Source organism: Motacilla alba, chromosome 2, assembly GCF_015832195.1.
Source record: "Motacilla alba alba isolate MOTALB_02 chromosome 2, Motacilla_alba_V1.0_pri, whole genome shotgun sequence".
Taxonomy (NCBI): domain Eukaryota; kingdom Metazoa; phylum Chordata; class Aves; order Passeriformes; family Motacillidae; genus Motacilla; species Motacilla alba.
This window is the reverse complement of record NC_052017.1, coordinates 115,377,219-115,636,021: the sequence shown is the minus strand read 5'-3', so window position 1 is coordinate 115,636,021 and position 258,803 is coordinate 115,377,219. Positions and strand designations below refer to the sequence as shown.

Genomic DNA, 258,803 nt, shown 5'->3' with positions numbered 1-258,803 from the left:
CTAACACAAGTGTTCAGTATGTGATAATTTATTCATCTCATAATTTTATTTTGTCTCTCTTAATGCTATAGCATAAGGGTAATTTATTGACAGACGAATTACATAAACATTGATAAAAAAATTTCATTTCTTTCATTAAATTGCATTTATCCACTTACCCATTACAGTGACTTGTAATGCGAATGCACATTTCTCACATGACATTCCAAAGCAATGAACTGGAAAATGACACCTTGCCAAAATGGCACATTCATACATTTGATAATAGAATTGAAAGACAAAAGAAAAAAAATAAAACGACCCCAAGAAACCCCCCCACACAAACAAACAAAAAACCACAAAAAAGCCACAGGAAAAAACCACACCCAAAACCTAAACCCAAACAAATTCCCAAACTACTGCCAGCTGTTTATAGCAGTTTTTTCACTGTCTGAGAATCCATTATGGTGTTTTGAACTCACATTTATCTAGAATAAAGTAATTTTATTTTTCAGCAAATGGTGGTAAATCAGAAGCCTAAAAAACACTCTATTTAGTGCCCAAACAGTAGTTTGGAACTAGAGGACTTCTAAAGAGCAGAAAAATAAGACTCATCTAAGACTCATTAAAAGGACGCTGGAAACAACCTCCCAAATCACTCTGCACTGGTGTGTGCAGACAGACCTCAACGGGCTCTGACTGTGCTGAGCATGGTGTGGGCCCAGCTTTCTCACAGGAATCTAAAAACAATGAGCCAGCTCCAGGCCACAGAGCAACAAATCTGCATTAGTGCAGCTCTGTGCCCCAGTTATCGTGTAGCAGCAAGAGTCAGAGCTCATTAGCTCAGGAACTGTGCTAAGCTCATTTATACGCACAGTGTCTTCAAAACCGAGCTGCTAAGTCTGTGAAATGCTGAACTGTATTTGTAAACCGACGAGGTCAGACTGTATCTCTGCACTTTGTGCCACTTCTCAGCAAGAAGATTCTCCTCTGCCTCAGTCTGAGGCAGTGCAAATTGACTCTAGAATCTAAGACACAGCTATACCTCAGGAAAAAACCTGACCTTTCATCCCTATGCATACAACAGGCCCACTTAAAACCTTTCTACTAATACAAAACATGTGACTACAATTAGTCTTTTTTTTTTTCCTTGGGTCAGTATGGGTACTGAAAATAATCTCTCAAAAAAGACACAGACTAAAGTGTAGTGTCTCACAAGAGATGAGACATTTTAAATACAAAGACTGAGTCAGCAGAAATATGTGCAGGTATTATTGTACAGATCTTATATGTGGTCCTTTAAAGATCTTTTCACATTTCTTTGAGTGACCTGGCTGTATCTGCTTTATTTTGGCACAAAGCAGAAATCACTCTTTGGTGCTCAGCTGTACCAACAGTGAGCTAGAGATTGTTCTCACTTGTGACAACCTTCTGAGTATTGCTTATAGAGTTCTGAGCAGCCCCAAATCTTCATGCTACTGCAACTGTCTTCCTGGAGCTACTCTTTGTTAATACAGGTGCTATGGTTAAATAACACTTAAGAAGGTCTATACTGCTCCAATCCTATTGGGATTGAATCTTCTCTGTAACACTACTGTGTCAAATCTGCTTTGTACCTCTAGGCACATACAAGCCAGCCAGGTGATCAGGCCTATGCCTCTGGATTTGAGAAGATAAACCATGTTCCTGTTCACCTTCTCTTTATTCTCAAACCTGGAGAGGCTTTGTGAACAGGGAGCCACATATTTGGTTGAAAGCCAACTGTTCAGAACACCTCTGGTAACTTTATCTGTGTTATCTAGGAGGTGGCTCAACCACATTATTGGAGGCAGAGTCATCTGAACTGGCCTCATGCAGGCCAGCCATGTTCTGAAAGCCATAGAGCCACATCTTCACTATCCACACCTCCCAGTTTGGCTCAGCTAGAGATTCTCTGATTTCCATGGCCAATGAAGCTTTCTCCTTCTTCCAGTCATATCTTGCATTACAGATTGCTGGATTTGCTTGCTCATTAATTACATTTACTATGTTTCTGCCTATCCAACCCCTGAAAAACTGAGATCTGATAGTACGTATGAAAAAGAGGAGTGGGGAAAGAAGACACATAATTGTATTTCTATTAAATGTGCACATTAATGAGCAATACACTCAATGAAAGGAGTTAAATCTACCATGTGACAGAAGTATGTTCATACCATTATTCCTAACTCTATCAGGTTTACTGGGATACAGTTTAGCCACAAAAGAATTGTTCCCATGGGTTCACTGAGTCATTATCTCAAATTGGCTCTTTTTTCACATCTGTTTCAGTCAAGCAATACATGTATCACACAGTTCTGCTTCAGAGGTCTTTGGCATGATTAATTTCTGTGACATGAATTCTGCTGTCGTGGTGTTCATGTTTGGGCTTCCTGTTTGGGTCAGAGAAAGCATGAACTCTCTGAACTGCAGCACAGCTACAACTGAGAGAACTCTTCCTGCAAATCAGCTCAGCATTACCATCAGGCAACTACAACTCTTCTTCCTGAGCCAGCCAAGGAAACTCCCTCCTCTGCTGCAGTAACTGCCACTGTTTCAGCCTGGCCCCATGCCACTCCAAGCCTATAGGATCTCACAAACCGCATCTTTTCCCATGTCCTCAAAATGAAGGATTTGGAACAAGAATGCTAGACTTGCTCTTGTTTATTCAGAGAGCCTTTTCTGGTTTCTTGGACAGAACTACCAATGCTTCCCTCAAAATAACAGAAAAACTTTGGCTGGAAGGAAACTTTGGAGGTTATAGTGCCAAACTTAAACACCATTCTCAATTCACAATTCCCTGCCTATTATGTCAGGATGGCTCTTAACACTGAAACAGATCACAAAATCTGTATTTGTACTATCATTATTATGAAATATCAACTCAGCAAGAAGATCTAAAGCAGGAAGAGAACAGTATTGTGTGGAACTAGGATAAATAACAGAATGATTTATGTAAATTATATTAGACACGGTAGCTTGTTCCCCTTTGCCTATGGTGCCAAACAGTTAATCTTCCCTCCCAGCTCTGATGCTTCTTATGCCCAGAAGAATTGAACATATTGATTTAAAAACCTCTTGAAAACACTTAGTGTTCTTTTGGTTATGTTAGTTTAAAATAAGTAAATGCTTGGCAGAAGTAAAGACCAAAAATAAAGACAGTGAATAACAAGATTGTCCTAGAATAAAAAAGTAATGAATTGAAGAATATCTCTCTCTAGGGATAGAGAAGTTGTATTTCCAGAGAATTGTGAAGTTCTTAATAAAAACAGACTTCTGTTTTATGAGATTAGAAGTAATTAATCACCTTTCTAAATAAAGGACATGCCATTTAACATAAAATGGATTTATATTAGTACCATTACATTCCCTATGACATGAATACAGCACATACAGATTGAAAGATTTTTTAAGAGGCTGGATGATTTGTCAGCAACTCAAAAATAGTCACTTGCTGAGCCAGCTGAAGGTTATGTGAGCACTCCAGGGTCCCATGCCAAGGTATAACCCGATCACCTACAAAGATTAGAAAGGAATGTTCCTCACATGTGCAGTCCTGAGTAGCTGGCTCTGTGTAGCATAGATCTTGATACTTGTTTTTTAACCTTTTCCTTGAGCAGAAGCTTAATACTGTTTCTAGACTAGGTGCACAACAGAACTGATTCTGTATACTAAATCTTGTTCTCTTATCTTTTTACGTGTTATAGGATTATTTGGTGAAAAAGAACAAAGTACTATCATATATTATATTTCAATATGCAGATTATTTCCAAGGTTATTTCATTTACATTAAATATTTTACTTCCAATTTATTTTCATGGTCCACCAGGCGCTGCAGATGAGAATGTTATACAAAATAAAAATGCATAGCTTTACATTCAAGCAAATAAGCTCAGCATAATAAAATTATTCAAACTTATAAAAATATGGAAGACTTCCTTGATGATAACTTGCAAGTATGTATCTTTACATTATTTAATTGATTATACTTACTAGACAACATGATTTAAAAGCCACCCTTCAATGCTGTACGCATCACTGATAATATTTTAAAGGTTTCAGTAGTACATAAACAAGATGATAAACACTCCTTCATCCAAATCACATAATTCAGCAACCATGTAAAGTAAACAGATCTTCCTTCTCCCCAGAGCCTCCATATTGCCACTGGCAACCCCCAGTGAAAATCCAGCTACTCACAGTCACAGGGGTGAGCAGAAGGGCCAGCTTTGCAATCAGTCCAGGAAGCTCAGGTATTTTATAGATATTAGAAAAGAAAGGGGGAAGGAAATGAATACTTCACCTGCCACTTTCTCTTCTTATTCTAATTATGACTTAAGACAAGTTCCTCCTTTGGCAGTATAGGCTAGCATGGGATGAAAAACATTCCAAGACACACCTTGGCATATGTAGGTCAAAGTAAACTCTTTAGCATTATTTTTAAGACTTGTGAAGCTCTATGAGAAAATTTTTACCAATAGCCTATTTATAGTAAGGCTTTACTTAACAGATATGTATACACATACTTAAGCTCACTCAAAAAAAGCCTCATACAAACTCATACATTAGGACTGCATACAAACTGTTTGAACCTGAGCTATTATATACTGTACAAACAAAAAGGTGGTATTTATATCCTGCCTTTGGAATGATGTGAACATAAGAGAGAGCGCCTAGAGTGGGCCACATTGAAAGAAGATGTGAAGGTGACAGCAAAGACATTTGCTTTGCTCATTATATCTTGAAGTACACCTCTTTCACTTCAGGACCCTGGGATAAAGCAAAGATAAAAGTGGGCAGAACCACCTTAAGAATGACACTCCAAGTATGCAAAGGAGTTTTTTATTTGACTTGATCTCTGTGCAAGTTTTCCCCATGTGGCAAAAACGGTCTTCCAGTAGAGATGCATTTGGTTTCCTGCATTACAGTAGGGCGGCTCTATTCTCTTCTTTTTCATTAATGCAAATGGAAGTGGCAGCCCACTATGAAGAAGAGAAACAGACTTAGCTGGTCTATATTTGGATACTACAAGTGGAGGAGCTACACAATTAGGGATTCAATATATGCACTCAGCTCTGTTGTGAGGATAACCAACTCTGTTGTGGGGATAACCTGTTCTCATTTGTGATATGAAATTATGCTGAGAAATACCATGGACTTCTGGACTAGGCCTTTTTGTTATAGCAAAAAGATCTATATGATAGAATATCTACAGAAGATCTATAGAAGATCTATATCATAGAATATCCTGAGTCAGGAGGGACCCACAAGGATCATCAAAGTCCAAATCCTTAGAGTAATTAGCTGCTTATTAATACGTTTGATTGGACTAACTAAGCACAGTGCCATCAATCTACCTTTCTTCTCAGCTCCACTGCATATGAACTTCTCAGATGCCATTTCTTTGGCTTCCACACTCCCCTCCCTTAACGTCTCAGTATTTTCTCCTTTCAAACAACAACCATCTCTTCCCCAAAATCATGTTGGACACACCATGTTTGCCAGGAAAATGTCAGGTGTGGGTATGTTCTACTCCTTTTTTTAGTTCTTAGGACATGTCCTCCCCATGTAGAGCAAGCTCTCAGTGTTAGAAACTCTCTGCTACCTTGTGTTTTTCTGGTAATGTCCACTTGATGCCTACATTATGGCTTAAAGTTATATTTTTTAAAAAATGTAATTAGAGATAGTTGAATCAATTTAATAAAGTACATTTGGGTCTAAGCAATTACAATTTTGTTTGGGTCATGGTTACCCACCTGAGCACATAAAATTCCCTAACTGTACTTGCCATTTCTTGTCACTTGTCCCTTTTCTGCATCCCCACCCTTCTCAGCTCCACCCCAAAGTCCAAATACCTTTTCAATACTAAAACAATTTGTTCCAAATGTACCAGCATGCAAAAGGTTCACAGGCTGTTTTTCTAAATTAACATTAATGCCATTTTAGTAGCCAGTCATGAGTAAAGCAAACAGAAATAAGATATCTTCTTTACAACATTAGGCTCAACACTTCATTACTTCAGTTAATGTGTTGTGATAGGTGTTGTAGGTTCATATTACTATCTTCCTGTACATCTGCAGTGAAGTCTCACAGCGCAGTGTAATTGGACCTTCACAACATCACCTTCCACCTACTGGCAATGGATGATGGCACACTTTGTAAAACACCTTACTACAAAGAATATAGTAGCCTGATAAATTCAGAAAGATAAAGAATGACTTTGTAAATGGAAAGTGAGTGGAAATTTTACAACTAAAAAATGAATTTGAATTTGCATTAGAAAAATACATAGCAAGAAGTTTGAGAAGAAAGCATCAGAATTTTAAGTCTTTAACCAAGATGAAGATTTAATGGTCTTAATTAGCTTAAATTTCAAGTTTGATCTTAGACTCCACAGGCAAGTATGTTCCAACCAGATAACATAATCTGAGGGCTACAAACCTATGGCCAGAGAGTTTACAGCACTAAATCAGTAATGTTTACTGAAATCAAGAGAATTACAGTTGGTATGGTCCAGCTCTATGTGCTATGCAACACTTTCTTGGAGACGGTATAGGAGCTGTGCTTATGAATTGCACACAGGACACAAAAAAGCAACAAAGGGCAGATTCTGTTGCTGGCATTGTTCCATTCAGCTGTTTCTCACTCACTGCTGTAGCAGCTAAGATCAGAACTCTACCATCATAATAAAAGACAGGCTCCCCCTTCCAGCAAAGGAACACATCCCGTAAGTCAACATAGAGGAACACAAATGGACGGCCAAGAAGTGCTAGGAAATGGTATCACCCCATTGATTACAGTGCACCAGCCCTTGCCGTGGTATAATTTTTTTTGTAGCCAAGAGTTTTAATGTGGTGTGTGAAGAAGAAAGAAGAATATAGAAGGAACTATACCAGGGCTTATTATAAAATGCAACATATGGGCAAATGAAGCCAACATCTTAACTGATGAGAAACAATAACTTTAATCCTGATATGGAAAGTCAGATGTCAGACAAATGACAGGCATCTGTCAGCTTGTGGAGCTGGGACCCACTCATGCTCTGAATGCCAGTCTGCTATTTGTGACTCTATAATACACAGAACTTGGCACCCTGTCTCCATTCCACATAAAGCAAGGGAATGAAAGCTGAAGGCCCTCAAAAATGCAGGAACTTTTGCATGTGTAATGTTAAAAGATTCTGCCTGAAGATCTTTTTAGCTTTTTATAAACTTGCTATTTTGAATGTTAGTTTTCCTGGACTTAGCCTTAACTTCGAGTAGCTTGACTAATCAGATAAAAATAGGAGCAGTTTTGAAGTTCAGAGTCATCAGAATTATTAAGAATGAACAATAATCCTTCACTGTAACTGATATTCTATAACCAGAAAGCTTTCCATTGGAATGATAGTGCACTTCCATGGCAAAGTAGTCCCTCCCCATAATGTACAGGATACGCTATCATGACCACCGCACCTACAAGATACCCAAATTGTAAGGTGAATTACTACTACCCACTCCCCAAAGGAAAACACTAGCTTATACCTGACAGGTGGAACTGGCAGCTGGCAACTCAATGCACCACAGAGACTTTATGTAAATAGGCTCTTAACACATGGGTATTCCAGCTTCCTGTTCCCACTCCATTTGAATCTAACACCACTGCCTCCCACTCTCCACCTTGGTTGGCTCTTGGACTTAGCCTTTGTTCCTGCCTAGTTCAGACTGCTTCATACACACACACATACACACACACTTTTTATTATTTACATATTTTATCACAGAAAATATTAATTACATGTATTTAATCAAAGACATTTCTTCCAGTTTGCCTGCAAACAGACTTGCATTGGCTGCATCATGTCAAACAAAAGAAGTCACACATTTCTGTGTCACAGACTTTAATCTTTTGATTACCAAATACATATCCCCATCCTCTCACTGAGGGAGGACAAGATTAATAGCACAGCAAGTACATATACTGCTGCCCTGAATGTTCAGTGCTGCCAAGTGTTTTCTTAAGTTAGGCTGCACCTAAACAAGAGTTAGCATGCCTAACTACTTCAAATAAATGAAGTAATTGCTCTTTCAGTTTGAAAAGTTTAGCAAAAAATTGGCTTTTACTTGTCATTAAGTGCAACCATGAATAGACCTTACTAGTCCAGTAAATTTTTAAAGAAATTTCTGAAACTATTATAGTGAAATACACAGGGAAAGAATAATAAAAACAACCACCAACAACAAAAAACCAAACCAAAACAAACAAAAAAACAAACAAAAAACCCCAAAACAAAACAAAACAAAAACCAACAAAGAAAACCCCTATGGGGCTATGTAAACAAATAGCAAAATGAACCCCTCTTGAAAGTGATCTGCCCCAGTAGGACAGTAGGAGGGAAAACCCATGGAAAACTGAAGCAGATCTAGTGGAGGCATTACATTTGGTAGAAAATGCTCATTGCAGAATGCTTTAAAAATACACAATTTTAAAAAGAGAAGTGCTCAAATACATTATTTACAGTATGCAGTAATAGCTAACCAGACAGAAAATGTGAAGAAAATTCATTATCTATCTCAAGAGGGACAAGAAATACAGTGAACTTTAGACCAACTCCTCTCAGATCTGTCCACATCCTATTCACATCATCAAGCTCCAAAGATTAATGAATAAAACACAAAACATTTTATTACTAAAAGTCACTTGCCTAATTAACGTAGGATACTGAGCATGCCAAGATTCTATGATTAAATTACATTTCTTCACTGAAGAGTGAAATAGGCTTAGAGAGAAATAGAAATAGTTTGCTTCATGAAAACAGCAACTTTAAGCTGTATTCTTTCACCTTGTAAAATGAAGGACCAGGTGAGGGTTTAGAAATAACTGGTAACTAAGACTTTGTCTCTATATTGAGAAGTCCCATTTCTTGTGGGTTTTGGGGCATGTGGGTGCGCTTACCCTAGGCAGAAGTAGTTTCCAGAGGCTGGTGTGAGATCTCATGCTACAGGTCACTCCTCCCAGAATTACTTACAAAGAAAGAACATGACAGAGTTCTAGCATTTGATCAGTTCTAGTTTACTAAAATGTGTAACTTTGAAGTGAATACTATCATCTCATTTGCTGTCTTGTCCCTTTACTACAGCCAGACTGACACTAGCTGGTGTCAGTCAATTACAGCTCTTTTTAAAAACAATACTAGCTATTGTTTACCTATTTTTTGCAGGTGATTTCAGTTTTTAAATTCTTCTAAATACGGCTAAGTGAAATATTTCCTTTTTTTTTTTCTGGAATGACGGAGTATGTAAAAGCCTCTCAAGGCCACAGAATCTTTCATACGTTGAGCGTTATTTATTTATAACTGAAGATACAAAGTTCACTAGAGAGAACTCAGTTCTTTAATTTGCCAACAGGATGACTAATCAGCAAGTATGTGCTGGCCAGAGCATGGCAGCCATTCAGCTATGGACTAACCAGACAGTACACACAATCTGAATCCACAGGGATGATCACGATTGTCAGTGGAAGATGAAAGGCTACTGAAGCAGAGGTGGGAGAGAGTTTAGGGAGACAAAGGAAACAAATCTCCAGGAATTTAGGCACAGCATATCTTGCTGCTCCTTGGACAATGTGTTTTCTTTCCTAATGTGAAAAATTCACAAAATTATTTTATTAGATAGTGTGAACTAACAAGACTAGTTCAGTCATGGGATCTAGGGTAAGCAGCTATTGGTGATGGCTGATTTCATAATATTCCAGGTTGATTTTGGAAAGCTGCCAAGTCACTCACAGACATGTACCATCCATCAGGACAATTTATTAAATCCATTGCTATTTATGTTCATCTATTCTTCAAGATTAAGAATCCTAATTTATGGTCAATAGAGATTTTTGCTTTTAAAGTAAACAGAACTCCAGAACTTCTGACTAGACATTTCTGCTATTCAGATAGCTCTTTAAATATCACTACTTTAGCTCCAGCAGTTTTACCAAATGCAATTGTAGGCTACAGACCTTTTTTATTCTTTCCTGCTTTTGCTAAACAATTCAAATATCTTGACAAGAGCAGATAGTACATTGGCAGGAAAGTAACTTCTCCTTCTTATTTTTCCTGCTAATTTCAGTGGCATGCATGATGGCTGGAAATGGCTGACTAAGCCTCATTCTCTTATTGCCATTTTTGGAGGACTGTTTTTGTGTCTAAGATAATTGAAATAATATTGATCCTGGTTTGTTGTAGTCTTTATCTGTAGTGTAGTACTATTTGAGCTCTCCTTCTGGAAGGCATGACTTCCAGTTTAAATACCTTTCAAGGCTTATTTCTCATGGTCTTCCAAGAATACACATTATAACTGTTACATGTGCACAAATAAATGTTTATTCTATTCTTCTGGGCATCTCATGCCATAGGAAACAAATCCACACTTTACTGTGTTGGTACACAGGGACATGACAAAAAGCATCACTTAAATTCTAAATATCTTCACAGTTTATGCAAAACCTAATCACCAGATAAAAAATCTTGCTCTGAGAAGTTTGTTTCATTCTCAGCTTTGATTACATTCACAGGGATCAATTTACCTGAATCAGACCTGGCAAAATCTGCACTAAGACCTCCAGAATCCAAGCAATGCTGTAACAAATCCCAGACTACTAGGCCACACCAAAGGCCAAATGCTATTTGAGTTACTCCTCAGTGAGATTGATCAAATCAGCTAAGAGAAATGAGAACAAGCTTTTGACCTACATTTTACCTTTGCAATTTAAAACCACACTTCAAATTTAGCTATGTCTGAACCAGCTTCGCCTAGCTCAAGTTCTTTGTGTCTTATAATCTGGATATTCTGGATAATTACATCCTTCTGAATGCCTCTCAGACAAATGGCTGCCTCCTATTTGTCAGTAACACCAACTATTTAGAAATTGTTCTGAGATTATATAAGAATACCCAATCCTAATAACAGGTGTCTACCGCCATAGATACACTGTTAAAATAAATAAATTTAAAAATAAATAAAAGAGACATTTCCTCATTAAGAATAAACAACTCAACTACACCTTACTTTACTGCAAATTCAACTAGTTATAAGTGGAACACCAACACAGACAATGCAGTTATGTTTGGATAACTGAGACACTCTTCACTCCTCTTCTCTCCTCCTCTTCCCAAAACATCTGATCTGTTTCTCCACAAGGGATTAATGAAATTTGGCTGATAAATGCAATTGTCTGGAGGCTGATTCTTTAAACTGTCTGTAACCAGAAAAATGATCAGCAGTTCAAGTGTCAACTTGATAATCCAGAAAACAAACAGTAAAACCTGTTTATCACCCTCTTTGCCCTATATTTACCCAAGGCACATTTTTAAACACAGCTTTCTTGTGGGAACACCTTTTCAAACTGGCTAGCAAGGTGCATAGCTCACTCCCCATGTACAAAAAAAATGTTATCTAAGCAATAAAACCTTTAAAATTCTAAATGCCTAAGTTTTCAATCAAGAATCTTGCACTTTCTTGGAGTTTTGACATGGTATTTTTAATGCCATCCTGAGAATTCTCTACCTCTTTTCAATGAAGTGTATTAAGACAGAAAATAATTTTTCCTCTCTTGTTGGAGAATGGGCTTAATAATCAATTGAAACTCATTTATTAACGAGAAATATATAATTGAATATAAATCTGTATGTCACAATGATTAACATGAGTAACAGGGACACCAACAGAATGAGGATAAACCCTTTAGGCCTTCAATTATTATAATTTTTCATAAAAGAAATGTCACAGCCTACTAGCAGTATAACAGATGCCTTCATGACAAATCCAGAGAAAAACTGTGAATGGAAATAAACTCAGAAAACTATAGCTCTGATTTTGGTGCAGGTGAAGGGGAATTTAAAATGTCTTATTCAGCTATGATACAGGAAGTGAAAAATCTAGGCCTAATTTAATAGTTCCTTTAAGGAGATGTCACTCATTCTTTTATGTTAATACTTTTCACTCAGCATCCCACTTAACTGCTATAGGTAGGTCATATATTCGCAGTTCTTTTAGAAATTAGGAGATTAGACACTGAATTCTCTTCTGTAATTGTTTCATTGCTGCTTCTGCTTATCACCTCGGAAGTGTTTCTTTCTGTCAAACAGCAGAGTCACTGTGCTTGAATGAATCAGGACAGCAAAACAGCTGTGACTGCACTAATGCAAAGGTATTTATGGAAACAAAATGCACAGTTAAAAACATGCATTTGTTTTCCAAACAGGGCTTATTAATTGGTGGCATTCTTTTAATGCAATGATTTATGATATGTAGTACAATTTAAATTTACTTTAGCTGTAGTCTCAACAAGGAGTCAATTAGGACAGTTTGGAGTGAGGGTAAATGGGATTCTTGCCAAGAGAAAGGATTTTTTATTTTCTTTTTTTTAAAGCCTGATACAAGCAGAAAGGCTCCAACTGACCGCTGTGTGGTCTGTCTCATAGCCTTTGCCTTTATTTAGAACTCCTGTTTTTATGGCTTTAATTTATTTTGCCTTTGCCATGCCAACTTGCCTTACTAACCAGCTTTTACATTCTTTTTCGGCCCTGTTTCTTTTCCCCCACCAACAAAGCTGATATTTATCTTTTTGTGGTTTCCTGCACACCCTTACAATGTACCAAACGTGTAGCTCTAAAACAACTAGTCAACTAATTATGGTTAAAAAGTGAGCCACTCACATGCACTTACACCTAACCACACTGTCAGCTTTTCTCTTTGTCATCTTTCCCAGAAATGACATTTAAATATTCACTTCAATTTGCATTACACTTCAGATCAGAAGGCACTGTCATACCATTTGTAGCAACAGTCTCCCTGGCAAATTTAAATCAAATGAGGTGTTCCTTTCTCTGAAAGAACTGATATCAAGCTGTCCTAAGCCTCTTCAATGGCACAACATGGATCCCACAGCCTGTACATGATTTGTGCTCAGGTGATCTCAGTAGGAAAATCAGGCCCGCTGCATTCTGCAAATTAAGCTGAATGTCTGCTTCATCTAAAACCAGGTATCATGATCAGATTTAAATGTATGATCAGAGCTATGAGGCAGAAATATAAGAAAAACGTTCTCTGATCAGTATCTAACATTCCTCTTCAGTTTACAGTTGCCTGTGGACTGGAAGAAAAACGTCCTGATGCTATAAGAGATCAACAGAAACCTCCAAATGACAAGATCGCCATGAAGAAGGATGGTGAAAAGCATAAACATACAATACTGTATGAGCATTTGTACCTCTGGGAGTATATTTTAATCTTGCAAAGGAGACTTCTTGGACAGAAGAGTGTACAAGCAGGTACTGAATACACCAGTTACAAAGTGCTGGCTGCTGTGTGCCAAAGTAAACGCAAGTAAGGAATTTGACAGTCCATTTAAAGCCAAAAAGCTCATTCACAGTAGAACAATTGCAATATCCTTCTAAGTGTCCTGCCTGTCCAGTGGCTTGAACGTTCTCGGTATCTCTTTTCTTAACAAAGTGCCATTTCCAGTAGCGTATCTTCAGGAAACTGTGTCCCACATTAACCACAAACAGCTTCTGTTTCAATCAACAGTAATTGCTACTTGCAAGAATATAGTCACACATCCATTTTTTTTTTACTAATTACTTTATTTAAATAATCCCAGTTCCAGATTACAATTTTTTTTGGTGCTTTTCTTAGGACAATTTACTCCTTGCATTGTACTTTCCAATTTGGTGAAATGTTAATAATTCATCCTGTTAGCTTTTCTGTGATAAATTCTATATAGACATGCAGCTTTTGAACTTGTCCAGCAGCTTTAGTCTCACCAAACAAAAGGGAAGCATCTCAAAAAATATTAAGTACTAACACATAATGTGAAAATAAGACTCTGGTAGAGTGCCATAACTAAGTGAAAAGTTCAGATACTCAGCTGCACTAGATACAAATTAACTCACTTGAGAGTAGGCTTCACTATTTTTGCTGTTCCTAAAACTAGTTGCTTTTACTTCTACTGTCTGAAGTGATGCCCACAGTGATACCCTGTTACTTGACTCAGCATTTAAGCACAAATCCCATTTAAAAATACTGATTAATGCTTTCCAGTAAATTACTGTTTCTAGTTAGCTTCATGGCATTACTACCCAAAACACAGTGCTAACCTTTGATTTGAGAAAAGGCTTCCTTCTCCACACACCCACTTGCAAAGCTCTCAAATTTGCAAAATTGTTTGTTTTGACTCAAAACACTGTATTTATGGTCAGGACTCAAAGTTGGTTTTTGCTTTTTTTTTTTTCCAGACTTTTAGTGAGATGCCAAACTGCTATTTAACACAGTCTCAAACTGAATATCGGTACCAAGAGGCATCCAGGACTCCTGCAACACTCCAGGTTTATTTTATCAGAGTCAATTAAAAGTATTTTTAAAGCCTCAAAAAGCCTTGATGGTGAACTCATCGTCTGATGCGACGAACTTCAAACCCTTTCACTCTGTTGGTTGCAAAGGTGCTCTCTGGAAGGTTTGCCACACTGTTCTGTAGAATCTGTCACAGAATGGGTCAGGTTGGAAGAGTCCAGAGCAGAATCTGTCACAGAATGGGTCAGGTTGGAAGGGTCCAGAGCAGAATCTGTCACAGAATGGGTCAGGTTGGAAGGGTCCAGAGCAGAATCTGTCACAGAATGGGTCAGGTTGGAAGGGTCCAGAGCAGAATCTGTCACAGAATGGGTCAGGTTGGAAGGGTCCAGAGCAGAATCTGTCACAGAATGGGTCAGGTTGGAAGAGTCCAGAGCAGAATCTGTCACAGAATGGGTCAGGTTGGAAGGGTCCAGAGCAGAATCTGTCACAGAATGGGTCAGGTTGGAAGGGTCCAGAGCAGAATCTGTCACAGAATGGGTCAGGTTGGAAGGGACCAGAGCGGGGCAGCTGTTCCGGCCTCCTGCTCAAGAAGGGTCAGCTCAGAGAACACGGCACAGGATTGTGTCCCGATGGTTCTGGAATATCTCCAGTGAGGGACACTCCGCAGCCTCTCTGGGCAATCTGTTCCAGCGCTTGGTCACCCACACAATAAAGAAATTCTTCCTCATTTTCAGGTGGAGCTTCCTGTGAATCTGTTTCTGCCTATTGCCTGTTGTCCTATTATATGGCACCGTCGAAAAGAGCCTGGCTCCGTCCTCTTGGACCGTTAGACATTTGTACACACCAACGATGTGTTCCCACAACCTGGGCGTTTATCTGGACGCGGAGCGCGGTTTAGGGCACAGGGCGGGATGCTTTAGGCGGAGTCGCCATGGAAATGCCGCCCTCTCGCTTCTCCCCGCCCGACGTCCCCAGCCCGTCTCCCTCCTCTGCCTCTCTCCCTCAGCGCCGGGGGCGCCCCGACTCCCTGGCGGCGCGCGCGCGCCCCAACCCTCGCGAGAAGCCGCCGCTCGCGCCCGCCTGTGCCACGTTCAAATGGGCCGGCGGCGGCGGGAGAGCGCGGCGGGCGCGCGCAACCGGCGGGCCGCCGCCCCGCCCCCTCGCGGCGCCGCCGCCAATCGGAGGCGAGCGGCGCCACGCCTCGCCGACGCGATTGGCTAGCGGCGGGCGCGGGGGCGGGGCCGCGGAGCGCTCGGGGTCGCGCTGCCGGGGCCTAAGCGCGCTCCCGCCGCACGCAGGGCTCGGGTGGCGGCGGCGGCTCCCGACGCGCTCCCGCTCCGCCCCCCTGCGCTGCCCGACGGGAGGTGCGATGGCTTCCCGCAAGAGCTCCAGAGCCACCGGCGGCAGCCCCAGCCCCGGCTCCAAGAGAGGTGAGCAGTGCTGCTGCGAGAGCTCTGCGGGGAAGGGGCGGGGGCTTCAGCGGCGGCCGGAGGGAAGGAAGGGCCCTCCTCACGATGCGGGGCAGCCGCCAGGCAAAGCGCTGGGATGCTGCGCCTTCTCCCTGCCTCTGCTGCCCTTCCCTTCCCTTCCCTCCTGCCGGCCCCTCTGGTTCCTCCCGCGCTGTGGGAGCTGGGGAGGGGGACGCAGGGCTAGGTGGCCGTGATGTGTCCCTCGCGTTCCCGCCGTTCCCTATGCAGGGAGTTCACGTGGAGGAGAAAGTTGTCGGGCCTGGGCGGCGGGGACTCCCCTCGAAATCTCCCTGGCAGGGATGAGATGAGCGCCGGGCAGGCCTCAGCATCTGTGGGTACCCCCGAGACCTCTTCCTCCTGGAGATGAGGTGGAACCGGGATGCCCTACTCTCAAGGCTTTCATATTCTCGTATCCAAACGTGGATGTGGAATATCTCCTCAGACTGATCTGGTTAGGTCAAAATTATTAGATCTGTTGTAGGTGGAGCACCTAAGCTGATGGTTTCTCTAACTACCGAGGCAAGGAGGAAGAGTCTCAGAAAAATGCAAGCAGGAGGTTTTTTTGCGGCAGTGATCCCCCACCCCACCAAATGAAGAGCCCCTTGACAAATCTGACTGCTCACAGACGGCTGTGTGCGGACAGTTTATGCAGGGAAAGTTTTATGTTCATTGGCATTTCTCAGCATAGCAGTACGCGCTTGAAAGGGGAGAAAAGTGTCTGTACTTCTGCAGTCGCTACGCAGCCATGCGCACTGTACTGGACAGAGGAGGTTTTTTACCACACACTGAGTGTTTACGTGTCATAGCTTCTTTGGATTTGAGGTTAGCGTGCACAGAGCTCCAGTGATAAAATGTGGTATTGACACAGAAATAATATCTGTTGTCCATCTTTGAATGTAGCAATAATAGTGAGAACAATGCCCTTTAAAGTCTGAGCCATATAGGATTAGTTTATCAATCACATGATGAATTAAGAGGGAAAGATTTCAAATGTACTTAAGCTTAAAAGAGTTTTGAGATAATATTGCAATGTTTGTAGAAGTGTTTTTTTATTTTATTTTAAAATCCTTTTTTCACTTGCTGACCTATGCTGTGTAGTCTATGTTAATTACAGTTTTTGCTTGGACTGGACATGCTATGATGATCAGCCAGTATTAAGCATGCTAAATGCAGATTTTCAATTTTAATGCCTTAAAAACCTGCATCTCTGTTGTAATTTTGAATACTGAATAAGGTCAATATTTTAAATATCACTTTACATGTTTGTCAATATCTGAAAAATAAATTTATTGGTAAACTGCATCTCTGACTGAATAAAGAAAGCATTCCATGGGTTTTTATTTGTAGTCTGAGTAAGATTTTCTCTCTTTATATTAAAAGTTATCTTTGAGGGAATGAAGCAGTATGGGTAATGTGTTAGGCACTCTACTGACATGTAACCTCTTTAATTTGTTCGTATACAACACTCCTAGTTAGAATCCCTGAGACAGCCCTAGCAATTTCAGCATGAAGCTGATGCTGTTTTCATAGTTGCAGCTGCAGAGAGAGGTGAGGGGTGGTAAGTCCTGTGGGAATAAAGGAACAGCTGGAGGAGCAGAGTGCTCACAGCAGCCAGTAAGTTTTCCACAGTCAAGAGAAGCGAAAGTGAGATGAGGAAATGATTTTGAGACGGCAAGTAATTGAGACTGAGAAGTATGAAAACCTCAAATCTGAGGCACTTTTTGCTTGACAGAAGTATTCACTTTCACAGCAGTTCTTGAGAGAGGATGTGGCTTCTTGCCAAGGCCCTGCTCACAGCTCAAGCCACTGAGGCTAACAGATTATTTCAGAATCTGTGCACTCAAGACAATGCCAGCATCAGTAATCTGCTTTTAGGTTTCTCTATCAGAAAATATTTACAGTAAACTACAAATAGATTAAGTTCTAACTGTAGTTGTTATAGAAGTTTTCAGGTACACTGTCTTGTCAGAAGTGGAAATGAACATCTTTTAGAAATAGAGCCCTCGCTTTTACTTTCAGAAGTCATGCACCAGAAGCTGTCAAATCAGTCCTAATTAGAAAAAAACACCCACTTTATTTTAGCTTTGTAATGCTACTTATTCTTTGAAAATTACATTTACAGAACATAAATGTCATTTACATTACTGTCATTGTGTGACTACAGCAATGATTTTATTTAGAGTACAAAAGTGAAAACCAGGGAAAAATTTGACAGTTTGGGGATACTTAAAGAGGGAAACATGTGTTTGTTATTATCTTTACTGGGAAGTGTGGCTGTTTGTTACTAGCCTGCAGAATCCATAGTAAAGACGCGGCCTCTCAAAAGGAAGAGTATCAGTTTTAAAGACTAGACAAAGTAATAGATACTTGCTGCATTGTTACTTGAAGCATCAGTAGATGAAGGAGAGTTTTGTTACAGAAACAAATGTGTAACACCTGCTCATGAATCAAATCCCTCAAATTTCATGAGACGTGAAATGTGGAAATGTCTCGGGCATTGGCAGGTGCTTGTGGAGAAGCCTTCCAGCAAGACTGAGGATCAGCAGCCCAGCTAACTTTTGAAATATGGATGGCTGAAAAATTATGGATTACTTGGTAACCTATGCTTACCTAGTCCAGATCATAAGACAGCAATCATTATGCTGCTGTGTGGGTATATGGTGTCTTACAGTATGTGAGGACTTACTTAAACATAATTTTTATTGAAGATAAGTTGTGCAATTATTGTTTTCTTTGCACCTATGATGTTAAGTGGGAGAGTTCTCCATTAGGCTAGGCACCATACAAACCACACATTTCCAACGTAAAGCATTGTCTGTATGTACAGAGAGCTGTATTTTATATTAAAAACCCCATAGTCCTATCTCAGTTCTGAGGCTGTGTTGCATTCAGTCTCTCTATGATGACAAAGAACTCTTAACATAGCTTTGGTAAATTTTCTTTAATCTCTACAATAATGACTGAGAATCTTTTGACATCCTCTACTTTTCTCTGCAAGATCCCAGGAGACATTTTTTTTCTCATTTTGCTGTTTTAACCATGTGGTTTCCTTACATGTGAGAATGTATTGCCATGTTTTTTAACTCCTTTCCCTCATCCTTTGGACCCTCTAGTGCCCCTTGCTGTAATTCTTTGATTAATTTTAGGTGTTTCAACTACTTTCTTCAGATTTGTTTGAGGCTTTTTTTGGTATGCATTCAAGGTGATCCAGTGTACTTATCCATATATAATTTTGTGTTACCATTACAACTTTTTTTAGTTCACTGTATCACTACTAGAACGTTGTGACTGTTCATTTGCAAGAATTTCCACTTTCTATTTCATCTCTGTTGTGAAGATTACCTTAGAATGTGCTTTTATCTGGGTGAGTGTGGGGTTTCATGCCCCGGATTGGGGTGACCCCGAAAGATGGAAAAGTCTCTCCTCCAACCCGTGCTTTCAAAGAAAGACTCAGACTCAGTAGTCCTCTGTTGTCCGTCTCAAGGTTGTTTATTGTTGGTTATCTAAAAGATTCTTCTGAACTGCTGTGGCCCATTCAGCAGCTCAGACAAAGGCACTCTGCCCTCCCAGGGGGCTGGTGCCATCTTTTATATCATATATTACGTACTACATGTTTATACTTTTTCCCCAATGCCTACTATCTATATTGAATGGTGACTTTCTACTCTAAACCAATCTGTGAGTGCCAACATCACCAAAGACATGGAGGCTAGGAAGGAGAAAGAAAGAGGACAGGGCACACCCAAATCCCTCCATCTTAGAACCCCTGGCCTCCATGTACAAAACTTGGACCCCTGCGTACAAGGCTTAAAACCCCCCTGTACAGCACTCAAAAATCCTTCCTTTCCCTTCGTGACTGCTTCTACTACAATACCTAAACTTTTGTGTGTGCGTGGCTTGTAATTCTTCATACAGAGTTAGTAATTTGCTCCACAGACTAATATCAAAGCCCCACGTGTCTTTGGCTGCATGCCAGGGTCTCAGAGCCCCCTGCCAGCGGCTCTGGCCATCCAGGGCACCCAGAGGGATGTCCTGGGTTCCCACAGGTGAGGATCTCCATGAGCTTTCTAGCTAACCCAAAGAGCAGAGAAAATTCATCAACTAAACAGGTCACGTTTTGCTACTGGAGTTCTTTTGTTTGGAACACTGAACTTCATGTCAGTGCTTCCAGTGGGATTGCCCATCCATTCTCTGGTGTCTCTCAGATACCCAGCTGTGCTATGGTATAACATCTCATTTTCTTACACTTTGGATTCTGTTTAAATATGATGCTTTTATCTGTATAAAATTTTGGTCTCTCTAATTTCTAATCTCAATTGCTGTCAGTGTGCTTGTTTATTATGCTCTTTACAGTTGTGTAGTGTGTCATCTGATTTCTTGTATTACAATCTATCCATTATTTGCTTTTTTTTAAATTGAAACCCTTAGGAAGAAGAGTGTTAAGGTGTTGGAGGTCCTAAGTGAAATGTAAATTTGGGATGCTCTGTAGAACTTAACAAATGTTTTGGCTTGTCAAACTGTTTGCTGACCAAAAGTGACTAAAGTCCAAGAGTTTGCTGAACCAAAAAGAATTCTCATGATTCAGTTAGTGTGCTGCTCTGTGCTTTGATTTGGCTTTTTAAATTCAATGTCAAAGTGTTTTCTTGTTACATTTTTGGTCTTCAGAAATATGCAGCAGATTGTTATTACTATGTTAGAGTTTCTGTAGGTCTGTTGTGGGCAAATGAGAAATACTTTGTGTCTCACTGGTGGAAACTTTGTATACTGTTTGAGAAATTCTGCAGTGATTTCTTTTGGAAGTTTATACTATTGCCTAGTTTAGTTGCTTACAAATATTTGAGGAGCTTGTATTTTTACCATTAATGCTAGATTCTAATACAAATAGCAAAGCCATGGAAATGTAGTCAGCTCTTTATAATTCATCTGTCTGCCTTGGGCCTTATTCAGGGTGGCCTTTCTGGAAGACATTTTAAAATATTGTAAATTGGTCTGCCAAATTAAAAAAATTGTAGCAACAGTAATGGTCCAGACATCATTAATTTGCATGGTACATTGCAGCAGTTCCACTGGTGAAATTACTACATTTGCTGATTCTCCTCAATTCTTTTTTTTCCCCTTTTATTTTTTTAAATGTCCTGTACAAAACTGGAGGAAGTGACTCTTCAAACAAGTCAGTATTCTAGCTCTGATTCAATGAAAGTGATATAAAAAAATCCTAAATGGTTAATGTAGGTATTTCTCAGCTCATTTGAGCAGATTTTCATTGAAATAGTGAATCCTCAATAGACTCTTGATTCATCTGTCTAATACTAGAGCCAAGTGAGCTCTAGAAAGGCAACCCTTAAGGTTTATCTGAATGAAACTTACTCTACACCATTAACTGTTGACAGGTGCAGTAGCTGATTGCCAAAGTTACTCTGCAAGTAGAAACAGTCCGTTTGAGCGCAGTATATGCTTTTATGCTTTCCTGGCTTTCTCATGTTGCCAGGTATTTGTATTTACTTCCTTTACTTTTTCACAAGAATGTACTATTTTGGGTTTTAAGATTGATACTTGAGTGTAGCAGGATGGGCATAAATACAAAGAGCCTGATACATTCCTCTCAGTTCTTTTTCTCCTGAGGAATTCTGACGCACTGGGAGAGTCCTTTCCAAACTTCCAGAGATGCTACCACTTGATGAAAACACCTAAGTTCTCGTGCCCCTTTTGATTCAGTGTGGGCTGAAATCTTGGGCCTGCTCTGTGTTTTCTAATGGATCTTACCTGTATGCAGGAAGTCCCTGTGGACTAAAAGAAATTATTCACAGTGCTTCAAATATGGAGGAAGGCTGCGCTTCACATCTGCAAGGATGTTTGCTTCAATGTACTTTTTGAGCATTTTGTTAAGTGTTTAAATGATAACATTTTCAATAGCTTTCTGAGGATAGGGCTTGTTTAAAATGCTAGGTGGAAAACCTAAAGTATCTCTGGTATCAGGGAGACAGGAAGCTGGAGTATGTTTTTTCACATTTTGGCAATTAGTCGGAGAATGTACATGAGGATTCCCTATCAGGTCATAGCTACTCAGTGTTCAGTCACCAAGGATATGTATCTTATTGGGGGATGAAGAAGTTAATTTTTTTTTAACAGTTTAGGCTGCAGGTCTGCAGTCAGCTTAATCTAGTTTGAGGTTGCTCTGCAGTCTTCCTCTTTTCAATGCCCCTTCCGGGTACCTGAATTATTGGCTGTGCAGGTGCGAGGTGAAGTACACAGGGAACTGATAAGCAGAAAGCTGATTTTTTATTTCCCTCCCTAGACTGGCTCAATGTATTGCTTTATGGAAGGTCATCTGGGGAGGAGGTAAGAGATGACAATGAGTGGGTGGGCATTAGGGGAGGATGAGGTTAAATCCAGAGTTTTATGTTCAATCATGTAATCATGGAGCCATGGTGTGAACACCAAAAGGTGACTGGTTTGATTGGCTATGCTGATGTAATAGCTGGATATATAATGGCTTCAGTAAAGATAACAAAATTTATTAGCGGTAGAAGGCCTATGTGTCAAGATTATTTCTAATTACAGAGTGCATAAAGTGGTGACATTTGAATAATGCTGTCTTTTTAAACTGAAAACTGTTTGGCCGATCACCTGTATGACAAGAAAGGGTTCATTTTCAGCTGGAATCACTTTGAAACATATAATAAGAATCCCTGTGCTAATTTGTATGTTGAATTCTTCATTGTAGAGAACTTGAGCAATGAAGTTCTGATTTGCCCCAAGCGGTTATTTCCTGATGAAGATCACAATCTGGTAATCTGTGTGATAGCCTGCAGCAATCTTTTCCCTAACTGCATTTGTGGGATAGCTCTTTGCATGGAAAAGTTTTCAGCTGTGCTTTGAAGTGGAACTCGTAATATTATATGTCTTGAAACATGTTAGAAATTAAGTATGCAGATAACTATGTATTGAGTTTTAACATACTGCGGTATGCGTGGTTCAACTTTGTTAGAACTTCAAAGATTAAACCAATTGCAATTTTCTTCATGTGGAGTTGCACTCTTACTATGCATGTACTTAACCTGATGTAACAAATGTGACCAAGTTGTTTGCTTGAAGACTTCGTTTACAAAACATCTAATAGCTAGAGGGAGTTGTAACTACTCAGTAGTGGTTTTCTGGTTTTGCAGTTTTGTTTCCTGAGGTTCTGTTTGTTAACTGACAATTAATTACTAATGCAACATATCTCACTTTCTCATTCCTCACTCTGGTGTTTTTTAAATTTAAAAATTCTTAAAGAAAGTTCACATAGCAGTTTGTCACTGTAGTCCTGTTTCTTTCTATAGTAGCTAGAGGACACATAGTGACTAGAAAACACAGACATATCTCTTAAAGCCAGAAGGTTCTATAAACAGCAATTTCTCTGCAACTGAGATCTCCTAAAAATATATTTTAGTAACATATGAGATATCTGAAACCTGTTTTGTAGTCCAAAGAGTTGCAGGTGCATAGCACCCCGTCGACAAATACCTAATTAAATTGGCTTAGTATCAGACTTGAAAACTCTGATAAATTTTTGGCATTTTAAGCATTTTGAAATGTTCTTTCTTACCATGAGCAGAAACCTGTGAAAAGCAGAGTTGTAGGTGCTTGTGTGACAGCTGGAATTTTTCTATTTGAACTCCCTCAAAGCATGAGAAAAATTTAAAGAACTAAACCAACATAGTCTGTTTTCTTTATTTTGTGGCTTAATTAGGACTTGTTGCTAAAACAAATTGGTGTGACCCACATTACAGGATAGGAAAATGGAACAAGGAAAAAATACCCTTAAATTAGTGCCAGAATGTTATGTACGGCAATGAGGATTTTCAACCTTATGTAATAGAATCTTTTTTAAAGGTCACCACCAGCAAAATTTGCATGTTCTAGGCCCAAGTATTTCTTGTATTTCCTCTCCACGTTTACCTTCCCTGAACTCTGCTCCGTCCTAAATACTACCATCTATTTAATTAACCTAGTAATTATGTAGGACTGTTGGCTACATTGAGTCATTCAAATGCAAGATAGGTAGATTGTATAATTTTAGATCTTATTTCCAAATGTTCTGTGGGAGAGAGCTGGTTAATCAAAGTAGCAGCTACTAAAAATCTTTAAGTAATTTGTACAATTAAAATCAGTATTTTGTCTACTCATTGGTGTTACAGAGATATTGTTCCTACAGCTGGAGGCAAACTAAAATTTCTTTTTAAGCATGTGAGCTTAACCTTGAACCTCCTGACTTGATGTTTGAGTCAAGTAAGTTTACAAGAGGCACGTTCTACATAGTTTTGACTTTAATTCTGTGCTATGTTTGTATACACATGAAAACAGAACTAGAGAAAATTGACAGAAGTGTTTGGGAAAAGTATGGACTTTTCTGTACAAAGCTGTTTAGATTAGATACATGTATAACAGAATATTTTTATTCTGTCTTTACACGACTCCTGTATTTTTTGGATTTTTTTCTTCCAGTGCTAATTGTCTCAGCTTGTTATTGTACTATCTTTAAGTTTGTGGAGAAAAGGTTTAAAAGAAAAAGTAATCCAAAGTATTCAGATAGTGAGAGATGCAATAAACATTGATTTAAATATATTGCTGTTGATAGTATTCATTAACAAAGTCAAGTTGTAAGCAATGTTGTTTTTAGTCATTTAAGCTGTGTGCACATCTGTGTGTATTTCTTCCTTGTAATAAATCCTTCTTGAGGAACTACCCAAAAAACAGTCATCCAAATAATCAAAAACTAAAATAAAAAGCCAAAACATGGCTTGGACAAAATTTGACTAGGTTTTGGAAGTGATCATCTTTCTATGACATTTAGAAAAGAAGCAAGTGCAGATTCAGGATTTTGTCTTATGAATATACATCTCTGTCTTCTTTTCTCCTTCTCTGACTTGATTAGTTATGCTTAGATAAACAAGACTTGAGAAGAAAGTTGTTAACAGCAGCAGCTCTTATGGGCAAACAGCTGGTCTCCAAATCTCACTGAGAAGTGTGGAGCCAGCACTGCAAGTAGAGCCCACTGCTCTGCTGTATTTAATCAAGTGCTTTTGACAAGCCTCTTGAAACTGTGCAACCTCCTAGGACAGAATTTCTCACTAAATTTCTCCTTTTCTTTTGTTTTTGACTGTTTTTCTCATAGAGACAAATCCTTAGGGTTTAAAAAAAATCCCAAACAACCAACAACCCTGAAGCTAGTTATTATTATGATGGGTTTTCAGAGCAGATTTCCTGGGAATAAATTTAATTTTTTTTTGTTGTGTATGTCTTTGAAGAATCATGTAAATGGAAAGCAATAGGATTTGTTTATAGTCAGAAAAAATATAACTACTGAAGAATAATTATTTAATAAATTTAAAAAAAACCCACCCTGAAGATGATGCATAACTTCAGTCAGCCAGATGATAATCTTATTCTTGTTTTGGTTTTTTTTTGATTTCTGAAGAATAAATAATTCTGACTTAGTAACACATCACCTCAGCTTGCAACTAAAAAACTCTTCTAAATACTGTGATGTTCCCTGTGAGTCAGAAAGCTATCTCTAAGCTTAAAGGTACTTTGAAATATAGCAGCTTGTATTCAGAAATGGACTTATTGACCATCTCTTTATAAACTGAATATAAAACAACTAAAAACCTATATGTCTCTTGTGCTTGAAGTATATTTTCAGATAACAGGATCTCAGATCCGATTCTTGAGGAACTAAAATGGCTTTGATCTTATATGTTTGGGTATACTTAAAAACGTCTTTTAGACCTACAAAGAAGTTCAGACAGTGTTCCCTAGAGGAGAGAACTAAGTCTGATCTTTCACATCCTGACTAAATGAGGAATTCAAGGAGATGTTTCAGTGCAATCACTTCATCTCTTGAAGGGAGGAGCTTCCTTTCACTAGGGAGTTCAGCTGGATGCTTATGATCCTAGAGTTATTTAACATATTTTGTGATGCATCCCTTTTTTTTGCGAACTATTTTTTTTCCCCTTCAGTTGATCATTCCCAGCATCTCCACAGTCAGCCTGCTTTGTTGTCTAATCCTGAATTTATGACTTTTCTCTTGCTTTCAGTATTTATGTTTTTAGATTGTTTGCATGGTGGGTTATTTTACTGTGAGAAATCTTGTAGGGATTGAAAATTAAAGACATAAATGTTTATGTTTGGATTGATTATATGTGAAATAAGGATTAATTCCTCAAATACTAAGATAAAAATCTGTTACATGTCAGCAGGAGAGCCAAAATTGAATTTCAGTTAGTGACTTTTATTTCAAATTTATGTTCTTGTCTTTGTAGTTCCTTTGAAGTTAGTGCTTTTTCTGTTCCTTCAGTTTCCCCATTCCTAATCAGTAAATTTGATATAGATTTTTAAAGTCTTTTGGGAGCCTGCTGAGGTATCTTTATAACCGTATAGTCTAGATTATACAAAGTTCAGATCAGCGATCTAGTTTTTAATGAGAAAATAGTAATTAAAAAAGCTATTTCCCCTCCTCCTCATTTCCCTTAAGGTTGTAGTGCTGAAGAAAATTTCTTAGAAACAAAAAGGAAGAATCAATGTTGTATTGCAAAGATTTTTTATTGAATTTATTGAAAGTGAACCTTTACCTAAAACTTTAGATCTTACCTCTAAAGACCCTGCTGCCATAAAACAAACAAAAATTTCTGAGTATGGATGTTAGTGACAATTTAAGGTTGGAATATTTCATAAACAATATCATAAGTATTTTATTAAAAATCTCTATTCCATCTGTAAAGTAAACAGAAAATAGTAACCCCGTCTCCCTTTAAAAAATAAAATGGAGTTCATAAAAGCACAGATTTGTCCATTGAAAGTGTATTATTCTATCTGTGATATAGAATAACAATGAGTAAAAATGAAAGATGAAAATAATTTTGATTTTGGATTAGCACTTGGAATCATTATGGTGTAGGGACTTCTTGGAATGCAACAGTTCAATATGTGCTTATTGTGTCAATTACAAAAATACATATTACAAAAAGGCTGTGTGTGTGTATACACTCACATGACCTGTCTCTCCGTAGTGAGAGAGTGAAAAAAACCCTTGTATTTTAATGAAAAGGAGAAAATAGGTAGGGGAATATCAACAGAGAAGGCTCTGAATTTCCTGAGACACTTCAGTGAAAATACTTATTACAGACCCAATCTAATAAATCCCTCTGTGTACAATCAGTTTGAAATCTGCAGATCTGCAGTTTAGACCTGCAGATCTATTAGTGGAAGGGGCTTGCAGCAGTTGCTTTATCATTAATCATATTGGACAAGATAATTTGCCAAAAATTTCAAGCAGTAGTAGGCTGTGCTTATAAAATAGAGGTTGTTTTCGGTCTTTGCACTGCTACTAGTTCTGCTCTGTTGGTGATAAGACAGTTCTTTTGTACCTTATTTTAGCTTTATAATTCTCTGTTGTATCTGCTTTTTATCACACTGCGTTTTCTTCTTAAAAGCACGTGTTCTAAAATCTCCCTTTAATCTAGCTGATTGATAGTTTTTACTTCTGAAATGTGATTTTTAGTTGTTTCTTTGAGGGTCATGTTTTATTGCTTTTTCTTTTAGTGTATATTTCTAGTTTGTAGTGACTGCTTGTTTTTGTGCACCCTTATCTTCAAGTGATAAATTGTAATTTCTTCGATATAACTTCCTAATCACCTTTCTGGAAAAGCTTAGCTTGATAATTTGAAGCCTGACATTTTATGTTCATAATTGACTATTTTTCCTCTCTAAGTTTCTTTGCTTGCACTTTGGTAGTGATGTAGAGGTATAACTAATGCTGCTAGTCTGAATTGTCAGTTATACTTCTGTAAAATAATTAAAATACAGGGGCTGCATAGTTGTAGCACAACTAACTTGAAGATAGTTTTTAGATTTTGGAATGGTTATATAATTCAGGTGAAGAATAATAACTTTGAGTGGTAGGGAAGCAATTGGAATTACTTCAAAAAGAAGCAGCAGTCACAGCATCTGAACACAGTAGAGATGAGACATTGTAAGAAGTCAACACTGTTGACTTTGCTGTCCCAATGTCACATTTCATTTTAAGTAGATACATATTCAGCTTAACATTTGTCTTTCATAAAACTAACAAAAATGATATTGTGTGGTACTTTGAGCTAACCTTGATCCATCTTTCTCTTGGTCCTTTTTCCTTTTGATGAGTTTGAAGAGTTTGCCCATTTTAGCTGCAGCCTCCCCTTTCAGGAAGGAAGATGTTTGTCTTTCTTGCAATGAATTAATTTTTAAAGGGCACAAGATTGAAACTCTGGGTACTTGGCTAGAGGTCGACATATGTGTATTAGTTCAGATTTGGACTGTACGTTTGAAATTATTTTCTGGATTCTCTCAACTCACTTTCCTTGTAAGCCTTGTGCTTGTTGTCCCTGAATGGAATTGGCTCACTTAGGTCTGAGTGAAAGGTGCTAAAAGATGTGCTGAAATCATTATGGGCATTCAGCCAGGTAAGGTCTGGTTCAGACCAATCCCCCCATAATATATATTAGTGGATGGGGAGGTTCCCAGCATCAGTTAAATGCTTTATGAGTGCACTTGTGGTAAGATCTGGTGTCTGCAAATGCAGGCGCAGCTGAAGTGAATTTGTTGTGAATTGCCTATTCTGATGCCTGTCAAAACACTGTGTTGTTTATATATAATAGATATTATAATAAATGTCATTGCATGTAAAATAGTTTTGAATTTTTTTTTTTATTTCTCCATGTTTGGTTACTTTCACTCTGTGTAAATTTCTCCCTGTTTTGCACTTAATTGCTTGTGCATCAGTTACGTTACTGAAATGTATTAGTCAGGAGGTCTTTCTTAAAGCATCTGATCAATTTAATGTATTTAAATGGCTTTAAAGATAGTTAAAAGACACACTAGTTACAGAATCAACTGCCTGTAGTTCCTTTTCATCTATATGAAAAGTCTTAAGCTCTAGTGTTTCTCAATTTTTCTCCCTTGAACTCTTGGGAATTGCATTTGCTGGATGTTAAAACCAGAGGAGATACGTGTTGTTTTTCAAAGTAGCTGTAACAGTCTTCTGTTCACTCCATCTACCAGGTAGCTGTGTTATTTAAAGAAGCATGGGGATAGGAGGGCAGAGTGGTAGATCTTAAAGCTTTTTTTATGGTTGTAGAGAGTGAGAAATTAGTTTGTTTCTGGCTTCCACCTAAAAGCAGCTGGCTTTTGTTTGATAAGCTATGGGAAAATAATAGTTTGCTAAAATTGAAGATGGGGAAAAAAGTTGAAAATTGTAATTACGGGTTTTTGCTCTTTTTCTGGTCCTTAAGAAGAGGGTGTATTGGTGATTTAATTTATATTAGCTTTAAATTGTACAGGCAGTATGCATTTTGTCAGAATTTAAGGGAGGGATGAGTGAGATAATTTTGTGTTAACCCTTTCTGGAAAGGGTCTGCCTGCCAGAAGTAAATACAATGTGTTACACTTCTGATATGAAAAGTGCTTGGCAAGAATGCATGAGGTTGGTTTCAAGTAATTATTTTAGAAGACTCAGAACTACATTATAGAAAGTAGTTGTCTCTTTTTTCTTCAAGTAGTTAGCAAGTTTCAAATGAGCAGTCTCTGCAGGGATACTCAGAGCCTGGTAGGGGAGTGCCAACATGGAGAAAGTTTCTTGGATGAGAGCCAATGTAACAAATGCAAGCAGGCAAGCTTTGTGTCCAGACTTGTGTTTCAGCTGATGCGAATGGATTTAATGTCCTTAGAAGCACTGTGGCATAAATTGCAGCAGAAGTACTATAGTACAATGTGCTTGGTTTCATTCGCTGTTGTTTTTGATGTTGGAGGATTAAGGGGAGGGGAAAGGATCAACTACCCAGGATGCTCTGTTAGGAGGAGTAAGTGAATTTCATTGTCGTCAGAACTAGATTGCCATATGAGTTCTGAAAAGCGTTTGGCTCCTGAGGATAACTGCTCTAAAAATAGATTTGGAGGAGAGGTTTCTCTTGGGTCCAGTTTCAGGTTCCAGCTGAGCTGGCTTTAGGAAACCTGTTTGCTCCTGTTGCGAACAGGAGGATAACAGTGAGGATATTTCTTATTCTGCCTTCAGCATTAATTTTTGGATATACTGACACACTCGCTTTGTTGGTGGAAATCGGGCACTAATGTTATGGCTGACGATACAGGTATAATCCTAACCTTTTTTTTTTTGAGCAAATGGAAAATGTGTACTTGCAAATACCGATTATGTCTGATTTTGTAATGAGCAAAATAACTGGCTTAGTGTTGTATGTTTTCCTGCCAGTTTGCTGTCTAGTCCGAGTTGCAGGCTGCCTCTGTTCTCTTTGATTACATGTTCTCTGGACTAGAGGTATTCCATGAATTTATGGCCAGTGTTTAATTGTAAATAATATTTTGCCTAATAGAGCATAAATTAACATAAGACATACTGTTTTGTCTTCAAATATTTGACTTCAAAGTAATTTTTAGAGAACGTAAAATTGTAAGGTGTCTTGAAGGTAAGCTAAAGTAAAAAAGGTTTTCATACATTTTTAGCTAGATGTGACTCACTGGGGGGGTCGGTGAGGTACAGGATTTTATAGATTTGCTGTTGAGTGGTAGACCGTGCTTTAAGACTTTCTGATGTCTGCATAAAGACATCTGGTGGTGTAAGCACAGGCTTACCAGATATGGCAAGTGACCTACTTCTGGCACGGCTGGCAGCATGTGCAGGGAAAGGGCTTGAGTTGAGAATTAACTGTTTGGAATGAGCTGTGAGCCCGCTTCAGTTCTTGCAGTGTTTTGTTCTGACCCTGCGTGTAGCATTATTTGTGCAGATCATAGGTAAATTTTTTTGTTACATAACCTCCATTTATATAAAAGTGTCGCGTGATCAAGCTGCTGTGCTTGAGTTGTTATTCAAGAGTTTTGTAAATAATTTTGCTATAAGGTAGAAAGCCCCAGCATAAAAATATGCCTTTGGGACTATTGTGAACTACATTCTTATAGCAGAATCTATTTTTGAGGAATTTGCATGGAACAATCTCTTATACTGGAAAAAATCTGAATAGTTCTGCTTGATTACTTAAATAAGTTGTATTTTCTTTCATTTCCTTGTTCTTCTGATAAGTAAAGCTTCTGTCTTGGAAGGCAAATAGCAGTAAATGGTAGAAAACAGTAAGGCAAATAAGTGAAATGCAGTAAGATCCTCTTTCCTGTTTGCTCTAGAACCAAGTTGCAATCTGGAATCATTTAAACTATTTTTAACCTAGGAACTTCATTTTAAATATATGTAAAGCTTTCATTGACTGCCCTGCTACACAGGTGTAGTGAAGCCCTGCTGTTACATACTGTAATTGTTTATTTCTCAGTATTAACATTACCAGTTCAAGAGTACTGTAAGTAATTTTCATACTATTGAACATATTTCTGAATGCAGACGCTGCTTGTCTGTCCCTCAATTTTCAGGCTACCCCTACATTTCCCACAAGAGAGATGTTACAATGAGCTGTGTATGTGGACCCTGCATATATGTAATTAGAGGACTGTGCAGTAGCAAATGATTCATGCTTGATGTGAGGCTAAGTTACCTCAGTTTCTCTCTGAATATTATTGGGCATTTGTGTTTAATGTAGAAAAGAAACTAAATAGTTGGTGTTTGATCTTTCAAGGGAGTAGTGTTAATAAAAGAATTCTTTTTTTCAGTAAAATGCTGAGCTGAATAAGAGTTGGCATGGGTTAGTGGTTTTTATATTGGTCTGAACTTTGTATAAAGCACAATGAATGTAATAAAAGAGTATTTTATTACAGCTGTAAACCTGCTGGCAAGCAGGGTCAGAGAATACTTATATATAGTTCCTGTTACAAAAACAAGTCAGTCACCCATCTCATTACTTATCTTTCAGATACACCAATTTATTTAAAAAAAAACCAATTGTGTTGGTATTTACCTTCTAAGAGTATTTTTTGACTTTTTCTATGATCAGTGTTGATAAATACATCTAACATTACTTTCAATTAGTATAAAGATAACTCCTTAGCTTATCACAATATTCATGACAAAGCTTCTTGCAGTGTTCTTTACATCATGTAAGAAATAGTTTTGCTTGAATGAATAACTGGGTCTGCATGTGGCTGAGCAGGCAAAACTTGGTTTTTGGAATGGAATGAAGTGGAATAGACTAATGGACTTGAAACTGCAGCCAAGTGCCACCCTTGTAGCAGTAATGTCAGGGGGCAGAAGAGCAGACCTTGAACTTTGAGGAAGGCCACAGGCAGGCATCTTTTTGGGTACATATTTATTTACTTTTATATATATATATGCATATCCCTTTTTCACTAAAACAATCCTAAAACAACAGACTAAGCAATTTATGTCTTCTCTAGTGATGATGCCCATTTGAAAGTTGCTACACATATGCTGGGTCAAGGTCTTTTGCAGTCTTGTGTTTACAATTATGTGTAATTTTTTATATATATTTACTTTCCATATGTGCAGTTATAAGGGAAACCATGATTTGTGTTATGTCTCTGTGTCATGCTTTTACTTGTATGTTCCATAGGACTGACATTCTAAAATTGTTTAGCATGGAGTGAATCTCTGTTTAATTCTAAGCATAAGGGAAGATGGTTTTAGTTGGCAAAATGTTCTGAATTTGAAGTCTTACCCTTAACATAGTTCAGATTTTAGAGTTTTCTTAGGCTATTTGAATTGTCACGTTGGTTCTGTGAGCTATTTTGACTACTTTTGAAGCTCAGTTTAGGAGAAATGCTTCTCTTGCAAAGCTTTTCTGCTGGTCATACTGGCCTCTGGTGGCAGTCTGGGAACTGCGGAGAACAAATGCAAAGCATCTCAAAAATGTGAAGCTCTGTGTAAATAGACATCAGAGGGGAACAAGGCAGAATTTTCAGCTAACTTGCAAGACAGATGGGGGCTTTGGTGTTTGGTTGGCTGTGAGGCTTTTGCTTAGACTATCATCAAGCATCTCACAGTAATTCATAATGAAATGGAGAGCAAGTAAAGGTGGTAAAGTTTAAAAAACCCAACCAACCAAAAAACTTCACCACAACAACAAACTCCACCGTTGTTGCTGAAATGTCTTGTATTCTGTGTAATCATAAGCACCAAGTTTTATAATTGTATCCTCAATAATAATTTTCTAACTCTTACATCTGTTTTTTCTTCTTGTTTTATTTTAACAGAGACTAAGCATGGAGGAAGCAAAAATGGAAAGAAAGAAGGCCTCTCTGGAAGCTCATTTTTCACCTGGTTTATGGTAATTGCTTTGCTGGGAGTTTGGACATCAGTAGCAGTTGTCTGGTTTGAACTTGTAGATTATGAAGAAGTTCTAGGTAAGAATTCTAAATCTTAAGATTTTTCTAATAATGTTATGATGTGCATTAAATGAATGCCATTTTATGTTTTTAGATAGATTATATGTCTGCTATAGTGTTTGCAAATTATCTACATGATAAGAATAGGCAGTGTGGTTCAAAATGTGTTTTAATGCTGAGCACTATTATGATGTTAAAGTGGGGTTCTCATAAAAGGGTATTACCCTCCTGTAGGATGTCTTTGTAACATGTATACTGTAGTTAATTTGAGAGGTCAGCTAAATATGCAGTTTGAATTTAAGCTCTCAGAAACTCGCAGCAGTGGTTGAAAGTAGGCAGCTAATGTTAGCTCTGCTCTGATGGACTGTGATGCCTGTAGGGTCAGGACTACTGATCAGTCATCCTCTCACAAGTGAGATGTTTAATGACCTCAGTTTTAAGTTTATAGTGGTGATGATTCTATCTCAATTTGACAATTTTAAGACAGTACTGTTAATAAAATATTTAAGGTTACGACACACTATCTCAAATTTCAAGATGTATGTCCATAGGTACAGCTGTTTTCCCTGATGTTGTAGGATTCAACATGTACTTTTGCACCTGGTGGCTTTACAAAATTTACAAATCTGTTGGTACATGCTTTTTTTTTTGATCCGGACTGATTTTTTTCAGAAAAAAAAATTTCTGGTTTGAAACTTAAGTGGGTCTAGTGATGCAAATAATGTTTTTTGTATTTTTACCATGCATGCAGCCAAAGCAAAGGATTTCCGTTATAACTTGTCAGAGGTCCTACAAGGTAGGATATTAGAGAAATAAGCTTGTTTTACAGTGCCTTGGCTGAAAGTTTTGGTTTACTTTACTATGGTTTTAATTTTTTTTTAAGAATTACTCTTCTTCTTCAATGACATGAAGCTCAGCCATTTCTCATCTGTCTCATTCTTCATGGTTTTGAAGATGATATCATTCTTATTTCTAGAGGGTTGTATTTTTGCACCAGTCTGCTGTATTTATCCATAAACAGATACGGCTCCTTCCTAATGGGTTGCTTCCATACAATGGTGATGAACATATTTTTCTATTCTAGACCCAAGTCTGAATTTTTTCTTCCACAAAACTGTTTTGTAATTTTCTAAGTACCATATTAAGAACTATGTTTCATTAATTTTGATAGCAGGAAAGTTCTGTCTTCATTTAGAGAATGACAAGTGTAGTAAACTGTCAGACTATAAGGACACAAAGTTCTGCAAGCTCTGCAGAGTTCGGTCTTGTTAAAAGTCGTGTCTGAATTTTATCAAGCCTATAATTCGATAACTTTCTACTAGTGTGGTGGTCCCAGGACACTTCAAATCCTGGATACCATGCTTCTGTGCTGAAAATTCTCTTTTAATCAAAACTGAGTTCTCCTTTTGCATATTCTTAGGGCTGATAGAGCTGCAGTTTCAAAAACAAAAAGTGAGAAAACTGCTTTGTTAGTCTTACATGAAAGGACGGACAACTTTTTTTTTTGTCTGCATGGAAGGTTATATACAATTGTTGGCAGAATTTTTGAATGGTTTTCCTTGGTTTGGGAAGTAGGCTGCTTCTATTCTATTAACTTGGCACTAAAAACTGTATACCTAAATAGCTATCTCTTTTCTGAGAGTTTAGAATTGCAGGAAGCATGTAATCAGAAAACAAATGGCCATTATTTTATGAATTTTTGTTTTATTATTTTCCCTCAAACATGTTGAATGTTTCTTGTGAACTTAAATTTTATTCTGTGCAAAGCATGTCCATGTCAGGTACATATTACAGACTTGCTTTAAATCTATTGGCTGCAAAATCAACGCAGGAAAAAGACAAACTTGTGTTTGGTCTCAAGGGCAGAAAATACAGAAAGAAACTTGAAATATTTGTAGTACTTCCCAGAAAATTTAAAATGTGGTTAAGAATATTACAGCTAGATTGTTAAAAAACATATGGTAACAGCCTAGCATTGACAGTCAACCATCACACATTGAAAATTTTGCTGGACATAAATGGCCAAATCCCTAATTGTCTTTTCTTCCTCTCTTTGCACTTCTAGGCAAGCTTGGAATATATGATGCTGATGGAGATGGGGATTTTGATGTGGAAGATGCTAAAGTATTGCTAGGCAAGTACAAATACAGGTGGAACAATCTATATAATTTAGTTGGCATGTTCATGTTTTGCTTTTTTATTTTTAAGTCAAAACAATATTTCTGGTTTGTTTCTTTGTTTTTTTCCTAGTTCAAAATCTTAAGTTGATTTTATTGTGATGGGTTTGTTCCTTAATGCAAGTTGTAGGATTGGGTGTGTACCTGACAGCAATTTTTGTTATTTTTCTTCTAATGTAGCAATGCTAGTGGAAAGCATTTACTCTTACAGGATGATTTTGAAATTTAGGTGGTTGATGCTACTGTATTGAATACTATTGCTACTGTTGAAAGATGGTTGTGATAATCAATAAATTTATCAGATGCAGGACCTAAGATGTTGCTAGAGTGAAAACATTGTTTATGTTAACATGTTAAGCCAGGTCCATTTTAAAATTACTTTAGGCATGCCTTTGTACTTCTTAGATGACTATTTGTGTAGTGTATTTTTTGTATTGTCTTTCTTCTATTCTGAATTCTCCACAAGTCTGTTCATTTTTTTTGCCCTTCAGAAACAGTACATGACATGAATTTTTCTTCTCTGGCATTGAAACACTGGGTTTAGGCTTCTGTTCCTTGTAACTTGTGAGATGTCTTTCTGCTCACTGTGTATCTTCAAAGGGAAATTTCAATATTTCAATCTCTAGACATGCTTTATTTTATTGTTGTTTACTTACATCTTTTAAAGCACTGCCTTCTTCAGCTTCAGTCAAGCCTTGGATAGATAATTCTTGCATACCTGATGGTAGAAATTTTAGTTAAGTTTACTTTTCTTTACATTTTCTTTAGTTGGTTTGTTCAAATTTAAACCTCTGCTGAGCACACAAACCTGTAAAATTAAACAAATGAACAAAGCAGTGAACCCCCCAGCATAGTAACTAACAGCTTGCGCAGAGGACAAAATGGAATGTATCAAGCTAGTCAAAGTTGTCAGTAGTACATTAGGATGTTACGGTTTGCCAGTTCAAATTCATACTCCATAAAAATCAGCTTGTCATAATTTTATGTTTCCTACTTTTATCTGGAGAAATAAGCAAGTCTTTGGGAGGATGTGTGTTCATTTGTTTAATCCCTTCATGGTTTATAGAAAACCCATGTCATAACTGAATCAGTTTGCAGTGGTGTGAATGTGAGAGTCACTCCAAAGGATCTCCAGCACTCTGAATGGCTACAGATTGGGTGTTAATTATAATTGGTGACTAAGATAATACTTGGTATATTTATAATCCTAATCTTGCTCTGTCTATTATGTAGTGTATAGAAGCTGGGTATCCTTTTCTTGACAGTCGCATACAGGCAGAAACATTCTGCTGCTTTGTTCCATCTCTGTTTTATGCAGCCTGATATAGCTGGGAGTTCTGCCAGTACATGAAAGTGTTTCTATTCTAAGCTTGTCTTATCATGCATTCAAAACTTGTACTTCAAATGTGACCTTAAAAGGTCACAAATCAAAATTTATTTTTATTATTTTTGAAAAATTGCTTAGAAATAGGATTTATTCTCATTTAAATTTGAGAATAATTTTTGCAGTATGAAAGAAATGATAAATTGTTAAGTTTTGTGATGCTGAAAAAATTATGAATATAAAAAGATTTTTTTTTCCAATAACAAGCATGTTATATTATCAACTGAACTTCCCTGTAAGTTACTATGCTTGTTTACATTTAAAATTTAATATGAAATTAAAAAATGAGCACCACAATGCAGACTGAAATTATTTCATTGGTGCAGAAGCTGGAAGACTGGATTCCCTCTTGAGGAATTTGTCTTCCAGAATTAAGTCATTGTAGTAAAGGAAACTGAATAGTAAGCCTACTTTCTGAATATTGAGTGCAAAGCTCCTTTTATTTGTGAGGATTTTGTTAGGAAGGCTTATTACTTTCTGTTTTTTTTTTTCTGGGTCAGTCTGCCATAACAGCAAGTGGTTTCTCTGGTACAAAAGGAGTTACTGCAGTTTGGTATTTAATGATAGGAATTCATATGTTTTTCTCTCCTCAATTCTTTAGCTATTACAGCACTAGTATTGTGTATTGAAGTTGTGATATGTACAGTGGTTTAATGTTGTCCACTTCCATCACCTTTACTTTTCCCTACAAATTTCAAGATGGAATTTCATATTAATGGTAAATAAATTTTACGTTTAAATTAATTTAATTAACATTTTGAGAAATGCTTCTACCAGCATGAGTTTATTTTGAATTTCAAATAATGGTTTTAATAATTTTCTGTACTACTTGGCCATACCTAAATAGTTAATTAAAATTTATTATTTTATTTCTTGTTTGTATAATACATGATGGGATCTGTTCTTTTTTATTTGTTGGAATTAGCATGGGTTATATGATTAGGTTCTCTTGAAAGATTTGTCTAATTTTCAAAAGGATGTGCGAGAAGTTTGTTCTTCCCCTCTTCCCCTACTCCCTGCGTAAGAGAAGTAAAAAAAACCAAAAAAACCCAAACCACCTACACCCCCTCCATTCAACCAACCCCAAGTAATTATGTAGTATTGTAGCATTTATTTAAAAAATTTCTGTGGTGGAAATGTGAACTTGTTGAAGCTAATCTGCCATTATCTTGCAGATTTTGTCTTTTTCATAGATATTTCTGAGGTGCTGTTTACAGAATTCCTTCTGGTAGCGGGAAGCGAGGATTTGTACTCTGCTCCTTTGGGGGCTGCTGTTTGCAGTACTTTGCTTCCCAGTTTTTGTCCACTTGACTCTGTTCTCGGAAGGGTGTTATTCTTAGGGAGAGTGCTACACATCTGACCTTGATTTAAATCAGTACAGTGAAGCAGTAGCTTTAGTGGTATTACCAAAAAAGTGTCATGTACCAATGTCTTTTGTAATAGTCACTTTGGAGCCAAGCTATTTCTTGTACTTTTGTCCCTTTTAACAAGCAACAATATCCTGATAAATTCTTCTTAAATGGTTGCAGTAGTTAGTACAGTTTTGGAACTGCAGCTACAGAAAACAGTCCCTTTACTGTTCTTGTGCATTTAGTTCAGAGTAGTCCAGCTATGCAGAAAATGGCAAAACCCCATCCTTGTGTGTCAGCAGTCAAATGGTAATAAGCCGTAAAATCCAAGTAAGAAATCTTCTTTTCCTCTGGTTCACCTACAGTAGAAAAATACTTTTGCAGGCAGTCACTCTGATTGCACGTTCAAAAAATCTGTAGTGAGATAATAGGTGTTAAAAGAATGCTTTTTGCATGGTTCAGCTGTTTAGGATAAGTTTTATGCTCTTTCTTATTTTTCTTGTGTTCTACTGTAGCACTTTCAAATGTTAAAGGTTGGCTTGTGCTCATTTTCATAGGAGGTGTTTACAGCAGAAGAAGGGCTTTGTCTTGTTAAATGCATGTAGGGAAGTCTTGTGCCCTACTGCTTGTGGTAACTGTTGAACGGACAAATATTTTGACTCCTTGGTTCTCTTGGATTTCAACTGTCGTTAAGACTTCTCTTGAAATAAAGTAGATAGACCTTTTGAGTCCCTGCTTTAGTAGGGTAAGGCTGCTCTGCTTTGGTCACAATTTTCACATACTTTTTACAATACTTTTGTGAGCTTATCAGTCATTACTTTGAAAAGCAGTTCTTCTTGATTATGGAGGTGAATGAAAATGAAAAACAGAGTATTAAGGAGTTGGTGGTTTTTCTGTACTCTTTGTTAGAAAGCAAGATAAACATACGAAATCCTGTGGTTTTTTTCTTAAACTTAGGCTGAAATGTTGCCTGAGGGTTTCTTTTGTTTTGTTCTTGGGTTTATTTTGTTAAATTCAAAGGCCATTATCTTTATCTTGGATAATTTTTGCAAAGAATTGTAAAGAAAAGGTTTAGGTTTTTTTGTTTGGTTTTCTTTTGACAAAGACTGTAAGACATATTCTTCCAATTTCTGTGGTTCCCTTTGGAGTCCTAGTATTTTCAAAGAAAATATGCTGCTGTACTCCATTTTATAAATGTAGTTGCCCAAAAGTCTTATTCTTGACTTTGAGCAATAACAGGGGCATCTGTATGTTTCTGTACGTGTGTACAAAAATGACTTCCTGAGGTCTTTTGGGAGTAGTGTGTTGGATTTTTCTTTTGTTGGATTTTTTTTTTTTTGGTTTTCCCCCCATTTTGTTTTTATATGAAATTCTGACAGACTAGAATGACACAAGTATTAATTGTGTATTTATAACATAGATTGTACTTTTAAGATTTTTAGATTCAAGTTTCCATTCCTATATTGAGATTTTGTACTTCAATAAATATCCTTACTTCAGTTTGTATCTTTATATCTTGTATTATCCAAATTTTGAAAACAAATTAGAGTAAGTGAGTACTGTGCATAAAGTTGTTTATAAAATTTAATTTTTATAGAACTAAGCCATGGAAGAAGTTGGAGAGGGATATTTATAATACCTTGATTGCCTCCCGGATTCAGTCTGTCATTTTTAAACCTTTGGGCTATCCAGTGAAAAGTTAAAGAGAATGGCTGGTCACTCAAATAGAGGTTCTGGACATCCACGTACAAGGATGTGGAATATCATGGACTTGGAGGTTTCTTCAGAATTATCATTGATAATTTCACTATGTGCTGTAAGAAAAATGTGTTGAAATGTGTTAAATGTCTCTGCCATGAACTTCTCTATCTTGAATGTTTCATTAACCTCCATCTAATATTGCTTTGTAATCTGCATGTGCAACATGTTCACTTAATTTTACGTTTCAACAATCTGTCTTCACCTTTAGCTCACTTTTCTGCTTGTCTTTGCAAAACAAATGAAGGTTTGTTCTGTTTAGAAGTGGGGGAAATTCCTCCCTCTGCAGCTTTAAAGCGTACCAGTAATTGTTTGTTGTTGCCTGGTCATTCTGTTGTGCATTACCTAGAATTGAAAATTTGAAATGTTATTTAGTAACAACTATAAAACAATGATTTTAATTTGAAAAACACAAACAAAGTAGGCAAGAGCTCCCCCAAAGCAGGAGGGGGAAAAGGCATTACCTATGGCTTATTTGCTCTTTACGAATGCTATTTAGATCAGTGGGTCTTGTAACATAAAATAGTAACTTCTAATATTAGGGTCTTTAGCAGTGATGAGCTCATTCTTTGGTGTTCTGGCCTTCTCTACTTTAGCTCTTTATCTTGCTTTAGATTTTCTATATAACAAAACTTATACTCTATGTTGACTACCTATTCATTTTCATCTGGTGTTCTGTATATCCTCAGGTGTGGAAATAATTCCCAAGGATCAAGTGCATCCTATAGAAATCTGTCATAGAAAAAAATGGTTGAGAACATGTTAAAAAAATGCAAAGCAAACAAACTGCAAACTCAGCAATTAGAATCCTCACTTCTAAGCAAAATCAAAATTCTGCATGGATAAGAATGTTATTCTTAACAGTGTGTCTCTGTGATGAGTTTGTTTATATACTCTTTACTTTTAAATGTTATTCTCGGCCATCAGTTGCAAGCTCTCAAAATTGAACATAATGGTTTAAAAATAAGAAAACAAACTAAGTGATTTTAAAGTAGTAAAAGATTACTGATAAAAAATTATCTAAAGATGAATGCTGTGGCAGAAAACTTGAGTATAAATGGGTTTAGTTTTAGGACTAGGAAGAAAGGAAAGCAAAGCTACTGCCCTTTTTTCTCTTTTTTTTTGTTTTTTTAGTAAGATTCTGGCATAATATTTTGCATGTTTATTGCCCAAATTATAGTCTGTACTGGAAAGATTCAGCTTTCTTAACATCTTTCTATTTCCTAGTTAGCATTCCTGTAAAGACTTCTGTCTATGACAAGAGATGTCTTTCACAGATCCTCCTTTTACAGTTTCCTCTTTCCACCTAACTGCTGTCTCTTTTTTCCCCTTCCCTCTCTCTCTCTTTCCTCTATTCTTGTATAGGCCTGACCAAAGATGGCAGTAATGAAAATATTGATTCCCTTGAGGAAGTCCTTAATATTTTAGCAGAGGAAAGCTCTGATTGGTTTTATGGCTTTCTCTCATTTCTCTATGATGTATTGACTCCTTTTGAAATACTAGAAGAAGAAGAGAGCGAAGCTGCAGATGATGTTGATGGTACGTCACAGAATGAAGGGGTTCAGGGAAAAAAGACTTGTGTTATTTTGGATTTACAGAACCAGTGACTGAAAGACTGATTTGATTGGCTTTCGAAAATGTCCATGAAATCATCAACCTTAATATAGCAAGAATTTATGGCATTGAGGGGAACCTCCCAAACGGACACTCTAAAGATTGAACTAAAGTTAGCCATGCAATGCTGTTTCAGTAATTGAAAGCCTTTCAATAATTTTTCCATTTTTGTGACAGGATGGCAAGTGTTACACAGGTGTGTAAATATGTAGAATAAAATGTGTATCTCTGGTTGTGTAGTTGGTTTCTGTATGTGCTTCAATTTGTGCATTTTGTGCACAAAACTTACAAAGCTTACGTGTAATAATCTCTGCTGTTAACGCTATAACATTTGTCTTTCTAGCAAACATTAACTGAAGCGTTTTGTAACAGCCTTGATTATAAAGTATTCTAGCATGACTGCATTTTGCAAATACATATTTTTATGTTAATCCTTAATATAGTCATGACAATGATAATTCTCTTGTGAAATATAATTTTAATAAATAACTTATTTTATGATTCACTGATTTCTCAGATAGGTTCTTTTTACTCGTACAAAGAAAAGCACTAATTTATAAGTGCTTGAAAATTCTACAGAAACATTTATTTCTAAGTTAGCTAACATCATGTATTCAGAAGCTACACTGTCAAATGGTTTATTCCCACTGATTTGTCTGTTTTCAAGCTAAATCTTCAGTCATTTCTTTAATATGACAATCACATCACAAGGGCTGTTCCAAATTTCTTTTAGTTTTTAAGGTGGGCCTTCTGTGGAAGTGGGAAACTATAATTATGTATTTCTACTGTAATACTGAATATATTAAAGAGTAATTGAAAATTAGAATTTAATGTCTTCTATTCCTTGAGAAATTGAAGTATTTAATGTAGTTTTGCAAATTTGAGTATTTTTCTTGTGAAACTGTTTCATGACAGTTGTTCCAAAAATACTTTCCATGTATGTGAATTCTGTCTGCTATCATGAAGTTACTGGTATAGAAAGGGCAGTTTATAATTGTGTCCTGCAGTTTGTATCAGGTGTCAAAAGCTGAAACTGAGCTGCCCTTTTAAAACATGAATAATGTACTCAAACAAATTGCTATTAAAATTGTATCAAATTGGTTTTTGTAATGCCTGCTTTGCTGAAGTTTGTATTGGTTTCTTACATGAAGTTGATACCCCAAGTTTAAACACTAGTAGTTGCAGGCTGAAATTTTAACTTCTTTTTAAAATAAATAAAATTTCACTGACTTTGGCATGCCATTTTAAAGCAATTTAACATGCCTGTTTGAAAAAACTTCCTCTGGATCATCCAATTCAGGGTACTATATAATCTTTTAAAAGTAATAAAAATGTGCTAGTGTTAAGCAAGTGAAATGTTGTGATGGGCTAATACTGCTACTCAAGGTTTATGAATTAAATAGAGCCATGAGAGTATTGGTCACATTTTCTTCCAAATATTTGGGATTAGGATATAAGAAAGCTAACAACATATAAATTTAATGGTTTTTAAAACAAGATAAATGAAGTGTAAGGCAAAGAAAAGAAATAAACAAACCCCTAAACATTATAAAAATAAATGCTAGTGTATCTGGAATATTACTCAGCAATTGTTAGCAAGTGCAAGAAACTTGCAGTGTCTGAGATGTAGGAAATAAATAAGCTTGGGTTGTTTTGTTAAAGAATTTTCTTTATCTTAATTTAGAAGACGTTTTCTTCTTAATTAGAAGAAGATTTGAATTAGAAATAAGAGTTTCATCACTGTTTTGGGATAATAATACCTCTCAATGTGAATTTAAAAATTGTCATGGAACATTGAATTCTATTGTAGATGCTTCTAGTAATGGACCTAGATTGCCAAAAAGAGAAGGGAAACATCTGCTATAAGAATTCTGTATAATGGAGTTTATGCAATTTTTTTTAAAAAATGAATTGATAAACTGGAAATTTTTCAGGTGAAATTGAGGTGGATTGCTTGAACCACAAGAAAGCTACAGGCACTGAGATAGGTGGTCAGTAAACAGTGAATTAGTTTAGTGTGGGCTGCAGATATGAAAGGTGGGCCAACAGTTCTGATTTAATATCATGCAACTTCCTTGTTGGTTTTATTAAGTGTGCAGGCATCTGCTCAAAAACAATTATAGTGGGAATGAAGAATTTGTCAGGGGAGAAGGGGTGAGGGGTGGGTGCAAAGAGCTAGTGTAAGTAAATATCTTTGTAGAGTACTTCTTTTCTGGAAAATAGTCTTCTCAGAAGTGTTCAGTCATGCCTGGGGTTGTTCCTGTTGAGTTGACAATTGAACCCTCACCTGTGGTTCTCTCTGGAAGTTTGGGATAGAGGAGTTTGGTTTTCATGTATTCTCTTAATAGTTGTGATTACAAGCAGAACTTGGCTAGTAAGGACAGTAATAAGATTTAGATGAATATTCAGTTATATCAGCATGGCAGGCTTTTTTTTTTTGTTCATTTGTCTTTAAAAAGGCATTTAAAAGCAAAAAACATTAAGCTGAGTATGATGTGCAAAGAAGCAAAGAAAATGGAACAGTATCCCAATTTTCTTGTGAGTCTGCCCAAATAGTTTGAAATTAGTTGAGGAACTTGAAAACTAGATTTTTAGTTTGATTGTTCGTGACTATAAGAATACAGTCATTAAATTGTTTTAAAGTATTTTTAAAGTGTGGGTTGAAAGCTGTGGCGTTTTGCCTTCTATTAAGTTAGAATAATTATTTTAGAGAGCAAGGCTGCTGCTTTCTCCTGCAGTTTCTGGTTTGAGAATTTAAAACAGGAGAAAATTAGTAGCAAATAATGTTTTTTTTGGAATGTGTGTTTTTTCCAATGTGTGGAAAATATATTGTTTAAGTGATCAGAACTTCCTGGGTTTTATACCTTGCAAGGAATGAAACTTTACTGATTTTATATTTAATTGGACATGCAGGTTTCATTAGATACCCTCATAATCCTTACAGTTAATTTATATTTAGTTTTTGGAATGCCAGAAATAAATATCTGTGACTAAAATTGTAATCTTTCAGTTTGTCCAGTGTTTTTAGAAATCTGTGGGCTGTTTTACTTTGTCACCTGTTGGTAAATGTTTGATATTTTAATTGCCAGTCTTCAAACAAAATACTGCCTTAATCTTCATAGCAAAGCTTTTGCTTGCTTTCTTGTGATACTAATCAAAATAAATGTATAGGGGTAAAAACCCTTAATACTTATACATCTGAAATGGCTGAAAACTTTTGGAAGCTTTGAACCCCAGATTTCTGTGACCACCTTCAGCAGTATTTAATTTGAAGGTAAAAGAGTGTTATATGGCAGAGAGAAATCACAATGCTCATAATGTGTAGAATAACTTTGAATTGAAGAGAATAAAGAGTACAGAGATTGTTTGCATATCTGTTAAAATTTTTATTGCAGAATTTTTTGCCAGTATTCCCCCCCCCCCCGCCCCCTTAAAAAAATTTCATTATTAGTTAGCCTCAATTGACTGGCTATAGAAGAAATCAAATTTTCATAACTGTTATTGATATTGGTTGCATTTAGATGGCAGCATAGAAGAAGAATATATTGCAGCATGAAAAAGATTTCAAATTCATTTCATGGTCAGATGGGAGAGGTAAAACCCACCTGTATTGTAAATGTAATTTGGGAGCTGGGGAAAGCTGCTGTGTACAGATCAGTCATTTTGGAGAGATACATTGCTGTATTCCCTGTTTGGTTTCCATCAGATAAGCAGCTATCTTAATGATGTCACGGTAGCATAAAATACATTAAGTATTGTCTTTCTTGTGGTCAGTTAGGATGTATGTCTCAAGATGAGGCTAATAAAGGCAAGATTTGCTTGTTGGTTTCTTATATCTGCTCATACAGGATGCAGCATAAACATCTGTGACTTCAGGGAACAAAAATGCTTTCTGCCACGTGTATCTGATCTGGATTTTTCTTCTGACATTAGGCAGTTAAATAAGCAAGAGATATTAAAGCAACGTGTGGAGAATATACTGAAGTTTGGTGTCTTTTTGTTTGAGGGGTTTTTGTGCTAGTATGAATGAAAACTCTTGCACTTGGAGAGTTACAGGCTTTGGTAAGACAAGCACTCTGAGCTCAGTTAAAGGTAAGTGAGTGTTAGCTTTCTGTCAGTAAACTAATTTTGTTTAGCAGATGACCTTGTATATCTTATATAGCATATTATAAATGCACAATCAAAGTAATAATTATGTGCAGGGGATATACAAACAATCATAATTTTTTTCTGACTTGCAGTTCTTCTGGAAAAGGAAAATAAAAAGGAGAGAAAAAAATGTTAATAATGATTTTGGCTTACAGATTTGTATTTCCTCTTTTGGTACTGCAATTTTGACATCTTTCGCTAATTTTTTTTTGTGGCTAAGGAGGTTCTTGATGGAATATCATAAATTAAGGCAAGAGTCTGAACACCAGCCCTAGTGTTTTAAAACTTGACACTTTATATTCTGTTATCCACGCTTTGCATAAGTTACAGAAGGGTAGAAAGTGCTGTCTGTCAGCTGCTTAGTGCTAACCTGGCCCGTGTGCTTTCTGCAGTAGATGCAAAGTAGCCTCTCCCTTTTTCATATCTAAGTGGATAAACCACCTTAATTAGCTTACATTTGTTTCCTGGTGCTGCAGGTTAAAAGTGTTTATGCAGGTAGAGGTTGTGGAGAAATTGACTTAGAGGAAATTTTTCATATGGCAAAGCATTTTGTCTAGCAAGGCTGTTAAAGTTTTCAGGATTATTATATGAATAAAATAGTATTTAAACATGCCAGGTTTCTCAGTGTACTGTTAAATATGAGAATGTTATTTGTCAACATCTGGGAAACTGCTCAAAAATTGAGAGCTTTTTGTCTGTTTTTTCTGTTTTGCTTTTTGCCTATTTTTTTTTCTAAATAAAAATTTTATTTATATTTTTTTCTTCTGATGCTCAAGTTCAAAATCTCTGGTCTGACTTGGGGGTTGTTTGTGGATAATGTTCTTGAAGATTTTTATGGGGAAAAATAGAGGAAATGACTGGACTTTGTTGCAGAATAGAAATGCTTTGTGATATTCCTAAGCTTCAAAAGGTTAGTTAAGATAGCAAGCAGACCATCTTTAAGCACTGTATGAAAATGACCACTTTGAGAGGAGTATGTAATTTATAGAATGACTATTTGAAGGAGTTATTTAAAAATATTTTAAACTTATCCACCTATGTTAATTTTGAACTCAACTTTTTAATTAACTAACTCAAATAGTAGCCATTTCTGACCTTCCATTATACCCACATTTGATGTTATAAATTGTATATTTTCTTCTTGCATTGCCAGCATTGGACATTTATAATGTGGGATTGAATGGAAAAAAAGGAACTTTAAAACTAGCTCAAAACAAGTATGAAGCCACTCGAATTGGACTTTAGGATAAGAGTCCACAAGTTCAACTACATGATTTATAGAATTCTGGACATTTGTTATGTGCCTCCGTGCTGTAAGAGCCTAAGTCTTGGGTGAATTCCCTTAGGTGCCAGATTTTGTCCCATGCCCTGGACATTGCTATCTTGGAAAACCAGATGGTTTGCACCCATTTTGCTTCAGCATAATTTGGGCTGACAAGTAAGACTTCCCTGTGCTATAGGGATTTCCCCTTGTAGGGATCATGTCCAGGTGGGAATCAAGATGCAGCAGGATTTTGATCTTGTGATTATTGCATAATACAAATGTTTTAAAATATATTATTTTACATTCTTCTCTTGTGAGCAGGTCTAGTAATATGTTAAAGTTTACATGATTTATATAGTTATGTCATGAATTGATAATTTGCTGAGAACTTTAGTGCTATTCATTGCATAAAAGCAGATTGAAACAAAATTACTACTTGTGTGAATATTTAGCAAGTGAAATAACAGTAATCAGTAACAAGCTCTTTTGTAATATTTCAACATAGTGAATATATGTTTATTTTAAAATAATTTGAAATATCTGTACGATAATTTTTGTGTATACTGATACTTGTAAAATTTTACAGTTTTCTTTGTCAACACATGCTTTTAAGAGTATCTTAAAATATCCACTAGTGTTTAATTTTAATATGAAAAGTGGGGAGGAGCTGTAAATTTACATATGGCTTTGTGCAACTTTTCTGAGTATCTTTTATTGTTTATATTTTCATTGATAATGTAAATGAAAGTTGGAGTCTATGTTTCCTTTTATATGAAAAAAAAAAGTTAAGTTATTCTTCCATACACTGCTTAGAAATAGTAAGACCGAATAATGATTTTAGTCAAGTTAGAGCTCTGGACTTCTGTAGTGGTGGCCATCTGTGAGGGAAGAACTTGAAAAGACTCATATTCCAGGTATGAATTTGTAAGGAAATTAATCTGAAGCCTGAATTTACACTTGACTAACTCTTTTAAAAACAATTTTGTCCATAATGTCAATGCTTGATATTTTGAAAACTATAGTATAGAAGTTAGATGCAAGGTGACTACAATGATTTTACATTTAAATTCTTGAAATTTATGATTTCATTTTTTTAGTATAGGCTATCAGAGTATTGTTTGTTTTTTCTGATTAAGTGTGGATATATGACACAGTTTAGGTAGATACTGTTTTCTGGAAACCTAAGTTCATGGTGCAGATGTTCAGTGTAGGTGTTTTGTATGTCTGAATGAGAAGCCTAGTGTTGAGACGTGGGAATATCTCTTCTCATTTAATAAGATTATGTATGAGTTTAAAAATACATATTACTGTATCTTTTCAATTTTTCTTTGCTTTCTAGTTGGCTTTTAGGTAGCAACTTACATGATTTTTGTGGTTAAAATTGCTGTGTTTGTGGGATTTAAGTCTTAATCCACAGCATCATGATAGTGATAATCCAGTCTCTTTCAATGGCATTAAAAAGATGAAGCTAAATATTATTTGTATTTTTGGAAAGGCTTTTGCCTTTATGTCTCTTTATGTACTCTCTCAAGTACAATCAAGAGGCTGACTGCTCTCAGTTTCTTAGCTACAATGGTAAAAGAAGACTAACAGTCTTAAAGAGTCTGAAGTAATGCAGTTAAGTATTTTAACTCTAATGAACTGGTAACTGCTTTTTACACCTGAGCAATACCTTTGCCAAAACATTTCTTTTCCTTTGGATGAAGAAACATATGTTGTAATTTGTTGTAAGAAAACAGTCAGTTTATATACTCTGCAATACCTGTGTACTTGAAGGCTTTTTGAGTTAACATGTTGATAAAATATTGATAAAATTTTATAGAAATATAAATTAGTGCATTTGAGAGAGAACTGACAAATACTTTGCAGAGAAATCTGAGGGGGTGTTGGTTGTAATTTTGTGGCAGCACCTGTCTGGAGAGAACTGAGCAGTCTCCCAAGTTCAGACGCTTCACAAGTAGCATCTGGTAGTGTGGTACTTTTCTTTGATTAGTTAGTCTTTCACATCAGTACTTGTGATGGTCCTGCAACTGAAGTTGCTTTATTTTTAATGAGTTAATATTTTCTAATCATTCCATAGCATTATAGTGTGCTATGTAAAGTGAACTTTCTACATAACGTGGCAGGTTGGAAAATTTAATGTCAAGTTTATTAAACATCACAAATATGCTCATAACCTATTTCCATTTTGCAACTAATTAGGTGAGGAGCCAGGAGGGGTAGCCAAGAAAAAAACTAAACTCAAAGGTATTTTTAATGTTCTTTTTCATGCAGAACTTTATGCAGATAATGATGGATGAAATGCATGTGCATTACAAATACCAACTGTGGGTTATAATGTTTACTAATACTAGCTATGTTGGCTGAATATTTTCTAATGGTGCAGCAAACTATTGTTCTTGCAATTTTTCAGTATTTTCTTTTACTGCTGATTGAAATTCAGTGGCAATGTGAGCGCTTTCCTAACTAGAGATTATATTTAGTTTGTGTGGATTTTTTTTACAACAAATGTCTTGTTTGGATTGTAAGTAGTTTATGATAACTTGATATTCTGCATGTTTCTAAGTAAGATTTTGCTCCATATGAAATCCTCTTTGTTATCTTCCATGAATTCATTATACCATTACTATATTGTAATTGGACTCGAGTGCTTTAATTCTTCTAAGACTGTACTTTAATAGTTTCATCTATTTTTTTTTCCTGTGGGAATTGAAATTTAGGCAAAGTTCAATAACTTCCCCTTTAATATTATTTGCAGGATTGATTGCAACATTTTCTGAGAGCTTAGCATGGGATAGCTTGCAACCAATTTATGCCGTATATTTATTTACAATTACATTGCTGTATGAACAGGTCATAGTGTTGAAGGCAAAAAAAGCTAATTAGCCTCAGTAAACACCAAGGTACCAAGTGTACTTCAGGTGTGTAGCTTTTTATATCTGCTCAGTTATCACTGGACAGCATGAGAATATGAAAACAGTCTCTATGTAACATGAACCACATATAGACTGCAATGTGTTTTTTCCTAGCAGAATATGAGAAATGCATGCTATTCACCATACAAACCTTCATGAGGAAAAAAGTGTACTTGCTAAGGAAAGTTTGCTGCTCATTTCAGTGTGGCTTTTCTCAGCATCTTGCATCAAGTTGAAATGTTTAGCATTTGTTCCACATTGTGCTTGGTATAACTTGGTTGCAAGCTGCATGTTTCAAAGAATGTACTAAACGTCACTTAGCAATTCTTTCCTGAATTTTGGATTATTTTTCAGTGTGTGGTATAAGAATAAATGAAGAAATGGCATTTTTCAAATGTTTTATGTCAAAAACCATTTCAAAGGAAATATGATGTCATTCCTTTTAGACTGAGCTGTGTAATTGAGTTGTTCACTCCACAGAAACATTACACAGCAGCTAGAGTCAGACCTGCTCTTTTGCCTCAAAAGACTGCAGTTTCTCTCAAAAGTCTGAATAAAAATAGAGCCGTTTATATGTAAAAGTCATTATCACTTTCTTAATAATGTGGGAGTGTTAATTTCAAAACTAAATGCAAATATTGTGTACAGATTTAATGAAAAAAATCTCTTAATTTTGTTTACTTAAAAATTCCTTATTCTGGAGAATTCTTCTGATACTGACAAATATTTTCAAGACTGTGGCAAAATGGAAGTAAATATTGAACATTAAGCATATTGAACATAAATTTCAAGGCTTCTGTTCTATTATCTGTATACCTTGTGGCAAATGTGAATTGAAGTAGAGAAGCACAAGTGACACAACTCCAAAAGTAAAACAAAGAAAAAAAATGTTACTGATAACTGAAAAGCAAAGTTGTAAGAACCAATTTACAATTATTGCTTTGATTTCACTGAGTTTAGTATAACCCAGCTAACTTTTTTGGACTTGATTTAATTAATCAGGACTTTGCTCTTTCTTATTATTTGTACTTCCCAATACAACTTCAGTTACCTTTTTTAAGTCTTTGCTTATTATGAGGTAGCAATATCAGTAAAACATTGTATTATAAATATATAATATTTATAATGTAATAATGTGTAATAATGTTTATAACTGTTACTCTGTTGTCAAAGGTCCAAAATTTATTGTGATTTTCACACTCAGAGGCAAAACTGGTTTTAGCATTCTGCAGAAGTTAGCAGTAAGATAAGAGAGGCATGGTTTTCTCTAGATTAACACTTCATTTGGATGCAGCTGCAGTGTAAGCCAAGGTTATTTGCTGGCTGCATGGTGTGAGATGCTCCTAAAAGTCAAAACTAATTTGTTTAAATTGCTTAAAGCTTAGGAGTTAACTACAGAAGTTTAAATCTAACAAACATTAAATAATAATGTGATCAAAGCTTTTACATGGTTGTTCATAAGATGTTTTTTGGCCTAAGAATGGTTCTCTTATTGAACATTTCCTCTTTTTTAAATGAAAAACTAAAAAGTTAAAGAAGCTATTAAAGAATCACTCAAGAAATTAAGGGAGAAGCAGGAATCCAAGAAGGAGGAAAATGAAGAAGAAAAAAAGAAAACCAGGAAAGGAAAAGATGCAACTGATCGAAAGGACAAGAAAGCTGTTGATATGAATAAATTAAAGAAAGATTCTGACAAGGCTAAAAGAGACAGAGGAAAGGAAAAAGGCCTAGACAAAAGTATGAAATCCAAGGAGACTACGAAAAGGTCAGCCAGTGAAAAGGATGGCACTGTTCAGGTGGGAAAAGACAAAGAAACAAAAAAGATAGCTAAAAGCCAATCCAAGGAAGACAAGAAAGAAAAGAAATAAACAAGAGTTCCTGTTCTGCTAATGAGGAACAGACCTCAAGAATGTAAAATTCAGCGTATTTATATGAATGTGGTAAATATGGCAATAAGAAAATAATGTTTTCTGGAAATAAGTGTGCACAAAGGCTATATATACTATTTTTTTAAAAACTGTTCAGTGTGTACTGGTATTATAAACACAAAGCAGAAACATCTGCTGTGAAACTCAAGTATGTACATATGTTAATGTGCCTGGCTACCAATGTGTATTGAAAACATTCAAATATCAAATTGATGCCAGTTACTTTAAGTCTACTCTAAATATGGGTTTGGGATTTTGTGATTTTTTTTTCTTTCCTTGTTTACTTGTATTTGCTTGATGTGGAGATGAAAGTCTAATGCTCTATATGAAATGCAAGTTTAAAAGCAATATTAACAGCAATATTAAAGCAATATTATCTGGACACATGTAGTGGAAACTCATAAAATATTTCTATTTCACAGAAACAACCAAGAGGAGCATTAATGGACTGTAGTGTCCATTATTAAACCAAGAAATGTAACTTATTCCCTGCAAAATTCTTTCCCTAAGGAAACTGTTTTTTTTCCTGAGAAAACTATTTTGTACACAAATAGTCAAACCAACTCGAGAGTTGCACTTTATCACAAGACCTCAGGGTATAGTCAGTCAAAATGTTCCTACATTTTTGTCTTTTGATCCCATGACAATATGTTTCTGCTTTTCTTCCATTCCCTATTTACTTAATTATTTTATTTCTCTGTATTTGTGTTGGAAATGTTGATTCATTATCACTTTTTATTTAACTGTGTCCTGATTTTTTTCCAAGTTTGCCAACCTTTTGGTAATGAATACTGATGAAAATTAGGCCATCTATTTCATCATTGATAAGTATTGTTGTATTCCAATTACATTTAAGATATGATATGCTAGTACTAGTCTATTCTGGTTGAACTTGTTTAGAGAATAACTTAGATATTTTGTAGCTATTATCTTCTTCAATACTTTCAAGTGCATGATGCTTCTATAAGTAAAATCTTGTGTTAGTTTGTTGTTACAGCTTCTGTATTTTCAGCATCAAGGAAGGATTTATTCAGCAGTCTCATTAGAATAAATAAAGTTACAAAAACATTTCTGCAGAGATAATAGAGAGATTTCAGAATGTTATTGAATCTATGGTTGCTGTCAAGTTTATCTAGAAATGAATATTTTCCAAATAAATTTGAAAGCAAGTATATTTTATGGAACTGCACGATATAATTACACAGGATTCAGAGCAAAATTTGTAATGGAAGTTTAAGATTGATTATTGATATACTGCAGCATTAGTTTCAAGAAAACAAAACTAAGGAGTGAAATTGAGAATGAGTGTATATATGCATGTGGATGGTAATTTAAGATTTAAGTCCTGAAGGTTAATTCTATTTGGAGTTTTGCTAAAATTTTGTGTATAACAGTTGGCAATACACTTAGCTCAGCCGTTCCATACATATGTCTGCATCATGCTTTGATCCCTACAGTTATAAGATGTGGTAATAAGGTTAAAGATGATTTGATTTTTTTTTTTTTTACAGTTGTGAAAAATAGTTCAAATTAAAGCTGTAGAAAACTGTACAGTATCTTAAGATTCTGGCTGTGATAATTAACATAGATGATCTACTCTGAGGTATATTGTAAATATTTATAAATTCATGAAGAAGAAGGGAAGAGATGCGCATTGTGAACATTACAGTGCCTAGCAAAAATATGAGAGAATGAAGATCTAATAAATGCACTTCCATAATGAACATTCTCTGTTAGGTTTTGGTGATGATAGATATACTTTTCCAGCATTGCTCTGGTAAGTGTTAAAATGCATGTTTGACCAGAGGAGCATTCAAATCACACTTCCCAGGGATGGTGGCACAATGGTATGGTACACGTCACTTTTTATTTTCTCCTGTAATGTGCCAGAACTTTTAACTGTGTGGGAGTGAAATTTCAAATGAATTGCTGTTCTGATTAACATATCGTATCTATGACCCAAAGTTTATGGGGTTCTGGAAAGGTTGGGTTGTTTTATTTTTTTCCTTTTCAAAGAAAATTTTATTTGAGCAGCACTCCAGGCTATACAGACAGCCACAAAATAAAAATAAAGTATTTTTGCTCCAGAGATCTGTTGTCTTGTTGTATTATCTCTATGAAGTATTGTCATTAAACTTAATGCAACAAGTCATCACATAAGCTCAAAAAATGCATCTCACAAGTAAAAGCTAAATGCAATTTTAATAAACAGAAGAGAGAAAACAGTATCTTACAAAAAGTAAATTATTTAGTATATTACATACTTGACAAGATTGAATAGAAATCAGTGTTAAGCACAATAGACATGGATAAAAATCTTGAAGGTTAAGTTGAGAAATGTGCAAGTGAAACAAAGACACTCTTGCTGGTTCCTTCTTTCCTGTTAAGTACCCATAGTGCTTGTTTGGTGTGGAGTATTGACTGTCTTTTGAAATGCTTTGAATTCATTTATTGTTCATGAAGCAGAGTATGTGGTTGTCTGGCTCTGAACATGGGGGTGGGTTACTGAGGATACGAAAACTTATTTGAAGCAGTGTATGTGTAAAGTAACTGAACTGTGTTTGGGAAAGCAAGGTGGCTGTTTCCATGCTTATGGATTCTGAAGTGTGAGAGTGGTTAATGTGACTTACTGATTTTGTCTCCATCCTAAGATGATTGTAGAAGTAACTTCTTACTCTTGTAGCCATTAATAGTCCTTCAGGAAAAGATGAGTGTCTTAATAATATTTTTTAATATTCTAAGTGGGTGTTTTCCTAATGACAGAAGAAAATTGGCCAAAAACTGAGTGTAAATTTGGCGTTTTTCTTTAGCTTCTTATTTTGACTCCGAAGTGGTGGACTCTTAGTTACACTACTTTTAGATACAGCCTAATTACCCATCTTAAAAGAATTGACATTTAAATAATAATATAAATATAACATAAAATAATATATTTAAATAATATTAAATAATATGATAAGATAGACTTAATTCTGTTATCCTGTAACCATAACTTGAAATAAATACATGTTTTTCTCACAATGCAAAAGATATCTCTCTACACAAATTTGGTTTGAGACATACTAGTCCAATTTGCATTGTGATATGTTTGACTCCAATAGAAATGTAGTAATTACTAGTTTTTTAAATGTACTTACTTGAAATATAATATTTATCCACTTAAGAGTTGCTTTTACAAGATTGCTAGTACTACAGGAGTGTTCATTAAAGTTTAGCCTCTGCTTTCTTGCATTCTATCTTTTGTATTGTTTTCTTGTATACAGCTGTTGAAAAACTAGTTTGCTTTGGGCAGTGGTGTTTGTTGAGAAGGGAATCTTACCTTAATTGACCTTGAATGTAGGATTATCAGCAAATGCCATTTAGAAGGGACTTTGGGAGATCCTTATTCCAACATCCTGCTGAAAAGAGAGTCATTTTAGAGGAACGACCAGGTTACTCTGGCCATTTCCCAGTGTGGTCTTTCAAACTTCCAAGGATGGGAATGCACAGTCTCTCTGTGCAGTCTTTTCCACTGATTTCACTGCCCTCTTAGAGGTGGGTGGGGGGTTGTGCGTGTGTGTTTTTTCTTATGCCTAGTCTGAACCTCTTGTATAAGTTTTGCTTGAACCCTCCTAAAGGAGAGTTGAGAGGAGAATTAGTCTAATACCAACACTTTCTTGACCATATGGTTTCTTAAGATGTGACATGCTCTATCACAGCTGTATCTTTATCTCCTGCCATGATGATGCGGTTGATCATTACATTTATTGATTGCTTTCTTTTTCACTGTGTTTTGATCTAGAAAGAGACTGTGGTATAAGATAGTCATGATCTTAGTGGTAAAATTCCATCAGTCATACTGTTTTGATAGTCATGTAGTTGCCTAAACAAACTAATCTTAATCAAGTCTTCTAAGATGTATCACATGAATTTAAAGTAATTCTTATTCTGTGCAGCTTTTTGTAAAGTTCAAATTAGTTCTTCATAGAACCTATAAAATTGATTATATGAAGCATTTTTTGCCCTAATTGAAAACAGAGAAAAAAAATTGCTGTCTATATTTTTACTGGATACTGAATAGATGTTGAGAATAGCATAGTCCTTTGTTCAGTAACTTTGAAATAAAAGCAAGTGCTTAAATTTCTGTCCCTTCTTACCTCCTCATTGTATGTTTGTCTTCTAAATATCTTTGTTTACTATCTAAATATGCTTTAGTATTTTTGTATATCACTGTATATTTTGACAGCCCTTAATTGAGATTGTTTGAATGCATTTTTGGAGAGTGTAACATCAGTTAATTTAATTGAAAAGAACTTTATTATTTTATAACTGAATCAGTTCAAAAAGGGCATAAAGTTAACTTTATAACTGAAAAATGCAGGCCTTAAAGAAAGATCTGTCCCAGCACAGCCAACATCATCAGAATCTGAGGAGACTGTCCAGCCTGCTGAAAAGTCATATGTCGAATCAGGTAAGACCTTTTGTGAATCGTAGGCGAAACAAAAGACATGATTTGAACTATAATTCTGGGTCATTAACATGCCAACTCTTTTATAGATTTTGTATTGCTTATCTACTGAAGTTTATTTAACTGGAATCATTGTTTATAACTTCGTATACATCACTGACCGTGAAAATGGTAAAATTTCATGGTTACCATTGTAGGCATATCACATCATAATAACTTTCTGATGATGTATAGTTGTGGTTTAGATTGATTTCCAGCTGTATATCCAGCCAGAATAACAGCAAATTCTTCACCTCAAAAAGAAACAAAACCCTCTTAACAACCAACTTAGTAAGATGATAAAGCATTCCCTTTTCTGCTAGAACTACTAATATATAATGAATACAATAAATGGAACTCCTACTGTTAAAAAAATAATCTAAACATTTTTAAAGCCTTATACTATTAGTGGAATGTATTAGAATTAAGAGAGAGTCAAGAAGAAGTATTTTACATGTCACACATAAATATTTCACGTGTGATTTGCATTAGTGTTGTTCAGAGAGTACTTTTTTTTTCTGGGTTATTGAAGAGGCTTACCTATGTGATGTTTATGTGAACCTGATACATAAACGTACAAATCCAGAGCATATGGCCAGTGGAATCTATGGAATATTGATTTTGTTTCAAAAGACTTGCATTACTTTTCTTAGGATATAAATCATAAAATATATCAAGATATGGTTTCCTGGTTGGGTGGGGATTTTTTTGTGTGTGTGGTTTTTGTTTTTGTGGGACCGTTTTTCGTAACTAGTGCCATTTTGGATACTTATTTGAAAATGCAGCTGTTACCTGGTTTAGAGCTTTTTTATCAGATGTGTCATTGTAGGGTTTCTCAATGTTAATTTCAGGACATTTATATGAAGACAACACTTCATACAAATTCCTATTATGTCCTGGGCTGGTGTGTTGGATGGCAATCACTTGTCCATGAAACCAGTTTGTGATTCCTCCTGGCAATTTGTAGCAGAACAAGACTTTGATATTGTAATGTATCTATTTTCCCTGTTTATGAAGTTGACAAGACCCAACTTCTGCAACTCACATTTTGTTGTCACATGTGACTTGCCAGTGCTGCTGCCTAAATTGTAGGACGATAATGGATGAAAGTGTTAGTGAATTAAGTTCTTAGAAGAGAGTTCTTGGTTTGAGCAGTTACCTGAAGTTGTTACTACCCCTGGAAGAATATATGTGCAAAAAATGCAGTGTAGATATATTCTTCCAATTCAACTTCAGATGGATGAATCTGATGTGATTGTTGCATACTTTCTATATTGGAGAATAAGCAATAAGACAAAACTGTTTTTCTTATTGTGTGAGTTGCAGAGGTTCACCAGGTCAGTCTCTAGGGAGCTTTGTGAAAGGAATTAAGAACATTATGGAGCCTACTAAAAGCTGCAAGCCTTGAGTTAACCTTGAGTTAATGTTTAGATGTTGCCTTTTGCACTTACCTTCACTGCAATTTATAATCCTTTTAGAGCACAAGACTGCTGACATAGAATTGGAAGATGAAATTCAATCTGTTCTTCATGAAGCTCTCCATTCCCATCCTGGTAATGCATTAACACTTAGAAATCACTGAAGAGTTTATAAATACTGCCATAGTCTAGATGAATCTCAGAGTCTGGTTTTGGTGTGCACCTAAAGTACTTCTGCCTGCATAAAACATTCAAATCAACTCATTTGTCATTTTCCAAAAAATTCAAGAAGTTCAGTCACCAAATCCTAAAACTGTGTCTTCTTACCAGACTTGTTTGGAGGTAATAGCTCAAATCAGTTATTTAACAAAGGCTTCCTCAAAACACTGTGTAGAGGGCAAGAGTGGACAGAACAGGGCTGGCCTTTACTGTGAGCATAGAAAGTCCTGGCAAGTTGGGTTTATAATGCTGTACTGTGCAGATAAGTTTTCTGTAACTCCCCATTCCCTTTGGAGACTAGCTGGAAAGCACAAAGGGTTTACTGAGGACTGAATATTTGCTGGTAATAGAATATACCAAAGAAAATTTATTCACTAACAATCTGCATTATTGATTAGGAGAGAGACATGAAGATGTAGATGAAAGTGTAAGTGACCAGTGGCAAGTAAAGGAAGAAATACATGGAGAAACTTTTGAAGCTCCTGCAACAGATGACATGCTCAGAGAATTTGAGACTGAAATTCGAGAAGCATATGAGACACCAGACTCAGTTCAGAAAGGTATCTCAATGACTAAATAAAACTAAAATAAATTTACGAAAAAAAACCCAACCCAGACAAATGAAAATGTGTCTCTTTAAAACCTTGTAATTTCTGCTTAAAACAGAGAGCCTTAGGAAGTGTCAACCACAGCATTATTTAGCAAATGCATATATTTTAAGTCAAAATAGGATATTTTAGTGCTATGTGTTTTGGAATCCAGATAACCATATGTTATTAATTATTACTCTATGGGCTTTCAACAAAATCTGTGCTCCAGATATGCATATCTCTTCCCAATAGAGACATCAATATAATCATATGGAATGGTTTTGTTTGAAAGGGGCTTTAAAGATCACCTAGTTCTAATCCTTCTGCCACAAAGGACACCTTTCACTGGACCAGATTATTCCAAGCCCCATCTAGCCTGGCCTTGAACACTTCCAGGAATGAGACATTCATAGTTTCTCTGGCAGCTGTTCTCTGAAACACTGTTCCAGTGCTTTGTCACCCTCACAGTGAAGAATTTTTACTTTATATCCAATCTGAACCAGCTCCTTTTCAGTTTAAAGCCAAAACCGCTTTCCTATCAATACATGCCTGTGTAAAAAATCCCTCTTAAGCTTTTTTGTCCCCTTAAGATACAGAAAGGCTGCAATTTTGTCACCCCAGAGTATTTTTTCCTCCAGGCTGAACCCCAGTTCTCAGCCTTCTCTCACACCTTTGGAGAGGTGTTCCATGTCCAGTTTTTCATCTACCAGCTCCCCCAAGTGCTTCTTGGTATGGCTGCTTTCAATCTCTTCATTCCCCATCAGTAAAACCTGTATGGAGTCTGCTTCTGGACCTTTTGGTTTATTAAACTAAATTTTAAAGTTTATTAACACAGTCTTTATTCTCATTCTTCTTTCATTCAAATATGGCTCCCTAAGAGCATTAATTATGTTTAAGTCCTGCAGAGATGAAGACGTCATATAAAGAAGATGCTCATATCTTGTCACCTTGGGGCATTGACCAGATGATAAAAATTGTAGTCAAAGTATTAAAGCAGAGTCATATGATCTAAATCAATCTAGGGGGAAATTTTTCTGAATGCTCTTTATTTGTACTGTTGAAATTTTTACCTATCTCTTAATATCTCTTGGTACCTTTTGATAAAACCCATGTAACCAGTGTCATCTAAAAGTTCTGATTGCTGGAAGTGCACTAAGATTCTTTCTTCACAACCAAAGTAACTCTTCAGTCTGGGTCTATTAAACCTCTTTGTTTCTGTATCTTTCTTACTCATCCACAGCACAAGTCAAAGTAGAAGACTAAAGGAGAAATTCAAATTCCATTTACTTTAAATCTTTGCAATTAAGAAGGCAAAGAGAACATATTCTTCTTTCCTTCAATTTATTCAGAAATTTCTGTGGAAAGTCCTCTTTTTTGAGTAAATGTATATAGTTTATTCATATATACACATTATCAATATTGTATAAAAATAAAATAGTAACTTTTTTCAGTCTATGTATACATATCCTGCTGCCATTAGGGGAAATTTGCTTAGAATTGCAGCTTAGAAACATTACTGTTCTTACATAATATCTGTTAGAGGGTTTGTGTTATTGTTTATTGATTTTAAAAATGTTAAAATTTGTGCAAATGCATTTATTTCTCAGATGCTGATCCTGCGGTGGAGGATGTTGGAGTAGTGGAGTCTGAATCATATGAAGTTCCAGGTATCTTTTTGTTTTTCAGTACTCAGTAATAATGGTTTTTTGCCTCAATATAACAAATTATAGGAGAGAGAAAAATATAAAAGGTTAGACTGGTTTAGAAATAGATAATTTTGAAATTTTTTTTTCTCTCAATGAATAGTTGTTATTGTCTTGGAGAATTTTAGTTCGGGATGACTGTGTCATACTTGCTGTTGAAAATCTTCATGACAATTAACAGGCGACAGATATGGAAACTTTGCTTTCATTGGTGCAAAAACATTTTATTTACTATGTGTTTCTGGCTGTTGTGTATTATTGGGGACTGGGTAGGCAAGTGATCTGTGGTTGTACAGTCTGAAAAGAGAGAATGAGATTTATTGCTTATATTGTCTTCAGGCAGTCTATATTACTAAGGTTCTTCTACAGTATTTTTCTTGGCATTAGGAGCATCCAGTTTTTTGTACCTTTACTTCAGGACTGTTTGTTCTTTGTGGCTGACAGAGAGTGAGTCAACACCAAGGACGTAATTCTGAACTATCCTTGTTCTGTCTTTCTGCACATCTTAATTAATCTTGAAAGCTTTTTGAAATTTGGCTTGGACTAATCTGATTACCTTATAGTCATTTTCGTATTATGCTTGATACCATGTACAATGGCATTAGCTCATCTTTCCCATTATGAAGAAACATTAAGTGGATATTGCAATTTCCCTACTGTCTGATAAGTATTTTCTTCAAGATTCTAACTGTGTTTCTTTACAGTGTGGACTGTCTCTTGCATTTACATTAGACATTGGTTTTTATTTGTACTAGGCTTCTTGTGTTTGACTCAATGTTAGCTCTAAACTTTGCAGTTGTGTTTGGTGTCACAGATGTGACAGAAAAATAGTTGTATTTGTTTGATACAGCTAAAACTGTTTATTCCAAACTGTGTGGGGGATAACTGATTTAGAATCCAAGCTATTATATTTCCAAAGTAAAAGGATAAGCTACTGTACCTCACTACTGTGTTTTCTCAGATGTGTCATAGCAAGTATATTTACAGCATTGAAAAGAATTGTAGTTACAGAGGAAAATAACCCCCAGATTTAGCTAGGTAATGAAAGGAAGTAAATTGCTCTAAATCTGAGATGCCAGAAATAAAGTATGTATTTTACAAGGTCAGTTTCTGGTTCATATCTTGTCTTCTATAGATCCATCACCAAGTAAGCCTCCTGCACATTAGCAAAGAAGATACTTTGCAATTTTAAAGATAGAGTATGTTTGTCTTTTTTATTCATATAAATATTAAAAAATGTGGGTGGAGACCAATGGCTCTCGTTGCTCTAGTTTCCCTACAGAGAGTATAGCAGAGGGCTGGAAGGGAGAGTGGCCCAACACCTTCCATTAGATTGCCATGTGTCAAGTTGCAAGTGTCAGTATATAAAGTTTCAGTTTTTCATTTTTCAGCTAAGGAGCTACATTTAGCCATTGATGGACTCATTATGGATACAAGTTAAAACAATAAAATATTAAACATATTTCTAATTTCAAGATATTTATTCGTTCATATTTAATTTACAGCCTTAGATGATTATGTTGCAGATTTGGAAGAGAGAGTAAGCGATCCAGACACTGCAGGTTTGTAAATTTTCATTACTTCAAATGATAATATAATCACACATTTTAAAATGTGGTACCAAGTGATGTGTCATATTGGCTGTTTCTTCACAGTTTTATTTTCAAATGCTTTTTAGATAGTTTAAAGTAGGACCAATTTTTATGCCACTATGTTACCATTACATTTGTGAGCATAACACTCCATGAATCCAATCTACAAATATTTGGATAAGTATTTTGTTCTGTCGGGAGTTTCCCAGTCTAATCAATGAATTGATTATCCAACACCTACTTATATTCCTAACTTTAAGCCTAAATACAAATATGCATAAACTTCTGGTTTTATGGTGCAGTTCCTGGCTGTATTTTATAATTCAGGTGCCATTTTCAAATAAGATATTGTAGTATTAAGTCAATATGATTGTTTCATTCATTTTTGAGCTAAATATGTGACCTTTTTAAGCTCTCTTGTGTTATTTAGCTGTTGCATGAAAATTCAATTTGAATGTAAAATATTACATATTTCTATTTAAGGCGACACTGAAATAATGTCAGAAGATGCTATGGAACATTATGCAGGTACAGTCCAAAGTCTTCTTTCTTTTTATTGATTCACTGAATTTTGGCCCCAAACCAAGACAATGACACACCACAAAAAAAAACCCAAAAACAACAAACCCAAACAAATCACTCAAACAAACAAAACAAACCACAACAACACGCAAGACCGTGAAACTCCTAGGTAATAGTTTTTCAGAATGTAAATTGAAAATGTGGACAGAATAACTTCCTAAGGAAATGATGCTAAAACCTACATGAGTACTACTTCTCTGTAATGTCAGCCAAAAGGGCAGAATAATATTTTGGGAGTTGAATTTCCAGGTGAATGGATATTAGTGTTTTAAATTGTATAGAAGTGTTTCTGTGGATAAAAAATAATTTAAATATGCCAGACATGTTGCTATTAGTGTGATGTCAAGAAGAAAGTAGTATCTCTAAGTTTTTTTAAAAGCAAGTAAGCCATAACAAGTAGATGCCAAAATTATTCTGTAGAAGTTAGCTGTATATATAAATTATTTATAAATAATTCAGAATCAAAATATTTATGAATATTTATGAACTGTATAAGAAAGCCTGCTGATATTGCTTTCTTTTTTAAGTCTATCTTTTGATGCCAGAAAATCAATCAGTTCTTCTCACAGGATCTGTTAGAAATCTTCACCTTTGCACTCTTGTTAACTTTATTACAGTATGAACTACTATAGTTTCAAGTATTTTTTTATCTGAATAAACTTGACAGTGTATTGTATTATTTATATATCTTTATTGTCTTAAAATTCCATTAATTTCCTGCTCATTTTTCTTTTTCTTTAAACAGAGGATAGAGTGCATGAAGATTACAGTGAAGACCAAGGTATGACAGCTGCTGTATTTAGTGAAATTACAGTATCAAAATCTTTCATTAATATGCAAGTGGAATTACTTTGTTTAAAAATCCTATGCTGCCACATTACTTTGCAAGTTCTCAGCTAAAGTTTTGGGTTGTCTGTTCAAACTCCCTGTGTTTGTAATCAGTCAATCAATCAGTCTTTTAACGCTGATCCAAGTGTAGAGTATGCATACTCATAATAGTCCCATCCTGGTCCTAATGCCATAGTTTGTGTGTATGTGGAATAAGAATGTTGAAGGCTTTGCCATGCCTTTTTCCTTGTGAAACCCCAGCCAGGTCAGATGTGGTTTATTGCATCTGTTTAGCTCAGTATCACCTTTTCATCTTGTCTACCACTACCAGTTCTTTGGGAGTTACTGTTTTAGTTTGATTTGGTTGATGATTTGCTAATGATTGCTGAGACCAAATCATAAAGTAAATGAGAAGAATAGTAGTCACAGCCTTGAAACAAAGGTGTGTGTTTGTGATTCGTGCTGTGATATCCTTCTGGAGACTACTACACTTCAGAACAGTTAAACATACCTTTAAGGCACTCTTGTTTATTTCCCATGTTTATGTAACCTGAGCAAAGGACAGGGTTTCTTCAAAATATTTGCAACAGAAAACCTTGAGGTACATTCTTTGTTACCAGGAGGTAAATTCAAACATCCTCCTTTGGGATAGAAGTCAAAATTCCATTGAAAGACTTTCAGTGGCCCAAAGGTGTACTTAGCCCTTAGCTTGTGTCTTTCTCAGTGCGCAGAACATAATTATTTGCCTCAGATATGGTGTCCTTGACAAAATGTCTCAGCAGTAATAGGACAGAAAAGCAATTCACTCTAGGCTTTTCCCCGAGCTTATTTTTTACTTGCCTTTCCAGGACATAGTTATTTTATGATCAGTTCCTAATCAAGAATCACTTCTCTTGCTTCTCACACCTAGAAATGAAGAAGTGTGACTTCCAATCTTTATCCTTTATTTTTTATTTATCTTTATTTTTTTTTCCAATCATGCTCTTTCACGTGTAGTGGTAACACAAACAGAGAATGCTTCCATGCCATTGTGAAGAGATATCTATATCTCCTTTTTGACTAAGTTGATAAGGAAGCTCACAAAGTAAATTGCATCAGCTTTTTTAAAAATCAGTTCCAAAAGCATTTAATATTCTGCAGTCTCTTCTGGCACCCCAACACAATAACAGTGAATCACTGTATTTTGTGACTCACAAAATACAGTGATTCATTTACTTCAGGAAGCAGTGTTGCCTCTCTGGACTGTAATGAGAGTTTTAAATAGTATCAGATAAATCCCCCTACACTTTCTTTATTCTTGCCAGTCCTCTGATTAGGACAATAAGAAGAATAGGAACTTCCATTCTTTTTCTCAAAAGGAAATTGTAAGGTAGCATGTGACTGTCAAAAAAACCTATTATTCTTGTCTATTAAATTGTCAGGCTTCTTTATGTAGTAAATTAGTCCCACAGTTCAACATAATCCATGGAAAACTGCTTTCCTCTTGATAAAATCTGCCTTTTCACAACATAATTTTACCTTGCTTTCAAGTTCCACCTTGAAGGCATTCTGGTTGCAAGAGAAAGCACAATGTGTCCTTTGTACTTTTTAGAGGAATTTCATTTCAGAGCTCCAGCCTGGAGCAGTGGAGGAGAAAAAGACCAGTGAGATGAGACTGCCTTTTCTGTCACACACCATTTTTTAACTTCTCAATTGAGTCTGAGTTCAGTCCATTGAGTTTCAGGGCATGTTCATGTTCGTGTGCTAGACACCATTTTAGCAGTTGCACCTGTTTTTTCATCCCTTTTGTCTCTAGGCCCATCTTTCTTGTACCTTTTGACATGGTTTTGGTTGGATTGAAAGTGAAACAGATTTATTTTGGTTTTGGAGAAGAGCAATTTTGGCTCTGTTTTTCTGAAGTGAAAGAATGCTTGGAGGCCATTGTGGAGATCTGAAGTCCTTCCTCTCAAATGTGAAGCTTGTGGTTTTGACATGGGCTGCAAAACTGCAGTCGAACTCCACAAGAAGATTCACATTAAAGCCTTCATATTCAGTTGTCTGTAAAATCAACAGAAGTATAGCTTTGAGTCAATTTATCTTCCCCATTTCTATCACATTTCCCCTCTTCTGGCAAGACCTTCTGGTGAAATATTTTTTTCAATCCTGGTGCTTTCTAGAGTTCTCAAAGCTAAAGACACTGCAAGATGGTTGCTGGCCAGAGCAGTCCAATTTCTTTTGTGACTCTGGCTTTGTGAGGCTTGGTTCTTAATTCAGATCAGGAACTACTCTAATAGGATCGCTGTAATCACATCACTGAGGTTATTGCTAATGTTAAAAATTATTTAGTAGAAATAAGTGCCCACAGTGGAGGGTGTAAATGATTGATCATAGCATTTGGAATACAAGAACACAGTTATTGTACATAACTTCCAGTGTTATGAAGAGTTTCCTATATTTTCTGGCCATGAAACTAGAGAAAGAAAATAAGCTTGAGATTTTCATTAGAAAGAAAGAGTTCTGGATGTTTTTTAAGGATATTCTATAAGAACTCTTTTTCAAAGGAGTGTGGGAAGAGCCACACAACCATTAGTAAGATACAACAATATCTTAAAAGATACTATGATAATACAAAGGTTGGGGTTTTTCCAGTTTTTTTAATGTTACGTAAATGACCTTTTTCAGATGAGGATTAGTACCTGTTAGATGATTAAATTATCCAAATGAAATGAACCTTTTTCAGTCTAAAATTCACAGTAAATGTATATCGAAAATTCAGACAATGGATACCATTTTGTCTATTTTCAGACATCATCTAAAATTAAATAATGAATATTCTTGGTCTGTTTCTTCTTCAGAATTAAGAAAATTAGACTGACTATGCAAAGATTAAGAATGTAGGAGAATTGTAACAACTGTACTGAATGATAGATTTGCTGTAATTGTTTTCAATATTTCATCTGTATGATAGAAAGTCTTGAGATTTCAGCAATATGTACACATATGGTTTGGGGTTTTTAATGTAGAATTTCTACTACAAGCTCCAGAAAGGCATCATATATCTATTCAGGCCCCCAAACCAGGGGAAGTTTTTTTTAAGGCCTTTGATTTTGTCATTAACAAAATAACTGTATGTTTAACAAAGTTTTTAGAGTATTTTGTGCGTATCAACCACGCAGGAACTTTATTTTTCTTCCCTTTCAGAAACAAAACATGAAAAGCAGACTGAGACTCAAGATACAGGTATATACCTATATATATATACACAATAAATATTTTAGGCAAATTAGCATGAAGATAATAGACTTAATCTCGCTGTTTATATATATTGAAGTACACAATCTGTGTGACCTTCAGTCATGGCATTGCCAGTAATGGCAAAGGTTCATTACAGCCTGTATTGTTGTGAAGTTAGATTTTTGACTGTGAACTGAGGAACTTTGTTCTAATATGCTGTCCTTGAGGAGTCATCTTTAAGGTCTCAGCTGTCACAGAGTGGGGTGTCTGAGGCTTTTAGTGGACAGCTGGACCACAGTAGTTCATCACAGACACTGCTTCTTGTAATAAGTCCTCCTCATAGCCCTGCAACCAGTGTGTAAGATCATTCAAAATGTACAGGCTGTCAGTGCTAGCTCTGCTTTGATGCAGACCTCTTGTTGGTGCATTTGTCTAATAAGTAGAAGCAATTTCAAATTATTTTTCTGCAGTATTCTCTCTGGGTTCTGTATACTTTGTTTTCTTGAAATGCCAACTCTTTTGAGAGTCATCTCAGACAGCTGACTGAAAAAACTCCACAATCATTTAGTTTAGAAGGAAGTCAAGAAGTTCTCTAGTGTAAATAAATTGTAAGTATCTGTTTTGTCACCTTTGTTATCATAATCTTAAAAGTATAGTCAAGTGAATTTAAAAAGTGCCATATTACGAGAAAAAAAATTATTCTGTCTCTAGAATCCATTAAGTTGTAGAATTTCTTTGTTGTGCTTCAAGAAAGAAATTAGGACTCACAAATGAATTGCATGTTTATCCAAATAAGACTTTTAAAGTTTATAGGTATGCAGGTTTTTTGGTTGATTTTCACTCTGTCTGGGAGATGGAGTTGATGCTGCAAAGCAAGAACATGGAGTACTTGAATATATTTAGAAAGATTAAGAAGTGGTTTTAAAATTTCAGTTATTGTATCATAATCCAAGCAACAATTGTTGAAAAGGTACAATTTTGAAATAACTAGCTGATGAATAGAAGAGCTATTTAGTGAAACAGGAAGAATATTTAAGGTGTATTTTTTATTCCCTGGAATTCATCAAAGTGTCTGCTTGTTAATGTCAGGTAAACATGTCTACCTCCTAACTGTGTTCTTTTGTGTAGTGTGTAAGTTCCATTGCTTGAGGGCTTGACTTCATTATTTCTCTGAATTGAATGTTTTCTTAGCTGTTGAGGACCTTCCAAAGGGGGTGAATGAAGGCACAGGGCCAGATATATATTTTATAATTGTGATCTTAGTGTTTTGATGAAATATATATGTTTGAAAAACATATTATAAAAAAAAGGAAAAAACAAGGTGATTATACCCTTTTTTTTTCCTTTTTATACTTACAGAGGAAATTAATGAAGAATTTGATATTTCTAAAGACCTCTCAGGTATGAAATTTTATAGCTTGAAAAAGCTTTTTTTTTCTTCCATTTATATTTATTAATATAATTTTTAAAAAAAACAAGCAAAACAAAAACACAGCAGAGAATAGAATAGTGGAATAGTTTGGATTAGAAGGGATATTTGAAGATCGTCTTGTTCAATCTCCCTGCCATGTCTAGGGACATCTTATTCTTAGTCAGCTTGCACAAAGCTCTGTCCAGCCTGACTTTAAACACTTCCAGGGATGGAGCATCCACTACTGTGCTGGTCACCCTGTTCCATTATCTCTCCACCCTCATCATAAAAAATCTCCTGATGTCCAATCTCTGTCTCTTCTTTTTCCCTTCAAAATCTGTTGTCCTGTTGCTACAGGCATGAGTAAAAAATCTCTCTCCATCTCTTTTACAAGATCCATTATTGAAAGGCTGAGGTAAGGTCTCACTGGAGTCTTCTTTTGTCCAGGCTGAGCAGTCCCAGCCTGTAAGCCTGCCTTTCTAGGAGAGGTGCTCCAGCCCTCTGATCATCTTCATGGACCTCATCTGAACTGTTCTAACAGGTCCATGTCTGTCTTGTACTAAAAACTCCAGAGCTGGATGCAGCACTCCGTAGGGGGTCTGGTGAGAGACTCCTCTTTAGATGCATCCATGGATGCAGCTGGCCTTCTGGACTGGGAGTGCACACTTTTGGCTCATGTCCAGTGTTTTATCCGCCAGAATATCCAAGTCATTCTCCACAGGGATGCTCTCAATCTCTTCTTCCCCGAACATTTATTGATACTGGAGGTTGCCCTGACCCTGCTGCAGGACCTTGTACCTGGCCTTGTTGAACTTCATGGCATTCTTATGAAGTGCTCAAATTGGAGCCCTGTGATAAATTTCCCACCTTGCTACTGAGAAAGGTTATGTTGTAAATTTTTGTTTGCTGTATTGTTCTTGAAGAATTTTAAATGAGTACTGTATTAAATGTAGTTTAAAGATCTGCTCTAAGAAGTTAAAAATTTTGTTAAAGAAGTTATTCTCAAACATGATGTTTGTTGAGTCAGCTAGAGCAAAGTGATCTAAGCAGTTTAGCCTGAGCACTGTGTGTAGGATTTGATGCTATGTTTATTTAGGTTTTCTATTTAAAAAATGCATTCTTGTATGATTAAAAGGGATAACATACATTGTTTCACTCAAACAACAATTGTAACTAAAATCTTTCTGGTCTGTGCAGTAGAAGTCCTACTTCTAGTAGGTAAACTTTTGGATGTGAAATGCATCTAGTACCATCTTTCCTACTCTTCAGTTAACTGAACTTGTTAGTTTGTAATTTAAGTTTCCTTTTTGTTTAAAACTAATTAAATTGTGTGGCTGCTGAGAAGTAAAAACAAAATTATGAATGTAATATGAATAACTTTCAACACTTCTTTTCTATCTAGGAATAGAAAGTAAGCAAACAGAAGATGATGTGGCCATTGAACCAGAGGAATCAGGTTTGTATATTGTGTTTTCCATGCCTTTGCTACTTTAAAAAATTAATAATTGGGAATGATGACTACCTTGGAATCCCCCGCATTTGAAGCATAGGATCCCCCGCATTTGAAGCATAGCATTCTATGCTTCAATAAAAATACATTCATAGCTTTTTCTGCAGCTGTTTTCTTTCAAGGAGAAACATATCTGTGTTTTTGGAATCTAGCATCTTAGGCTTTTTAATGATATATTTAATGGCTTAGAAAGCACTCTTCAGTTTTGGAAGTCAACAGTGCTTTTTTACAGAAAAATTTGTACCAATAAAAATGACCATATTTGGCTATATGATGGAACTGAAAATTTCTTTTCCGTGCTCTGTTTTCCACCTGCCTGTCAGGAGTGCATATCAGGAAAGAGGGCATATGTAAGGAATAAAGTGGAATGTCTCCTAAGCTTTGAGCTCTTTATTTATGGGTTTCCCAAATTAGAGAAGGTATTTCCCCTCTTCAATTCCTCCTATTATTTACAACTAGCATCCTGTATGGTTGTAAATAATAGGTGAAGTTTTTCTGGTAAGCCTGACTCCTTCCAAGCACGTGTGCAGACTTCAGTCTATTGGCGGTAGTAGCACTAGGTGATGTGTGACATGTCTAATTTAAATATGCATATAGAAATAAAAGTAACTGAATTTTGAAGTCAAGTATTTTAGTTACAGCTAGAAACATAGTGGGTATATATGGATGTTTTCTAAGCCCATACTGTAGTAGCATGTGAAACTGGGATATGTGTGCTTTGGATAGTATAGTTTCAGAAATTTGAAGTATCATTTTTGAAACTGTGCAGTCCTACAATAGGCTCATTGGCCTACTTAAGTATGAGTCTTTCCCTTGGAAAAATTTAGCCAAAGAAGAAGTTTGCATCTCACTTCTGCAAAAGTAGTATTACAGAACAGTCTTAATTGGTCACTGTGGAAAAAAAAAGGGGGGCTTTTTGTCAATATTTGGGAAGCAGCTGAGCTTGAATTATATTTTCCTTTTTTATTTACAGAAAAACCTGTTAAAGCTGAAGATTATTCAGATGATGTTCAAGTGGGTAAGTCAATCTTGGTTGCTTGTTTTTTTCCCTAAAAAAGTGAAGCTGTAGCTACACGGAAATTAGTAATCAAATTACTTTGCAAAGGGATATCATTATTGTCAAAGTTGCTTCTTGGTTTAGAAGCAATAATTTTTCTGTTATACTTGATAAATGCCAATGATAGTTGTTGGGTTACATGAAAGCATTCCAAATAAACTAAGTAGTTTTAATTTAGAACTTATTTTTAGCTATTTCAGATAGAGCTGAATACTTTTGAAAGGGAAATACAGCAATTTCAGGTCTCAATATGCATTTACTTCCTCTGCAGAGCAATTACCATGGACAATGATAATGTTACTTCTCTGTGTGTTAGTCAGATCTATTGGAATCTGATTGTGGCACATTCTTTGGACACTGATGTAGAAACAGGGACTGTTTTGTCATGCCATCACATTTTTCTCGGCATGACTGAGTTTACAAGAGCACTTCCAGTTCTTCCATCTGTTGCCTGACAGTAGTAGACATGGATTTTACCACAACCATTTTTAGCACAGATAAGTGGCTTCTAAATTCAAGAACTGCAGATTGTTACATTTCTTGGAGTTAACTATTGCAGTTTGCTAATTTGATTGTTGTATCAAACTAGTTGTGTTGAGTGGAACACAGAGTTGTATCTCAGGGCAGTACATCAGAGAAGCTGCAATCCAAGACCTCTATTCTTGTTTTGTGCTGGTTAGCCTGACCCCCTTTCTGGGTTAGTTATTTTTTTGTAGTATGCAGGACCTCTTACAAGATGTGGTGCCTGAAGAGTTCTGCATTGTTGGGTTCCTTTTCCTTACAGTATTTGTAGGTTCTTAGTCATGCCAAAAGTAGCCTGAGAAGTGAAGAAAACACAGGAGGCCTTTTGTGGTTGTCCAGTACAGATTGGAGGCATGGTTTGGTTCATGTTTGAGTTTGTATGCTGAACCTTACCTGAGGTGGTTTGAAATGCTCCTATTGGTGCATAACTGTGTTGTCTGCTAGGTCTTTCCAAGCTGTTTGTCACAACAGCCATGTGGTGTGTTGGAAAGTTTGAAGCCATAGCTATTATTTAATAGATGCATTAACTGGAAGTGTTTTGTTTCGTCATGAATATGAAGTATTCTTAAACAAAACTTATAACCAGTGTAGGAACAAACAGTAGTTATCTTTGACAGTATGGACAAGAAGTTCAGCAAAGGTAGTCTTCACTCAGTTTGTTATGCATTTAGAGAACAGGAAAAGATGGAATAGATGTTTTCTCTCAGAAAAGGTTGCTGTTTAAAGTTAAAATAACAAAAAGGCCCTTAAAGAAGTATTACAAAATTTCAACAGCAGATAATTCCACCACACAATGTCAGTTGAAGATATTGAGATGATTTCTTGACTTATAGATACTATTTTAAAATTCAGCTCAGCATAGAAGTGCCAAGTTGAAATCTTGGGGTTTTGGGCCATATTTCTATCAGGTTTTGTATTGTATTTTATGGCTCAGTCTTACAGCTGTAAATTAAATTTTCTACCTTCAAAATAAAACAAAAACAACAAACTTGGGTGTTATATATTATAGTGATGGATTTCAAAATATGCCATTTCAAATCATAGCATCATTTAGATTGGAAAAGACCCTTAAAGTCAAGTCCAGCTTTAGACCTAAAACTGGCAAGTCCACCACTAAACCATGTCCTCAAGTGTCATATCTACACATCTTTTAAATACCTCCAGGCTGGGGACTCCACTTCTTCTTTAGGCAGCCTGTTCCAATGTTTGACCACCCTTTTGAGGAAGAAATTTTTCTTCACACCCCATCTAAACCTCCCCTGGTGCAACTCAATGCTGCTTTCTCAAACTATCTCTTGCTGCTTGGCAGAAGAGACTGACCCTCACCTGGCTACAACCTCCTTTCAGACATTTATGGAGAGAAGTAAGCTTCTTCCTGAGCCTCCTTGACCCCAGACTAAACAACCCCAGCTCCCTCAGCTGTTCCTTATGAGACTTATGCTCCAGACCCACCTCCAGCTCTGTCCTTCTCTAGACTCACTGCAGCACTTCAGTGTCCTTCTTGCAGTGAGGGGCCCAAAACTGAACACAGGATTCGAGATACAGCCTCCCCAGTGCTGAGTGGAGGGCAGTGATCACTCCTCTAATGGCAGATGATTTGCAAATAAGATGGTGGAAGTGAACCTACTTATCCGCTCTCCCTTTGTTGTATTGTGGTACTGAGAGACTCCTTGACATTTTCAAACACTGCTAGAATGAGAAATAGCTTGTTCTTCTTGGAAATTGTAGGTATTTCTGAATAAATCTTTTAGATTTATTCTTTTTTTACCTGTGGTTGTTTGAAAAATTAGTGCAACACACCATTTAAATCACAAAATTACCTTGACATCTATCCTGGCATAGCTTTTGGAAACACATAATAGCAGCAGCACTTGAAGGAATGAATTATTTTCTTCTTCCCTTCATAGGGAAAAAGTGAGAGAATCAATCAAAATGTGTTTTAAAGACAGTTATTAGAGTTATTAAAGACACAAGTAATTATTAGATGTAGTACAATGTTCATGATCCTTTGTTTAGGAAGTGAAAAATGAAAATAATTTGATCAGCACAAAATCTGAGCACTGCACTAAGTTAAGAATCCTTATAATTTGTGTAGTCATGTGGGAACCACTCTGAAGGGAGAAGAACCAGTATTTATAACTTTTTCTAAAAATCTTACTGTTTCAGCACATAAAATTCAAGTAGCATTTTGGGAAACTGACAAAAGAAACATAGGACATAAACTACTGACAATGAATATAATTTTATTAAATTATTAGTTCTTCTGCTATTAAGTATATTTACCTGCCTTTTTTTTAATATTATATTTGTGAATATTTAAGTTTGAAAGCAACATTACTCTCAAATTTTCCTCTCAGATTATGACATTCATGTCTCCTGGGTTTCTTTTGTATCTTTGTGATGGAGGATTCAGAATGGGAGATTCTGTTGTCAGGAGTCTTTCCTCTTTGTGATTTCATTTCATCTTTTGTTGAAAGCCAATATTTCCTGTTCTTTAAGCAGTAACAAACATAACTTCAGGCAGTGTAAAAGAAATTCAGAACTGTCACTATGCATTCCTTATTCTTCAGTAGTTTAAATTATGCAGCCGCATTTGAAGCATGCTGGCACCAGTTTGTATCAAGTTTGGAGCAGTTGTTTGGTTTTTATCTAAAACATAGGAACATAGTTTTTTGGAAAGAAAGCAGGAGAATGTTCCTACCAGCTAAATTCAATCTCTGAGCTTTCTCATGTCACCAGGGAAGACACTGGGTGTGGGATTTGAGTATGCTGGAGTGCAAGTCAAAAGTTTTTTGCTGACTTCAGGGCACATAACAAGAAAGTTCATACTAGTCAAGTACATCCTTAGGTACCTGTAAGTCCTGTTTTCCAGTTCTCTGAGTTGACTTCTGAAATTGCTGCCAGTATTCTTTTCCAGATATAGGATACTTCTGGTGTTATAATCTGCACTTTTATAAAGTAGTGGACTTTATAAATGAATGGTTTGATAAACTAGCTTGAAATATTACTGATTCAGGTTTTCTGGCTAATCCTGCTTTACGCTGGCACATAAGTTGCAGTGTTTGTGATAGAGTGGTCCATGTTGGACACATATTTTAGGGAGACATTGCAGGTTTAGGGGATACCATTACTCTCCATATTCGCTTGTATGTGTTTAGACTTAAAATATCTAAGAGTTGCTCCACTCCTCCCCTTCGTCTTGTATCCTTGATATTTTTGTAACTCTACATTTATTTTACCAACTGCTGAAACCCCTTTTTGTGTAGAGAAGTTTCCACTTTAGAACCTTGACCCTTCGTCATTCCCTGGCTCCTCTTTCCAGTTGCCTTTGACTTTAACAAATAAAACTCAAAATCAAGCCAACACTAAAAACCAAACCAAAACCAAAATCAAAATGTTTAAATGGATTTGTGGCATGGCCTAGATATTCTTTACAAGGTAAATAAAGTGCCATATGGTAATAAAAAATTTACTGCCTAGAAAAATACTTAAAAGTTTATTTCCCACCTTATGCAGCAACTTTGTGTATATTCATTAAAGTAGCTCTTAGAAATGATAGCTTTTTCATATTAAGTAGTCTGATACAAAGTTGCATTTTTTGACATTTAAGATTTTTTTTTGTTGTTGTTTTAGAGGAAGTTGTGTTTTGGTTGGTCCTTTAATATAGATTTCCCCTTATTTTTTCAGATACTTAAAGCTTCAAAAGAAAAGTCCCTACATCAGGAGGACCAGTCCTAACCATACGCTACAAAAGGGGAGCAGATGGTTGAAATAGACCTTATGATGTAATTACCAAGCAGTTCAGGGTTTGGGGAATGAACACTAGGATGTTGTAAATGGGTTTTAGCCAACTGTCATTTTAGTAAGCATTTTTAACACTAGGATGTTTAGTTTACATTCCTGTCTGATATTTTTTTTCCCTTGGTCAAGTTTAGTGAATTCATTATTTTTCTTCTGTGTTTGTGACAAAGTTACAGCTTAGAGCTGCATTTCATGTACTGTTTAAGCAATTGTTAATATTCTATTTATAACATAGCAGCAGGTACTTTTTTTTCAGATTTTAATATATATCTTTTGTTGTGGATTCATACAGTATGTACAGAGCAGTTTGGTCAAACGAAACATATGATGTTATGAATTTTTAGATGTTTCATAACTGCTGATATAGAATACAGCCTAATTGCATTTTATTAAAAAACACTCATCAGGCACACACTATGCTGTGAATTTTGACTTATATCTCTTTGCACTGATGTTATGTCAACAGTTAATGACATGAATTTCAGATGATTTTTTAAAATACCCTAACAACGTATAAAATGTGTGTTTAATTCATACTAGTAAAAGGCCAGATTACAAAATTACAGTTTTCAAAAACCTGTTATGTATGAATTAGCACTTTTTATTTATGCTCATCTGATTTTTCAAGCAAAAATGTCTAGAGACTAGATGCTGGCCTGAGAGGGATTCAGTGGAGATTGCAGCAAGACTGAGTTGCTGGAATCAGGTTGAATTCAGTAAAATTATTCCATTTTGGTTCGCCTACCAATATAATGATCTCAAAGCTGGCTTTAATAAGCTTCATATTCAGTAAATTATTTTAAAAGTCAAATTTGCATAAACACTTGATTTGCAAATTTTATTTAAAAAAAAACTTGGAAATTCAACCTTAAATATGATGTCAGAATTTAAGACCTACAGTTATGAATGCTCTTAAAAATGGTACATTTGAAATTAAGGTACTGTGAGTGATTTAGAATTTTAATATAACAGGTGTGCTTTTTACCTGTTCTGTGCTGCTGTTCCACAATTACGAAGACATATTTTATTCTTTGATATTTTGCATGTGTTCCTTTTTGGCTCAGGAATAATTGCTGTGATTTTAGGAAGTTGCCAAGCCTGTTACAGGAGCTTAGGAGAAATAAAGTGAGAAAAAATTATAAAAAGAAAAACCAGTTTGGTAACCCTAACAGTTGGTTGCCTTTTGGTCTACAGGAAGACTTTCAATTTCTGTAACACTGTTTTGAAGTCAGGGTTTTAGATGCTTACATTTGTAGTGAAAGGGCATCATGTATGCTTGCCCTTTATTTAGGTTTGGGATGTCAGTAAGACTCCACGTGTTACATCTGATCAACAGGTACAGATGTCCCAAATGATAGCTTTAGACTTTTCAGGAAAGCAATAATACTCGTAGACTGTGATATGTTTTGGGATGGGATATTGTAGTAAAATTACCTGTGATTGTGAATTGCAGAGCAATAATTTTTACAAAGCCATATTTTGTGAGGTATCTTGGGAATTATTTTAGAATGGTGAATGGAGGACTTTTTATATAACAGTGGCAGCCTATTTGTAGAATTATGGGACTGTGAGAGTATATTACGCTGTGATTGAATTTTAAGTATTTTGTAACTGGGTATGTGATTTTACGTGCTTCATGTTTACAAAAATATGCCAAGCTAAGCAAGGTCAAGTGGACTATTAAAAATATGTATATTTAAACCATTTTAATGTTTGGCTGCAATAAAACACAGAAGAATATCTTTGTCTTTCTAGTGTCATTATTTATTCCCAAATGTATTAAATATTAGCTTATAGATAAATATTTGACTCAGCCACTAATTAATATTTTTAATTGTGAATTTGAATACTGAAAAATATATTTGAAAGTATTGTTTACAAGGGGCAAGAAGCAAGTAAATTAATTTTATTGCTGGCTGCTGTTATGTGAAGGAAATGGGTAGTATGCTAATGTCTATGTCTTCTATAATTGTGTCGTGACTGTCCTTTCAGAGTATTGACATTCTGCAACCAGCTAGGCCCGAATTTTTTCCATGAAAAATCATTTCTGTTTGTAACTTATAATGGATAAGATAGCACTTCTTAACAAACACAAATGTCTGGGAAAATGGTATATCTGTTTTGCATACAGAATATTATGGTTATGGTCCATAGTTTAAATCAGAAATCTGATAAGGTCCGTGGACTTGTGTGAAAGCAAAAATCTTCCTTGACCTTCTCAGTTTTCAGGCACCTCCATAGCTTTAATGGTCTGGTATTGCTGAATAGTAGTTTAAGAAAAAGTCAGAAGATTACCTTTTCCTTAATATTTTCACATTTCTACCTTGTCGCTTGTTTTATGTCAGTGAATCTGTGAAATGTTGGATTCAGTTGCTTTTTTTTCGAAATCACAGGAAGAAATACCAGTAAGCAAAGAGTAGAATACTAAAGTTGTATTTTAATACTGCTAATTTACTACAGTTTAAGTGACTTTCTAACTTTCTCTGCAACTGAAAAAGTACCATATCGTGGCACTTCTTTCTAGGAAGTAAAGAAAATGGCTAAGATTTCATATAGTAAAGATACTGAAAAATGTAATGATTTTACTGAACATAATTTGTAATTTTACATGTTTCAAAAATTACGTATCTGTAAATAAATTGTGTTGTGCATTTATAGTGTTGATTGAGATTCATGTAAAATCTACAAGGTCTGTAACACATTTTTAATTGTGACTTGGGTCGTTCTCATATGCCGTCAAACATTTAGTTGTAATATGAAAAATAAATTTATTCTTACTGGTAGAAACCTCCTTGGGAGTCCCTGGTGCCTTCGTTATATAGTGATAGCACTCCTAGCCTATAGAGATTAGCTAAAGCTGTTTTGTCAGTGATTTTCATCTTGAATAATTTTGCTGGAAATGAAGTCATTGAGTAAAGGATGAGAGTAGTTTGAAGAGCTAAAATTTTTTTGTTTGTTGCCTTGAGCTACAGTTGGTTTAAGTTGATGAAAAAATAGTCTCAAGATTTATTATCATATCCCTGTCATTGAGAGAGCACATTTTTAAGCCTTTGTCAGAAATAGCATAATTAAAGCCTTTTGCACCATTGAAATATGCTAGGGATCAGTGGGGAAGGAATAAAGCAATATGTGCTGAATATGATGCTGAAGTGAATTCTTAGTGAAGTGTGAATTCTTAGCTTCGTAGCTAACAAGATCAAGTTGTGATGAATTTCAAAAGCAGCTACATAGGAGGAAAAGTGGCAGTATTTAAAGATCATTGGAGAGGCTTTGGTGAAGTCAATGGCGACTAATTTAGCAGAATACAGATGGAAAATAGTCTGAGAGTTTGGAGAACTGATTCTAGTGCATAGAGTGCTGTACGTTATATGTTGCATGGGTCTCAGGAATAAAGAAATGTGAAGCCAGACAAGAAATGGGGGATGGGAGCAGGCTTTAGAGTGATGAGGTCATATACATTGTTCTTGCTGTAATGGCAATGAAGTTGCGGAAGTGACATGAATGTCCAAGATGTGTGGAAGCGAGTTATCCAGTGACCTAGAATGAAGTAGAGGCAAGAGGCCAGGTGAAAATCTCAAGGTGATAAAGGAGAGGTTACATGGAAAATGGGTGGCTAACTAGCATGATGTGTCATGGTAATGGGAGGTGGTAAAAATAGAAACATGAGTATATGAACTGGTTTGTGTGAAAACTGTAAAACTAAACTATTATTTCATCTGGGGCTGCATTATTGCTCTTTTAAATATGTAGTGTTTTGGATGACATATGACCATTTTATTGATTGTGTGATATGTACAAAAAAATACAGAAGCCAGCATTTTAGGAAGTACTGCACAATGCTGTCATTAATATACTGCTGCAGTAATAATTGTTCCTAGTATGTAATTGACTCTCTAGATCTTTTGTCATTTCTTACAATTTAATTGACAATCTAGATCTCATGATGTAATTGAAGAGGTGAATGACTTTCAGTGTGATCATATTTATTTAATTTACCATATAATCAAGTTAATGCTCATTCTGCCTTGTACTGAATATAAATTAGAGTTATAGTGTCCATACATTCAGGAAGAGCAGTTGTCAGCCTATAGTAAAGGGTGAAATTAGAGTGTTATAAAATCTTATTTCCTGTGTGTGCATAATCCAATTTCTTCATTGAAAAATGCAATTTTTTTCTGCATTTTAAAATGTCATATTCACACTATAATGCTTTTGATCAGTCAGTTTAAAAAGCAGTAAAGACTGAGTATTCAGACAAGGTGTCTCTAAATTACTTGGAAATTAAAGAAAATGGTTTTTATATATGTAAGAATACTTTAAAATTAAACAGAGTGTGTCAGAGAGGACAGTAACGAGCTAAAAAGGCAACAGACCTCCCTATTTAGTGTTCTCTAAGCTTATTAGGAGGAAATATTGGAAGCTTATTGAGAAAAAAAATTGGAAATGGAAACAGAATAACAGTGTTAGAATTGTGAGGCAAGATGCTTTGTGTGTTATAGAGTAGGGCAGGATCAAAAAGTGTTTAGGGGTGGAGAAAGAACTTTCTGTATCTATGACCTTCATGAAATAGACACACATGATTTTTCTCCAGGATTTAGTTTGCCTTTGCTATAGATTGTCTTAATGATTACTTAACATCTACCTCTGCAGTCAGATGTTTACAAAACACCTGTTACATTGTTTTAAAAGTTGAAAAAAAGACAAAAGCTTCCAAGCGCCCAAGTCACTTCTGAAAATGAGGCTTAAGTTCCCAAGTGATTTTGTTTTTTCACATTTTAACCAAATGTATTGTGTATTAAGCTAGTGTTTCCAATATCTTTTAATTAGTGAACAGATTTTCTTTCTTGCAAAATAGCTTGCATTGTAAGTGTATATCAACTAAATATATTAAATATCTAGAGGAGAAATTCTGTGAAATGTTTTGTGATGGAAGCAATATTGTAATATTTGGAGCAAATGCAGGGAAAGACCTTTTAGATTACTATATAGTCCAGAAAAGAATCTGTAATAATCTATGGTTATTTTAAAAAATAAAAATGAAACAAAAAAAGTCCTGTTGACTCAATTATGGTTTGAATATAAATTATAATTTTCTTGTATCTCTTATCATAAAATATTAACATCAATTTATTTCAATGAAATTATATTTTTAATGTTTTAGGGAAAAGTGAAAAAGAAACTGAACAAGACAAAACAGAAAAAGGTAAGTCTGAAAGTAACATTCTGTTCTGAAATTCAAAACCATGCTTTCTGGGAGGATTAATTTAAATCAGACTAAAGACTAGTGAAGCTTTGCTCCAGTACATCTCATGTAGATAAACTGCAGTTGAATAAACATCCAGAGAGCATGTACTTTAGTACATAAACACTTGGTTGTTTCCAAGGCTGGCACCAATGTATGCCAATCAATCTTACCTGATTGCAGAATGGAATGATAGGATTGTTTAGGTTGGAAAAGACCTTTAAGGTCATGAGTCCAACTCATAACCTAACACTGAACCATGTCCCCTAAGTAACACATCTTTTAAATGCCACCAGGACAGCCTGGCAGCCTTTCCAGTGAAAAAATTTTTCCTAATGTCCAATCTAAACCTGTCCAGGAGCAACTTGAGGCCACAGCCTCAAGAGTTCTGTCAGAACAAGAGTTCTGTCCCTTGTTACCTGTGAAAAGAGACCAATCTCCACCTCACTGCACTCACTACAATCTCTTTTCAGGGCGCTGTAGAGAACAATGAGGTCCTTCCTGAGCCTCCTTTTCTCCAGGTTAAACACTCCCTAACACTCCCAGCTGCCTCATCAGATTTGTGCTCCAGACCCTTCACCAGCTCTGTTGCCCTTCTCTGGACACACACCAGAACCTCAGTGTCTTTCTTGTAGTGCGGGGCCTAAAACTGACCCCAGGATTTGGATGCAGCCTCACCAGTGCTGGGTAGAGGGGGACAATCACTGCCCTGGTCCTGCTGGCCACACTATTGCTGATACAGGCCAGGATGCCATTGGCCTTCTTGGCCACCTGGGAACAGGCCGGCTCATCAGCTGCCATAGCCCAGCACCCCCAGGTGCTTTTCTGAAGGGCAGCTCTCCAGCCACTCTGTAGCATTGCACTGAGTCATGGGATGGTTGTGACAACTCCTGCTGTTTCAGGACTAAAATATTCAGTGTCATACTCACAGATTAGTGTTCTGGAGGTCAGAGTTCCACCAAGCTCTTTGTACATCTGAGGGCAAGAGGCAATGTGAGCTACCTGGCCCCTGGAGCTGGGCTGAGCACTGCCAGCTGTGCTAAGTGTGAAGAGACAAGTGACATGCAAATCAGACCTTGTTGACACCATGACTGCCTAGTCTGTTTTAGGTTAGGTAGGAAGGTGAGAGACAGATTAGGTGGAAAAGAAGTGAGGTTTTGCTGAAGAAGCACTGTGCATCTGTTCTCCCTGCAATGGCATTTGTTCTGGCCCCATGTGTTCCCTGTCACTGCACAAAGCTTGCTGAACCTCCTTCACTGGGATCATGGCTGGCTGCTGACAATGGCCAGAAACCTCAGGGACTATGCCAGGGGATTCAGTAGCTCTACTCCTTTTTCATTCTGTTTTCATTTTCTGTGTGGCTGTTATTTTATATTTGAGTATTTAGAAATGCTGCTTTTCCAATATTTTGGTATGGTTTATTTGGTTTGAATTTGTATATTGGTGCTTTAAATACAAGTCTCTAAGACTGGAAACTTCAGACATTTTATTTAAATATTAAATATGTCACATGTAAAAAATGTGACATATTCATTACATATAAAAAGTAAAAAGACCCAACCAAAACAACTTGGAAAGCTTGGCAATGATGCCTACATTTCCAGTTTTAGGCAGGGAATATCTTACTGCAATGGATTTACCTACTTGATCGTAGGAAAAAACTCACCATTACGTGCTGCTTTTACTGACCTGTTAGAACAGTATAAAAAATTACGTACAAGAGCCATCCAGTGTGGGTAAAAAGCAGTCATAAGTAAAAATGCCAGCTTGTGTAAGAAACATACTAGTGTGCAACATTTCTCATCAGAGCCTGTACAAGGACTTTAGGATATGAAAGTATGACAAAGTGGAGCTACTTTCCTTTTCTACCCTAGGTGCTTTGTGGTTTTATTTCTTTTTAAACAGCAACTAAATAAATGTCACTGCAGATTACAGAATTTTTATAGGGTGGGAAAAGGGATAGTTTTGTTTTCCAGGTTAAATTGATAGAATTTTTCATCTTACCAGGAAAAACAACCCTGCATTTTTAATGAACTTTGTTTTCAGGTACACTGTTTGTGTGATTTTCATACAAGCTGAATTTTGTTGAACTTTTTTCATAGTTTGAACTGTTTTAAGTTCCCACTTTCAATGAAAGTCATTAGCTATAGATATCCTAGTCACAGTAAGTGGTATAAGGTACTATTGAAATTGTTTATTTTAAATTACCCTAATAAGATGCAGCAATAAATTGATGATAGATGGATTGTAAAATATACTGTGCTGTGACTGGTATATGTAGGAAACTTGGAAATCTAAGGAGTTGGGAATTTGAAACTTCATGTTTGGCTTGGGTTTAGGGTTTGCTTCTGATTCTGAGAGTACATTCTGATGTGCAAGACTGCATTTGTTTTATGATATTTGGACATACAAGCTCCAAAGAGCCTTCTGTGCAGAAAGTATTTATAGCTTTGAGTAGCTCTTGCAACATAAATATTTTTTTCCTGCTGCAGCCTTCATAGTACTTGGTAAGCATAGTACTTATTAGGAGTGTCCTCCTAATAATGGTGTAAATTTTAGTGTTCAACAGTAATTCATCAAGTTTATTAAAAGCTATACTGAAAATTCTTTGATATTAACACACACACCCCCCCCACCCCCCCATCCTCCCCCCAGAAACTTCTTTAAAGAAATAAAAATGAAAATAAACTTGTTTCTAACATACAGTTGCTTCAAGGTTTCTCTGTTATATTTAATTGAGATGGATTCTTCATCTTCTCCATAAGAATGTAACCAGACTTTATATTTAAACAAGTAATTGAAATGCAATGGGTATTCCAGGTGAATATGAGAAGTAATTCTTTAAAAGGTTTCACGGGTAGTACAATGCAGGATGTACATGCCACATCCATAAGTTGTTTTTCCATCTGAGGTGGTTTTAGTTGTTTTTGGTCACATAGACTAAAAAATAAAATTAACTAAGAAGCCTAATTTTTCAAGTTTGATTTATATTGGACATATATTAAATATTTATTTATATTGGTGAACAGATATAAAAAACAAAAAGATAATTTTCAGCTACAGACACATTTGCTTCATATAGTGAACTTCAGCCTAGGTGCTATTATTATAAATAATAATTTTCCCTTTTCAAAACTGATAAAGCATGACAGTAAAAATGAATGCTGTTTGGCTGGAACACTCAGCTGCATTGCATTGCTCGAGTCTAGCCGTTGAGTGAATCCAAAAGTCTTAATGGTGAAAGAGAGGTGAATGATGGAAATACATACCAAAACCAAAATTCTCATTCTGCTGTTGTTTCTTATGATCGTCTAACCAAACAACCAACAATAATTTCATACAGAAAGCCCTGTAGAATACTTTTTACTGCAAGGGAAATTGTTCTGGAATAACTGCAGTTAAAGATTTATTATAGTAATTAGATTCCATCTTTATTAGTCTCTAAAATGCCTCAGTTTTTATTGTCTGATTACTTCCTCAGATAAGTTGATTATAGTGGTTTTGCCTGTTCTACCAATAGAGTTTAGAAAGATCTTTTAATTATTGTAGTGCTCCTGGCTTTAAATTGTGTAGCTGCAGTTTACTTGGTTTTATACCTTCTAAGTTATCATTTATAGAAGCTCATAAAACAAGTAGATAACTTCACTCTCTGTATCTCACCTAATGAGCTTCCCAAACAACAGGACAATGACAGGAGTTTTTCATCATCATCAAATTCTCATTCAAGTGTCCAGTGAGATGCAGCACAATTTCCAAAACTAATTTGGGTAATGATATGGGGCTGGTATCAGGAGGAAGGACAATTACTTGAGCAAATTTTGAATTCCAAGTAAAAGTTTACTAATACACGTATGTTCTTCAGAACATAATTGAAACTTTGAACTGCGATGGTGTAGTATTGTTAGTGGGTGGCAAAGGGAATTAGCAAAACAAAAGGTCACAAAATTAGTTGGAAAACAACTGCCGACCATCATCATCAGTATCTACTTGTCATTGTGCCACTCTCAGAAGTTGCCTTCGCAAGTTACCGAAAGCATTATTATTGAATACGTTATCACAGTAGGAATGGGAGGGTGTTTAGGAAACAAAGCCTACGAAACCCCCTGGAAATTGCTCCCTTAGTTTTTCAAAGTTTAAAACAGAGAACTGGCAAGAGGAGCCTTTGCTGCAAGTGACGTACAAGACTGCGTCACATGAAGGGGTTTTTATTTCAGATTAGCTTTAGAGATGGCATAACATAAGGAGACATAACTATATAGTTGTAGCCTCTACAATTAAATAAATATAATTTCTATTAAAACTTCATTTAAGACTCAAATCATAAATTATAGAACAGTTTGGGTTGGCCGTTTTGTCCAACCCCTGCATTGAGGTCATTCAATTTTCTGGCTAGCAGTAAGCACAACATACAGTCAGTGGAGTCGGATTGTTGCAGTGTACTTCTCAAATCAGTAACTGGGCCCACGTGTCCTCAAGGTGGCCGTAAAGACCAGCCTTTATCTTGAATCACTTACATCCTATAGAGTAATTAAAACTGGAGTCCTAACTCCTCTCTGTTTTGCATGCAAGTAATAGCAGATGTAATATTAAGGAAGCCACCAGGAATGCTCCCTTAACATCATAGTGACAATACAAATGAATCAATAAGTGAATAAAAAAATCTAATTACAAGAACCAAACCACATTTACGAGGTGGTTTGTTAAATAGGGAGTAGTGTCTTTCCATCCTCATGTTTTCTCCCCCAGGTCCACAGAGGGATTGTAATGTTATTGTCTCACTGTTTCTGAGGACCTAGAAATTTCATTAAAGACAAGTTTAACAATAAATACTAACGCTAATATGTAATATGGACTCTCATAATCACAGAGCAAGCCCCTCTCAATTGACTGTAAATCTTCCAGCATTAGTTTCCAAAGACTAAAGCAAGACCGTTTGTCCTGTGTGGAAGGCAACCTTTCCCCCAAAACTCCAAGTCAGACCAGCCAGGCTGTCACTCATTGCTCTCAGTGAACAGACCAGGTTCAAAATGTCAGCTCCAGCACTGGAGGTAAGCCTGCCCTCCCACCCTACTAATTTTCCTAGTCTCTGAATATAAGAAAGGGAGCAGAATGCTTAGGAAGGGAATCACTAGTACTGAGAGCAAGAGGGAGGAGGAGAAAAGGGCAGCAAGTGGAAAACTGCCTGAGGTAGTCCCAGTTGAGATTTCCTCCTGGTCGTGATTGTACATCAGCTAACAAGCTCTCTGTTTGAGGTGTCCTTCCTGGCATGTCTGCTGGGTCAGAATAAAATCATAGAATTGTAGAGTATCTGCTCCCAATGTTTTACAATGCACAGGAGTGAGAGATGATTTGTATTAGGTGCATACTGGTTTTTAGATCCAGAACAATCAGTGTTTGTAAGTGTTAATAGCAGCATGATGTTATCTCCTACTAACTTTGCTCAGTAGAAAACTGTACATGCATCCTTTGATCAGAGGCTCAGAGTATGGCAGCAAGGACAAAATAATTCATGCTATGTGTTGTGGTGGTAAAGATACCCTATCTTTTAAATTATCTTCTCAGGAAACAACAAGTTGAAGCCTTTACAGTGTAGAAAATACCTTCACCTACTTAAATTTGCTATCTGTTGAAATGCCAAATGTGTGGCATTTCTCCGGGGTTAAAGAAGTGTGTTAATTGTGAAAGATAATCATGATAGCATTCAATACTTTTGTCCAATTCTGGCTAATGTGAACTGTTTTGACATACCAGACTGATATCTAATCAGGCAGGTCATCAGTGTTTTCCCTTTTAGGAGAATGAGGTTTTCCTTAGCTTGGATGATGGTATTACATTTCAGATGAAAAGATTAAATGGAGAGATTTCACACACACAACCATTCCCACTTTTCTGGAAGCTAGAGAGGGCTCATTTGCTCCATTATAGAAGTGGTATTACCAAGTTATTTGTGACATTTCCATGAGTTTTTTTCTCTATTGCTTTGGACTTAGGGCCATATTTAATAAATTTTTTTGCCATGTACTAGTTATCTCTTTTTGTTTCCTTGTTATCCATGTAACTGCCTTAACATAATTGTCTCCTTGGTGTTTTATACTGATTTCCAGCTTTGGGTTCTGCTCAGTTACACAAGAATTTGCAGACATTTGATTATGTGAGGACATTTGTCTAGAAATTCTAGAAAGTTTTATTTCCTTGATTTCCTATCTTTAGGCAGCTTTTCACATTAAAAGTTATCAAGTGTCAAGAAATATAATTTTGTGATTAAATCGACAGTTTGCGAAATTGCTTTTCTGATGCTGTTTGGATGGTTCCTTAAGGTAAAACTATCTGCTTCAGATGAAGAGTTACGGAACTTGATTTTTTGAATGTTAGTAGTATTTTATTTTTTACAGAAAAAGCTAATAAGAGCAGTGGGAATTGAGATTGCTTTCTATCACAAGACAGTGTTTTTAATCACTTACGGCTTTTTTGGAATTACAGGACTGAGGTGAAATTTTACGCTGGGAAAAGTTTTGGAGCTTCGATGTTCTGTTGCTGGCATTGGGCTAGGAGGAATCTCAGCTACTGTGATGACTGGCACAGTGAGCTCCTGGGAGGATTTCTTTGGTTGTCGAATGAGAGAGCAAAAGTTACTTGTGTAATTACAGTGTTGGCACTGACATATAGTAGTATAAAGCACATTGACATATAGTAGTATATTGCAGAAATTGTAGAACATATGACTAAGTGGGACCCTAAAGCTTACTTTGTCCCTTTAGTTGACTGAAGGCAATATCAGCTGTGTGCATTGTTCTTGGCAGATGCTTACACATCTTGTTATCTCAAATAAACAAAATTTTCAGTAGTTAGAATTCCACAATTGCCCTCAGCAACCTGTTGTACTGTGCTTGCTCAGAGATAGTAGTTCCAGATGTTCAAGCCAAATTTTCTGTTATAGCCATTTTAAGCCTTCTCTTCCTTATCCTAACTATGATGATACAGAAAATAATTTATTCTTTTCATCTCTGTAGCTATGTTTTACAGAGTAGTGTGTACTTGTCTTCCCATAGCAAACTCCTTATTACTGCCTTTTTACTCTTTGTTCTTACTTATTGTTGCTCCCCTCCCCACTCAGTTAAAGGCAAAATATTTTTAAACCAGTCTTCAAGAGTGATTCAATTCTGTTTATTAATTTGGTTACTTTTCCTAAATTTTGATGATTCTCTTGTCGTCTGAAGAGTATCTAGCAGTGTGTTCATTATTATTCAAAAGGAATTTCTCTGTCCTTTGTAGAAGTAAGACTGTCACTGCTTTTGGTGATGACAAGGTGCTTTTCAACATAAAATCAAAATATGCCTGGTATTTTAGTTTTCACTTACCAAAACAGTTATATGAAATATTTTATTAAATTTCATTGGATTATATGATAGGCTACTTATTGCAGTAGTCTTTAGGGCAGTTAGGACTTGGTGAAGGGGAGATCTTGACTCCATTTCAGAAGGCTGGTTTATTATATTATGATATATATTACATTAAATAGACCACACTATAACTATATTACAAAGAATAGAGAGAAAGATTCATCAGAAGGCGATACAGGAATAGAAAGGAATGAATAATAAAGTTCTGTAATTCCCCGAGAGTCCGAGAGCTGCTGCTTTCTTGATTGGCCACCAAGTAGAAACATCTCACATTGACCAATCAAGAAAGCACCTGCTGCATTCCACAGTAGAGATAACAAATTGTTTACACTTGAAGCTGAGGCCCTTCAGCTTCTCAGGAGAAGAAAATCCTAGCAAAGGGATTTTTATAAAATATCATAACTACAGCTACTAAGTTTACTGTACATTTAATGTAATACATTTTAATACATTGCTACTTCTATATTTTTTTTTAATTCTGTATCTTGATAAATGAGATATGAGATTGCTTGTCATCACTGGTGATTGTTTGTTTTGTCTCCAGCACAAGAACTAGCATAGAGTTTCTTGTAAGACTTCTTCCTAGCTTGCTGCTTTTTCACTGGAAACTGTTTTCTCTAAGGAAGTCTTCAGGAATCCTATGACAGCCGTCCTAGATAGAATGCCTACTCTCCAAGGCTGTTATTGAAAATCCTTAGTGGTATTCTTGAAAGTCCACAGTATGATACATAAAAGGATTATTACCATTTTAATGCTCAACCTGATATGGACCACAAACCGACCAAGCAGTTGTGTGATCATGCACGACTTCAGTGTCATGGTGAAATTTGTCATTGAAGAAAAATTACATATATTTTCCTCTGAAAACAGATAAGTTAACTTCTTTGTATCATTGAATTTAATATATTGGGTCACATCTGCTAAAGGATTATTGCACTAGAAGGAGGCAATGGATAATTTATTAAAATACCCCTGCAGGGAGATAGCAGGCTATCTGGTTAATATAGAGGAATGCTTGATGGTTACACTGAAAGCTCCCTGGTGAATCCTTTAACATAGGAATAGAATGGGAGATGAAAATGATTGCTCATTATATAATGTTTACTGTGTTATATTGGTGCCTAGCAGATGAATAATATTTATGTTAACAACTCCTTCCCAGCTTTTTATATTGATCTCCTGCTGGTCTAGGGCTGATATATATTGTACTGAAAATAGGAAGATAGTGCTTTTTTTTGTAATGGAGGGTGGTAAATAGGTTCTTCCAACACATCACCCAAGCTGGATATGAAAGGGAAGATATTGTACCATTGTGCCACAGACTTGTAAGATTTTAATTTACTTTTTTAGTTTACTTTTTTTTTTCTGAGCTGTTTCTCATATCCTTGTAACCTTAAATGAACTGTAGAGAGTGTCCCACAGGCAGTGGGAGTTTCCTGGTGGGTGGGAAAGCTTAATTCCTTTGCCTCAAAGGAACCTTACTGTTGCCATGCTTACTGAGTTTGAGAAGGACCAAATGACTCTGTCTTTCCATGAATGCTCAAAGCTAAAAAGCTGACAAATAGCTGTCCTGCCTCACTGAAATACAGTTCCTGTGTAGCTGGCCAACATTAAATAAAGGTTTTCATTCATGCCATAAGAACTGAGAACTCACATTTTGGTTGCTCTTTATGCTACTTAGAGAACAGAAACTAAACCAAGTGTTTGGTGGCAATATCCCATTGGAAGTTCCCCAGATGCTGTACCCAGAGGAACTGACATGCCTCAGTTTTCTTGCTAACAGCAAAGGACAGTTTCACATGGCAGCTAAGACCAAAATGAACCTAAAAAGTCCTCAAGGTCACTTGCTTTCATTGGTTCCTTGGTTTGATGTTTCTGGGTTTCTCCACTCCTGCTGTTAAGCAAGCCAGGTCTTAGAAATAGCAATGGTTACTTGGAAAGCTGAGCTGGCATATTTTTTAAAATGAAAAAAAAACAACCACAAATGCCAGCAAACCTTTTGCATGTTGTGGGTGGTTCTTTTCAGGCCCAATGACATTATGTGAGAAACTTCACACCTGTCAGTCACTGTGGACTGAAGGGTTGAAGTGGAGGCATCCTCACACTTGAAATAAGAGCTGTTCATGTAAATTTTAGTGGATTTTACCTGGAAGAGACCCAGTCCTTAACCATTATTATCATTAAATGCGTGAAAAGGCAGTAAAGACATTGCTTTCCTATGAAATGGAGGACAATAAATAAGACAGAAAAAGACTGACATCAGCAACAAATTGGTAACCTTGGTGATCTGCACAGTAAAGAAGTTCTTATGTTCAGGTGGAACTTCCCATGCATCAGTTTCTGCCTGTTGCCTCTTGTCCTATTTCTTGGCAGCACTGAGAAGATCCTGACTCCATCCTCTTGTCACCAATTTTAAGATATTTATACACATTGATGAGGTCCCTTCTCCATCATTTCTTCTCAAGGCTGAACAGGCCCAACTCCCTCAGCCTTTCATAAAAGAGACATTGCAGTCCCTCAATCATCCATCTGTATTGCCCTCCACTGGACCCACTCCAGGAGCTCCATGGCTCTCTTGTCCTGAGGAGCCCAGAACTGCACACAGCACTCCAGATGCCGCCTCAGTAATTGCTCCACGCAAAGCATATAGTCACAACTTTTAGAAATGACTGGTGTGCCCTGATGATATTTTTCATGATACCATGTAAGTTTGGAAAAATAACAGTTCCCTTTGCTCTTCCACATCAGTTGAACCATTTGGAAAAAAAAGATCCTTGATTCTAATATGATGAAAAATGCTTTATTCTAAACTTAACTGCCAAGTTACTCAATTTGAATGACTGAAGTTTGCTTTTTCATGTAGAAGTTTGTGACTGTAATAAGAAATCAGTTTCTTTTCAGTGTAATTTGAAACTGCCTTACTTGAAAATGATGCACTTTGCCAGCCCAGTCCCTAGCTAAATGTTACTCCAGGCAATTGAAATACGAAAGAAGTAATGAAGTGTCTGTTTGTTAAATCTTCTAGCTAAAAAGAAGAAGAAGCCAAAGCTCTTGAACAAGTTTGATAAGACCATTAAAGCTGAGCTAGATGCTGCAGAAAAACTACGTAAAAAAGTAAGTTTTGAATGTTTCACTCAAGACTATACACAGTGGACAAAAATCAATAAATTAAGTACTTGTAAAAAGGGAGAATAATTTTAGATTACTTTTTATGAAATTAACTTTTTGAAATTCTGCATATTTGTTCTTCAAGTTTAATTTCTGCTCGATAGTTTGTCTTAATTTTTTTAAGTCGTAAGTGTATGTCTGTTCATATGTGTTTGTTAACCTTGAAGATATGTAGCTTGATCATTGAATTTTTGCTTAAATGGATCACATCAAACAGGGTCAGCTCTGTCCTATTGCTCTTGTCCAGTTGGCTACTGAAGTCAAGTGCCACCAGATAACTCTGTGTGTGCTAGCAAGGATCTCTCAGTGAGTGTTCCAATGCCTCGTGTGTTAGGTGCAGATCGCTGAAGTAGGTGTTGTTTCTGTTGAGATTGGCAGTGCCTAGGCTGCTGTACAGCTGCTTAGAGGATGAAACAGATGTTCCTGCTTCTCACTAAGGGCAGCAACACCTTAACATCAATCATTCAGTTTGGGTAGTTCTGTATTTAATAATTTGACCAAGAAAAAGCAACAAAAAAACCCCCAAGCTCTTCAGTCATCTCCCCTTATAGCTTCCAATTTTATACTTTCATTTGAATATTTCAGAAAATAATATCTTTGCAGAGATGTCCCTTTTCCAGATATGAGATTAAGTAGTGAAGCAAGACTTTGGCTGTTTGAAATGAGGGACTTCAAGTCTTTTGAATATGTTTCTTGTTTAAACTCTGATATGTCTCACAGACAGTCCTAGCACGTAAAGAACAACTGCAGGTCTTTGTTGTACCCTAGATTTGAGGGGGATCAGCAGTGAGATATATTTTCAGTACAGTAAAATAAAAACTAATTTGGTCATTGCAGGTGCAGGATTATTCCTGATTCTCAGGACATACTGTGCAGTTTTGACTTTATCTTGCCATCTATGCAACCCCAGAGTTCTGGTAGGTCTGTGATGGGACTGGAGGGCTCCTGCATAGGGAGCTCTAACCTCTGGCTGCCACTGCTGCAGTTCCTCACTAGAAGCCTTCTTTACATGTTAGAATACAAAAACAAAAGAAAATTTCATGCTTCTTGTTACTTAAGCAACTGGTTAATCAGAAATAGGTGTAATAGACACATTTGATGAATCTGTAGGGTCAGCTTGTTGACTCTCTTTTCCTGCTGTTTTTCTCGATAAGTTACAGATAGTCATACATGTCATGTAGGAATCAGGATAAATTTAGGAGCAAATCAGATGTGTATCATATTTGAAGATAGCAGGGCAGTTGTGTAAAATTTATACACATATAACTCATATTTATAAAGCTGTAAAGAGGTGGAAGTGGCAGCAAGATCTATTGCCAAATATTGCCAAGCAGTGCTTAGCACCTGTTTGACAGTGGGGCTAGTTCTTCTCAACATCCATCTGTACTTGCTAGTCAATGTCCATCACAGGATCAACATCCATCAAGAGAATACCTCAGTTACACTCAGACTTGTGTGAGATGTCCTGAGGGACATTTTGTCATGCAAAAAACTTGGAGGAAACAGCCATACACTGTGGTTGAGTCTGCAGTATTTCCCTTAGAAGAACTGTAGTTATGATGCTGTTCATCATGAGAGGTATGCAGAGGGGAAATTTCCACCTGTCCCCAGAATTTTCTTCCTGTTGTCTGTTATTTCTGGTCTAGAATTTGTTATTAGCAGTAGGGTCTTTACTTTTCTATACAGACAGGTTATTTTCATCTCAGCATTTTATCCAGTGAACAAGGAAAAGTGAGTAAAGTATGAAAAACCAAGTTATTAATTTTCACCATGAAAATTAGATTATATTGCTTCATAAATCATGATGATTCCTCTGAAAAAGGCAGTCCCAACAAAAGTATGAGGGAAAGCTGTTGATTCAGTCTGCATTGTTTTGTGTTTGTTCTTTAATTGTAAAACTAATGTGTTATTATGTCCTGCATCCTTCAGCATTTTTATTAGATAGAATTGCTGACAAATATCTCTGCTTTTCAGGGAAAAGTTGAAGAAGCTCTAAGGGCCTTTGAAGCATTAGTGAATCAATATCCACAAAGTCCTCGAGCAAGATATGGGAAAGCACAGGTACTTAAAAAGAAAGAAAAGTTATAGGTGTTGAAAAAAGCTAAAATAAACATTTTGTTTTACCAATAGAGCTATAAACACCAGTTGGAACTAATTTATGAATTCATGCTGGTTTTCTAGGTAAAAAAAAGAATAATGTGATCTGTCATATGTATCTCTTCAGTCAACTGTCCTTCCCCAGTTGCTTTTGTGGAACTTCAGTGGGAAGTACTGTAAATAACAAAAAAAAATAAGGTACATCCTGTAGATCTCAGGAGAACTATCAGGTGAATGGCAAGAGATAAATACCAACTAATACCCAGTGCAGGAACAACAGGCAGAACCTACCTGTTACACAGTATTTGCTGTAGCTGGGAAATCCACACGTCTGTCAGCCTGGGATGAATGCTGCTTTTTGCTCTAGTGGGAATAAAGAAGAGGATTTAGAGTTTTTAGAAAGAAAGAGTTAAAGGATAAAGAACACAAATTGTCAGGCAGTGAGGCTTAATTAGCTTTGCTTGTAGAGTGAGCTATGTTCCAGGTATTTACCTTAAAAAAAAATCTAAAAAAGCCAACCAAAACCCAGAAGGCATCAGAATATAATCTCTGCATTTATAATACTTTTAGGCTGTGTTGAGATGTCTCAAAAGGGAATAATAGTAGGATAATCCTGCTGCACTAGGAGTAATAAAAAACTCCTTGAACTCATGTTAATCAGGATAAAAAAGTGAAGCCCTCACTGCAGGAAGAAATGGTGCTGTTAGACAATTGATGAGGACCTTGGAGTCACAACCAGTCTCCGCTTGGTTAATAATAGTCATGCTAAAACCAAAGCTGTGATTATCCAAAAATCTATCACACAAGCACTTGATACAGAGCAGACCAAATGCTTCAGTTCTCTCTGTGGTGACAGTTTGCTGAATTCTCTGCCTCTTTACAGTAGGAGACCACTTGGTTCATACACATGATGAACTTCTCTCTGTTAAGTTACACTTTTAATATTAACCAGTTTTTACAAATCTGCTCATTATATCTAGTAGAATATGGTTCCTGCCTCCTCAATGGCTTTAGGGGAGAAGAGCAGATCACTGCCACCAGTTGTGAAATTTATTCTCATTCAGAATTCCCATCTCAGTGACCCAACTTCATTTGTCCATTTACAGTAATTTGTAGTTGCCTACTGCTACTTTAGTAATCCATGAAAGGTCAATACAGACCAAGATCTGAAGAAACAATTAGGTGCATTTCCTCGGAGTGTGTAAAAACAATGATAAATTCATTTTCTGTAGCCTTTGAAGGTTCGTGCTAGTCATTTTACTGAACAGTCATATTAATATTATCAATGACAATTTTATTGAACCCAGTATGTGTAAGTTTAAGCTGTTTGAAGGAATAGGAAAACCATGGCCTTCAGATAGATGAATTATTCTTAAGATTTGCATTGTGACACAGTATTATTTTTAAATGGGTATTCATACCAACAAAATTCATTTAAATTTGCTATTTCTCATCACTAACTAAAAGTAAAACTGCAAAGGATAAGGTTAAAGGCCTTGAAGGTTAAAGCTAAAGAAGGCCGAGAATTCACCACAAAAGTGTAGTTCTCCTTTTCTTTGAAGCATGAACCAGCATTACATGCTAATTTTGTAGATTCAATTTTTAATAAGACATGAGGATTGATTTTTTTCTGGATCCTTTAATGGCTTTAAAAGGCAATTGTTTTCCCGAAAAAACTGCAAAATATTTCATTGTTGGTGTGTTTTTCATAAATATGAGCAATTCATTATTTGCTGTCTGAATTACACTTGAGCTAAATAAAATGATACTCTACAGAATTCATTAACATCTTTACAGCTGAAAAGAACAATGGATAGGTTTTTAACCTCCTTATATGATTTATACTGGTGGAGTTATGCAGATTATATGGTTGCAATTTTTGCTTCTTTGTTATAGGTCTGTAATATTCTTGGCCCTGCAATTCCTTTGGAAAAAAGGAGAAATAAATTTCCTAATGAATGTACATCAGAAAGAATTAGTTATTGCTTAAAACTGATTTCTGAAGTTGTCTCTGAAAGCTGCTTGATGAACTGTTTGGCTGAGTAACCATATTTTTGGAATTTCCCATACTAAGTTTTAAAACGACTCAAGGAAAAAATTAAAGGACAGAAGTGCAACAGTATTTCAGATTCTTGTTACAACATATAGAGATAACACAGTTGAAGCAATTTCATTTAATGTGTGCATCTTTGATGCAACAGTAAATTTAAATAGACCAACAACAGCTTCTGCTCCATCATGCTTGTGATACATCTTCCGTGGCTCTTGTCTTAAGAACAAACATAAGCCAATAAATTTAGAAGTATTTGAGAAGAATGCATTAAACACATGAAAATACATACATTTCTATAAACAATTCAAAGTAAGCCTTTAAAAATTCTGCATTTGAGACATAGCCTTTTTCAGCTATGGAAGCAAAGCATGAACATGCTTTACCACAGGTGAGATCAGTCAAAGCTTCTGTTAGATTCACTGAAGCTGTAATTTCACTGTGGAGAGCTCAAATGTCCTTTGGTCTGCTTCTGAATTTGATGAACAAATTTAAGTTTCAAAGGAGTTGTAGGATACATATTCTATCAAAGCATGGAAGGCAAAATGCAATTCGTAATTCATTTTGCAATAAAGAGTGTAAATAAAGTGTCAGAATAGATAAAAATGTTTGTTGGTGTGTTTTGATGTGTGCATTGCTTCCAGAGTGAGGCTTAGTATACATTAGTATGCCTAAATAGTCCTTAGGCAAAGTTTTGCATTTCTTCTATGTTATTAAAACAGGTTGCTTCATCTGCTTTTGAAAGCAGGAATTATGAATTCTACAAATATTAAGCAAAAATCTGTGTTATTGTATGTTTTAGGTGCAAATTTTCTCCTGCTTCTCCTTTCAAATAATTTGTAGGTAAGAAGATTAAATGGTAATTCTAGTGTGCTTTCCCATAAAGCACAACCCCTAGTCTAACAATTGCATAATTTGCCTGGTAAGAAAATAGTTGGTTTTAAGACTAATGGATTGTTAGGAGTTCTAATAATGGTTTTATTATTCTTTCTAGTCTGAAGATGACTTAGCTGAGAAAATGAGAAGCAACGAGATGCTGCAACAAGCTATCAACACCTATGATGAGGTGGTTAGTCTGCCAAATGTCCCTTCAGACCTGATAAAACTGAGCTTGAAGCGAGAAGCAGACAGGCAGCAGTTCCTTGGTAAGTTTTGAGAATGGTATAAAAGTTACAGAAGTTGTCTGAGTGAGGATTTCAAGACATCACTAAGGATTTTAAGGTTATACTTGTCTTCCTAGTATCTTAAATGAAAGCCATTTCTACATTATTTAATTTTTTCTAGGGAACTAGTGTCTATAATTTAGGATAATAGTGCCTGTAGAAAGCTGCAGCAGATGCTATGAGAAGCTATGATGATAGGTGGTCAAAAATTTTTATTGACAGACAAAAAAGAAACTTTTCTTTTTCTACTGAAGCTGAAGAAAATCAAGAAGAAATTACTGTCATAAGCAGAGTAAACAGACTCAGAATAAACTTTCAGTAAACATAGAGAGGAATGCAGTTGAAATGGGGAGAACAGCCCCAAGATTTAGGTTTAGATTCTAGTTTTAGATCTCAATTCTGTGATGTATGAGAAGTGATGATTAGAGCATGAGGCAAAATCAAGAGTTCTGATCCCATGGGTTGGATTTTTAATATCAAGTTGTTTTGTTCTTGCTTTTCTTTAGCAAGACCTCATTTAGGAATCCAAGGAACATAATTTTAAGCACATAAAGCATGATAAACTTCATAACAGAAATAGAGTAGAACTATTACTTAACACTAGAAATCAGTTTAATTTACTTAATTAAGGTGAAGTTTATTAATATATGTTTACTTAATTTTGTCCAGTGCTTTGCTATCTGTGTATGATAGAACAACCAAAGCTTAAAAAATGTTATTTCTGCACTGTGAGGGGTCCTCCACAAGAGGCTGCCATAACACTGTGTGATTGCAGTGATTCTCTGAGATATTCCTAGTACACCCACAGTGACAGCCAGGCTGCTGAATGTGCTCCTGTCTGCACAAGTTTTTCCAGGCTCTCCTTCTTGATTGTCAGTGAAAGTGGACCACTTGCCTCCAATTTGTGTTTCCTTAGATGTTGTGTAAATGTCTTGCTACTGTTTCTTATATCTGCACTTGTAATTAAGTCTTGTTCAATCAAATCAGGTCGCATGAGGGGTTCCCTGGTTACTCTACAGAAATTGGTTCAGCTGTTTCCCAGTGAGACTTCATTCAAGAATGACCTTGGTGTTGGTTACCTCTTGATAGGAGATAACAGCAATGCTAAGAAAGTATATGAAGAGGTGAGTTTCCATTCCAGCCAAGGAAAATTATTATTTACATTCATATGTTCATTTGAAAGATTGGTTGATTCTAACCTTTTTAGTTGTTAAACATGTCACATGTGAGATTTTGAAGGGTTAATAGAGATACAATTTTTTCTAGTGCAGTTGTCTTCTAATTTTAATTTATATTTTCTCATGCTGTTGTGCTAAGTTTTTCCTCATTGACAGAGGAATGCAGGTTTCCATATGCCTAATAATAAGAAATCTACTTTCCGGTAGTCAGGTTTGGATTTTATTGACAACATATCTAGATGTGTTGTATGTAACACGTAATACGTAATGCATACTATAAAAAATGATAACCAATCTTCAAGATAGGGAAAGCAGAAGCAAGCCAGTTTCTTTACAGAAGAGCATTTCTAACCATGTAATCAAGTAGATCAGTTCTGACAAAGCTATTTTACCTTAGTTTTTTTCATCTTTTTATGAGCAGCTTAAAATCTGTTTTTCTTTCATGATGTTTGTCATGTGGACAATTCACTGGATTTATATGTCTGTCTTATACTGTGGTTATCTGGCTGGGGAAACTTCACTGCCAGGAAAGGCCACTCTGCTCCTGTGTTCTAGAAACCCTGTTAACATCTGGAAACTGTCTGGCAGATGTGGACTCTGACCTCATTGGTAGAGCACAAATCATCACACCTGACCAAGAATGGTCCTGTTGATGTTGGCACACTCATGGTGCTTGTGTAGGACAGGCTTGCTGATTGTCTGGTTATGGAGGCTGGAAAGGGATCAGCAGGATTAGTGCCACCTCCTGAGAATAAAGGCTCAATTTTCCATCCCCCACATCTGGGAGGCTGAAGAGATTCTCATCTCTGATAGCCTCTTAAAGAGAAGGAGGATGTTCAGCCACATGGAAGCAGAAGCCAAACACTACGAATAACATTTTTTTTCCTCAAGCTCCTCTGGTAGTCTCAGATGTTGCCAGAATAATGTTTGCTTTGCTACTTTGGCTACTTTTTAGGTCCTTCCATAAAACATTTCTGTCCAATAATTTTTGGCTTGCTGTCAGAGTTTCTCAGAGGATTGGAAATACTGGCTTTTAAAGATAGAATTTATTAAACAAACCTGCTACTCAAGCTGCAAGGAATTTGAGAAAACAAAACATACTCCTTTTGGGCAAGATTTTCTCATGCAATTATTCAGTGTTTTGTTGCAAACAACATAATTGTTAGAATTTCTCAATAATCACAGGGATATTTATACATGGAGGAAGGTCATGAATTTGCTATATAATTACTTTGATACTGAGTTTTATATACTTCAGAAGAAATACATAGGGATCTGATTAAAAACAAATATGCAACTGGTGTGCTTTTAACATATTGTTTTCCATTCTTCTTTATCTACTGTAATTATTCCGTTTTGCTGTTCACTAACACTGAAATAGAATAGAGCATAGTGATGTTCTGTCATTGTAAAAGGAGAACAAATAATTTTTTTTTAAAGATTTGGATTAGTTTTTTTTTTAAATCATGGTGGGTTTGTCTGTATTTTAGGTATAATTCAGGCTGACTTCCAATGCTATAATGTAATTTTTTGGTTGTAATTCAGGATAAATTTACATTAGGAATTTTAAGAAAGAATACCCAAAGAAACTGAGAGAATCTCACGTGTACCTGCTTTGCTTCTTGGTTCCTACTGAAGGCTTCTTGCATGATTTTGGGCAGATTGCTTAGGGGCTACATGGCCTGCTCTGGAGTGCTTTGCTCGGCTGTTGCAAGGCATATTTAGAAAGTGCTTGGTTTTGAGCTCCTACCATAGGTACTCATGTTCTCTGCATGGTAGAGAAAGGGGCAGACTGAATAGTGGTTCTGAGGGCCTCAAAGAGACATCTTGCTCTTCCCATGATTTTTGAAAAACTGAGAAACTGCTGAAGTGCAACTGAGTCCTTCTCACTTGTGTAACTTTTGATGCAAAAATGTTAAGAGAGCACAGACAAGAGCATGAACTCATTGCTGCAAAGTAGATACCTCCAATATTTATGAATTCTGTGTTCTGTTTCCCAGTGTAAGGATGTTCATACATTTTATTCAAGTGTTCTTTAATGCAGAAAGGACAGGAATCTTAGACTTCAGTACACATCCTCAGGAGAGCATACCCCTCATTCAACCTAAAGTCTCAGCTTTTTGTTGATTTCCCTCTAGCCTTATTCATGGTTGTCTAAATTCCTGTGTATGTGGTACTTGTTTCTGCTGCTCAGGAAAATTCCCAAGTAGTTAAACACTCTTCTCTGCAGAGGAACTACACTCCAAATTTCCCATTTCCTGGGAAGCTGCTAGATTCAAGGGCAAAATCTTTACTTCCTGCAGTAGCATTTCAGTCTCCAGTCAATGTTACTGATCTGTGTTAAACATGCACTGAGCACATGCAACCAGATGAACCCTGCACAGACACTGTTCCCTACATGGGATCAGAGTACATGCCATTTCAGACCAGACTAACCCAAGCTTGCATCATCTCCAAGGAATTGAATAGAAGCCCAGGGAATCCTAGAAGATGAAAACTTTCTGCTATGCTTTGCATTTAATAGCCATTTTACTGATTTGCCAGCCAATTCTTAATTTTTTTTCCAAATTTGTTACATCTTAGCAGCTTATTTTAAAAGTCTTTAATATATGTTTCTTCTTTTAGCTACAGAACCAATGTGTATAAACACTGAACTTCAGACCAAGAGAGGTTTTTGCTTCCAACTGTAGTGTGGTATAGTATAACTTGCCCAAAATGCACTTTTCTAGTTTGTGTTTGCCAGAATTTTTTGCTGAACCACAGATGGAAAATGGTGTCCAGCTGGAGAGGATTTCAGTTTTGCTTCTAATATTGAATCATTTTCTTTTGAATATTGCACTTAAGGACATGGAAACATAATTTTAAAGGTAATCCTAGTAGAATTCAGTGCTATTTCTATTTTCAAAGAGAGCATAACTTTAAAAGTAGTCCTGGTAGAATTAGAACTATTTTTGGTTCAAACATCCACAGAATATAAAAAAACACAGAGAAAGAGAACTTCGTAAGACTGGTTACTCAGCTAATAGCTCTTTTTCTGCCTCCATGCTGAGGCACGTGTGCATGGTTCAGAGCAGCATTATAGAGACAGGCATAAGCCAGCTCTGATTGAGCTATCTCAGGTACCAAAACCAGATATCCACATTAACACAGTACTCAGCCATGGCTAATTAGTCTCTGATAGCCCCAGAGGTTAATTTCTATATTCATGATTAATATTTAATGGGCTATGAGCAGTTTAGTAAAACTTATTTCTAAACATAATTAATATTGCACGCAGCAACAGCAACAGAGTAATACAATTTACATTAAATACTTCCAGTGTAATTTCTGCTGATTGTATCTCTTTGCTTCTCTTTAGGGGCTCTGAATGTAGATCATTCCTTAATGCAACTCGGCATAGTTTAAATGAACCGTAATACAGAAAATTCTATTCTGTCTTAATTAATCAGATAGCTTTATCCTATAGGTAAAGAAACTGTAACGAAATTATGTGGCTAATAAATATTTCTGTCAGTCATTTCATTTGACCCTGCAGGTACAGATTCTTGGATCAAAATAATTATACACAGAATCCTGTAGTCAAAAGGCATAAGATGCAGAAGGTGGTAGTGTAGTCTTGTACTAGGGATCAAGCTCATCCTTACTGAGGTACTTTTTCCTAATAATGTCTCATACTATGGACTTCCAATAGACTCTCAAATTGTTTGTTCCTTCATAATAAGTATTTTCTGTGAAAAGAAGTAAAATGTTGCTATTTTTAACTCATAACATTTTGTACCTTCATGGCTGTGATTTTTGGTTTTGTTTGGATGTAGTTGGTGTGTTTAAGATTTGAGAAAAGAAATTGGTCCAGAAAACTTCTTATGATTTTGCTTGTAATTATTTTGATTGAAAAGTGATGTCAGACAGTGACTGGAAAAGGCAGAGGGAAATAACTATAATGTATGCAAGCATTTTATCCACAGCATAAGTTTAGTAGCTTCAAAAATGGATTTAGGCAAGAGAAATTGCTCATCTGTCTGTTGTTTTGCATTTAGTAGCTGTCTAGACATTCAGTGGATATCACCCTCTGTAGTTCCACTGCCTGCCAGGCTCCTGTGATGATCCTCACATGCTGAGGGTCTATCCTGATAAGACTGTCTCCCTTATTTTAAGGAAAGAAGAGATGTAAAAACAGATTAACTTAACCATGTAATTGATATTGCATAGAGCTACAAATTGTATTGAATATGTACATCATAAAAATGCAGAGCTGAAAAGTAGATCAAGACATTCTCTCTAATTTTTGCCCTTGGCTGAGAAAGACAAATGCATTTAAATTATCTGACTGTTGTTGGGGGTGCAGGTTTCAGAATTCAGGTTGGCAGCTTCACACTTCCTTCCCCTGAAACACTGCCCCGTACATTGATCCTTTCCTACAGCTGTCCCTGTACTCACAAATCCTTCTGTTCCACAGTCCCCATGAAATATCCATCTCTGGACATTTGCCCATGAGTTTCCCTTCTCTGCAAAATTAAGCCAGTTTACAAAAACTCAGATATGATCAGAATCTTGTTGGGGGTACAAAATCTTTTAGCTGAATTTAGTATGTTTGGTCTTGGTCAAAGAGTGCAGCACACAACTACACAAGAATAATTTATCCATCAGCTTCTAGGGTGAAAGCACATTGAGTCACTACTGCAGTAGACTTTTTATTACCTTCTTTCTCATGGCCAGAAAAGTGCACACTGTTCCAGAGAGTGCTCCAGTTCACCACTGAGTGCCCTTGGTGTTCCAGGCTTTGCGCATCCCCATCCCACGATGCCAGCATTACGTTACAGCTTCTTTCTGAATTGCAGTCACTATGCTTCACACAAAAAACTTGGCAAAAACTAGTTTGCTACCATTGGCAATCTAATTTAAAACTATTTCAGGTATGTTTCTCCTGCAGATTTTTTCAAGAGTAGCTGCTTTCCTTCTGATTAGTCCAACCTGGAATAAGTAACTTAAGAGTTAATAGAGGGTTTAATTCTGTATATAACTCATATATTCTGTTTATAACTCAAGAGAGAAGTGTAGAAAAAGACGCACAAGTGAAAAATAAAGCAATTTCTGTTGAAATAATTTTACTTCTGAGACTTCAAAGTTTGGTTTGTCTGGAGAAAGCACAAAAGTGAATGAGGAAAAGAAAGCACAGACAAGCCATGTGTTTACCTGAGAATCAGTAATGGAAGACAATACAATTGCATTACTAAATAGTATTATGTACACAGGTTTGTTAATTTGCATAGATTCATACGGGTGTATTTAATTCTTTTTCTCTCAAACAGGTTCTAAGTCTGGCTCCAAATGATGGTTTTGCCAAAGTACATTATGGCTTCATCCTTAAGGCAGAAAACAAGATAGCAGAGAGCATACCTTATCTACAGGTACTTTTTCACCCACAGTAAATGTTTTACCTGCAAACAGTAGAATTGGAATGTGTAAAATGTGTCAGACTAGAAGTGTCCTAATTACAAATCACTGCTTAAGCTATTTGTTAGAGTTATACTGGTGTATCACTGCTTATGAACTGGAACAAGCTTGTACATTGAAAATCATCAATTCTTAAATATCAAGTATTTGTTTTATTAATGGTTAACCCAAAATACAGAGCTCTGAGCCTCAAATTTTTTGAGGTTGGTAATATGCTGCAAACCTAAGGGTCTTGAAAGATCCAGAGAAGCCTTATGTGTACTTCTGAGTGTCTGGGAAGAAATACTACAAAATAAAACCTTGATCCAGCTGTATAAAATGCTTCTGTATATGTTTATAGGGTCAGGGGCAAGTAACCATCTCTAGATATGCCTCTGTCTTGGAGGGACTGAGGGGAGAGGCTGTGGGATTTGGAAAACTGGTAACATTTCTCAATGACTTTCTACTGACATATTGTATTCATTCAGCTTAAGTTCCAGGTTCCCATGGTGCTTACATTTTTAATTTCATAGCCTGTCTCTTGCAGAGGGTTGACAGATTATTTACAGCAATCAAATGAATTCTTTTAGAAGTCCTATTGAAGTTTACTTACGCCTTTCATTTCTATTTATTTATTTATTTATTTATGTAATTTTTAGGAAGGACTGGAGTCTGGTGACCCTGGCACAGATGATGGACGTTTTTATTTTCATCTGGGTGACGCCTTACAGAGAATGGGAAACAAAGAGGTACATGTTTAACATGTTCTTGCTTTAAAATCTAAATCTCTGAGTGGCTGCAGAATCCAGAAAAGCATTTAATGATGGGCTTAATGTTGAAAACAAGAGTAGTTTGATTGCAACAACAATCCAGCATGTGTGTGTAGAAGCCAAGATGATCAACAGCAAAAAATCCATTGTAGGCATTGCAATACAATCTCTTAGCATCCCTTGCTTTAGATTTAACTGAAAATGTTTAAGCTGGCATAGGGCAGCTTGAAACAAGGGACTAAAAATTTACAAAAATTTTAAATGTTTCTAGAAACTGTGTTCTGCTTATATCACTCAAAACACAGATTTTAATGAGAGTTAAAAGAATCAGTTACATGTATATTACTGTATAAAGTTCTTGTATAACACTGTTTTGTAAATCTTCCTTTCTTTCCAAGGAAAAAGCACCAATGAGTATGAGATAAAAGAGGATTATGAGAGGACTGACTGTGTGGGCTGAGTTATGAAATTTCTTCAATAACTAAATTAGCAAATCAATCAGGAAAACAGAAATTTGTACTATGTATCTGTTGAGTGGCCAACAAAAACAAACATATGATACTGGAAGCCATAAGAGTGTCTCTTGTGTTTATTTGAAATCAAATTATATGTTAAAGTGAAATTTGAATGTATGACTTTCCACTATGGTCATGGAACCTTTTTTGAAGACTCTGATTAGTCATGTACTTTATATTATGGGCATGAATTTAAAAACAACAGCAAAAAAAATTCAATTCCTAGGTGGGAAATATGAAGCAAATAAGCATTACAAATCTGAGTAGAAATAGCCATGAAAATCACTGCTTTTAAATTACTTACTTAGTAATGTGTGCAATATTAATATCTAAAAAACTGTAAAAAATGCTGACCCCTTTAGTGCTGTGGCCCAGTCAGTAGGTGGTTCTCCGGTATGAACTGTAGACAAGTGGGCTGATGAAGCCACTGAATGTGATCTTTCTCAAGTCTAGTTCATCAGTTTACCTTTTTTTTAATAATTCATGGAACTTTTATTACAATACTTTATATATACAGTAGATCTAGAATGTAATATCTGAATTTCAAGCTAGATTGCCTTCCCTCAATACTCTTCCAGTGAGATTTATTTAAATTGTTCATTTTTAAGTGAGAATTAGTTTACTTCATTTTACTTAGAAATACATGCACACACAGAGTCTGCTTTCACACTCCATCTGACTCTCTTCTCAAATCCCTGTACATTTCCATGGGACATTCTGGGTTGAGTTGCTGAGCCTGGAACATCCCATTGCCATGTTTGATGAAAGATACCACACAGATGTAATTAATGTACAACATCTCTAACCCCAGGATAATTATGTGTTAATGTTTATGGAGTTAATGGCCAAATCTGCTGTAGAAAATTTTAATTAATGACAAATGAACTTCTTGGAATAGAGGAGACTTCTAAATTTATCAGTAGAAAATCCATTGTTCAGCTAAATTTTCCTCACTGACCTTGCTAGACTTGCTGAATTTCAAGATTTAATCAAGGAAACAGATCAATATTTAAGTTAGATGTGAAATTGCTATCACTGAAGGTTTGTTGAAGGGAGATATTCATCTATTAGAGCTAAATTAGGAATTATGAATGTGGCCTTGGGAAATGTGAGGGGAACAGTATTGAGTATGCCCTCTCCAACTCTAATTTGATAAAATGACATATTGGCTTAAGAAAAGAGAAATTAAAACCATGGAAGTTGTTACCCAGCAAAGCAGTCTTCACACAGAATAAATAAATTGGGTGCATCTCAAACAATTTTTGTCCTGGAAAAGGGAGCTACACTGTTGTAGCTGTCCATGCTCCCCTGCCAAGACCTGCCTGAGAAAAGAAATGTTTCACTGAGTCTTGGGAATGGAAAGGATGAGTGAGGCAGCATAACCCCATTCCATCCTGGTAAAGGCAATTTCCATAGCACAATTCTTCTAATAAATAAAAAGTAATTGTGTTATACATTGTAATTATAGCTGATGTATCTTAAAGAGCAGCAACATTCATACTCATTGCTCAGGGACTGAAACAAATAATTCATTCCCCTTGTCATTTGGGCTAACTCCAGATATTGCAATTGAGTGCAGGCAGTCAGCATGAACCATCTATTGATATCTCACTGGTATTTCAACTTTGGGGAACAAATGTTATAAATCCTAATGCTTCCATTTTAGACAGTAAACCAAGATAACATCAACATTTGAAGATACACTGTGTATTACCTTTGTGTATTACCTTATTATTTTTTTGACCCATGCACAATTTTCCTGAGCTTCTCTAGGGAGAAAAAGATGACAGTTTATATATGATCCGCTGTTATTCTGTTCATCCACACTACTTTTATGTACTTCAGATATATACTGTAGGGCAACAATGTATTGCAGACTTTACTCCATACTTTGGGAGACTTGTAAAGATCAGAGTAGCACATTTTTCAGAAACTTGAAGAATGTTTACAGACTCTCAACGAGGACTTTGGCCAGTTTCTGTTCAAGGCAGGAATTGCTGCCTGCTTCAGTCGCTCTGCTCTAGAATTATTGTTCTCATATTTCCCTACTTAGCTGTCCTGGGTTGTTTTTTTTTAGTTTGTGGTGGGTTTTTTTGGTGTTTGGGGGTTTTTTTGTGTTTTTTTTTTTTTTGGGGGGGGGCATATTGTTTACGTTTTTGTTTTTTGGAAGATTTTTTAAAATTAAGTTGTCTGAAATATTGCAGCTGTAACAGCAATGCTGGGCAAGAAGGAGGCAGCTCTGTATAACTTTCTCTGCATGTGGTTTCTCACAGTACTACAAATGCTGGATCTTTTTTTTTTCAAAAAATCTCATTTTCTTTCTTTGCTGCTATGCAGGGGTAAAACAAGTTGTGTAAAGGGAGAGTAAAGACAAGAAAAGGTCTAGTATTAACATCAGTAGGTTTCTGTCATGTGATCCATTTTGGTGTGGCAAAAAATATTTGAAGAAACTCAAGTGTATTTACGTATTAGATAATTAACACTTTAAGTCATCATTGTTTTCATCATCACAGCATCTCCAGTGGCAGCAGAAGACAGTCATCTTTCACTTCTAGGTAGAGGATTGAAACAGAGAAAATGAAATTGAATAAGATGAGAAACAATTGGATGTTCCAAGTCCAAGAGCATGAATTACCAGCCCATATTTGACGTGAATGGTTGTGAGAAGATTATCTTGTTCTGTTAATGTTGCACTGGACAGTCTTGGCCAACTGATCTATTTTGTTACTTGGGTTTTTTTGTGTTTTTTTTTCCTTAAATATTCATTAGTACATTTTATTGAAAGAATAACCCCAACATCTGAAGAGACAGTCTGCTACCTTGCCAGGAAGTGTAACTTTTTTCCTGTAGGAGCTTGGCTGATATGAATTTGGTTGTTTACAACTGCAATGTTTTAGGCATACAAGTGGTATGAACTTGGATACCAAAGAGGTCACTTTGCATCAGTTTGGCAGCGCTCCCTCTACAATGTCAAGGGACTGAAAGCTCAGCCTTGGTGGACAGCAAGGGAAACTGGGTATACAGAACTGGTGAAGGTAAGGCTTCATTATACTTTAGTTTTTATTAAAATTACAGCTATAATTTCAGTTATTAAGCAGAGAAAATGCTAATCAATAAGGTCAGAACTACTGACTGTGAATTCCAGACAGCGCTGTCAGACTGAGTGCCAGACTTAAGTAAGATACTATAAAATAAGCTTAGACATTTTCAAATTTGAGAATGGGAACAGGATGGCTGAAATTATTAATAAATACAAAATTTGCATGGTCGACAAATGTAACATCTCAAGTGGAAAATGACAGCGCAATTTGGTAATGTCTGGAATACCCACTGTGAATTTTTAATTAGTCAGGAAAGGCTGTGCTTTTGAGCCCTTGTGTAATATTTAGTGAATTTAGAAGCTTTTAATTGCATGAGAGAAACAAGTGTAGATTCCCAGTGATGGATCTAATAAAAGATAATAATGCAGAATTTAAATTCTTTAAAAGATTTTTTATTTATTTAATGCAAAGCAAGTAGTGTGGTTATTGTTCATAACAATAGCTTTTATTTCAAAAATTGCATTGTTTTTTATTAATTTTCTACAATCCTAATAATAATTCCTAAAAAAATCAGGAAGAGCCTTTTTCCTGAATGTTTCAATTATTGGTGTGTGGTTTACAGACACCATTATGATAAATTATTTTAAAAGTATATTTTTAGGGAACAAATTCCTTCAGAGGGGTTGTTTCTTTATATTTAGTTATATAGCATATAATTAAATATAAAGATGGTTATTTAAATGGTTATTTTAAAAAAAAGTATTTTAAAAAGGAAGATTGGTCTTTGTTTATGGCTTTGATGGCAACAAAAATAAGGCTGGAAATATAGATTTAAGTGTGATTCTCCAATGTGATCTCAGCCACACCAAAAAACAGTGAGCTTTATGGACTAGCATATGAAATGTGCTCATATTGAACTAATTCCTGAGGTATGTGTGGGAATGGATGCTTCTTGCTATAAAAGATATGGAGAAACTGGGAACTTCTTAATATGTTTCTGTCAAACAAAAAGGAAATATACATATTATTTAATTGGTGTTCTAGGGCTACATGCAGTGTTGTGTTATAGTTCCTTACATGTAAACCTTTCAAATTCGTATGTCACAGAAGGTTATGATCCATTCACCCTTGGCTGACTCACCCATGAGTCAGCTTTGAAGGGTGAAAGAATTCTGTTGATGTTATAAAATGGCCAGAGCTTCACCTTGAAGGGTTTTTTTTCAGATGAATCAGGCCATATATGGAGGCCTTGGTTTGGATCAGCATCTTGAGTGGCTCCTAGAAGGGCTGCTCAGAAAACCAGCAAGGATAAAAATTCACCCCTGACCTCCACAGTACAATTTCCTCTCTGGAATTCAATAATACCTTTTCATTCCAATCATTTAATGGTACATGTTTTAGCTGTTTTATTTGCAATATGTCAGTGAATCTAGATTAAATTGTGACTGGTAAATTACTTGTACAGGTATCATAATTTGAGAGCAGTAAGATTGTTAAGACAACACTCACTGTTTAAGGTATAAAGCCAAAATGTAATTATATGCATCAGGACAAATATTTGTCTTGTTGGGTTTTTTTGTAACTCAAGAAAATACTTGAAGTTTTGAAAGAAAGCATGTTCAATTCTAATTACATTCAATGCTGCAAGCAAGACTAGAAGTAATATTCTTCAGGAAGCAGCAAAAAGCTATTGATGACATTAGTTCTCTAATTTCTTAGGTACTCCAACTTCTGTACATGGTTTAGTTACAAAAAAAGTATTTGCCCTTCTCACAGAGCAAAAACTAATCAAGTTATTTCCTACTGCTTCATTTCATTACCTTCCTCTTCTGTCTTTCTGGGAAATGCTTCCAAATCACTGTGGTAGAATTCAGTATGGATATATCCTGTACATACTGATTTATACTGTGCACAGCACTGGAGGCCCTGACCCTCTCTCTGAGTTTCACTGCTTGTTAAATGGGAATGAACTATATTCAATAACTTGGTATCTTAATAATGCTAACTGAGCATTTATTTGGGGCTGGGGCAGTAGTAAAGCTGAACTCTCTTTGGTTCATTCCATTAATCAGCACAGCTGTGGTCAGTGACATCTCTTAGCACAGACCTGGTTTAATTTTCTTATAAAGGGTCATCTAGTTTCTTGGGCCTAGAGATGGAGATGTGAATTTTGCTTCTTCCACAGAAAGCCTAAAGAGAAAATTGTCTTTTTTCAGTATTCTCAGTTGAATGAATTCCTTCTGAGGGACATTCAGCTTAACTAGCTGTTATCATACAGACTGAGACATACTGTCCATGCCAGTTTGCAAGTGAAAAAAAGGGGTATTTCCACAGGATGATTCATCTTTACAATGCTAAATAACTGTCTAAGCATGGCATGTCTCTTTTTCTGGTGTTAACTGTCCTACTGCTGTACTTAAAAAATGGGTCCTGATGCTTAACTTCCTGATGGGTAAGGTTAAAAAAAGACAATCTCATACTTTATCTCTTTTAATATTACCTGCTTGTCTGGATGTCTTAAGGAAGAGGGTTTTGGCCTTAGTTTTTTTGGGTGGGAGGAGGCAGGGAAGACTGAGAACCTCAATAACACTTATCAGGACATTGTAGATCTTAATTGGTGGAACTGTGCTGAAGAGTAGTGTAATTTTTAAGCTCTCTGGAGCTCACTGAGGCTTAATGTTTTTCCTTGAAAGAATAGGGAGAGGCACCTGATTTCTCAGGGAGAAGAAAATATAAACCTTTATATTAGGAAGGGTGTGTGGTGAGTGATTTATGTAGAGATGTTCTGCTAATATTTCTGATTTACAGGCATTTTAGGCCTTTGGATCTGGGAATTCAAGAAACTGCCTTCCTCTTTTGACCTCAGTTGAAAGGAAACCTTACTTTCATCTTTGAAAACCCATCCCTTTCCCTCAGGATGATTAGCTTTCCTCAGCCAGTCTTACTGAGTCATTGTATCTTTCTCCAGTACCTTCTGTAGAACCTCATTTATGGCATTATTCTATTCTGGTGCTCATTTAAAAAATAATAAAAAAGATACAATGGTGTTGGATCCCAGAGACTTTCCACTGGTCTGAAATTAATATGTAGGCAATGACTTAATTAACTTTGTCCTTTCTGCATGTCGTGTCCTTTGACATTTGGAAAGGACCCAGGCGATGCTTTGCCAATCATTTGCTACAATTTACTGATTGATTAAAGTAGATCTTGCTTTTCTCTGATGGCTTAGATTTTATTATATGAATTTTCAAGTGCATCAAAAAAAGTGCAGAAAGACAATGAAAGTATTGGCCACAGCACATATCTTTATAGTTTTCCATAGGTTGGCAGCTGGGCCTTAATGGTTTAGGTAATAATAGCTAAACATTCATAGTCAAGGGAGAAATTAAATTGAAATGTGTATTTAAAGTGTGGTTGGATGCTTTAAGGGGAGACTTGTGTTGAAAAGAGCAAAGATGATGCATACAAGTACTGATATTTAAGCTCTGTGAGTGATTGGATGGGTGCAAGGAATCTCTTTTGAACAGTTTAAAACACTGCCCCTTGCTTGGAGGTTATCAGCGGTACCCAGTGGTGGTAACTGATTGTGAATGCTTCCCTATTCTCAATAATAAAGTCAAGTACATTAAACTCTTCACCACGATTTTATTTTATAGTTCAGCGAATTAAAATGGATGTGTGGTCAGTAGTTATGCCTCACATGAGGGGTAGCCACCTCTTAATCTCTTCCTGTGTCATTTATAACCACACTTTGAAAGGGTTTGACAGCACAGAATACGGATACTTTCAATGTAATAGTCTCACATAAAACCCTCCAATATTAAACAATCCCTATTTAAATAAAACCTACATTATTGCCAGATGTACAGCAACTGTAAACTTCAATTGTTATTAGAAACTGTATTTAAAAAGCCATATGGAGAGGTTTATGGGAATCAGCTGCTAGCAAACAAGTACATATGCTCCCAGTGCTTGTTGCCTCCTGATTTTTCAGTTGTAATCAGGATACTGCACCAAATATAATATTAATTTTTTTCTCTAACCTGGAGCTTGAATCCTTGCATATCATGGAGCCATAAGTACATTTAACTTTTTTCCTGCAGATACCAACTCTTAGATCAGGATCTGTAAGTCCAGGTCCTGGACTTAGACATGCTTGAATGGATTTTTGTGTTCTTACTCTTCAAGGTATCCCTGAGAGTCTGTAGTACCAGGGAGACCAAGGCTGGGTGGTGTTTGAACTCCCTACTTTATTTCTCCCTAGGAGTTGTCTGTTAGTCATTATAAAGCACTGTCAGTGTGTTTTACAGATGGGGGTCTGTGTTTTTGGGACAAAAACCCTACTGATATCTGAGCAATTTATGTCTAAAACCATTGAGGATTTAGCTCAAAATCTATGAGATGTATTCAAATAAATTTGTATCTAACATGTTAGGGAGGGAGCTTTAAACACAAGAACAAACACTCACCTTTATAGGTTAACCTTCAACCTGTGGCACTTGAGAGAGAGTAGAGGTGGCAGAGCAGCTGTTGCCTACTATGCCATGGACCACCAGTGCTCTTCATGTGTCATCTTGTCTGCATGGATGAATGCTCCCTCTTACCCTTTTCCAGCTGAGGAAGTAGGAGGAGTTTGAGGAAGCACAGAAGAACTTGGAATATCTTTTAAAGTTTTCCAGTTTTGCTGCTTATGTCACTTGAAGTTGAGGCTGGTGTAAGTGTAGGTTATTTTCTTATTTCTCTTCTCTGGCCAGTTCAAAAGCAGGTACTCAAGCTGGCATTTCCTTTTGTAGATAGGGTAGTGCTGAATAAGTAGCATCGCTGTTCTCATATACATCTCTGATTAGGTGGAAATTTTCAATCTTTTTTTGTACCCTACATTTTTTGGAAAAGTCAATTTTCCAAAGACATTCTAAAGGAAAAAAAAAACCCAAAACAACCCTCTGCATTTTTACTTAATGCTAGCTGTTAAAGGAGTGTTATAGAAACCATCAATGAGGGAGAATAATGTGAATACACTAGGAAAAATAAGTGTTCTTCCCCATTTTTTGATAGGTGTAGAAAAAAACCAGTTTGTTATAATAGAGATTACTGTAATAACAGAAGTGAAATCCATATTTTCATACATTTTAGCCTAGCTAAAATTGGTCTAGTGGGAGAAAGTAGCTGTATTATAGACAACGTGTTCTAGCCAAAGTTTGCTTTGTAGAGCCTTTTGTGATCTAGCCATACAAACCAATTTTGTCAGATCAACTTTTCCTTTAAGTAAAAAAAAAAGTCAAGTGGAAAATGCAACTGTTTAATTTACATGAGGATGGCTAATAAACATATGAAGTTTTAAGACTAAAAGGGGGCACTTATATCACCTAGCACCTATATCACCTTTTACTCATCATATAAGGAGGTAGTGTGGGAACATACCATAGTTCATTTCAGTGTGAAATGGATTGAAAATGTCTTACAGAAATGCATTGTTCAAGAGCACAAGGGAAAAATGAAAACTGTTCACCCAAAATAAGATTTAGTGAGAAAAGTAAGGTGCTGGGAAATTGAAGTTATTTTATCCAGATCCATTGTTATACTGTGTTATACTGTGGGTTTTCCATTTATATTGCTATAACATTAAAATGACTTATTATTGGTAGAATAAAAGGTTTTCTAAGCTATCTGATTTCTCCAAATATAATGTCCTAAGGCAGAAGAGAACAGAAATTTTAATTCTGTTATTTTTTGAGTTTGTATGTATGAAGTGTAAGGCAGCTCACACATTCGTTTTGTCCATAAATGATCACCTAGCATTTCAAGTTGTATATGACTTTTACAATAGCATCAACATATGCAAGTGAATCTCAGCAAGCCTTTTTTAAAGTTTTAATCATAAACTTCAACTCAAGTGGTGTGTTTAAATTTGATCTCTTTGGCCTGTAATATTCTGCCATCTGGAGTTCCAGGTTATGTAAGTGGTTCTCCAGTTGCAGGAATGATTCCAGGTCGCATGCACAGCATTTAGGAAGATCAATACATTTAGCTTGCAATACAAAATGATCACTTAAAGAGCCCTTAGGCTCATCAAAAAGCAAGTCAAAGTGATACCTGGTCTGCAAAGAGGCTAGCTATTGTTGAAATCTTACTATCCCAATGTAATGGAATCTGTAGAGTGGTGTGAAAGTTATTATTCCTGCCTTAACATGTCAGAAGGGAGTAGAATTTAAAGCAACTTGATAATAACGACAAACACTTTCTTTTATTGCTTTTAAATATATAAAAAAGCCAATAATGGTAGGAAAAAAATAAAAATGGTACTAAAGCCAAACAGAGTAATTTCTCAGTGCAGTAACATGGCTCTCACAATAGTCCTTAGAGAAAAACTGGAAGCTCATTCGGGATGAGGGTCTTGCTGTGATGGATAAAAAACGAAACCTCTTCCTGCCTGAAGATGAGAACCTACGGGAAAAAGGAGACTGGAGCCAGTTTACCTTATGGCAACAAGGTAAAACATTCTGTATTTCTTCTCTTACCTCCATTTCATGATCTCAGATTAATATAGTGTAATAAGGAGTATCAACACAGCTTTTTCTAAAACTGTTTTTGTAATCAGTATGTACAGAGGGAGGAAACTGATAAAACAGTGTTCGGGACCCCTGTGACAATGAACAGGAGTTCTTCATTCTAAACCATGCTGTCCCCAAGTACCTCTAAGGGTCCCTGGAGTATGGTAACTGTTCAATGAGCATACTCCTCTTCTGGCAAGGCTGCCAACTCTTTACCTGGTAATGCATAGTACAGATCAGCCTGAGGGAAGATGGGGAGCTGGGAGAAGGCACATCCTCAGTTCTGTGTTGCCAGCTAGGGGAGCTCTGTCATTCAGAAATGGTATGAGCAAAAGAGTATGACTTCAATAAGCCTGCTGCCCTGCCCCTGAGCTGTGCACTGAGAGGCCCAATTCTTGGAATGACCTTAAATTCTTATAAAATTCCACATATGAAAGAGTACTGTAAAATAAAATATTAAAAGCAATTTATAAAATCAAAATATAATCCAATGTTGAAATTTTATGATTCTGGGGGGGGGGGGCATTTAAAATATTTTCTTTTCCTATGCTTTCACATTAGTGATTGTACATTTAAAATAACACTTTTTTAAATGGTAGAAAGCTTGGTGTTCACAAATAATGTAAAAGTAAACTGGGTAGGCTGCTATGATATTACAACATGGAGGTACTTAGATTGCACAGTCTATAAAATGAGAACAGTAATATTTACCTGTCTCTCAGTTCAGATCTTTGGCAGCTTTGTTGCTCTTCTGCAAAGCCGAAAATGGAAATGTTCATTCATTGCTCTTACCAATGTTCTATCCATTCTTTTCACTAGGAAGAAAAAATGAGAATGCTTGTAAAAGCGTTCCAAAAACATGTGCTTTACTGGAAAGATTCCCAGAAGCTACTGGCTGCAGAAGAGGGCAGGTACCTGGCAAACTTCTTCATTTTTGCAAATTCATAATGTTGGGAGCAGGTGATTTTGAGGAATAGTGTGACACGTATAGAGGAATGCACGATTTTGGTATATTTAATGATGCCTCAGGCACATGACAAACAATAAAAATACACCCTATTTTAACTGTCAGCAAATACCAGGTGAAATATGTTAGCTGAAGCCTTTCTATGGGCTCTTTAGTTGACTCATTTTACCTTGTGTTTCCTGGGAGCTCATGGTAGGTAAGTAGTTATTTGCCTACTGGATCAACCAATGCATCAACCAACAAGTAATGCCTTACTAAACCTCAGCCTGAAGTGACCTGATCTGACTCATAGCCTAACTCTGCCTTGAGCAGGAGATTGGATTAGGTCCTTTCTAGCCTGAGCTTTATTTTCTGATCTGAACCTAACTTTACATGACTAATTTAGTGAGCCAGATTCTCACTGTGGTAAACTTCACCTGTCTCCCCCAGCCTGGCTTCATTAGACAGAAGGAGAATCACCTTGTGGAAGCCAGATAGTGCTGCCACATGCTTCTTTCCCGAAGGTGAAGGAAAGAAATTTTACATCCATGAGCATGGGCACCAACAAAATTTGTTTCAAGTGCCTACAATGACTACTCAGCTATCAGTTAACCTTATTTAATCATGCAGTAGACCTGTATAGGTCAATGCACATGCATTGATTGGGTAGGATGTAAGTTTTCATTTTTTTCCAAGTTATTATATTTTGTCTACAATGACAACGTGAGAATATCCTTCACATGGCAAAATTAAGGATGCAAAAGTTGAAAAGCACAGTGCTAATGTAGCCCTAATTCAGAACCTTGAGTGTATGTGTTCATCTTTTTGACCAGTCCCTTGCTTTTTATGTGCAGAACTGCACTGGGTGGTTACTGCTGTGGGAATGAACAAAGCTGTTGTTCCATGGATTGGTTGCAAAGGCTGGTTGTAGTGAATATAACTGATGAGAAGTCATCACACTCAAAGTGGCTATAAGAAAACTGCTCTCAGTCATATCTAGAGCCAAAGTGGATCTGTTTCTGAGAGCAGATTCTGTTTGAGAGCTACTGTTTTGTTCATAATTTCTTGGTGTCCTACATGTTATCACCATGATATGGTTTGCAGACATGTTGTATATTTACAGCTGTAGCTGTAGTGACATGTTTTGAACATATAAATGTAAAATAATAAGCAATGGGACCAAATACAATCAGGAAATAAGGAATTCTGTGGTGGATAGACTATTTGGGTGCTTTGGTCACCTCATGTAGTGACAAAGATAAATGAAATGTAAAATAATCAACTACCTGCTCAGTGCTGCTGAGACATTGTATAGAACAATAGGAAGTGATCAAAATTGTAACATTCTTCTTAAAAATAGCAGTAAACTAGAAGTATTACAACTAGTTTTAATTCTGGACATTTCTTACATCGCAGCCATAGTACAACTCATTGGTAGTTTAGAACAATTTACCTATAGCACTTGAGCTCAGCAGGCAGATATAATTCACAGACATATCCAGACTGATCTGCATGAACAGGTAATGTACATGACAGCAATCAATCTTCAGTGCTGGCATATTAGCATTGCAGAAATTGTTTAGCTCAGATATTAGTAAGCATCCTGCATCACCAGTTGTTTGCATTGTGTTGGGGTCTAACACATCACAGTATAGCAGAGTTGGGTGGGAGGATCTGTGTTCACCACAGCCACTGGAGCTCTTCACTTACTGTCATAAAAAACTGCTAGGAAGCTGAAACCTCGGCTTGGAGGCACAAAAATAACCTCAGACAAGAGGCACACACTGTCTTCTGCTGGTTTTGTTAACAGTTGAAGAGCATGCAACATCTTAATCTGTAAGATTTATCAAAACTACTCTGTCCCAGCCAAATGTGCAGATTTCTCGGTTGAAAAGGTGCTTCTCATCACTGTCATGCATTATTCATGCTTCCTGTACCCTGAGTTGTTGTAGAATGAATCAAAAAGGTCGAGGTGAGAAGGGAAATGTGGAGATTACCCTTGCTTAAAGTATGATGAATTAGAGCAAGTTGCTGTGCCCAGCCAGGTTTTGAATGCCTCTGAGGATAGAGACTCTATTGCCTCTCTGGGCAGCCGGTGCCTGTGTACAGTAAAAAATATGTTTCTTTATGTTTAAATGGCATTTCCTGTGTTTCAATCTGTGTCCATTGCCTCTTTGCCTTTCCCTGGATGCCATTGAGAAGAGTCTGCCTCTGCCTTCTTCACTCCTCTCATCAGGTATTTAAATGCATTGCTAAGATCCTTCCTTGAACCTTATGTTCTCCAGGCTGAACAGTCCCAACTAGCTCAGCTTCCCCTTGTATGTCAGATTCTCCCATCCCTTAATCCCCTTTATACCCCTTCACCTGCCCCAGTTTGTCCATGTCTCTCTCAGAGTTGGACAGAACTGGGTCCAACATTTAAGATATCTCCTGAACTCTTAGGGGAAGGATAACCTCCTTCAACAGGCTGCCAGAGCTCTCCATAATGCAGCCCTGGAAGCTGTTGGTGGCTTTGCTGCGATGCTGGCTCATGTTTAATTTGGGCACTGTGAGGACCTTTTGAGGGCCCTGCTGTGAGGACCCCACAGTCTCTTTCTAGAAGGTTGCTTTCCAGGCAGTTGTCCATCAGCCTGTATTGGTGCATGCCTCCCTAGTGCAGAATTTTATGCTGCTTTTTGTCAGATATTTTAAGATTTGTGTTTCTTCCTTTCTCCATCCTGCCAAGGTCTTTTTGAAAAGCAGGAGGTTAAAAAAGTAGTGTATTGGCCATTCCTATTCAATTACATCATCTACAAACTTGCTGAGGGGGCTGCACTCTGTCTCATCTTCTGAGTCAAACAATGCTGGACCCAGTACTGAGCCCTGGGATGCGCCTCTGATGAGTGGCCTGCAGCTGGACTTTGTGCCTCTCATCATAACTTGTTGAGCCTAGCTTAAATGCCAGGTTTCAATCCTCTTCACTGGGAACTTATCTAGATTCTATTTCCTCACTTTGTTGGTTAGGATGTTTATGGCAGACTGTTCAAAGGCTTAACATTGAGATAAACAATATCCACCAAGCTAGAAACCTCACCACAGAAAGCTGGTTAAGTACAGAATTCCCTTCATAAATCCATACAGGCTACACCAAGGTACATTCCTTTCCTTCATGTGTTTGAAAATTGTTTCCAGGATTTCTTGCTCCATCGTCTTTCCAAGGGTTGAGGTGAGGCTGACTAGACAGTAGCTTCTCAGACCGTTCTACTTGTCCTTCTTGAAGACAGGAATGCTTCCTTTCTACCAGGGGACCCTCTGCTGGTGGCAGGGATCTTTCAAAGACTGCATGGATTATGTATGGATTCACATCATCCATTTCCCTCAGGCCTCATGGATGGATCCCATCAGAACCCATGAACCAGGTTGTTGAGTTTGTTTAAATATTCCCTAACCTGATCCACAGAAGATCAATCATCAGTGCTCCAGTCTGTTTCACTGGTCTCAGGTGCCTGTCACTCCTGAAAGTCAGTCAGACCAGCAAAGATTGAGGCAAAGAAGACATGTAGTACCTCAGCCTTTTCCATGTCCTTTGTCATTAGATATTCTGTCATGTTTAGTAGCTGGGCATGTTTTCCCTAGACTTCCTTTTATTGCTGAGATATTTGTAGGAATCTCTGCTGTTACCCTTCAGTTCTATCTCCAGATTCAGCACCAGGAGAGCTTTGACTTTCCCAACCTCAGTCCTGCCCTTGCAGAGAGTGTCTCTAGAGTCTTCCTGGGTGACCTGACCCTGCTTCCACCTCCTGTATGCTTCCTTTTTGTGTTTCATTTTTTCTGGGTTGCCTTGCTTCTTGCACATAGGAATTATTGAGCTTGGACAAGGGGCTACTTAAAAATCAAGCAGCTGTCCTAGACCCCTCTTCTCTCATGGGATTTTTCCCAGCAGATCCCTGAGTGAGACCAGATCTGCTCTCCTGAACTGTGGGTAGTTATTCTGCTTTTTTACTTTCTCCATCCTCTCATGATCTTGAGCTCCACCTTCTCAGGGTTGCTACAGCCAAGGCTGACAGTGACCTCCACAGACATGTCATCTGAGAAGGGCTGGCCAGTCTGATGAACACAAGCCTTGTGTCTCCTGTTGTCCATCCTTTTAAATCTTTCCATAGGAAAGAAGGTATTTTTTCTGACTGTAGACAGGTAAGATAATTATTTTCAGCCTGAAATGTGAATACTGGTTATTTTAAGTAAAATTAAAATTGTGTACTTTCACACACAAACACACCCCTGGTTTCACACACACACCACAAGACATATGTTTTGTAGTATTAAATGCCTTCAGGATTTGAGAGGGAATTGCTGTTGAAACTCAAGCAAAAGATGGCATTACACTTTTCACCCATCACTGAGGAGGAGACTAAATGAAGTCCTGACTCCCTGGAGCATGGTTGTGAAATTGAATGGGTTAAAAAATGCGTCTTTCTCTTCTTGCAGATCAAATACTCTATCATGCACCCAGGAACTCATGTCTGGCCCCACACAGGGCCCACCAATTGTCGGCTGAGGATGCATTTGGGCTTGGTGATCCCTAAGGAAGGCTGCAGAATACGGTGTGCCCAAGAGAACAGGTATGGTTGCCATACTGGGGTTTTTTAACTGTTTTGGGGGAAGGGGTTGCTTGCTTTCTTGGTTGTTTTTTTGCTTGTTTTTTTCCCTGCTTTTCTCAAGGTTGAAGAAGGGATGGGACTGCATGTATGTAAAAAAAGAACAAAAGGGGGTGTTTTGATGACCAGGATGTGTAATATGTTTCATTAAACAGGCAGTTTGCACTCTGACTCATGATACAAACTTATAAATACCAGTTCTGAAACAGTGCCAGGAGAACATTTTGAGACAAACCTGCTCTTCTCTGCTATGGCATGGAAATAACAGTGGGTTTGGTCCATGGGGTCTCTGTTTACTTTTACAATGACAGCCTAATATTGTTGCCAACAGAGTTCCTGTATTTATTTTGATTTTGGAGAGATGTAGAATTTGTTGCTGCTTTGGCAGAAGCTGACTAAGATATACTTACATTTTCACTGCTGTGACAGAATGCCATGGTACTTCCAGAAGAAGCCTCCTTTTCAGCTTGTATTATTTGTTGTAATTCAGTTAAAATATTCCAGTTGAAGTTGATCTCAGGATGAAGACATCTATGAAGTTTTAGGCCCAATGAATTACTCAGGTGGCAATTTTATTTTAAAATGTGTTTTAAGTGAAGCTTCTTACCCATGACGGAAAAATTGTACTGAATTTCAAGTCAGTTATATCTCTGTTTGCTCAGTCCAAAATGAAATTAAATGCAATAGCTTATACATTTACAATCAGGGCATATACTCCCCTTGGAAAGATGGGAAAATGTGCTAAGTTTTTTGTATTATATTATTAAACACAGAAAGAAAAATGTAGTGTTAAGTATGTTGCTTATTGCTTACAGGCTAAATTTGCTGGACTTAAGTGAAGTTCTCATGCTGCTTAATATTTGTGCATATATTTTGAAAGATTCTGCAGCTTCTGAAGGCAACAAGTGCTAATTTTGAATTATTTTCAATGTAATAATATAATTAATGGTAGAAATAGAATTAATTTGATATAGAGAAATAAAATGCTACTCCTTTCTGCATGATTGCAATACATAGCAAAGGAGGTTTTTTTAATAACATTTGAAAACACCACAAGCTGAAATCTTTGGAATTTTTGAGGATAAAAGTATCCAGGTGTTAATTACAAAAAGTGTTGTTACTATACTCTCCTGCCAACATGTAGCTTATAGTCAGTGTTGCAACTACACTACCTACATCTAGAAAGTGACTGACTTTTTTTCCAGCATTTCAATCCAATATCCAGATCAAGTTGCGTGGAGGGAGAGGTAGCTAATTGCCCTAGAGGTCTGATATAGAGGCTAGGAGCCTTTTCACTTTAGGACATTAATGTGAGTTCAGATTGGTGGTGACTGCATGGCATTACCATTAGGTGGCTGTTTAGTAGCTGGTGTGAACAAAATAGTGGTTTTGCTCTGCTGCCCAGAGAGCAGGTGTCCACAGCTCACCACCTGTTATAAGGCTGGCACCCTTCTTTGTCTTAACCTGGACAGAAGGGATAATCCTGTGGAGAATGAACTTAACTACATCCTTGGTAGCGACGCTCCCTCAAAGTCAAGAGCAGAAAAATGCCTGTTGCTGCAGACAGAACATAGAGCATGTCAGTGTCCAGGTTCCAGAACCTGGGTCAGTCTTACGCTTCAGACATATTCATTTCACACATAAAGCCCTCAAGAGATGACTACAACTTCTGCTGAAATGTGTTAAGATCAGCTGCTTACAGCAAGAGCTGTACATTCAGAAACAAGGGCGAGATTTTTCCTGGAAGCACTCCGAGTGTGTCTGCTGCTGGCAGTGAAAGGGCTTTTACATCTCCTTCCCCTATGGCAGAGGGAGTGTGTGCACTCCTGGCAAAGGGAATGGTGCCAGGAGGAAGACTTGAGCAATTTCCATTCCTTTCCTCGGGGTGCTTCAGAGCAGTGGTAAACTGGTGGTTTCCAATAGGAGAGCTGGCTGGAAGAGGAAGGTTAGCATCATGGCTTTTCTGGCCTCCTGTGCTGCTGCTGTATGTGTGAGAGAGAGAACAGAAACAATGAGAATTTCATGCTTGGTGTTAGGAAAATTAATCCACAAACACCAGAGGTTTATGTCCAAAAAGGAGGCAGAGGAGTCCCTTTACTTTATTCAAATAAAGAGAGAGGCCATGGGGCATTCCCTTGGGATCTCAAATTTTTGGAGGACGCAGCCTCCCTTTTTATTCCCATTTCCCAGCCTCATTTCCCTTCTCTCTTTCCCCATTGGCTGAGGTACTTGAGAGGTACAGACTTCCTGATACGCCTGATACCAAAGATTTCCCTCTAATGTATAACCCTCCCTTTTAATTTTTAATTCTTATGGAATTAAGGGGGTTTTCTTCCCCATTGTTTCTTTTATCTTTTAATGTCTAATTTCATTTATCAGCAATCCTAAAGTTTATTTGTAAAAGCAAATATCTTCTTCCCTTCATCAATCAGTGGTATCCTTCCCATTGTTTCTTTTATCTCCCAATGCTAGTTTTATCTACCAGCAGACCCACAGCTTGTTTGTAAAGACAAATCCGCTATTCCTCTCATTGGTTACCTCTGTGCCACCCAGCATGGCTGTTTAGAGGGTTACAATTACAATTCCATCATTTGATGGACAGGCAAATCAGCTCTGTCTAGTGCTGTGTTTTACTCTTTCATTTGCAGAAGAGCTTTTTGCAGCTGTTTGGAGTTGATGTACCTTGCAGTTGAGGGCCACAAAGATGATCAGAGGGCTGGTAAACACCTCTGCTATGAGGAAAGACTGAGAGAGCTGGGGTTGTTTGAGAAGAAAAAGGTCCAGAGAGACCTCATGATAGCCTTTAAGTACTTGAAGGGAGCTTTTAGGAAAGACTGGGACAGTTTCTATCAGATAGGTTGCAACAGGGCAAGAGGTAATGCTTTTAAACTAAAAGAGGGTCAGTTTAGATTATATGTACGGGAGAAGTGTTTTGTAGAGAGAGTGGTGAGACACTGGAACAGGTCACCCACTGAGACTGTAGATGTTCCATCCCTGGAAACATTCAAGGTCATGCCGGACAGGGCTTTGAACAACCTGATCGAGTTGAAGATGACCTTGCTCATTGCAAGTTTTGCCTTTAAAGGTTCTTTCAACCCAAACTATTATGATTCTATGTTTCTTGTTCTATATAGCATTGATAATTTTAGGTCACTTGGCCATTTTGAAGTCCCAGCTCTGTAAAGTGCAGGGTAGAATGCACAAAAGTGGTAGGTAAATAATATCTACTTATCATAATGCAACATCGCTATCAAGGAAGGTAACCTTATCTTGAAATGAGGATGAAGCTAGAGCCATTGTGCAAAAGCCAGTCTGAGCTCTCACCTTTAACAGGTGACACTAGAGCTGATACAGAGAATTATCTGGAAACTACACCAAAGTGGCTCAACACCAGACCGGAACAATATGGTCCCTGTGTTACCACTGAGAAGTGTTTCTCACACCATCAGGCTTCTAGAAAATATTTATTTGCATGCTAATAGTGGGGTTTGTAGCCTTTTTAAAAGGGGCTAATAGTCCCGTCAGCTTTATGACTTTTTTCTTTGTTGTGCAAAACAGCCGATTCCATTATGATGCAAATTATAGATCCTGGGTTTTAACCTCTGAAGCTACTTCATCTGGGTGCCTGGGTTTTTATTGTCCTTAACTGAGTTGCACTTTCAGGCTATTTAGAGCAGTTCTTTTCAGGCTTGATTTAATTAAAAAAAAAAAAAAAAAAAAAAAAAAGAAACAGAAACAAAAAAAAAAAAAAAATCCTCAAAAAACCCCTAAACCAACGGAAAACCCAGCTACTCCCCCAAGAAGAAAAACAATACTAGATCTCAATTGCTCCAGACAAAGCAAAGACAAATCCCCCAACCTTCCCCTGGCGCCACCTCCCAAAAAAACCCTACTCAAATTCACCCAAAATCAACCCCCCCAAAAAAACTCCAAAAGACCCCAGAAGAAAAACCCAAAAATAAACCATCCCCAAAAAAACAGAGCAAACTAATTACAGAACCCAAAGGCTACTTGAATTTTCTACCACATTGTAGCATTGCAAGTGGTTTACTTCCATGGACTTTAATAAAACCAATGTAACTTTAGTGCAGTACCAGTAACTCAGGGTCTGTGTGACATACATTTTCATTACCAGATAACCGATGTGGTAGCAAAAAACCCCACATGATCATATCTGAAACCTGCAAAAGGCTGTTTATCTGGGCCTTTAAGGCATGTGCAAGGCAGTGTGAATTTTTTTTTTACTGTGTTATGCTCTCTGATTTCTCTACTCGTTTAAATTATGTTTAGCTGATTATTTCAATTGATCCTATTTCAGTTTCTCTTCAGAACCTTACAGCACAACCCCATAAATTTTGATGGTTACTTTTTCCTTTTGCTGAATTAAAAATATGAAGATGAATTGGAAGTATTAAACTAGTTTTCACCCTGTTTTTGAAAAAAAGAAAATTGTTTTCTCTGTAAATGAATAGCTGAATGACTTAAGCAATGTATTTCCATCTTTGCAGGCAAGGCCTTCATTTCTTTACCACTGTTTCTGTTCATAGTGCTTACTTCCCTCTGAGGGCATCCATCCTCTTGGATTGTTTCAGCTCCTGAGGGATCCTGTTAAAAGAATTGAGTGTGTGTTCATGGTAGAGTGGCTTTAGGAAGGAATGTTTCTTTGACTGTTGTTACCTTCACTGGTATTCATCCACTCTCACCTGGAGGTGTATAATCAGGTGTTAAACTTCTCTTCAAAATTATGAATCCAGGTCTCAGCAGGCTGGAGAAGCTGCCAGCTGAAACATGATGAAGTTCAACAAATGCAAAAGCAAAGCCCTGCAGCTGGAAACGGATAAACACCTTGCAGCTGTAGTAGCTGGGTGATGACTGCCTAGAAAACAGCTTTGCAGAAAAGGGCTTAAGGACCCTAGGGGCCAAGCTGAACATGACTTATAATCTTCTTTTGTATTGATGAAGTCTAGCTGTGTACTGGACTGTGTTAGTAAATTTGTAGGAAACACTTTGAGCAGTACAATTTTTTCCTCTTTCTTCTGCGTTCAAGACACTGCCTCTGGAGTACTGTGTCCAGTTTGGGATACTTTAGTACAAAAAAAGTCATCGATAATCTAGAGGGACTCCAGTGGAGGATGGATAAGATGATTAGGAGGAGAAACTCAACAAACTGGTTTGGAGTCTGGAAACTAGAAGGCTACAGAGGAGCCTAGTCACTCTCTTAACTACTAATGGGTGACTGAGGAAGACAAGAGCCAGACTCTTTTCAGAGAGGTGCAGCTGTAGAATGAGAGGTAATGAACACAAGTGACAGTGAAGGAACTTACATCCAGGTAATAGGGAGTTTTTACAATAAGATGTTAGAGTGCCCATGGTTGCAGATATCTCAGGCTCTTCACTAGTGGATTTTTTTAATATTTCATCTAACCTCAAAGTTGGATTTGACTTTGCAGTGAGTCCTCCTATAAGCAGAGGCTTGGACCATGTGACCTTCCAAAGGCATTGTTCTGATTTTTTAGTAAAAGCAAATTGATTTAAAGTAATTTCTTTTTGAACTGTATGGCCATTCCCTCAGTTTCCATCACTTATGTGCATCACTGATGTATCTGATTAGAAATGAAGAAAAGTGGATTATGACACCAGTACTATACTCACTGAAGTAATTGAAAGTATAATAAATAACATACACCATAAATGTCTGAATGTGTTTGTGAGCATAACTGTGCAGAATGAGGGGGAAGGATCCCTCAATAATATAAAGGTCCATTAGACTAATCTTTATGTGGTTTCTTTAAAGCTCCCATACTCCAGTCTCTCTGGATTAGGCAGTGAAATCTTGACTATGCAATCTGCACTGTTTAAATCTTTCTCATATGTCAAAGAGCATCTTCAGAAGTGATCTATAGCTTGCCTGTTCCATGGCCCTTCAAGTACTACACTAAAGTATGCTCTTTTTTGTTTTACAGAGGCTGGGAAGAAGGGAAAGTTCTTATTTTTGATGACTCATTCGAACACGAAGTATGGCAGGATGCTGAAAGTTATCGTCTGATATTCATTGTGGATGTGTGGCACCCTGAGTTAACAGCTCAACAGAGACGTACCCTTCCTGCTATTTAGGGGGTTTCTTCTGATGTGTGGAGCAGAGGAGTCTTAACTCCTTTGGAGTATGAAAATAGGATTAATTTATCCAGCATACAAAATACACAACCATTTTTAGGGTAAGAAAAGATAAGGATGACATTCTACAATCAGAGTGGACTTGGTTTAAAAGCAAAAAGAAGCCATGTTTTGTTTCATACTGATACAGCACTGATGTGTATTGTTTTTTTGGCTGCAAGTCTGAGAACAGAAGTCTTGTCAGCCAAAAAGCAACAGATCTGGATTTTCAAGCTGAGGAATGTGCAGATGTTTTTGCCATGCCTGTATTTTCTTTACAAAAGCAGTCAGTCAGTCACCTGCTTGACTATGTTCAGGTGCATGATTTATGATTTTACATCTAGGGAATACTTCCTGGCCTTCTGGGAAGCAACATGTAAGATATTTGCAAACATATGCACACAACTGACTTGTAAAATCAGTATGCAGGTGTAATGTTAGCTGCTTTAGGCATAGAACATGTCCCTATGTTATCACTGTAGATAATGTGAATGGATTATGTGTGTTTTGTACTTTTTCTACCTGAGTAACTGTATTTTTCTAGCTTAATTATGAACAAATCTTCTTTAATTAACCACTATTTTTTAAAAAGGTGATATATATACAAGTGCGTCTCTAGCTATCAGCAGAAGGGAAACACTATATATGAACAAATTTCATTTTTGCCAAGTGTGGCCTTCTTTTGCCTTCCCGGATATGTAAACAGAAACTTGCATAATAGCTGCCTAGTGAAGCTTTGTTCTTCTGAAACAGAATAGTTCTCTTAGTTAGCAGGTGACCTTCAGTTTGATAATGTGATTTTGGAAAATGCTGAGCAAATCTGACATTTTTAGGCTCAGATCTTGAAGTACTTGACCGTTCTTAGGATTATATGGTGAGCTGCTGTTTCTTCTATCATTACGAAAGCTTCTGGTGTTATATCCTTTCTCTACCCACCGAGGGTCTGGGGTCCCTCCTTCCATGAGCTCTTCCTGGGCTGCCCTTGGGTGATCATTTACCAGAAAAAAAAAAAAAAAAAAAAAAAAAAAAAAAAAAGAATTTCTTGTGTTTTGGGCAGAAGGACAAGGTCTAACTTGACTTCCTGCCAGAATGCAGAGGTTATTACCTTGTATTAACTTCCACTGCCAGCATCCTACAGAGTGCTGGAATGATCCTCTAATTGACCTAATGGCGTTTTCCTTGTCTTGAAATGTGTGACATAATGCTGAAGTTGTCTGATCCCGGTACTGTTTACAGTGTACTCTGTGTTTGCCATACAGAATTTACTATATGATAAGACGGCCTATTTTCAAGAAAGAAAACTAGTTAGATGTTTAAGCAGATGGCAGATCTTTTGGTTCTGTACTGTTTAATGGGAGATGGAGTGTGCAGGACCTTCCACTTTTAACTTCTAAGAACACTAAGAGGAGAGAGAGAGCAGAGATTGCGCTGCTGATGTTTGTGGCTGGCTGTTATCTCCTCACCCACAGCACCAGCTGGGTGTGGAAAGGTGTGCTAGGATGTTCTGGACATCATTACTGAGGGTTGTGAGTGACAAACACTAAGCAAGGAGACACTGAGATTACTTATTCTCTGCAGCTTTGACTTTCTTGTCCAAAAGACACGGAACAGTTTTTATTTGTGTAGCACTCCGTGGTTTCTTGCTGCAGAGTCTACATCATGGCATTGGAGTATCGTGACCTGAATGTCACATTTGCTGAAGCAAACAGCAGAGAAGATCTTTGCATTCCCATAAACTGAATGCTTTTCAGATTCTTGTATTTTACTAGGTCATTAAATCTTGTAATGCCATATAACACATGGTGATTGCACCATAAATTAGTGTGAACAGTTTCTGGAAGTGTGCACTTTAATTTCCTTTTTTGAATAGTAAACTGATAAACCCTGTCTTATCAAGAGTCACTTTTAGACAGCTATGATAATTAGGTTTTAACGTGTTGTCCGTATCAAAAATAATAATGAAAGTATACACAACGTACCAGAAAGTAACAGTTCTCAGTTAATAATAATGAAAAACTGTAAAGATTTATAAGTTTCACATAATATAAAAATGCTTTTGGAGATCATTGGAGAATCATGCAAAACTGGAAATAAGGTATTTTGTGGGGGTAAAAGAGTAAAAATATTTTTAAAATATCCTGTTAGCTGTCAAGTCAGAGCCTATATTTTATATCTTTTTGAAGTGATCAAGCAGTACAAATTATAAGGTAATTCTCTAAAATGAAGACTGTGTGTGTAAAGAAAAAAATCAAGAACTTCTTAAACAAAAATTGATTATTTGGGAATATTTTTATTAATGTTGCATTTTAGTTTCTATAGCTCAGAGAAAATGCTAAAGGAGTGGTAAAAACTTTGGAGCTTTATTTATGAAAATCCATGCCGTCCTTCAGATTACTTCATTGTTCCTTTTTTAGGCTCATACTTTATCATGTCCAATTGCAATTGGCAAATAGATAAAATTGGCAAATAGATAAAAGTAATCTCCCCAAGTTGTGTGTGTGTGCCAGAGCAGCACTGTTTATTAGATTGTCTAGTGATACATTGGTCATTTAAAAATCTTAAGTGCCTTAAATAAGACAAGGTGTTCCTGCAACACTGAAGGGAATCTCTTCTATGCCCACCTGTCAGGGAGCAAGGAGTGGATAATTTTTTTAGGTACAATTACTGGATTAGCTCTGTATGTAGGGAGGACACATAGAGCAGAAATTCTGCAGTGAATTACTGGCATGTTGTTTCAGGTGTGCCTGTTTGCCAGGTGATATTCTGTCTTGGAAAAGCTTTTCAATACTGGAAATGCTAAAGGAAGAAGTGAAGGGAAGTGGCTTTTTCAATGGAAATCCATTGCAATTTGCATTTTTTTTGTTAGATTTATTTACAGAAGGAAATGGCAGACAAGGGCAACATAGTTTGTAACACAGTAGGTACTCATCACCATGCTTCTCCCTGCCTTGCTTGCGCAGAATCTGTGTAAGAGCCTACAGCTAAATGCAGGCTTCATAGAGTTATATACAAGGCATCATATGTATTTATTCATATCACTGTTAAAGAAAGTAAATCATCTATCCTTTGCGAGGTTTGATCCTCAAGGACTAGATTTCAGTGGTATTTGCACTTCTTGGGCAGGACAAGACCTACTTTAATGAACAGTGATTGTAACAGATCATCACAAAGATTCAATGGCAGTGGGGGTAAGTGTATTAACAGAGAAAAATCACAAACCAAAGTATTTCTTCCTCAATGCTGCAGTATAATAGCAAATGTCTGTCTTTTTTTGTTTCCTTGGGTTTTTGCTTTTTGCTTTAAGCACATTCTCTTTGACAAATCCAAATGCCTTTTAGTCTCTGTGAGCCCACAGAGGAGAGAAAGGAGCTGCTACCAGGCCTTGACATCCTTGTTTCCTGTAATGGGTGGTGATGATGTCGGGTGGGGGTGAATGGAAGAAAAGAAACCCCAAACATAAATGGGCTCAGTCATCTTATTTTTTTTATGTTCCTGCCAGCTTCTGCTTCTTTTTCTGACTCCTGTGTTGCCTTGCTGGGAACATCCACAGCCTTAAAAGCTGCCTCTCTATCATGGAGACCAGGCTTTGTATCAAAGACATGTTGCTGCAGTAAGAGCAGAGTGAGTGAGGTTATTCTGCACAAAAGCTAGTGGGTAAATCCCAGGTGTGTTGATAGAATCTGGTGGGATGTCCTTTCTGCCCTGTGCAGCCATAATATGTTGTTGTAGATAAAGGCAGTATTTTGTTAGTCCATCTGTTAGGGCTGGCCGTGTCCACTTGAACTATATCATCACTTCAGCCTAACACTTGAGAATTCAATGGGTGTTCCAGTGCACATTAAAAACCCTTGTGCCCATTATCATCTCATTTTGTATGTATGGTTTACACTGCTACCTTTGATATATTGTTGCCAACTGCTTGTTCTAGTGAATTGTCAATGTATGGCAATATAACTGAAGATTTAAAGTGTGTACAGTGATTGTAACTGTTTTAAGAAATAAAGTCACTGCACATGCAATTTGATAACGATTGTTCTTTTATTTCTTTAATCGGGTTTCCATTTCAATGAAGGGATGGTACTCTCTTTGCAGCTAAAGCAAACAGAGATAAAACAAACTGATCTTTGGCATTTCAGTTTTTCTATTCTTCAACATTTCCTTCTAGCAGAAACTTGTACTGAATAATTAATTCTAAGTTTTCCTTTTTTCATTTTAACCATGGCCCAGATCTGCAATCAGCATACCTTTCTGGCTACACTTTTCCCTGACTGCAGGAGGGAAGGGGTAAATGGTTCTGCAGAGCTTTCATTTGCTGTTGTGACCTAAAGGAAACAATCTGGATTGAACCATTAATCACTGCTGAATTTGTCCAGTGTGTCTCCCTGGAACCACCCCTTTCACACGTGCACGCACATGCACACGCACATGTCTTATAGGCTCCCAAGTTGCCTGGTGAAATTTTAATCATTATTAAAATCAAGTAATTGCATTTCAAATTGTGTGTGTCTGCTGCTCACACAGCTCATTCCACTTAGCTGGCAGTTTTAGAAGGGCTTCAAAAGTTAAGAACAATTTTTGCTAGATACTGAAATGTGACCCCCGTATAAGCTGCATGGATGAGGCAGTCACAACATGTCATGTTGAATGGCATTATGCTGGCACTGGGGTTCTTTTTTAAATGCAAAATCCTTCTGTAAAACTCAAGTACTCTATAGATGCTGATGATTCTGCCCTCTAACCCAGATTACACTTGCTGATTACAGCGTAAGGTTTAAATTTGTGATGCTTTTCTTTAAAACTCTCGCAACCTTCACTTCTATAAAATGAACATCCCTGATGGAGTCTTCAGAAACACTATGAACACACCCTGGTTTGTTTAAACAGAGAATTCAGTCCCACCATTTCCAATATTTTAATGTCACAAGTCAAAGAGGAAAAAAAAAAAACAGAAATCCAATTATTTGTATATGGACAGACTGCTGTGTCAGTAGAAGTTTCTCAGTTCTTGTTCAGCACCGGCCGCAGGGACAGATGGCTGGTGACAGTTGTTACTTGCTCAGAAAACACAAAGGACTTGTTATCAAGCGAAACGCGTGTGTGCGAGCGTGTGTCTGTGTGTGGTGTGCTCCGTGGGGTTCTGGCGTGGTGGAGGTCTGTTCATGGATCTCCGTGGGGCTCGTGAGAGCTCAGTCCAGAGCCAGCAGTGGCTGGGTGTTCTCACTTTCCCCCTGGTCTTCGTGTTTCAGCGTGCCGGCTTCCACCACAGACTGGGACCTGAATGCAGAAAAACACACATGATAGCAATGACTGCTGCAGATGCACTCACCCACCTCCCTGGCGTCCCCGTGCTTCTTTTTTATGATCTTTCCTTTAGTCCATTTTCATCTTTATGGCTTTTTAATTCTTTTCTGGGGAAAGCATAAAGAATTCAGGAAACACTCCTATAAATACAAGCAGGGAAGGGAATTGTTGAAGATCTCAGATGCTTTCAAAATATTTAGTGCTTACCTACTGTCCCTAGTGCTGAACATGCTCAGCAATTTAAAGAGCTTCCAGAGCAGAGCTTCCATGAGGTACCAAAGACCAATAAAGACGACAGGGTTAATATGATGATGAGGGAGCTTCTGGTGTGCCCAGTCCTGCAGTTTATCTCCCTGTCTACACCCTTGAAGTATGACTTTATTTAAAATTCATTTCTGTCTTCAAGGTGGGAAGCTTAGTTTATACTTTGTTATTGATGGATTTTAAAAATTCCAACACAGAAAAAATGAGTGAGCATTAGAGAAAGAGGAACATAATGATTTCTTGCAGTAACAAAAGCTGAATGGGATCAAAATTGTGGGAAAATTCAAGACTATTTAATTTTCTGAGGTCTGTGTGCTGTAATGTTTACTTGCTGAGCTATGGAAGGAGGATCTGTTGAATTCATTGTTACAGAGATTTTTTATCCTCTATTTTCTGTATTTTGGGCTAGGAGTTAGCTCCCAATCTGGAGGAGACAATGAACTTCAGAGCAAGATCTCTGAGTGAATCTGGAACTTTTAGAAGGGGAACTTTTTCATAAGTGAGGATAGAGTCATCCAGACCAGGCATTCACATAGTGCATAGTATTGTTATAAAGAGCCCATTTTCTCATGGATAGCTTTTAGAAGTAGCTGTCATTCCATACATGATGCATGTGTAGTTCCCAATTGTTAATTTATGCTTTAGCTATTTTATGAGATTAGATGTCACCTCTCTTTTGATAAGAATCCTTAATAAATTACATCCTTTGGTACTGCAGGACTGAATATCGTGACTGTGAATAACTTGTATGATAATTATTCCTATTCTTATGGCTGGAGCTTTCATTAAAGCATAATAAAAATTTTTCATTTAAAAAAAAATATCCAAAGAAAGATAACAAAAACTGGATGCTCAATGGGAAGAATTTATGCCATAATTTTCAAGGAAATTATGTTTGCCCAAATGTTTTCACTGCGTATTTTTTACAGATATGTGACATGAATAGTGATTTATGATTGCATTTTAATATAGAAAAGCAACTGATTTGGGACATTATGCTAAATGTGAATTTACATATTTCTAGTATGAGGCAGCAAAAAATAATCATGTGGCATTCAAACTGTTATGGAATGGATTGAAATTGCAACATCACCAGGTTTTTATTTTCTTTTTGACTACCAGATTAAATTATTATTAAGTAGTACCTGATTAATACTCGTCACCAGTGTATTGTTTCTGTCTGTCCCTCTGCCCTTTAGTGGATACAAAAAGTTGTGTATCCTTTGCAGCATCTCCCAGCACACAGCTCAAAGTTTCTGCTCTAAGTCAACTTTGAAAAATCTGAAAATTTTTCCTTTTGTGATCACTGCTGATCATCTCTGCTTTCATCTTATTGCACACTCAAAAATTCTTGCATTCTCTAGCAGCAAGATACAGGGTTCTTCACCATAATGGTACTTGGATGCACACCACCTTGGGAGCAACATAATCCCAAATTCTGTTTTCAGGTCCTATGCTGTTTCTTTTTAAACAGAAACAAAACATCCAGAGGACTGAGTAAATGTGTTGTAACCCACCTGACCTCCAAAGTCCAAAAGCCAAATTATTCAAATGCTATGCCCAGCCCTTCTGAATAATGTGGAGAGGGATCCGACTGAGATTTTTGTATCTACTAAGCTCTGCAACAAAAATTTCTTTTCTGTTTCTGCTAAAATCTGCTTACTATCCTAAAATAAGCAATTCTGATATCTATCTGTAGGGCACAGTCATGGTAAGAACAATCATTGCTATTTTCTAAGACACTACAAAAAAAGGATTTGTGATTGGATTTCCATTTTCCAGATACATCAGGGGTTTCTTTGCTGAAAAGTGTTTCCAGTTTTATTTTTAACTTACTTTTTAATGTAGAAAATCAAAAACTCAGTCAATTCTGAAAAAGATTCCAAAATATTTTTTTTCGTATTCTTCAGTTATGGTGAGTATTAAAAATGTAGGGTTTTGACAATATGAATCAATGCAGCTCACAATCTAATGTAATAAATTAGCATGAGATTTATATTTCACTGGCCTAAAACATCCTGAATGCATTCTATAGCCTTATTTAATGATACAGAAAAGATGATTTGCAGTAGGCCACAGCTGCAGAAAGCATTTTCAACTGACCAGTAACTGTACAATCACAAAATCACAGAATATGCTGAGTTGGAAGGGACCCATCAGGATCATCAAGTCCAACTTCTGGCCCTACACAGCACTATCCCAAAGAGTCACACCATGTGTCTGAGAGCATCATCCAAATGCTTCTTGAACTCTGGCTGGCTGGTGCTGTGACCACTTCCCTGGGGAGCCTGTTCCAGTGCCCAACCACCCTCTTGGTGAAAAACCTTTTCCTTATATCCAAAATAAACCTGCCCTGACTCAGCTTCATGCCCTTTCCTGAGATGCTGTGACTGGTTAGGAGAGTAAAGATATCAGTACCTGCCCTTCCACTTCCCCTCATAAGGATGCTGCAGACCACAATGAGGTCTCCCCATCTCCTCCCGGCTGAAAAACCAAGTGACCTCAGTTGGTCCTCATGTGGTTTCCTGCTCTGTAGTTTCACCATCCTCATTCCTTCTTTGCACATGCATTAATAGCTTAATATCTTTATATTGTGGTGCCCAAAACTGCACACAGCACTCAAGATGAGGCTGCCCCAGTGGAGAGCAGAGCAGGACAATCCCCTCCCTTGCCTGGCTGGAGATGCTGTGCCTGATGCACCCCAGGACACACTTGGCCGTCCTGGCTGCCAGGGCACTGCTGGCTCATGTTCAGCTTGCCATCAACCAGCACCCCCAGGTTCCTTTCCACAGCATTTGTCTCCAAGCTCTTGTTCCCCACACTATTCACACAACCAGAATCCTTGTTAAATTCCATATGGCTGGTGATTGCCCATCTCTCTAATTTGTCAGTGTTTTTCTGCAGGGCCACCCTGCCTTCAAGGCAGTCAGCAGCTTCTCCCATTTATTGTTGTAAGTATTCCTTCCAGTCCTGCATCCACCTCGTTAATGAAGCTGTTGAAGAGCACAGGGCCGAAGATGGAGCCCTGCTGAAGCCCACTAGTGACAGGTTGCCAGTCTGATGTCACCCCATTCACTGTAACTCTTTGTGCCTGACCCGTGAGCCAGTTGCTCACCCATCACATGGTGTGTTTATCCAGCTGAGTATTGGATATTTTGTAATGGAGGACACTGTGATAGTCAATACCAAAACTTTGCTGAATTCCAAAAAGATTTCATTAACTGGCCTTCCTAGATCAGCTAGGTGGGTTACTCTGTGGTAGAAGGAAATCAGGTTTGACAAGAAAGACTTTCCCCTCATCACCACCCTGAATGTGACCAATGACTGCATTATCCTCCAGGTAGTTTTCAGTACCATCCACAATAATTTTTTCCACGATTCTACTGGGCACTGAAGGGAGACTAACAGGCCTATCATTTCCTCCTTCTTGCCCTCCTTGAAAACTGGGACATTTGCCAGCTTTCAGTCTGCTGGGATTTCTCTAGATCACCAAGACCACTTAAAATCATCTAGAGAGGCATTGCAGTGACATCAGATAACTCTTTGAGGATTCTCTGATGAGTCCCATCGGGCCCCATGGATTAGCAGGGATCCAGCTGGAGCAGCAGATCCCGCACAAGTTCAGGGTCAGCTGGGAGTTGATAATTCTCACAGTCGTGGTCCTTCAGCTCTGGGCACTGAGATTCCCTGCAGTTTTTGGCTGTAGAAATTAATATAAGACAAATACTATCTGGAAGGAGCACCCTATCTGTTGGTTTCGTCTGGCTTTTGTGCATCTAGCACATATGTTTAGTTCAAGGAAAGCAGTCACATTCTAGGTATCTGCAAGTTTACACACTTTTTAGGGAGCACTGAGCTCTAGCACTGAGCCTAGGACTAAGACTAGTTTTTATTTTGAAAGTACTGCTACCTGTTTTAGCTGCATTAACATTTTATTCAGAGGACTTCACAACCACATTTCACATTTTTGAGACAACCTGTTCATGGTTCTTGAAAAGATGTGTGTGTATGTCTAATTGCACCTTAACCTCCTATTGAAAAATAAATTGCAGTAAGACCCCAAAGTACTATTGCATTCACTAGTCTTTGTACATTGCATCTTTGCATTCAAAGCACCTTCTTGCACAAAAATTTAAACCATTTTGATTTTAAATGGTAAACAATGAGTACAAAACTTCCCTTGTTTGGCAAGCAGAGGTTAAGCTTTGGCCCTATCAATACAGTGGATACTGTTCTGGTGGTTTCCGATGGTCAGCAGAAATTGTTCATGGCACCAGACAAAAGCATTTCTGTTTTGCTGCCTTTCCATATCAATATGTTCTGATGGGGTGGAGTAGTGGAACACAAAGGAATCATCTCAGTGATACTCAGTGATGGAAGAGGCAACAGACATAGATGGAAATAGAGGAACTTGCTTTTTTTTACTGGGGAATGTTTAAACACTGAAACAAATTGCTCAGAGAGGTTGTGGAGTCTTCATGCTTAGAGATACTCAAAATCCAGATGGACACAATCCTGGACAAGCTGCTCTATCTGACCCTGCATTGAGCAGGGGATTGGGTTGAAGATCTCCAGAGGCTTCTTCCTCAACCTTTTTGTGATTCTGTGCCCACAGAAATACTAATTTTTCTGAACCATCCCAATTCATCTTTCTCTATCCTGACAGGGCAACTATTTTCTTTACAAGTCAATTATGCCTTTGGGGTGTCAGCCTTCACAGTGTGGATGACATTCAGCTGCTAAACATAGATATCTATGGCCATTTAAGGCACCGTAGGGTATCCAAAACAACTGATTAGATAACTGAAGGTTGTGGCTCTCGGTTTTATAAAAGACTCGTAGAGGACTCATGTCCTCCTGGAGTAACAGATGGAGGCCAAGAGGCCATCATAGTGCCTAAAGCCATTTAATTATACTTTGCAGGATGAATGCAGCTACTTTGTAATGTTCAAGAAATGTCCGAGTCATTTTGACCTGAGCCAGATATGGACTAATCATCTAAGCAGGAAACAGAAATAGCACTGGCCTTCTTCTGTCAATACATTTTAGTCACTTGTGTTTTGATTCATCTCATCATCAGACATCTATGGTCACTCTGTGCTATAAATGGCAGAGAAATAAACATTCTTGGGGTGCTCTTCATCTGACTGGTTCTAGACATATGGTATAAACATATGATTCATGGGTTACCTGCATTCGAGTCCCTGGTCTGATGCATTCTCATCTGTTAAAACCAGGGAGAACAGATTTCATGACTTATGAGGCAATGTTTCCTACATATCATAGCCACAACTGCCTCACACCTCTATTTTCCAGCTTCACTATATCACCTTCAGTACTCACCAGAAATGTGACACTTGTCCTGTGTGTTCTGCAGCTCTGGAATTATCAATGATTATATGTGAATTCAAAACCTTATGGTTTCCTTCCTTTCTCAGCTAAAAATTCTCAGTAACCAGTTTGAAAGATACTTGGCTGTGGAGAATCTGGTTGACTTAAATTTTAACACAAGTAGACAATTGTTTGTATCACACAGATAGGGTCACTGCCCTCAGCTGGCAGACACTGTGCCTGTCTTTCTTTAACATGATTCCTGTGGGAGACTTAGCTCCTGTAAGAGTACGTGAACACAGTGGACTAGGAGCTAAATCTGAAGTAATTAAAAGACAAGTCAATGCCCATAGACTTTACTAATCTATATTCCAAGGCTAGGTAACCTTTCTTAGGAGAACAAAATGAAAATGGAAAGAGGAATGAATTCTCAGTCTCACTTCTGAACCCTAGGTACCATTTGAGTGTGGTCCATTTAAAGCGTCAATCAAACCCCCCATGGTTGTTTTACTGTTCAGCAAGAATATTTGGAAGTCTGGAAAATCAACAATACCCAGCTGTTTCTCCAGCAGGCTGGCCATATATTTCAAATGACAGCACTGCATAGGTATGTACATCAATGTCTGAGAGAACAAATGGCTTTATGTGTGTGGCCACTTTTATGCAACTCTCTCTAATTCAGTCAAAAACCATGTAAGAAGGCTGGATGCAGACCTCCTAGCTGTGCTGTTTTCAGAAGGCTCTTCTCAGAGTATAGCTGCAGTCAATCAGCTCACAGGAATTGATGTTTGTTTGATATCAGGTTTGTTTCCCATAAAAAACATAGTACAAAATCCTGGGCTGAGCCAACAGTAAGTGCCAGTGTATCACAGCATGTTTGTCTTTAGAGATATCCTCCAATTCTCTGATCCCTCATTTTATGCTCTTCTTCACAGGAATGCTGATGTGCTGCAGCCCACAGGAGTGAGGATGTCTTTGTGCTGGGCTTCCTTTCAGGGGGTTTGTGAAGGAAAGAGGAGGGTGGCATGTCTTCTCTAAATTCAGGAGGCTTCAAGCTCTCAGAGTGACATGCTGCAGATGACATTAAGTGATTCTGTTTTCTACCTCTTGCCTCCCATCTGCCCATTTCACTTAAATTCCATTCAGATTTCACCAGTACCTTAGGGCTATTCATCTCCCAATCATTCATTCCCTTTACAGAACATTTTTTTTTTAATCACACCCACGAATGTTTGTGCTGACAAGGTCTGAGGGACATTTTTCTCTCTGCCTTTCTTCCTCCATCAGACTGTAGAGGTGGTGCAGCAACACACCACACTCGAGTGTATGGCTTCACTGTGTGGGAAAAACAAGGCTTTCTCCTTGGTATCACAGAAACAGTGCAGATGAACAGGTGTGAAGTAATTGTGGCAAAAGGTACCCTTTTGTTATTGAAGGTGCTTGGAAAAGAAGTGTTCCCCAGGTGGTGTGGGCAGATGAAGCAAGCCCTGCTCGGCAGTGCACAATCCCAGTGCAGCAGCCATGGCATGTGATTCTCTGCCCAGGCTCAAAAGTACTGCTCAAATCTCTTGCCAAAGCAACTTTACAGCTTCTACACTGGTGTTGGCTCACAGATCTGCATTAAGACAGCAGAGTATTGTGCCACAGAGACCTGCCCAGAGAGGCAGCTTTGGTACACCAATCTCAGCACTGCAAAGAGATGCAGCAGCACCAATATCTAGGGTGGGCTGGGAATGATCCACTGGCATGATGGGTCAGGGGCAAGAGCAGGATGATAACTCTGGCATAATCTTGCTGCCAAGGCTCAACCCTCAGGACAGTGGTGCTAAACTGCTGAACTTCCCAAATGGAAGCTGAATTTGTGACCACTGTGGCAGCAGTGACCATCTTTCTCCCTGGTGGTGAGCACACCCTAGTGACAACTGCTGCAGAGTGAACCCCAGCACAAGACCCTTCATCCTCCCTGCACCCACCAGTTCTTGCCATGCCCCTTCATACCTGAGAGCTGGCCACAGCTGCTTCTCTCCACACAAACCCTGAGCACAGTAGTGCATCCTTATCCCTCTTTGTGCACAAAGAGGGATGTGCAGGGTGTGTACAAAGAGGGATAGGGATGACACTGCACCACATTTGACTCTAACCAGAGCCTGGCTGTCTGAGCACCCAGTCCTGACCTGTCCCTTAGCCCACACTACTCTTTAAGTATGTGGTGGGTATCCTTTGGCACTTGCTGTAAAACCAGGTTTCTGATGGGCTATGAGAAGTTCTCAGCTTATTACAGACACTCTGAATTGTATAAACATACAGAAATGCTTAAGTGTGTGACACAGCACATACAGTCTCATGCCTTCAGGCCACTGAGACCCAGATGGAACCAGAGCATATGCAGGGCAAATGCAGCCAGAGTCCTTTGGCAGGGCCTATCCCTGAGAAATGAGGACAGGAGTTGGTCTGTGCCATCAGCCTTGGAATTAGGGTGCACATCTCAGTCTTTTTTCATCAGTGTGGATTTGCTCAATATCTCCTTCTTCTAAGTGTTCTGAGCTTCTGTGTCAAGAGCTTGCCTCAGTCCAGGGCAGGGAAATGGCATGGGTGGGACCTTTCCCTGTCCATTTCATTTCTCTGCTATAGACTGAGTTTTCCACTTTTTTTTTTTTTTTCTTTTTTTTTTTTTTCTCATAGAAGGAATAGCAGCACCTGTTTCAGCGAGGATTTCCTGGAAGACCCTTAGTCCTCTGGAACCCAATATGTCACCTATGCCATGGTAAGCCTAGTCATAGAATCAAACAAAGACAGCTCTGCAGCAGCAAACACCAATTTACATCAGATTCAGCAGAGCTATTATGAAGTGTGCAGAATTTGATATCTAAAAAAAGACATTCAGGCCAGGTAATGAAAAAAAATTTCTTCTCACACTATGAATATTCACATATGAACACACATGCACCTGTCATGACCACTCATGCTGTTCCTGCTTATCCCCATTTCCTTGCCCATCAAGCTCTCTGTCAAGCCCAATGGCTTCCCTTTTCCAGTCAGTCCAGTGCTTTACTCCTGCCTCATCTTTCAGTCTGCCTTTTTTAGCTCCCATTCCAGTGACTCCAGTTCTCAGCATCTCAAACAGGTCTGCCACTGAGTCACAGTCTCTTCACTGCTGTGTGGCAATAACAGGGAGGACAGAGCAAAGGGGATCAGTCTTTCTACTTCTCCATCATACATCAAAATTTTCCTGTCCTTCAGAAGAACAGCACTACAACATGAAAGCAACCCTGTAGATGTACTATTTAGAGTGGAAAGTCAAGCACCAGCACAGCATGAAAAACTAAAATGTAGGTTGTGGGAGCAGCAGCCACTTGGCCAGGTGTGTGTGGGTGTTGAGACCCGTACGTTGCGCCCTGGCCCCAGGAGCACACTCTGTTCTTTCTCAGAGGGCTCTTTCCTCCCTCAGTGCTCAGCATACACAGAGCTGTGCTGGTAAGTGCCTTTTTATTCTATTTTCTTGTGGTGATTCAGAGTGTGGCTCTGTGACACATTTGCTGCATATTAGTCCCAAGCCTGCTCTGAAGATAGCCTTTTTTAATCCCCTCCTGAGCTTTTCTGTGGAGTTTATCAATGCAGCACTTGAGTGCCTCCTCAATACTCATTCATATACTGCCATAGCATGACTCTGAGAGTTGGTTTTCTTTTGATTTTCATTTTGCATGTGGAGAGCTGAAACACAGTGATGTTAGGGTGCAAGTATTCCTCCAATGGGATGCCCAGTGCTGAAGGTGTGATTTTGCAGAGCCCTCAGCCTTAAGTGGCAGCCTGTATGTTCAAAGCACACTTACCATGGATTTCTGTTGCAGGCAAGTGCTGAGTATTTCTAGAAATTAGACCCCACAGTCTATAGCTTGACAAAATAAGCAATGTGCAATCTCACAGTCTGTGTGAAGTTTGGCTTAAGCTACTTGCCAGGCTGATACAGGGGCTCAGGGGGAGAGGGAGGGCAGAGTCTGCTTCTCAAGGGTTGTACCCAACAGACTGAACTTGGTCTCCATCAGCCATTTCCTTGCCCACCAAGTGTGTGTCCTAGTCCATCTGCTTCCAGACTCTGCTTCCAGTGCCCACCTCATCTTTCAGTCTGCCTTGTGGCTCCCATCCCAGTGACCAAAGTCTCCAGTACACAGATGGGTCTACCACTAAATCCTCTTCTCGCCAATTCTCCTGCCAACAGCAGGGAGGATGAAGCCCTGCAAGAAAAGGTGCCAGTCTTCCAAATCCTGGCTCCATGCCACAGATTGGCCTAGTGCAGAGACAGTTGTGATCACAAGTAAAAGTTGTAATTACAAAAGCCTTCTACACCCCACGGCCTAGGCAGGAGATGCACATTGTGGGCATTGAACCATCAACACAAGCTGAGCAAGTTTATTTATGTTGTGAGGCCAAGCTAAAGCATGAGGCAATCTGTGGGGCCATTAAATGCTAAAATTAAATATGTTTCTACAGGGCATGTGTGAATTGCCCTTTCAAAGGCTTGTAACTCAGCCAGATGTAGGCGGATTTTTCACAGGACAGCAAAAGACATAAGCAGTGTAAAACCATTTGTTTTATTAAGTGTCATGTCTCTAATCTAAACTACTAAACTTTTGGCAAATTTATAGCCAGTTGAAGACATAATTTACAACACAGTATTTTAGGCAGCCTGAACAGCACTGCTTCTGCCATTCTCACCTCTAGCCTGTGTTTGTGCACCCACGCACTGGGAACTGAGTGCTGCAAACAGATGAATGAAGCCCACACTGTCAATGCCCCCAGAGAGCAGCTGATTTCCTGCCTAATCCCAGGGCATCCCCAGTACCAAGTTACCATCCCTCCTGTCCTTGGTTCAGGTGTGGCTTTGCAAGTCACTTGGCTTCTCTCGCTACAGGTTCCTGAGGACATTCTGCAGCTTTTGCCCTGTAGCTTCCCTAGGACCTGCTAATGTGCCAGATCCACCAGCTGCTTTCCATTTCTTTCTTATGTATTCACTGTATTCTGTTTAAAACTTATAAACTTTAAACAGAATATATAACTTTATATTACTAGATAATGCATACATTACATGATATGCATGTCCCTGGGACACCTTCTTTACTATCAATCCATGTCTCATTCATCATGTGTGTATGGGGGAAGCACTTCTGCAGAAGCATTCAGAAATTCTCCTTTGTTTGAAATAATTTATAATAAAATTTTGAATGTAAGCCTTATTTTGTAGGTCTTGTGTATTATAGAGTTATTTCATCACAAATTTTTCCCTTTTCCCCCAACACAAGTAGAAATGCACCCCAGCTGCAAGCAGAGCAGCCCAGGTGCCATCCATGGGCAGTGGGAAGTGTTCACACATTTTCATACTGATTTTTATTTGCTGGTATTTTACTACTTCTGCAGTAAATTGGTGCTGACTGTGAACCGGCATAAAACATGACCCATAAAAGCAGAAACATATGGCAAAGGAACATTAAGGTCACACTAAGGATAACAACTAGAAAGGTCTGCCTTGCAGAGCCCAGCTGGGCATATGGAGAAACAAGTCTGAATAAATAAAAACCTTACATAAGTCACCCCCATGAACGGCCCCTTTTGGTTCTAAAACTGCTCCAGTCGGCATTAGTGTGGACCAGTTGTAAAATCTTTCTTTCTGGAAGCAGGATCCCATTTCTGAGAAACAGCAATTAGTTTCAGCAGTGAGTTCATTTGAATATCAGGGCTTTTGAAAACACACACATCAGGAAGCAATAATGGCTAAACCCTCATCTGTACTTTAAAATCCTTTCACTCTAATCTGGGACATAAAAATCTACATGCTGTAATTCAGCATCATGGGGCAATGCATTCCAACAGGCTTTTTCCACTGCATTTTCAAAATGCCTTATATAGGGGCTTTTGATGAACTACTAGTCAGGCCATTGAGTCTTTGGGTGCTCAAGTCTTTTAGGAAACAGCCTCAAGTTCTACCAGGAGAGGTTTAAATTAGATATTAGGGGAAAAAAAATTCTTTACTGAAGGGATTGTAAACATTGTAACAGGCTTCCCAGGGAAGTGGTGGAGACACCATTCTCTGGAGGTATTTAAAAGATGTGTAGATGTGGTGCTTAGGTATAAGGTTTAACGGTGGACTTGGATTAACTTGGACTTGATCCTAAAGTTTTTTTCCCAACCTAAATTAGTTCTATTATTCTTTAAGTTTTTATTTTACAGTAGAAAAACCATACTGCACAGATTGTACATGTTCATAATTAGTGTACTTGGCTCTACTTTAAAAGTTTTACCCTAATTCTGAATTTACAGAGTCTCTGATAAGCTTGACTCTGTGCTAGTAAAGGTCTTGCAACCCATGTTATCCTAAGAATAATTTTAACCTCAAATTTGAATAAAGTTATCATTAATTATATTATGTTTAAATAAGTTTGATTAAACAACCAGGTTGTTTAGCTAGAACATATAGGCAGTTGTTAGTTAAAATTTTCTTTCTCTGCAAGGTAATTTTAAATTTTCAAACCTGTTTGCATTGGCAGCAGGTTAAAAGCTAGCACTCTTTTGATGCCTGGGAGGGCAGAGAAGGAACATTCAGCTCCCAGGCTGTGCTCGGTGCCTGTGCAAGGAATAAGCAAAGGCAGAGAACAGTCCTCATCACTTGGACTGAAGAGCAAGTTCAAACATCAAGTGACCCAGATGCAGCTGAAGAAGAGCAGTTCTTGTAAGGAAAAGTGAGTCACAATGAGGGAACATGCTGCTACAGCTTACTTGTTGCTGCTGGACCCAAATGTAAGAGCAAGGGTGACACCAGAGAATAAAGGAAATGTCAAAGAACCAAGCTCTTTCACATCTTCCCCAGTCACTGAATCCATCCCTTCACCTGGGGATACTCACCCACTGCTTTTAGGTACCCAAATAGCTACAGACATGGATCTCCTACTGTTGGGAGAATGGGACTAAAATATTACACCCTATTGGCACAGTGATATGCTGAGAGCAGTCTCTGACTCTTTAACTTCGAGGCTTAACCACCCACCATAACTATTTGTTAAACTGCACACCCAGATAAAACCTCCAGCTGCTCCTAAAAACAACACTTCATCAACAAAAGCCAGCACGAATGCCTCAGGCAAATGCTTTGCTTTTGTGTGAGCTCCCTGATGACTAAAGGCCCCTTCCTGACCATCAGAGACCACAGAAGACTTGGCCACAGCTGAAAGGGAGGTGATATTCTTCCCCGTGCTCCAAATTTTTGCACCATTTACATTGCTCTGAAATCCCAAAACTCTTAAATGACAGGAGTCCTGGATGGATGAGGACCTTTCAGAAGAGATGGCCCAAGACAGGAGAAGGGCCTGTTGCCATTGCTGCTCCCAGGGCTGCCTAATGGAGGCAGTCAGGCTCTCAGATTAAACTAAGTTTGCTCTATTAATGCTGGTTTGCATGTTTACTACCTTGCACATTTCAGACTTCACTGAGCTGAATCTTAATAAACATACATTCTGAATGGATTTTTATTATTGTTTCTCCCCCTCCCCCCAGTAATTAAGACTCATTATGTGGAATCATCAGCTGTTTTGCTTTGTTTCCCATCTGTTCATACAGTACTTGGGATCCCAGATAATACTGCAGATGGGAGTGCCATTTCCACTAGTTTGGTTTTGCTCCAGTGGGGCTTCATGTGGCCACCAGTGGAAAAAATGCAATGGTTTTGATTAAAGATTTTCCATACTGTAGACACTCATCAAATCTCAAAATTTTCTAGATTATGTCACTGACTAGAGTCAGTGGCAGCCTTTCTCTAAGAGGATTTTCAATCCTATCCCCATATACAACACCTCCATTCGCTGAAGTCAAGAAGGACGCTTTCTTGAGAGCAAATCCTGTGCAAGTCACAAGGAAAACAAGCCCTGTCTGTGACTGGGAAGAAGATAATGTTCTGGTTGCATTGCTGTTAAATGGAGCAGAAGTTGGAATCTAATGAGACTTTGCTATGCAAGTTTAATCTCCTGTAGCCCCTTCACATTAGTCTTTCACTCCTGTACCAGTCAGATTGTCATACACTGTTTCTGGCCTCTGATGGCTATCAAAATAACTCTGACTTGCAGCCAAGGTATACTTTGATCAACTTATATCCATTTGATCTCATGCCTAATGCCTAAATTGTCCTTTTTCTCAAATAGTTGTTCTCTCTCTCCAGATTTTATTCCCTTTAAATCCATTTCAACCTTTGCTCTGAAGCTAAACAAACCACTGTCTTCTATAGCTTCTCTGCTTTCCTCATCCTCTTCAGAGATCTCAGGTGAACTTGTTTCAACTTATGTGCCCCTGCCGTGGTGACAGGAGCCAAAGCTCTGCTGTCAGTCCTAAAGCTGACCTACAGGCCGGTAGCTGCTCCGGCTTCAGCCCCTCTCACTGCTGCTTGGTGCCTCATTTTTTCCTGGCCTGCATTTGGAGATTTATTTTAGTTCTCAGTTTGGTCACAGGCACATCTTGAAAATGGCCTCCTTCCCTCCCTCTGCATTCATTTGCTAATATAGGTTACATGGCTACAACAGTATTTTGGTCAGTCATTGTCTGATTCCATTTCCTGGTACTTTTCTTCCAGATCTACAATTCGTACCTTGATTTCTCAGCCTCTCAGCTTCTAAAATTACAAGACACTATTTTTGGAGTAGGTGTCAAGGGTGAGCTTCTATCCAGGTGTAGAGAATGGTGGCATTTCATTTTACAGGGACACTTCTCTGTGGTCACAGTGCAAGGCTCTCAGCTTTATAGCAGCACTGAGCTCAAAGATTCCAGGTGCTTTAACAGTCCTCTGGTCCAGCGGCAGCTTTAGCAAGGATGGACTTGGGTGGCTTTACAGCAAGTGGCCACAGAGCCAGGAGGGGCTGCAGCTCTGCACCTTGTCACGCAGCAGGACAGTGCCACAGCTGGGAACAACCACTGTAATTTCAGCCTCCCAGGTAAAACCAAGTCTCGTGAGCACTGCCCTCCCCTGCAGCTGGTTACTGGGCAGGTAAATCTGCAGTGATGTGTGGGGAGTCAGAGAGGAAAGGTCCCGTAATTGTTCAGGCTTTTCAGCCTTAAACTGAAGAAACCTAAGAAGGCTCAGTCTTTGCATATTTGCCCCTTTCAGTGGAATGTGGTTGCTAAAGAAAAAGTCGGTGACCTTTACCTTTATTTTTTGTTAAACCAGTCATTCCATCAGAAAAAAACACAAAATTATCATGTTATCTAAGAGTGTATGTCAGGACAGGAGGAGATATTTTCAATAAAACTAGAAATTGTCTTAATAAGGGAAAGAAATGATAGAACAATTGTGAGGGAGTTATATTTAAGATGAAGAATAGTGTTAGAAGATCACCTATGCCTAGTGCAAATCTCTCTAAAATATCCAGAAATTTCTGTCATAGCCTGAGTTTCACACACACACACACACACACACACATATATATATATATATATAAAGAGATATATAAAGACAGGTAATGCTGGTAGAAGTTAGGAGACCTTTTAAGATGCCCTAGATATAAATCTGTTAAAAAAAAAAAAAATCTAACAAAGCACGCAATCATGCTTTCTAAACATAGGCTTTTACCTGTGATTGGGCCAAACCATAATTTTAGGAGAAGAAAAATCAAAGCAAATACTCATAGGAGAAAATCTGTTGAAGCTGTGAACTTTTCACCTTTAACAGCAAGTAGTGACCACGGGGGTGCAAGATCAGATGGTTGACTTAACCGCGAGTAACGAAATTAGGCTAAAAGTTAGATCTAGTCTGCCCAGAGGCAACATGACAAATTAGATTCATCTCCTCCCCGTATTTGTATTAGTGCACTTTTTTATTAGTGAACAGATTATAAAAGAAGGTTTTGCCTCAAGGCAGGGTTTTCTGGCACTGAACTAATTTTCAAGCTGAGGTTCCCCCCTGAGGGCACAATAAGACCCTCCCTTCTTTGCAGCCAAGGATCAGATCCTCAGCAAAGATTTACCTGTGAACAGCTCTCAACATATTTGGAGCATTAAAAAACTGCAGATTTCTTTCTATAAAGCTATGTAAATGGTGATACAGTTTATTAATAAAGAACTATTTAGTATTTTTCTAAAATAATTCAGCATGTTTCACTGACAATATTTATTAAAAATAAATTGGTTTAAACTCAACTCTCTGGGGCAGGCTTTGTAAACTCATGCTGGCTCCCAGCCTCGATTGGTGGTCAGGACCAAGAAATGCTGACAATGCAGGTGGCCACCCCTCTTCACGACCAGGCTGCAGGCTCATAGTCTGAAAGTCTTGTGGCCCTGTGAGCTCTGGCAGTCAGTCATAAGTGTTAGTGTTTCCAGCACGAGGCCTCACTTTGCAGACACAGCTGCATGGCATCCCTCTGACCTGGAAGGGAGCTGTGAATCAAGAATGCATTTCTTTTTTCTCTGAAGATGAAAGACTTTCAAAATTAATTGCATGACATTATGGCCTGTCTGTGTTGTCAGCTTTGATTTTTCTGTGACAAAATGATGGCCGCTCCCTGTCACGGAGAGTGACGCTGTGCCTGTGAGCACGGCACTCATCAAGTGGCAGCAGCGAGGAAAGCATCACTGCGATCTGCATGGAAAGCAGTTCCGTGGAGCGGGTGCCAAGGGTGAGGCAAGTGCAGATGTTACACTCACACAGGGGAGCCTACACGGCCATGGCTCACTGCAGCTGGTGTTGGCTGGCCCATACCACCCACAGCTCTGTGCCAGGTGTCCGACTTCCTGACCCCATCCCCACAGTCAGTCCAAACTACTGAGGGTAAAACGCTCCAGAGGTGTCACTTTGAGCATTCAGAGCTGAATGCACAATCACTAGAACTAAAGTCAGAGCTTTTAAAAGAGCAGGTCTGCAACTGCCTTTGCAGGGCTTTGCAGAGCAAGCGGGAGCAGAAGCAGAGGGAGAAGACCAACTCCTTTTCCCTTTAGAGGGCAGTGGTGTTCATCGTACAAAAGCTGCTTTTTCAAGGAGGTAAATCCCTCATGGATAACAAGCGGGTCAGCAGCAGCAGAGCAGCAGCAAGGAATTGGGACCAGTGCTGAAGCGGTGCCGCTGGGTGCGCTGCACCGTGCAGGACAGCATCTCACCCTGATGTACTTTCTGTAATGCTCTGTGCAGGGGCTCATTAATTTCCCCTCATTTTCATGCAATGTAATCAGACAAGTAATTACGGTTCCACCGAGAGGCTTCCTTTCTCCCACCACACCACGAGCCCAGCCCAGAGTGAAGTGCTCCTCACCATCAACGTTTGCCCAATTACAGCCTCCATTCGAGCCAGATGAGCCCTTCCCGTGAGATTTATGCCGAACCTGTTCAGAGAGCCAAAAAAGAGACGATTTCGAAGGCAGTACCAACCTTTTCATGGGCTTGGGCGAGGCCTCCCGCTCCAGGTTGGAGGAGGCGTGCTTCACGTGCATGGCGTTGTAGGACGTGTGGGTGTACTCGTTCTCATCGCTGTAGTCGGGACCCAGCAGCGTTCGAGCCCACGTCCCCATGTCATAGGGAGGCAGAGTCCCCCCAAATTCAGAGGGCAGGCATTCAGGGTGTATTAGCTGGTGAAGACTGTTCAGGTTGTTACCATGAAGAAAGATCTTTAACAAATAAAAAAGAAAGTTCAAAGTCATCACCGACTCCTTACTTCATTAAGTACAATCATAGCAGCACTAATGAGATGTGGAGCGTCATTAGTTGACACTGCAGTTTCGGGTGGGAATTTCAAAAGCTCTCAGGGCTTACTCAGTCGGCAGAAGAGGGGGGATTAACTTCGGGGTGGGCAGCTGAAGAATTAGGCTGGCACTACTAACACTTCTGTAAACTCTGGTTCGCTTGCTTTTGGCACATGACAATTTCTTAAGTACCAGATCAGGAGAAGCAGAAGTCAGGAATTATAACTGATTATTGCAACTGTAAGAGGATAGAGGCTTACATGAAGAGCAGTGAAAAGAAAAGGGTGACAGTGGAGCTTACTGAAAGCAGGCGTAAAGAGTAGGACTTCAGCATCTGAGACGGCCACTAGCCCTGCACCCCAGGACAGATATTTCCAGGCATGTATCAGGCTGTGTCACCACTCGGTGCTGCTTTAGCAACACTTGTTTCTCTAATCCCTCTTTGCTTTCAGGTGGGTCCTACCCTTTTCCTGCCTAGTCAGACCCAGCTCAGGGTGGGCTCTGGGGTCTCCTGAGGGATTGTTCAGCTGTTGTTTGACAGAATGCAGAGAACAAACTGCTAGGATGACTGCAGAATCACCAATTCACTTGGATTTCAGTGGAGAAGATCTGCCTCTTCTGCAGTGTGAGTGAACAGCCTTTGGGCATGGGTACTTTTGGTGGAAGCAAGTGAGTTACCATCATGTGAAAACAGTCACCCTGCTGAAGGAATGTAATATGAATTTTTACTCCTACAAAAAGAGTTGAACTGAATTTTCCCTCACTTGCAAGTAACTTTTGCCAGGCCTGATAGTCCCTCCACATTGCAAATTCTCTCTATCCCTAAGCATGTCCCAGTAAAATGTATCCATGCTTTATTAGTGATAACAAATTTCTGGTCCCTGGCTGAGTAATTGATTCAATCCAGACCATTCCAAACTCTAATTTTTAATATTCTCTTAGACCATATGGAAAATGGAGGGGAAAAAAAAAAAACAACCTAGAAAAGAAAACAGGCAGCTACTTGGAAAATCCAGGTCTGCAGGTTCGTCCCCATCCCCACCCCCACTCCCATCTAGTTACCCTTTTCCTTGTCTTGTCTTTGAGGAATGGTTTGATTAGCGTGTACAGGGCATGGATGTACCAGGGCTGATTGACAAAATGGACGCCTCCAAAACGAGCAGGAAAGCTGTCCTATAGAGAGAAAGAAAGGAAGGCAGTTAAGAGATGCAGTGCTTTACTCCGGCAGTCAATAGGATGAAAGTCGGAGGAAAAATCTGTCTCTTTCCATCTGCAAACGAGCACTGGGAGGGGGCAGGAGGAAAATGGAAAAACAAAAAAAGATGCCTGTAAGCATTTGTATCAGTTTCCTCTGCGGACAGAGGCAGTCCCCTCGCCCCTCCACACGCTGGTGGCACATCAATTGCCGAGGAGATGCTGAAGATTTAAAGTCGGGTCTCCAGCCACTTCTCATGAACATTTTTTAACTACGTCAGGGCATCTGACTCGGCCGGCCTGGGAAGTGAGAGGGGGTCGATGAGGGGAAGCTTTCCAATTTCTCATTGTACAGCGCAAGGCAAGCCCCCGGTTCCCACGCACAGCGCTGCTCAGAGCTCACCTTTTCACCCTTCGGCCTCCCTGCCTCCCCCTGCTAAAATCATCATTACAATGGCTGACCTTTCGGGGTGAGCAAGCAGCATACTACAGGGAGGAGGATGGGTGGGAAATGCTGATAAGTGAAGGTGTGGGGAGAGCGCACCATGGCAGCACCATGGAAACTGCGGGAGCCGCGCTCGCCGCCGCTGCCGGGCTCCGCACGGGCGCCCCGGGCATTAACATGCAGGGAGCGTCCCGCCGGCCAGGGGCTCGCCGCAGCATCCTCCGCCAGCCCGGCTCGCCCCAGAGGAGAGGAGGTGGCGGCCGGCCTGTCTTTAAAGGTTATTGTACGTTGTGAAGGGTGTTTTGTACCTACGACATTATCTAACAAGCGTCAGTCAAGGAAGAGCCTAGGATTTTTTTTTTTTTTTTCGCCTGGCGTAAATAATAGGACGACCCCTGCTGCTGTGTGCAAACACGCTTCCAAGGGGAGGAGAGGAGCCTGTCTCTCCGCTGCGAAGGGAGATTCTGATGAAGCCGTCCTCATCCTGTGTGAGCTCCTAACCCCTACAGCTCAGCACGAAAAGCAGAGCATAATCAGGTCTCTTCCTTCAGGGCTTTGGCTCTGGCACCAGGCAGGTTCCTTCCCCCCACAATTAGCACAGGGTGTCCTGGGGCTTTCTCTCGCCTTCCTCCCGAGCATCAGAGATTGAGCGCAGCTGGTGAGAATACGGGGTGGATTTGTGAGATGATATGAAAAAATCCCCTTATACACCTGCTCTGCAGAGCTTCTGTGTTGCTTCAAGGTCAATTTTTCCCCCAGATTTAGCAATATGTATGCATACAGCACCTTCTGCAAGCCAGGGCACATCATCAGGACTCTCCATACTCTTTAGCTGTGGTTTGCCCTGGCTGTCATCTAAAACCATACCAGGGTAAATGTTTGTGAGCAGCCTCAGGAGGCATTGAGTGATATCTTTTTCTTTTGCCACCCAGTGAAATAAGCCACTTCTACCTCAGACAGGTCAGTAGATCTGAAGTCATTACAAATCTGCATATTGGATATACTGTGAAGGACTATTGGGTAATCAGGCCAGCAGGCAGGAGGACAACAATGTAACATCACAGGTGATCCCATTTTAAATTCCAGTAAATGATGAATTGAGCTTTTGAGACCCCACCTGGTCTGGTGTCCTTCGGACATAAAAGATGTCAACCTGTTAGAGTGAGTCCAGAGAAGGGCCAAAAAGATGATCAGAGGAACAGAGCACCTTTCCTACATAAACAGGCTGAGAGAGCTGGGGTTGTTCAGCCTCAGGAACGGAAGGCTCTGGGGAGATTCATTGCAGCCTTCCAGTATCTTAGGGAGGCTTATAAAAAGAAGGGAGAGGGCTTATTATCTGGGCAGAAAGTAACAGGACAAGGTTTTAAACGAAAAGAACACTGGTTTAGATTAGATGTTAGGAAGCAATTCTTTTCTTAGAGGGTGCTGAGGAACTGGAGCAGAGAAATTGTGGATATCCCATCCCTGAAAGTGGTCAAGGCCAGGTTTAATGGGGTCCTGAGCAACATGATTTAATGAGTGGTATCCCTGCCATGGCAGAGGGATTGGAACTAGATGACTTTCAAGATCCTTTCCAATCCTGTGATTCTGTTCAGTGATTCTATAATTCTCTTTAAGGATGACATATGTCCTGTTTGGATGTTCATTTTCAATAAAGAAGAGTGTTTTTCCACTGCTTTTCATGGGAGTTTAGGATGCAGATCTGACTGAGATAAAGTGCTGCAGGGCTGCATGTTGCAGTGACTTCAACTGACTGCTGAGAAATTGCTGCAGAGAGTCTGAGCCCACCTAGCAAAACACATGGACTGACAGAAGTGCGAAGCCTACAGTGATCATGTGATAACCTAAAATTGTGTTTTATAGCAGACCAGAGCCATAAAGTGCCCATCTCATGCAAAATTCACAAATTTGGTTGCCTTCCTCACACATGGGAATGAAGCTTTTAAGATTTGGAGCTTTTCACAGATTATTCTTAAAAAAAAACCAAAAAAACAACCAAATGTAAGACAAATTGGAAAGTTCCATATTTGCCTTTCTTTCTTTCTGTCTTTATTATTAATTCTATATTTGTCAAGCTGTCTGCCATCCCACAAGCTGTATCTATAAGTAAGAAGTTTCTGACACCTTTGCTCTTTGGAAGTAAATTGCCACAGTTGTTCCCAGGCTGTACTGTAGCAGCTAATGTCAGTGTGGAAAATCCAATCTGAGTCTGAAGCACAGGAAAGTAAAGAAATGAAATTTATACTTGAGATTTATACTGACCTGAAAAAGAAAAATTTTTTACCTTTCTGCTGGGATGCACAAATTTTATTAATCATTTTTAGTGAGAAACATCAGTCAGTCTTCATTTTCAAGGGGGAACATATATCTTTTAGAACATGTTGACCAGCTTTAACAACACCCAGAAAGGCCCAAATGCTGAGAATTATAGGAACCAGCCAGAGGTTTAAGCTGGCAGTCTGCTTCTAGAAAAAGTGGAGCAGGATGCATTTTCCCATATAGAAAAATAATTTTATGTCCGCCCAACATGGATTGTTAAGTCTATAAACTAGCTTCTGTCTCACACATCTGTGTTATAGGAAAGCCCTTAATATAACAATTTTATTTAAAGGCAATTGCTTTCTTTTAATTTTGAAAGTACGCCCTTCAAAAAGTCCACAAAGACCCTTGAAAAGGAAGCATGACAGTCAGAAAATAAACCAACCAAAGAACATTTTTTTTGTGTGTGTAACTGTCTTCTAAACTTTGTTCCTTGCCCTTTTAAGCACATTAGGTTTGATTTGACCTTCATCCCTCAGTCCACCTGCTTTTGTAAGGCTGTCAATTAGAACAAGGACAAAGACCTTTTTTTTAAAAAAAAAAAAAACAAACCAAAAAATCAAAAAACCAAACCCAAAGAAATTTGATATGGGAATAATCCAGAACTGTTTAGAACTGCAACATACTAATTTTGTAGAAGTCCCTAATTAGAGCAGAGCTGTCTTGGAAAGAAAAGCTCCTGTCTGGAGGTCTGCCTTGTGCAGTTCCAGGAAGATGTATGTGACATTTCCCACACCCCACTTAGTGTCTCTGCTGCTTTCCCTGGGGCAAGGTGAAAGTAGCTGAAATTGATTTTCTGCTGGAGAGCTTTTGCTTTTAGGAATTCTCTTTTGATTTCTCATGTCTTGTGATTCCTTGGGAAGGTGTATTTTATAATGAGGTACATTTTTTGGAGTCTACTGTGAAATGGACTCTGGGATCATGGAGCCTTTTCGTAATCTGATTCCTTGTCAAAAATACCCAAACCTGAGGATATACCTGGGTTTTATTCCAATGTTATAAATGAAACATAGTACACATGAATTGTTCTAATTATTTTTGGACACTACTGTCTTCTCCTCTGAAAACAAAGCTGGACACATGAACACGTTGCTCAGCAGTGAAATTACAGAGTAAAAAAATACATCCAATCCAGTCCTAATCAAACTAACCTGCTCCTAAGCAATTGCAGAGAATCACAGAATCACAGAATGGATGGGGCTGGAAGGGATCACAGCCATCAGGTCCAAATTCCCTGCTCAAGCAGGGTCATCCCAGAGTACATGGCACAGGACTGTGTCCAGATGATTCTTGAGTATCTCTGGTGAGGGAGACTCCACAACCCCTCTGGGCAATCTGTTCCAGTTCTCACCCTGGAGCACAGTAAAGAAGTTCTTCCTCGTGTTTTGGTGGAACTTCCCGTGCGTCGGTTTTTACCCATTCCCTCTTGCCCTATTGCACTTGCTAAGGAGGCATCTGCCCCTTCATTGAAGTCATAAGTTAAACTTAACCTTGTGGGACACCACTAGTGACGGGACCCCAACTTGACCTTGTGATACTAATTATGGCCCTCTGGGAACTGCCTTTGAGCCAGTTCTCAATCCACCTCACTGTACACTCATCCAATCCACACTTCAGTGAAAGAACTTCAGATATCTTCTTGGACAGCTGGCTCACTCCACAGTCAGACCAGACCTTCTTCACTGGGACTTAAATTGATCTAAAATAAGAAATGTATCAAACAATGATGTAGTGGCATCTTTCCAGAGCAGTATAGGCAAACTGAGAGAGAGAAAATAGTCCAAACATAGAGTTTGAGTTGATTTAATGAAACTGGGGCCACTGAGGGGCCTATTCTTTTGCCCGATTTTTCTTTGTTTTGCTTTATATATTTGTTTCTTTGCTGTTTTCAGTTATTCTCCTCTTTATCATGCCTAAAGAGAAAATAATGAACACAGTGGAGCTGCAACAGACCCCCCAAATCCATGCAGGCTTCAATACATCTTTTGTTTCAGATAGAAGTGTCTCCAAGCTTGCAGGTCAGAGCAAAATGTTATGGGGATCATTGTTTCCCAACTCTGCTCAGACCTCCTGTGCAGAAAAATTTTTGAACTGAGCCTGGAACTGAAAACTGTTGGTACATAATATTCCATTTAATAGCTTAGGAGGGGTGCTTGGAAGCTATGGGGTTGATTAGAGGCAATTGTTTCTTTCTGCCTGTTCTTGCCATGACAACACCTATTGATTTTGGCACAAGTATGCATCAGAAACCTTTTTCTATGGTGCTGTTTGGAACTGCCTGGAAGCTAAAGCTCAACATGGTTTTCCAGCATCTCCTCACACTAAAGTGTGTCGGGAACGCAAAACCATCTTTGGAGTATGAAAAATAGGAATGAATCCAGCCTGATGCTCATGGTCATTCCTTTCAAACTACATTAATTGACATCATAGACCAAAAGCCTGAGCTCAAAATCCATTTTACAGCACATTTCTAGAATATAGAACATCTGAATTTTTAGAAATAAGAATTTTTAAAGTGCTTTCATAACCTTTACTCTTTCTAATCAGAAAACCAAGCACATATCCCAGTGAACTTCTATCTCAACCATATTTGACAGTTTACTACAAATCCAAATACAATTGCCCTGGAAAGAAAATAATTGCCCCCAGATTTAGGAAGATATCAGTCATAAACAAAACAGTTTAAAGTGAAATGTCATGTAAACTGAGGATAAAAACAGCATCTTCAGGCCTGTGTACTTACGTAATCAGTTCCCAAGGTAGATTAAAGCTCCCAGAGATCACATTAATAGTTCAGGAAGATTTTATTAATAGTTCAGTGATAGTTTCTCTATGGAGAATTTCCATGAGTGTGTGATTTTAATGAATTGGCACAATAAGGGAAGGAGGATTTCTACTCTTCAGCTCCAGTTCCAAATTCAGCCTTTGAAAGAGTGACAGTGCTTGAAAGTTGCTATTCCCTGATTTTACATCTTTGTCAGCTATTGGATAGGCTGTGTCCATCAACAACCTGCTCCTTAACATGTTTGAATGAATTCCATGTGATGTGCCAGGTATGGACAGAGTGGGCTGTTGAATAGGGCATGCTAGGCAAGAAGGCAAAGTGTCCTTCCATCGCCACAACTTCTGCTTCTAATTTGAATGCAGCTCCAAAGAGATGGATGTTTAGTTTGGCAGGAGGCAGTGGGAGGCAGGACCAGGGCCATGAGGACACTGGGACTGGGCTGCTCCTGCACCTCTGCAAGTGTTCCCTGGGGCTGCAGGAGCTGGACTGCTCTCTCCCCACTTCTGCAGGGCCTCCACTGATCCCAGGCACGTTTCCAATCTCCATCCTGAAAAGCTGCTTGGCTTTCTGTTATCTCTTTTTTGCTCCCCTGTGTTTTTGAAGAGATGGGAATGCAAAATTAATGTTGCCGGTGGCAATAATTGCAAATTGTTTGCTTCTACCTTGGCATGCCCTCAGAGTACAGGGGGCTTGAAAATAGCCGCAGAGCAGGGGAAACGAGTAAAAAGAAAGACATTAGTGCTAGCAGTATGGCAATTCTGACCTTCTTGAATACGACCATAAAAAGAACTCTTGCAATCATGAAGAATTCATTGATTTTGGGTAAGCTGTGTTTTAACTGCTTACACCAAAATGCTCTCTTTTCTTTGAAGCACATAATAGCAAAGGACTGGAGCAAAATCATGGGAAATTGTGAGTTCTTGGTTTATTTTTATATCTCATACCCACATATGTAGATGAAGATGCTCTGAAGTACTTCCGTCAGAGAACCAGAACTGCAAAATGAACACTGGGATATATTCTCCTAGACATTTTTCATTATGTTTGTTATCTCTCCTGCTACACTTAGAAACTTCAAAAATTCAGTCATTTGCAGTGGGTTTCTCCCAGTCATTATTGCACACTAGTGAGGTCCTACAGAGCATCTGTTCATGGGTATTGGCAGATGGCACCAATAAATCAGGTTATAGAACACAGATTTGCTCAGTAAACTTTGATTTGTCCTGATAGAATCATGCTGTCATATCATCTGGTCTAACAAAATAAGTCATAACCTTGGGGCAAAAGGGGGGTTTCTTCACTACCTTTTTTGCAAGAAACCCTTTTCTGAACCAGCTCAGATTAATTTAGGAACAGAAAATTTCCCAGAAGCAGTAACTCTGTTGGATTGACACCATGTCCTGGTGCTTCTTTTTTGCTTGGCATGTACCCCTCTTTTACACACTAAAGGTAGAGAGTAAGGCTCCCTCCAGAAGCAACAACAACAACAAAAAATAGGTGAATAAATTCTATTAATACAGAAACAGCAGGTTCATTCAGGGGCTTGGTCAAGGAGGTGTACAGGAAAGAGAGGAATTCAAAATGTGATTAAAATAAAGTAAAACCCAGAGCTCTGAGACACTAAATTGCAAATAGCTCATGCACATGTGCAATTGGGGTGCTGCAGTTTGCTCTAGATTAGGTCATATTAGGTAAGGCCAGATCAGGATTCTTCTGGTGGAACAAGAAGAGTGACAGTCACCCACTAAGCTAAGGAGGGGTAGTTTGGGTCACAGGCAGCTTAGGAAGGGACATGAATTAGCTGGAGGCTATTTTTCAGAGTTAGTTTAGGAAGCTGGTACGATCTTTGCAGCCAGCTCCAGCAAACCAGGCTACATTGTCTCTAGTGTTCTGATTTTTGGTGTAAACTATAGCTCAGAAACCTGTTTATATTCAGCTTTCCTAACGCAGGGCGACTGCAAGCCGAGTTGCTTCTATTCCTGTATCTCACTGAATGTGAGCGTCTGAAATTAGTTGTGGGGGAAGGAAAAAGCAGCAGGAAGATCATCAAAGCTGAAAGCAGTTTTGGGCTTAATTAGAAATGGCAAAACGTGCTGGGCACAGAGCAAGCCTGGCCTGGAGACCTGCTGGGTGAGCACAGTTCAGCAGGGATGTGTCACACACCAAGCCCTGGGCCGAGTGTGACCCGTGAGCTTTGGTTGCTCATTCAAAATCATCATGGCAATAAAGCCCCCGTGCAAGCTTTGGCTTACTGAGAGAAGCGACCTCCCTCCAGTCCTTTCTCCCTGACACCAGGAGATAAAGTGGTGTGTTTTATCTCCACTTGAGCTGTTGGTGGGTGTTTGTGGATGTGAGCTGCTCTCAGTTTTGGGGGTGTGATAAATAAGTAGGTTTCTTTTGTAGGTAGATTTTTATGCAGGACATTCTGAAGTAAAATGCCCACCAGCAGAATGAGCACCTTCAGCAAAGAAAATAACAGTCAGCATTAAGACAGCTTTAACCAAGGAGCATCCTAATTTCCTAGCACCTGGAAAAGAAATTACTCAGGAGCACGGGGGTTGAAAGTCTGGCATTGAAAACTCGACCCAAAAAATGTTTTATTTTTAATATATACTTTTTGGAAAAGAATAGAGAGAATAGGGATATTTTTTGAAAGCGTTTTTTTCAGAGTTAAGCTTCAAAAAAAATTAATTAGTACTGTAGTAAAGAATACCACTGTTTTCTTTAGCTGATCTTATTTGAAGCTCTCTCCTAGCTATTTCTGTTTCCACACACAGGCCTTGCACTGATCCTGAAGGGCAGTAGATCTGTAGGACACTGTGATTGAAAGCACAAGGGGTGAAGGAGTTAGGGCAAAGAAGATGGCACTGAGGCAAATTTAGCAGCGTTTAAAAGGCTCTTGAAAATAATGAGTTGAGTGCATGCAAAGTCAGTCATGAAAAGCATAATATACAGCATTTATGCCTTATTTCTTGTCCAGTACTGAGATTTTAAACAAAAAACCCTGTACAGAGACTGTCTCTTTAGATATGCATTGTTATGCTGAGATTCTCTACACTATCTATGTAAAACATTTATTCTATATTTTTTTCACATTGTCACTTGCATGTGTGTGTGTATATATATGCATATATATGTGTATACACGCACACACATGTGCACATATATACGTATATCCACTTGCTCTCTATTGAAATAGCTGTGTCTGAGCAGAGGGCAATGAAGGCCAAACTGCCGTGGTGAGGACAAATGCCCACAGCATTAGTTAAAGTCAGCCAAAGAAAAGCAATTAAAAAGGTCTTGTGGCACTTGCATTGCTTCTCAGGAGACCTATTGACTTTGCAGAGCTTTTCATCTTTGCCCATGGAAGCACCAAGGTATTAAACAGAATTCCTAAAGTCGCATTACACTTGTGTTGTGATTGAAAGCTGATGATGGAGAAAAGGAGATTTTGTTATTTATAGTGCTAGGCAACCTATTTGCTTCTGAACAGAAGTCTGATCTAGCCTGGCTTGAACAATGCATGGAATCATTTTAAAAGCAGCATGGAAAGGAGATTATAAACCATCATTGTGATGAGATTATAACCTAGCATGGTCAGAAGAAAATGATCAAACAATTTTTTTTATTGGCAATTGTTGACGGCCTGAAACAAAGTATTTGATGGAAATCTTTCCTTGTCCAGTAAATATCTTTGCATCTAGCAGTAAGTTAAAATAATCCTTTGTGTTGACTCCTCCGTACAAGTCCTTGTAGGTATCACAGGCTCTTAGCACTCATTTTCTCAGAGCTATGTGTTAAAGAAGAGCTGGATTCCTGTTTACAGGAATTCTTAGTGATTACACTAAGAATTTTGTATTTTACTCTAATTTGTTTGAGACGGAAACCTCATTTTAAATTTCAAGGTTTCCCTTCACCTAGCTCTTGCACAACCCTATTTTAAAAGAATTTTTTTGGTTCCTGTCAGCTTTGATAAATGTCCCATAGTGATAAGTGTCTTATGGTGAAGATATATTTTCAATTTTTTATTCTCTTTTAACGGGAGTGTGTGAATGTGTGTGCATGTGTGTGAGAGCAAACCCCATGAGCTACTCTGTTTTAAAGGGAGTCAAAATGCCAAATGCCTGCACAGTGGGGGAGACCCAGCTCTTGGTGGGTGCAATATGAGGCAGCTCACACTGCATCAGATTAACACCTGACAGCAGCATCACCTTTGCCTCATATACAGCCTCTTATTCTTCAGACCAATAGAACCTCAAAGGAAAAAAAACCTCTTATTTTTTGTGTGATTCAGTTTCTGTCCTTGTCTCAGTCTCTGAGTGAGATTGCTTTGCTGTCTTATCTTTTCATGCTGAAGGGAAAATTGTTTTGTGTATTTGTATTTCACAAAGTCCCACATAGTCACCAGACTGATTTAACAGAAGCAGACCAATGTGACAGGTCTGCAATAAAATATGATCTCTTTGTGTCTGCCCTTTTGTGATCTCTTTCTCTCTATATTTTTTTTAATAACAGAGCAGTGCCTTGGTAATGAGAAACCTTACTATAATTTAATGTTCTTGAAATAAGTTTTGATAATAAAAATACAAGTAATGTTAAAAATACATGTGGAAAGATTTAAAGATACAGTGTGGAAAATATATTTTTAGGAAAGCTATTTTTACAATATCAGACTGCAATTCAAGTTTCATGACTATTTCAACAACACACATTTCAGAAACAAGTCATGAAGACCATTTTCTTAGTGAAGAGCCTTGTACTATGCAGTACAAAAACTGATGTTTTTCCCCTGTGGTTATAAAAGCAGGCATTGCTAATAGCACCACCAGTAGCTAAGATTGTCTGATTGTCTGACCTGTTGCAACTTTGCTGTATTTACACATTTTGGGCCCGAAAATTTCAACAGAGAGCCAGACATATTTTTATGAGAACAGTGTTGGAGGCCGGGGGAGAGATGACAGTTTCTCCATGGGCTTAGAGAAAAAAATATTGTTTTCTGCATTTCAAAGTCTTTCTGTGATTATTAAAGGGTGAAGATTTAAATCTCAGAGCTTCTGGAGCATGGGCTCAACCTTTCAGAATAGGGTTTTCCTGGCACACATGTCTTTAATGACACACCGAGAATTTGCAACTCTGTGTATGTGTGTGTCCAAACTCACACTCAAGGAAGGGTGGAGGCTGTTTCATAGGCCGACTAGTCACAGTGATACCCTCTTGCCTTAAAAGCTATGATCAGTCAAAATTCTTGGCGTTCATTAGTTATGTTCTCCCAACAGAGAGAGAGAGGCTGCAGCCCCAACCCACAGGTGGGAGATAGAAGTCTCTCTGCTGTGGTTTCTCCCAGAGGTGTCATAAGCACTGGTGTAGTCAGGGCCCCCTGAAGCTGTACTTTGATACTCAGATTCTTCCTTTCTTAAGTGCGTGACTTTGCCATTTCGATGTTCTTTTTGTGCTGTGTTCACCACCTAAAGCAATGCTAGGCAGCAGTCAGTGCTGCTCGTTGCATAATCACTCAGAATCAGGGCTTTTGTCAGTTTGGCAGCATTAAATGTCACCTAAACTTTGTACTCTTTGCTACACGAAATACATGCTTATACTCTCTGCAACAGCTCTTTCATTTCCACAACACATCCTCCCTTCAGTTCACACTTTTTATTCCTCACTACCTGGCTTTACTGCCACCTTAACTCTGACTACAAAACAGCTTTAAAAGAGAGCAGTAGAAAAATGGTTTCTGATGTCTGAGTAGGTGCAAGAAAAGCAGAGCATTAATGAGTTTCTCAGTCTTTCCAGATCATTAGCTAAGCATGGATATCAAACTGTGGACATAGTACCAGGTCACTATTCAGCCCTTTGGCATCCTGTATATTATTTGCTCCCACTACAGATTCTAACAAGAGCAGTCTGAGACTTACCAGTGAAGATTACTACCTGAGTAGTGCTTGCCCTGCCTTCTCCAAAAAGTTATTCTAAATTGTGTTTTCAGGGACCACAGCATCAGTCTGCAAACTCATGATTCCTTCACTCTCTGGTTCTACTCCTTAAAAATTTGCTCTGATTATTTTTTTCAGGGCCAAGAGCAGGGAAAAAGTTTCTCTGAATTTGCTAAAACTGCAGTTCACAGGAAGGTGTGACCCCATTTCTCAGCCACCTCAGATTAAAAAGCCATACAAATTTTCATTCTTTTCTTTCTTTTCGTATTGGGTTGAAGTCACACATTAAGTCCTGCTACATGAAGTCTTAAAATGAATTCGGTTTTTTCCATGCACAGACTGGAGTATCCTCTGTCATATCTCTGGATGTCATTAAATTTGCTAGGTAGCTACTGGACAGTCTGTCTGTACCTTCTTTTTTGAAGTCTTCCCATCAAGAACTATTCCCACCTAATTGTAGGCAGCAGCATATCCTCCTTATTAAACTCCAAGCACTGGGTGCCAGTGCAAATTTGCAAATTACTTGGTGTCATTAACCTTGACTTTTGCAAGACTTTTGGCACAGTAGCATGTATTGTCCCCCTAGCAAATAGCAGAGATTTTGTTTGGAGTGGTAGTGCTTAGTTCTAATTTCAAAGTTGGCCCTGCTTGAAGCTGTGAATGGGGTCTGATCTTCCAAACTTACTTACCCCATGATTCTGTGGTATCTCATATGTTAAGGTACATGTGCATCTCAAGTTGTCAGACTGTTCCTGCCTTGTCATGTTCCACACTTACTGTTGAGCCATCACTAGTTACTCAGGGCTTCGGGTTACAGCTTCCATTTAAAGCTGAAGCTTTTATCATCTTTATAATATGCCACAGAATTTATTATATAAATGGGCAGGAAGGTAAGCCTTATTTATTGTCTGCTTTGCTGCAAAACCCATATTAGGAGCATAAATGACAGCAATAAACAAAAGAAAATAACCTGTTCAGACCAGAAGAAAATCTATGTCACTAACTCCCTGCATTGAACGGTTGCTCCAGGAATGAAGGATTTCCTTGTTATTAGGAATGTGCCAGGTGAAGAGAAGTTATCAGAAAAGCTGCATTCCCTATTACCTGCTACAGAGTGCTGCACATGTGCAATGCATATTAATCCCACTTATATCCATCAACTCAATTAAAACCTCCCCATTACTGAAATCTATAACTGGCACAGCAAGGTACCTGAGCTTAGTAAAGAGTGTTCATTATGCTGTTCCCTGGACAGTTCTCCACTAGTGCTAGGCTATTTCTGGAAGGAAGTAAAATATTTTGGCTGAATATCCAGAAATTTGAAAAATATTTGGAGATTACAACCAAGGCAAATGTTTGTCTGCAAGGGCTAGTGAGAAGCTAATAGTATTACTGGATGCTTTGCAGATGCTTCCTCTGGGTGTTTTGTTTTTGTTTTTGCTTTTTTTTACTTTTGGCAATGACACACTTTTATCATATACATACTGTGATGTACACGTACAGTACTTCTTTGCACAAAAAATTGAAGATAAGTTCCACTAACAATGCACTTACAATGCAGAGGTTACATTAATATATTTCCCCACTTCTATCAGGATCTGTTTGGGAAAATCAGTTCACCACATTTTGGTAATTGGCACCATCAGCTTCAAAATTTTAAGAATAAAAAAGTAAACAAACTTCCCCCCCCCCCCAAATTATCTCCTCTAGGTACTGCGTTCTTTCAATTTTTTAGTTGCATCTTAGATGCACTGTGTTGTACAGCCTGGGAGATCTCTTAAATAGGTTCTGCTATTTGAACTGATTGAGTTGTGAATGGGTTCAGACTACGAAAGTCTGCTCAGTGTGAAATCCACCACTGCATACAACAATTTCCTCACTCAAGATGATTATTGAACAACTGATTTTCTCAGTAGTAAACAGCAAGAAAATCTCCTAACAGAAAAACAGAGAAGTTAAACAATTTGTCAGAATTAAAACTCTTTCAGACCACAGAAGGTAGTTGAAGTAGTTTGCCCAGTACTTTAGTCTGTGTCCATAAAACAGAAGTGCCAATGTTAAGGTAGCTCAGTTTCTGACAGAGAAGTTGTGAAGCACCTTGACTGTTGAAATTATTTTGGGAAAAGGTTTGTTATGAAAAATTATAAAAGCAATTTAAGCCCCACAGTCAAGATAAAGGGAAACATGTGAGATGTTTGTTTTCAAACAAACAATTCAATATAGTAAAAATAAAAATTTGGCTGTGATTTATAGAAAGGTAAAAAAGTTTAGAATTTTAGAATTCAATTTGTTATAAAATCACAGATTCTGGGAAAATTTATTCAAGGAAGTGCATACTGAAATACCCAGAATTTACTTAAAGCATTCGAAGGATCTGCCTGAAGTTTGAGAATGTTAAATGCTACTTTGATGTGGTGGACATGAAAATACACCCAAAATTTTTCTGCAAATGAGACTGAGGCAGGAAAGCCTAACACCAGCAGTGTGGGAATTCACATAACCCACGATGGAGAAACACAGGGTGGACAAACAACCCACACAAGATAATATCTGCAGTTTGTAAAAGGATCACAGCACCTCACAGGCATTTAAAAGCATCAGCAGAGATCTGTAGAGGAAGGAACACACTTCTTCTTCATGGCAGCCAAGGAAATCATCACAGCATCATGGAATATGCTGAGTTGGAAGGGCACCCACGAGGATCATCAAAATCCAACTCCCGGCCCTGCACAGCCTGGTCCCAAGAGTCACACCAGGGAGTGTGACTGAGAGCATTGTCCAAATGCTTCTTGAACTCTGTCAGGACTGGGGCTGTGACCACTTCCCTGGGGAGCCTGTTCCAGTGCCCAACCACCCTCTGGAAATAAAAACCAATCTTTTCCTTATATCCAGCCTTAACCTGCAGGCCATTCCCTTTGATTCCTGTCTCTGGGTACCATAGAGAAGAGCTCAGTGCCTTTCCCTCCTCTTCCCTGTCCACAGAACACAACTGATTTTCCATGATATTTAGGTGCACCAGAGACACCAGTATTAGCAAAGACAATTCACTTTCGGTAGGAGTGAAACTCTGGTCATATAGAGGTTAACTTTTATTCTATAACAAATTTGTGCCAGTAAGTGTTTGGACAAGGAATAATATTAAAATTTATGGAAAAATAAAAATTTCGAATAGTACCAGAAGTAAAAAAAATGCTTATTATTGAGCTAAAAAGATGTCAGTTCTGGCTCTGAGAGAATGAATTCATGCAATGGACAGACAATTGTTGGCAGCAACTAAAAAGGAACTTAAGGATGCTTCTGGGAAACAAAGGAACTCTCAGCAGAGTATGAAATAGAGATGAAAGGGTCAAGATGGTCCACTGCTGATCTACCCGGGAAAGTTTCTCTTGCCATAATTTGGGCTACAATAAGAGAAGCCCATTGCTCTAGGGAGGAAAGTACAATGAAGAAGAGCAAGTGAATGCATTGTGCTTACAGATCATGCAGAAAGCAAGCAAAACATTGAAATATTTCATTTGCATGCAAATGACCTGAAAATGGCATCTATCACAATGTCTCTAATGAGAAACTGAAAAGGCAGTAACACTCTGGGAGGTGACCTTATGAAACTGAGGCATCCATATATGCATGATCATAATCTCTTCATGAATTATTTCCTTGGAATACCATTGGGTTATGCTTGGAGCCACAAGGCTTTTTCTTGGAAATACAAAATATTTGACAGTGTAAACAGTACTAAGTTGCACACCAATTATGGGAGAAAAGTGTAAAAAAATCCCATCTAGAGGCCTCAAGTAACTCAGAAATTGTGACATAATAAACTAAACAAATTAAGATGCAAAGTGTAAAGATATATTCCAGTGGAATATATCCCTGGGAATGAGTCCCCCAGCAGACTCCTCACATGAGGAAACCATAAGGAAATTTGCACCTATCAAGCTGCCTGCAGCAGCAGCTTGAGAGAGCTTCTAAGACACATACAGGAAGGGTAGGTCAACCTGGTCTGAATTTAACATTGTGAAATTACCATGGCACCAGTGATGCACTGGAGGTCACACGAACTCTGAAGACAAGATGCCTGTGCTTGTCAGGCAGCTGTCAGAGTCACTTTGGTCTCACAGGTATCTTGAGACAGATAGAGCAAAGCAGCAAGTCCAGTATGGTTTGTGGAATGTGATAAAGGTGGGAAGCAGTCATGCCAATGTGCAGTGAACTTGTCCCGGGTGCAAGCGACACTGCTGCACCAGATGGACACAAGCAGAGGTAGAATAGGTTTTCTCATCTGAGAGAGCTGAGCTCGAGGACCTGGGACAGCAGGAACTGAAGGACCTGGCTGCGGCAGAAGTGACAGCATGGATATTAAAACTGAGATCCAAGGGTCCATGTGACACTACGGCGCAGCTTAGTTAATTGAACATGGATAGCTGATGGTCTTTGGGATTCTGAATTACATTAGAAATCACTGATGGTGTGGCTAGAAAGATGAGTTGAGGGAAAATAGCAAACGTGCAGGAAGACCTTGTGGCATTCACATTTTCTGGAAAAATCCCTTCTCCCAGGACTTTTCTCCTGGGAAACTGAGAAGCCTCAGAGAAAAAGGAAAACAATAATTATCTGATTTGCTTCTCCTCTATTTTGCTTGTCTGAAATGTGTTTGGAGATTGTTTACCAACAGGTGGTTCTTTCATTAGTTTTCACTGTGAATTATTTTGACTCATCGGCCAATCAGTGCCAAGCTGTGTCTGGACTCTGGAAAGAAGCATGAGTTTTCATTATTATCTTGTAAGCCTTCTGTAAGTATCCTTTTTGTATTGTTTAGTGTAGTTTAGTATAGTATTCTTTAATATAATATAGTATCATAAAATAATAAATTAGCCTTCTGAGAACATGGAGTCAGATTCATCATTCCTTCCTTTGTCTGGGGTAAACCAAATACAATAGGACCTTAAAATAGGTACATGACAATAAATGAATACTGGTTCCTTTCCTACTTCCATCAATCCAGACACGATTGGTTTATAACCCTCTCTGTTGCTGAGCTCACAATTTGGAGTGGAGATACGAAACAGCACTTTCTTTTTATTTCCTTTAAAAGTGGCAGGAACAGCCTCTTCCCTTGCAGGGGACAGGATAAGGTCTCCCACAACTGCTTACAGAAACCACATCAGTAGGAAGCAAAAATAAGGAAAAGAATACAAGAATGAGGCAGTAAATGTGTTCTCCCCAATGGCATCTTCACAACAGGATAATTTATCTGGCTTCAGATCCCCTGATCATAATAGCAAACCATCTGCTTGTGGAAAGAGGACACTTCAAGAAAGGATATTTGACTTAGTCATCCTGTCACATCACAGCTCTGCAGGGTTTCTTTTATTCTAGTAAAGAGGCTTTCATTTTTAATCCTGTTTCTGCACTCTTCAAAGTAACATTTAGATGTTGTTTTCTTAGTTTAATCTGACAATTCTTCTAAAAAGCATCATGAGACAAATAATCGAGCATCCTGCAGAAGTATAAAGATAGTAGTACCAGCAATTGCAGTAACAGTAAAGCACAACTGCAGTTAAAATATTAGGGAATCAGGTACCCCAGACAGTTTAAAGCATGCATAGACTCTTTACAATTGGAATATCAGCCGTGTTTAACCAGTGACAACCAAGGATATGCACAACACTGGTGTTTACAGGCGTGCAGGACTCAGCTCCTGTGGAAGATCCAACACCTCTCCAGAATGCAGTCCAAGTTATGGCCCTGTGTGGGCTAAATTCATAGGGCCAGCTCCTCCCTGTGTGATTTGATTTGTGCCATGCTCATGGATGCATACACTTGCATGCATCATGTTACACATCATGTTACACAGTCCTTCATTTTCTCTCTGACCTTCCCTCTTGCCTCCTCTGGCCTCTTCTCTTTGAGCTGGCAGTGTAATGTAATGGCAGTGCTGGTGGCAGAGGTGCACACTGGTGGGACATTTCATTTCTCTGCCTTTTGCTACCTTTTCCTACTCCTCCAAGAAAATTCCTCTCTAGCACATAAGGAGTATTTGTTTCTGCTATTCTACAAAGCTTGTCGTAAGTTTCAGACTGTAAACAAGGACCTGATGCTAATGTTCATGTGCCTTTTTGGTGCCTTCCCCCTGCCCCTTGTTGTCATTCTTTCACACTTCCTATCATTAATAGTCCTCTTCTAGCTCAGCTAAGTTTGTTGAAACAAAATCCGTGATGATACATTTCAGTCTGCATTCTGTATTTCATTTGATTGACTTCACGTGTGTTTTTAGAGCTGTAGGTCAAAAGCTTCATTGCCCCCGCTGCTTTACAAAACATTCTCCTAAATAAACAGCACATACCACAGACATGCCTGATCATTCTAGCAAAATATGAAGCTATCCACACCAGCTGGAGCTGAAGAAAACAGCACCTGCCTGCACACAGCAATTCTGTGTAAATCTAGAGACAAAATGAAAAGCCTTGCCTCTGCTCAGACATGGGAAAATTTACGGTGAAGGGAGGCTCAACATGTGAAAACAAGCATTTCTGAAAAAGCAGGAGAGGTTACTGTCCCATCACTGCTCATAACCTCCTTGAAGCTGCTGGTTACTATCCCTTGTGGAACCTGGTCCTCTGAGGATCTCTATGATATTACATATTATCCTTTCACCTGAGGATGGCTTAGGTGAACCTGGTCTTTCTGCCTGAGACATCAAAGAGTACTTATGATCCACAGCTGTGGAAAACTGCCAAATGAGGGGTGGATACTAATATGTGCCCATCTCTGTGTGTCCTCCAAGTGTACACTCGTGAGGTTTGAGTTCCTCAAATCAATATCTGCAGAATTGTTCTGGATTAAAAATAGCTACACCATAATTTTTGACCTCCCCCAGTTAAAGCAGGGTAACATCTAAATTCTTTTAATTTATATCTGTTCAATCATATGTTTATTCTCTAAGGGTTTATAAGAAAATATCCTTTCTTGTGCTTGAGTATTTTAGAAGCCAGGTAACTGAATAAAATGTTAACGCCTAGCACTTACTCATTTTACACACAGAAGTATGGACAGTGCTTTCTCTATTTAGAAGAGGACCTGAATATAACACTTGTCAGTGCATGAAGCAGTGAAATTTTCTATGTATTACTTTTTTCCCTGCCTGATGAGTGTCTTGGCTTTATGACAGATTTTAATGCCAGTAGAAACTGTAGCTCCAAAGTACAGTCCCAGCTCCAACATCTTCAGGTTACAGATTTGTTTGTCAAAACAGCAAAGATCTGAATGACTCGGGCCTCAAGGCTCTGACTCCAGTGAGCAGAATTGGGAACTTCTCCATCTAATTCTACTTTCCATCTGATTTTCCATATTGAGCTTTGCCTCAGCCTTGTAGTGGTTTTGCTTCTTATTTTGTAGTATATAATACAAGTCAAGGATGTTTTGGTGGAACTGGCAACAAAACAGGAGGGAAGATTTGAGCTGTCAGTTTTTGCTGTGCTGTTCAGAGCTGTGTTGTGACTCCAGACATGCTGACAAATGCAACAAGCAGGACTCCAACATCAGGTGGGTTTCAGTGGCGAGCCGGGGGGCTGGCGAGGTGGCAGATATGACTTTGCATTTTAAACACATTGCAGTGGCTGTTCCTGCAAGAGCTTCACATGCCCTGCCCTATAGAACCTGATATTTCTTTTCATACTTTGTGGTATCAGACTTTGAGGAAACACCTGCAATATTGAGGCAGTGTATTTTAAAAGGGGCCTTCATTGTCATGGGTTTGGAATGATGAAATAATCTGACATTTAAATGGAACTAATACCAAATACTGATCATGTTGATATCTTGAAGGACTGTGTTTACTGCTAGATGCCCACAAAGGGGAGTTGACAGATCACCTTAATGTGAGACCACCAGAGGGAATATTCATCAAGCAAATTGAAAGGGATCAAACATGTCTGGCAGAAGAGCCTTGTGATGGCTTGACACCTTGGACATTTGCATGAGAATCTGCTCACCTTCTACTTTACTTTCCATTAAATCAAAGTGTACATTGAAAACTCTGCCTTGCCATCTTTGCAACCTCTCTCCATTGTCTCAGTGGTCTCCTGTGAAGCCATGTTCTCGGAAAATTCTCAGGCTACCTTCCTCTCTAAGATTGCCTTCTAACTTCTTCCCTTGTGCTCCCTCCTTTGTTCTTCAAAGGACATATGGCTCTGGCAACATTTAAAGGTGGGCCTGCACAGGTGATCAGTGACCCAGGTGCCCTTGGGTTTGGTACATGAATGTTACCTGGTCTTTTTGTTGTCAGGGAAAGCGGAAAATACAAGAGCAGGAAATTTCACAAGTCACACAACTAGATCTGAACATTGCTTCCTTCTCTTCCATCCTTTGACTTTACTTGCTTGTGTTAATGACTGCTGGCACCAGTGTGATCTCTGCCTTTTATTTGCCTCTGAGTAATTGACAACAGGACAAATGTTCAGGAACACAACACTTTCTTGCTCAAATTCAATTTATGAAAAAAAAAAAACTTTCATAAAAGAATAGGAAGGTCCTTGTTGAGCCAAATCCAGCAAATCCACCCCCCTATCTCTTGCAGTGGCTAAAGGAAGTAGTACAAAACCAGGATAAAATTTGGTATATTCACAGAGTACTCAGAGTGCTGTTCAGATAAGGGTTTCCTGTGTTTGCTTTTTTTCCTGAAAGATCTTTTTCTGTCTCAAATTATGTCTCTTCACTAATGACAATTAGGTCATAACTCTCCAATCTATGGATGGAAAAAAAAAGAATTAACTAAATTGATGGAAATTTTGAAGATATTTTATCCTTAGGGGTCCAGAGAGCCCCCCTGGGAATACATTGCAAGGTTTAGCTTTCTTAATCAAAACATTTCTTACTAAAACAGAAAGGACCAAGTCATCTGCAATGCTGTCCTGGGTTTGTTATGAAAAAGGGAAGGGGACATCATCATGATTTCCTTTTCTCTGGTTTTGCCTTTTCAACATGTTTTAGTATTGCCACAGCCAATAGCTAATCACTTATTTCTCTGAAATACTCTTTTGGGATGCTTTGGATCTTTTCGATTTCCCACTGGAAAAAAATAACAGAAAGCATTACTGTGGACGTGGCCAAGCCTATTACTGTCCTGAGAGCATGAATCAGGATCCCAAATTTTGTAATACAAAGTTCTTTCAGTTCCTCCTCCTTCATGTCTCAAGTCAGGTGCCATCCTGTGAGTAACATCATGTGTGCTCCAGGAGTATTCAGACACTAGTGAATCCTGTGAGAGCTCTGCACTCCTATGCAGTACTTAAACAACAAGATATAAAAACTTCTTTAAAAAATTCAGGATCTTTATGATCACATTGGTTATTTTGCATATATAGTAGATAATTTGCAAGTCATCTTTGGAGCTGAGAGCTGCTGAGAAGATTTCACAGTGTGACAATGACCTCAGGACTCAACAGCAGCAGATCTCCTTGGACTACCTGAGAAGCTGACCTGGCTAAGCACTCTGGTGTTGAACATTTACAAGTACAAACTGTGACTTTTCAAAATGCTTGCTTGTTTTTCATTAGGCTGACATTTCCTTTTTAGATTCACTTCTGAGCCTAAGGCATGTGGCCTTTCTAAGGTGAAAAAGGGTTGAACAAAAGCTGATTTTTTCAGCTTTTTTCATCATTAATTGTAAAAAAGCAATTTGCAAGGAAAGGGAAAACAACAGCATGTCACTTCACCTGGAAGCACTTGCCATTTGAAGGCTCACCACTTGCCATTCTGTGACAATCTGTCACAGTTTTTCTGCACCTCCTGATATTGGTGTGTAAAGTAAAAGAGTTAAAAAGCATATTAAAGCTATCTCAATTTACCAAAATACAACATATTTAAGAATTCCTTACAATTTGTTATACTAATATACCTAGAATGGTAGAGGAAATACTGACTCTGAAGAGATCATGAGGACTACGGTAATTTCTAGAAGGTAGAATACATCCCTTATTCCAGTGCTCTTTATTTTTGTAGCTGTCTTTACTCCTGGGAATGCAATAAAGTGCATTTTCTAAAAATTCTGCTAAAACCACTGTTGCATTTACAGCTACTCAAAACACATTCTATACAGTTTCAAAAACAGATGAAGATAGAAACAAGCAGTCGTTAAAAAAAATCTATTCCTGTAAAACAGAATGTCTCATCCATAAAACCCTTTGGGTTTAGGAAAAAATCAACAATCCACAACACCCATAAAGCTTAATTCAGCCTCTTGGTGGAAGCAATTCACTGAAGCCTCCCAGAATGCTGGAGGGTTGCAGCGCTTGGTTGGGAGAAGCAACGTGGTACAGTCTGCCCTGCTTACATAGGGCACATGCACAACCTTCCCTCATTAGACATGAATATCCTCACCATAGGTCAACCCTCTGTCTCAGGACTTCTCTCTGTTTCCTGATCCACAGGGAGCACTTAAATGCTCCTCTCCCTTGGCCCTGGCAATGCCATCTATTCTGCAAAGTAAACAATCTCCAGACTGGGAAACCACAGGAAGCCCTTTATAACACTTAAGCATTCTTACATGACCATTTAACCCTTTAGATAGGCAAACAAGAAATTGTTTTGCAGACCACATGACCAAAATGAAACTCTGCATCCCTCAGTGAAGGACATCAACTCTTCCACCCAGTGCTATCTAGTTTTTCACACTGCAAGGGGATACAATTTGGTGCCAATTTGTTTCAGGCAGTAACAGCGGGACCACAACAATAAAAAAACACTTCTTTTGGAGGATAGTTTCTAGCAACATCGAGCATTTGCTGTCTGAGTCAAAAGCTGTTCAGGAAAGCTACACAGCTACACCGACATGAGAACATGTTTTAAATAGCGTATATACACACAGCTCGAGGGGGCTTTCTTAGCTTGGGTAGTTGTCACCAGAGAAATTATCCAATTTTCAGACTGGCACTAGCGAGTGGGGTGATAGAGCATCTGTCTGCTTCAACTGCGGAGACAAGACCCATGTGGTCAAAATTTGTTAAGAAAGTGGTTTATTCATTGAAGAAACAAAAGGTTGACTGAAATTACTTGTATTTATCTGATGAAGCATCTTGCCAAAAAAAAGATGAGGGAAAAATCAAGCAAATGCACAAACTGAATTATTTCCAAGTTTTGTTTTGATGTGTAGATTCAGTGTGATATGAAAAGCGAGAAAGAAACATTAAAAAATGAATGCCTTTTGCAAGTCAAAGAATGAACCGGATGTTTTCTGTTTTGTTTTGTTTTGACCCACAACAATTGCTTTTCCAACTGTAATAGTGGGACAACGACTTAGAAAATCAATTTGTTCATCTCTAGTCATTAAGTGTGTAATGAAGCATTCAGTGTGGTTTGTGGCCACAATGAATAAACAACTTATTCAATGTCATTAACATTTTTGGTCTGTGAACTCATGAACACCCGATAATACTCTTTGTTGTGCAGATCATGTGAGCTGTTGTCAGTATGAATCACTGTCAAAATTCAAGATAATATTTTACTTTTATGGAGCATTATAAGTACTTCTTTATGGCAGAATCTGAACAAAACAGTCTGGGAATGTGGTCTAATGATAGACATGTCTTTTTTGGCCAGTGGAATATTTGTTGGATTGTGCTGAACTGTCCATTAAGCTAATGAGAAAAAACTAGGTATAATCAGGTGTAACAGGAAAAAATGTCTGCATCATCCTGCCATGTGGTTTTGCTGCATTATGTAGATGTCTCCCATATTAAGCTGTTGCAGGTATCCTATTGTCACCCTGAAGATGAATTTTAATTAAGCACTGTGTAGAATAGTTTAATTATTAAGCTTATGGCACATATTTTACATGGAAAAGGTGATATGTACAGCATGAAATTAGATTTTGATTTTCAGATCACTTTTTCCACAGAGGGGCTTAGATTGGACCCACAATCCATCTAGTCTGGTATTCCATGATAAGCTGTCTTAGTTACAGATTTTAGTACTGATACTGAAAATACAGCTATTATTCACAACTCTATAGCTGGTATATACTCAAAATCTGTCCAGACACCAGAAACCCTCAGCATGATTCAGGCACATCACTTGAATACATGTTAGAGGGTAAGCACTGCTCCTGCTGTTTAGGACAGAGGAGCTGCAGACTATGAAGTTCTAGTGCTAAGCAAACATGTTCGACTGAAAACCTTGGTAATTGGCAAGCAATTCTCTTCCTATTTCCCTCATTTGTGCTATAGCATGGGTTGGTCTAAAGTTGGAGTTGTTCCTGGTTGGATGCTTTTGTTATATTATCCAATAGTCTTTACACAACTTAACTTGTTATCTGGACAAACTAACTTTGAAATGCACTGATATTCTAAAATTGGTCTAAATTTTTAAATGCTTGGAGTTGCTTGGTTGAACTCACTTGAGCAATCTCATAATCCCATTGGCAAATAACCTTGATTGGAAATAAATTCAAATCTGCTCTTAAAAATTCATCATTCTCTGTTGATACCAGAAATCACCTGCCCATACATGAACAGATAAGGGATAAAGTTTTGCTTTAGTAACAATATTAACACACAACTTTGAATTAATCAGGCTGGTTATTATCACTTGAAAATTGCACCATCCCCTGTTGAGTTCAATTTCTGATATAATGAATACATATCTAAGCATCTTCATTTTCTTTCTTGTCACGGCTGTTTCGCTTGAAACTATTTTGCCTGGGACATTTAATACATTCAAAATAATTTTACAGTATCTATTTTACTTAAGAGACAAAGATCTAAAAATCCTGGGAAAAAATACAACAGAGGTACTACCTAGGCACATTATTTGAAGATATGTAGTTTATAAATCAGCATGTTCAAGGACAACTCAATGACAAAGATTTTCTTCAAACCTCACTAGGACAGGCATGACACATGCCCAGGACAGTAACGTATACTTGATATTCAGAAAAATAATTTGACTTGTAAAAGGGAAGGAAATGAGTCAACAAGACAAGTCTAAGAGTACCAAAGTCATCCCTACATCTCATCACAGAGTGCATCCCTTGACTACATATGGCCTAATTTAGTAATTCCACTTGATGCTGTGTGGATGTGCCACACCACACCTGAAGCAGCACCACTTCCTTCACATCAATCTCATTTAGCTCACAATTAGGTCTTAAGTTGATTATCTTTTGTCCTTTCTCTTGCAGTATAGATAAGATGTACTGTGTACCTCTCCTGACTCTGTCTCCAGTTCTAAATGACCTTTTTGTCTCTTCCAGCATCTGAAGTTCCTTAGGCTGTGTCCTGCACAGGCATAGGAAGACCTCCTGATGGGAGAAGTGCTGAGTGCTTTCACTCTGCATCATTATTTTCTGAATTAGTAGGCATAGTTTGCTCTGTGTCAGTTCAGTCACCTTCATGCTAGAATAATGGGGATTTTAATTACATGATGCTAAACCTCTCTCTCTGATGTTGCCATGTATTGGAAGGCTCATCATCAATTCAGCAGTCGATTGAGGAAACCTTGGATAATGAGAGTTTATTAACCCAGGTTAATGAGCCTCAGGCAAAAATGAGGGATTTTGCCCAGCTGAAGAGAAGCACTGAACACAAACAAGGCTCCATGAGTGGAACTCAGCCCTCTTGAGATCTGCCCAGGAAATGACAGAGCATTTGGTAGAAATACCAGTGACTGGATGCTGAAAGAGGAGCATCTGTGTTCTTGGGAGCTACATTTTTAATCATGTCCTCCAGACCTCTGAGGAGGAGCAGTTATTCCTGCAAGTGCACTGGCAAACAGGGAGGAGAACGGCTCAGAGGAGCAGCAAGCAGGATGAGTGTCTCTCAAGAAATCCCTTAGACTCTTCCCTCAAGGTGTCCCTGAGGGGGCTCTTTATGTGATCCATCCTGGAACTGATAACATCGGTGCTCCCAGGAATACCCTCTTAGTCCTTGTATCTCATATCCTGTCCTAGGTGCAGAGAGATGCAAAAAATCTGTGGTACTAAACATAAGCAACAAACTACCTTCCTTATTTGGGAGACAGTCACCTGGTAAAACAATGTCCCTCTCTCATAAATGCACACAGGTACAAGTTCTGCGGAATGACTTAGCAGGGATAGGGGAAAGGGAGAAATCCCATGACATCTGGAACCACTATCTGCTGTACAACCTTAGCCTCTTATGCACATCTGCCCTGCTGTTCTACCCTGACCAGGCACCAATAGGTAAGGAGGTGAGAAACAAAGCATCATTGCAACAGGAAGAGCATTTATTTAATTACAGCTACTCAGTTCATAAAGAAGAAAGGATTTTTAAAATTTGTTTTGTTTTTTTCTGCACTTTTTGAATAGTTGTATATGCAGCTGGCATAACAATAATATTATTTCAGAAGTTGTTTATTTATTTGTCAGTTGTCATAAATGTCAATCACAGCTAGAAAGAAAGACAAACATTAGCCAGCAGAGGGAAAATGCATGAACTTCTGTGATGTGAAGTACTACTCTTTCCTGTAATAAATGCATTAACCCCTGAAATCATAAATGAGTATTTGCAGTTCAAAAAGATGGTAGCAACAGATTCCCAGATTCACATTTTTGTGTTCAGTCCCTTTACTATGAAGTCTGAGAATGGCAAATAATTCAAAATTACTTACTAGGCTGAAATCTTTGGTTCTGAAGTCAGCAAAAGATTTGCCCCGTTGTCAGTTCTGGGAATTTGTGTATGCGCTACATTTACTTGTCAGCTCTTGCTACTGGAAAAATTCAAATGGATACAAATTCTTTAAGCTACTGGATGGTAGACAAAATGGCCCCAGAGAAAAAGACTCTTGGTTTTATCAACTTAAGAAAAAGGAAGTTTCTATTTAATATTTTTGCATCTATTGCAAAATATAACTCATGAATCAAAGTATCTTACCACCTTCCCTGTAGGGAATCTTATCAATATTCAAAGAAGGAAAAAAGGACTACCTAAAATATCAAATGCTATGAAATACCTGCAACTTTGGAAATTAAAATAGCTGGTAAATGGCTGAATTAATTGTATGTGGCCTAAAGAAATTTAAATGCATGTTATTCTTTTTATTCTTAGTCTCATTATATGCAAAATTGTAAAAATGTGCTTTAATGAAAATAATGGCAGCTATGCCAAAAATGTGTCTGAGACATATTTGAATAAGTTTATTGTAAAGTCAGCTGTAAAACTTCCACTGTGCTGCTTCTTCAGAAGGCAAAATCTTGCAGTTCTTATTAAAGACCTCTACTAAACAAAGTGCACATATATACATAGAAATGGTCCACAAGTGTTTTCCAAAATTAGAAACTTATTCATCAGGGGAAAAAAAGAGTTATATAGTTTGTCACACAGTTGATGACAAACGGAAGCTCTGCATGGCCATGGGTAAAACCTTGTAAAACCTTATCTTTGTGCAATTTTTCTCATAACATTTATGCAAATATTACTATGACAGGAATGCACCAGTGTATTTGTGAGGATGTGCCACTTTGAGATGACAGCAGATCCCACAGGGCCTTTGGGCTCTTGGAGAACATGAACTGGGGTGGCTGACCCATGTTTCTGACAATCCTACAGCAATTCCTGTAACACAGAGAGAGGTCTGTGTGGAGCTCACTGGAGCTGCCGCAGAACATCAGTGCTGGAAGAGACCTCCATGGAGCCACCATCACCTTATGTATGTGCATATGTATGGATATGTGTTTGTATTTATAAAAGTATCTGAACAGACGGGTGTCTGTACCTCAATTACTGCTGTCAGGAAGGTGGCTACTACTGAACAGCGCCATTTCTACAGCGTGAGTTCTGTAGGAGTGTTTAGAAAGGCACAGGGTCTAAGTTCTAGATTTACAGGGAAGAGCTCTTGCAGCCAGCACCATGACTGCAAAAGGGGTCTTGCTTTTCACCACTAACACTCTTAATCCACAAGATAGAAAATGTAATTGCTTTCCCATGCTGTAAGGCATGTCAAAATCTTTACAAGCCCATGTGGCAACCATCTTTTCTATAGTCTGGGGTATGTGTACATGCTGTAAAATAATTTCCTAGCTCTCTGTGAAAAACCCCAGCAGCCAAGTACTTCTGTGAGGGAGGGAGGGGGACTTTGAAGGTTTGAATTGGAGGATATAAGGAGCAAAATAAATAGAGTAACACAAGAAGTACTTTTTAAGTCTAGATTAAAATAGCCACACATGTCCTCAAATCTTCTGATGAACTTTAAGACATGTACCTGCACCGTAGTATTGACAATTCAATTTATAAAATCCAAATATAAATAAAGAGCTAAAAGTATTGATTAAACTATGAACAAGTATACCATTCCTATTTTTATGGCTGTAGCTACAAGAAACATATGGCAGATTAAAGTTTTTACCTGTTTGTTACCAGCACCTGGAGAAGGCTCCAGATCAGGAACTGAGAAAAACAAATAATTTAGGAATACAGAAACATATGCAGCCAATCATTAGGGGTTTTGAGATTTCAATGCAGAAGTCCTTCCAATCTCAGTAAGCAAAAGAGAAAATACAAAGAAATACCAGTTCCTTAGAGTCTACATTATGTTAAGAGGCTTATGAATTTGTGGGCTCTTTAACTCTAGGAGGCGGACTGGTGGAGAGTGAGGTACTGAGGCAGAGAGGCACACTTGCTTCTGTCCTCAGAACTTGTTCTGGAGCTGACACTGCTTTCAACTCCAATCAGCTTACTCAAAATCATAGCCCTGACCTTTTTTCCAAAGAACTGTTATGTATGAATACACACAAACTGCGCTAGAAAAAATGATGATTCAGTGAAATATGGTCCTGTGAGCTTTTGGTACTAGAAAGACACTCCTAGGAGTGATGGAGGCCAGCTGGTGCTGAGCACTGTTGCCAGAAGAAGATCTGGAGAGTGAGAAACCCCCGCCGACTGTTCATAAGGATGCTAGCTACTTAAAATACTGATGGCATTTTCCTTTGGATGTAGTGTTAAGATCCTTCCGGCTTCACATGCTAATTGAGAGAGTGATAAAGGGAGGGTAACCTCCGCACCTCTCCTCCTGTTTTAAACAACTCTCTTTTCTATATTTAGGGTGATCAGCAAGGTCTAGATATAGACTTTGTGCAATATTATGAAGTATTGAAGCTGACTAAATGCTTAATTGCACTTGCAGGCTCCTTGTAGACCACCTGACAGGCCCTAGTGGCCCCGGTGATGTGAAAAAAGGAAGGTTCCTTTGCCAAAGGATGTGATGTGTGTTTCCCATTTCAAACCAGGATCACTGCAAGAACGCCTGAGTCACGTGCCATAGATATCTCCTCTTAAGCGAGAGGAGATATCCCTTTGATATCCCTTGTCTACCCTTTTGGCCTAACAACCTTGGAGACCCCTTACCCATTCCACTGAACCACAGCCCAAACTCCTATCACTCCAAAGTTCCATGTCCTGTTGTTTTCTAATTCCACATGTCCATTTTGGATCAGAGTTTCACATAACTTCTCGGTGCATACCAGACCACCCATCCTCTTTGACCCAGAAAGCTATCTAGAGCACCACCTAACTCTGAGTCTCCTCAGTTCTTCCAGCCTTCTGCTCCCAACCTCCTTCTGCCAAAACCCCTCAACTTCCCTGGTCTTCCCTCCCAGACTGCCACTGCCACTGCCACTGCCACTACCATCCCTCACCATTCCATGGTCAGGAACCCCAAATGCTGGTCTCCTGGCAGTGATGGCTGCTCAGCTCTCCATCTTTGGACCCCTCACCTTTGCTTGAACCATCTGCCAACATTTACAACCACTACAATGAACTTCCATGGGACTTTGAGCCCACCTTCCTCCACTACAGAACCTCTTCTCTTATGACTCCCCCAGAGGGAATGACCCAACTCCTGCATCTCACAGGGAGAACCTAAATACAGGTCGCAGTTCCTAGAAATATACTTTAAAAGGTTGCAAAGAATAAAAAGTAAGAACTACTTTAGGAAAACCAGATGCATTTAGACCCTGTATTTCCTTACTTTTACTCTATAATTAGATCTGGAACTTCCTTTTTTATAGGATTTGGAAAATAAAACTGGAGAAAATGTGCATGTAATTTTTTCCTTCCCCCCACCCTTTGCCTCTAACAACAGAGAAAGCATTTTTAGGTTTATTTTCCTCTCTTTAGTCCTGTGTTTGTGAGGAAGGTGGAGGAGGTGAAAGGCAACTAAGACCCAAAGAATTAGAGGTTACTTGCTCTTCTTTGTAAATAATTGCCATGCTATTGACTGAGTGCCTGAAGCCCAGCTGCCTGCCGAAAGACTGTTGTGTCAGCAAAAATCTCTCTTGTTTTGCAGGAGGCTTTAAAGTTGTGATGGGTGGAACACAAGGCAGAGTACAAAAACTCACTACCAGTTCTTGATAGCATACAGTTGCTTTTCAAATTAAAACATTTTTTTCCATTCCACTTACACCAGGGGTGCTGCCTTAGTGATGCTTGCTTATCCATTCTTCCTTTCCCATGGAGGATGCAGAATTCTCACTGAACCATTTCTTTCTTTCCATTGAGATCTATCATTGCAATCTGAATGCAGCTCATTTGATTAACCACTTTATTAAACCTGTTTTCACCTTTGGAAAAGACATTTTGTTCTCCTCCATTTACAGCATACTAAGACACTGTGCAGATATAGTTATGGATCAGCACCTTATTAATCCATTTTTTTGTGATAAAATAGCTGTGTGAGGAGGTACAAGGACCTCACACATAACAAAACCCTGCTAGGTTCCTCATTTAGACCTTTTCCTATTTAAAAACTCCTTGTTCTGATACAGGAACTCATGTGCTTCCTTGTAAGTTGTACATGCTAATTTTCCTTCTAGCCTCACATTGCTGCTAGTGTTAAAGACTGGGACAAAGAACCCAGTGTACAACAGAGCTTACAGCAGAAGAAGTACACTGTGCATTTGAAAAGCTATGGAGTGGGACTGAACAAGCAGAAGATCTTGTTTTCCAGCCACGTAGAGCTTTAAATGCTAGAGTGAAGCAAGATGGAAACCTGGTCTGGACTTTCTGAGTTCAGCAAAGGTCTGAACTTTCTGAATTTTGGTTCAGAAAAGGTCTGAACTGAATTTCCAGCCAGCGGTGGCTGAAAACTGCCCAGTAAATCCAGCTAGGGATAGCACACAACTTCAAGTAAGCCTGAAAGCCTTCACCAGCACAGCTCAGGTGGTGGAGGATCTACTGCACTCCTAGACAAGATGCTGTAGTGGCTGACAGCACATATCACTCTTTTCTGGTCAGAAGTGGTCTTTCAACAGGAAGAGTAAGGGGTCTCTAATATCACTAGAACAATTTTCTGAATTTATGGTCTCCAAATCAAACTGTGCCCATTTTTTAATGGACAAGATGTGCTGTTTCTCCAGCTAAATCAGCAATAATGTGAGGCTCTTCCCTGTTCAATAATCCCCATTTCAAGGGCGTTCAGAAGGTGTGCAAGTGGCAGTAAAATCAAGCTTGATGTTTTGGTCTGATTCTTCAATGCCAGTGAGAACAAATGACAACATAGCACTTCATGCTCAAGGTAAGCCCTGTTCCTCTGATGGAAAGAGGGAGAAAAAGATTTCCTAAATATTAACCTTTCAGTCTGAGAGAAAAAAACACCCCTCATTGTTACTGCAAAAGTAAGCATTGAGGGCTCTTGTTCATCTCGTACACCAAAGAGAGTCCTTTTGACTACATCCAAAGGAGGATATCTTTTGTAATGAGCTACTTTAGCTGAAAATAAACAGAATTTCCAGTTAGAAAAGGCACTGATGTGCATTTGGTGATGAGGGACATGATGGAGCTGATCACAAAACCTTGCTTAGGGCAATGGGTGCTTTGTGTTATTTGGCTGACAGAGGTTGTGCCTCTCCATCCATCTCTCCTCCTCCTCCAACCCGCCAAACCATATCCACCCCATTGCCATCACAACCATATCCAGCACAGCTGTCTCTTCTGTGAGGCCAGAAGCAGCAGCCAGCTCACAAGTGGGCCTTGCAAGGGAGGGAGGATGTATATAAAACATATTCTATGGAGACACAGAATCAGCACTGGCAACTAACTTTGTGATTTTCAAAGATTCTCTTAAAGCTGAGCATTAAGTTCCTGTGATATTGCATGAAAGCTTGGCTTTTATTCAAAGGGGGAGAAATTTTTCCAGCATTCATGGCAGCCAACAAAATCTTGAAGACATTAACTGCAAGCACCTCAAAAACTCAAAACCTATACTGCAAATGCAAAATAAGGGTTTTAAATTTTGTGTTTGCACTTCCATATCTGTTAAAAAAAGTATCCATGGGCCTAAGGAGATAAAAGAAAGGAGCGTGGGGGTTTTGGATGTTTTCAGAGGGAGACAGTAAGCATATTATGAAGAAGCTGCTTTGACTGACAGTCTCTTGCCCACCTGGAGGAGAGGACCTGCTGTGAGCTTTCCATGCAGTCCTCAAAGAAAGCCAGGTAGAACGTGGCAGTAGCAGGAGGGGTCTGGATGAAACTCTCTCCCCTTTGATTCCTGTGGTTTGTGCAGAACTCCTGCAAAGTTGAAAAGCACTGGGGAAGACGGTGTGGTTTTCTGCCAGAGCACAGCTGGGGAATTCAGGGGTCTTTTGCTGTTCCTGGTTTTTGGTCAGAGGAGTAGCAGTGCTGCAGCCCACTTTCCATCTCATGGTCACAGTCACTGGTTTCCCTGACACCAGGACACCAGGGGCGTGTGTGTGGGGCTGCTCAGGAGAATGGAGGAAAAGGCTCTGTGGTTCTCCTCTCCCTGCTCTTCCCATCAGCAGTGCTCACTCCAGCACTACGAAAGAATAAATAGATCTTCAGCTCAGCAGCTCCTGCCCCCACCCACCAGGCCTTCACTCTGTCCTCTGCAAAACAGTCAGCAGTGCCTCTTAGGAGCAGGTGATGGATCAGTGGGGATGACTGAATGCTCCATGCTTTTGATCCACCAAACTCTGCCATGGTCATGCTTAGATAAGCACAGGGAGAAACACTGTCAGTTTTCCACTGAATTTCAGAATGCACTACATTTTTACTAGCATCTTGTTTGCTTGAATATGTTTATTTTTATCCCTCAGGCAAATATTTCTGCCTCCTGTGAACCTTTCATGTAAATCAACAGAGGCATTTGGCAAGCTATATCAAAACTGCAGCTTTACATATCGCTGAAGCGGAAAATAAATGGAAATAATTACTGATGTCTCCAAGTACAGATTTATTTCAAAATTAAATGTGTAGCTTGGAGACGGTGGGCAGTATATATCTAATGATTTCCTGTTAGCTTACATAGCATTGGCTCAGACATTTTATTTCATTTCAGGATTAGTTTTTTCCCTCTTTTGGGGGAGATCAGGGAGAGATAGTGGCTGTTTGTTTGCTCATTTTCACCATATTGAACAGAACCAGGGCTTCAGTTATTTGATAAACTACTTCCCAACAGGAAGCTTATGTTTGATGTGTTGCTTTGGAGCTAATTTACATCATTCTGACACTGAACTAAAAAACTGCCCAATTAACCAATCAGAAAAAAACAAAACTCAACTGAAAAAAAAAAAAAAAAAAAAAAAAAAGAGAGAATATCCCATCATGGCAGTGTAACAACACTCCAGCTTGTGAAGCTCTGCTGTGCTTTAATGATTGGAGAAATGCAAGGGAAAAGTCAGCTCATGACTGAAAGTACAAAAAGGTAGATAAAAAGAAAATGACAAATAATTTTCAAGTTGATGGTTTGCTGCTTTCAAACAGCATTTTGAATCTTTTAAAGGATGCAAGATCTGCTTCACATGCAACAACAGCTGAATGGCAAAGAATTCAGAAGGGTTGAAAGTCTTCACCTATGTAACATCTTCCAAATCTGTCCCTACTGAGGTGGCAGGTTTCTCAAAAGGATGTAATCTACACAGCAATCAACAGATGTTTCATTGTTAGTGAAATGTTCCTGCCAAGAGTTGTTTCACATCTTCTTCTAGTGTGCCAACCAGCCCAGATCAAAGAGGCCTGCCTTGAAAACACAGCCTTCAGGGTCTGGGGAGAGGCGGCATGGACTTGGCTCTCTGGGCTTGGACACCACGTCCCAAATATACGAATATACAAAACAAAGGAGACAACGATTTTTGCCTGTGGTTACCACAATCACGTTTGTTTAGCTGGTGACATAATTGAGCATTCACTGCACTGAAATCCTTGATTGCTTGCCCCTGTTTATGCCAGAGGCATGGATATTTACTGACCAGTCCAGGGCAATTTGAGTAGACACAGATCTGAGACACTGCTCTGAAGGGAAACTGCAGCCTGACAACAAACTGCTCAGAAGTGCCTTTAATTCATGTATTTATTTTCAACAATGTGAGTTTCCAATAAAACACTCTGCTGCTGAAAGCTAATTTTTGACAATCATGTTCTGATGTTATTGCAGAATTTGTACTATGTAAAACTTCCAATTAAAAAAAAAATCATCAAAGATTACTAATTTGCAAAATCTCCTATAAGCATGCAAGCTTATTTCCTGACTTTTTCTTTCATTCTCTCTAAAGCTGGCATCTTACAGATGTACTTTCTGCACAGGATTCAAAGAAAAGGAATGCATTACTACAAAGGGTTGTTTTTTCCTTTTTTTTCCCCCTGTATACACACACAAAGCTGGGCAATCTTTAGAGGTAGATACCAAATAAATTTACTCAAGCTAAGAACAATGTTCACTTATTTTGTTAGTTTAACAAACATTCTTGAGCTAATTTGCCTAGAATATCTTTGCAAAACAAACAAGCTCAAAGTAGTGCAAGCAGTCAAAATAAAGTGTTTTAATCATTTGAATTAATTTTTACCACAGACGGCAGGAATTTACAGGTAAAGGTATTTATACATTCTCAGGCAATACTGTTCAGGTGTAACATCTCTGGAACAGAGACAAATCTAAGTTATTTTCATTGTCTTTTAAGACAGTTCAAACGGAATGTATTTGCCTTCCTCACTCAGCAAAGTGGGTAAAAGGTCTAGCTCTTTAAATGCTGTTGTTCCAGTTTCAGAGTAGAGAGGCCATAAAACAAGGGTGCTTCATTAAAATACCATAGCTGGCACCTCTCAGAGGCACAGGAAAGGAATATTCACTGAGTAAGTAACACATTATAAATTATAATTGAGATTCAATTCTCCCAGGGAGAAGAGAAGGTAACTTGTCATTTGAAGTGTTGTGAGTTTCTGAGAGTGGACCAGGAGTTTGGAGGGTATAATGATATCATTAAGAAATGCCCTTGCAAAGCAAGCAAAATTATACTGTGCTGTTTCTTGAAAACCACAGGAACTCTTTATTGTTCTGTCAGCAGCAGTTCAAAGAGCTATCTGACCCCATTAACATTCATTCAGGCATGTATAACAAATTGGAGGGGGGAAATTTCTTGAATAGTTAATTATATTTTGTGTGCTTGAATACCTAACACTGTTAGCCATAAGAGCTCAGCACCATAGAATACACACCTTGCACACCTGGTTTACCTCACAGCTTTATTTTTCTTTTAATATTTAGAGGACAAAGCAGTATCAAAGGTAGAGGAACAGCTGGGAGGTTGGAAAGTGGAAAAAGTAGATAATGGCTGGCTGATTTGGCTGCGGTTGAACTCCTCTAGTATTCGCAGTCCTTCTTTCATGAGCAGCAAATATTATAAGATGATGAGAAAATCCTTTGAAAACACTTATCCATGTCAGCTAGGAATATGTGGGGTGATACACTATAAACATAAGCTAGAATCTTGCAGGGAAACCGAGTTGATCTCACTTTTGATAAGACACAGCTCTTGTGGCCAAAGTATGTACGCATTTATTTATTTATTTATTCGTTTATCTATTTATGTTATAAAAGCTGTCCCAGAAGCTCTTTCACACCCATTGACAAATGACTACAGACCCCACACTGCAGTGATCATGGACTCAGTTTAAGCAAAGACAGTGGCCAGCAACAGAAACTGAAGTTTTCCTGGTTCACTTCCAATGCAAAAGTTTTTGTGGGTTTTTTTTTTTAGAGAGAATGATTGGTAGATATTGTCTCCAATGTTAACAGGAAGCCCACTTACAGTGATTAATTAAGCCAGAAGCTTTATCTGTACCAATTAATTAATTTCAGTTCCACTGCAGATTCAGGAATCCTTATCTCTTTAGGACTGTCTCCTGGCAGCTTTCCTTGCACTTAGCAATGAGATTGATAAATTATGTGATAGAGGCAAGGACCATCACAAGGAGTTTAATGCTGTCTGTGTTATATTGAGGAGATTTTGTTTGCTCAGAATTCAGTTCAGGTTCTCTCTATTTCTAAGGGACATCAAACAAAGTTTGGATTGTCAGTGGGACTCTTCAGGAAACTTCTGTGTGAAGTTGGACTAGGACCCTTTGTAGCAACTGCAGGTGTCCATTTACATAAACATTCCCACCAAGCCACAGGAAACCATTTCTTCCAGACACTGGGCATATATGCTACTGAGCACACTTACTAATTCAAAGATGCTTCTAAATTCTCTTGGAAAATAGAAGAATAAAGTTTATCTTACCCTATAAGCCTAGGCAAGCTTGCATTCTATTTTCAGTTCATTGAAATTTCTACTGTTTTCCTCTGTAATTCTTACACAGCCATCAAGTACTTTGCTCATCACATATAAATTCATACTTTTGCCTTTCTTCTGAAAAACTGTCAATCTAATGACCTTCCAAATGTATCTGCTATTTGAAGACTATTTGCATTGTAATTATACTTGTGTTAGCTATGTTGTTTCTTTGCTGCATTTTTATTGCATGTAGATTGGAGTTGGTCAGAAAGCCTCCTCTGAAATGGAAATTATTTTTATTACCCTTTGGCCTTGCTTTAAACTGATTCCACTGCAAACAGTGTGTAACAGTGGGAGTGTGCTCAGACTGAAAATCAGAATGTACATTTGAATGGTCTAATATGTCTACCAGAAAGGGATGAAAAACACATCCTGAACTAATAATAGGAAGTTTTGAATTACAAGGAAGTATAACTACTGAATGAATTTCCACTGAAATGCTTTTTTTTTTTCCTCAGAAAATGTCCATTTGCTGAAACCAAAGCTTAGTGGGGGCAAGGGATAGAGATGAGAAGGAAATAGGCTGAGTATTTCTCTTGGTGTTTTCAACATTCTTTGGAAGACTGTGGTGTTTGAGGTGGACATTTTTGCATCAAGAAACTCCTGCTATTCAGGAATGCTTGTTTAATTTTAGGTACCATGTGGTTAAGAAGAGACATAAAAATATTTGAGAACAAAATGGAATTCTTCAAGATCACTAGGCAAATGTTCTTATTGGTGTACAGAATTTCCAAAAAGTGCTCAGACATTGAGGGACATTTTGGGCAAGCATAGAAATCTCTCTTGACATGGAAAATCACTTTCTGCCATGGTTTAATAGGGATGGAATTACAGCCTCCATCAAGACAATGGTAAAAGTTCCATTTGCATCAGCTGGGACTTCACCTCAAACTTCCTGAAAGCATTGTGGTCTCTTTTGACCATGTTGGTCATACACATATTTGCCATACAAATACGCATGGCCATACAAGGTTTGAGGAATTTACAAGTTCCTTTGATGAGGAGGAGATAATAATAGATGAGACTTTAAAGAAAATTGTTATGTGTGCAGAAAAGTCCTGGTTTTCTGCACATGATCAAGTCAAACAAAAAGTAAGCAAATGCTTCTAAAAATCATTGCCTTTCTGCAGAATTTTAAAATGTTTCTGACAGCAGCTTTTTGTTAAAAACTTGCGCCAGAAATTACCTAGCTTAGAGGAGCAGAATGAACACAGAGTCCTGCCAAGAGCCCTCTCCTGCATCTGTGTGAGCTGAGCTGCTGGGTCTTCCACAGCAGCAGTCAGGGACTCACAGGCAGTTCCACTGATGCAGCATGTCCTTGAAGGCATGTGCTAAAGACAGGGCTGTGAGCCAGAGGTGTGAAGGAACAGCTGATCTTATCCTGCCACAGCTGTCTTCCCTGGAGACATGAATTTCTGTTCTGTAGTCATTAGTGAAGGCTCCAGCATGAGTCTTCTCCTAGAGAGAGCCAAGTCCTTGTCTACCTGTGCTCAGGGGATAATCTATGCCACTGTGTACAGGCATATCAGAGTGATGACTCCTCCTGCTCTGACTCCCTCCATCTCCCTGTGCACATGGACCTCCATTGCCACCCCACATCTCAGACAAAAAATAGCACCTATTTCAACTCTGTTGCCACATAGCTCTCACTGAACTGTCACTACTCTTGTCTCTTTCTAATCTAGTCTTGTATATGCCATTTCTTTTTTATATCTTTGCATAATCACTGTGTATATTTGTCACAGCAAGAAATTACCTGTAAGTAAATACTCTCTTCAGGAAGCATTTACTCATTTCCCATGCTAAAAAGGAGAAAGCTTTTGGAGTTGTAAAAAAAGTTAAACATATTACAGATGCATCATTCCTGAAATTTTATGAAATTATGAAGGACAGGGATAATGTAATTTAACGAAAGTACATTAGACCAGGTTCAAATTTTATGAGAGAAAGAAACATTCAACACATAACATGATCTATTTATGCATATGTTGGTGGAAATGTTTGAGCACGACTGGTGTTAGCTCTAGGCTACTTTTTTAGTGTCTACCACTAAGAAACAGGTACTTTCTGTTCAAGGCAGACTTACTTACTGCAATAAACTTTCACATTTCCTTGCTGAGAGTAAAAGAATATTTTCTTTCTTTCTAATGCTTATCAGCAACTTGGTGAGATTTTTATTAAAATGTAATAACTGGCATTAAAAAAAGACTTTCCATTTAACATATGCACGTTGTCCTTTACTTACAGCCAAAAACCCCAAAGCATCCAACTGATAAACATGGCAGGGCTGATCAATTCTACTAAGCAGTAAATTCCAGTTTTCAAGTGAAAAATGTGAGTCTACAGCCTGCTATCCTTTGCTTTTTCCTTGTTCCAGTCAACTCCCTAGAGATGATAGACTCACAATGAACATAGGCCTTCTCTTGGAGAGAGCAAAGTCTGTTTATCTACCTTTTTAATATAAAATGAGTCAATCCTTCTTCTCATCTCCTTTAATTTCAAAGGCTCCCTCACTGGCAGCTCAGAGAGTACTCGCTCTACATATCACAACAGCTGCTGGAGACAGATAGCATGAGCATTTCTGGAATGGTTCATACAGACCTTCTTTCAATGGATACTAAATGCTCATTGTTAGCTGTGGCTTCTTGTTCCAACACAGGTCTCTAATATGAAGCACATTCTAATACCGAGGGAAAAGGTAACAAGCTAAACAGATTTGGGAACTTTTGAGGCAGCCTTTAATGGATAAAAAAATTGTATGCATTTTGTGTGTACATATTGCAAATTATTTCATTCAAATACTTGTGTATATATGCAGTCTGATGTCTCATATGAGTAGCGGACTTGAAACCAATAAAGTCTTTTTGCTACATATGTTTAGGAAACAGAATATCCAATTGCATCTTACAGCATCTGATAAATTCTGATCTTTGGGCACTTTCCAGTTGCTGAAGATCATTAGAACTTGAAGTTGTCTCATTTTAGGAACAGTTCAATCATTCTTAGTGGGAGGAGGTCTCTATTTCCTTCACAGACCAGATCTGTAGGTTCCCTTTCTGTAGGTTAACTCATGTTTATATAGCTCATATTGTCTCCATGGAAATAAGCTTGAATTCCCAGCAGATCTTCTAGAGTTACTCAGAGGGACACTTTGGGAAGCTGCAACATGCCTTTTGGACACATGAACACCTGTGATTACAACACAGGAACATCCTGCTTTTATAGTCTGAGGAAATCCCTTGTCCTTTGGTAGGACACTACTAAAGGTACAGTTATCCATCTTCAAGGATCCAGCCTAGGATTTCCCCTTTTCTTCAACTTCCATATCCTGGGGAAGATAATGACAAGGCTTTTGCAAAACTCCAAAAATCTAAGTATTTCCCTAATTTTTTACTAGTCTTTAAATTCTGGACATGAATATGCGAAAACTGTCTGTCTTTAAGTAGGTTTCTTTCTAACAGGGGAAGGGAAAGAGGGACAGGTTCTCAGCTGGCTGCCACAGATCATAATTTTTCTGCAGATGTGCACAGAACCACAGGCAGTTACACTGTTCCAGAAACCAGCCTCAGCTCTCTACTCACTTTTATCAACATGAAAAACTGAGGAGAAGCCAAACAATTGAATAAGCAACTTTTGAATCTGCAGTCAGTCTCCAAGAGATAAACTGTTAAATCTACACTTAGAGTCTTTTTATATGAGGTGCTAAGGTTTTCTTGGCTTGTCCTTGTGCAAGCCAGTGGATACATGAGCTTGTATATGGTTTTCTTTGCATAGTTCCTGTCACTGAGGATTTTATCTGTTCTGACTTCAGTAGGCAATGACAGAGCTCTGTCTTTCTATTATTATGACCTGTTATAAATACCAGTGGAGACATAATAGCATCATTGGATATTTATAGCACAGGCAGACCTAACCTTACACTGCAGATTTCTGCAGAAAGGCTGAGTGTTTATCACCTTTTAAAATGAGAATTCTCAGTCCCTCTAAATTTTCAAGTAGCAGCAATATTATGTTCAGAAACTCTGTGAAGAGAAGTGTTTTATCTTTTACTCACTATGCCAGGCATCTTATACCCTACATCCTTACATGACTCATGAAGTACTGGGAGTACTGGAAGTACTTATTCAGACAAAGAGATCACATTTACCTCGGGTTTCAGAGTACAAATGTGTTCAAGGAAAGAAGAGTCAGTTCCTTGCTCCAGACTGGAGACTTCAGCCCAGTCTGGGCTGATGAAGAAGACATCAGGTTTTCAGGACAGAGGGCTTGGTGAAGTCTCCAAAAGCCCAAGGACTGCCTGGATTCTGTTCAGATGTACAGTTTGACCATAACAAATATTAAATTATGCCCATTAAGCCAGGCCTTGATGCTCTGAAATACTGTTCCATTCCACTTGAATTCAACCTTCAAAAAGCAAGAAACACTAACAATTAAGGCAGAAATCAAATGCTTCCTACCACTCATAATGAAATAGATTATTAAGCATTTTTATTCCCGGATTAAAATTATTGAAACAAACATACTTCCAGATAATTTTGGAAATCTGTTCCACTGTAATAATGCTATTCTGAAAATACAGCATAGTTCCAGGAAAAAAAAATGGTTCTGACTTGAAAACTTTTATCAGCTCTAAAGACTCATATTTTTCAGTAAGATTTGGGAAAAAAAGCATAAAAAAATATTATACCTTTAATATTGGACTGCATTTTTTTCCTTTAAGATCTACATTCTTCTTCACTTTTGAGCATTTTTTTTATATTATAGCTCTTCCTTCTAAAGCACAACATGAAAAATATTTGGTAGTATAAGGAAATGCCAAAAGACAAATAATTTGCCGCTATAATTGAACTGACATTACATTTCTTGATCCTACAAAATTACAATAGGAGGAAACAAAAAAAACACAACTTTTAATATCTATTGCTTATGTTAAAGATCAAAAAGCTTCATACAGTTCTTAACAGGCTGAGTTTTAATAAACTGACATCTCTTTCTAGATTTTGAAGTTGAATAATCTCCAAACAAACCTGCTGGCTTGATTTTTTGATTTCATCTAAACATTAATGCTATTCTGTAGCATTAGCAAATGTACCTTTGATAATTTTCTAAGAGAATCTTATACAATTTTTCCTTTTTTGAAGATTGTTTTCAAAGTTTTTTATCTGTACCAGTATCTGATCAAAGTGTTCTAAAGCCAAGCATCATTGATTTCCTTTCCTTTTCCCCTCCTCAACAGACATACTAGCTTCAAATTTTGGCTGGATTATGATAAACTGAAGAGAGCTTAAAGAAATTTAGTTGTTCTCTTAATGTTCTTTGTTAGTCAAATCTTCTGTCAAGTTATTGCCAATGAAACTCTGGAGACAAATTCCTGTTTGCACACCTCGGTTGTTCCCTCTTGTTACTGCTGTTCAATATAATGATTGCAGAATTTGAATCAAAGCCCTCTTGAACCCTAAAGACCACTCCTGCAGCGATTCATCATTGTCACAAAGTAGGAATACGGTTTATTTCTTAAGAGTCACTGTAATCACATTTGAGTACACCTGCGTGTGATACAACTATCAGAGAAAGAAAGTATACAGCTGGGAAATAACCATTCACCCTGTTTCTTGTTTCACTACCTTGAGACAGCCTTGGGGAAAGTTACCTGTTAGGTAAGGCAGTACTAAGTACTCTAGGCAGTACTAGGGACTCTGGAGTGCAAACCGGATCTTCCGGTCAGTTTTGAGTCCAGTTTGGTAATTTGTGTCATAAGCCACTCAGTTGGGTCTTGGTAGACCATAGCCTTCTGTTCTTGGATTTCAACAAAGAAATGGCAGGCCAGGTCAAACCTTCCGCTGTTTTGAAAGTTTTGGAAGATTTCTGGATGCTATTGAGAAGTTATTGCATTTCGATTCAGAGTACTGGCTGGGGGGATTCCTAAATTGCTACGTGCATACACATACACAGTCTGCAGTACGTAGCTCTGGTGTTGGATAAGGCAGGAACAAAGAGTGTTTCTTTATACTCACTGGTATACCATGAAATCAAAAGTCCTGTGTGTGGGGCCAACCAACCACATCCTCAGAGCAGAAATGAACCAGCCTTACATTAAAATATGTCTAGGTTTCACTGGACATGAAAGCTGTGTTCACTGTAACACTTCAGCCTGGGTTTCCAGGACTATTGGAGTCTTTGAATGCAGTGGTCAGTAGCAAACATCCTGTGTACTGAGAAGTGACCATTTCTCACATGTTTCACCTGCATCACTACCTTAACATGGGTTTCTGACCTTTGCTGCTGGAGTCTGATGCTTCTACTCTGTTATGCAAAGCACCAGAAGATGAGTCTTTGGTTAACTTAGGCCACAATTAAATTTTGTCTACCATCATAAGATAATTACAAGCTCAGCATGACACACAAAGAACTGTGGCTTCACAGATGAAGAAAACAGAGGAAAAATCATGCTGTGAAAGGGGAAAGCTGTTCATATTAAAAGAGTGAAGATTAGAAGCGAAAACTCAGAAAGTTATTGGCAAAATAGACTTATTTTAGAGACATCTCTTTCCCCACCTTTCCATCCATGTGAAAATCTTGTGTTTAATGTGTTAAAATTTGAGAGATCTGTAAGGTCTAAGAAGGAGTGCAGCATGAGCTCAAAGCATACAGTAACAATTGTCTTGTGCTAAAAGAGCAGAGCTTGTTAATCAGAGATGGCTTAAGCACTACAAAGACATTTGCCCCATGCTTCTGTGACATGATGAGAATTGCTACACTGTACAAATACTTACTTAACATCTGAACTTCTGTTGTTTGAAGTGGAGGCATAAGGGCATTTTTAGGTCATTAAATAACAAAACTGAGATACAATGGACTGTCTTGTGTAATGCAATATATAGAGAAATCCATACAGAACAAGGAGTAGTATTGAGCAAAATGTGCATTCAGCAATGTAGTGATGTAACTCCTACTTCATCTTTCTAAGTATTTACATTTTTTACAGTATTTGGAACTGAGCAGCCTGTATAATAGCAATATATTAATTTCTGCAGCCAAGTCCACTAGATTTGACTAGTGTTTGTTTTAAAACTCAAGATGAGTTAATATATGCACTTGTGAAATGCTTGTTGTCTGCACTTTAGTGGTAATGCATTGTTGCAGTGATTTGAGAAAAAATAAATTGAAGGTAAATGCAAAAACATAGAATTGCCAAAAGATTAATTAGCTGAAAGCAATTTCAAAGTAAGAAAAAAACCCAAATGCACAAATTATTAAATTCTTTTTTTAAAAGTAATTCTATATGTCAGAATCTGATGGTCTGAGACACTGAATGACAGTTGTAAAAACTATAGGAAAATGGTTATCGTATGGCATTGAAATTGCCATTACATAGGGAGAGGCTAAAAGTTCTTGGCACAAATAGCAACATATGGGTTCAGCTCCAGGAGAAATTGTAAGAGAGAATTATTTTCCTTCCATCCACTTAATTAGACTTACACAGGACTTAATATAACCCAAAATCTCTTCATAGAAAGGAGGACTGAGATAGTCATGTAATCTGCCTGTCTGAGGATTTGTACTTGCAGTGCCTTAGCTATGAGAAAAACAAGGAACTGAAACAATCTGCTTTTATTTTTGGACATCATCATCTCATGGGAGCAGGACCTGACTTTTTTACTTTCAGTGACCTCCAATGCAGTGACTCTTTTTCTAAAGTATGCTGGTCTCGTCTGCATTTCAACTACATTTCACACAAATTTTATATTAGGATGGCACCAGTTCTTTTGCAATAATAATTGAACAAAGTCTCAATGAAGGGACTCCAACGGCAATGGTGAGAGCCAAAAAGCCCCCCAAACTAAAAACATTATTGTGTGCTAAATATGTGCTTTATAAAAATGAATGTCTTGCTTCTAAAACTGGTAAAAAGGAATGTAGCATTCACAAGTCCTACTACTCCTACTACTCACAAAGCCAGTGGTTAGCTAAGTTTAGACCATGTTATCCCAATTTGTACTTTCAGAGACAGTAATATTTTTACTAATCCTGGAGAAGTCAACAGTAACTCGACTTCAAGTAGGAAACAAAATACTCATGCATACTCAAGTAAAGTAGCCTCCTTCAACTGCGCAGCAGAGGATGTCAGGCTAATGACAGAACTATAAGATCAACTTTGGTACTTCCAGGCTTCAGTACTTCCAGTATTGCTGCTGACAAATGCAAACAGACTGGAGGCAGACAACCTGGCAGTGCCATGGCCAGAAATCGGAGGGGATGAAGGCTGGACTGGCCTCGTACTGAATAGATGGAAAAGCTGAATTTGAACATGCACATGGATGCTTTGCTAGAATTTGATTTACTTATGAATGTCACTTGGTTTTATCTTCCTTCTGACTAGAAGATTTTTTTGAACCACAGAGTGTTATTCTGTATGAAGTGATAGTATCTGCAAGAGAAGATAAGGTATTCTCCTAAGGACTAATTGCACAGCTTGACTTTCTAATTTGTTAGAATAGATGAAAACTCCTCACAAAGGGGAGCACAGGCTTAAAAGTGCTGGCAGATTTTTCTACCTCATTTTTGAATAATAAAACAAAGCAGACACAATCATGATCTACTTGTAGATAATTTGCTAGTCAAAAGATTAGTTGAACAAATTGTTCCTTCTGGGATGTAAGTTTAAATAAAAATTAACACACCAGAGAGAATTTTTCTTGAGATGTTTATGACAACAGGATATCTGGTAAGTACTAAGCAAGAAAAAAACAATTACTTATCTCTCCTTTTAAATATGTAGCAGCATGAAAACATGGTCCTTAAGCAAGCTGGTATAAGATTGAAGTCATCCCTGCTTTGAGCAGGGAGTCAGACAAAGTGATCTCCAGCTCTCCTTCCAACTTAAATAGCCCTTGGAGTCTATCAAATGCCCTCAAATAGTAAGGTTATGTAAAAAGTCCTTCTCAGGTCTAACACCAGAGATGGGCTCAGACTTTAGTGGAAGAGGCGAGGTCCTTTCTGACCACCACAGTTTATCCTCATCCTCAGGTTGCCCCATCCTCAGGTTGGCCCATCAGGCCCCATCTGCCTTGTCCTCACCTCCTACCTTACCCTGTGACAGCACCTGGTTTTGGCTTGCTATTATTTATCTGCAAGCACCAAGTGGACGTGCAGCCCCTCAAGAGTCTGAACCATAAAGTAACAGGATGCTGTGTGACAAATGAAGGCAGTCAGAATGAGGCCACAACAGGGAACCTGTCCTCCCTCTTCCTCAATTCCGTCCTACTCAAACGCATCCCCGTGACCACAGCAGCGCTCTTCCATCTGCTAAGGGAGCTTCTCTCATCTCCTGTTACCCTCCCTCTGCATACACATGTGCCTGCATGTGGGCTGCACACTCCAGAAGGCAGACACTGCTGGATTCTAATCCCCTCGAATTCTCTCATGGATTAAACCTCAAATCTTTAACCCTCCTTAATTCTGTGGTAAGTAACACACGTCCTGGCTACATTGTTTTACAGCTGAAATAAAAGTGAAAGACAGACAAAACGAGATGTCTGAAAATCGATCTATGCAGCAAGTGGAGAGAACATTAAAGCATTCTGGGTTATTTTCTCCTCCCTTCACTTTGCCCAGGGCCTGATGAAGCAAATTCCACTGTCTGCAGCAATAAAAGTTGCAGGTACATGTGTTACCCTCCACCTACCTGTAACCCTTCAATGGCCAGTTTGAGGATCGATGGTGTAAGCTTGGAGGCTTGCTTGAAGGAGAAGTTGCTCCAGTCTATAATTAGAATGAAGCCATTTATCTGAAGCTCCTGATCTTCAATGAGCACTTCCAAGGAAAGCAGAATTGCCCGAAGGATATCTATGAAGGAGTTCCTAAAGCAAAAATAGAAAAAAAATCAATGGTTGCAGTTGTCTTCAAACCTCAAGATACTCAGTTTTGCTATGGGTGGGGCATGAGTGAGAGACAGGGATTTATTCTGGTAGAATCCTGAAAAAGAGTTGTTTCAGAGGTGTCTTTAAAGAGCTCCTGCTCCAAAACTGCTTGGTGTAATAAGTCCTGCTCACTGATGGATAAAATAAACACTGAATGAGATCTCCTCCATTTTGCTAGTAGTCCTTTCAATAGACTTTAGCTAAGCTACATTGGGAAACTATTTTTCTGTGATAAAATGAAACAAATTCAAGCTATCAATTTAAATCCTTGCTTGTTTGGGTATACTTTACCAGTTTGTTCCCCTTCTTCTTACCCGTTTTTTGTTTCCCTTATTTTCAGAAAAGGAAATAAAACAGTACACTATTAATATAAAAGGTATCATACAACTAGGTTCTGTGCCTTCCTGCTTGAGTGCAGGGAATGATCCAAGGCTTTACACAATACAGTTTGACAGTTGCCTTATTTTTGCAAACCAAATGCAACATGAAAAATGGCTACATACGCTCAAAAGGAGACCTCTTTATTAATTATCAGCTACAGTAGGCCAGCTACAAGGCTTCCCTCAGCTCTGGGAGAATAATTAAAAATCTTGGAGGGCCTGAAGCATATAACAAGTAAAAGAGAAGAAAGTGCTGAAATTTTTTTCTTTAATGTGAAAGTCTGCTTTGGGAAGCCTGGGCTGCTTACTACTTCCATTTCCTCACTACTTCCATTTCACAAAAGCAAGACTTGGACATTTCAATGACTAGTCCATACTTATACCCAAGTAAGCTGAATTAGGTGCTCTCCCCATTTGTCCTCATTAAGATGATTTACAAACAATACATTCTATTAGAGAGCAATATGCAAGGAAAGCTTCACAAAGTGCAGTTTAACCTTGTGTAAAATGAAATTGTAATATATTGCTAGTGCAATCTGCTTTACCTCAGCATAATTCTCGTTTTCATGAGGCCTGAGGTCTTTTACAGGAAAGGTTCATACCATGTTCTCCCTTGGAGATTTTAATTTAGTTCTTTTCTGCTGTTTTCATCCATTTAAAACAAATCCTCTCAAACCTTCAAGAGCAGTGTTTCAAATTCTGCCTGACATAAAAAAACGTATGTGCAGTCGAAACAAATTTCTCTACCATTGGCCTCTACCCCTGAATGGCATGTACACGTATTAATTTCTATTAAAAGTAAATGGTGAAGTGTTGTCTGATTCTTTCTCTTTTCTCTCAATAGGTTTTGAGTGGAAATGTACGTTCCTTCTCTAAAGACCTGATCTCTTGTAAAAGCTGCTTCTGCACTCTGCCTTTCTGCAAAAGTTAGAAGCTTCTCTGAAGTATAATTCAGTTGGGGCAATAAATTGAGCTTATTGAGCTTAAAGATACCTAATATTGTTCTTGCTGCATACCAAGTCACCCCTCCCTCATTTACAGTTACATGGCAACCTTGACCTTTTCAAATCCTAGAGAGAAGCTCTGCTAAACAACTAAAAGAAGAAGTACTTCCTTAGTAACATCCGGTGAAGGCATACTGATTGGATTGGCAATTGGCATGTACTTTAAGTCTAAATTTATTTTGAAAAACTGTGACATACTACCTACTGCTTGGCTCAAATGGTAATGACTTTCAAGCAGCAGCATCAGACAACCACACTTGGTGAAAAAAACCCAAATATACCCTGTTCTAGGGTGACTTTATGATGCTTATATCCCCACTCATCGCTTCTGTTTATGCTGGATATTAAGTTCTGCACCTTTAAGACTGGTTCTGAGAGCAAAGGGGGGAAAGAAGCATAGAGTTTGTTTTCAGAACTGCATTCGCTCCTCCACATTCCTGCTCCTGGACCCAGAAGAACACCAGGAGCTCACACCTGTGGCCCACCAGGGCCTGGGACCAGCATTTCCAGCACCGGAGGGAGTGATACGAGACTGAGAGAGCTGAGCTACAGACCACATAATGACTTTCTGAATTTGCCATCTCTTCAGAACAGCGAGAGGTTTTATTGCTTAATATTATTTGGTTTTTTATGCTTGTGAATACTTTGCTGGTTAAATAGACAGGTTTTTTTCCACTTTTCTCCAAAGAAATCTTTTTCTGAACCAGTTGGGGGAGGGGTCACTTGAATTTGCTTTCTAGAGGGATCTCTTTGGAAGTTTCCTCCCAAATTTACACTAAACCAGGACATAGCCCTTGACCATATCCATGTACTATGTCCTACACTATCCCAGCATCCTCCTTCAGGGTGGTCAGCCTTCCAAAAGAACTGCCCCATGGATGCTCCCAGACATGAGCAGTGGCTCCAAAAGGGTCCTTACACACATGCCAGCCTTCTTTGCGCTCTTTTTGGCAACAATTTAAAATTATATCATTGACTGGCTACATTGGAGAAGATGGAATAATCATGACCTCAATCCCGTAGCTTCAAAACCTAGAATGAACTGGATGGACAAAGGTGTTAAACAGGCTGCGTTGTGACAAATTAAGGTTTCATCCTTCATTTGTGGCAAGAAGTTTTCTTAAGACTGCATTCAAATTTATATTCATGATCCTGATAGCACTGATGATTTTAAAGTGTGTGTAATGATTCCTGTGTGACTGTCTGGAAATGGTGGATACAAGACATCTTCTCTAATCCACTCAAACTCTAAATGACAATGGAAATATTTCAGTGCAAAATCTTCCCCTTAGACTTTGTGCTAAGGAATTCCAGTCTTTGTTTGAGTGTCTACATAAATCGCCAATTTATCAAACAATTACTCACCTGTACTTTCCTATACTTTCAGTGGAAATTATTTACCTGGGAGATACGGCACTCAATTTTCTTAGTTTGCAACTAATCTGGCTGTGCCTGCCTATATCCCTCCTCTCTCTATGTATTTGCAATTTGAAGACATGGTGTAGGAAATAACTCAGAGCGAGCACAAAGATGTTTTTCTGATGAGTACAGGGAGACACAAAAGCAGCACACAAGTCCTCCAGGTGGGTTGTTTGCAGACACACTGTTCCATGAATGCAGAGCCTGGATAGAAATCAGACAGAGTGCCACTTGAGTCTGAAGCCCTCTGCTCTCGGGTCTTGGGGCTTTGAGACAAATCATTCAGCTGTGTGACTGATTTGCATCCAAATAATTTTCTATGCATTAACACAGAACCACTTTTTATTAGTCCATCACTTTTGTTCCTTTGCTTAATGTTCCCTTCCCTTCCTCCAACCCCCCTCCTCACCAGTTTAACCCTCTCATACAGAAAAAAAAAAAGGGAAATAAATTGCAATTACACAAAGGGAAATGTGTAAGGTCCTGTAAGGATTCAGCATGGAGCCTACTGAAGTGAGCCACTAATGAGTTACGAAAGAGTTGCACAAGCCCCAGAAAGAGAAAAAGGAGGAGGGAGAGAGTGTGCCTATCTGACTTGGCTGAATGGAAAGGCACCACAAAAGGGACTCTTCAAATACCCTTTGGAAAATAGGAAGTTAGCCCAACATAAAGTAGTGGTAAGGAACAATAATGGAACACAAAAAATGAAGATGGTTTAGCTGAGGGATTTGGTGGGGAGATTAGCCAAAGGCAAACATGAAAATAAATAAGAAGAAATTACTTAATTATAAGAGGTGTAAGCAGGCTGTGAGAGAACCAGAAGGCTCAGTGGAGTACCAGGGTGCAATGGGAACAATTAAAGGGGATAAAGACATTGCAAGGAAATTAAATGCTCTATTTGCATGTATCTGCCACCAATCATTTTGAGGAGATCCGTGGATAATAAAGCTGAGGGACTGTTGGAAAATAAGGGGTCAACTAAGACATACTGAAAGAAAGTGATACATTTTGGAGAAGACAGCATCAGTAAAGGCTTTTGATATTACTCCTTCTGAAAAACTAAGCACAGGCTCTGTTTTAGGCATGCTAGTGAAATTAATTGGATTATTCAGGTAGTTAAAAGTACAAATGTACAGAAGTACTGGCAGCTGAAGCCATTAAGATTGTCTGGTAGTAAGCAAAACCAAACTGTCGCTACAAATCCTGACTGTCCCACGAGACAGCAGACTAAAAAAGTTTGGACCAGTGCCGCTATCTTGGCAGTTGCAGATAATTCAGCTTCATTTCCCTAAGCTAATATGCAGTAAGAGCCTCTCTCCTCTAATACTGAAAAGGTATCCAAAGCTCCATAACATTTGGCAAGCTGCAAACACAGCATAGATACAAATCAAGTAAGAGACCACATCTTGCTTTGTTCCCTCCATGAACAAAAAGTCACGAAGAGAGAAAAAAATGCATATTTAGCTTCTAAGTGGGGAGAGCTGACACTGCCCTGCAAGGAGGATTCCCAATGAGAGTCAAACACAAAAGAGGAAGCAGAAAAAAAGCAGAAACACATCTTCAGGTTGCCCCAAATTATTCGAGCTAGTCCAAGTTCAAGAAGCTGGTTGCATCTCAAATTCTGTGTTTAGTTTTGGGTCTCTCACTACAAGAAGGACACTGAGGTGTGGAGCAGGTCTATAGAAGGATAATGGCACTGGTGAAGTGTCTGGGTCACAAGTCTTGTGAGGAGTGGCTGAGGGAGCTGAAGGTGTTTAGCCTGGAGAAAAGGAGGCTCATGGAGGTCTTACTATTCTCTGCAACTACCTGAAAAAAGGTGCCAAGGTGAGGGTCAGTCTGTTCTCTCAGGTAACAAGTGACAGAACAAGAGGAAATGGCCTTAATTTGTTCCAGGAGAGGTTAAGATTGGATATTAGGAAAAGCTTTTTCACTGAAAGGGTTGCCCTGGAGACATATTAAGATGTGTAGATGTGGCACTAAGGGGCATGCTTTAGTGGTGGACTTGGCAGAGCTGGGTTAACAGTAGGACTTGATGATCTTAAAGGACTTCTCCAGCCTAAATGATTCCATGATTCTATGAAAAGCTTAGAAAGGGAGACATGAGCAACACAGCAGATCCATGCAAGTGAACAAGGAGAACCCAGGAAGGCACATTTTTAATTGTTCCCAAACACAGCCGAGGTATGTTATCCATGAAATATGAATAAAACAAAGCCCCTGGAATCCAGTCAACAGTGGGCTTTGAAAAGCTGTTCATAAATCACATGAACTCATTTATTTCATCAGATTAAATTCTCCTTTCTGCTCATGAAGTATTGATAAGAAAGCCCCGCACTTCCTTTGTTGTATTCTTGGAAAACATCTGTGGTTTTTTAATGTGCATATTTATTTTAGAAAATTAAACCTCACCCCTACTGAAATCAGTACTGGAAATTATTAACACACAGACCTTGAGGATTCATGTCTTGATTCAAATTCATGATCCTGAGTAACTACCCTGCCTCTCTGGCATCAGAGGGAAATGGCAATCACTCTAGGTGCTGCAAGACCTGATCTTCACAGCTTATCACTTTTGGTGAGGAAAGGTCTCTCATGTGCACAATTCAGGGCAGCCCTTGCCTACAGAATAATCAGGAAAAATAAGTTCAGAATGAAGAATCACAAATTAGCATGGTGACTCACTTGATTAATCCTGCTCTAGAGAGGATGACCAGTCAAACAGAGGAGCTCATGGCTGAGTCAAACACTGAGGAGGGCTTGTCTCCTCTGTCTGAGGTCTGAATAGCACATATATGTGCAGGAATTAGCAAAGCTTGCCTGCAACCCAAGGAAATGGGTTGCATTAGCAGCAAATGCTTACAAAGAATACCTTGACCTGCTGTAGGTAACTTTCTTCATAGAATAATTTAAGGCCATATAAACTTGTTAGCTGCAAGAAATATGAATAATTCACTGACATGCAAACTGGAAAAATTATTACACAAAAATATAAGGGCAATTTCCTTATTTTGTGGGGTACCAAACTCTTCTATGTCATGCCCAAGCTAAATTACTTTTTTTTTTTCTCTGTCAAAACAGAATATATGCACAGGAAACTCCTACTGAGTAAAACACGGGTTACATTAAGTTAATGTCAGAGCTCCAAATTCATTCTCCTGTCGCATCCAGCGTAGCTATCTTTGGTTGTTCCAGTATGTCAGCTTCAAACAAGCATCTCCCCTGTTTTGTAATGAAAAGATAGCAAGTTTTTCCCCACAGCATCTGTGTCATTCTATAAATAAAATTCACAAGTAACTTTACATCCAGGACAACAGACTGGATAAATAGGTGTACTGTTTTTTTCTTCAGAAGAGCTTATCCAGCAATGCATTGAATATTAGAAAGAATAGCATAGACTAAGCTGAGATCTGAACTGTATTTCACATTCCTAATGTTAGAAATGCATGGCTTAGTTTATAACTGAAAGAAGGCCTTTCACACACACATATCTGGCTAGCTTTGAATTCCTGCTTAGAATGAGCTGGAAGCCTCTGCCACAGCCAGTGAAGAGGAAATGTACAAGCCTGAGAAAAAAAAAATTGCATCATTTTTTATTTCTTTTTATCATGCAAAAATTGCCTCTCAGCGACTTCCTTGAAGATATAAAAAATTTTCCCTTGTTATGTTTCTGCTAGATGTTCTTGTACATAAAAGTATTATGAGTTGGGCTTTTTTTGCTGTATGTTTCCACTTCAGTTGGACTCCATAGCAACCAATAGCCCACGAATTACACATTCTGCATTCAAGTCTGCACTACGAACCTCCTCCCACATGCACTCATGCAATATTGCAGGCACCCTTACCAAATGAATACTTTGTCCCTGATGTTAATGTGACTGAGCAAGGACCATTTCTTACATGTAATTTGGCTGACAAACAGGGACCTTCACAGACCCTGGGTTTTGGGAGGGAGACTGCTGGTGGTGGGGCTCTTCAGACAAATGACAGAACCAGCTTCCACTCGAGGGAAGCTGGCATCTGTTCTTTCCTTTGCCTCAGCCCACAGAAGAGTCACACCATTTAGCAGGGGATGAGTCCAAGATAACGCACAGATTTTTTACACTCCCAAGACTTAAAATCCCTCCCAGAGCTCTCCAGAAACTTGATCCCAAACAGAGCAGGCAACTGATTGCCATCTATCACAGCACAAGTTCTTTGGCTGCTCCTAAGGAGTTCCTGTGGATGCAGCAGGGTTTGGCTGGCCTCCCATGAGCAGTGTACAACTCTGCTCAGCAGCCTGCTGCTGACACAAAAGGCCAGAATTCAATCTCAAGTGCAATAGAACTGTTCCTCTGGCTGTGGGTTTGGTTTATTCCTTTAGGAATTAAGTATTTCTGAGATTCACATTGCTGGTTTTCTCACCTTTTTAGCACCCAGGGCCATGTCATGCTTGCACACCGTGTAAATTTCTCTGTTGAGAAGGAGTAAGTGACAATCACAGGCTGTGTGTTATGATATTGTGGAAATTATTAAACGCCCCATACTACAACCCCGAAGTGCAATCAATAAATCAGTTTGACAGAGCCACTGCTGTAATGTGCCTGGCTATTCCCAAAGGCAGTGTCCCCTGCGAGGAGCATGGGGAAGAGAGGCAAAGAGTTCACTCCAGCATGAGCAGAGACAGGAGTCCACGGTGGTTTCAGGTTAGTGGCCTCCACTGTTGGGAATTTAGGAGACGACTTGTGGTAACACACAGCTCAGGATCCCATTTAGGAGGTGGTTTTTAATCTCCTGTGGTGATCTCACCAACGCTGTGATGGTTTCCTCAAAGCACAGCTGTAGTAATAGAGAACAAAACGAATGGCTGGTGCATGAATGGCTGTGGCCAGAATCATTAGGATTGATGACCTCTGTTGTTTATTTTACTCTGTGTGATTTCATAGCCTTTTCTTATTCCCTCTTGCATCCTTGCATCACACTAAGCTATTTGCTCAATTTCTTGCACCACTGCATTTCACAAGTTAATTTTTCATCACAGAAAGGGAAAGGATTTTATTTTGAACATTATGAAGCTACTGCTTAATGGCTGAAAGCAATTATACAGTTCCTTTGCTTTGTTGTTGGAAGGTACAAATGACACCACTGATTCAGCTTCCTTGGCATCATGTTTTCTCTGTGTGATTCTACTATGTCCCCTCTAGCTATATCTCCTCTGCATCTTCAACATCTTCCCATCTGAAACAGCCCTGAACTTTTTCTTCTCTCCTGATTCAATCACCTCACTTGTTCATAACACTAATGAATTCCTTTCATTGCCTTTTCTTTTTCTTTGGTCAGATAGTTGTATTTTTTTACGTCCACTTCTTTTTGAAACAATACAGTATAAAGTGAATTTCATATTCAAGGTGAGTTTGGAATATCAGGATGCATAAAAGAAATCATTACGTTTACCTATTTGTTCTCCATCTCATCCTTAAGGCAGCCTAACAATCAACTTTTTGGACCACCTCTGCACAATAAGTACAATTCTTAATTATGGTGTCCATAATGACATAATGCTTTTCTTAAAAGGTTAAATGTAATTGAAAATCCAGATGGAAGTGCACAGAGTTCAGAAAGAATGAAAGACCTCCATATCAGATGTGGCCATGTACTAAAATCCAACATTTTCTTTGACTTCATTGCACAATAATGCTGCTTTTCTAGGTAATTCTACAGATTTCCACAATGTTTGCTATTCCTCACTAACTGACATGACTTTTCATTTATTTTTTGTCACACCACCATTCATCTCACTTGCCTGCCAAAAGATTACTACTGGGCATTATGACAACATAACGTTGCCACTTGCAAATCCTACTCTCGGTCTAAAGTATCAGGACCCCTTTTAGTTACAAAATGGAACTTCTGCTACATTAAAAAAAATAATTAAAAGTTCACAGGAAGATCTTTTATTAGCTAACCAAATGGCATATTAGCGTATTTTATGTTAAAGAATTCCAAGAAAATTATTTAATTATCCCTTTGCTGGCCAACAGTCACTCTTACAGCAGACTTCAATGATGACTTGATCAAATAGTAAAGTTAACATCAAATAACTGCTCACCAGTGCACTTATTTTGAGAGTGCTGTGTTCAAAATGACAAAACTCATATCATTGTTTGTGGACATTAAAACAGCACCTGGTTACTCATCCCAGAAAGCCTCAAAAAATGTATCTATCTCTTGAGATACATTTAGGGTAAGAGGTTACCAGGACATGAGAAGAAGTGGTAGAAAGTAGAAATGCAAATATACATTAGTAAGCATCTAAACTGGCTGTTAAATCAGGCAAACAGCATATACTTGGCTAAGGCTACTACAGAAAGTAGCAGATATTGGAAATATGTACAAAACTCACGTCAATCACAGTAAGGTTTAAATTTGTTTTAGTTAGAGCTCTTCAGGGCACATAAAAGACAGACACGAAAATATTCTAATCATTTCTTATAAATAAATGAAAAATTGTGTCAAGTATTATATGTCATAGAGGTTTCCCACTGGAACAATAAGCAACTTTGATATAGCTGACAAGATGGAGGAACTTGATATTATTGGTGTAGAAATAATCACTGGGGAACTCAAAACAGATGCAATAAAGATTCATAAGACAGCAGTCTAGAAAAAAATTACCCGCATGTCTCTGCAGAAACAATGTTGAAAACTTGTTATGATGATTCAAGTGGACAGGAGAGAAGGACCAGGAAAAAAAATGAAACTGTGTAGATTTATGTAATAAAGACTGATAAAAGTATATAGAATCATGGTGCTGCCAGTCACAAAGAAACCACTTTGCACAGTTATACTGAAAAGGATATACAGTGCCATGAAGCTCAAGAAAAATGAACATTTTCACCCTAGCTCCTTTTGAGTGGATCATATTTCACACAACTTCATTGAAGAAAGTGAAGGAATGAATAGCAAAAAACATTCCCCCTTAAAAGGAAGATTTATTTTTTCTCCACAGAAAGAGCAAATAAGCCACTTCTGTAGAAGACTGCAGACTTTACAGAAACTTTAGCAAGGTAAAAATAGGTTGTGACACATTTGCTCCAGATTTCGTTGGGTATCCAACTTCCTGTGTGGACAGCAGCAAACAGAAGGTACTCTGGGAGGTCTGGATTCCACAGACACATGGCTCCCCAATATGTCAATCAACAAAATATGATAACTGAATGAATTTTATAAGTAGCTGGTAGAAAATTAAAATTATGGAATGACACCATCAGTCTCAACCATACAACGTTGCAGTAGAAACCTTATGTAATCCTGTAGGCAGCATGCATGACCACCACTGTAACATCTCTGGCAAGTGCAGCAACTGCTCTTTTTGAAGGGGAATTACTGAATACAGAAAGCAAATATCATCAGCGCTGTTCTGTATGGTGCTAACGAGCCTTTCACATTTCTGTGTGGATGGCAGCAATGGAGCAAACCCAAAGCCTAACAAAAGCTTAATATCTTTTTTTTTTTTCTGTGGATTTTGCTACCGCTTAGGCAGAATTGGTTAGGTTTGAGGAAATGAAAACGGTTGAGATCCTGAGATGGCTGCAAGCACTTGATCCTGTGAAAGTGAGGATGTGAGTATTCCTGGGATGTGCAAGGTTCCTTTGAAAAAAATAGTCTTTTGTAATGGGTTGGGGTTTTGGGGGTGGTTTTTTGCCTTCAAATTGCAAATTACAGTTTCCTGAGTGAGCTGAAGGTCAAAGGAAAAAGATGTGAGCCTAGCATAACTCCCCTGAAAATTTTCCCAAGCAGCAACCTGAACAAATTAATGTCACTGGCCCAGCTCATTTAGAAATACAGCAGTGCTGAGACTGGCCTTCTCAAAATAGATGAAACAATTACAGAACAAAAATCTTAAAGTTCAGGCTGCAAATTGAAAATTAGAAACTGCCAGGGTTGCAGTTGTTTTCAAAATGCCTTTTGTGCAGGATCAGGGGACAAAATAAGCTAGAATCAATTTTTAAGATATTATTTTAGATGATCACAGAAAGGAAAATTAAACTTATTTTAAAACTCCAAGACCAGTATTCATAATTTTAAGTACTTTAATTTATGTGAATGCAGAGGCTTAGTACATTATTTCTTCATTATTAAAAAAAACCCCAAAAAACCAAGAAAAAAGAGAAAAAGGATTTGTCAATCTACCTGAAGAAATTGATCAATGCTTCACTTATAGTTCAGTATCTGGATTTGAAACCTTAAATTTCTGAAATAAACTCTGCCTTTTAACTAAGGTTTCTAATTCTATGATCTAGCAGCATGAAGGATTTTTCTTGAATGGGATAGGGTAGACCTTGGTGTAACATGCTGACAGCAATAGTGGGTAGTAACTGCTTAAGCTGAGATCCCAAAGGCAACAGAAATAGAATTGTGGAGCCTTGCATTGGGTGCATGGTAATGGAGAAAAGAAGCCCAGCCTGATATCCTTATTCCCTTGAAGCCAGTACAGTTTTACAGCACATGCCAGCAATTCCCAGCAGGGTACAGATGAGGGTTGCAGGTGTAGTGCAGTCCTTGCCTTGGAATAATAATGTTATATAATTAGTTTGGGGAGACCATCAAATTTTCTTAGGACTTTCCAGAGAAAAGTTATCTAAGTGGTTCATACACTGTTAAAGGGAGTGGAGCTGAAAAGAGAATTTCCCACAAATTGCAATGTTAGGGAGTCTGAAATAAAAGTTTCACTATTTTCTTATTAAAGAAGTTATCAGCAACCTCCTAAATTACTCTGACCTCTAAACGATGGAGTATATTTATATGTGCGGTTTCTGGCAACTGCTGGTTTTTGGTTTGCTGTTTCTGAGGGAAAGGGCTGCCTTTTGAGTTTCTAACCAACTGGAAACTGTAAAATTACAATGCAATTAATACTCTTCTATTTCTGTTTGTATTTCTTTTTATTATGAAGCTAAAATAATTAATTCAAACTAATTTTTTCACACCTCTAATAAGAATTTCCATATAGTCAATACAGAGAATTACTGAAGAAATGTGATTAGCTGAAGTCACGACTCTATACTGCTAATTCAATTATAAAATAATTGTCAATGAAGAAACATATGCAAGAATTAAGTTCAGGACATAATAGGAAAAAAAATGAGTGCTTTTGAACTCAATGCACAGTGATGTCCTGGCAGACTCCGTGCTGGTATTTGAAGAAAGAAGCTCTGGAATGAGATAGCTGGAGCAATCAGGACTTCTACTCCAAACACAAGCACTGAAATAAAGCCACAAGACAGCAAGAAGGCCCTGTTTTGTCAAAAGGCAGCCAGAAAGAGGCAGAAAAAGGATCAGCAGAAATTACCACAGCAAACATAGTTGCATGGCCTTGAGAAAGATTCCAGAAGAAGAACTTGATATTAGAGGCAAATGTGTAAATTTTGAACAAATAAATCACTGCTTGTTTTCACTTCCTCTTATTTGTGGAAAACATTTACATGTTTATCTTTGGACTAGCTTTTTTACAAAGAATACCTAATTTTTCATATTTTCCTTTCCATAAAAAAAAAAAAAGAACCCAAAAAATCACCCAACCAACCAACCAAAAGAAAAAAAAAAGGAACAAACCAAAAAATTTTTAATTCTTTTTTTTAATCTTTAAACTTTTAACTTTTTTTAAAGATGAAAAGCCTGCTTTTCAGGAGATGTCATCAGAGATGTTTTCATGGTATCATGGGATGATTTGTTAAAATTTCCATGTTTCTTAATACTACACTGATTATCCTTTTTTTGTATGTTATTGTCTCACAGTTTAGACTATATTGAAAGGGGAAAATCAGGTAGGGACAGTCCATTTTATAGATCTCTGCACAGCCTTAGGACACATTCATTACAACATCAGAATTAATTTTCATAAAAGTAACAGTAGTGCATACTTCTCTTTATTCTAGATAATATTTTGACTTCACCAAAAGATTACTAAAAAGGCCTTATGCAGTATCAAAGAATAACTACAAGCCATCAAGTCTTTGCAAAATTATTCCAATTATGTTGCCATTAGTTTCACTCCACAAAAACACATTTCAGACTCTCTGTGATTGTTCATCTTGATCTGGCAGAACCCTTGACCGCTCCATTCCCTTGCATTAGGCTGACTTAGCTGTAGTTAATATTTTGGGACAGTGTTTAATGGCCAAGTAAATGCAGTCTTTTGTTTCTGCATGAGAAGTATACTGATTCATAAGATACTTAAGTGAATGTCTAAAGCAAGGCATATCACTGGTGTCGTTGCTGATGAGCCCACAGAATGCCACAGTTATCTGTATCTTAGTCATTGCAAACTTTTTTTTAATATTTGGAAATTGAATTCTGTTTAGTATTTGGGATAATTTTGCTTTTATTCTGTATATCCACTGTTTACTACCACATTTTGTTGAAGTAAATTTATATATATAGGAATAATTGAATCACACCTCTTATTAACTTCAACTTGTATGACATTGTCATATTTTTCAGACTTCTTGTTGCACTGTTCTTCTGACTCAGCTTAGACTTGGCTCTTGTGCTTGTACTTAGGTTACAGGACTAAAGGTGGGTAAAGGTGAGTAACTCCTGCTGTCCTGCTGACAACATTCCTGTAATACTGCCCAGACTCTTTGCTTCCCCAGTGGTATCACTTTACTGTATATATTTCACTTGTAGTCCATTCTTTACCTTCAAATCCTTTTGTTCCCAGTCAATATTAGTTACCCATGACCACCTGATTTAAGAAATCAAGAGGTGAGAAAATCCCAATAGAGACAAACCTGTCAGCCAGGACAAAACCAATAATGGCAGGTGTGTCTGCTGTCTCACAATTCTGCTTGGCTTTTAACCTGGAGCTTACATCTGCTAAGCCTCTTTCTGAAGTAAATGCCAAAATGGTCCTGATGTACTTTTAAATGATTCATATAAAATGTTCTCTGAAAGAAAGTGAACGTGCTTGTACCTGTGTATACATTTCAGCAGACAATAACAATAAGATGCTGGAAAAAGGCACTAATTGGCAGCACAGCATACACAAATTGCCATTTTCCCCAGACTTGTAAAACTCTTTTATTCAAACAGAATTGAAGGCTTTATCAGAATAAAAGTGAATTTAAATTGCAGGAGTCAGATAGAAGTAGCTTACATGTAAATGAGAAACTAAGAAATGGAAAAATTTCCCACCATCTCTCCCTAGGTCGGAGTTTACTCCTCCTCCTTTTTTATTTAGGTTTTAAATGCAGTAGATTTGGAAGCAGGATTTTTGCTCAGTCTCTCTCTTTGACTATAAATCACATTTCTTCTTTTGTACCTATACAACAGACAGGTAGGATTAACCCTGGGAAAGCAAGGCAAGGCACACTTATGGAAAAACTTTGCAAAGCAGGAACAGCTTAGAGGAGCACAGCTCCAACAGGAGAGGACAAAGATTACTCAGATAGAGTTATCACCCTGGTTAGAAATACCCATACAAAAGCAATCCTGTGTGCTATCACGCAGCCTAGCACTCTGAAGTGGCGTAGGCAGCACATATACTCTGCAGATTGATCTGTGCACATCTAAAATACATGACTGGCATCTCTTGGATTTGCTGTGAAAGGCAGTCAGGACGAAGGAAACAGTGAAATATTTGGCCATGGCAAGGGGAACAAATGTTTTTGATCACACCATAGCAGTGGCCTTGTGTTGTTGCCCCTTTTTTTCACCTATGTTACTTCATTCATAGTTGAATTTATGGAATTCAGTTCCTCTACTGACATGTTATAAAACCAGAGAAGCTGAGATCACAATTTTGCAGAAAGGAGCACAGGACTATCTGTAGGAAAGGAAAGGGGATAGCTTGTAGCTGGATCACAATGAAGAAAAGCATAGTGGTTTAAAAAGTTTTAAAAACATTCTTCCTGCTTCATTAATTTAGACCATCAGGTCTTGGTGCAGTATGTGAGAATATGTGTGTTTTAAAGTACACTTGAGAGGGATTCTATGGGATCAGACCAAAAGTTCTCCTGCAGGAATAAGAAGAGGTTTGATACACAGCAGGTTGGCAAGGTTAAAATAGAGACCACAACAATCTGACTCTGAAAATCAAGTAATTTTTTTCTTATGTATGTTGATACAGCAGTCACTAGCTTACGCTTTCAATCAAATATTCAATTTTGATCCCTAAAGATGTATTATGGGATATTACATAAATACTCCATATACCCTTTTCAAATAGGTTGTTTTTGAACCTCTAGCATCATAACTTTAATGGTGCTGTGATTTATATTGCATGTGTGAAAGAAAACTGGCACCAAATATGTTAATACATGCACAAACAAGTGCCATCCTCTGCAATGGCATGGTGGAAAAGAGATACCATCTCACTATAAAGAAAAACATATTTGCATATTATCTTCCTCCTTAAAATGAATTTGTAGTAGCTTTAGTTTGCTCAGCATGGACAGGTTTCATAAGCAGTTACATAGGAAATAGTGTCAGCAGGAGGCTAACTGGCTTGCTTTGCCCTCTGTCCCTGCAACAAATGGACCCTCCAGGAAGTTTCCAGAGATGAGATTATCATGGTCTGTGAACAAGGGATAGTTGCTTTTTGCTGCCTCTGTGGTTGCCGCACTTATTAAAAACAAAAACTGTGTGAGTGCAATCAGAATTTAAGACCAAAATTTCCTCTTTCTTAAGAAATTATTCCATTTTCACTTTTTTAGAAACCAAATCTCCAGTCATGGCATATTAATTATGATGCTCCAACTCTTTTATTGTTTCAACCATGACAAAGGAGGTAAAATACAGAAGACCTTTAACAATTCAATTTTTAATCTGATTTATTGGAATGACTTTACTCCTCCATCCTTTTACCTGCCCTCTATTCTATCTGCTTGGTTAAATTTTTAGGAGTACGTGGCAGCTAGGTGCTTGTGCCACTTAATTTCCAACATCACTGAGAGCTTCCCATGGTCATGGCAACCACAGGACCAACCATGTCTCCCTCATCCTCCACCTTCATCATGGCAAGGAAATGCCCTGAAGCAGGGTGACTGTGGTGACAGGGTACAATTTACCCCAGCGTGCTGTTCAGGTATTCCATGGAATTGAGCAGCCACCACAACATTCACATCCTGACTCTCTGCTGTAACTCCTGTGGGATCCTATGGTCTAACAGCTCCAGTTCTTAAGCATCCCTTGTGCTGTTCTGAGGGTTCTGAGGGAATTGGAGGATGCTCAGCACTTGCCAGAGTGAAAAAAAACAGATATTTCAATGTAAAATGCAATTGATACAGGGCTCAGAGTTCAGAGGAAAGAGTCTAAAATAAATCATGGCCTGGGGAAATAATATATCAAGGAGGTATTAAAATTTTAAAATTTCAAATGTATTTAAGGATTCCAGCTCAGTATTTTCATTCTTTTCTGATGCTTCTACTGCATGTAGCTTATTAAATAGCTGGGCAGAGAATTAATTTTTTTTTCCTTCCCTGACTCTTTTCAATCTGTTCCTGCTGCAATGCCTGAATTTGCCTTGGCTGCTTTTAGTTAGGTTGGCAAGTTAGAACCTGATCAGAATATTAGATATTTAGAAAACTTGATTTTAGGAGTGCTGTGACAAAAAAAGTGTTCTGGTCTCTTCCTACAAAGATTCACCTTGAGAAGCTGCTATTTATAAGAACGTTCATTCATGGTTTGCAGCAGTCTCCAAAGTTCAAAAGAGCAAAGAACCATGTGAGATGGCACATAGCTTGGCTTCCTACTATTCTGTGGATGTAGCTCTGTTGTGGTGCTCTTTTGCTGATCCAATGTATGAGGATGACATATACAGCCCACGTAGGACTGAGGGTCATTCTTTTAGGGACAAGTGCAATCACAAATGTATGCAGTTTCTCTTTTCTTACACCAAGACATAAACTCTTATGCAAAAATTGAGTATTTTCAGAGTCTGAGAAGAAAAGCAGGGGATGTCTATATGTGCCTATGTGTTTGCTGTGTGTATGTGTGTGCCTATGTGCTTGTTGTGTATGTGTGTTTGTACATTTTTCTTTATCATCTGACCTTCTTTCCACTTTATAAAGCATGGGAATTGGATTGGTTTCTTTTTGCCTCAGGAGGAAGGTGAATAGAGCCACTTTCCAGTCTGCCCTATATTTTCCTGTGTTATTCTGGGGGAAAGCTCCTGCAACTGTGTTTCTCTCCCCCAGGCACTGTCCTTCACAGCTCTTCAGTCAGCCCTCAGCCCAACACCATCCAGTCACCTCTTTCCTCTCAAAATGTGTTTGATTGCCAATCCCTCTTCATGGATTTTTTTTTTTCTTTTCAGTAAGGCTTATCTCATTCTTCAACATATGCTTCATAACTTTCCCAGCTGTTGTTTTTCTTTCTCTTTTTTCAGACATTTTCTCTGTCTTGGATTCCCTTCGTAGAGCAACACAGGGTTCTCATTTGTGTATGTCATCCTGCTGTCATTCAGATGGGCTACAATTGCCTTCCCAAATATGGCTTCCATAATAAATGGTACTAACTGAATTAAGTTGCTGCCTGCAAGCAAATTAGAACATTTCAAGACAGAGCTTCTTCTTTTCTTCTTTGTCCAACATCTAATTTGCACATCTGTTACTCTTCTAAATGAGTATTATACTTACGCTATGCTGCCTTCCCTACTATCCTGAATTCTGCTACCATTTCAGACCAGCTAAATAATGTAAGATGAATTATTCTTTTTTGTGCAGCACGCTTCTAAACTTTTTATTGGTCAATGCAATGCTTGAACCACAATGTCAATCTGCATTACTGTAAGCGTCTCCCAACACAGAATCACTAGCTCCTAACCAAACCCAAAGATTTGATGTGCAAAAATCATTATGGTGTTAGGGCTGGCTGCACTTCAGCTGTAATCTCTCATGATAAACAGACACGAGGCTGAGTTATTGCCACAGTTCGCCTGTGGCTATAAATCAGTCTCAGCAGATGTTTATTACCTCATATTCTATTAAGCATCTGAGACTAGGCTTGAAATGTATTAGAACAATCAACACTTGAGACGTATTCTTTTATACCAACAGGATCTGATGATGACAATACCCTTGTAATTACACCACTTTGAGCATTCTCAGGAAGGACATACTTGGGTTCTATTATGATCCTTTAAAATATTTATAGCTGTCGGTTTACCTCTGTGTTAGAATATTTCCTTTCCGTTTAGTGAGTCCACTGTCCTACAGAATGGTAAGTATCTGGCATTTGAGATGCTCTGGGTAATAAAAGACAGTTTATGGCTAGCAGTTGACTTGGGATTGTATGTTGTAAACAAAGCAGCAGGTTTTCTCTGTCTGACTCACAGAATTTTTGGAGCTATGTGACAGCTTCTAAGGCACAGACATGAAGACAGAAACTAATTACCATCTTACTGAAAAAAAAACTATGAAAAATATTCTGCTCTCTACCCCAAGTGCTATTTGCAGAGTATTGTGATTGGAGTCTTTCTTCTGGCTCTCTACACAAAAATAAATTTTATGTTGGCTGAACAACCTTGAAAGCAACATTTTTGCTTGGAAGATTAATGAACACCTTCTGCTGAATTACTTGTTCACCCAAAGCTCCGTCTCCTTGGTGGATGAGCAGCTTGTGTTAGAAGACAGTAGCAAACATAGGAACAGCTGTGGAAGCTACTGAAGGCCTTCCTCAATCCAACAGCTGAGAATGCCATCTTACCTAACTTCTTTAAAAGCTTCAGATTCAGTACAGGTGGATCAGAGGAGTGAGGGCTTAGATTTGGTAAGAGTGAGGAAATGAAAAAATGTGAGAAAGAGTATTTGTATTCCAGCACATGGAACATTTTTTTACATTAAATCCTTGCTCAGGTCTCATCAAAGTGTGTGTACACATTTGTTTGTTTTACAGACTGGAATTTTTTATCATGCAAACAATTCAATCAAAAATTTCATTACGTGATCAGTTTGACATCATTATCTGTCTTTATTGCTGCACAAATTTGCATTCAAAATAAAGTGCTCTGTAAGAAGCGGTGTAAGTAAAGTCTTTGTGGGTTTCAGGTGGGTTCACACTTTGAGTTCTGATCAAAGTGAAAAATGTCCCTCCCCTGTACTAGTTTACAGTAATATAACTCAACAGGTTTTTTCGCCCTCACTTCTCTTTCTTTTCTATTCATCTGCTCATTTTCATTTATTCAATATTAAATAAGTGAAAATGAAGGTATTGAATATGTGATTAAATTTAACTAACAGATCCAAAATATACTATGCAGGAATTAAGAGAAAGTGATGACATCATCTTTAAGAAATCTGCCTGAACAATGGAGAGAAATCAAACCTATGCAGAACATGCTAAATTAGTCTAACTCTGAAACTTGATCAATCTCAGCCAGTGGTTTGGCAATAAGAATTATTATCCCTTGTGGTTTTTTCCCTGTCACCAAAGAGGTTTTGATCAAAAAATCATCATCATATTTTTGAACCATGTGGAAACAAAAATAAAATTCTTGCCAATGAACTTTGCAGATGTCACAAACCTCTTGAAATGATAACTGGGGAGCAGGACTTGTTTAGCTCTGCAGAAGAGCATGAATCACATGCGAGACTGTGCCCACATTATGGATGAGAATGTATGACACATTTACCACTGGCATTTGTATTTTAGGAAACTAACTTGAAAGCAAATTTGAGCTGAACATGAGCTCAAAATGGGATAGAGTAGTTAAGAACAGAGTGACAATCTTGTATCTAAAAGGAGGAAACTACTGAACAGATGAGATAGAGTTATCACTTCATGATTTATTAGTGAAAATTTTTATTTAGTTCATCTACCTGCACCTTAGCAACAACACTAAAATGATAGGAACAGTCCAGAAAAGAATGATGAAGGGTATTTTAAACCTGGAAAATCTCCCCAGTTCTGAGAGTAGAGAAGTTAAAACTGTTTAAACTTTAGCATCTTAAATGTATTGTGATACATTAATCTAGTGGATAGCCTTGCAGAACATTATCTTTACTGTGCTGGCTGCTCAGAGGTGTGTTCTTTACCTTGTGGACAACAAAAAGTGTTTTTTCCCCTTGAGGACAAGGGTGTTAGCTGTTTTACTTTCCCCGTGGTTGAAGGTGAACACAAGAACCTCTGCTGCAGAGTCACAAATGCAGTATCTTCTTGCTGCCTGGCAGAGACTTACCCGAAAGTGCCGCCTCCCCAGTGAACTCAAAAATAGGTTAAATGTGACGTGGTCAGGACACAAAAGTACAAACATGGGAAGCTGGTTTTGTGGTACATTTAAACTAACATGATCTAGCAGCTTGAAGCTGAAGCTGGAAACATTGAGACTGGAAATTAAAACTAGTTTGCTAGAAATGTCAGGTCTATCAGCTGCATTCTGGTGGCTGAAATTACAAATGTTTCTAGAAGCTTACATGGAAATTCTATCTTTGATACAGGGAATACCTTAGAAACATCTTGGATCTGATTTGTCCAAGAAGTCATATTACACAAATAATGACATTTCCTGTTTAAAATCAATGTATTTATAAGTGCAGAAAGTTTCAAGGTTTCTTCTGCCTCTTTGACATGTGCCAACAGCAACCATGCATACCAGGCACATAAATGGTAAGGATGTCTGGACTGAAAATCAATTTATGGACTATAGCTAGTCTCATTTTCACAGACTCTTTAAAAATTATTGTTTCTTTATAAATAACCTCTCATAAATTAGAATTTGATCATAAAGAAAGAGAAGGCAAAGCCAGTGGCAAATGAGACTAAAGTAAGGAAAGGCAGGCTGAAGGGTCAGCTCTTACTCTTGCATGTCAACATCATGGCCGATTCCACTAGCATTCAGCTGAAATGTGAGCTTGTGAACATCTTGCCATCACTGAAGACACGTCTGCAGAAAGGTTGCCCAAGACAATTTATGTAAGATGTGCACAATGCCTTTTTGAACTTCTTTGTGAAATTTGTGTTTCTTCTGGTCAATAACCTGCTCCCATGCGGCTTAACAGGACATTGCACTCACCATTTCCTTCTCCTTAACAGATTTTCCTCTTGTTGATGTCTTTAGACAGCAAAAAAGGAGGAGGATGTCCATTTACTTACAGCCCAAATCCTGTCCCAAATCCCTGTTGCACCTGGAGTGCCACAAAAGCCCAGAGCAAAAACACTTCTTGTCATCTGAATCCACAGAAGATATGAGGTTCAGTGGCTGAACTGAGGTAAAATTTGCATATGTTTTTTAATGTCACTGAGGATTCTTAGGAAAGTACATCCTGTGCTATTTGCCTCAGCTTTTTTTCCTTGAAAGTTAAAATTATATTTTCAGAAACGTGCAGGGTTGGTTTAGTTTTTGCACACCCAGACATACACACAGACATACACATACACACACATGGATGCATATTAAAGATCTTGCAGAAAATACGAGCCAAAATCTAACAGGAGTCATTATTCTGTTGAAATTTCATTGCAGGAGCCTTAGACACCAGCACTCTCAGCTTTCCAAGAGCAGGACCTGATGTACCAGGTTAATCACAAAGATTCATTTTGTTGAGGGATCAGAAACCCAAAGCTGGCTCTATGTAATACCTAAATCCCTTAATGCAACCAGCAGTTCCACTGTGCTTCTGTCCTCTAAAGCTGATGCTTTCTATTAATTCCAGATACCTGTGCATTCATCTTTCTCTTCAGGCCAATTGCTAACAGAAGAGTTCTGGGGTTGAAAGAAAGGCAAACTTGCAGTTCCGAAAGACAGGAGATAAACTGCTGGCCTGTTTGTAGGTAATAGGACTTTTATTACTGCCCTCTGTTCACCATTTAACCAAACATGTTTGATTAAGAAAAGTTACACTTCTGTATCATTTTCTGTACATTTATTCACATGCAAATGAAAATCAGAAACACTTCTGAACTCTGCTTTTCACATGTTGGTGAAAGGTTTTCCCAGAAAACTAAAACCATTAAAAGTTGCAGGCATATGTGTATTGTTCTCTAATAATTTCTATGATGTAAAATCAAAGCTCCAATCTATTGACTCCTAAGGATAAGACTTTTTCATCAAAAACTTTAGACCATGGCAAGACAAAATCCTACCTGGAAATCATCAGAACTGATGGTACTTAAAACCTGAATCCGAATTTTGTTCTTTCATATGATGTTTATCAAGATTCCACAGAACACGTTGTAAACCTACAGCTGATTATACTTCTCCACCTTACCATGAAGGCCGGGAAAATGGAATGGAATAACTTAGAAAGACAAGGACAATGTGGACATGATATTCCTGGACTAGCCCCATTTCTCTGTGCCACTACAAATAGGTAGTGAAAGCTGACTAATCCTATTAACACTTAAGGACATTATTTTATAATAATGGCTAGGAGATATCTTTGTTCATACCATTCTGTAAAGAAATGGCCCAAACAGAAAATATGTTTTGTGTGAATCTCCCATTTATCGGACTAGCAACATAGAGCCACCAGAGTGTGTAGAAATCTCAATGCAGTTTGTGGAAATAGAGCAGAGGCTGCAATTCCCAAAACAGTTCAAACAAACAAACAAGCAAGCAATCTGTTAGAAAGTCTGAAGATAGAATAAATATTGTCAGTTTCTTCTGCACCAGGACAGCTACAAGAATCTCCATATGTTTTGAAATGTTTTCTGTTAACCTGTTTGACTGGTCCATGATACAGCTGAAGTAATTGTATCATAGACACTACTGTACATACAGCAAAAAAACCATAATCTGGCTAAAATTTGGAAATATTTCTTTAAGAAAACAGGGACACAAGCTACTTATATGACACACAGATGTATCCTTAACTCTCAATGGCCCTGTGTCCTAAGTATGGGGACAAATGATCTGGTGAGATGGAAGTTACGGTGTAATGGAGATATGGGTACAAAATATTTTGCTGAAAATGGCCTTGCTGCTTCAAAGATGGCCACAAATATTCCATTACAAGTTGAGTGTGAGTGTGTGTAAAAAGATAAGGACACTATCTACATTTACCTACTCTGATCCCAGTTGGCTGCAAAAAGCAGAAGAATCTTCCTGCCGCAGTGGTCGCGATTTTCCAGTACTCCCGGAAACCCGTCTGTCAGAGCCCGTTTGATTCCTGGATCATCAGCCTTGAAGTTTTTGAACATATCCAGATTTAATTGGCGGTATTGGAAGTATTGAGCCAGCAGTCTGAAGGCCTCAGTTTGATGAAACTTTCTGGCTCGAAGAAATCTCAAGATGAAGGCATCATCTGTACGTAAAAACCCAATGTCAGGCCTCGTGATGATCATGTCCCTGACTTGCTGGATATCCTGGTGCAAAATGTCTGGGTTTTCATTCAGTTCCAGGCGAGCTTTCTCTATAGTCTCTGGACTAAGTCCAGCTTGTAAATGGGTCATCTCTGCAAAAACCTCTTTTCCAAATCCTTGACTTCAGATATTTTAGTAGAAGTGCTGATCCCATTCAACTGACGGTCTGCTGTGAGCGTGAGCCATTCAGATGCTTTTTGCTATCAAGCTGATATTTAACAAGCAAAAGCAAAGGGCTTTCTTATTCTTGCAGAGAAACAGGCAGTTCACATGTACTATAATCCATTCAAAGGAAAGTGTTGTTTATTCCACCACTTACTAGAAGAAAAAGAAAATACATAAAAGAAAGATTAAATGTGTATATAAAGCTTGTAGGAATGCATTTCTGAATTTATTTAGCCATAAAATTTCTTTGTGTAGGAGGATACAAGTCACATAATTTCAGAATGGGTGCATTTGAGATAAGGCAGTCACTAACATCTTGAATGTGAGTTTTCAGGTTTTCAGAAAAGCAATCTGATTTATTGACAATTAATATTAAGCTGTATCAAATTGCTATTAGAATACACTTTTCAAAGCTGTATAGCAGAAGTGTGGGAGTTGCAGCATCCATAACTTCACGCCAAGGATGATAGTAATTTTTTTCCACCATTAACAGGAGCAATATTTCAGCTTCATAAGTAGACAGATTTACCCTCATCATACTAAGCAGAGCAACTGTTTGATTTGATTTTATCACCTGTACTATCAGCTTGTAGCTCTCCTTGAATAAGACCATGAGCTGACTGTAAAACTGATTTTTAAAAAACCTAAAACTCCACCAATACCAGGGATAATATCTACTTTTTAGAAACTCACTGGAAATATTTCCCATTGAGACTCAATATGTCTTCATGGGAAACTTCCCACAAATAAGGTTCTTGATGTATCCAGTCTGGCAGGATTGGTGTTTTAGTTGAAAAGAGATTTATTTTATTAAAAATTCCTTTTCTCAGTATATTGTAGCTTTCCTGAATACCTAGTTCTGAATTTAATTTTGATTTTGGTACTTTACCTGGAATTTGTTTTTACAAGTGTTAGAAGAAAATCTGCTTAAGCTGTTATGTATGAGCAAAACGGTACAGTGAATCTCTTACATTTCAGTGACATAATTAGCAAGAGGCTGTCATCAAAGTCTGTGTAGCTACACTTGTGTGAAATAAGATCAAGGTCTGTTCCAATGTGATACGTGTGTGAGGAAAGATCAAGATCCATACAATTTTTCAGCTATCACAGAAACAGACAAGGAAACCATCCCCCCCCCCCCCCCCCCCACTGGCTTAACAGATCTCTCTTTCTAATTTCTGAAAAAGAAAAATGGGTTTTAAAAATTTAAAGGGAATCCCTCAGTAAAAGACATACTTTTTGTATTTGAAGAAAGCTGTTTGGAATGTTATGAATTATTTATAGCAAAACAACCATTTCATTCAGCTACTCCCCTGGGTTCAGCATTCTCAGATCAAACAAAGGGGAGAGCAGCAGCCAAAGCATTTCTTGGTCCCGGATTTGCTCAAAGTTATGTTGCAGGACCTGGAAGCCAATGAGCTCAAGGGATGCCTCAGTTCCCTGCTTTGTGACCTTGCATGTTATTGATAAAAAAATACAGTTTAGATGCCACAGCTGCAGCCCCAGGATGAAATCCCAAAATTTAAATACAGAGTGTTTCTGCATATTTGCTTAAAGGACATTTGTGGTGGGAGATAAGCTTTTCATTTAACAGCAATATGAATTGGACTTTCTGTGGGTGACACAAAGGAGAGTTTATTAAGCATTCTCTTTCTGTATTCACTGTGGAGTTGGAGTTGAAAAGAGCTACCTGCAGAGCAGAGTATCTGATGATTGATCAGCCTGGGAAAACTCGAGGAAGGGCAGAGCTGGGAGAAAAGAGGGCTTTGAAAAGGCACTATGGAGTGCAAATTATTCCAGAAAACAAGTCCCCAGGTTTTGAGGGGTAGTCCATGAGTGCAGGCTACTCAATTCTTAAAGAAATTAGAGCTGTAATAAAGGGGGATTCCTTATACAAAAATAAAGTAACAGTTATTTTCTTTACTCTTGCCATTATTAGACCAAATTGGAGTAATTTCAATGGTATCGACCGAATTCCATTGATGTAAAATTACAGTAGGCCATAGAGAAACCAGGCTAGTATTTTGTGACTGAGATCTCAAGTTAATGGTGACATCAACATTTTCTTGCTTAAATCATAGGTTTATTCACAACTGCCTCCCTGAGTTAGTTAGGAGAGCTAGGGATATTTCAGGGTTACACTGTCATTAGGGGAATGGGGTGTCAGGATTGGTCCCTCCCTAGTTTTTATAGCAAGTGTAGAGTATGGAAACTCTGCAAGAAGCTTATCTGGGGTCAGCATTAGCTCTGGCTTATGACCTAGTATGAATTACAATTCCTTTAGCATTCCTGCGGCTTAGAATCACAAAATTGTGGAATCACAGAACATTTTAGTTTGGAGAGGATCTCTGAAGGTCAGCTGGTCCAATCTCCCTGTCGTGGGCGGGGACATCTTTCACTGGATCGAGTTTTTCGAAGCCCCATTCTACCTGGCCTTGAACACTTCCAATGTTTGAGCATTCACAACTTCTCTGGGGAACTCATTTCAGAGATTCACCACCCTCATAATAAAAAAAAAATAATTCTTTATATCCAATCTGAATCTGTCCTCTTTCAGTTTGAAAATGTTAGCCCTTGCCCTTTTACTCAAGGCCCTAGTAAAAAGTCTGTGACCATCTTTGTAGTCCCCCTTTAGGTACTGTACAGCTGCTGTAAGGGCTCCCTGGAACCTTCTCTTCTCCTGGCTGAACCACCCCAACTCTCAGCCTGTCTTCACAAAAGAGGTGCTCCAGCTCTCTGATAATTTTTGGCCCTTCTATGCATGTGTTCTAAAGCACCCAAGGATTAGCAGCAGACAGCAATCACACACACACACAATTCCCAGTGGTTCATCCATTTTCTAGGAGTTCATGGGAGTAAAACTGTCCCTTCCTCTGCTACTTTTCTGTCTCTCACCTCCACCAAGATGCTTCTTTGGCAACAAAGCAAATTCTTGAAAGGTCAAATTCAGTCTTCTCCAGAAGAAAATGAGATTTGATCAAGGAAATAAAGTCTGGCCTTTTTTATTGGTTCCCCAACTATTCAATGTCAAAAATAGTTCTACTTATTTTCATTAAAGTTTCCTACTGTTTTTAACTAATTTAAATGCTCAGGATTATCCCAAGGTGAGGGACATGCAGATGTATCTTTCTTGTCAGATGTTGTTGCCAAAAAACAACTTGCAAATACTCATTCTATCAGAAGATCCATTTTTAAATGCATTTCAGAGTTTTCTGATAGTGAGCTGAGCTATAACCATGGATTACAGTTATTTGTAGATTATCCTGATTATCACCCGGAACAGACTGCACTAAAATGCTTTATTGGTGTGAAGTTATATATTGCAAAATAATCTAAAATACGTATGAACAATTTTGTCACTTACTGAATCGCAGGGAAATCATGAAGTTAGCAATCCACACTAGCACTATTGCCTTCAAGGAGCTTGATATACATCAGTGAATGATTTGGTTCTCCCACTGCTAACCTTGACAATAAATTTAGTGCTCCATAGCTACCCAGTTTAACTGTCACTGCACTTTCTCAAATGGTTCTGATTTATTCTGATTCCCAAGATATAACAGAAGCTTCATCTCCATTTTCACCTCCTCCCACACATGGCAATTTCTCCTTCTCTTCCAGTGTTGTGTACAGCTCTGATCCATCTGCCAAGTTTTCAGATGTTTACATCTTTGTGCAGTTTGGTTCAGAGTTGTTTTTTCTCCCAAATGAAGATACTGGCCTTGTTTTCCTATTTTGAATATTGTTACTGTGTATTGGCACAGTAGAGTGGGTTATAGTCTCAACAGCTGTTTTTCTATCTTGTGATTCTTTGTTCCCAAGGGACTATTTGCTCTTCTAATGTCTTTTCACAGCCACTTATAATAAATCATCCCTCCAAAGGAAGAAAATTCAGCCTTAAATGAAAAAAAAAATTACAGAGTTTTGAAACTCAGCATACTAAAATCAAAACAAGGAGGGAACTTTCCACCAAAATTGTGGTGTCACATACAATTTTGGCTGTTTCATTTTCAGTTCCAGCAAGGAAATGACAAGGGACAGTAGTGTTCAGCATGGATAACATACTGCAAGTGGGATACAATTTTCAGACAAGCAGCTTACATTTTTTGCATAATCCTCAAGAAAAAAAAAAGGTAATAATAAAATGATAGTAATATTTACTATACAAACTAAAATGAAAATAATACTTTTCCAAAGTATACTAAGCACTTTTCATTCAAAGATTTTAATATGCCTTACTGCTCTCTCCTCAGAGACAGTTTCTGGGTCAGCATTCAATCCCTGTTTGCACTGCATGCCCTGGAAAATTGGTCAAAACCTGCCTGCAGTGATGATGGCAATTGTCTGGATAATTTTGTTCCTGCCCACTTACCAGTCCCTGCAACACCAGTTGCTTCTTTAAACAGCTCATGTCCATTTGGCCCTTTCCCATCCAATTCAGCTCCAGAAAGATTTTAGCTGTCTCTTAATCTACCAAATGTTTTCCATCCAGTCTACAGCTATCTGCCATGTGAAATTTCATTACCACAATTTTCAAATTGAGAAGGCACTAACATTTCATTCTCACCTGGTATTAAGAGGCATCACTGCTAAGGTTTGGCTCATTATATAATTCCTAACTCCTAGCATTTATACAGATATTAGCTGCTGAAATCATGCCAGAGAGGAAGGGAGTGGGCAGGGAGGGAGGGAAAATGGTAATATAGAATGATTTTATCTCAGAGTGTGGGTGTCATCTCATTAAATTTCTTTTTGAAAAATATTTTGATGTTAATTCTGGAAAATCTCTTAGGGCTATGTTCTGCTTAGCAGGAGTTGCTCCATAAGGCCAGGCAAGGATGAATTCATACCTGTAACTAAAGGAATGGTTCCCATAGCCCTTTGTGGCCTTGTGGTGCCTTAGTAGAAACCTGCACTGGAAGTGGAGTAGTCAGACCTAGAAAGGAACCTACCCCAGTTCCATGAAGCAATTTCAAAAGAGCAAAACTGACTCTCTTTCATCCTTGGCTGCAAGACCCTGGCATCTTCCAGAGATTGTGGGGAAAAGCACAGCCCTGAGTGATTTGCCTGAGATCCCAGAGGACACATTTCACAGAGCTGGGAACAAATCATATTTCTCCTGAGCCAAAAGCCTACATGTAAACAACCAGGGAATCTTTCTTCATCGTCCCCTCGACCCTTTTTCAGACTTCCTCTAATATGTTCACGTCTCCCTTGTACTGAGGAGCCCAGAAGAGGACCCAATACTCCAACTGTGGCCTCACCACTACTTCTCTGGAATCTTTCCTAAGGGACCGGATTCTCCCAGTGAACATTAACTAGTTAAATATCGTATGTCTTTCTGCTCCAAGTACTGGTGCTCCTGTAAACCATCACTTGGGATTTGTTGCTTCTTGTCATTATGAAAATAGTGAATGTTTGTGGCTGTGACAGCTGTGTGGGGAATTTGATGGTTTCTCACATTTTCCCAGGGTAGAATCTCTCAGTTCACTTACGAAAACTAACATTTCCTTCAGTTCAGTAAAAACAACACATCATGCATTCCTAGTCATTGTACAATCTTCTTGCTAGTTTGAGTTAGTCACGGATTGCCCTCAGGCTACATCTAAATGTCCAGTGGTGGAAATTTAGCCATGGCACAGCACAAAACATGGCAGAAACTCAACTGATCTTCACTACTCTGCACAGTATGTAGGGCAGGCATGTCTGCAGCACCGATCTGAAGTTGTCCTGCTATTCCTAAAAGCTGCCAGGCAGGAGGAGACAGACAAAGTTGCCTAGCAAACATAAAATTAAAAAACTGTCCCGTTGTCTTTTGACCTAAAATGTGCAAAAATTATTAACTACCTGAATATTAAGGAATTGGACCACATGCCAAGGAGGGGAACTTATCCAACACAGAAATAAAAAAGTTAAACAAAACAGCCTTAACCTCAAGAGTTTGGTTAATTTTTTCTTCAAATCATAGTTTTTAAGTTGCAAGTGTTCACCAATCACATATAATCTGGAAATCCCTATGGGAAACGTATGGTCTGACCTGTGGCATGCCAAAGAAGCAGCAGTTTATGAGGAACTTCCATGTCAGTCACAGTGCAAGCATCACCAAACAAAAGCACTCTGGCCACTCCATAGTAGACAGAGGTCAGTTCCTCCAATAATAGAGAAACATCTTGCAGCAGAAACTAACAGCATGCAAAGCACGAATTCTGACCCTCAAGCCTCATAAAGAAGGTATATGTAGAAATCTGACAGACACAATCATAACACTGGTGTCCAAAAATGCCTAAATGCTGTAGGAGCTGTGTTACGACATCTGCATGAAGAGATACAGAAGAAAGAACAAAACATATTAACAAGATATCCAGTAGGGCATGTTTAATAACATGAGGTTTATCTAATTTTGCAGTTCGTTTACTCCATGCTTTGGAAAATTATGTTCTTTCAAATAATATGAAATGCAATGGTGATATATTACTGTTGACTTCTGTATGCTTTATATGTTATGTCAGACGAAAGCGTCTGTGGCACATCATTGTGGGAGGGGAGAGAAGGGGAAGGAAGGGGAGGGAAGGGAAGGGAAGGGAAGGGAAGGGAAGGGAAGGGAAGGGAAGGGAAGGGAAGGGAAGGGAAGGGAAGGGAAGGGAAGGGAAGGGAAGGGAAGGGAAGGGAAGGGAAGGGAAGGGAAGGGAAGGGAAGGGAAGGGAAGGGAAGGGGAAAAGAAAGGGGAAAGAGGAAAAGAAAGGAGAAAGGAAAGAGGAAGGGATTTCTGCCCCCAGGAATTCATGCAGCCCTTCTGGGTTTTTTTCTCTCATTTCTACTGAAGTCTCAGCACAAACACAAAGCACTTAGAAATTTATCTCAAACTTGTAGAAATAAAGCTTAGTATACCTTTATAATACAGTGTGGGTTTGTTTTCTCAGTGGAGAAACATATCATATTTCAAAGAGTTTATTTCTATAAATATTACTGAAGGAAATAAAAAACAAACAAAGCAAACCAAAATTCCACTAAATTGTTTGAAAATTCTCAAATTAAATTAATGGAGCAGCATTAGATCAAGAGGGAAAGAAATTACAACTCATCTGATGAAAACCATGTGAACTTCTGTTCAGTTTTTCCACTCTATAAGAGACTAATGTTGCTTCCTTTTTTTCTTGCTTTGTTTTGTTTAACTAGTAACACCCAATTGTCACATCTTGTTTGTGTCTATGCCAGAGAGACATTACAGTACAAGGCTGTGAGAGCAAATAACTCACTTGCTAAGCAATAGCACAATTGCTTCAATAATTGCATGCTTAAGTTAACAACTGCATGAGTTTACATCTTTTTGAAGGAAGTATTCTCCATCCTTTTGTGAGGCTGATCATTACTATTTCAACTGACATGGGCCTTTTTTTGGAAGATGAGGAGGCTGCTGTTACATATTTCAGTGAAATGACGTCCGTGTTCAAGGCATGTAGAGTTTAAGGAATTATGACCCAGTGCTATGGCATGGATTCTGCAGTTCCTCCACTGCTGAGTTCAGTTGCACTGCTTACACTACTACTCAGCAGCACTCAGTGCTGCTTAGAGTATCCTGTCTCTGCAACAGATTTGAAATTATAAATTATGATATAATAAAGTAAGAAGGTTTTGTTGAAAAGGTTGCAGTATTTTTCATTGTTTTGTGTTTTCCTTACAAAAGTCTATTATTTAGAAAATACTCAATAGTTTTTAAAGGTAGATGAGTCAACAGAATTCTTAAAATAATCATCAGCACAGATACATGACAGCACAAACTGCCCCTGTAAACTTCAAGGTGGGATACAGACTGCAAATGAGGAAAAGCTCTACAAGGTTATCTGACTCATTATAGGAAAAATTAAACCAGTACCTTTGCTATGCAGTGCATGGCATAATACTGTTACATAATATCTCATGTAAATGTTGGCATTGTATTAACTTTTAGTACTGGAGATAATCTATGTTATCATCTGATTACTCAGACAGCACATGAAAGCAGACTTTCTGTAATTTAATTGTTTCTTCCAAATATAATCCTGTCACTATTTAGTGATGGACAAGGAGTAGCCATCTGCTCCTTAACTTAATTATTCAACGAGCTTGTTAAAATTGAGGAATCAGCATTTTGAAAAGGGGAAACTCCCTTTCTCCTCTGACCTTCCTCACCCTCTCAGGATTAAACCATTGCAAACAGAATTAAAGTCAGGCCAGTAGCATGCATGGGATTTCTCCAGCTGTTATTTGCTTCGCATTTTTTTTCTGTGAGTGAGGTATGAACACCCTCACTCCTTGCAGAGACCAGAACTTAATTCTTGACTTCCTGCAGCAAAGGACCTACATGCTAGACGTGATTCACCTCACTCCTTCTCTGCACCCATCACTGTTTACCACCAGGAAAGCAACAAAATTGACTGACCTGGCACATTCCCCCTCCCTTTAATCACTCCTCTCTCTTTGGAATAAGTGCAACTGGTCAAAACAGGCATCAATTTGCTGAGGAGCAAACAGGTATCTGCTGCTGTTTGACAAGCTCCTGTTTGTCAACTCTTGGCTGTAGCTCTTAATTCATTAACTTAGCTCACAGTTTTAGCCTTTTCCTCTGCACGCCTCTCATCTCTCCCGGGTCTCAAATTGGATCTGGACTTTCCCTTCCAACTTGTGCTCTTTTCCTTCCTTGCCCGGCACCTGGGCTGCTGAACTGATTCTTACAGTCCCATGCCCGCTTGCAGGAAGGATTGAGGCTGGTGATGGAGAAAGAAGACAGGAGGGGAAGAAAGGGCAGGAGAGTGAGGAATGTGGGGAAACAGGGGCAGGGAGGAAAGGAGACAAGGGAGTGGGGTGGGGAGGAGAGCAGACAGGGAAGGCAGAATGGAAGAAGGCAAAGAGAAGAGAATCAGAGGATCAGGGCAAGGACGACTGGAGGAAGAAGAGGCAGGATATATAGGAGGCAGGAAGCAGTAAGCAGGGCAAGGAGAGGCAAGAGGAGGGAGGGGAGGTAAGGGAAGTAGAGGCAGCAGGACAAAGAAGAGAGGCAGAGAGGAGGATAAGGAGACAGGGAGGGAGCAGGTCAAGGAAGAGACAGTGGAGGCAGAGAGTAGGGAGTCAGGGCAGGCATGAGGCAAGCAGTGGAGGCAGGGAACATAGAGACAGGGAAGGCAGTGATCAGCAGAAAGAGGCAGTCAGGGCAAAGAGCAGGCAGGCAGCAGGGACGCAGATGCAGGAGAGGTCGGTTGGCAGACAGGAGAGGTATGTATGTTGGGAGGCAGGAGGTAGGGCACTCAGGGAGCTGGACATGCAGGAGGCAAAAGCCAGAGCTGGCAGGAGGCAGGGAACAGAAGGAGCAGGTCAGGCGGCTGGGCAGGCAATGGGAAACAGGCAGCAGGCTGGGCAGGCAAGGAGTAGGGCAGGCAGCAGGCAGAGAGCTTGGCGGGAAGAAGGCGAGAGACAGGAGGGAATAGGGCTGGCAGGAGACGGGGAGCAGGACAGGGAAGAGGCAAAACAGGCGTAGGGAGCAGGGCAGGCGGGGGGAGCAGGGTAGTGAGGAGGAGGCAGGGGAGAGCAGGCAGGAGCAGGGCAGGCAGGGAGCAGGGCAGGCAGGAAGGGGGAGCAGGCAGGGAGCAGGACGGGCAGGAAGGGGGAGCGGGCAGGGAGCAGGACGGGCAGGAAGGGGGAGCAGGCAGGGAGCAGGGCAGGCAGGAAGGGGGAGCAGGCAGGGAGCAGGGCAGGCAGGAAGGGGGAGCAGGCAGGGAGCAGGACGGGCAGGAAGGGGGAGCGGGCAGGGAGCAGGGCAGGCAGGCAGGAGGAGCGGGCAGGGAGCAGGGCAGGCAGGAAGGGGGAGCGGGCCGGCAGCAGGGCAGGCAGGGAGCAGGAGGCCGGGCGGGAGCGGCCGAGGCCGGAGCTGTCCGCCCCGCGGTGCTGAAACGCCGCATCCCGGGCCCGGCGGGGCGGGGGGAGCGCCGAGAGCCGCCCTGCGCAACCCGAGAGAAGGCAAATCCAAATACCTGCACAGCGCCGGCGGCGAGGGGCTGCGTGGGGTGGGTTTTTCCCCCTGTAGATGTCCTTGCTGCTGAGCTGTGTGGGCGAGAAAGATCTCCCGGCTCTCGGGTTCCGGCTCAGATCTCTCTAGAAAACTGAATGAGCGAGCGCCAGCTCCACGGGGCTGTGATTTTTTTTTTTTTTTTTTTTTTTTTTTTTTTTTTTTTTTTTTTTTTTGGTAGGAGGCGTGTGCGCCAAAGCCTGGGTCCTTCCACTGCCGTCCCCCTGGGTCCTAAGCCCTCCTGCCGCTCCCCCGGCTGCCTCCCGGCGCTCCGGCACCCCGGGATGCAGGCTGGGAGCTCCGCGCCGCCGCGGGAGGGGTGGGAAGGGGCTGCTGGCCGCCGGGAGGGCTTAGCTAGGCGGGCTTCCACCCAGCGGCATTGGCTTCACCGCCTGTTTTCTAGCATCGCCTCTTTCCCAGAGAAAGTCGGGCAGAGCACAGCCTCCTGCGGCATTTACAGCAGCCATGGAAAGGTGATCTTAATGGGCCGTGTATTGTCCATGGGCTGCCTTAATGAACATGGCAGCCTGGGTTTAGAAGAGAAGTTTGTCTGGGTCAGACTGCAGGGACTGTCATCAACAGAACCCGCGGCAAACGTTTAGTGAAGGATGTAAAAAACAGGACAAGCTTCACCCTGAACTCTCTCAGCCCCACTTCCAAGTACTTCAGGTTCAGGAATTTCCCCAGCAACGCAGTGCCTGAGTTTTCAGGATGAATTTGTCCTCCTTGAATTCTCACATTATCTCCTAGAATACTTTTACATTTCTAGAATGTCCTTCCATAATGCCCTTTGATTAGGCCATCTACCCACTTCACAAACTATCTTTCATTAGAGAGATGTGTAAGCTTTAGCTGGTGAGGTGGAAAGAACAATATGAGGGGACTTCTGTCATTAAATTAGGTTCTAAAAATCACTTTCTGTTCAAGCCGCATAAGACCTATATTAAACTGTACTTGGAAGACTTTGGGCGATGCAATGACCAAATTCACACCCATCTGCTCCTATAAATATCAAAATAATATTAAATGTACCAGCAAAGTGCATTTCTTCTTTTGCTGTCCCTGTGCATTGTGGAGCATAATTTCTGGGAATTGGAGGATTAAAGTCAATTTATTTTCTTGGTCTCTGCTTTGGATATGTTTCCTGAGTCAGTTACTGAAGGATCTTGTGTAGTGAAGAACCAGGTGTTAAATTATAAAGACCAAATTCTGCATAGGAAATGGCTAAATAGAATACGACTCTTCAGCATGGAAAAATAAAAAAAGGAGAGGAGTAAGGGTAGATAAAATAACAGTGTGGGGGTTTTTTTTCATCATTCATAATATTCCATAATAAAGAGCAGTGTGAGGAAGAGAAACCTGAACAATATCTCAGTATCATGTCCAGTTTTAGGAGTAGAAGAAATGAAACCCACTAGGGTCTAGCTTTGATTCAAACAAAAGGACATACCTCTTCACAAAATATTTTGTGCATCTCTGGATTTCATTTCCACAGGAATTCACATTTCAGAAAATTGTAGGACATATCTGTGGAAGAAAAATCCATTAAGACCCTTTTAACATGAAATCATAACCTCTGGCTCATGAAGACCCTGTTCCACAAATTACTGGAGGCTGGAGTAATATTTGGGAAAGGATGATTATATCTCTGCCCTGCTCCTATTCTTTACCTTAACCATCCAGTGATGATCACTGCTGGAGGTAGATACTAGGCTAGATGGACCTTTGATCTGACCTAGTACTGGCTTCTCTTATATTCTTACATACAAAGTAGACTTTGAGAATGTGAACACAATTGGATTCCTTTCAGCTTTGCTTTCCCTTAAAAGGGGAAGATCCACTGGTTTTGCTCTTTTTCAAAGGCTGTACATCCAGAGACACTTGCATTTTAGAGGAAACACCCCAATATTAAAGAGCAAAGGCAAAAAGAATCTGTGGGGACACTGACTTGTGATTGTTCTGATTTCCATGCAGAACTATTAATTTAGTCCACAGCATGTGTAAAACTGTAATATGAGGTTTGTTCATCCTGTGACCCAACCACGTTGACTGGAAGAGAAGAAGCAGAACTCAGAGACCAAGGGCTCAAAACTCTCACAAGAGCATTTGTCCCAGCACTTGATGGAAAAGCATTTCCAGCCCCAGGGAAGTTAATACTCAGTAAGTAGTCTCATTAGATCATTATTTTCTGCATAGAGATCAGTTTGGAGATAAAAGAATAAGCACTCTGTTTTCATAATCCCGTTCCAAGCTTCCAGTCTTGCACATATGATAAAGATTAATGTACTAGCTGCTGTAACTATGCAGTACTTCCCTGGGAATTGTTAATAATATTAAGTGGAATGAACATGACTCCATAAACCAACTGCCTTAGGCAGTCAAATGAGTTGCCAAATTGGATGTATGTTTAATATTTGGGGATTTAATATTTTTATTCAGTTTAATTGATGTGTTTTTCTCCTCCCTTACTGTTGCTGTTAAGTGACCAGTGCCTGCTGAGGCCCTGGATGATTGGCATGTACCACAATACTATGATAGAAGCAGATCTCTAAACATATTACAGCAGGGCCTTATATTGATCCCAGTGCAAATATTCCTAGGTTTCTTTCTCATCACCACATTATCACTTCTTCATCACTTTCTTTGTACAAAATCTACTCTACTCTGAGCCCATGCTCCAGGTCATATCATTCTTTGCATTGTCCCAGTCATTACACTTCTTCTGACATTACAATCTCAGGAAAAAAACAGTGTTGAAGGTATAAAACTTTGAGTTTCATGAAGGTATGTCTGGGACATTAGGAACTCCCTTGCTGGTGTGCACAGACTGGAGCTGCAGCCCTTTCTCATTTACAGTGTAGAATATACACAGGTAAGGGGAGAAAAATGTGCTGGTTATCAGTTTGTCACTGAAGGCATCAGAACTGACTGCACCCATGGAGGAAATAGATCAGTTTTGAAGGGGAGGATATTTTATGCAGCCTTTTCTGAAAGTAAAATGGAACTTTGATATTAAATTTATTCTAAACTGACCTTCCTTACTGCCACACATATTGATACTCTGTTAAAAACAAACAAACAAACAAAAACAGGGAGATAACAAACTTGAAAAGGAAATGTATATTTTCGCCACCAGTCAAAAGGATCCAAGTAGCTTTCCTAACCAAGGAAACCATGGAAGGTCAGAGTAGCTGATTGCGCCATAGTCTAGGCATGATAAATAGTTTCTACTCTCTTTGCAGTAAAATATTTTGTCTTCACTCAGTTGGACTAGACACACAATCTCTTGCAGCATTTTTGATTCCCAAGATGTGCCATGAAACTATGGGCTAGTCTGAACATTTATGCATCTCTGATATTACTTATATTACTCTCTCATTTATACAAAGCCCAAAACCATTGAAACAATTTAATTCATCACCGTAAGGAATGAATTTTTGAGTCTAAAAAAAAAAAATCCAAATAAGAGGAAGTCTGGTTTCACTCTGCCTTAAGACTGAAACAGAGATATATATCTTTGTATCACAGACACATATTGATCTTCAGCATTTTGTAGGGTTAGTGTATGTACATGTATATTCCTTAAGTAGGGATGTTGGACCAATTAACCCCACTGGTTGTCTCTTCCAACCTTACTCATTCTGTGATTTTCTTATATAAGGAGAGGAATAGATCCTTCATGAATTCAGTATATACCCAGTGTCATTTACTTTCTCTATGTGATTTCTCCAATATTTAAAATGTTTTTTACCTCTTGTGAACAGGGAATTTGAGAAATTTTATAGTATTGGATGCTCTTGTAGCTTTAAATATTCTTTTGCGAACAATTTGATGCAAGTTTCTAAAATTAACAGTCAATTTTAATAATTAATTGGGAGTTCATTCTTTTTCTCTAATCTACAATTACCATCTGGTTTTATTTCCTTTGAAAGTAACCATACTGAAAGCCCCAGGAGGTTAAAAAATAATAATGCTAAAACTGCTTAGACACAGTAAATCATTATTCTTAAGGGACAAGTAACTCTTAGATCACAGTTCAGAGGGATCCATGTTTTAAATCCTCCCAGGTTTCCTGAACCTTTAAAATATTTAAAAATTTATGCCCAAGAATGCAAAACATATGCAAATTGATTGTTCATATGATTTATTTAATGAGAAGGGTCCAATTTTGCCATTTTTAGTCTTGATATAGAGAATTCACTCTTTTGCTGAGTTCATATGCGATCACCATTTCTGCCACTCTCAGAATAGCATGTAAGTGGGACATGAGCAAAGCTTTGGCCTCGAGCATGTAGAGGGGTGAAGATGAAATGTTCCCAGCTCCCTGGGAATTACAGGAGCTGGTGATGAGATCCAACACAGAGCTGGAGGCCAGCAGCAGAATTCAGGTAAAGTCAAGTGCTCAGAACTGCCATCCAGAACTTTCCCCCTCAGCTCTTGCCTGTCTCTGAACCAGTCTGAACCCCATGGATGGCTTATTTTGGGATTGTAAGGTTCATAGTGTAGACCTAGACTGAGTAGCTTGGATCTAAAGATCAATCAGCATTCAAAAAACTACAGATATCTCTCTGACATTTTGGTGTTGGAAACGTTGACTTTAGGCCCAGATGTGCTGTTAAAGTAAGGAGCAGATTTGGCCTCATGTCTTCAGTCGTTTTAACTTGGCAGCACTGAGTGTGCTGACTTCAGTGAGATAACTGTGATTTAAATCACCTGGGGACCTGCTTCTATTGAGTTCAGTTACTTACAAAGTCAGTGCTTCTCTGTCTAAACAATAAGGCAGTGTCCTGCTAAAAAACTAAGTGTCCTTTTGCAGAGAGAAATAAATTGTGAGTTTTCAGGTTTTGCATAGCTACTACCTCAATTTTATGACCTTTAAAGAATAGCACAGCAAAACTTTGCCATACTGTCCAAGATGAATATCAGAAATAATGTTCTTCCTGATGCAGGGCTAAGGCAGCCTAAGGTAGGCTAGTAGGGCAAAAAAAAAGTGTACAAGGAGGTAAGTGGTCCAAAAAGTAGATGAGTTCCTCAAGGTTTAGGATGACTGTTGAAGAATTGATTCAGAAAAGTCCTCTTGGGAAAAAAAAAACTGGCTGATAACTGTTGCCTTGCTACGTTGGGATCAGTTTGCACATAAGCAACACTTCAGTCTGATTTGTAGCATACTGATCTCATATATGATTTGTTAAAAGCTTGAAATATGTAAGCTGTTTAATGTCAATTCTCCAGTGTGTTAACTTCAGGGTTCCTTAGCTTCCCAAAATCTGTTGTGTATTTCCCTTTCTGTGTAATAATTGCAACTTGCTCCTATGTGTTTGGCCAAAGTAGCTTTAACAGTTGAGCTCAAAGTGTGAGAATGGAACATGAGAAGTGATAAAAGATGATTTGAAGGTCGGTAGTTGGATAGGAATAGTTAGAGATGAGGCAAATAATAGGATACTCATCTGATTTCTTAGTTTGTTATGTGATGATTTATTTCTGAAATGGTTTTAAATTAATGGTGTACATAAACCCATGCAGCTTTGGATAGCAATAACATAAATCAGCAACAGTAATAATGACTGTGAGTTCTTGCATGTGTAAACAAGCATATGTGCAATATAAATTCTATTATCTCAATGCCACTGAGGATATAGAATAATCTCACATTTGTGACTGAGTAAAAGCATAAATTTTTGCTGGAGATATATACAGATGGAGGACACAGTGCTGCACTGGATAGCTGAAGTCTGTTGAAAACTGAAGAATGTGAGTGTATTTGTATGCATGTACAAAAATAGAGACAAGAATTATGGCTGCAATCCTCAGCAGATATAAATCAACACCATTTGGCTGACTGTGGTGGAGGTGTGCTAACTAGCCAGCACAGGAGTAAATCTCTGTATATAAAACAACAGTTACACCTATCAGCAGTCTGATGTTTGACATTACTACTCCATCCAGGAGTGTAATGGATGTATCAATCTGCTGAAGCCACTCCACAGAACCGTTGTACTCTTCCTGGGATTCAGCACTGGAAGGGTGTAAACAGCAACAATCTCATTTTACCAACACTGGGTATGTTTTAATGTCATCAAGGAGCCCTGCTACAATCCATCTGGAATATATATCCAACAGTGGGGCATACAGCAATCATGTACCTTTTAACAGGAGGGAGGTATTTTGCTTGTCATAGCTGGTGAGCCCCGAGGGAGGTGAGGCTCCTGCCATCCTGGTTCCCAATATATGCTGATTCAGTCATTAAAATGTGCATTCATCTTCCTTCTCCCAAGACCTAGCTGTGCACAGCAGGTTTAACTAAATTGCCAATAAGAAAGCCTCTTAAATCATCTGCAGTCCTGACTGGCAGCCTCACAAGCAGATGCAGCAACTGATCCTGAGGCAAACAGAGTCTGTTCAGCAGCAGCTTTGCACTTCTGTGTGTACCAGCTAGGTTGTTCTGGTTTTTTTTTAATCATTAATGGGTGAGTACCTTGAAGACAGTTGGGAAGGGAAAGGTGAGACTATTGGAAAATCCTCATTTCCTTTTCTGATGTGGTACCCTCTCTGCAGCTGTAGGACAAAAGGAACAACCCCTTCTCTTAAGTGCCCCTAGCTTCAGGATATGGAGAACTATTAATCAGCTTGTTCTCATGCAGCAAGGACCTGCAGGAGAGCTGGCTGGAGAAGTGCCAAGGACTGTCACTTCACTCATCCTGAGAAATCTTCTCCTTTCAGCTGAGATTTTAATGGCTGTGGGACATGCCTGTCAGCGTATGTGCACGTATGCATGCAGAAGAGAGAGGAAATGTATTCTCTTGTCACTCTTCCATCTCTCACATACACTGCTGCAAATACTTATTTTTTCCTATGTGTACACATGAAAAGTGGTTTCAGCAACTGTTTGCAAAAGTGCTGGAAAGACCTGGTTCTGGCAGGAAGCCCTCACTGTCAGGCATTGTTGGAGTCTATCACGGCTGCCAGATCATCTCTGGAGAGGCATAAAATCGCAGAAACTCTTTAATCAGGTGTTCAAGCTCAGTTATTGCCTAACTAGCTGGGCACGGTTAGCCTTGCTTCTCCTTTAGTAAAAGGTCAAGATTGAACTGTGGGCTGTGATTTTCCAGAGGGGACTGTGTCTGGCCCTCCTCGATACAGGGCTTACCATCAATCCCATGAAAGCATGCAGCAGTTTGTTCCACACTAATGCTAAGGTTAAATTATTGGTCTGTCACTCTTCCCAGGATGTGGTGCCTGCCCTGGACAAGAGCCGAGAAACCATCATTAAATTGAATTGGCTCTCTCCATGTGCTGGACATCTCATTGCAGAGCAGAGGCTGTCCAAGTCCTGCTGTTGAATGTTAAGTGCCACAGACCTGCAGCAGCCTTCAGGACATGTCAAACACCCTGCATGGGTGAATAACCATATGATGGAGTGGCTCAACATGGGTGTTTTTGTGTGACACAGTTGCAGTCTCTCTCCTCTCACATGTATTTCTTCCTGCGGAACTGCAGTAAAATGTGAAGAGGTGGCAAGTATCCACTTGTCTTAGATTGTGCTGAAAACCATGTGCTTTTCAGCACCTCTGAAAAGCTATAGACAAATGTAAAACCTGAGGAAAAAAATTGAAAAGCATGTAGTACTCAAAATATATTTTTAAAAAATCCCTCCTTGAATTCCAAACTAATCCCCTTAATCACATAAGCTTATGAGATCTGCGAAACACGAAAAGTAAAAAAAGAAATTAAATGTCTTCCAAAGGGGTACTCAAGATGGAAGGACTTTGCTAGCAAATTTATACATTGCCAGACAGTAACTTGTCTCTAGTGAGATCAGAAGGAAGACCGGTACTTTAGATCTCCAAAGAAATCACTCCACTCTAAGCCACTGAGAGAGAGGGATCTGGCAAAAAAAAGAGCCCAAGAGAGACCTCATGAAGAACATTTGTCAGTATAAATGGTGTCCTAGGGATGAAAGCATCAAAAGCATCAATAGTTGAAAGTAGTTAGTAGAAAAATGATTTTGTCTCTTTTGCACCATCTTTAGTGTGAAAAAGACTCTCTGTTTGCAGGCAAAACATTTCCATGCACTTGGTATTAGCACCCTATGTCTGATTGCCCAGTTATGTTTGCCGACTTTTCTTCCTATGGGCAAATGTTCATCACATAAAATGGCAGATCAGAGATTCACAGAGTCATTCAGGTTGGAAAAGACCTCTGAGATCATTGAGTCCAGCCTGTGACTGAGCACCAACACATCAATTAAACCACGGCACAGAGTGACACATCCAGTCTTTCCTTAAACACCTCCATGGATGGTTACTCCACCACTGCCCTGGGCAGCCCATTCCAATGTCTAGTTACCCTTTCTGTGAAAAAATTCTTCCTGATGTGCAATGTGAAGAAATTCTTCCTGACGTCCAATGAGAACCTCCTTACTTGAGACTATGCTCCATCATCCTGTTACCAGATCCTTGGGAAAAGAGGCTGAACCCCACCTGGCTACAAACTCCTTTCAGGTGGTTGTAGAGAGTGATAAGGTCTCCCAGGAGCCTCCTTTTGTCCAGGGTAAATAATCCCAGCTCCCTCAGTTGCTCCTCATCAGTCTTGTGCTCCAGACCCTTCATCAGCTCTGTTGCCCTTCTCTAGAGCTGCTCTCGTCTTTCTTGTAGTGAAGGGCCCAGAACTGGATATAGCATTTGAGCTGTGGCCTCCCCAGTGATGAGCACATAGGAGAAATTCCCTTACAGATCACTGTAAAGAGTGTAAAAGCTACAACAGAGCTCTGGTATTTCAGGGCTTTTTCTATGACAAAAGTTCTGTGACAAGTTCTTTTAAAAAATCAGTCACACAAAGCTTGAATTAAATTTGTAATTTTTTCCCATAAAGTAGTAATCAGGTAACTTCCTGAAAATTAGCACATTCCCTAACAAGTAGTAGATTTAAACCAATAAATCAGTGATTTGAAGTTACGGAATAAATCAGAGACTAAAGGTTTTTTCTAGGACCATTTAGGGAAAGAATATCAATAGAAGATGCTAAGGAATTTGAACTCAATTTTATAGCAAATTTGTTTTCCTCCCTAAATTCACAGCTAAATCTCTTTTTTCTTTTGGTTACAAAGCTCTCTTTCTTGTTATCCTATGTTTATTTGATTTTCTCCCTGTTTGTTGGGTTTTTTTCCTTAATGTTGCTTTTCTAGAGGACAGGACAGCTACAAACACCAGTGTTTCTTTAGAGAGAGCAATGATGTTTCCAGCTAATTTTACTTTTTAGGCCAAGAAAACTGTCTCAGGGAGGACACATCCCTGTTGCACTGTGAGCTTTTACTGTCTGGAGCCTACCAATCCATCAAGCAGGGCACAGCACTGTACAGGGAACCAGTCCAGACCCATGGGCATGATAGGGACATTTATGTAGCTATATTCTCTTTGCACTCACAGAGAAAAAATTCCTGTCTCCAGCTCTAAGAAAATCCCAGCAGCTAATTTGACATCCATTTCCCATTTGAAACTTTTCAAATAAATAAAATACGTGATATTTCACATGGTTTTTGAATAATGTCTTGCACATTATGCTATACCAGGAAATTTTCCAGCTGTGGCACTTGCTTTTTTCATGACCATGCTGTACTGGTGGCTCATAATCCTCCTGTAATCAACAAGTGCCCCAGGGTCTCCCTCCTTCTCTGTCATTTTCCTGTGAAACTCCCAATTTGCAGAAGTTCATGTTATAAGCTCATTAAGTGTATGACTTTGCACATTATGCAATTAAATTTCATCCCATTTCTAATACTCTACTCTCAAGGTCATTTAGTTTTTCTTGTACAATATTACATTCTCCCTCTCTATTGAGCTTTGTGTCATCACTAAACTTCATTAGTACACGCCAACTTCTTATCAGGGTCATTAATGAAGATGTTAAAAAATCACTCCCAAATGTTTAAGGATTTCCACTAGCAGCAGTTTTTTCCAGACTAATTATTGTTTCTTTTCTTTTGCTGATTCTGATCTCATATTTCTGTTAGGTGTTGGTAGCTAGCTACAATTCAGGTAGATGTGATTTAGTCTTTGATTTAGTGATTTTTTTTCATGTATTTTTGTCCTGTATTTTACACAGATTTAGCCATCTTTGGTATCAAAAAGGTTAAATAATCATCTAATCAAACTATCACTGTCACTACTAAATCCATATTATATGTTGTCCTTGTTTCTACTTAATTTCCTGCTTTTAAACATTCACCACCTCGATATCTGTGCTAATCTTACATCTAAATCAGATTAAATTCTTGGTTCTGGATTATTTGCCTCTCCCTATTGTATATATGGGTAGTGTGTTTGGTGTTTTCTAGTCAGATGATTCTTCTCCATACTCCGTTAAAAATTCACGTTTGGTTTTTTTTTTCAGTGTGTAAATCATCTTGTTTCTCAAAGGAGCATATTAAGCATTCTTACACCCAGATGTGGTCATCTCTGTCTCTGTGCATTCCTGCCCATTAGCCATTTGCCCTCTGCTTTCATCCCACCAGTGTCACATTTCTTACTGAAAAATTGGTTCTTATATTTCTTAATGAAAAATTCTTACTGGTTTATTGTTTGGAAGAAGCACAGATTGCAGTCCTTTGTCAACTCCAAATGATGTACAGTTCTTCCCTCCACTGTGACTTCTAGTGCACTTTCTCCATCTCCTTTTATTAATAATCCTCAGTGAGACTGCTGGTTTGTGGCACCTCAGTAATGCAGCTGGAACTACAAAGGTGTATGAACTCCTGCCAGAAACTGCTGGAGCTGCCCTCAGTTCCCACCAACCTGCGGCTTCCAGAGGGAGGCAGAGCGAGCAAGAATTTCTGGGAAAGGGTGGGATGGTATGAAGTGTGGGCTCGTTAAAATCAGTCAAAACCTCTTCAAATGTACACTGGAATGTCTGAGGTTTGTGACATCATCCCAGAACCAACATTTTCTCTTTGCTGCTCTTGGTATTAAGATATTTAACACAGGCACATCACCACAGGGCATGAGAACATGTTACATACAAAGGCTACTAGGCAAGCATTTGGAAAAAGCTGGGAGAACCCGTTGGTGTGACACGTTTCAAGGGACAAAATTAAAACACTGGTTTATATTCAAGGCTCTGGGGGGTGGCTGAGCATATGCCTTGAACATATAAAGTTGCCACCTCTCAGCAGAGAAACCCTAACATAAAGGATATGAATATACTCACCAATTTAGCTTGTTTCCTTTGACTTTAAAGCTCAATGGAAGAGCAACATTTCATAGATGAAGTGCTCTGAGAACCCACAACTGACTGGTTATTCCAAACTCCTGCCAACTTGCCATAGCCTGGTGGAAGGCATGAGTCCTCAGTGTAGTTTCTGATAATTCAGTGCCAGTTGTTACTGCTTATAATAGTAAAAGGAGAGTCTTGAAGTACTGACACCTCAGTTCTGGGATTCAGAAGGTCTGTATCTTTTTCCTCAGATCTCACAGATCTGCTAAATGACAGTGAATAAAATTGTTATTCTGATTTCTTTACATTTCCTTCTCTGTAGACTGAGAATAGCAATGCTAGCCAGGAGCAGGGAGATTATTTAGGTCCTAATTCTTTAATGGGAATGTGATTTCTGAATCATTAAAAAAAGTGTAAGGAAAAGTCAGTGTATTATAATGGTAAATAAGCTACACATTTTGAGGATACAATACTTTTTTTTTTTAAAGCCAGTGTTCTTGTGTTTTAATTCTTAAATAACAGTTTCTCTAAAGCAAATGCTTCTATGTCTTATAATAGTAAGAAGTGACACTACAAAACAACGGTTTGAGACAGAGCCAAGATAATTTCTACTCCTTTAAACTGGAACAAGAATTTCTCAGCCTTGAAGCATGACAGCTATTCAGGAGTCGATTTTTTCTGGCTTTGAAATCTGAGTTGTACTTAGCTATGGGATCTGACAAGTTTCTGCTGCCTTATATCATCCCTGCTCACCTGACAGTACACAAGAAGGTGTCTCACACTAATCTTGTCAAGCTGAGGCTCCACTGAGAGGACAGTGACAAATGTCAGTTTGAGTCTATTGAGCTTGTGGTGGGTGGGCAATGGATAAAGGTTAGATAAATAAAGCAGCAAGAATTATAAAATGAAATATAGTCTATTCATTCTAGTGTATAGCATATTGTCCGATTCTTTGTGTAGTCAAAATGAGGCTTTCTTGACCAAACAGTGATTTTTCCTAAATCAGCTGTCCCTGCAAGCCCATGTCCCAGTGAGGTTTTTGTGTACTTGAATTACTGGCCCTGGCAGAGAGTCCTATACCTCTACTAGGAGGAATATGGTTTTGGGAAAATAATAACCACTCTACAAGAAAACAATCATCCTTTGACTGATATATCCCTACATCCTGCTGACTGTTCAAGTGAGTAATCTCCAGCTATGCACGAAGGCTCAGTGTATCATTCCTTAGGCGAACAAATTTCAACCAGAAGATGAGCACAGTGAGTGATTTTTAAACACTTCTAATGCTGCCAAACCAAATAAAAATTTCTTCAGAACAAGGCTGCCCATTGATGCTTCTTCAAAGGTATTTTCATAATGTCTTCAATTAGGTTGTGGATCAATACAGTTGTACTCTGTGGGAATATTTCAGTCCATCACATGGTGCAATTATCCATGACCACAGACACAAAACCAGCAATCACTGGCCAACTGAACATGTGTTTATTGGAAGCGTGAATGCTCTAAAACAATCAACAGCACCAGTTCCTTACATAATCACTGCTTTTGTATTTCCTTCTTGTTGTGGATACCTCTTTGTTGTGGATGCAGCTAGGCTGAGGGTTTTATTCCCTACTTACAGTTTCAAGGCATTGCTCAATGCCACATGGTACAAGACACAGCCTTTCCATTAGATCCCATCAGTTGCTTTCAGTAAATGGCAGTGCCACAGCTACCACTAAGTTTCAACTCCCTCTTCTTGTCTGTACTCACTCTTCCTTGTAAAAAAAAAGAGGGAGGAGGCTGTTTCATTAAAGCAGCCTATTAAAGCAGCCTGATAAATTTTTTCACTGTGTTATTTTTGTTAAGCCTGTATAGCAATTCAAGTCTGTATTAAATAATAATAATACATCTTTCAAAAAATAAACCCTGATGTGTTTCAAAGCAAGGAGAAAGGCGTCCCATCTGCACAAAAGAAATTCACTTTGACACAACCCTAAAAATCTGCTTGAGATTGAAAATGAGAAGAAAAGTAAGTTTAGAAAATGCTTTCAATATCAGAGATAACTGCTTTTTACTGCTGCATTTATTGTGAAAAGAGGAGGTAGTCAAGCCAGCTGATCTGTCAGAAAGATGATCAGTCACAGATGACAGAATCTGGCTAGATAGGGTGGATCTGCCACTTTTCTAGTGTGGAATATATCTGAGGGATTTTAGACATTAAATCTGCTAAAACACCCATGGGAAAGGCATACCCTGGTGACCTGAACTGTTCTTATCAGGTAACCAAGATGTGGTTAAGGATCTATGGGCCCAAGATGCTCTCCTCTCCAGCCTTTGGCTTTGGATCGCTGATCTCTGGGCAGAACCTCCCCTGGAGTCAGAGTTCTATTCCCCCCTCCCTGCAGGAGGCAATCTGACTAGGTTAAGGAGTCTAATTGACTCCAAAGTCAACTCCGTCACTAATAAGAAGAATCACGAAGAAAGCTGGAAGAAATATTCCGCCCACCAAGCTTTCCCTTGGGCGCTGGGGCTCCTTAGTTTGGCCTCATCTCTTCTTCGTTACAGCTCTGTGAGTCCAACCCAAATACATCCTTGGTCCTGACCCTGACCTCGATCCTGGCAGACTGACTTGACTTCCCATTTGGACCAACTTAACAGTAGTGGGTTAACAGGGCTGTCACTGGACTAATGCTGAGCCTCATCACTGTCCCTGGACCCGATCCTGACCCTGCCTGGCTAAACTTCCTGACTTCTTGTTGGGGAGGTCACAGACCCTGCTTGTCTAGTTGCCACCCTCTGCTCCTGCCCTTGCAGAGCAGCTTGTCCTTGCTGCTCCCTGACATCTGGAAAGCATAAACCCACATTCCTTTTTACAGAAAATAGATGTTTAAAAGACACTTTGTGGCTCTAAATATATACCAAAACATCCCAGAGGTCACAATCTAAGGCTTTGTGGTTGAATCACGAGAACACCAATACAGCAGAATAGCAAAGACTCATAAAAGCATTTTCTGGGAAGGACTTCTTGAGAAGTCTAGTCCAGTCTCCTGTTAAAAGTGTTAAGATCATGTCTAATCAGCTGTAGCTTTGTCTGTCTCAGTTTTTGAAACATCCAAGAATGAAGAGTCTCTGTACAACCTGTTTCAGCAGTGCATTACCCTCTTTCTTCTCTTAAACTTCACCTCCCAAGGTGCAATTTGTGGTCATTTATGGTTGCAATCAGCACGATACTTGAATTTTCAAAGTTTCCTTGAAATCTTTCAAGTCCCTTATTTATAGAATCACTAAAGTCCTTCTGGTACAAAAGTCTGAGTTATCCTCTGGGTCATGTCAATGCTGTCTTTCATTCTGGTCACTTCACTGCTTGTTTGGTGTTTGTTTTTGGGGTTTTTTTTAGTTTTAAAAAGATTCAAAGGTCCATAATTTCTTTTAAAATACACACAGAAAATGAGACCCCCGCAGTACATTTATACCTTTCCAGCAGGCTGCTGAGAGGGTGGACTGCATATAGCGGGCTAGGATATTACGACATGTGGAAAGGCCCATCATACTGGGTACCTGCTGGAGTCCTGGGCTGCCAAGAAAGACAGGCACAGCCCTGGCAACAAGGCCTGGTGTCTTTGCCTTTGATGGATCTAACCATCAATCCACTCATGGATTTTATTTAAGAGATACTCAGTTGTTCCTGTCCAGAACAGATTCCAGGACAAATCTAGTCTGCACGCTGTGCTCCTGGTCAGGGAAGCGGGACCCCGGAGTGAAACAATGAGTAATCCAAGCTGACGGGCCAGTGACCTGCTGACCCTGAGATAAAGAGCTCATTATTGATGCTGTTAACACAGGGAAAAGAGTGATCCAAATCTTCTTAAGTATTTCCACTAGATGGACAGTTTGTCAGCGAGCAAGACATCTTGATTGACATCTCTTGGTGAGTGAAAAGGCTGCATTGGCCAAGCGTCACTTCTATTTCAGTCATGTGACACTTAAGGTGTACTTTACCAATTTGTCATTGCTGTATTTTGATCGGATGCTCTGTTAAGTATTTAGTAAAAGAAATATCATAATGTTGCTTATTCTTTTGGAATCAAATGGAATTGGAGAACTGCAGAGTTTACTTTTGATGAGGACTTACTACAGCCTCATATGGATGTTTTGGAGTATGAGAAAAATAATGACAGGGAAAAACAGCAGAAGTGTTCCCTTTCAGTATTTCTGTGTAAGAATTCTGAATAGAGCCCTTCATACCACTTTATTTCTGAAAATTTGGTGACAGATTTTGGTAATGCAGAGATGGTTTTTGCTGATGTTGTAGGACGTCATCAGCATATCTGAAGGAAGTGGTAAGGGACTCTCCAGTTGGTTATCAGCTTGCAACTATTCTTTCTGGAAGGGAGTCCATTGCTTTGGAGAATTCCAGGCCAACTGCTTCGAAGGGGCTAGTGAAAATTCTTCTCAAACTCTAAGTTGTGGCAGCACTGAATACCAAACCAACACTGAACATCAAACAGCAAGTGATGCAGCTGAGGAAAAGGGAAAAGAAAAAGCACAGAAACATAGTGTTGGGTGCTCCAGACTATGACAGTCAGACTGTTGCCAAGAGTGAAAAAATGTTAAAAAGCTTATATAATAGACATTTACAACTAATATTATCACTGGATTTCCCAAATGTAGGCTGTGTTCCTTTCAGACAAGCACATTCAGTTTCTACCTTATTTTTGCCCTCAATGAATCATAAATACTGACTCAGAGAGACGGGAAGTGCTTGATAGCTATTTCTCTTCCGCATTTGGAATAAAGCAGGCACACGTTTCTGTCCCTTAGGATATGCTGGATAAAGGACATCTGTGACAAGGAAGGATAAGAAATCTGTTAAAGAAGCCCATAAAATATAACTTAAAGTGGAAGTTGGTGAGGATCTTCCTGAGCATACTAATCGTTAAGCAACTTGAAGAATGTAGCCTTACAAAAGACAGAAAGATTATTGTGTCAAATCCTCATATTTGAAAGGGGCTTGAAGACTTCAGCATTTATTATCTGGTTAGCTTAACATTACCAGCATGGAAAACAAGGAATTTCATCTGAAGCAATGCACCACACAACTTAATTTATAACTCCCCCAAACAACCCTCCCACCCAAACCCCCCCCAACCCTAAACCTTTGAAAAGACCACAGCATAAAAACTTATAAGTTTGTTGTTTGTTTTTTTTTTTCTGAAAAAAATAAAATAAAACAAAGAGAGGTTCATGGGTTGAAAAAGACTCTCTGTTGACTATCTGAAGGCATGGATTCAATGCCATATTACATCTTGGCTAAAACTTTGCACCCGAAGAATGAGGTGCTCTCTTACGATGTGATGCATCGCTACTCTCCACGTCTCTAGGAGACATCTCTTTGAATGGATCTGCTCTTCCTGTCTGACCTCGAGGAAAGTATAGTGATGAATAAAAACACCTTTAACCATAAAAATGCCTTTCTATTCTATCCAGAAAAGGAGAGGAAAAATTAAGGTACAGCTATGCAGGTTATTACAAAAGGCTGCTGCTCAGCTCAGCTGAAGTATCTCTCTACACTGACAAGATTTGACTTGCACATATGTGTATTTGAATCTTTTACCTGTATTCATCTAACAAGCCTTTGTTCATGTGTCAATAGAGCTAGAATCTTGCCTCAGGATTATCTTACTTTATTGCTGTCGCACCCAGAACAGCAGATAAAGCTTCTTATAAATTATAAATTCACATAAATAAAGCAGCTTAATTAAGTCTCCAAAATGGACACCAGAAGTCAGCTGTAGATTTTATGGACTCTTAAGAAGCAGTGATGGTTTTGAAAGTTGGGTGATCACTCTGCAGGCACTGTCTTATTCTAGAAGTCTGAATGGAGGAAATGTGAGATTTCAGATGGGGACTGCTCAGCAATATGCCCTCAAAACTCACATTAAAAACAGTGGCTGAATTCTGCATTTCTCAAACATCTGGAGAATCATTTAACACACACCCTTTAAGGCCTCTTAAAATCCAGCATAATGAGGGACATGCAGGGATGGGCTGATACAGCCTCTAGATGTATGCCTGGAAGAGCATGCCTCTGCATAAAAAAATGTGAGAAAGATTTGACAGTGTGTTCACAAAGGTAACAGCAGGTTCTGAAATTAAATGAGGCAGTAAGCTTGCAGCTCAGAAGTCTCCTGTGAGGTACTGTAAAAACAGCCACAGCACCAGGTAGTGCTATATCCTCTTATCAAATGAACTGTAGGACATGAACACAGAAAAAAACTGGATCAGATAAGCAGCCTGCTCCAGGCTGCTTCCCTCTGTAACAAAAATATATGCTTCATCCCATGACTTTCCTGGCATTGTCTGCCACGAAAGGCTTTTCTTTGTTAAGGACAGAAAACACCACACAGTAATGTGCCACTCCCCACCTGATGATGCCTGTCCAACATCCTTATCCTCAGCAGCCAAAGAGCAGCTGCATCTGCCTGTGTCTGCAGTGTATCATTGTTGAAAGCATTTCAGATGCTTTCAAATGCTGGCTTGGCTAAACCTAGCTGTAGGCATGAGGTAATTCTTGATAGGAATTCAGAATATTCAAACAAATACACCTTAGCATGGGTGAAACCATGATGGAAAAGCGTGCACACTAGCTACAAAAATAAACAAAATGATTAGATGAAACTGCTCTACCTCTGTCTTAAATACAGGAAAATCAAACCTAAGGAGTTCTGACTGATTCCGCAAATTAAGTCTCAGGAAGCAGACTAGAAATTTCTATCTTATACTAAACATATAAATATGTTAGGACGCTCCTAACTGCTTTAGGCCTATTCTTTCCATTTTCTTCCCTGTTAAGTGTCATCACTAAATTCCAGCATGAGCAGCTTGCTGACACTTTGAGTTATACCAAACTGACCATAATAGTCACAACTATGTCTTCACACAGTTATAGCCACTTTGAAATAGTCAGATAACCAGCCAGTATTGCATGTTATATGCTGCTGCTTCAATATGGCACAAACTTGCACAGCCCCCAGCAGAGCACTGAGCAGGGTTGTGTATTGCATTGCACACAGAGCCAGGCATCAGCTGAGACATTAAAAGCAGTGGACACACTTAAGATGAGATAAAGTACAACCCTTAGAATGCTGCTTGTCACTCCTCAGTCACTGTAAATGTAACCAAACAGAAAATACTATCAATCTTTCAACTGCTACTATAAGGAGCATGCTGGCATGTTGTGCTAAAATACCCTTGTGCTGTGCTGTTTTCAACACAGTGTGTTATTATTACTGGTAGCCTTACAACCAGGGACAGGTGGGAAAAGAAAATATTTACCACAGGCTGCTCCAAAGAACTTCCTAATTTCTTTTAACAGCAGTGAACACCCCGTTCCCTGGCTTTCAAAGTGGCTGCTATGGACAGAGTTCTACAGGAGACCACACAAACCCTTAGGTCATAGTACCTTGTACCAAAGATACAAGAACTGGATATACAAATGAGGTTTAAAAAAATCCTTTTTTTTTTTTCATTCCTTAATCTGTTTATGTTGAGAGACATCAGTTTTCTTCTACCTATAAGATTTCCTTACTAGAACTTGATTTCTTGCAAGCATTAATCCAAATTGATTTCATTATGGGAGCTCTTTGGCATAATGGAAATAATTTCCAAATAAACAGATGCAAGCAAAGGGTGGTTGTAGTAATGTGGAGGTTGGTCTCTTTCTCTGGGCAGCAACTGACAGAACCAGCGGATGCAGTTTTAATCTGCACCAAAGGAAATATAGGTTGAATATTAGGAGAAAGTTTTTTATGGAAAGACTGATAAAGTACTGGAGTGGTCTGCCTGGGGAGGTGGTGGAGTCACCATCCTGGATGTGTTTAAGAAAAGACTGGATGTGGCAATCAGTGCCATGGTTTAGTTGAGGTGTTAGGGCATGGGTTGGACTCAATGATCTTAAAGGTCTCTTCCAGCCTAGTCATTCTGTGTGATTCTGTGTGGGAAGCAAATGATGAAAGAGGAACCTGAATACTTCAGGTCGATTCCTTTCCATATTGTTCCAGTTTTACACTAGATCACAAATCAGAGGTGAATGGCAACTGAAAGGTGAAGACGTCTGTTTCATTTTCTCATATTGGTTATTTGCAGAATCTTTATGTTAAAAGACAAAGGGAGACATATTAATTTATATTACCACACCAAAATTTATCCTCCATTATAGAAATTATCCTCTCATTAATTATTTGGGAAAGATCACTTTTATGGTGAGGTTATTAGAAACAGTAATTGGAGCATGCTTCATGTCATAAATTCAGTACATTGTAAATGAGCAGTCATCTATAGTAACATTTAAAAGAATCATTCCTATTAGTAATAACCCAAGAGGTGCAGGACAGGTTCAGTGAAGTGATGGAGAAGTGGCAATAGTTGATACTTGAAGCAAAGGCCGCTTATCCCACTCAGCCAACAATCCCCAGGAAGAGCACTGTGCCAAGTTTTGAAAAGACAGAAGAAAGGTTTCACTTTTGGGTGAGTGAATCTTGCATCTTGAGTACATTGAAGAACAGATGCATGTTGTCACATAAAATCGTTGTAAATTTTCCATGTTTTTATATTTGTATGCTATTAGATAGAACTGGCTGAAAACTAGCTGAGGTTTAAGGCACCTGCCTTCTAAGTTCAAAGATTTCCACCATTTTGGAAAGCAGAATATATGTTTGCTTGTAGCTTACAAAGCACTGGAATGAGAGTCAATAATGAGTTTTTATCCAGAGCTCATTTGTGACACCCTGTAAATCACTTTGAGTTCATTGCTAAACCCCTGCAGAATGAGGATCAATAAATGCAGAAAGAGAAATTTAACAAATCTTGGTCGTTATGTTAATTAGCAAAGACAGTTACAAAGGATTTTACAATCTGTAGAAAATTAAATATAGAGTAAATAACCAGATAGGATGAAAACAGAGAAATTCAGTTTTAATTAATTCAGTTAGTTTAACTAATACAGTTATATCAAAGCTGTGTGGAAATCAGTGGTAGTTTTTAGAACAGCACATATGAATACAGATTTATAGCAAATATCATAGTCCCCATATGAATTTAGTCTCAAAAAGATTCTAGAAAATGCAGAAAAGATCTGTGATAGGATAGTGTGAAGGTTAAAGCTATGAGGAGGACTAGGCACAAATTAAAAGGGAAAGGTACATCTGTGAGAGGCAATGTCCTGAGTGTATGAAACAACAAAACATGAAAAATAGGTATTCAAACAGTGCTTAGCCTATAGATTATGACAAGGAAAAGAATAAAATGCATACAGAAATGTCACAGACATAAAATAGTAAAAGCACTGTATTTTCTACCACTTATAATTAACCTGTGTGGATTGTTGTCACAGGACTCCACTGAAGGAAAATAGAGTAGTAAATTCCTAAAAAGAGGAGCATCTGCAGCTCAGCCTGACCATGGAATAAGAACTACAAATCCTCATGTGTTGCAGCATCAAGCCAGAGCCAGTTGGGTCTCAGAGAAAAGTTCTTCTTTTGTGGCCCAATAAGACAGGGAGCAGAAGTGCTACAGTTGAAGGGCAAATGTTATGACAGAAGAACTGCTGCTTCATAATGGCATCACAGCTTTTGTCACTGCTTTTACACATCTGGAGGATAGGATTTGGTATTTACTGAGAAATATAGTATTAAAATGCCAGCATGCATGTTGTGCCTTTTTAGTGCAAGTGATTCATATTCCTCTAAATCACTAAAACTACGAGAATATATTTAGCTTTTTATTGATTGCAGGAAGTGAAAAAACTGAATGGCACCGAGGATTTTGCATTGAAATCAAGTTAGCTATGTATTGCAAATTACATTGAGTTTTTACCTTTTAATCCAAAAGCAGAAACTAGTTTAAAACAGATTGTTGGTTAATGGTTAAAACCAAGATGAGGTCTTGGTTATTCTAAATTATATTCTCAGCTCTGAGTCAGAACTCTTGTGTGAATTCAGACAAGTTATTTAACTTCTATGCATTTAAACTTCCTCATACCTGAAAAATGGATCTGCCAAATGAAGATGCTGCTGAATCATTAAGTGCATTCTGTGTTCCAGACATGAAAACTTTATGGAAATGCAAAGTGTTATTACTGAGCTTTGTTTTGAAGTTGACAGATGAGTCAGATTCCTCTAGCTGTCACCCCACATAAAACAAATGTAATTATATAGTAACATCATAGCTAGGAACATTTATGGGAGTGAAATTCTAGAGTTGCCGTCTGGTATCCCAGATACAGCTTGGCATACTTACACAGGTGTACAGTGGGAATTATGGCAGACTGTTCCCTTAAGATCTATGTTTGTTTGGCATTTATTCTGACTGTCTCTCTCTAAATCTCTCTCTCAGGTCATCTCCAAACAGTTCCCAGGTCACTGGGCTAGTCACAGTTTTCACATTGAAAAAGCACCAAAACAAGGTATTTCCCCTGCATTGCATGGAGCAGTGCCATGGATGGGTGAACACAGGACAGGAGCTGCATTCCTGTGCTATCTTCCCTCTCCTATCAGTAGACCATGCAGTTCCTAAATAGTGAGGGTTATTATGTGAGTGCTGCTGATTTTACTGGTGTACATCACACAAAGGTGTCCAGCAACTTGTCTGCTCCCAATTACAAAAAAAAAAAAAAAAGGAATTGAAATAATAATCCTCTTGGATTTGATTATACCTTGCTGCCATGCCTTTTGGATCTATGCTGGCTCTTTTTGTCCTTATAGAGAAATCTTTGCCTGCATCCTCACAGGTCCTGGATGATGCTGGGAGGGGGCTTTTGGGCAACCAGGAGGAGACACACAAGGCTTGGTATTACAGCTGAGAGCCAATTTACTTCTATCTGCCCAAGCTTGCCGCAGGCAAAAAGATGGGATGAAGGTTGTACGCAAGAGATAATCAGAATAAATGCTCCCAGCAACAGCACCATGAGGAACAGACTGTGTAGACAGCACAAACACAGAGACACTTTAGGCAATGTTCATGGCGACTAGATGCCTGTAAGTGAAGATCACTGTGCTCTTCTCTGTGAGCAATGCCACCTTCTGGTGTCCTGGATCAGGCCTAGGAGAAAGATCTTTTCTACAAATGGATGAAAGAAATAATAAAAATGCACTGAAACCCACACAGACACAAGAACTGCTTCCGGTTTGCGTGAATGTTTTGATCCAAGGAGTACTGTTTCATTATTGTTGTGCTCCTCTTTTCAGATCTGCAAAAATAAACCAATCACCCCTCTTGAGCATCAGTGAAATTACTGGGAATTGTAGATGCCCTACTCCAATTTGTGAAAGAAATAGCAAATCTAAGCACCAATTCTAAAATTTTGGTTCTGCTAGCTTGTGTAGGCTCCAGGGTTGAAGACCATGGAATTCCACCGAGCAAAAGAGTGTTAAAACATAGGAACCAAGGCACAACTTCTTTGTTCTGCATGGTTCAACCTCAGCCTGAGCAATGCTGCCACTGGGGGAAAATAGCTCAGATTCTCATTAAACATTTGCTCAAATGCTGAGAGAGCTGGAAATGTTGTTGGTGATGTGAAGTGGAGAGCAGAATAGGTTCCCTCATCTATTTCCCACAGCTGATAAACAGTAATGCCCTTCAGTCTCTCCCCAGCTGGCCCAGCTTCAGATGAGTAGCACAGTAATGAAAGGCTCCATATCCTATTAGCAGCTCTCGGGCCATGCGCGGTTCATTGGAGGAGCGCCTGCTCCAAGCTGAGATGGATGGCTTCCTCCGTAATGAAAACAGAGCGAGGAGCCAGGCTGCGCGGGGAGGACCTGCCTCCATCTCATCCCTGGGCAGGAGGAACCATGTTTGCAGGGGGGAGTTTTGGTAAGTATCTGGTACCTTTGTTTCACGTAACAAAGGAAAGACAAATGGTAACACATTCATAATTCTAACACCAGTTTTGACACAGTAGGACAAAATGGTGCCTGAGGATTCCTGTGTATCAAGCAGATGGGCCATCCATTATTTTCCCTCAGGTCAGGGGTCATCCTAAAACGAGAGTCAGCAATCATTTTGCAGGGTATAACAATACCATTTTTTTGCCTGCTTCTTAATCCCAGAAAGCACTACTGTCCTCTACTTTTGTCCACATACATTATCATTTTTGTCTATTATCCGCGTCCCCAGAGACCTAATAGTCTTTTCTTCAGTGCAGCTTGATCTGGAGCAGCTGTAAGCTTTGCTGCAGGCAGTGTCTGACAACTGCTTGCCTCTTGGTCAGTGTCGGTTCCCTGGGGGAGGGCAGGCATTCATTTCATTATTAAAGCATGGAAAAAAATCCTATATTCATTTAGATCCAGAATGAATACATAATATTTGGAACAAAGGGCCCATGTTCCAGTCCAGCTGGCAGTGCTCTTACCATTGCCATTCTTCAAGGCTGGCTCCTGCTTAAAACATGCATTAAGGCCATTTATTTAAAAATAATGGAATGTGCAGCAAAAGCCCTTTTTTTCTCTGTCAGTCTAAATTTCACCTTCCAACATCTCCCATTGATCCTCAAGCACTAAGAGCTTGTGTGGAACAGCACTTTTGTGAAAATAAAGATTGTTCAATTACAGCACTTGGGAGAAGAAAGCAATACCTAAGAACAAGCTCAATGGTGTTTTGTTGTGTTTTTTTTTCAAACCCAGGTCCGAGTCTTATTTTGCCATATGTGTTCTCATTCAGGTGTTAGGTGAGTGCAAATGTTGTCTATAAATGACCTCCTCCTTTATTAGCGTTAAAATGGAAGTTGATAAAAGGGTTTATTTTTAGCTTACTTCAGGACACCTTAGTACTTCACATGATTAGCCAAGGTAAGATAGTGAGCTTCAAAACTGTCTAGTCCTTTTGCTGCAGTTGTCCAGCACATCTGTTTTATGTTCCCTTTTATTTGAGACATGGAAGAAATGGGCTCTGAACCAGCTAGCTCCTCTTAATTTCAAGAAGCTAACCCTGAAAATGTGCAGCATTGTAGAGGATTGGGATGAAATCTTGACCCTGTTGATATTAATGGACACAATCATTTACATCAACAGGACAAAAAGAATCTTCATGTTAAAACACAGATAATATTTCAGCCAGATTGCCTTCTTAGGGGCCTCCAAGGTGAGTGAGCAGATGGAGGCTCCATTCTCCAAAGACTATGCAGAAAGGTAACCAAAACTGAAGTGAAAGGCAAAATCAAACATCTGTGGGTCATTTGACACCAACTTTTAAAAATTTAAGCTGAGATTTGTCTGAAGCAATGGTAGCAACTAAATGCTAAGCATGAATTCTGAATTACCATGTTCAGAGACTTATTTATCCATCCACTCATCCTTACCCTATTTGGTGGGATTATCCTTATTATAATTTATGTTGAAATGAAACCATACCTGAGATTTTTTTTTTAATTTGCTAATGCCAGACTGACTGTTGAATTCAGTTTCTTCAGCTTTTTACAGATTTTCACCCCTTGTGAAATAAGCTAATCCTGTTACAGGAAGATAGGAAGGTTTATTTTTTACACTGCTGTTTTTTATATAATCTTTTTGGTAATAGAAGCAAGGAAAAAAAATCCAATGAAAATATTTACCGATATCTTCCTTAAGATTTGTATTTGCACAGGTATCATACATTTTGTGTAACAAATAATTTTCCTCAACTTTCAGACATGTAAGACAACATTGTCATAAACAGAACCAATTGCAAAATTTTTACCTCACAAAGGCAATTTCCGAATCCTTTTAAAGACATTTTGCAGACAGACACTTCAAGCTGTAAGGTGGTGATAACTATTTGGAGGGATTGAGACCAGGCTTGCCATCTCATCATCATTTACATCTGTTTTCCCTCAATACACATACTTCATTCTAATTACTGTTAATAGGAACTGGTTGTGCAGTCTGAGGAAATCTGAATTAGTTGCTTTTCATTCAGCAGAGATGAAGATGTTTGTGACTAAATAAAACCCTGCCATTCTGCATGCCTACCACACAGCATTAATTGGGCCACCACCTTGACAATATTGAAAGGGCACAGAGCGGGGGGAGCAATTTTGTCTTTCTTTTGTGCAGTCCACATGAAGGTCAAGAAGACTTGCAGCTGCTTTACTCTGGGAAACATAAGAGTGGCTTCCTTCTTGCTTCTGTCTTTTCCTTCCCTTTCATCTCCTACTTTCAACAGCAGAAGATGGAAAACATACCCAAAGCGAACAAACCAAGAGAGGAAAGTTGAAAAGAAATCTTTCAATGGCCTTAGATTCTGTGCATTATCATGTCCTTGGGGAAATAAAGCTCATCCCAAAGAAGGCCAGCCCTGAAGACAGGTGGTGTCATGCATGGGTTCTTGTTTCTGCCAGCTGAGAGTTCAGACACACACAGAGCTCAGTTACAGCAAGAGCGTGTACTGGCAGAATTGTAGTGGCTGTTGGAGTGGGCTGCTGAAGCAATAGGCTGTAAACTGGTATCCCATTCTAAGTCAATCATGTGCCTATGACCCAATTTAAAATTCTATAAACCTCTTTTGGATATTTGTTTTAATCTCACCCTAGCTTCATTATTTTTCATTTTATCTTGACCATCTCCTACATCAACTTCAGCTTTATTCATCTGCTCCATGCAAAACCTCCCGAAGACCCCATGTCTCACTGCCAGCTCTAAGGACTGTCCTGAAGGCTACACCTCACACCAAGTCTCTTACAAGGTAAAATGCCCTGGAAGAGATGACTGCTGCAGACTTTCCTTGATCCTCACTGGAAGCACCCACTTAAACTGGCAAGAGGCATATAGGTTTGTGTGTACCAGGAAATAAAAAGAGTCAGGGCACAGGCTCAAGCTGTTTCCATGACAACTTGTACTGTTTAATTGCATTTCCCCTGCCACATGTGGCTTTGGCCCATGAGAGCTGTGATCTCCTTACAGCACTGAAATGCTTCACAAGGTGATACATGCCATGGGATACTCCTTATTTATACACAGATAAAGATTCCCTGCAGTTTTCCTGTTTTACTTTTGGGATGGAAAAAGCCACATAATCATGACCTGTGCACTTACTTTCAGGGTCAGAAGAAGTCTCTTGGAACTGTTCAGCTTAATATGGACCTCGTCTGGGGAAGGGAATGGAAAATCCAACGAACAAAGACTCATAGAATGATTTGGGTTGGAAGGGACTTCAGAGATCATCTACTTCCAACCCCGCTGCAATAAGCAGGGATAGAGTTAGACCACATTGCTTAAAGCCTCATCCTACCTGGCCGAGTTATTACTCTCTAGTCAATGATACATTTCACAAGGGGAGCTGAAGAGATAATGTCCTGATTCAGGCCAAAACAGGGTTAATTTTTGCAGTAGTCAGGAGGGAGCATGGCTAGATTCTGGAGGTTATTCTATACCACCTCATGCCATTTCCAGTGGCAGGGGAAGGAGTCACCTCTGGGTCAGGGTAGGGCAGTGGAGGAAGTGGTTGGGTATTGTTGGGGGTGGGAACTCGCATGCGAACTGTTTGTTTCTTGTACCCTCTGTACCATTCTTGCTTGTTCATTTTCTTATCTCATTGCTGTTTCCAGGAAATTGTTCCTATCTTAACCAAAGATCTTTACCTTTTGTGCCTCCATTTCTCCTCTCCATCCCACTATAGGGGAGGGGATTGGGAAGGAAAGAGTGAGTGAGCAGCGCATGGTTAGTCTTAGTGGGAAACATTAAATTGAGGAATACCATTCCTTAACTGTCTCAGTTCTTTAGTTATTCAGTCTTTCTTCTTTCCATCTACTTTCTAGCAGTCCAAAGTCACCTGCAGTTTACTCATATCCAGCAATCTTTCCCCCATCTGCACTTTTCTGCTGGCTCTAAGAGTTCAGTGGGACCCAGGATGTGGCCAGCTCTAGCCTGTCTTTATTTGTTTCTGGAAGATTTAAAACATGATATTTTGCTTGGGGCAACATTAGCAAAGGGATTTGTTTTAATATTTTATCTGGAATAAAACAAACCAAAGCATCACTTTGAAATGTAGAATTTCTCACAAGAAAGTCTAAATCAACTGCTTGGTTTCTTAGAGATCCCTTTTAATTAGAGGGGTTGTTTTTTTCAAATACCATAATATTGGATTTTTCAGTTGCACACATACATTGCATGCAAATGGTCAAACAGAACTATTTCTTGCAAAATGAAAATATGGATCTCTGGGCCCCACAGTGAATAGATACAAGATTATAATGGGATATGATTGCAGTTACTCTAATGACGCATAGGCACATTCTGTGCATTACTATAATCAGGTAACTGGATCTTTTTTACCTAAATTTGGCTGGTATCTTATTGTTCTTATTTTGTTTCCCTTCAGAGTGATTAAACTGCATGATTTAGGCTACGGCACCTGGAAAAGAAGCAAATACACAGTGGGTTTGCAATTCAAATTTTGACATCCATGTATACTCCCTGAAGCTGGCATCTGCTACAAGAAATACTGTGGAGAAAAGGGCAAAAGTAGGTGTTGAAATGTCATTTTTCTGCAACCATTTTTGTAGTTCCTGACCAAATTCTTCAAGTAGACAGTGACCTCAGAGAAAAATACTGTAATTCAGAGAAGGCACTACATGCTATGTTTGGTCAACACTGCTTACCTGAAAAAAACACTTCCTAGGCCCAGGTAACTGTGGACGTCAGAGAGCCAACCCTACCTCTCAATCAGAACAAAGTGCAGAGGAGATTCTTACCCTCTCCTCTGCCCTGGTTTTCCTGTACATAAGTGCCCAGCAAAATGACCTGGAAGGAATTTGAGGTACAAACTCCACCCAGGACTGAGGTCACTTTGAAAAGGCCAGAATGAGCATGCAGCCCTAGAACTTCAACTAGATGCAAAATATCTATTCATCTAGAAAGTCAGGATCCCTATTTCTGCATGAGTTTAGGTGTTGGTTTTTTGGGTTTTTTTCTGTTCTAGCACATTTTTAAGTAGAAATAGTCACATGTATGGTAATGCCTATGGTGACATATTACTTAAGGTCATATATATTAGACAGAATCTGCAATTACTGAGTAACACTCGAAAGAAGCAGGATCAAAAGACAAGTCAAAGAGAGATCCAATCAGCACATAGTCCTTACCTGTTTTCTCAGTTCATGCTCTGCCTTTTGTCACAAAGATGAGAAATTTCTGCTTGCTCTGCTGCCACCAGCTGTGGTGGTACTTCCCTGAGCTGCTAAAGGCCAACCCACCTGCTCCATGTTCCTTCTCACCAGCCAGCGGTACAAAACACCAGTAGGAAAATGATGTTTTCATGCTGCAGAAACCAGCAAACCAGAAGTAAAGCAAGGCACAGCTGCTGCCTTGAGAAGCCTCAGACTGAACTCCAGGCTGAGCACTCATCCTAGCCACAGGCTGCAGGGCAAAGCAGGAGCAACAAAAGTAAATTGCTCAAGGGAGTGCAAAAGTTTGAACATGAGGCAAATGAAGCATGAAAAGCGAAGCAGTGAACCAAACAATTATTCACCACTACAAGAAATCCATTAAAAAAAAACAAAGCCATCTACAATAGTGCAGCTGAGGGAGGTAGAGATGAAAGCAGGGAAAACAATCCCCCCTGAAAAGCTATCTTGAAATTCTTGGAGTAAGGAAGAAAGGCAGGAGAACAGAGAGGGGAAAAGGAATGGGGGAAGGTAAAATATCAAAATGCAAATTAGTAAGCTTCATCAGACAACTCATTCCAAGACATGCAAGGAAAAGACTGAACAGGAGCTACTGCCTCTCTGGGCATGGTTCCACCTCATCACATGCAAGGAGAAAATCTCAGATAACTGAGGTAGAATAAGAAATGATCATGGAAATGGTAAGTTGAAAGGTGAAAAAGGGGTTTTTTCCCTGTAATCATATTCAAGATATTGTACATTTGTCACCACTGAGTAGTTCTGTGAGGGTTTAATTAGCAATAAATGTAATTGAGGTCAGTTTACTGTGGTACACTGTACTAAGTAAAATTTTGAACACACTAATTTTGTCAAGTGCCTTTTCCTTCAAAGAAGTTGCTGCTTAGTGCATGGCATCAGCAGCACCAAAGATAGTTAGGGGCACATCCCCTTTTTCAGAACTGTCTCCTGTTGAGCCACATTGACAGATAATGTCTTACAGATTATATTTTCCCCCCTTGACACTCACATATAAAAAGGTGCTTGGGGCAATCCATTCACCATTCCATTTACCATCAATCAGGGTATAAAACTCAGGGAAGTGTACATAGTGATACCAAAACATATATGTAACACATTCTGGGATGTCACATTGTTCAGAACAAAAAGGCAAAGGAAGCAAACTGCCTATAATCCTTAGATATATGTATATAGTACCAGTCTGAAACACAAAAAATAATTTAATATTTATTATGCATCAGCATGAGCTTGCTTCAAATGCCAAGAGGTCTACACTGTCTGCCTATTATATTTATTGAATCCTTCTGACTTCCAAACACATTAATCATAATTTGAAACTTTGCTGCCTGACTAGGAAAAAGAGAATATTTTCCAAGTACTGAATGGCAGCTTAAACACAATGCAGTGGATCCAGGAGCTGAGGCTTTTTCTGTAACTCCAGATAGCACTGGCTTACCCCACTTGCATAAAACAGTGAAACTAAACAGCATCTAAGCTACTGTGTTGGAACCTGGATATTTATCCCTAATGAAGAGCAGTGCTGGAAGGGTGACAGCAGAGATTCCCTCTGCTTGTGACATGCTAAATCTAAAAAGTGAAAGGGCAGGCTTGAAGTACAACATGGGAGATTTAGAGGTGAAAACTATGATTTGGATTCATTGTCATGAAGAAAAATTCCATTTTCCAAATTTTGGGAAAGACCAGATTGCATAAATAGCACCAGGCTAGGCTGTTTTCAAGGGTTAAATACTATTAGTTGCTATGAATATTAGCCTAAGGTTATCACACATGAAGGCATAATCTATATTTGGAGTCAGCTACCAGTTAAAAATAATTTAAAATTTGATTTGAACATAAGACTTCACCACCTCCCTACAAACAGAGGCAATGTAACTTATCTAAAACATTAAAATCCAGCTAAGGAAATGGATTAGCAAGATCTGAAATGCATGGAACACTCAGACATTTTAACATCTTTTTAAGAAGAGGGATTTTAACTTTGCCATTATTAATTCAATTCTACTCTAGTTTTCCTTTTTTTAAAATTCTCTTTAGATGTCACTCATGCTGCTTTTATTCAGGATGCTTCTTCTGCAAGCCCTATCATCCTCTTTCCCTGACACACTGCCAGTGTTCATTTTTCTCATGTTAGGAAACATGTCCGTGTTGCTGGCCACAGGCAAATTCTGTAACTTATCTACACACAACACTTTTTTTAGGATTCATTGTCATATTTGGCTCCAGATTCCTAACATAGTTACTGAAGCATCCCCAGAGCAGGAAAGGGCACCAAAACTGCCATGGTGGATGAGACACATGGTCCATCTAGCACAGCATCCTGTTTAAAACAGAGGAAAGCCTGTCTGCTTCCAAGGAAGTGTCTGTGTGGACTATGTCTTCAAAAGAGTCCCCAGAGGAGCCTTTGCCTAACTGAATGTATCCTTACTCAAGCATGTCTTAACCTGGGTGCAGGAGAATTCACTCCCTCATTCTTTTTGTGATGTTA

The 258,803-nt window shown here is 38.6% G+C and overlaps 2 protein-coding genes across 22 annotated transcripts; one reads left to right on the top strand and one right to left on the bottom strand.

The window, feature by feature from the left end:
* The first annotated feature begins 15,546 nt into the window (after positions 1–15,546).
* Positions 15,547–128,935, top strand: ASPH (aspartate beta-hydroxylase). 21 transcript variants are annotated; one of them, XM_038128857.1, is made up of 28 exons: positions 15,548–15,745; positions 32,966–33,115; positions 33,849–33,893; positions 35,163–35,231; positions 55,996–56,085; positions 57,600–57,674; positions 58,157–58,318; positions 59,956–60,015; positions 61,557–61,613; positions 62,127–62,171; positions 62,971–63,006; positions 66,234–66,272; positions 67,626–67,667; positions 69,080–69,133; positions 70,161–70,205; positions 79,729–79,770; positions 90,235–90,323; positions 92,352–92,438; positions 95,519–95,669; positions 96,675–96,811; positions 102,175–102,273; positions 102,958–103,047; positions 106,481–106,618; positions 112,979–113,114; positions 113,995–114,086; positions 116,324–116,357; positions 118,589–118,722; positions 124,722–124,856. In XM_038128857.1, the coding sequence occupies exons 1-27, from the start codon at positions 15,685–15,687 to the stop codon at positions 118,684–118,686; spliced, it is 2,223 nt and encodes a 740-aa protein (XP_037984785.1). In that variant the 5' UTR covers positions 15,548–15,684; the 3' UTR covers positions 118,687–118,722; positions 124,722–124,856. The 21 variants fall into 21 exon arrangements, with proteins under 21 accessions (XP_037984794.1, XP_037984785.1, XP_037984780.1 ...); XM_038128852.1 differs by lacking the exons at positions 118,589–118,722; positions 124,722–124,856 and adding exons at positions 117,293–117,326; positions 117,405–118,557; XM_038128856.1 differs by lacking the exon at positions 116,324–116,357 and adding an exon at positions 22,509–22,573 and having other exon boundaries at positions 15,603–15,745; positions 124,722–124,872.
* CLVS1 (clavesin 1) lies at positions 128,931–228,328 on the bottom strand. The gene is made up of 6 exons (XM_038128868.1): positions 227,924–228,328; positions 217,456–218,072; positions 194,443–194,617; positions 148,570–148,680; positions 147,197–147,432; positions 128,931–130,185 (listed from the first exon to the last, which is right to left on the bottom strand). The coding sequence occupies exons 2-6, from the start codon at positions 217,842–217,844 to the stop codon at positions 130,098–130,100; spliced, it is 999 nt and encodes a 332-aa protein (XP_037984796.1). The 5' UTR covers positions 217,845–218,072; positions 227,924–228,328; the 3' UTR covers positions 128,931–130,097.
* Between the last annotated feature and the right edge of the window lie 30,475 nt (positions 228,329–258,803).

What these genes read in the sequence shown, in the direction of transcription:
- CLVS1 (XM_038128868.1), bottom strand. Translation starts at nt 217,844, where the DNA reads ATGACCCATTTACAAGCTGGACTTAGTCCAGAGACTATAGAGAAAGCT. An exon ending in AAGACAAGACAAGGAAAAGG is followed by an intron (nt 147,433 to 148,569) that starts GTAACTAGATGG and finishes TATTTGTTAAAG; the next exon opens with ATCTTTCTTCATGGTAACAA. An exon ending in TCGCCCAAGCCCATGAAAAG is followed by an intron (nt 130,186 to 147,196) that starts GTTGGTACTGCC and finishes TTCTGCATTCAG; the next exon opens with GTCCCAGTCTGTGGTGGAAG.
- ASPH (XM_038128845.1), top strand. Translation starts at nt 15,685, where the DNA reads ATGGCTTCCCGCAAGAGCTCCAGAGCCACCGGCGGCAGCCCCAGCCCC. An exon ending in TGAATCATATGAAGTTCCAG is followed by an intron (nt 60,016 to 61,556) that starts GTATCTTTTTGT and finishes TTTAATTTACAG; the next exon opens with CCTTAGATGATTATGTTGCA. An exon ending in CGGTGTGCCCAAGAGAACAG is followed by an intron (nt 118,723 to 124,721) that starts GTATGGTTGCCA and finishes TTTGTTTTACAG; the next exon opens with AGGCTGGGAAGAAGGGAAAG.